The 222,742-nt window shown below is 38.7% G+C and overlaps 17 protein-coding genes and 2 long non-coding RNA genes across 44 annotated transcripts in view; 6 read left to right on the top strand and 13 right to left on the bottom strand.

Moving 5' to 3' along the window:
• Positions 1–358: 358 nt before the first annotated feature.
• LOC113675291 (sodium/potassium-transporting ATPase subunit beta) lies at positions 359–6,690 on the bottom strand. Its single transcript, XM_027191846.2, has 6 exons — positions 6,507–6,690; positions 6,216–6,353; positions 4,862–4,945; positions 3,762–3,940; positions 3,194–3,274; positions 359–2,325 (listed from the first exon to the last, which is right to left on the bottom strand). The coding sequence occupies exons 1-6, from the start codon at positions 6,649–6,651 to the stop codon at positions 2,098–2,100; spliced, it is 855 nt and encodes a 284-aa protein (XP_027047647.2). The 5' UTR covers positions 6,652–6,690; the 3' UTR covers positions 359–2,097.
• A 3,681-nt stretch (positions 6,691–10,371) lies between these two features.
• LOC113675271 (cilia- and flagella-associated protein 44) lies at positions 10,372–33,386 on the top strand. 2 transcript variants are annotated; one of them, XM_089208815.1, is made up of 36 exons: positions 10,372–10,581; positions 12,704–13,277; positions 13,920–14,037; positions 14,824–14,986; positions 15,665–15,984; positions 16,187–16,275; positions 16,547–16,821; positions 17,698–17,769; positions 18,175–18,222; positions 18,770–18,869; positions 19,157–19,251; positions 19,686–19,892; positions 20,233–20,343; positions 21,007–21,165; positions 21,576–21,827; positions 21,958–22,112; positions 22,576–22,849; positions 23,430–23,567; positions 23,828–23,923; positions 24,095–24,151; positions 24,388–24,461; positions 24,644–24,845; positions 25,313–25,474; positions 25,997–26,185; positions 26,327–26,401; positions 26,494–26,603; positions 28,095–28,218; positions 28,411–28,613; positions 29,078–29,206; positions 29,699–29,813; positions 30,270–30,587; positions 31,170–31,331; positions 31,633–31,829; positions 31,952–32,009; positions 32,416–32,583; positions 32,836–33,386. In XM_089208815.1, the coding sequence occupies exons 1-36, from the start codon at positions 10,579–10,581 to the stop codon at positions 33,163–33,165; spliced, it is 5,922 nt and encodes a 1,973-aa protein (XP_089064941.1). In that variant the 5' UTR covers positions 10,372–10,578; the 3' UTR covers positions 33,166–33,386. The 2 variants fall into 2 exon arrangements, with proteins under 2 accessions (XP_089064941.1, XP_027047624.2); XM_027191823.2 differs by lacking the exon at positions 10,372–10,581 and having other exon boundaries at positions 11,381–13,277.
• LOC113675270 (uncharacterized) lies at positions 26,912–27,724 on the bottom strand. Its single transcript, XM_027191822.2, has one exon. It carries the CDS (start codon positions 27,617–27,619, stop codon positions 27,002–27,004), a length of 618 nt encoding a protein of 205 aa, XP_027047623.2. The 5' UTR covers positions 27,620–27,724; the 3' UTR covers positions 26,912–27,001.
• Positions 33,387–33,476: 90 nt separating the features above from the next.
• LOC113675317 (uncharacterized) lies at positions 33,477–55,567 on the bottom strand. Its single transcript, XM_089208816.1, has 33 exons — positions 54,889–55,567; positions 53,967–54,078; positions 52,532–52,748; positions 51,306–51,647; positions 50,925–51,059; positions 50,134–50,199; positions 49,667–49,747; positions 48,094–48,183; positions 46,483–46,580; positions 45,785–45,865; positions 45,066–45,119; positions 44,389–44,923; positions 44,001–44,201; positions 43,765–43,824; positions 43,283–43,345; positions 42,620–42,763; positions 41,541–41,624; positions 41,021–41,089; positions 40,668–40,795; positions 40,257–40,328; positions 39,676–39,961; positions 39,073–39,106; positions 38,285–38,395; positions 37,594–37,678; positions 37,142–37,235; positions 36,622–36,687; positions 36,472–36,528; positions 35,889–35,999; positions 35,149–35,729; positions 34,611–34,711; positions 34,402–34,465; positions 34,038–34,187; positions 33,477–33,832 (listed from the first exon to the last, which is right to left on the bottom strand). Exons 1-33 carry the CDS (start codon positions 54,959–54,961, stop codon positions 33,712–33,714), a joined length of 4,566 nt encoding a protein of 1,521 aa, XP_089064942.1. The 5' UTR covers positions 54,962–55,567; the 3' UTR covers positions 33,477–33,711.
• Positions 55,568–59,760: 4,193 nt separating this feature from the next.
• LOC113675265 (regulatory factor X 4) lies at positions 59,761–75,922 on the top strand. Its single transcript, XM_027191815.2, has 16 exons — positions 59,761–59,941; positions 63,271–63,328; positions 65,719–65,791; positions 66,433–66,556; positions 66,775–66,836; positions 68,956–69,039; positions 69,639–69,813; positions 70,073–70,150; positions 70,341–70,504; positions 71,790–71,890; positions 72,002–72,060; positions 72,478–72,622; positions 72,725–72,819; positions 73,550–73,667; positions 73,796–73,924; positions 74,245–75,922. Exons 2-16 carry the CDS (start codon positions 63,313–63,315, stop codon positions 75,063–75,065), a joined length of 2,244 nt encoding a protein of 747 aa, XP_027047616.2. The 5' UTR covers positions 59,761–59,941; positions 63,271–63,312; the 3' UTR covers positions 75,066–75,922.
• Positions 75,923–78,341: 2,419 nt separating this feature from the next.
• LOC113675267 (cyclic nucleotide-gated channel alpha-2) lies at positions 78,342–91,134 on the bottom strand. 7 transcript variants are annotated; one of them, XM_089208805.1, is made up of 5 exons: positions 90,050–90,187; positions 83,524–83,793; positions 81,022–81,702; positions 79,887–80,240; positions 78,342–79,122 (listed from the first exon to the last, which is right to left on the bottom strand). In XM_089208805.1, exons 2-5 carry the CDS (start codon positions 83,762–83,764, stop codon positions 78,521–78,523), a joined length of 1,878 nt encoding a protein of 625 aa, XP_089064931.1. In that variant the 5' UTR covers positions 83,765–83,793; positions 90,050–90,187; the 3' UTR covers positions 78,342–78,520. The 7 variants fall into 7 exon arrangements, with proteins under 7 accessions (XP_089064931.1, XP_089064930.1, XP_027047618.2 ...); XM_089208804.1 differs by lacking the exon at positions 90,050–90,187 and adding an exon at positions 91,015–91,134 and having other exon boundaries at positions 78,353–79,122; XM_027191817.2 differs by lacking the exon at positions 90,050–90,187 and adding an exon at positions 87,057–87,380 and having other exon boundaries at positions 78,353–79,122.
• On the top strand, positions 83,778–99,346 carry LOC113675264 (uncharacterized). 8 transcript variants are annotated; one of them, XM_089208792.1, is made up of 8 exons: positions 83,900–83,914; positions 88,157–88,224; positions 90,864–90,941; positions 93,939–94,896; positions 94,996–95,208; positions 95,981–96,248; positions 96,555–96,914; positions 97,599–99,346. In XM_089208792.1, the coding sequence occupies exons 4-8, from the start codon at positions 93,961–93,963 to the stop codon at positions 98,735–98,737; spliced, it is 2,916 nt and encodes a 971-aa protein (XP_089064918.1). In that variant the 5' UTR covers positions 83,900–83,914; positions 88,157–88,224; positions 90,864–90,941; positions 93,939–93,960; the 3' UTR covers positions 98,738–99,346. The 8 variants fall into 8 exon arrangements, with proteins under 8 accessions (XP_089064920.1, XP_089064918.1, XP_089064921.1 ...); XM_089208791.1 differs by lacking the exon at positions 83,900–83,914 and adding an exon at positions 84,337–84,396; XM_027191813.2 differs by lacking the exon at positions 83,900–83,914 and adding an exon at positions 87,504–87,738.
• Positions 99,347–100,222: 876 nt separating this feature from the next.
• LOC113675269 (potassium voltage-gated channel subfamily A member 10) lies at positions 100,223–103,203 on the bottom strand. Its single transcript, XM_027191821.2, has one exon. The coding sequence runs from the start codon at positions 102,784–102,786 to the stop codon at positions 101,563–101,565; it is 1,224 nt and encodes a 407-aa protein (XP_027047622.2). The 5' UTR covers positions 102,787–103,203; the 3' UTR covers positions 100,223–101,562.
• Positions 103,204–104,758: 1,555 nt separating this feature from the next.
• LOC113675362 (uncharacterized) lies at positions 104,759–115,124 on the bottom strand. Of its 2 annotated transcripts, none has more exons than XM_027191930.2 (7): positions 114,714–115,124; positions 113,499–113,795; positions 112,285–112,944; positions 110,883–111,095; positions 110,030–110,375; positions 107,518–107,630; positions 104,759–107,439 (listed from the first exon to the last, which is right to left on the bottom strand). In XM_027191930.2, exons 1-7 carry the CDS (start codon positions 115,003–115,005, stop codon positions 106,913–106,915), a joined length of 2,448 nt encoding a protein of 815 aa, XP_027047731.2. In that variant the 5' UTR covers positions 115,006–115,124; the 3' UTR covers positions 104,759–106,912. The 2 variants fall into 2 exon arrangements, with proteins under 2 accessions (XP_027047731.2, XP_027047732.2); XM_027191931.2 differs by having other exon boundaries at positions 106,109–107,439; positions 114,718–114,850.
• Positions 115,125–115,160: 36 nt separating this feature from the next.
• On the bottom strand, positions 115,161–123,356 carry LOC113675353 (uncharacterized). Its single transcript, XM_089208797.1, has 7 exons — positions 122,904–123,356; positions 121,184–121,462; positions 119,816–120,484; positions 119,026–119,238; positions 118,434–118,785; positions 117,305–117,405; positions 115,161–116,563 (listed from the first exon to the last, which is right to left on the bottom strand). Exons 1-7 carry the CDS (start codon positions 123,226–123,228, stop codon positions 116,109–116,111), a joined length of 2,394 nt encoding a protein of 797 aa, XP_089064923.1. The 5' UTR covers positions 123,229–123,356; the 3' UTR covers positions 115,161–116,108.
• Positions 123,357–124,761: 1,405 nt separating this feature from the next.
• Positions 124,762–131,445, top strand: LOC113675346 (integral membrane protein GPR180). The gene is made up of 10 exons (XM_027191913.2): positions 124,762–125,030; positions 125,439–125,570; positions 125,971–126,165; positions 126,486–126,592; positions 127,480–127,553; positions 127,661–127,710; positions 128,445–128,590; positions 129,096–129,239; positions 129,341–129,418; positions 130,039–131,445. The coding sequence occupies exons 1-10, from the start codon at positions 124,892–124,894 to the stop codon at positions 130,240–130,242; spliced, it is 1,269 nt and encodes a 422-aa protein (XP_027047714.2). The 5' UTR covers positions 124,762–124,891; the 3' UTR covers positions 130,243–131,445.
• On the bottom strand, positions 131,005–134,391 carry LOC113675347 (uncharacterized). Its single transcript, XM_027191914.2, has 5 exons — positions 134,242–134,391; positions 133,855–133,961; positions 133,202–133,253; positions 132,710–132,839; positions 131,005–132,295 (listed from the first exon to the last, which is right to left on the bottom strand). The coding sequence occupies exons 1-5, from the start codon at positions 134,253–134,255 to the stop codon at positions 131,513–131,515; spliced, it is 1,086 nt and encodes a 361-aa protein (XP_027047715.2). The 5' UTR covers positions 134,256–134,391; the 3' UTR covers positions 131,005–131,512.
• An 82-nt stretch (positions 134,392–134,473) lies between these two features.
• LOC113675260 (WD repeat-containing protein 53) lies at positions 134,474–136,626 on the top strand. The gene is made up of 2 exons (XM_027191809.2): positions 134,474–135,215; positions 135,740–136,626. The coding sequence occupies exons 1-2, from the start codon at positions 134,555–134,557 to the stop codon at positions 136,093–136,095; spliced, it is 1,017 nt and encodes a 338-aa protein (XP_027047610.2). The 5' UTR covers positions 134,474–134,554; the 3' UTR covers positions 136,096–136,626.
• Positions 136,627–138,392: 1,766 nt separating this feature from the next.
• On the top strand, positions 138,393–145,441 carry LOC149044342 (uncharacterized). 4 transcript variants are annotated; one of them, XR_016187456.1, is made up of 4 exons: positions 138,393–138,572; positions 139,221–139,302; positions 140,315–140,357; positions 145,300–145,441. It is a non-coding gene; the product is annotated as an uncharacterized LOC149044342 (long non-coding RNA). The 4 variants fall into 4 exon arrangements; XR_016187458.1 differs by lacking the exons at positions 140,315–140,357; positions 145,300–145,441 and adding an exon at positions 139,957–140,100; XR_016187457.1 differs by lacking the exons at positions 140,315–140,357; positions 145,300–145,441 and adding an exon at positions 139,543–139,689.
• Positions 145,442–145,670: 229 nt separating this feature from the next.
• Positions 145,671–148,851, bottom strand: LOC149044341 (uncharacterized). Its single transcript, XR_016187460.1, has 2 exons — positions 148,717–148,851; positions 145,671–148,275 (listed from the first exon to the last, which is right to left on the bottom strand). It is a non-coding gene; the product is annotated as an uncharacterized LOC149044341 (long non-coding RNA).
• A 1,921-nt stretch (positions 148,852–150,772) lies between these two features.
• On the bottom strand, positions 150,773–162,285 carry LOC113675311 (transcription factor Dp-1). 2 transcript variants are annotated; one of them, XM_027191872.2, is made up of 14 exons: positions 161,898–162,285; positions 161,486–161,616; positions 161,025–161,094; positions 159,404–159,510; positions 158,715–158,827; positions 157,579–157,659; positions 157,058–157,184; positions 156,555–156,617; positions 155,815–155,958; positions 155,054–155,122; positions 154,119–154,267; positions 152,962–153,128; positions 152,113–152,173; positions 150,773–151,747 (listed from the first exon to the last, which is right to left on the bottom strand). In XM_027191872.2, exons 1-14 carry the CDS (start codon positions 161,938–161,940, stop codon positions 151,435–151,437), a joined length of 1,638 nt encoding a protein of 545 aa, XP_027047673.2. In that variant the 5' UTR covers positions 161,941–162,285; the 3' UTR covers positions 150,773–151,434. The 2 variants fall into 2 exon arrangements, with proteins under 2 accessions (XP_027047673.2, XP_089064936.1); XM_089208810.1 differs by having other exon boundaries at positions 154,119–154,252; positions 161,898–162,277.
• Positions 162,286–165,991: 3,706 nt separating this feature from the next.
• LOC113675300 (tripeptidyl-peptidase 2) lies at positions 165,992–199,191 on the bottom strand. Of its 4 annotated transcripts, none has more exons than XM_089208786.1 (41): positions 199,009–199,191; positions 197,798–197,926; positions 194,300–194,395; positions 193,527–193,631; positions 193,265–193,389; positions 192,459–192,556; positions 191,995–192,060; positions 191,616–191,701; positions 190,946–191,014; positions 190,532–190,608; positions 189,860–189,987; positions 189,567–189,666; positions 189,340–189,473; positions 189,191–189,242; positions 188,958–188,998; positions 188,118–188,155; positions 187,575–187,640; positions 186,774–186,882; positions 185,849–185,953; positions 185,518–185,579; positions 185,345–185,421; positions 184,233–184,339; positions 183,617–183,771; positions 182,811–182,927; positions 176,958–177,055; positions 176,618–176,714; positions 176,330–176,467; positions 175,735–175,779; positions 175,251–175,447; positions 174,239–174,350; positions 173,488–173,574; positions 173,019–173,074; positions 172,815–172,911; positions 172,565–172,621; positions 170,705–170,778; positions 169,327–169,375; positions 169,013–169,070; positions 168,378–168,431; positions 167,919–167,980; positions 167,318–167,440; positions 165,992–166,740 (listed from the first exon to the last, which is right to left on the bottom strand). In XM_089208786.1, exons 1-41 carry the CDS (start codon positions 199,168–199,170, stop codon positions 166,651–166,653), a joined length of 3,798 nt encoding a protein of 1,265 aa, XP_089064912.1. In that variant the 5' UTR covers positions 199,171–199,191; the 3' UTR covers positions 165,992–166,650. The 4 variants fall into 4 exon arrangements, with proteins under 4 accessions (XP_089064912.1, XP_089064913.1, XP_089064914.1 ...); XM_089208787.1 differs by having other exon boundaries at positions 174,272–174,350; XM_089208788.1 differs by lacking the exon at positions 168,378–168,431.
• On the bottom strand, positions 179,406–181,169 carry LOC149044340 (adenosine receptor A3-like). The gene has a single exon (XM_089208812.1). The coding sequence runs from the start codon at positions 180,812–180,814 to the stop codon at positions 179,864–179,866; it is 951 nt and encodes a 316-aa protein (XP_089064938.1). The 5' UTR covers positions 180,815–181,169; the 3' UTR covers positions 179,406–179,863.
• Positions 199,192–199,774: 583 nt separating the features above from the next.
• The window catches only part of LOC149044339 (uncharacterized), a 24,633-nt gene continuing 1,665 nt past the window's right edge, over positions 199,775–222,742 (bottom strand). The window contains exons 1-4 of one of the 4 annotated variants that reach the window (XM_089208798.1): positions 209,705–209,899; positions 208,418–208,828; positions 204,646–204,974; positions 199,775–203,557 (exon numbers count right to left, since the gene is read on the bottom strand). In XM_089208798.1, the coding sequence (XP_089064924.1) occupies positions 201,994–203,557; positions 204,646–204,974; positions 208,418–208,813 (2,289 nt within the window). In that variant the 5' untranslated portion in view covers positions 208,814–208,828; positions 209,705–209,899 and the 3' untranslated portion in view covers positions 199,775–201,993. The other 3 variants (XM_089208800.1, XM_089208801.1, XM_089208799.1) reach the window with 3 other exon arrangements.

Raw genomic sequence — 222,742 nt, 5'->3', positions numbered from 1 at the left:
TTGCGCATACCTAAAGTTTGACCGCGTTGATTAAAAAGACGGGCGCGCGCGCGGGCTCATTTACTCATATCTCCTCAGAATGAAACTTTGGTATGTAAAAGCTACATTGATATTCTGTTGACGAGAAAAATTTTTACCATGTGGTCCATTAAATTACAAGTTAATTTTAGCGATTTTATGGCATACCATACAGGTTTTCCGAAGCGAGAGTTGCTTGACCTGAACTCGTTTCAGGCCACTCTCGGGTTAGAGTCTGGACCAGTCCTGCCCTGGCCTTTGCATCCCCAAAAGGTTCTCGGGTACTACGATCAACTTGTTCAGATTTTTTCTTTACCAAAAATTCACACAATAAACTCAGTAAATTTAAGACACCTTTAATAAGACCCTTGATAACATGCAATTAAGACTACAGTAAACAAATTATGAAGAACATGACAAAAAACTACATCAGTAACACACTAAGAGTTTAGAATTTAGAAATTGATCAAACTAAGTTTAAGTTGTACCTAGTTACCAAGATGCATCAATCAGTTTTTGGGGACAGAAACTGTCTTTGGCTATGCAAGCATCCATACAAGCAAAAATCTGCTGCAATTTGAATCTCCATTTATCCTAGTCTGTATAACTACATCCAATCCTTCTACAGCCAAAAAACAAATTTCCCACATTGAAGACCAGATTGAAACAGTAAGATTACTATGCTACCCTCCAGCACACAACGATGCCTTCACTGCAGCTGTCTTAAACAAGGTGAGGTACGACGAGTCTGGAAAGGTGCTGAAGTTGACATCTAATCATCTCAACTTCTCTAGTGGATGTATAATAAAAGATACTGATTAACAATCTCTCTGCATACTTGATTGCTATGGTCTTAAAAAGCCATGCACACAGTCAATGAACTACCAAAGATGTTGATAACAGAATTTATAGTTATGTTAATTATAAATAAGTTAACCAACATTGACTAAGTGAGTGTGAATAATAATTAAAAAAAAAGCCTATAGCAAGGGTGAATTTTAAAATCTTAACCAGAAAAAGTTAAGTCCTTAACAATTGACAATTGCCTAAAACTGTCCAAGGTCAATCAAAATGCATGCTTTTTAGCCAAAACAGCAATTAGAAGGAAACTGAACCTTCTAAATATCAAATTGTCTTCTACAGACAACCGTACATGATTATAGTAATCACGGTCATTATTGTGAAAAAGTCCATACAGGGGTTTTGATAATAAGGAAGAGACTGAGCTAAATAAACCCTAATCAACTAACCAAATACAGATACACACGTGGTGTATTAGAAATTTATGTAGTAAACTGCTAAAGACAGAACTCCTTTAAATATCAAAAAGTTGATAAAACATGAATAATTTTTATCAAATATTTCTCATCCAGTAAAAAATTGACCAAATGTGTATCTGCTTAGATTAAACACATTGGTGATCTAAACAAATGCAAAAAATTTAACACCTTAAATTCAATGAAATTACTGCTATTGAGAGGCCACTGATCTGATAGAATAGTATAAACCTTAAGCTTGTTAGTAAACTGCAAGGCTCACAAAAAACCTTGAAAAACACAGTAAATGCTGCCAGCCTCAAAACATAGAGGGAATCTGTCTGTCTGGCTTAGTCTGACCATCAAAGAATTCTCTCCCATCATAAATTTACCTAATCAATGCTTAATTTTAAATTTAAAAAAAAAAAAAAAAACATTACTAATAGTGCGACTATCAAATTTTGAAATTCAAATCTAAATGCAATCCAGAAGAGAACTCCTTGAGCATGAAGGCTGAGGTGTTTTTTGTTGCAAATAGAAACCAAACTGTCCAGTGCACTATCTATTTGATGTTTCTAATCACTGCAAATTAAATATTTTGGTTCAAAAGTTTGGAGAAACTAGAAAAATCAGTTCAAGAGAATTAGTCTAAGGAATATGGTAATTAAGACAATCAAAAACAAAAACTAAAGAGCAAAACTTAATGAAAATGATAGACAAAACACTACATTGTGCCACATTAGTGTGGCAAAAAAAGAAACTCCATCATTACACCCTTGAGTGCAATCAGATTTTGCTTTTTAAAGTTTTTAAATTTAGTGCTTCACCCTTGCTTAATTTCAATACGAACTCTTCCTGTAGCACCTCGGTTAAGACGGTATGTTTCGGACTTCTCAATATTTTTGGCGTTGGCTTCACAAAGAAGCACTGCCTTTTGAGTGCTGTTGACTTTGATGGCAGCAATTGGGGGAAGCCAATTTTCTTCAGAGAGATAAGGGTAAAAATTAGCAGCAAAGCCAGGCTTGTCTGTTGGGTAGATTTCCAGCTGATCCTATAAAAGTAAGACAATAAATGAATGAAAAAAATAAATAGCAACAAAAATGCATGTCAATAAACTGATACAGCATTACTGTGTTTAAAATGATTCTTCAGTACTGCACCTTGCATCCTGTACTGTGCATAAAAATGCGATAAATGCATATGCATTTCAAGAACACATAATTGTTTTTTAATCAATGGACTAAGTAAAGAGGTAAGATGGTCCTCAGCTGTAAAACAAGCACATTGACCTTCAGTTTTTATTGCATAATTTTGGTATACAAATTACCCCCTTTAAATTGGAGGAAAAAGAAGGAATTATCAAAGGGAGAAATTGATAGAGCTAAAAGCATTCATGAAGCCCATTCCTTGATGACATAAATTATAACCTTGAAAGCACAACTCAAATAATGTTTTGAGTCAATGTTGTTTATAATTGTGTGCTTTTTCTGTAAATTATGTATCAAATTGTTCCAAATGCTCAAAACTTTCTACCTATCAGTTTTTTTAGTTAAAATCACCCAGGGCATCTCCCAGAGGGACAAGCAGGATAAAAAAACAGAACTTCATTTAATGCAGGCAGAGCATTGAAACATGTTACTTAAGTCTTCATTAATTTGAATTCAATGCTCCACTAATTTCAAAAATCATTTTTTGAGTGTCTGCTGACCTTTCCTTCACTCTAACCACAAATGAACATTTTAGCTTGTGACTTAATTAATGCCAATTGTGGGTCACCAAATGGGTGACCTTATCTGCAAACTTAGTTTCCATGCTCTTTTTACTAATCTCTGCAGCCACCAGTACAGTTTGCAGTCCTCTTAATAGCTCATGAAACATTTGATTCACTCTTACTGATATGTGTACAAAGTTTGACTTACCTTACGGCCCTCCTCCTCAAACTTGCAGGCCAGCTGCACATAATCCAAGCCATCGTTAGGTTCAGGGACCCAATCGAACACCTAGAGAACACAACGTCCTTAAGATCACAACATAAAAAAGACAAGTCCTAAACCTTGGTCAAGGTACACAGTAATCCCTACCAAGGCAAGAGACCCAAACATTTTTTCTGAATGATTGCAGATAATAAGACCCTGTTCATAGAATATTAGTTCAAATGATTTTTACCAGTGAGTTTTTACCAGTGAGAGAAATGAAAGGAGAGAGGCCTTTTAACTCCTGGCAGTGATTAAGTTGTCACATCTAATTCTCCTTACAATATCGGTTCTACTGCATGCGCAGGAAACAGACAATAAAATACAGTAAAACTTCATATAAACTGTGTTATCTTATATTAAGTTCTCTCTGCTGGCATTCATGGAAGCATACTGCTAAAAAAGAGGAAAAACTAATATTTGGAGTTTCAAGTATGTGCACAAATAAATTTCACTCTAACACTGAATCCAACTCTGTATATCATGTTCAACAGAATAAACAGTTTCAACTTACCCGATTCATCTTCATAAAGATGCAGGGCTTTTCCTCATCATAGCCATATTTAAAATCAGTGCTATTGTCATAGCAAGGACCAAGAACAGAAAGGTCCACACTACAGGGCTTGGAATCCTTGGTACGTTTGGCATCTGTACAGTTCTGATACTCGTCACTTTCAAGAGCTTCCTTGTAAGCTTGAAAGCAAAAAATGATACATAAGTACTAATGTAATACAGTTCTTTTAAGCCAGTTATGATTTTCTGTAATAATAAATAGATTCCTGGAACAACTAAAATTACACAATGCACTATTCAAAGAGCCAACTCTCTCATATTGTAACTATCACACTACGCTAAAAGCCATGGATATGTTCATCCTCCCACTAAAAAAGGTTTATGGATTTAGACCACCACCATTTTAAGTTTCAGTTTTCCTCTGGAAAGGGTAAAATTAGTTTTCTTGGAAGGGTTTAAATGTTTTATCATCCAGACAAACAATGTCATGCCTGACAAGAGCAATAACCTGAGATCTATGCTCTAACCCTTTCATGTCCAAGATCTCATCATTATTCTCCTTACTGTCTGCCAGACAAGTCCTGTGATGCTAATTCTGAGAATTTGGTACTGAATCAACTAGAAAATCTTCAAACATACATTTTTCTATGTTCTCAGCACCTATCTGATTGACATTGTATTGATATTGTAAGGAGAAATTCTATCTTGATCTCTCATGGGAGTTAAAGGGTTAACCTGTACAGTAACTAACAAAAACCCAAACATTCTAAAACCTACCTTCTCAACTTCAATTTTTAATTCAAAAAGCACAGTGCAGAGGTGACTAGAGCCATTTATTAGAACATACAGCTGTGAGAGATTTTAACCCTTTAACCCCTAAGAGTGACTAAAATCTAATTCCTCCTTACAATATCACCACTGAATCATACATTTATGTCAAGAGAATAAAGGAAATGATCACCAACTAAAGAAACTCTTGATTGTTAGACAAGTTCTCCTTGTCAGCACCTCAGTAAATGTACAGAGAACAGTATGGAGAATATGAATTATGATGTTAGGGTGTGAAGGGTTAAGCAAATGACAAAATCCATAGTAACTTACGTTCCAAGAATTTGTTGATTTGGTCAACAAACGAATCAACATCTTTATAATTTTTTATTTCATAGAATGGAATAGGTATAAGGCCTAACAAGGAGACAAAAATAACAAAAGAAGAACAGTTAATGAAGCATTTTAACTCGTAGAGCATCTAAGCTAGTGTTACATAAGAACTTAATGGTTGAGTGCATAGAAGGAAACATGGGAATTCTATTCAAATATCTCGAATGTTGGCAAAATTTGATAAAGTATTTATTTGAACGAACTAAAACAGATTTCTGTTGCCTCAAAACGTTGGAATGTCACTTTGGCTCTCAACAATAGAGGTTGAAAAATTTAAAAAACGATCTCTGGCTAAACCTTTTAAAAATACGAGCTTTCGGCTGTTTGCGCTACAGCCTTCAACGGGTAAAATCATTTTACCCGTTGAAGGCTGTAGCGCAAACAGCCGAAAGCTCGTATTTTTAAAAGGTTTAGCCAGAGATCGTTTTTTAAATTTTACAAGATGTTTCATCTATCTTTTCAAATAGAGGTTGAAGTACAACAACTCACGCATAAAAACAATATGATTGAACATGTACTTAACCAATACTGAAATCTATTCAAATATCATACAAACTTGCTGGGTTATATTGGCGCCTGCGGGCAATATATAGAGGACTTTAAAATTTTGTATTAAACACACGACTTAGTAAATCACGACATCGCTAACCCTTTCAATTTTTAATCTTTCGTTAACTTCAATTCTGAGACTGTTCGTAAAAAATTACCGATTTCACCCATCATTTTTCACAGAGAGTATCGGCCGAACGTAACGCAAATTTTAGGAGACCCACCCCTAAATTCATACCTACAAACAAACGAATCAAGCAAGATTAACCCAGAGCAAAAACGAAGGAATTCTCAGAGCGGTCGATATACTTTCATGTGGCCGCTCTTTCATCTATTATGCAACCATGGGAAAGCTTTCATTTAACGCAAATGCAAATATTTCTCCGCTTGACTTAGGAAACCAACGAGCCCGAAATACACCCGTGCATGTCTCCAACCCGAGAAGTACGACGTCTCATATTTCATAATTTACCTTCAAAGTCGAAAAATCGTTGTAAAAGAAAAATCTATTTTATGTGAACAAGACATAAACAAATCTTATCATATCGGGACAAATCTTCCCGACTGACACAATAATTTTCTCAATTTGAATTGCAAATGCTGTAAACCACATGCAGGCGGTCTGCGCACATTCAAAGAAGTTTTCCAATGTTTTGACCTTCAAATTGAAGAATGGTTGCCAATAGATCTGTATGCTAAGACTTACACTAACTCAGAAAACAAAACGTGAAAAAGAAAAAGAAACCTTGCTTTCCCGCTAAATATCTCGTCATTTTCGGCCCTTCCTCTCGAGCTGGGACAGTAGTCATGAATATCGCCAACATCGAGGCGAAAAATCCCGCTAAGCAGCCGTAAAATATCAAGAAGAACACTGTGATCTTCGCTGAAATGAGGAAAATAAAGTAAGCGATGTCAGTTTACAGGTACACGGTACATTTCGTGGACTAAATCCATCGACAAGTTGCCTCACAGCTGGCATTCATCAATATACCGGTTCTGCTTCGATTAAACTCTCTGCTAGATTTAATCAACTTACCCCAGCTCTTGCCATTTCTGCCCATGACCTGCACTTCACCATTTTCACCATCTTTATTGTAAAGAAAGTGGCCAAAATCACGTGCAGTTTGTTGAAAACGTTCAAGTCTTGTCTTTCCTTCTTGCCCTTGCTTAGCGTACGCCATCTTGCAAGCCTCACCACGCGAAACAACGGCAACTACCACGTGATCTCTCTATTTGAGCGTCCAATTTATATTTGAGGGAGGGGAGGTTGGGGTTACTAGCTTAGTATCTGTACTTTGTACATGCAAGTTGTCATATTGTCCCTGCGTTTTGGGCCAATAATGGCCCTTTAGACAACTGTCCGCCGTATATTTAGTAACAAGCCAGTAATACCGCCAAATCCATATGTTATACCCACGTGAATCTTGTTAATTTTCCTTAGATCAGCTCCAATTTGTAAGAGGCAGTCACGATTGACAAATTCCTAAAACTAGGCCCAGTGTGGAAATGCATTTTTTAACTCGTGTTTAGCGTTTATCAGGAAAGTCGAAATGATATTGGTACATGTCAAATTTATAGTATCCTTTTATTGCAATAGTGAAGCCATTATTAGTATTTCTCACTATAAGTAGATTACAAGTGGCTTGTCGCCTCTGAAAAATGTTGTAGTGTACTTTGTCAGTGACGTGTAGTGTCCACGTGCACAGCAGAAAATATTGCTAATATTTTGAGCTAAGCCACGTCATTTACTGGTTGGGTTCTTTTCAAAGATTGTGAATATTGTTTCGTCCTTCCAACAAGTAAGATTGTCCGCCATTAATACTCAAGAATTTCTTGCGATCTGGCCATACTCAGTGTTCTTTCTGCATTCCATGTTTTCTTGTTTTTTCTCGGTATAACTTAAGTCATATGATTATTGCCAATTTTATACACGATTTACTTGAACAGGAAGACTTTATTATGAAAAGGGTAGATAGTATCCTGAGTTATAGCACATGATGATTCGATGCGAGATCACCTGATGCTTCTGTATCGACCGCTTGACTTTATGGTGCAGTATCACGCTGGTTTTATCGCGTCAATCTCGATCAGCCATTTCATTTAGAGCCACGAATGAATTTTCTCTCGGCAGTGCGTCACCTTGTGTCAGTCTAATTTTGTGACTAAATTAAATTCTGGGTAACTCTTTTCAAGTTCAGTTTTATTACGATCGGTTGATGCGCGAAATAGCTTACACCTCACTTCAGTGAGGTGACTCTTCTCATGAGAAGATAAAGGCATCTTTATTTACTTGATCCCATAAATAACCACTACTGCGATATCAACAAAACTTTAATTGCGTCATGAATTATATGCTGTACTCTGTAAATGATATTGATAAAGCGGGAGCAATCATTTTCATTCATAGCAGTTATGACATTTGTTCTTTCCAATTAATGTTCCCGTGAGTTACCAATATATATTTATATGCTTATCATGAGTGAATTAAACTACAGTCCTTTAATTTTATTGTAATATATAGATTTAGGCAAGCCTAAAAGCGGAGCTCGCATTTTTTCCCCGCACGTCTCTTCAACAAAACTAAAGCACCTACTATGGATAAAGTACGTAGTAATATTAATGGATTTTCATTCGCAACTTCTCCGTGTCCGTGTAGAGGACTGATTATAAGATAGTGCCCGTGGTATAGTTGGCCGCGCATGCTAAAAGTAGCACCTTGTACGGTCGGTCGAACGGTCTTACGGTCGTACATCCAATTTTTTTTCGGCTTAATGGGTTACTACTATTTTGTATAATTATGGGGCTACGCGAGCTCCGCTATTAAATATAAGATAAACTGTATAAAAATATATAAATGATTAGATAGAATGAGTGAAGCATCTACTGATATGGACACATCACATCGAAATTACAATTTTTGTGACTTTGAAAAGTCAATTTTGTTTGTAAGGAACTTTGGTATCTTGGCAGTCAATAAAATTATTTCACGAACTGACGTTTGTTAAATTTTCCTTTTGGTGATAGTGGGTTAGGGTGGAAAAGGAATACGAGATGAAACCGATAGCAGACCATAGGCTTGTTTTATAACTAAAGAGGCTTTCTTTAAGCTCTCTGTCGCAAATCGCAAACTAACTCAAGCTAACGTGTGAGTAGGATTTTTGTTCTCTGTTATGGAGTTCGCAAAGCTGATTACGCCAATATATTACGCAAAACAGTTTTAAAACTTAGCGATCATGAAGACACTTTGGCGCTAAAAATTTAGATTCCAGAGTTTTATTTTCAGACCACATGCAAACAAATGTTTCGCTAATTACTATATAATAACTTTTTTTTTATCTCAAGTCAATTTTTTTTTATTTTAATATTATAATAACTTTTTCTATGATCTCGGTTGGAGTTCATTTACATCGGTATTAGTCACTAGTACAAAAGTCGCTTTCTCAATGGAATATCGCCGTAAAAGCGGCGCCATTCAATTTTCTCTCTATGTTCCTCCTTGAGCCACAAGGCTAATGTCCATCAAAGTCGCAATCCTTTGGCTAATCAATGCAAACAGAGCCATGGAATGAGAAGTTGTGGGGACTGGGCAAAACTTATTTCTTCCTGAGGTTAAAATGCAAGAGCAGCCTCTCTTTTTCTATTGCGTTTGTATTATCAGGTACTTTAGATTTTAAACAGACTATTGTTTTTTTTTTCTTCCCTAGGAGTTATGACGTTGAGACTTCTGCTGTCGTTATACTTGTCCAGCGGAACGAGTGCAAACACTTGTCATGGGAACGAGGATAAGAAACTCTGCTTCCATTACCCTTGTCTAGCGGAGCATTCCTCAAAACCCTTTTTCCAAGTCCAGAACTGGAACTGATCTTCAGGCTTTCGTCAAGTTGGGAAACACTGAATGTATCTCACGAAAGCACAACACATAGCCTGTTCCGGGCGCTCAGGCAGTACGGCGGAGCGAAATAGTTGACAGCGCGGTAATAGCGGAGTGAAAAAGCTAGGGGGGCCAGGGTCGGGTTATTAAGCAACCCGACCCAAGCCTTTCTCATTTTTTCACTCCTTCCCTACTATCGCGTACAATATCACGCTTCGTTTTAACCAGCTGAACGCCCAAAACAGGCTACAAAACTCAAAGAAGTCGAAAGTAAAGTGTCTGAAGCAATCCAACAATAAATAAGCGGATTATGTATCATTAATTATTGATGGAGGGCCTTCGTTGTAACCTTACATATATACATGCCCTGTGGGGTGCTAGTGAGAGAACTAAATTAAATTTAAGACAGAACGAGGTTTTTTTCTCTGTAGCCAGTGAAAAAAGGGTTAGGTGCGGGAGAAGAAGTTGGGAAATCGATTCAAGTGCAAACTACGATTGTTGGGATATAAAAGATATCCTCTAACTTTGCAAAACCTCAATCATCTTCCTCTTTTCGGTCTGTCACGCACGCTACAAGTCCACCTTCAACTTTAGAACCTTCTTCACTACAACGTAAGACCTTGCACGATCTCGGGGTATTTAAAGATCTTCCGTCCAAAAAGTACTTTAATTTTGTTCTTTACAATGTCATTTTGGTTTTATTTCAAATGAACTTACGTGTTTTATGTGGCTTGTGAAGATTTAGGCCTCTCGAAATTGTGTGGAGGCGACGCGAGCCGACTTTTGAGATAGGAGAAAACGCAACTTGATCAAACTTCTGGTGACTTGTTCCCTCACGAACTTAATCTAACAGTATCTTATTATTGCTTTCGATCTAATTATGACGATCAATTAAAGTATGTACTCTCAGTTAGTCATTGTTATTGCAGATTACAATTAATTTCTGTCATTAACAAGCTATTTCTTTTAAAGAATTATGTAATCTTGATAAAGATTAATTTTCTCGCCACCTTTGAGAGATCCCATTGTTAAGCGCGCGCTTATTGCAGCTGCTTTTCGACAAAAGCTGCGCGGAAAACCACGCTTTTAATTTATCGTTCATAGCGGTAGATTTGAGCATTTCAGCGCAGAATGTGCTTTATTAACTTGTTCGATATGACGGCGATCTAGTCGAGAAATTCAGCAGTCTTAATCTGAATCTGTTGGTGGTTGATTAGATCTAGGAAGAAAAATATTGATGGTAAGTAATTTCATTTTGATGTTACTGCTACTTAGTACTTCCAGTCAAAGTTAACAAAGCATGTAAGTCATCCGCCTTTCTTTTGCACTCATAACGAAATTAAGCCATTTTTAAACGCTTTCATTCAAGATCATGACTAAGGTAGTCAATTCAGTTCCAGGCTAAGGCTTGTTCTCAAAAGTGACAAGTACTGAAAACTACAAGGCTTTCGAGATCAATACCGTTTACTCGGCGTCAAACTAACAAGTTCGTTTTGTACTTTGTTATTTAAAAACAAAGCTTCAATTTCCTTCGGCTAATTTTCCGCAGTTAAATGTGCTCAATTGAATGTGCTAGTAAAACTCGTTACCTTTCTTGAAAATAATAGCATCTGCATCTCGAGGTGAAGTTGAATTTTGAAAATAGAAAACATATGTCCATTTGGATATCAAACTTCTTTTGTTACGCTATACTTTTACGGCTGTTTACAAGCTTTTTTAACGATCCTGTGAAAAGTTGATCGCAAAATGAAATTAGAAAAAATGGGTTGCAATTGTGCAAGTAAACGATGGAATACTAATTGCTCCTGAGTAATCAAAACACTGATCAACGCTGGCTTATTTGGGTCATCAATTACTGAGAAATTTTCCACTGTTATTACCAAATCTTACGATTCGCTCGCTTTGCTGTGAATATTTCACAGAAATTCTCAAGAAATTTGCCCACAAAACCAACTTCATATGAATAGCTCGATTTTCCGAAACTTACAGTGATATAGGGAAGTCATAATTTCGATTAAATCGTAAATAAGACTTATCACTATGGTGACGAGCTCCGCACAGTCGTATTCAATATGTCGGACAATCCCGATAATGCAGATCCAAAAGCGCAGGAAAGAGAGGATGGTACAAAGTCCCGCACGCTAAAAGATGCGACACATAAACTTAAAGCAGAAGCTTTAAGACGTTATCAGCTTGGAGATACAGAGTATGACAGCGAAGGCGCTAAAACTGATGATGGGCGCCAAGGTTCGTCTTCTGATAAGAATGTTGGAGACACCGAAAAGGACGGTGAAAAAATTGATTCAGAAAACCCAGATTCTACGAGCAAGGGAAAAGATGATGATTTGAATGGCGACAACGCCAACGACGAAGAAAGTCGAGAAGATGAAAGTTTTGGTGGGGATTCCTCGAAGCCAAACGAAGGCAACGCTTTAGAGGATTCTGTTCATAGCAACAACATGAAATCTGATAAAGAAAACGTTCAGAGATCTGAAATATTCGAGAACCGAGGCGGTGAAACTAGTACTGATGTCAAAGATACAGATATAAACAATGGAAATTATTCAGTTCGAGAGGGAGAAATAGCAAATGAAATCTTTAAACCTCAAAGTGAAGACACTTCGCGGGTTTCAAATTCTCAGGACAAACCAGTACATGTTCGTGGTTCGAGGCTTGGCTCGGCGAGTTCACGACCAGGCTCGGGCAAAGAAAGGCCAACATCAGAGTCTGAAGGGTTGAAGAAAGGGGAGGAAGGCTATCAGAAACCTAGCAGCAGACCTGGATCAAGAGATGGTGACAGGTCCAGACCAGGATCAGGTGCTGACAAGAGGGCCAAGGACGAAGAACAAAACCAACAGTTAGCCAGTGGTAGGGGTGGGTCTGGTATTGGGAGAAGGTCTCGATCACAGTCAGGAGACAAAGGAGGAGTTGCAGGCCAGGGAAGTAGTGATGTTACCCAAGATGGGTCTACCGTAGAAAGTCCTGGGGATGCTATTACTCAGAAAGATGCAGATGGTCTTTCTCAATCCAAAACAAATGGGGGTGAAATAAAAGAAGGTGGTACGGCAGCCAGAGATGATGCTTCCCTGGTAAAAATTAATGAAGGTGTATCTCAAACAGAAGGCAAGGATTTGACTGAACAGGGGCAAGGTCACCATAGTGATAAATCAGTCTCAGAAAATGTAATAGCTGATAACAACACAGAAACAGTAAGTGTAGAAAACAGCTCTAAATCAAAGCAGACAGGTGATCACGACAAAATAAGTGATGATGTGTCACCACCCACAAGCGAGGAAGCAAAATCTAAAGATGTTGGTGAGGATTCTAAACAAAATCATGACTCTCTTTCTAACAATAAACAGGATCCTGCACTGGCAGAAGGAAATAAAGAAGAAAATGAAGGGGGAAATTCTAAAGAAAGCAAAGGGGATAAGGAGAAAACAGAAAGCTCTGATGGGAGAGGACAAGTTAATGCTGAGTCAGATGGAAAGGAAGATTCATCAGGAGCCATGCAAACTGATGATAGTTCAAAGGACAGCAAGGAGCAAATTGTCAGAACCGACAAAGGTGAATTATCAACAGAACCTGGTGAAGGTAAGAAAGAACAGGAGGATGATGCAGGAAAATCAGAATTGGAAGAAGGAGAAAGCAGAAAAGCAGTTAAAAGAGCTGATCAGGAAGGCGGAGATGAAGGTCACTCAGGGGAATCTTCTGATGCAAAAGTTAAAGAGGAGGGTAAAGAAGGTGATACAACTACAGGAGAAGCTGATGAAACGAAAAAGGATGAGAGTGACAAAAAGAAGAAGAAGAAAAAAGCAAAGAAAGAAGGAGAGGAAAAGCAGGAGAGTTTGGAAGAAGATGGCGAAGAGAAAGAAGATGGAACTGGAAAAGGAGATGGAGAGGCACAACCTGGTGAACCAAAACAGACTGTACCAGGTAAATTATGAAAATAAGCTACAATTTATAGCAAGTTAATGAAAAAGAAAACCCAAAATTTCACAAGTGTTGAGTTAGTAATTCAATTTTGAATTAAATTGGTTCATTTACACTTTACAGTAGTATTTGATACAAGCATCTCTACTTGAAAAATAAATTTGCCCACCAGTAGTTTCTGAGTTTTACACCCACTTGTGTGACTCCTTACATACAAAAGTTTTTTTGTATGTTGTAAAATGCTACGTTACTTTATGCTTTGAATTTTAATGTTTTCTCTAAATTCTATTATGATTCCTGTCCTTTCTTATGATTTATACATCCAGGCCCATTTGTATGGAAGCTGATTAGCACTAACCCAGGGTTAAATTTTAATCCTGGTCTCTTTTTTTCTTTATTCAAGAGCCTTTTATTAGATAGGTTACTCTATTATCTATGGAGCATCCAGTCATCAAATTGTAGTTAAAAGAATGCCTCTGAATTTTCTTTTAGAGCTTTCAGATCTGAAATCAAATTCCATACTAACCTTAGGTTATCTTAACTCATCTTTGAGCAACCCCACCCTGTTGTTTCATCAGAGTAAAGTTGTGATGTGAAGTCTTAAATGATTTCACATTACTAATGTGTAACTCTGTTGAAATGTAGGAGATACAGAAGAAGAGGCTGAAAGAATTCTACCAGATGACTTCTATTATGATTTTGATGAATTAGTCTCAAAGGCATTTTCAACAGAGGGAATCCCATCATCATTGTTATCATTTTAGTATCCTTTTGGTTAGATGTGAATGTAATACTTTCATTTGTTGATTAAAGTCTGCTATTGAAAGTTCTATAGCTCAGCATTTCATTTGAAATCAAATTGTCCTGAAGCTATAAAACTCAAAGTAATTACATGTAGCACTTTGCACACAACATACCTTTCTGTTGTCAAATGCAAATTTGTACTCTCAGTTTTAAGATGCTTTTTCTTTAGAATGTTTTGAATTTCAATGACTGGTTACAGTGAAATTATAGTTTCATGTACATGGTTGACCCAGTGTTAAGCGGTCACCCAATGGGAAATGGAGGATGACTACTTAATACAGGTTGACCAGCAAATGACTTGTGCAATATTTGTGCATAATGTTTCTCCTAACATCCCAGAGAAGAAAGATAACATGCAATGTGTTGAGGACATTTGAATCAAAAGAGCCAACAGTGATCTCAGGATATAAAAAGGGAATTAATGAACTTGAGATATTATTTTAAGTTAACTGTTTCAATTGAGTGCTTCCACTTGAAGTGAAGGCTCAATACAGGTGTAAGACAACACAAACAGGGGGTTGAAACTCAGTCAAAGGTAACCACAACCACTCAATAGAGATGAATGCTTAATGAAGGTGACTGCTTATTAGAGGTGAAAATTACAGTAATTTAGGAGAACAAATTTGTGACTTTGACAACCAACTGCTTAATAGAAGGTGACTGCTAAATATGATGCACTTAATCCAGGTTCTACTGCAGTAGGATACATTTGTTTACATCCTTAACTCTTCCGTCTCTTCACAAGCCATTCATTTGGGTTTGAATGTACCAAGAGATCAAACCTCCATGTCCTGGATGAAAATTGTGTTTTGTTCTCTGCTGGAAACTCAGTAGAGATTCTCAATCTAAAGACACAGGAGCAGACTCACATTAGAACAACGGGAGGAGGTGGAATTGGGGCCGTTGCAGTAAGTTTTTATCTTCAATTTTTTTTAAACAACACTGGATGTTTGAGTGAAGTGATTGTTATAGACACATTTTGTAACTTCTAATATGATTATAGTGTTTAATTACCATCATCTATTTCCCATTTCTATCATCTGTTTTAGTTGATTTATGCTTTGAAGCTGGAATAACTTTATTGTAAATTCATGGAATTTATGTTTGTCAAAGTACTTTACTTAAAGTTTGTGGTAAAAAATTAATGATAATTTCAAGAATACAAGTCACATCTAAACATGGATTTATAAGATTTATTTCAGTCTCTATCTTAAAATCAGTTTAGGAATTATTCTCACACAGTGATAAGTTTGTTTCAACAAGCACCTTTATGGTAACAGACACAGACAAGTGACACTAAGTCTTTAAGTTATTAGATTTAAATAACATATGCAACACTATTCTCTATCTGCAAAATAGCATTGTAGCTAATTATAATCAAGTCATAATAAAGGGTGGATAACACTATCCAATGGATGAATCACTATCCACCAGATAGAGATTTATCCAGTGGATAGAGTTATCTGACCTTCCAATAACCTGAGCCAGATGTGTTTGAATAATTTTGATAAACTATTTTGATCATTCAATGTTTACAAGTGATACATTTTGTTATGTGGAGGTAATATATACTTTTTGACTGGCAGGTCCATCCCAGCAGAAAATATTTTGCAGTAGCAGAAAAAGGAGTGAAGCCTAACATCAATATCTTTGAGTATCCTTCTCTGAAGCTCCACCGAATCCTTCGTGATGGGACTGAAGAAGCTTATGCCCACTTGGACTTCTCCCCTAAAGGAGACAAACTTGCTTCTGTTGGCAGTGCACCAGACTATATGTTGACTGTATGGGACTGGAGAAATGAACAGATTATTCTTAGATCCAAGGCTTTCTCACAGGATATTTACAAAGTAGCATTTTCACCTGAAGACGAGGGACACTTGTGTACTAGTGGCTCAGGACATATTAGGTGTGTAAATTTATCCTTTTTATTGAACTGTATGGAGTGGATTTTGGTCTGATTTCAAAGCCTATGTTCCATTTGAAATCATAAGTATGATTATAGACTAAAATTGAACTCAGTAGCAACTTTAACAGACTGTTTTTGAATCCTTATTGCATGTGCATCATAATCTTTGAAACTGAACATCAAAACTTTTGTACTTCTGCAGATTTTGGACCATGGCAAGCACATTCACTGGACTGAAGCTACAGGGACAAATTGGAAAGTTTGGTGCCAAAGAAATCTCTGATATAGAAGGTCAGCAGAAGTATATAGTTAAACTTGAACTTCATGTAGGGCAGTTTTCAACTGAGTGTCAAAAAACCAAAAGGGGAAGTTTCATACGTGTGGAACAGAGAAAAACTCTGAGTTCCTCTCAAGGAAATTGAACTTAGATCTTGAATTTCATATTCTGTAGTCTGACAATTCTCTGATCACTGAGTTTCAGAGAACTTGATGGCAATTTAGTTCATATATTGCTTTCATTAGCTTATGTTGCACACTAACTACCTAATTTTCTTAAAAACAGGTTTTGTTGAGCTTCCTGATGGTAAAGTACTTTCTGGATCAGAATGGGGCAACATGCTACTCTGGGATGGTGGTCTAATTAAAGTGGAAATTTCCAAGAAAGGCAGGAAACCTTGTCATGTTGGTATGATTGAACAGTTCTTTATGGATGAAGGTGAACTCATGACCATTGGTGCTGATGGTTTTGTGAAAGTCTGGGATTTTGAGAGCATTGACAATGCTGACACCACAGAGGAGGGGCAGCTGTTTGAAATGGACCCAATGTATGAGCTGAAGGTAGGGGTAAAAATTTGGCTGCAAGAACATTTTACAGTAACAAATTTTTTTTTTCAGTCCTTACTGTATTTTCCACCACTCATGCTAAGTAGTGTTCATCACAATGAAGATAACTTTCCTATTAATTTCTTAAAACTTTAGTTCACGTATATGGTTTTCATATATTCACAGTCATTGATTCATCAATTCATGGGTTTATTTGAAACCAACATAATGACCAGCCCCCAGATGGCTTTTTTAAGCTCAGTTGGTAGAGTGCTGCACTGGTAGGCCTGAACCTTTTTTTCAGGCCTTAGTTTCACTATTACTTTTTATAAGTAGTGTTCCTTACTGCAAAGATTGCTTTGCAGTTCACACATACCATTTTCATAATATTCACAGTCGTCAATGTTACAGTTACTGCATAAAAATAAAATTGTCAGATACCTCTGACAATGGCATTTTGTCCAAGCTAAGAGACCCATCAGATACCTTTCAGAATTTTAAATCAAACTCAGTGAGCAAATTGTGCTCTTCATCCCATGTGCAAATTGAAGATGTTAGCAATCAGGCCTTGTATCTCCTCTAAAAAAAACTTTATAACAAAATAAATGTTCATGTTAGTCACTACTGGTAAGCCTCTAAGGGTAGCCTGTATCAGTGACACACTGTGTGTCTAGTTTGTTTTGGTGTAAATGTCATGAACTGAGTGCATATTTAGTAAGTTATATAGCCATGATGGTAAGAGAAGATGACCTAATTGGATTTTCTATTTAAGTGTTTTCTGTGTCAGAATTGGTTCAATTTGTGCCATCACTGGGAGTGTATGTGCAAGCCAGGAAATGTCATTGAACAAACATTGTTATTTATTATGATGCAGACAATTTATTCCGATAGGTTGGCACTGATGTCAAACTCATGTCAATGGTCAAAGCTGTGAATACTGAAGCACCAATCTGGTATGCTCAGGTAAGTGTCAGCTAACATCATGAGAGTATTTTCCCCAGTCAGTGAGACACTGACTGTGTTTGGGTTGGACATGCATTTGAGTAGTGCAGTAGAAGTGCTCAAGATTAGTGATTTTTTAAAACGCTTCAATTCCTTTTCTAAAATCTCAAATTACTGAGGTTTTATTGCTTGAGATTTGAAATATAGATACTGGTGGTTTAAATCTTTGCTCAGATTAAAAGGCAGGTGTAAGCTTGTCGTTAATTGAGTAAGATATGATGTGTACATGTCTGATATGCAAGCCTACATCAGTCACAAGCTAAAGCTTTTAATTGTTTTTTCAATTATCTACCTTTTCTTTGTGTCCATTGCAAACATCTTAAACTAACCTTGAATTTTTTTTTTCAAATCTCTGATATTTTTCAGGATGCCACAGGTGGTATATGGAAACTTGATCTGTCATTTACTCACACTGTAGGTATTACAAAGTGTTTGTTAAAGTACAGTAGAAGTAAAGTTGTAAACCTTTATTTATTTTATAGCAAAGTAAATCCTTCAGTCATATGACATAACTATTACAAAGGGATGCCCTGCTTATATCAAATCTTACCATAATACAAACTATATTCATAAACTATTAACAAAAACAAATATGTTATGAAATGCATACATCTATGTGTACATAAAAGTTACAAAATAACGATCAAAAATTATATAGCCATGATAATAAAACAAATGTTTTGCTGATCCTGCGCAGACAGAAAAAAAAACACTTGATTTTTCTGTCAGATTTGTATTTAACCCTATAACTAGCAGAAGTGATTATCATGCAACTTCTCCCTTTGGTGTCCATATATTATCCAGCAAACAGGTAGTGAGAATACTCAAACTAATCAGTTACAAGCTATTACTTGATTGAACACCAATTCAATTTACAAGGAGATGTGTAATAGCTAGAGGGGAGATTTGACACTCAGATCTTGGGAGTTAAAGGGTTAACTGAGCAATTTTTTTTTTACAGAGCCATGCACCAGAGAGGATGTACTATTACCATGCAGGACCAATCACTGGCCTTGAAACTTCTCCTGTTGCTCATTTTGTGGCTACAATTGGAGTGGATCGTGAGTAACTTTTTTCCTTCCTTTTCTTTCTGGAGATGGGGCAGGTAGTGTTCTCCTTTACTGTGATTTGTATAACAGGTTAAAGAAATGTTAAACTTCGTAGAGCAATCCTTTTAACTGTTGAATTTTAAAAAATCTCAAGAAAATTTAGGGCATATTAACAGGTACTATTGGCAGTAAATTTAACTGGTTTTTGTCTGATAAGAAGACCCAGGCAAAGGGATTTGTAGAGTTGCTAATGTTTCATACACTTTTGACTTATCACTACGTTTGATTCCGTTTTACAGATACTGTGCGAGTTTATGACTACCTCTCCAAGGCACCAATGTGCCAGGCTAAATACAATTCAGGAGGTTCCAGTCTTTTGTGGGTTCCTAAAGTGGTGAGTTTAACCATGGTGCTATTAGTGTTTGCCTACAACAAAACCTTGACTCAGGGTCACTTGCCTGTAAAAGAAAAATTGAGTTCAGTTGACTTTGTCTGGTTTTGGAAACACAATGTTATAAATATTGTGGGATCACAAGTGGGACATCTGAACCAAATCAATTTACCTGACCAATGAATGAAGGGGTAAGTTTCTAAAGAAACTGTGGTGCTGCGTCGGAGGGAGAGTATAATAGGGTAATTTAGTATTATCAACTGAGTTGATAACGTAAATTGGCCACCGTAAAGTTTTAAAGCTGACGTTTCTAGCGTTAGCCCTTCGTCAGAGCGATCTAAATTATAATTACCCAATTTACCTGACTGTTTGTTAAGGTTGTTGAATGTGTCAAAAACGAACAGCGTAAACCTTTTTGCCTTTTAAAATTCGTTTAGGTTGATACCAAAGGTACCAAACTACTTGCTGGTTTTGCGGATGGTGTGGTTCGGTTGTTAGCACTGAATAAGGTGGATCCTTCCCAACTGAGAACTAAAAAGTCCAAGCAGAAATATGAGCTCAATTTGGAGCAAGTTTTTAAACCACACACCAAGGCAGTCACTGTATTAACTATCGATGAGCAAGGAGAAATTCTGGCCACTGGGGTAAGTTTCTAATGACCATTTAAGATAATGGGAGTTGACGTGCCAATCAAAACCAAGGGTGGAGTCAGATTCCATAAGCAGACCCTTAAGATAAATAATATGTTGATAATGGAGTTAAGGGTTTAAAATATCCACTAGCGTATGGTAGGTAAATCAGGTGGTTGCTCACAGAGTGCAGTTAAGAAGTTGAACTCGGGGAAACCATGAATACATTCGGTGAGAGAAAAGGAGGAAGGACACCCTAGACCACTTAGTTATTCTGCTTCCAAGTAAGAACATAATTTAAATGGTGTTTCCTAAGACACCCTGTTAAAATGTATTTTTCACTGTGACGTTGCAGAGTGACGACTGCACAGTTTTCTTCTTCACTGTTGCTGAAACTTACAAACCGATAGGATTCATTGAGACTGCTTCTCCAGTTGTATCTATGGAATGGTCAAACGAACCTAAGGTAATTGGAGATATTGAACGCTTTTCAATTGAGTGTCGTAACAGCCAATCAGAAGAAAGAAAAATACCTCTAAGAGCCAATGAGAAGTCAAAGTAAAACCGACCAAAAATGACTTAAGCGCGGGAAAACGCGGGCGACCAAGTCGTGATTGGTTTTTAGCTTTGCATTTGATTGGTTGAAAGTTTGGCTTGAGTTTTCTGGACCAATCACAAAGCGAGGTAAAGCAAAAACAAAGCAAACTTGGATTATTTTCGACACTCAATTAAAATTGCAGTAATTGTCTTCCTTATTATTTCTATTTTTATCACAATCAAGCAATTCTCATTCCACAAGTAGCTGTATTATCAGGGTAGAGGATTTTGCTGAGAATTATAGTATTTGAGCAGGGTTATTTTAGGGTGGTACATCATAATGTCCATGAATGATAGTTTGCTTTTTGTGATGAAAGAAGTGCTCTCCAAAGTAAGTCGCTTGAGCTGTTTGCTGCCTTTGGAATCTCTATAAAATAGAAAAAAGAAACGTTAGTGCAACTTTGCCCTTTCGAAAACCGCCGTTGAACGTTTTTCTCTCCATTCACGTAAAATTGGGTCATGAAATGAGCATATTAGATTTAGTTACTCCACAGTACTTATCGTTCATAATCGAGATTCATCTTGTCTTCAGGCTCCAAAGAGCGTACTCATCAGCTGTAAGGATGGTACAGTTCTTCACGTCGAGGCTCCTGATCCTGGCAAATATGACACGAGTAAGACGTTCCACCTCCCCCTGACTAATCTGAAGACCAAGGAGTACCACTTCAAGAGTGTCAAGGATAAACTCAGGGTGGGTACCTGAGGGGTTTTTCGCCTTTGGTATTTTTAATCCATTGGTGAAGGTGAAAATTATCTGGGGTTTCATAAGTTTTGCTTTACTTCACGATGTGATTGGTTTAGAAAGACCCGCGCCATTCTCTCAACTAATCAGATACTTTTGAACTTGCGCTTTCTCGTGCTTGAGGTCACTTACTTTCCCCACCTACTCCACCCCTTCCACTTGTGTTTTCCCCGTTTTCATCAATTTGCTTTTTTTTCCCCGAGTCGTCATTGGCGTCACATGATAATTTCCTTCACTCTGATCGACTGTTCTCATTACAGTGGCTGTGGTTTTTACGGCAGTCGATCGGAAAGCGCTTGTGCGGCTGAAAGTTCATGTTTATGTTTGGTCAGTAATAGGGATGTTTCATGTTTTTACAGAAAGCTGAAGAAGAAGCGCAAAAGGCGAAAGAGGAAGAAGAGAATAGGAAAAAGAAAGAAGCAGAACGAGCGCGGCGGCGTGCACGAGGATTGGAAGAGGAAGAAGAACAGGAAGAAGAAAAAAAAGAAGACGAACAAGACGGAGAAGAACAGAAGGAAGAAGAGGAGAACGAAGAAGAACAACATAAAGAACCAGGAGAAATTATTAAAGGATTTTACCACGGCAAAACGGAGAAATTCTGGATTTCAATGGTAAGTTAATCTATGTTAGTCCCTAAAATTGCACTCCATTACATCTATTTTGAAATCGCAAAAATTTAGTTTTAATCTAGTTTGTAATCTATATACTGTGACTCAAATGTAGATGTCATCTTGATCTTAGGGCGGTTGGGATGCAGGGTATATGTACCAGTGTGAATTTGATGATGGTAAAAAACCGCCTCCTGCAGAAGGGCAGGAGGACACCCGAGATGAACCCGTGAAATCCATACCCGTGGACAACAGCAATGATACGCCAATTAGATCTGTGTGGTTCAGGTATGACGGAGATTATGGCATTTAGGTTTTCCCTTCTCCATGTCTGTGCATAGAGGTGCAAAGTTGTGAAAGCTTGCTGTTGTAAAGACTTTCGTTAGAAGGCTTCATTAAGACAGTTTCCTCACTCATTCCTAGGATAAAAATTGTCTTAAGTTTCGTGAGTAAAATTCTCTTGTCACCCCACTGGTGTATTTCGGATCTCAGTACTTGAGTCTGAAATTTGAAATAGACACTTGAATCTGAAGTTTTTGCTATTTAAAACTTGTTGCTCCGTAGATTTGATGCTTTGAGTAAAAGACTACTCGAAGTCTTCATCTCCAGCCAATTTTATTTGTTATTCTGGCCAGGAGTTGACCCCGAAGTTTTTGACCTAGAGTCCAATGGGCCGATCCTCAGGACACCGCTTCTCCATGCGTCGATGTTTTAAATGCATGTACTGAAATTTTCTGTCTTTCGTTTTCAGTCACTCAGGTAAATTCCTCCTTTTTGGTATGGACGATGGAGTTCTTCGTATTCATCCTCTAGACGGATCGAACGACTTTGAAAACTTCAGCAATTTTTGGGCGCTTAATGTGCACGACAACCATCATGGAGGAATCCGACACATAAAAACCAGCTTTGATGACAAATATGTCTTCACTGCTGGAATGGATGGTAACTTCTTTGTGTTTCGCTTCATGGATAAAGCTGTGAAAGGCCTGAAAGTGTCTCATAAGGTGTCCATACCCTCGGCAAAGGTGAGATAATCAGAGGGAAATAAGTAATACTCCATTCACGCTATGCATTTAAATTGTTCTCTTCATAGAAGTTGCTTTATATGATGTTTGTCGACTTCAAATCTAGCACAATGAAAATTCAAGATGGTGATTACTTGAACCCTATGTAAAATTCACCTTTGCACTTTTCAATTGCTAATTGTCATCCTGTACAAGCAAAACCCTGGTCTTACTAAATATATTTTGCTTGTATGAATGGGGCATAAGGCCAGTATAGAACAATGGTCTGTTGTCAAGAATAATTCGGGTAACTACAGTTTTAGCTGCACTGCACTTCCGTGATTGGTCCAGAAATCATACGCCTGGCTCTCAACCAATCACATAGTCACTCCCATTTTCGGCGAAAAGAAAAAAATTAAAAACTTTTTTCGTGTAAGACAATGTAGGGGTTTCGTTAAATAACCTCGGGAAATCCTTTCCTCGCTTGTTTGTATTATCTTGTAATAAAATAAAGGCGTAATCAAACAGACAGAGGAGAAGAAGGTACAGAGGATGGTCAACCCCATTCTAATGTCTGGCTATCATATCCTGATTATTTTAGAAGCTGATTGGAGAGGAAGGTGAAGAGATAGTGAAGAAGATCGACGATATTGATGACCCAAACCATTACAGTATTGAACTCGAGAAGCAGAAGGCGGAACATGACAGATTGGTTAAATTGGCCGAGGAGAAAAAGCAGGTATTTACAAGCGCAGCGCATGGAAACCCATTCAAAAGGTAAACTGCGTAGCAACCGCACGAGAAAAGAGAGCTAAGTTTCTGGGAGCTCGCGTAAGAGGAAAAACGCGTCGGTGAAAGAGGAGAACTCTCTCCGACCCTTGTGTGTCCCTCAAGTTTTACCACTTGACTTCGGAATCAGCCACGTGTGCAAAGTGAAAAAATCCCTGGGATCGCAATTATGTTTCGTAGCTATATACTTTGTTTTCCTTCTTTTTCCAGAACATCCGTCGAAAGATTGGAAATTTAAGAAGAGCCTTTAAGGAGTTAATGACGAGAAATCAGAAACTTCCTCCACATGTGCAGATTACAACCGATGTAAGTTTTTTTTTTCCCCATTTTTGTGTTGACCGAAATATCATCAACCGCTGTAAAGTAAACTGTAAAATCTTCCAATCCTGCTTGCATGAGATTTGTGGTAAGGAGTCAAGTCCACAATGTTTTTTTTAATCTGTTATCTGAGGGACTCCGTGCTTTTGTTACTTTCAGGAATTCGAAATTGATCCCGATCTCGTCACGGAACAGAAAGCTGAGGTGGATAACAAAGTGAGTATACATTAAGTAGTCTATTTGTAGCCTAACTGTTCAAGACGCTCAAATCGTGAGGACAAGCGAGAAGGCGTTGTGCGCAAAAGGAAAAAATTGTTGGACTTTCCCGCTCGCTTAACTTTTCCCTTGCCTACACTTACTGTGAACGTGACGCAAGCTAATCCAGGTGCTCTTGCCGAGTAAATGCATCAGACGAACCTGTTTTTGTTTCTGTTTTTGATTTTGGCCTTTAGATTGAACTTGTTCGTAAAGAGATGGCTTGGGAAGCAGAAAAGAAGTCTATTGGATTGAAAAAACTACAAAACAGGTGAGAAAAGCTTTCACATTTTGCTGTCATGTGTTCCTCCACTGAGTTACAGAATTAGGTTTTAAACTCGGGTATGGCATCTCTTTGTAATTTTATTTGTCTCTATTTTCGTGTCGTGACGACTTTTTGATGCTGTTGATTGAAATCAGATATTAAACAATGCTTGTTTTTTTCCCTTGCAGATTTAAGGACGAGGTTGAATGTGATCGGATCGTACTCCGCGCGTTCCTTACTCCTCATCTTGTGACAGCCTTCAGAGCAGCTAAACCAGACTACCTTCACCAGCTGCTACAAGAGGCCGGAGGGACCAGGGGTGGGGAGGGAACTGACGGGGGAGTGTCAGGGAGAAAGGGCTTCTCAAGTGCAGCGCAGAAAGCAGCTCAGGTGAGGGATTATCATCGATACTTAATTTATGAGCATGGAAATGAGCTGAGTGGCGTGTGAAAGCAAATCACGAGTTATATAGCAACAGCCAATCAGAAAAAGGAAAAATCGCAAGGAGCCAATAAGAACTCAAAGTAAAAGCGGGAAAAATGAGGTGATCAGGTTGTGATCGAAACAACATACCAAGGTATCCCTGATACCCTTACTTTTCTTCCTCTCCCCCCCCCCCGGACAACATTGCACTTTGCTGCCGGTGAGTTTATGACATTGAATGAGGCGGGGGGGGTGGTATCGTGGCAAATTGTCCTCCAGTTTTAATTTTATTGCCAGACACTTCCTCCAAAGTGGTAACGTGAATGTTAGGCGTCCACTATATATGTCGTTGATTTAAAATCCCTTGTGTATTCTTGCAATACTTGATGTTGGAATATGGAATAGTTTTATGATCGGAAAATCATTTTATGCAGATGAAGAGACGTAGCACACAAGATAAGATAACTGCAAACCAACAACAACAACAACAGCAGCAACAAGCTCCAGCGTCACAAGGCCAGCTGGGAAGCAAAGTCGCTAATGCGCTAGCTAAAGCAGAAGCCCGCAGGCAAAAGAGACTTGCCAGACAAGGCGAGGTACTGAGAACTATTTGCTGTCCGTTTGTAAAGCTCCAAATAAGAGGCAGTGGTAGGGCCAAAACCGAGGATTGCGGGATTCGTTCCCTGTCCTCTTAGGAAAAGAAAACAAAAAAATACATTTATTAGATCATTATGTTGCGAAGAGTTCAACTAAAGCAAGTTGCAAGATACTTTGGTTTTATTAACTGAGTTGATAATGTAAATTGGCCACCGTAAAGAGTTTCTAAGTCGACGTTTCGAGCGTTAGCCTTTCGTTAGAGCGTTCCTCTCTTCAAGTTATCTTTTCACACTCCCCCACCGACGCAGCGCCACAGTTTCTTTAGAAAATAACCCCCTTTATTAATTTATTCAAGCTCGGGAAAACTCCTAAAGGACGAGAGCTAGCCTACTAGCTCACTAGGTTTCTCATAGTAACTGAAATAAATTTTAGGATGTATTACATGTGAAAGCTCTGCAGTTAATTCTTTTTGCAGCCATTCCTAGATTTCTTCAACAGTCATACTTTGATTTGTATCTTAGTGGGACGAGTTGTATCGTAGCAAACCTGACGAAGGTTATGAAGATCCCAAAGATCTGGCTGCCATTAAAGAAGCGCGAGAAAACATGGGCGATTATAAGCTGAAGACTGCTAAAGATTATGTGGTGCCCGAAAGTCAAAGGGTGAATGCGGAAAAGAAGAGAATTCAACTCCTGAACCTACTTGACCAGGTAAATTTTACCAATTAAATTTTTGCGTTGTGCTTTTTTGGAAGTAAATTTCATCGGTTTTGAAAAGAATGTAAGCTGAAATGTTCGGAAAAGTGAACGGGTTTTGATGTTGTTGTTGTTGTTGTTTTTTTTGTTTTTCAGATTCATCATTATAAGTTTGAATTCAACCATTCATTCTTAGCTCTCCGAGATAAGAAAATCAAGATAATCAAAGAGGTAATTCAAGATTGGTAACCTACTTCCTTTGCAGTGAAGTCTGTCTACAAGAATTGTGTCGTTTTGTTTATACTTGCACTTTCATTTTGTAGTTGAAGGAAGTGGTCGCACAACTCGAGGAAGTACAGCGCAAGATCGACCCGTATTCCCGACGGACCATTCCGAAAATACCCGAAATGATGCCTGATGAATGTCCCGAAAAGTAAGTTTTGTTAGAGAGTCAGTTTATGGTGGAAAACGTCAATCAAAATCAGGAAACCAATCAGAACTAAATTTGACAAGTTCAGGACAAAAAAGTTTTTTTTGTTATCTGAAGATTTTTTTCAGATCGATCAAGTATTGGAAGCTTTCTGTCTCTTTCCACCTTAGTAAAGAAAAACGAAAACTTTTCTGCGCCTCATTCGCCGAAAGAAATTTGTGTTTGCTCATAGGATTGAGCCGCAATTCTGACACACTCTTCACAATAAAATAGTATTTGGTGGTAATCAAATATTTCTGGACAAGCAGTGCGTTTCAGTGAAAGCAGCTTCCGTTTATTAAAGAGAACTGCGGTCATTTATAAATTTCTTACAGTTTAACTTATGGACGTTGTAAACAGTGTTAGGTATCTTTTTCACGCATGGTCGGTTCTGGACAGTGCTTTTCATGGCGGCCCCAATCTTTCTTTTGGCAAATTTCATCGCAGTACAAATTCACACGACAACCACTGCACATCAACAAGGAAGCACTCACTTTTCCACAACTTGCGCACTTTGGTATTTCTCTCTCTCGTTCAGCTCTAGCAGCCTTCGGTTTTGAATCTTCTCTTGCGCGTTTTTTCCTCTTTTTTATCGCTGTGAGCTTATGAATTGTTTTCTGCCGTGTTTCATCTTTCACCTTCGCCATCTCCTCCTTGTGGGTGCGTTCTATGTCATCAAGAGCTTTTTGTAACTCTTTGTTCTTGTCATTTATCAAGGCTTGAATAGATTTCTTTGCGGTGCTGTGCACTTTCTCAACAGCTAGTTGACTTGCTTCTCTTTCCCTGTCGATCATCCTCCGGAGAAGTTCTTTTTTCTTTTCAACTTGAACTTTCTCCTCATTGATTTTCGCGGCCGCCACCACGGCAGCCGTTTGTAGCACGCTCTGTCTGTAATCATCGATTAAGTTTTCTGTACTTCTCTGACAAGAGTCCATGGCATCTTGCAGTTCTTTAAGCCTGTCTAGTAGGTTTCTAGACATTTTTCTCAACTGAAAAGCGTGTTAGTGGAACGGAATCTGGGACAATAAGTTTATATACACCTTGCACACTGAACAGGGTTTTAGCGCGGTGATTGTTATTTTTGGTTGCCATGGATTTCCTTTTAAACATTGTTGACGTGTTTACGTGTACTTGCGCGCGCGAACGTGAGATTTGCAAATGGGTTAATGGAGACGTTGGTTAATTAATGCTTCAAAAGAGTTGATTAAAACTTGTTTTCTCGATGCCCTCCAAAGTGATAATAGTAGCAACAAAGTTAATGTTTTTGGGAATAAATAAGTTGTGACCCTTATCAAAGTTATTTTGATGGGCCCAAACATTTATGTATGCCCGCGGATATGAACCAAATTGTCTTAACTTAGATTGTGTTACAATAATTTCTCTGTTCATGGGTGAGTTCTTAATAGAAAACTGGTATAAGGTGGATTATTGATTTTATTTCTGTTTCGTTTGTAGGCGCCTTGAATACACACGTGAGCAGTTACTTGAATTCAAGAAACGAATGGTTGAAAAGGTTAATCAGGGAGAGCAGGGAGGGGGATTTGGAGGTTTTGGTGGATTTGGTGGCGGGGGAACTGAGGTGAGCGGACGTTTGTTTTCAACGAGGAACTCATAGACTGCGTTTTTGCTAACTTGCTGAAAGATTTCACGACTGGCCTTAGCTACACAGGGGTTTATCTTTGTGCAAAACTAACTCATGGACCTCTTTATTCTTATTTCTTTGTGGACATTATATTTTCTTTATATCAATGTTATCCAATTGTCCTTTCAGACCTCAAAATTGGCTCCAACAAGCAAGCCAGGGACACAGCAAAGGGACCGCTCTACCTCTTCTGTCTCTGTACATTCCCTTGGAAGGCCCAAGTCTAGTTTGAGTACTTTGACGGACAAAGAAACCCCCGAGCCCGCGTTAGAGGACATCAGCGAGGACCCGTCCGTGCTGGAGCAGGAGATGCAATATGAAGAGCAAATCAGGTTGGACAAGTATTCTTTCAACAATTTTTTTTGTTCGGAGGGGAAAGGGGGCGGGGTGGGGGCGTATTTGAGTGAAAACCTAATTGATTCGTCAACAAAAGGAACAGGAAAATGTCTCACTAAATAAGTGAAAATGGCACACTATTAAAACGTGCGCCAAAATGAAATTAGGCAAGGAACGCAAGAAAATGGGCAACCGGCGGCAAGCAAGGGAAACTGGCCAATCAAAGGCAAGCGCGGGAATGGTCCAGCTAGTCCCACGCGCGGGAAAATATGTCAACATTGGCTAACCGGGGAATTTTAAAATTGAAAGTATTGTGCGTTTTTTTTCGGTTTTGTCGCATGCAAGGTATTGTGACTTCAAGGCTCACAGTGTCCCAACAACTCTGAACCCTAACTCTAAACCCTGAAAATTCCACAAGTTTTTTAACTTATGATATTGAACAATCTATTCTGCAATCCAGGTTACAATACGAACAAGATGTATTGATCGACAATATCACCAGCACATTGGAAAAATTTGATGCCGATCTGCGATACCTAAGACACGACAAAATGCATCTAGAAGTTGCTGTGAAGTGCGCTGACTTACGGTGAGTTCCATATACTAAAGGGGTTTGAAGTTTCTTAGACTTGAAGCGGCAGGTATGAAAACAGCAAAATAGGGGGTCTCCCAGTCTCAATTTTTTTCTCAATGCCTTTTCCTTCGAATTTCACGATTTCTCTTTTTGCCCTGTTGACGTCAGATCGCGTCGGGGGCGGGGGGGGGGGAAGGTGGGAGGGCTGAGAAAGGTATACTAAGGGTAACTTTTCGATTATCCCTCTTGGTGTTCCATTTACTCTATTCCACGAATCCTGGCGTTAAGCGTTTGGGTTTTTTGTCAGGAAGCAGCTTGAGAACCAGTGTAAGCTTTATTTATTTACCAATTCAGTAACTGTTGCGCAGGTACAACAACTAATGATTAAAAACGACAATAAAATGAGATACTGCTGTAAAGTAACAGAACAGAAATTGTATTTATGAACCCCAACCTTTGGGAAGACTCTAAGCCTCGTTTGGTTGATTTTGTTTTTTTTTTTGACAGGCAAGTTACTTTGTTTGAAGAATTCATGCTGCTAAAAGAGTTCGAGAAAAGAGAGAACAGCTTTGCTAACAAAGTAAACACTAAACTTTCTGAGAAGGAGGAGATGCAGGAGAAGGTATTAAGAAAGACTTCACAGCGATGAGCTGTTTGTTTTTTTCTTCAAACGTTGGTTGTCGTGTGGCAAACTCAACAAAATATTTTTATATTCCATTTTCATTTTCTGAGCACTGCTCCAGCACTCATTATTGGTTTGTCGATTTTATTGGACCTGGCGAAACTGAAAAACCTATGTTCTTGCCGGCGCACGCAACCAACGCTGCTTAGAGTTCAAAACACCTGAGAAATTTGTATTGTCATCTTCAAACTCCCGCGCGTATCACGTGCAGTCTACGTAGAAGTGTATAAACTAATTGGCCCTACTCAAAGGACAGATTAGCTGGCGCTATTTTTGCATATCTATTTGCGGAAAATAATTGCGGGTCCAGCCAGTTAAAACTAATGGAAACAGGTGTTCGTCTAATCTTTTGGTCTTGGCTTGAACGATAACGGATCAACCGTGTTTCTCCTCCAGGTGGAAGACTGTCAGTTGAAATTAGACTCTAAGAAACAAGACATCGAAAAGCTCCAGGAGCAGGAAAAAGCGCTGTACACCACATTCACGGCAGCTCTTGGTGAGAACAACAAGTTCGAGTCGTTTTTGACACGCGTTTTTAAGAAAAAAATCAAACGTGCCAAGAAGAAAACTCAAGCTGAGGAGGGTTCGGACGAAGAAAGCGAGGATGAGGACAGCGACGAGGATTTGTCATCCAGTGATGAAGAGGATTCTGACGCAGAGGAACTGGACGATAGCGTGTGTCCACCAGGGTGTGACCGAGCTTTGTTCGATCAGGTGTGTTACTAATCCTTAGTATGGGGGAACTATTGCAAGAAGGAGTAGCTGACGCTGTGGCCTCGTGGCTTGCGCGTCAGAATATGGATTGAGAGTTCTGGGCCCAAGCCTTGCGCGGGCCAATGTGGTGTGTTCTTGGGCTAGACAATTGGATACTTTCAAATTGTCAGGGAAACCTGGTGAATTGCTTGGAAATAACCTTCAATGGAACTAACGTCCCGTCTACTGGGGACTAATGATGTTCAAATTGCATTATACTGCGGACAATGGAATAAGCTTCGACAGCAATTTACCACTAGGCTCGAGCAACTTAACTTGACTTTATTCGTATTTACTGAAATCAGTTTCGCTGAGTTTCTATGTGAGTTTTTTTAATTTATCGTCATGCGGTTTAATCATGAGGTTCTTGCTCGGGTAGAGAGGGTAACCGTATCTTCTGCTTTAAAACAAGTGAATTGCGTAGTTGATTGATTGACATGTTGACCAACTGATTGACTCGCTGATTGGTTGGCTGACTTAATGATTGACTGGTTGATTGATTGATTGATTCATCGGGTGCTGATTTTTATATCTCGATTCAAGGTTTGTCAGCTACGCGAACGCCGCTTAGACCTGGAAGAAGAATTGGCAGAAGAGAAGAAAACAAGCGAGTCCTTGAAGAAGGAATCTGACGCACTTGTAAAGAAAGCAAAGATCATCGATGGTGCCTTAAAAACGGCAGAAGCTGATTTGGAAGCTTTCCAGGTAAGCAGAATGAATGAAATGTAATTTACTGCCATTTTAAAATCCTAAAAATAAAACAGCGTATGGGATCGTTTTGCGGTAGATTAAAAAAATTGTTTGAATTGGAGTAAAATCTTAATTCATAATTTGCAATGTCGAACAAAAGCCGTTGAGATGAATCGGAGTGGAAAGGGATTGTTTAAGGATGAAAAAGATTTTAATGCTTGGCTTGCAAATCATAAACGTGAGTCTTTCAAGATGCGTAAGCGCAAAAGAGCTCCTTAAAACTTGCTAATCAGCTTTTTTTTCGAAATAATTTTAGCGTGAGAAGCAGCAAAAACTTAACGAACTGGACGTGGTTGTGGTGCTCAGATTTCATCAGATCCAGTACATGATAAACAGTGTGCTGCCTCAGGATCTGTCGCAGTGTCTTGTTTTTAACAGCCCTGGACTGGTACGACTACAGCACAGAATCAAAGAGCTGGAAAAAGAGAAGGCTGAGCAGAAGAGACTTTATAGGTACGATAAAAATATGATTTGCATCTTAAATTCTCTTTTATACAGACAATTATAAAATTGATTTATAATTGCATTAGTTGTTTAGCTCACCCAAATCTGAGTTGTTTTTATTTATCTTTTAGGGAGCATCGCCAGACTCATGTGCAGCTCATCCGCGACAAGAAAGTCCAGGAAAACAGGGTAAGGTTACTGTGCAGCATCTAATTGGCCAAATCACAGGAAGCCCACTATTGAACTGATGTGCACGAAGCAGTGTTCTTTTTCGGGAGAACTGTCGCACATAACAACAACAACAACCAAGTAGCCAAAATTATGGGCCAAAAAAACTCTAAGAATAGTAACAGAGTAACGGTTTCTTTAAAAACTGGATTCTTTGATCATCCTTTTTTCGCCATGCGATCGGGCGTTGCAAGTGATTACTATCTTTTCTTTGGCCGCTCCCCACTCGCTGATGCTCTTCGGATTGAAAATAAAGAAACAAATAAATGAATAATAGAGTGAGAAAATAGATAGGAAAGGAAAAAAAACTCACAAAATTACCATGACTTATTAAGTAACACTGCATCGTAATGTACTTCGTCCTTAGATCGGTGAATTGGAAGAGAAAGTTCGTAACATGTTGATGTTGAAATTTGGCCGATTGGTGGATCTGGAAAAGCTTGAGACTGTTACAGTAAACAGAACTGTCGAGGAACTAAAGGAGAAACTCAGACAACAAGAGTCTAAGAGCGCCGCGGAGATCGCCAAGTGGAACGTGAGTTCTTCTTTAAAACTTTACGTCAAAAGTATCGGAGGGTAGATAGCAATAGAGGGGGGCAAGTTTGAAATACTTCTCTGCTTATTTAAGAAATTATGTTATTGGAAAAAAACGAAACTGTGTTTTCGCAGTCAAATTCTCCCCACATCACAGATTTCTGGTTCTGCTCTTTCTTTACTTTCACCACCGGATTGGTCGTCGAGACCTACTCCTGGTTTAAGTTGATTGTTGTTGTTGTTGTTTACTTAGAGCAAGATTGACTCGCACAAGGGCAAGGTGACGCAACTTACTCGGGAGAACACGCAGAGATTGGACACTTTCACTGTTTTATTGCAAGAAAAGAAAGAGCTTGAACAGATGCTGAACTCACGACAAAAGTCACTTGGTACGGAGTTTACCGGAAGTCGTAAGGCTGACATCCGGGAACGGCAGCGTTTGGTCCAGCTGGTGCAATTGCAGGCTCAAGAAATCGACGCTCTCAAGGATGAAATAACTTTGCTGTCACGTAAAGGCGGGCATATTCTTCCACCGGCACAACCGCCCCTCCCTCCTGGACAAACGCCCATACCCAATCAATGACTTGTTATCGATTTTTTTTCTCGAAAAGCCGAGTTTTGAGTGTAAGAACTTAGTAGTTCTCAGGGTTTTTTTCATTGTTCGCGTAATTGTTTTTATACATGCACTGTAAATAATGCAATGGAGTTTGAATATTGGTCAGGATTTCAAAGATGGAGTATGAATATTGATCATGATTTCAAAGATTACGTTCAAGCTTCGAATAAAAATACTTCGCTTTGAAATCGGATGAGATCTTGTGTGAATACGTTCTTCACTGTCATTACAAGGAGATTGCTTAGCAGAGCAAAACCTGACAAATAGTAGCAAACAGAGAAGTTTTTCAACTGCTTTAATCAGATTCCCTGCAATCACGAGTGTAAACCCTAATCACACACAAAAACCACCTTTCACAAAATCGTCAATTCCTCAGACATAGTCAAGTCTTGCCTCTATAACGCAAGCATCAGTTTTTTCATTAAAATTTCTTCCAGAATTTTCTTACGTTAAACGTACTCCTTTGAAACTCAGCACCGCTAGGAACTTGATAACGCTTTTGTAGAACTGCGATCAAACCCAACGAATTTCATTATTTTCATTAAGCGTTAGCCGAGGAGGCCTGAATGATGACGAACGACCACTTGACATCCCTGGCGGAAAGTCTCGCGCTGATCCTTGGCTAGAGGGGAATCTAGGAACGAGTTAAGGATGAATTCTTTGTTCCTTTTCATTCGTTGCAGCAATTTGTCCCGTTAATTACGAAATTACTCGAAAAGTAATTTTTTTCTATATATAAGAACAAACTGAGGCGCGATTTCTAGTATTTAACGCTATTATAGCCCACCTAGTTGATATATAGACCTGAAAAAAACTAAGTTAAAAACGGAAAAGGATACGAAACTGCTCTTTCTTCCAGCCCCCTTGCGTTATTAACATGCAGCCCTGCCTCGCGCCGAAAATTACGAAGCCACTCGGCATGAGACTGCAATCGCTCAGCGGTGCTTAACTCCTTCTCCGAGGTCCAGTCCTTCACGGTTGCTGGCTCCCTTTTGACGGTAAATCATTAAAAGGAGAAGAAATCTTAGAGAGAATGACAGCCTATTCATATAGGTGTCGTCCAACCAAAATTAGAAAAATAATACAGTTGTGTTGTTAGCGTAGCCCGAGTTAAAAAATAAAAATAAAAAAAAAACCCCACTCTCGGATTTCCTTGCGACACCCAGCTCAGATTATAAAAAGAAAGTGCATCATTTTACGTACCTTGACCCCGACAGACTAATGGTAGGTCCGAGAGAAAGTGAGGCTGGCGAGTCACGTGACTGATCTGAAATAGGAAATAAAATGGCATGGTGTTCTCTACGATATAATCATGCGAATGGAGATAAAAATACGTTAGCACTCAAATTAAGCCATTTATATTCTTCAATGTTTTTAAAATCGTTGCTGTTTAGTCAAGATGTGAACGTCACCTCCAAAGTAGGATCTCCATTTCCTTTCCAGTTGTGACTCAGTGCTCTCTTGGTTTCTGTACGGAGCCTGGAATTGCGGAGGGGCGCTATTCAAAGGATTGCTGCGGCAAACGATAAAACAGATGAATTAGATCTAAGCGTTCTAATGTGTACGGCACTCGTGAAATTTTAATCTTAATGGTGTCCTGAGTAAGACTTTCAATCCGATCGATCAAGTACAAAAGGAAATAAGCATATGTATGGTAATTTAAAAGAGAATGACACACAGGTAAATCCAACTGCAATAGTTATTTAACCTCAAGCAAGCCCGCCGCATTTTAGGAAAACCGTTATTGTATTGTGGCGCTTCTTGATTTGATTAGCATAAAGCGACTGGGAGTATTGCGGCTCCATCATACAGAATACTGGTCCAATACTGGTCCAATACTGGCAAAACATGTAACAAAGGAAGCATGGCCTTGGTTAGGATATACCGGTCTATGCTAGGATATACCAGGGACAACGACCCCTCTGAAAAGAAATCGTCGAAAAAACTCACAAAGTACTAGTTTGTCCTTGACGGCTGGGTACCGCAGGACCTCCGGTGGGAACCACAGGAACACCAGCACCTCTCGAACGATAAGGTTCTGTTGCTGTGCCAGACTGATAAGGGGCCTGGGCTTTACTGGCCCGACTTCCTTCAGGATAAACAGGCGCGGCAAGCGGCTCTCTGAGGGCATCAGGAAACGGCTGCGTGACATGCTTAGCCCTGAAGGGGGCCGGCGTGACACTTGGGTAAGTAAAGGATGGTGCACGAGATTGAAGTAATGTTAAAATTCGCGCCAAGTCCGTGTTTATCTGCTGCAAAGAGTAATGAACGGCTTCGGAGCTGTCTTCACCAGTGGAGGGTTTCCTCAGGTTTCTGGGAAGGGCCATTTTCGGCTGTCTGCTGCCCATCTTGACGTCACTTCTTCTTACGTTTCCGCTTATGACGTCACCATAGTCGCTACTGCTGATGCCGCTGCTGTCGTCATCATCAAGAGTCTTACGCGGCGTTTTCCGTGGACGGTGCCTGTCTCTTGTTGGACGAGCGTTTTTGGAATACCCAAGGAACGTGTCTTCTGAGTCCGAGGCAGTTGACTGTAAATAAAAAAGAAAACATTCCTAACACTTAAAGAGGGTGGTACTGTTCACGTTAGTTGAGAGAATTTGGCACTTGATGCGCATCGCGAAATTAATTAAAACCCATCAATTTCAAGCAAGATAAGTTCGAGTATAATAGCAACGATAATAGCTTACCATTCCGCCTAACAAGGCATTCTCCAAAACCCTGAGCCTATCTTCCTTCTGTCTCAGCAGTTCTTGGCCAGCGGTCATGTTGTCCATTACCACTCCAAGCTCCGCTTCCTCCTGGGAAACAACAAAATATCAACAGTGTAAGGCTCCTAAATGAACAAGAGTGCATGGAGACAAGAACACATCTGGCCGAGCTGTATAAGAATCATATGTACCACAATCGGTCAGTTTGCCAATTCTAGGCAAGTAAACACCCTCACCTCTTAAATCGGGTGCTAAAGAACCAAAGCGAAAGTAATCAAAAAGACCTTACAGAGCAAAGGAAACCATCAAAAGGAACCAGTCGCTACTTTCTTGTGAGGGTAGTGTGATATTTCTTGACCAATCAAAGGGCGCAATGGAGTGAAAACCAAATTAATACCCTGCGACTTTCGACACTTACTGGAAAACTACCCTCAAGTTTTCCAAAAATCTTTTCCTGTGGTCCTCCTCAAAAGGGAAAAGGAGAAAGGGAAGAAGACCAGGCGCGACGGAAAATGGTTGAGTACTTTCCAGAGTTTTAATCTAAAAGGAAAACCGTCTTTACCTCGTCTAAGCGTGTTCTTACATCTTCCAAGAAATTAGCATTACGACTGGACAGCGGCTGCAAAAGGAGGAAGAGGAGTCAATGTGTAAAATTTTCTTTAATTACTTTCACCATTCCAGTGTAGTTTGAATTATGCATGTTAAAACAAACCTTTCCTCGTGAAATGTTCCGCGACACATCATTTGTCCATTCTTTCCGAGCGTCTTCTAAAGCGACCTGATGAGGAGGAAAACACTTGCTACGTAAAGATGTACAGTCTGTAATCGGATCAGAATTGGCCCATTTATCGTATGTTATCGCAATACGAGGTGACTAGCTGTGTTCTTTATCTCTCTTAATAAGACGCTTTTCCACCGTGGGTTACAGGTAAGGAATCCAACTGGCACCATTTAAATCACATAGTTTCGTTAAAAGTCACAATCTGGCATGAAACAAAAACATTATCCTACGCCTATATAACTTGATACTCGAGATCAAGGATCATTGCGGGAAACGCTTTCCGTTAATCTTTCAAGCAAAGAATTTCTTGGAGGTCTTTTACATGAAGAAATTGTGATATGTTCATAATAAATCAATGAAGTTTTTGAAAATTGTTGAGTGCATCTATTAAAGATATCATCAGGTGGAGGTGAATCGTACCCGTTTAACCCTAATCTAAAATTCTGCTTACTTGTCTTCGTTGCACAGAGCGCCGTTGTCGTCGTAAGAACTCCTTTGCCCTTGTTATAGCATCTCCTTCCTGCGCAATGCGGCTTTTCAATTCACTGCAAGAAAAAGCACGAACTTTTTAGTCCAAACTTGTTGACCAGTCCTTTTCTTTCCAACTTGAATTCTCGCGCAAATCAATAAAAATCGGAGAAAAAGTCTCGACTCGCTTTTCCGAGTGCCTCGCTCCCAAAAGTTCACGCGGCGCCAAGACTGCCTTGAGCGCCGGATTACGCTCTCAAATTAAATAGGAACTGCTCTGTGATGCTGATGAAGGTACAGAACCAACACAACTTTTCATCAAATTCTATTCTCAGAGGCACCAGAGCTTAGCTAAACCCTATCCTGGTAATCTAATTTTCCAAGTTTAGTGCTTTTTATAACAATGCAGGACTGTCTAATGTGTGACTTTTTCACCTGTTACGAAGTTCAGCTTTCTTCTTTAAATACAAAAAGGTTCCTTGGACATCCTCGGAAGAACTTTCATCAGATGATATGTCCGCTACAAAACATTATAAGAATACGTAATCAGCCCCGAAAGAAACTTCACAATACCTTTACCAATATTTATACTGAACAATTAGACGAGCTCGAGATTTCTATCACGTGTTATTTGACGAAGACGAACCCCTTATCAATTATCACGCATAGAAATCGAGAGCAAGTAATCTAATTGTTTTAGTACAAATCTACTCGTAATTCAACGCTTAAGAACAAGACATGCTTATGGTTACGATTCATTTTGTTTACAACTGCAGCTTGTCGGGCAAATCACCTGACTCACAATCTATCATGGAATAGATAGCAAGTGGCGTAACTAAGCAGATCGCAGCATTCGTAAAAGAACGTTGACAAATTTGTACTAAACTAGTATCTGAGCGCTTTTCAACTGTGAGTTGTAAAACCAAAATCCTGGTAATAATAGTGACCGGAAATTGCAAATGTCACGAGAAGCCAGAAGTAAATAACGCACAACACATACCAACCTGGCGTCAAGTACAGGTAAACACGCGAACCTTTAGCTTTGCATCTCATTGGCTGAGAGAGCGGCGTCCGTTTTCTGAGCTTAGAATTGGTCTAACCTGCAGTGACATACATTATCGCTCACCTAAATCGAAAGTGGGTGCTCGGACTCCTGCTGAGCCTTTCTTGGCCGTAGAATGCACAGGTGCCCGGGGAGAGAATTCACCTGGGGAAAGGTCCTCGCTGTCTGAACGAACTGTAAACAAAATACCAACACTTTAGAGAGGGAGATCAAATTTGTAAAGAATCGAACTGCAAAGAACATTCCAACATGATAACTTAAGGCAGTGGAGAAGTTAGAGATGAAAGAGAACTCAGATTATCGCCACGAAGTCTTAAAATACATAGCCTTGCTTAAAATAAACTGCTGTGTGCCTTTTACCGACAATGCATCTAGTTTAAAGCATTAGAGCGCTTTTCTACTGCACGTCGTAGAACTAAAACCTGTGGAATCAAAACGGACTATCAGAATAAAGGACAAAATTACAATGCACTAATGAGAGAATTATTGTAAATGGACTCTCACGCTAGGAAACGTAAGCAACTAGTTTACGATTGGCTTCCGTTTTGTTGTATCTGATTGGTTGAGAAGGAGGGGCGAATTTTTGGAACCAATCACGAAGTGAAGAAAAGCAAAGGCAATCCCAATTTACTGTACACGTTCTATAAGAAAGCCCTCCTCATGACACTAAATTGGGTTTTAGATCTGAAATTTAATGTGGAATTGAGCATTTGATTGATATTATCAATCAATATTATCGGGGGATTTTACCCGGAGGAGAAGTGAGAGTCACTAACGTGCCTGCTCTGATAATATAACAGATCAAATCGCATTACTGATTAATTAATCATTAATAATTATAATCATAGTACCTTTCATGTCTGAAGGTGGTACCAGACGATTGCCCTATAAAAAAAAATTAATATTCTTGTTTGAACGGTCACGTAGTTTTGATGTAATACAACTAAAATAGTTGTGTTGTGAGCTTCCGGAAATGTTCTAGAATACTTTGTAAATGTATATAAGGTCTCAGTCTTATAGTAGTAGTTAGCTGTTGTGGTTTTCGGGAGAGACTAATTATCTGGAAAGCTATACCGAGAGAGCTACACCTGTATTGTGGAAGATTGTTTATTTCGAGGAACTTTGGAGATAACTGTGAGATTGTATCAGTGGTTACCTAACTTATAGTTTGTAGTGGGCTTGAGTAAGTTTATAAAGGATAATTACTGTATTGTCTGTAAGAGTCGCTCCCAAGTAAGAGTATTACAAGTTGTTTAATACAGTTGTTGTGTTTGTAAGAGTTTAGTGTTCTTTCTTTCGGTCAAATTATACCGTAGTAAAGAAAAATTAAGGGTGTATAGAAGTATAGGTCTTAAAAATAGGGACACGAAGGCGTTCCTTGCCTGAAAGGCAAACCGCTGGAAAAGCGCTGGCATTAAAACTGAGGCGTTTGTTGATACGGTCAAGGAAGGTACCTGAGTAGCGGAAACACCAGGAGGTTCCAGGTCCTCGACATGCAGGGCTTCATCTTCAGAACCCAAATCAGCCCCTTGATTTTTGGGCCTTTTCTTTACATCTCTAACTTTCGATGTGGAGGCCACTGGCTTATCAAGACCATTGTCATTTACCAGGGTGTCTTCGTGTTCACCGTTAGTGATGGTTTCTTCTTGAAGTTTATCTCGCTGAATCAGAAGGTCTTGTAGCTCTTCACTCTGCTTTCGACAACTTTCTTTCAGTTCTTTCAGATTTTTCGTAAGATTGCTGTGATGAAGCAATTAAAAGAGGATTAATTACAAGAATACTCAGAACTCTTTCTATAAACACCTGCCTATGGTGTAACGAGTAGCTGTGCCCGTCAAAGAGGTCGTGAGGCGAAACTCAAACACGAAAGCTTGCTCGCAGGCTCAACAGACAGCGGTAAGAGGTCTTAAAGGCGGCGGTGGAGCACTGGTAACCCGATTTTCTTGAAACCCGTGATTAACAATAAGGTAACGTAATGATATTCGTGTGTAACGGTCGAAGCTGGAAGATAGCATCACGCAGTCTGGTAACCAACCTGATATCATGCTGAAGCTCTTGTTTAGTTTTGCTTAACTTGTCCAATTCGATTTCAAGGTTCTTTTTCAATCTGTAAACAAGAAAAGAAACCACTTGATATCTCATACCACCCTCGTGTTGGATCCCAAAATCAACTGGTATGGTGAGTCATTAACCCTTTACACTCTCGCATCAATGTGTATATTCTCCCTACTGCTCCTTATACATTTTCTGTGGTACCTACAAGGAGAGGTTGTTTTCAATCGGGAGTGTCTTAAGTTGCTGATAGTTTCCGTTATTCTCATGACCTCAACGACACTGTAAGGAGAACTTAGATGCTAGTCAGCCTCAGGGGTTAAAGGGTTGAGTTAAAAATAAAGCGTTAAATACCGAATTAATAAATTAATATCACGAAATTCGAAACATGAACCTGTTTAATTTGTTTAAGTCACGTTCACTACTTGAGATGGCTGCCTTGATCTCATCTAACTGAAGCCTTGCGAGTGTTTCATCCTGTCCTGTCGATGCCGCTGCTTGCTCGCCGGCTCGAGCTAGAGCCTGCGGGAAAGAGACGATAAAACCACGTGACATTACATTGATAGCAACAAAAAGAAAAACACACAGTGTTAAGCACACAGCACAGGAAAACTAAGAATATACCAGCGAGGAATCACAGTTTTGATATAATAACAAATTCTCAACATTAGACAACGAAGGAATGCATCTGTCAGGAGAACTGGCTTTTTAATCAGAGGAGTGCATGGGAAGTTTTTTTAAAATTACCTCTCTCTGCTGCACGAGTCGCTTTCTCTCCTCCTCTATTTCCTCTTGATTCTCCTCCAATGCTCTCCTCTATGAAAAAAGAACCAAAGAGGCTTTAGGGAAAATATTCATGAGTATCAAGGAAAGATTTTAGTCTTTCATCGGCGAAACTCCAAACGTATGTGCTGTAGCAAGCAGAAAAATTGTTTTTATTATTGCAGTGACAAGTGAAACTGACAAGCGAAACTGACAAGCACGAGTCTTCGTAACTAGTGAGTAAGGAATATCAAAGATTTAACGCTTTAAGTTTATGGCGGTCAAACCACCAGATTCTGCGATTTCACCCTAGCAAATGTAATCAATGGAACTCATCGCCTGAAGAAAACGAACACTTTGCAGTAGACACATCGCGCTCCACATCTAAATTACAGCGAAACAAACGATCATGCTTTATCATTGTTGTATTTCAACACGAAGTATGACCGCAACCTTTCCTAATGATATTGAATGTTAACGGAAAAAACAGTTCAAGTTGGCATACCTTGGCGGCTAATTCTTCCTCCTCTTGTTCCAGTGCCTCGCGCAGCTTGTTAAGATTGTCTCGTTTGGTTGCCATACTTGCTTCCTGATATTTCAATTGAAAAAAACTACCATTATTTAACAGTACATTAAGTTTGTATAAAACGAAATTGTTCGCGAAGAAAACAAATCTTAGTGAGGGGAATTCTGTAACTTAAGCCACTAGCGAAACTGAAGTTAAAGACTTCGAAAACGAAATTTCCGCTCAGCGTTTAATCTGAACGCCAAGCAAAACCAACTTCACCTTGACATAAACTATAAAATATTAGATCGGTAAAATAGAAGAACACCTATGAGGTCACAACAGAACAAGTATTACGAATAAAGATGGCCGGGAAGGAGAAGGGGAAAACCAGCAGATTGCAAAAGACAGCGAAAAAAGTTGGGGCTAAATTTTCTGCAACGAGGCACAAATGATGGTGTAGATCTTTTAAATACGACATTGAATATCTAATTTCTAAATCAAGATAATTGTATTTAAGAAAACATGACTGCCATTGCTTGATTGCTTACGGCCACTTAATGATATTTTTATTAATTTTAGCGTTAACGGCGAATAAACTGTTACAAAAAAACTGGACACGTTTGATGGAGAGAAACACGACTTGGGCGGCGGACGTAAGGCGAAAAATCTCACGTTGGACTCTTTCCGACCGCCATCTCAATTCACTCCGCATTCGAGATTTCTCTGACGTTCAAAGTTTTTCGCATTTAGCATAAAGAAGAAATGTGCCAATGGTGTAAACGTCTGCAACTTATGCTTCCACTACTGAACTACGTGATGATCAAATAACGTAGCTTTGTACTAAGCTGGCAGAAGAGCCAAAAAGCAACCCTTGCCACACCATGAGCCTCATAGTTCATAGTAATCATAGTTCTTCAAAACATTTCAACCAATGGTTAAAACCGAAACTCAGTAGGAAGCAAGAAACTGGTGCCTAGCAGCGCGTATTTCAAGCCCACTTTCCCACGGCCATGCAGTGCCTCTACTCGTATTTGAACCTGAGAAGTCATTTTCGGAAACACAAAGTAGAAACAAACCATTTGGTTGAGTTCACTTTGCAGCTGGTTCTTCTTAGTTTCCATCTCCTGTCGTAGCTTGTTCATATTCTTTTCGTGTTCTTCTGTTAAGTTCCTCTTCTCCTTTTCCCATTTCTCGCTCAAGTCAAATCTTTCCTTGGTCTCCTGTTCACACAATTATAACAAGCGCGTGAAATACACCATTCAGTAAAGTAGAGCATACAAATGGAAATATATTCAAGCCATGCGCGGCCATTTTTTTTTCTCATAGTGCCTCTCCATACCCAAATTTCCTGGAAACCTGGAAAAATGCCGCGGGAACCTGCGATGAAATAGCTTTCTCTGAATAGGTTACTTTTCGAATGAATGTCAAAAGTAATCCAGATTTGCCTTGGTTTTATTTTACTTCGGTCTGTGATTAGTTTAGAAAACTCGCGCCACGCTCTATACCAATCACAGGCCAAACGAAAACCAATCGTGACTTGGTCGCTTGCGTCTTCCCGCGCATTTGGAAGTTTACCGGCCCGTTTTTACTTTGAGTCCTCATTGGCTAATGATGACAAAAGCCTTTATTGTGATTGGCTGTTGTAATAACTTTGGTTTTGGTTTCACGAGAATCGAATGAAAATTGCTTTACACGAATTCCCCAATTTTTAAGGAGAATATTTTGCTAAATTACATTACCTGTTCCTTCCACTCTTGTTTTATGCTGTAAATTTTCTTCTCGTATTCTTTCTGCAAAGCCTCCTACAAAAAAAAAAGGTTTAAAAAAGTTAACAACGGAAATTTTGACTCTTAAAAGGTGAATCCTTTCAAAAATGGTATCTGTTGAAAAAACTGAACTCAAGGGTGAAAAGAGCGTGGCGGCGGCCGAGTGGTTACCGAGCTGAACTCTGCTTCGAAAGGTCTGGGTTCGAGACCTGGCTGGAGTCAATGTGTTGTGTTCGTGGGCACTCTACTCTACTCTACTCTACCCCCCCCCCCCCACCAGAGTAGCTGTAAAGTGTCCTTGCGACCCGAAGAAATTTGCTTGAGGGCTTAACACTGGCATTCTATTCAGGAGAAGTAGCAACGTTCTCAGCCACAAACGAAAGAAATCGGTCGAAGTGGCGACAGTGAACAGTTACTAGGTCCTCAAAATTTCGCCAAATAGTCGCTCAACTTACTAGCTGTTTCTCGTTCTTAGCTTCTAAATCTTTTCTCCTTTTCTGAAATTCCTGTTGAGCCTTTCAGGAAAGACAAAAATAATAATTAGCGAAAGAAATTTCCTAGGCGTGAACAAGACGCCGTCTGGGATTTTTCCGACAAAAAAGGAAAACTTCCTTCGACCACCAAATCGTCTGAACAATAACTATAAGCAACCAATGCAAAAGGGTGAAGAGAACTTCCAGATCACTTTTACCTCTACATCCAGTGAGTCCATACTCATAGTGAAGTTAGCTTTGGATTCCGCCGCAGATCTGCGCGCAGCAGTTAATTCGCTGTTTTGCGCCACTTCTAAATCACTCTTCAGTTCCTGCAATGCTTTCTCGTGCTTCTCGGCTAGCTCCGTTTTTAGTTGTTGTAGTTCGTACTCATTGTTTTGCTGCAGCTCTTCCAACGCCTGCAATATATGAATTATAATAAAAGTAGTGATATGCATTCAAATTGCGCATTTACATGCGTTCAAGGCTCTTTTTACGAGGGACTTTAACGAAACAGCATGTAACATTTTACTAAGAAGGGCAGGATATTTCTCTGAAAATGATTCGACGCGAAGTATTTTAAAACAGCCTCCCTTTCAAACGTACCATCTCTTTTTCTTTTTCTAATTTCTCTCTTAATTGCTCTACAACTTCGCTCTCTTTATCTTTCAACTTCTGTTTTTCTTCCTCCATTTCAGCTGCAAACGTCTCCCGCATCTTCCTCAAAGCTTTCTCCCGTTCTTCCGCCATCTTGTCGTTCTCTTGCTCCTCCTGTTCTTCCAGCTCCTCTCTGAGTGCTTTCAAAGCCTCTTTCTTTTCCTTTCTCAGTTCAGCCTCTTCCTGTTCTTGTTCTCTTTGTATCTGCTGTTTTAGTTTCCGCATCGCATCCTGTTTACCTTCCTGTAACATGGCTTCCTCCTCTAAAGCGTCTTCTCTGGCTTTTTCTCCGAGTGTTTTCATCACAGCATCGTGTTCCTTTGCCAGTCGTTCTTCCTCACTGTCCTGTTCTTTTCGATATTGCTCTTGGAGCTTCCTCAGAGCATCTTCTTTCTCTTTCTGTAGTTTCTGCTTTGCCTCGTTCAGTTCTTTCTCAGTGGCTTTCCTCATGTCTTCGATTGCTTTGGCTGCTTCTTTTGCTAGCCTACAAAACACATCGTAATTTTGCTGACAGTGACATCACCAAACTTTCAAGGTAGAACTGTATCAGACTTATGATTACCATAGACACTGTAAAAAAGATACCCGGGTTTTTTAAATTTGAGATAAAGAGAGCTTATATTTACTTTTCTTTTTCCTGATTCTCTGCTTGCTCTTGTTCCCTCTGATCTGTTGCTCTTCTGCAATTGAAGACATGAAGATTCAAAACACTAAACAGCCACCAAGGAATTGCATCATCAGTACTTAGAGCAATTTTCGATTGACCGTCGAAAGTAATCTGTGATTGCATTGGTTTCATTTTACTTCGCTCTGTGATTGGTCTCAGAAAACGCAAGCCATTTTTTCAACCAAGGACATTCAATCCGAGATTGCATTGATTAATTAGTTTTACTTTACTTCACTCGGTGATTGGTCCAAAAAACTTACACCACTTTATCAACCAATGAGATTCAAAACCAAAACAATTGCGATTGCGTCAACCGTGTTTGCTTGTTTTCACTTGGAGTTCTCATTGGCTTCTTGGATATATTTTCTTTGCCCTGATTTACGGCTTATATTACTATGGTTTTGGTTTTAGGACACTCAATTGTTTTAAATTGTGTTAATTCTTACAGCTTTGTTTCTGGTGTCCTTATACCTACAATTGTAGATTCGTGCGTCCTACATGTACCCTTCGTCCGACCTTACTTTCAGTTTTTAGACATGCAGCTTAGCAGGTGTCACTGGTAAAACTGTTTGTAACGCTCTGATTGTTGCAGCGTTAAAACCCTGATAACTACTGCGTAAAAAAAGGCCCTTCACTTGACGATACAACTGGGATTTTCAGATATATTCTCTCTCTTACCTTTCTGCAGCTTCTGCTTGTAACGTTGCTCTCTGTAACCTGTCTTCTTCCTTATTCGTTGTTACACCACTCTCCTTGTTACTAAGAAATGAAACACACACACACACACACACACACACACCAAATTTAAGATATAAGTTAAGGATTACTCGTGAGTCTGGGAGTAATAAGTGGGCATCTGTCAACTTTTCAGGCACTAGACAAAATGGGGGGGGGGTGGGGTGAGAAAGGTTAGGGAAACGCTGGAGAGGGCGGGAAGAAAGGATAAACCTACAACACTTTTTATTATCCATTTACAAGCAGGAGAAAATGCCGGAAAGCTCCACAACCTTTAATAAAACCAACATTCAGGAGTCATAGTTGCCTAAGCCCCTCAATCCACTCGATTAAAATGGAAATTACTCAGAAATTGAGAAAAAAAACAAAAGTTGTCGATAGTTTAAGGCCTGGTAGAGGTAAGAAAGAGCCCAGACCTGTTTCTGCATGAGAATGTTTCTCGTTTTGTTTGGCCAAAGAAGAAGATGAAGTTAAGAAGCTGCGTCTGTGCGTAATCAATTAGTCTAAACATTAGGGGTTGGACTCTCTTGAATAGTATCTGTGTGCTTTATTCGTTTCTTTCCTCTTGTCTTATTTGTCGTAGACGGTTTTGGGTGTTGCCATCATCCAATTACAGTACTATTGTAGTCATTGTTGTTTACCTTGAAGGACTTGGATCTCGAATCAAAATGTCACTACTCCTCACCCCAGCCATCGTCCTTACACTACTGCTCACAGCTGCAAGTCCACCAGCTTGAGCCTGGAAGGAAAATTTGGAAACATCACAAGCTCATTTGGGGAGGAAATAGGGTGACCTAGTGGTTAAGACACTGAACTGCGGGTCAAGAGGTCTGGGTTTGAAACCTGGAAAGGTTATAATGTTGTGTCCTTAGGCAAGATACGGTGCACTTTACTCTCACAATGCTACTCTCCACCCAAGAGTATAAATGGGTAGTGGCAAATTATCGGTTTACAGTCAAGTCGCCCGAGAGTCATCTCGCCCGAAGTCATGTCGCCCGAAACCTGAGTCATGTTGCCTGAAATTTTAGTTATATCGCCCGAAAAAAAAATCAAGTCGCCCGAAAAAACAAATTAATCTAAAAAGATCTGAATTTCAGACTGTTAATAGGCAATAACGTTGAGAAACTTTTTTTATCACTAAAGCGCTCTTTTTTTCCAACAACACCATGAAGATTCTGAAAGCGTTGTTCGTTCCTAACAACAAAGGGAAACGTTGTCCGTTTCCAACAACAAAATGCAGCGTTGTTCGTTTGGTATGTAATCGTTTCTTACTCACGGACGTTTCGTAAGCTTGAGAAAGTTTTTCTTGGTTTCTAACAATATCATGAAGACTTTGACTACACAGAAATCAATCGTACGCTCGGAATTGAAATATGTTTGAGTAACGATTCTAAAAGCGTTGTTCGTTTCTAACTACAAAGGAAAACGTTCTCCGTTTCTAACAAAAAAATAAAGCGTTGTTCGTTTGGTATGTACTTGTTTCCTACTCACGGACAGTTCGTAAGCTTGAGAAACTTTTTCTTGGTTTCAAACAAAGCCATGAAGACTTTCTGATCTTTTTAGCATTTGTTTCTTCGGGCGACTTGACTTTTTTTTTCGGGCGACATCACTAAAAATTTCGGGCAACATGACTCAGGTTTCGAGCGAGATGACTCTCGGGCGACTTGACCGGTTACCCAAATTATCATACGAGGTGAACCTAATGACGACTTTTAGGTCACTTCCGCTCACATAAAACCATTCAAAATGTGGCTGACTTTCACAGACAACAGTCTTTTTTACTACTCGTACTCAGACAATAAGAAAACATGATCAATCAACTCCACACGTGATCAGCATGTGATTTCTCCAATGAAAATTTTTAAGATTATCCAGCAAACAAGAATTGAGGAAAGAAAACTTATCCAGCGAATTGTTTGATCAAGATAGAACACCAAATTCTCTCACCTAATTAAAGGAAATGTATTGCAAATGATAGAAGGGAGAATAACTAATCAGATCATGGAGTTCAGTAGTTGACTTGGAAACTCTCGCTATAGTGTATTAAGCATTGTGCAAACAACCGCATTCAGTCAATCTGTCAGTTGGTTGACCGGTAACTTTGACAGTTGCTAACTTAACACAACACGCATGACAGACACGTGTTGATTTTGTTGAAAATGGCCAAGTCATGAGCAAATTGGCACATTTTGTTTTCATGAAAGAAATACTAACAAAATACAAATAAGGGTCTTTTACATCGCAATATACACCTCTGACTTGGTAGCACTTTGTGCTGGACTTAAAAGCTCTGCACTCATTCCTTCCAGTCTGTCAGATAATGTCCTGTTGATACCAAAGTCCTGTACAGAAACAAAATCAACACAATTAATTTAAACACTTGATGCCAGTTATTCACACAAGGTCTATCCTACACGGTAACCGGTCAAGTCGCCCGAGAGTCATTTCTCCCGAAGTCATGTCGCCCGAAACCTAAGTCATGTTGCTCGAAATTTTAGTAATGTCGCCCGAAAAAAAAAGTCAAGTCGCCCGAAGAAACAAATACTAAAAAGATCAGAATTTCAGACTGTAAATAGGCAATAACGTTGAGAAATTTTTTATCACTAAAGCGCTCTTTGTTTCCGACAACACCATGAAGATTCTTAAAGCGTTGTTCGTTCCTAACGACATAGGGAAACGTTGTTCGTTTCCAACAACAAAATGAAGCGTTGTTCGCTTGGTACACATACCAAACGAACAACGCTGCATTTTGTTGTCGGAAGCGAACAACGCGTTAAGAATCTTCATGGTGTCGTGACTGTTTTTTTCTTTTTTTTGGAGTTGCGTGACTGATAACCTCGTTTTGAAATTGTGAGCCTCGGTTCCAGTTACGTACCTCGTAAAAATACGTATCGGGGACGTTTTTGAGAGAGCAGAGATTTTGAGTTGTGTTTTCCTAGTGATTAGAGTTTTCATTTTGTGAGGATTAAACCTTTAATTCGAAAACGGAAATTTGGTTCCCACATGGTGTTGCCGGAAACAAAGAGCGCTTTAGCGATAAAAATATCTCGACGTTATTGCTTATTAACAGTCTGAAATTCAGATCTTTTTAGTATTTGTTTCTTCGGGCGACTTGACTTTTTTTTGCGAGCGACATTACCAAAATTTCGGGCAACATGACTCGGGTTTCGGGCGACATGACTTCGGGCGAGATGACTCTCGGGCGACTTGACTGTAAACCATCCTACACCACCATTTTACGCAATCAGTGGGCCTCAGACTTTCTTTAAAAGAGGGTTGATTTGGTTAAATAAATGTCCTTCCATTTTTAGCTTTTGGCCCTCTTGACAGATCACAAAGAAAAAAAATGCAGCTTAACTGAGGACATAATTTTGTTAAACAATGGCTAATCTTTGTTTAAATAATTAGACCTTATTTTTCATTTATATGACTTTCCATTTTTTTACGTCCAAAAGTTGTGATAAGATGATTATAAAAGACCACTATGTGAATATATTTACTGACCTACCAATCATGTACCCTCCAAAATTTCATATGTCATCAGATGTAAAGTTGTACATAGACATGTTGCTAAGACCCAAAGAAACCCTTGAAATTATAGGATTTTGATTTATGGGAGAAAATTCAAAATTTTCACTAAAAGGAGTGAAAGGGGAATTTGGGAAATCAATTCATATCAATCAGGTCCATCATTCAATCATCCGCAATAATTTTACAAAGGCCTAGACCATTGACTCTCTGTACATACACTGGCACAGTGCACATCACCTTTTTCAGACCCCAAAGGCACAGTTATAAAACAAAAAGTCAGTTTAGTGTGCTCACCACTTCTTCTCCATCATCAACATCACTCATCGATGGTGTGGCAGGAGTCTTGATATTTGAGCTTTCTTCCACTTCTGAGTCCTAAAAATACAATAATAGAACAGATTTGTGTTTAGTCTCTAACTGGTAATCATATCTTACAAAACCTAGTAAGTAATTTTAATATCTCAAAACAAAGAGGTTCTGGAGTTGAAATCCTATAGTTTATTTTCTGCAGCCTTGAGCTGAAGTCTATTGTTTAACATTGAATCTATAAATAATGGTTACCATTATAATAGGACTAAGTGGAGTCAAATTTAGTCTGTAATCATACAATTGATCATCAAAATTAGATGACCACAAAGGATTTGTTAATCACAAGTATGATTAAAGACTGGATTGGAAGACGAAGTCCTGTTGAAAGATTTCTTAATTCAATCATTAATGTTTGCTAAATGAAGGTATCTTCATACATCAAGTAAACTCACCTCATAGCCAAGTGCTCCTACGTCATATACACCAGCAAGATCAATTGTTGGCCGTCCAAGATCACTCTGCAAATCAAAACAAATCGTCAAAATCTTTTCAGACCAGATATAAGGGAAACAATTAACATCACATATGAAGAGTGGCACCTTCAAGTTTTGGAGCCACATTTTCTGATTTTCAAAATATGTGGGGAAAATAGTAGAATTCATCACCCCCTTTAACTCCCATGATCTGATCTTTAATTCTCCCTTCTGGCTGCAACACATTTTCTTGATAACTAGTTACAATAATTTGGTGTTAGATCATGATAACAAGTCTACTACCTAATAATTTTAAGTATTCTCATTATCAGTTTGCTTGACAATGCATGGATATTATAGGGAAAAGTTACATGTTTATCACTTCTGGGAGCTAAAGGGTTGACAAATTTTGGTAACCAAGGTATTAGGGTAATAGTGGAGCTCGCAGAGTGTAGCCCCATAATTATACAAAATAGTAGTAACCCATCAAGCTGAAAAAATTTGGATGTACAACCGTACGACCATACAAGGTGCTACTTTTAACATGCGTGGTCAACTGTACCGCAGGCACATCAACGCCACAGCTTTGTCCAGTAGTCCAGTGGTCAGTGCACTGGGCTCCGAGTCGGACAACCTGGGTTCTAGTCCTGGCCAGGGCAAGGCATTGTGCCCTTGAGACGTGCGGGGAAAAAAAATGCAAGCTCCACTTTTAGGCTTGGCTAAATCTATACGTTACCTTGGTAACTGAAATCTGTATACTAATTACATACCTTGCCTTCCTCATCATCTGAAAGATCAGTCATAAAGTTCAGATTTATGTTGTCTCCTAATCCAGTGCTTAGGGTGATTGTTCCACTACCATCGCTGACTCCTCGACCAAACTTTTCTTGACCTGTTGACTGTTTCTGGTTTTTATAAATGCAGCAAAACTTAAATTAATTCAAACCCAACATACTGGTTAATAAATGTGATGAGCTGACATTCTCTATGACCATTATATATATGTAACAGTGGAATCCTAATTTTTCAAACCAACTATGGGAAAGAGAATTGACCTTCATTATAGAGAGCTTCAAAACTGGCTGTAAAAAAAGGGTTAACATTTTTTGACAAAAGAAGAAAGGACTGAATATCGAAAGCCTTGAACTTACCCCTTGTGAATCCTTAACGCCACCAAGAGGAGCCTGCTTGAAAGGATCCATATGTCGTTCTGCACCTGAAAACCTTCCACTAGTTCGAAGCCCACTGCTAGAGCCTCCACCTAGTGGGTTTTTTCCCAGAGAACCTCCAAGGGAGGTCCCACCAAGAGAACCCCCTCCAAGAGAGCCCCCTCCAAGAGACCCCCCTCCAAGAGGGCCCCTACCTAAAGTGCTCCCTCCAAGGGAACCTGTACTTGCTCCAAGGGAACCACCCAGTGAGCGTCCTGGAGATGAATCTCTCAATGGAGCTAAGGAACCTTCACCTTTCAGTGGTGCGAAACCAGGGCTAAGAGACTTAAAGAGGACATTGAACAAATCACTTTCCAATGAAAAGAATAATAAAATTCAAATTAGCTGCAAGATATCTTCAAATTGGAGAAAGGGTTCCAACATTTTCATTCTTTTCCTAAAAGCCTGCATAGTTAAGAAACAGGAAAATTAAAACAGGACCTTTTTATGCAAGGAAAGGCTTGGGAAAGATTCATAATTGTACAGCCTGTATTTGCTGTCTAATGAATGAATGAATCCCAGCAAAAGTTAATGACAATTCAAGTACAAAAATTGTCTCTAAACTGCTGGGTGTCCATGAGAATGCTCAGGCTACATGCATAATTAAGCAATTATTGAGGTTTATTGTCGGAGGGTTTGATGTCTGAATGAAAATACTTGCGGAAAGGTTCTAAGGTTTCCAGAATTAAATGACTTTGTTATGGAAATTTATTTTACAAAACATTATTCTTAAGTTCTTTAGCCTCTAATTGCAGTTTTCTGCGTCAAAGTGTATTTGTGTGTCCATCCCAATTTCAGCTTTTGTCATCTTTGATCATCAGACAAGTAGATAAATATATAATGATTAATATAATGCAGTTGATTTGTCAACTCCTTCTTGTAACTTTAACCCTTTAACTCCCATGAGTGACCAAGACAGAATTTCTCCTTACAATATCAATACAAAATCAAACAAATAAGTGTTGAGAATAAAGAAAAATACCAATTTGGGGATAATTAGTTGATTCAATACTAAATTCTCTGAACTAACATCATAAGAATTGTATGGTTGACAGTAGGGAGAATTACAAATTTGATCTAGAAGTTAAAGGGTTAAGTGTCCAAGAAGAATTTAAGAATTACTAAATGCACAATTCATTAAATCCATGTTATATCAATCAATATTTTACCCTTTGTTTATTTAAAGATCCCTCTAGTGACTTAATCTTTTTGCCTCCATCTTTTTTATCCTTCTTCTTATTGTCTTTTTTTGCCGACGCACTCAAAGTGCTTCTTCTTCTCCTCTCCTCAGTAACCATGCTTCTATAGTATTCATCACATGGGTGATCCCAAACGCTCTCACCCGTGTGGAAATTAAAGTAGTAAATATCTCCAGTGGCATCTTGACTGAAAAATAATTGTTCAAATAAGGAAAGGTTATTAACCTTTTCACTCCAAGAAGTGATTATAATAGAACTTCTCCCTGTAATATCCACACATTCTCCAGCAAACAGGTAATGAGAATACACAGACTTATCAGATAGAAGTTGTTATCTCAATCAAACAACCAATTCTCTACAAACAAATTTACAAGGAAATGTGTATTAACTAAGTGGAAGAATTAATAATCAGATCTTGGGAGTTGAGGGATTCACTAGAAGTGCTGTTACAGGTTATTTCACTAACTTGTACATATTGACTTACTCACTCTTGGCCCTTTTATTCTGAAGATCTCAAAATCAATTCTTGTCACAGCTACACATTGACATTTTTTTTTTTTAGTATTTTATATATTTAATCTTGTTTGTATGCACTGCATGCCATTCCTTTAGTGATGTTAAGGCCATGTGATTTATGAGACCTCATAAAATAAATGGTTGAGTTCTGGAAAACAGTCCTTATTTTTATGGTTGAAGCACTATACATGACAATTCTCCTATTTATCTCCTATACATTTGTTATAATTATGGCTCTGAGAATGAAGTGTTAAATTATAAAATATAATATTGATTTTCTTTCTTTCACCAACTCACAAAGCATACCCAAGTACTATACAAGCATGTTAACCCTTTAACTCCCAGAAGTGATTGAGAGGCAACTTCTCCCTATCATACTCATACATTTTCTAGAAAACAGGTATTGAGAACAATTAAACTTATCACATAGAAGTTGTTTTTTCTTGATCTAACACCAAACTTCTCGAACCAATTTAGAAGGAAATGTGTAGCAGCTAGTGGGGAGAATTAACAATCAGATCTTGGGAGTTAAAGGGTTAAACCATTGAATAGGGTGCATTTATTTTATCTCTCAGTTGGTACATGCACTAGATGATTGGTCAATTTAACAGGCTGTATTTTATTACATGACACTCTACTATTCATGTCTGAATTGAAACTTTTCCTCTAAATTTGAACCCATACTGTAAGTTACAGAACCTCCTTTTTTTGCTGCCATTTTGGGCTCAGGCCATAAATCTGAGCAGAAAAAAATTGGTCTGTAACTTATAATACAGTCCTTGAACTCAGTTGGTAAGAGTTCCTTATTGTTTTTATAACTAAAATCTGGTCAAAGTGTTTATTACTAAACTTGGAAGTTTAATGGAGATTAAAGCTTTATTCTACTCACCAAGGTTTCCAATCAGTAGGTAGAGGAGCAACAATACCTTCCCTTGCAATAAACAGAAGATCTCTTTCGTTAATAGGATCTATACCTATTGATTGAGCATACTCAAATATCTCTGCAAAGGAAATTTGAAAAAAATTACAAATGCAGTGCTATTCCCCTCAGCGCTCAAACATAAAGATTATACCAAAATTCATAGATAAATTACAATATAAAAAGTACACTTTTTTAAGGTCTCAACAGCTAAGACTGCTTAAGACTTGTACTCTATGGACAGTTTTGAAACAGAATTGATAACTCATTCGCACTAACAAGATTTCAAAGTTGATAAGTGTGTTAAACATGAAAAAGATGCTTAGTTAAACTCCATTCCTTGATATATGGTTGATCAAAAGAAACCAAAGATAAATTTGCTTAACAATAATAAGTCAGAGAAAAGTCTTGAGAAACGTTATTTTCCTAACCTGATTGTATATTTTGTGTTCGCCTGACCATACATTTGATCATTTAACTGTAGTTACACGTTGTTTGTTATTCATCTGACGTTGTAGCAGATTGTTATTTATATATTGTTTTGGGGAGAGGTAAATTTCTAAAATTATATACCCGCTTTAGTTAATTTTTTTTTCTTTTTTTACAGCGTCGAACCAAAGAACTCTTATAACAGATTAACGTTTTCTACATCAGAGTGCATTTGTACGTCTACACGGTTGCCTACCTACATTTCATTTACTATCGGGCATCTTCGATCGCCAGACCAGTGGATTAAAATTGATGATGAAAGTTGAACCACCAATATCTCAATGTGACCTTCACCGTGTCCAACAAATTAGAAAAATATTCCGAGCTTTATTTCAATCACTAAAACCTTGGATGAACTTAGACGTAAACATGACAAAAACTGCAAAGTTGAAATTTCATTTACCTTGCTCTGTCGGTTGATAGTTTTCATCATATTCCTCTTCCAGGATCAACTGACCGTTGATCATAGTAGCCATAATGGTGTAATTATTCTTAAAAATTATTTTCTACCGGTGGTTTTCGAATAAACTGATGCAAGTTAGTACGAGCAAGTTGAACGGTGATAGAGACGCCATTTGTTGTCAACGAACGACAGGCTAGGTAACCGAGCCTCTTTCTCTATGAGTAGGGCCTGGAAAGAGCATCTGTACACGTAGGATTTTTTAGGGATCACAAAGGGTACGGAGGTTGTATTGGTTGTCACCAAAAGATTATAATACAGGGGACAAAAAAAAGTTGACTTCCAAAGAGGGGGATCATAAGAATATTACAGAGTCTTATGGGGGGACCAGGTTCATTATGTTGTGACGCAACCAAAATCCCCGACCCTCTTCCCCCACAGGATAAATAATGACTGAATCTTGTATTCAGGTCCTATACCGTGTTCCTGCGACTGCAATCTACCACCGCATGGCCTTCTGTGACCTATCACTAAACAGACCTACGGTAAAAAGGAATATGTTCTGTGATAACGTAGCCTGCAGAACTGGAGGTGTTTTTTTTTTTCCTTGCGTTTACATGCGAACTGAGGCAAGCCCAAGGCGAGCGCCTGAAAACGCAAAAATATCACTGCGGTTCTGCAGGCTAATTCATGAAAACGAAGCAAAATGTTGTTAATGTTGACGGAATCTATGAGTAGTCCTCCAATAGATGATAGGAAAGCCTGACCAATCATAATGCGTGTTTAATTTAGCTTGTTGTATAAACTTGTACATTACAATAGCAAGTACTGGCCATAGATGTTATTTCCAAGCGTTTTGCATATGCCACTCTTTAGTCGCTGTTTTGCTTCCCAACACCTGATCATAGTAAAATTAAATGTTCCTAACCTGCGTCGTGCTTTAGTTCTTAATATAGTTCTCTGTGATCACAATCCTTAGACTAAGAATATTTCTTTCTTTTCGGCAAAGTCCGTCGTGCGAGTGAAAAAAAAAAAAAGAAAATCGGGAATTGCACTTGAATTCAACCTTTTTTTTTTCGCTGTCTTTTTTTTCTGTTTTTTTTTTTGTCAACCGAAAAAAGGGGGACAGCTTGTGGTCTACACACACCTAAATGGCCATTTTAAGCCCGTATTGATAATGATCTTACAAAACAAAACATTATGTTTCAAAATGCGATCAATCGCTAGGATATGTCTAAATAACGCAAACACGCAGCCAGTATATATTTTGCCGCGTTTGTCTCGAGTTATTGCACTGCATCTGAAACAAGTTAAATTTTAAAAATCAACGTTTCGATTTTATAAGCGATCGTTAAACTCGCCTTTTTTTACACCTGGTTAATGTGGGCGTAAAAAAGCACGTGTGGAGTATTCCATGCCAAGGTGAAGTTTATGAGCCGAGGGTACAATACAGGTTCTTTTTAGAATGTATATCAGACCAAACACGCAGCAATCGCGTTTTCATTCACTCATTTTCGGTTAAATCTACCTGAAGAACGAGTGACTTTAAAGTCGAAATACCGCAAGATCGGTACTGTGATGTTATTCATAATCGAGAGAGGTGCAGATGCACGCTTCAATAATTTTGGAATCCGTGCAAATAACTGCCATAGTGTTTCATTGTAGACAAGCCTTATACATATACAGAAGACGTCCATATTACCCTCTGTGTAATCAAACGGCAATTCTTCATTCCACAGATCATAAATTAGACTTTGTTGCGGGAGATGTTGCAAAGTTCGTTTCGCTAAGAAGGTATATAGGTAGTACTACATTCGGCATCCAAAATATAGAGACCTTTGTTAACAAGCAGTTTCGCTTCGTTCTATCATGCTCGGAATTAAATTGACGAAAAAATACCGCGTTGGACTCGAAAACTTTTGAAACGCCCGGTGGCTCAGTATAAAAAATTAACAAGACAACAACAGAAAGGAAACAAAGCAATTTTAACAGGTAAATCTTTTACCTCTTTTGATACTTTTTTCAATAACACAACTACTGCTGCTGTTTCAAAGCAACACTGTGAAATATTTACTGTCGCCATGCATGTGACTCTGATTCATGGAGACAAAGGTTTCGGCGAATTTTGAGGCACTGTTTTTGTCGCCACCGGTTATGGAAGTGGTATCATTTACTCCAATGAAGTGGATTCCCCAAATTCTTGGCTAAATTACTGGTTTCAGTTATAAAGAAAGTATATTGCCAAGATACGAGCACTTTATATGTGAGAACTGTCACAATTTCTTTTATTGAAAGCCTTAGAGAAGTTTATTAGATAACTCCGACTTCACTGAGAAATTGAAATTCCATTTTCCATTCATCTCTCTTCACAAAACTGGCAAATAGAACCGAGTAATATGTTGGCAAGGTGGGTGAATTCTGCTTTCGATTGGCTAATGTTGTTTCAATGTTCCTAGTCAACCACATGGCAAAAAAATCTCAACGATTTAAATTGCTCTGAATATTTTAAACAAAACAAATGAATAGAAGGTTCCAGTAAATTGGCTTGAAGAGCTAGTGTTCATCGTTAAGAAAGTGTGATTTTCTTCAGACGACTGTTTATTCACGTTTAATTCCCGTCAGAAACACTAATTTCATCTGAAAAGCGGCAAATGCGCTTTATGTATTTACTTAAGTTTGAGAGCTCTGCAACTACGTAATAAAACTCATATGTATCTTAAAAAAGAACCAAGAGTTAGCTATAGATGACAAGCAAAGATTTTCTCAGGACACGTGAGTTTTACCATTTCACAGATCATAACTTGTGTTGATCTTCTGTCATGTTCGAAAGCTTTTGGGAACGATATTTTCACAGTGACTGTATTACTTTATATGAAAGCAAACATCCGGCGTTTTTCAAAGCAATATTTGTATTTCCAGTTCAATTGTTCATTGATTGAGTCACTAAACTTTGACAAAGGTTTTCACTGTCACAACCATTGAAATCCGTGAGTTTTACCAGCAAGTGCGAACGTTTCCATATTAAGCAGCACTGTGTGCTTAAAATTATTTCAAAACTTCGAGCGATGAAAGAGGGTTAAATGTCGTGCTGTTTCATCGCATGATCAATTCATCCAAGGTGCAAAAACGTTTTGAATGATGTAACAATGTTTTAATTACAGCAAGCTACGGTTTATTGACAAAAAAGGTAATTTTTTCAGTCAGCACTGAAAGGATCTCAGTCAACAAGGCTGATTGTTGAAAATGGCGGCATTAGCTCTGCCGAACATCAGCTAGACGCGAATGTGATTAGCAAGACAACAATCTAATGACGCCGGTGGCCCGCACATTTCGCCTAATAAGTTTAAACACAAATTTAAGTATCGTGCATTGTTAATCAATGGCTCGGAGATGAGTTTAGGCTCCATAGATTTCATCGAAATAAAGCCACAAAGTTTATTGAAGTCGACATCAACTTTCCAGTTCGTGTTCTTCGTCTCTGGTTATTTTGTAAGTGGCATAATAAAAGCTTAAACTCGGGGGGGAAATAACGGAACCTTATGAATATAATTCACTCTCAAACAAAGGACGAAAAGAAGATTTGCGGTAGGAAAGTTGTTCACAATAGTCTTATCGTTCATACACGTGTTTAGCTTAGAGACAAATCGACTCTAAATCTTTGGCAATTCATTCCTAAAGCACTGGGAATTACTCTGAAATATCGACGCAAAAATTATATCATCGACGTGCGCAAAGCCAAAGTGGGAAAAAACGATGCCCTTCTGAAAGAACTTCTGATCCGTCTCTCAGTAGCATGGATTTGATTAACGTTTGTGTACAAAGCAACAATTTACTCTCTTGACTGAAATTGGACAAAGTCATCGAATTTTTCTTAACGTACACTAACCGACCGCAGACAAAGTTCAAGAACGCAGTTTAAATTGCAAATTTTTTTCCACGTTCAGTTTTCTATTAAATTTTGCATGAAAAAAGCGAGCGAGATTTTTTCGCGGGCGTCTTTAAAATCCATGGTTTCTTGCTAAGATACAAAGCCTGCTTGGGAACGATGCAGCGATCAAAAACCAAGCATAAGGCACATAGAATTACCGTGGTCTTTTAAGCGGGGAAACACAATAATAAACGAACAAGACAGTTTTTGATGCGTTTGTGATATACGGTATCTGAGCATAACTCCTGATGCAATTGTTGAAACTCTGTATCTGATCTGAGAAATGAGGCTTTTCTTTTCATATAGACGGGTAGATCACTCAATTGTCTCACAGCAAACTTTAATTTTGTCAGCACATGGCTATTATCTATTCACTTGCCTGGGGGGAGAAATTCTGCCAAAACATCCATGCGCAGAATTTTGAAGATGGACGAAAACACAATACACCTTGCCATGAAGATGAATGAAAGGGGAAACCTGGGCGAAATTAAACATATATTACGGAGAATAAGTAAAGTAAAGGTCACCATCTTTCCACAAACGTAATAATCAAAAATAGTTTTTTTTTTTTTTTTGCGCGTAACCTACGAGGAAACATCGCGAAATATAATAAATTAGAAAGACGCATTTTATGTATAGCTTGTAAGGGAGTTTTGTATTTCGCTTGCAAGTGAGTCGGAAAGTGACCAAAGAGGCTGAATCGGGTGCATTGGGTAACAAATAAATGTGCATACGTAAACAGAGGAATATCTTTAGCTGGGTTCAAGGTCTTGGTAAATATCCATGGATATTTAAACTTCAAGAGTGGCATGTACTACTGAAAGCAAAATTAACAACCTATTGTGTGCTGCGGTCGCCTCAAAGGTGGACTCCTCCAATATGCTTTTACTTCTCCAAGAAAACTTAAACTGTCAATCAAAGTAATAAATACACGATGAGAACTCTAGATTTTATTGTTTTACTTGAATCACAAAAGAGGGGCACAAAACAAGGCCCTAAAAATAACAACTCCTGTTTTCCATTAAGCAGTGAGTTGAACAGTGTTCGGCGGGTAACTTGCTGCAGGGATATCTGAGGATTTGGTGGCAAGACTTTTTCGTCATCACAGAAAGTTGGAAATTCTGAAAGGTAAGGAGGTCTTTCAGTAGCAACTTGCCACCAAAAGATTTGTAACTTAGGGAAACCGCGAACATTTTGCCTCCCATCTACACACGTCCTCTCGTTGCATGGGAATATCAAAGAAGGCATATTTCTGTTGGCTTCCATAGAATTTTGCCAGCGAACGATCCGTGTTTTAACTTTCTATTCCTAAGAATCCATCCTTTGCTGGGCTACGGGTTTGTTTTGCAGTCTAGTTAATCAATCGTTTTGGTTTAGGGTGAACTCCCCAATGTGCTAGCTTCATCTATGACTGCGGCGCGCAACTTTCTGGGCAAAAGTCTGTGGTCAAGTGGACGTTTTCCATCTTCGTCATGCCGCCGCGAAGGAAAGTCTACCTGTCCATCCTAAAACTGTATCTCGGACTTCTGAGCGTGCGATTTAGGGCTGGTTTTCTAGTGATCTGGAAATTATTTTAACCTTTAAGACCATCGATTAATAGCCATTGCTTTGCTTCGTCACTGCTTCACAGTACTGCACTGTCTAGTCCTCTGATTATGCCCAGAATGCCGAAATCAATTTCAACAATTTCCATGTATTGTGTAGCCTGCAATCTTCAGAAATAATCTAGGCGTAGACTTGAAATGAGCAAAGCTCTCATTCGGAACGTTTTCAAATCGGTAGTACAACAGATACACTACATTCTTTCTCAATGTTCACGAATATTTTTCAAATGAAAATTTCCGCTTTGGGAACGGATTCACAGAACTTGAATATTTAGAATAGCTCACATCAAGTCTTGATTTTATTTTCTGTTAAACTCCTGCCTTAGATTAAAATCAGTACAGAAATTTGTTACTTAACTCATCCATTAGCAGTAAAATTTATGTTCATGGGAAGGTAAATTAAACGTTCATTCATGTCTACAACTGAGAATTCACAGGGAAGGAACAGTAATTTGATGTAGTTTTAATTGAAGTTCTTTCCTTCAATGGACTGGAGGCTGTGTTGAAGGAAAATCAAATAATATTGAATCTACTCCATAAGCGTCTTCTTACCTGTTTTTGTCGCGTTTATCGTATATAAATAATAAATAATTCTGGAATCACTTGACACGCGGAATCCGTCGGGGTTTTTGATCGCAGGACTTAACAAGGATAGATTATTGAAAGCTCAGATTTATTATAATCTGCCTGTTTGTTTAGTTTTTCACTAAACGCACCATTTATACCCTTAAAAGGAATTTTTTTCCTGACACGTAGAAAGGTTTCAATATTTGCCACTTTTTGGTGAAAAAATGCTTGTGGGGGAAACTCTCGCAGATAAGGAACCAGTCCTGATGAATATCACACGAACTTGGTCGACTGAAAATAAGCTTTAAGTTTCCCCCTTTACATTCGTCATCGAACTTAGCGACTCTCCGATCGAAATTTAAATAGCTGCATGATAGTGGAGGAAAACATTGGTTCTAGGTGCCTTTTATCGCTTGTAGCAAACTTCGCGCAAAGTAGGAAAAATAATAGGCCCAATTGTTCTCGTAACCCGCGATATGCCTCGGCGTCTTTTTTTGTGGGACGCGTTCGCGGTTTTTTAATGCTCGCAACAGCATGAAGTTAACGAGTTGATAAATGATTTTTCACACTTTGTTACATGTTTATTGCCGAGTACAAAAGGAAAATGTGTGCAAAACTGGCCTATTGATATATTTGCTTTTGCAGGAGATCGTTTCATCGCTTTTAAATCGACGTTCATATTGCTTTCGGAATAATAACGATCGAAGATTAGGGTTTAAGGCGAAGTGTCAACTCATTGCAGCCATAAAATTTCATTTCACACTGATGTTACGGTTTCGCTATGAACCGATAGAACGTTCTATCCCTTCTGAGATCAAAGATTCTATCGCTTCTTTCGCGATCATTCGCTGATCAACACGTGCGTTCCAGCTGATTCATACACGATTGCTTAGATACTACTTACTGACTTGTTAACATACAATAGGTAATACAAGCTTGGTGGTATAGAATGAAACAAATTATTCCATGCTCAATATTGATATGCAAATAAAACGGGCTCTACGCTGAACTGGCTGTGATTGGTGGGAATGTTTTCACTAAGGAGTTGGAGAAAAAAAACACCACCGTAGTGAGTTTTCCTCCTATTTACGTTCAGTTTGTTGAACTTACAAACAGTAACGAACTTGTTTGGCTTCCAGCAGTGTAACGAACGTTAACCGTTTCATCATGTTCTTGTTATTTTTAATGTTAACTCCTGCCGCTAACAAAAGAGTCCTTCGTCTTCTTGTAAACAAGTCGCCGAGGGGGCGCCAGCGACACCTTATCCTGTCGGTCCCAATCTCTCGCCGTCCAAGTCATATTGTCGTCTTGAAACTCGGGCAAGCCGCTGCCTTTCTGGTTTCATTAAAAGCTTTGTCACACTTTTGTTTTGTTCTCCTTTCTATCTTCATTTTCAAAATGGGATAAGTAGAGATTTTTATCAAAAGATGCGCCTCTGTGTCGCGCCATACCCAGTCAGAATTTCTAACAGCGTGTTATTCAGTGCTGTAAGCACGCGCGTGTAATCTTACAGCAAGCGTGCTTTCCACAGACGAGAAGACGTTTAGCTAATGGCGAACACCTGTGCCTGACCCTTTTACACCATACAAAGAAAGACAAAGAAATTTGCTTAACCAGCTGTTGAATGCAGAGTTGAAAAACTCAACGGTCATTAAACGGAAATTAAGTTAAGAGTAAACGAAATTCCCTGGTTATAAAAACAACGAAAACGGCGCAGAACTTATGCTAGGACAAAGCAGAAATGTCATTTTTAGTTTGCTTCCGACACATCTAAGTCGCTTAATGCAATTCCACTTCAAGAAGCAGATCATGTCTTCGAGTTTATAACAATACTCGTTTAGGCACGTGGCGAGTGTCTGAGTTAATTGTTTGCGCGTGCCGCGGTGTACAGTTGTGTATCTTACAGCCACAGAGCAATTAAGTGAATGACAATTGACAATGGTCTCTGACACACGCGCCATAAGCAAACCACGCTAGGCCTAAAACAATGCAGCGTATTGTCTCTGAAGCTTGTAACCAAGACACGGTCGCAGTTCTCTAGTCCCAATGTCACACATTGGGTGTTTTTGATAGTTACTCTCTGGTGTATGAGGACAGCTAGTGGTTCGTTGGGACCTGGTCGATCCATGGGCGGTGTACAAAAACTTCAAAACTAGAGTTAACAACGACGGCGTATAAACAAAAACTTGGATTCAAAACCAGCGCCCGCACCAGTAACTAATCAGAGCAGCATCTGCAGAGACAGATCTCAAAACCAAAGTTCTAACAATTTTGATTATCTCACAGACGTTGGAAAAGGGAGCTCAAAGTTGAATCACGGTCGGAACAATGCCACGGGGATCAGGTGAGTTGAAATGGTTCAGATTATTTGTCTTTATTTTTCCCACTAGCAAGTAGCTATGTAATTAGTACTCTCTGAGCGACGCAGGCTGCAATTATCGCCGGGATGGAATACATCACAGCCCTGTTAACATGGATGTGCCTAAGGCACGCAAGTGCACCCAGATTTACTCTTTAGGTGATTAAGATGCGTGTTTCTATGCGGTTTCTATGACTCACAGGGAAAATTATTAACTACCTAAGCAGCATAGCCCTACAGATTGACGTTGTACACAATATATCACGCGAGGAGCACACCCTCTCGAACTCTATGACACCACACATTTCACTTTTTCATTTGAGTGTTAGATCGACTTTCGCTTTGGCTGGCGATAATTTCTTTGAGAAACTGGAAATTAGCAAACTTACATTGCGTGTATTTTGATGATAGGCGCACAAATATGCACTCGAGAGTGTAAATACACTCATATCCGGTAAAATGAAGTCTGGAAACGTTTAAACCATTCACTCTTTTGACTGCAAATGCGAAGTTTTGTCGAGAATTTTCCAAGTTACTCTTTTTTTTAAGTTTATTAACAAATTACTCAAAAGGCAACTACTTAGCTAGTGTCAACTTTATCGAAGAATTCAGCAGAAAATATCTAACAATACCAGACGGAATGTTAACTGATTTTAAGAATGAATTTCCATTTGCCGTCTGTGGTAAACTTTGTCAACTTTTAAACACTTAACTGTGGGAGTTTAACGCGGAATACTTCACAGAATTAACATTTTAAGTTTACTTTCCCCTTACTACTGGTATTTCGTGTTGATTCGACAACCAGTTACTTATAAAACACGACCAAAAGATCAAACAAACTCGCTCTGTTTAGAATCGCTCTTGGATGAAAATGTAAATCACGATCTCGTTTGTAAAGAATAGCGCGTGCCACTAATTAGTGCTCAATTTCTGATTGGCGGGCAGCCAAGCGAAACCGCGAAGACAATGGTTATTATAAAATTACCTTCGGTCCTCCTTTGTTCCTAGAAGAAAGAGGCATGTGGCCTGGATCCTCTTAACCGATACAAATCACTGTCTCGAAAATCATAAATCAATCTAAAGCGCGATGCGGTTCATTTGCAACTTTATGTAAAAAATGCGCATGCAATGGATATGAAATTAATATGTCATCAAAATTTCCTTGAAAGAATGGCAGTAGAACCTGCAACATTGAACTTTACAAAACCGAGAAAAAGTCAGCGACGCCACAATTTTAGAGATAATTATTTGGCATATATAAAATTATGATTTTTTAATCATTTTTTGATAAAATTTGGTATGTCTGATCTTAAAACACACGTTTTAAATCGTATCTACTATCGATCTCAAATAATGAAAAGAATAATAAAAAAAACTTACATTAAAAAACAAATACGATCCGTGAAATGAACTGCGATCTACCGTCATTTCTCTTCGGCTCTTCTTTCTTCGAAAATTATGTAACTGGGCATTCAACCACGAGAAAGTTAAAAATCAGAAACAAATTTTGACGGTAAATGTAACCGATATCAAATCCCTAAACTTTTGGGATGCACTCAAGGATGTTTACGTTCGATTAATTGAAGTTGATTAAATTTATTTATAAGCAATTTAAGAACGAACGTTTTAACGAAGAAACGCTACTGAAAAAGTTTACAGGATAATTTGGTAATATTAATTGAGTTTATAACGTAAATTGGCCACCGTAAAGAGTTTAAAACCTGACGTTTCGAGCGTTAGCCCTTCATCAAAGCGAAAGCTTAGTCAGCTTTGAAACTCTTTACGGTTGCCAATTTACGTTGATACTATCAAATTACCCTACTATACTCTACCAGCGACGCAGCACCACAGTTTCTTTAGAAACTTACCCCATTTATGAAAAAGTCGGATACTTTTCACTAAAAAAAAGAAACGTTGAAATGCAATTCAGGCTTTCTTTTCTTAGACACGTTTTCTAATTGGTCACCCGTTGGTATGGAACTGAACGTAAAAATGACGGTTTTATTTTATCATTCCAGCAGGTTATTAACGGTATTACTGAGAGGATATTTACATGATAACACAATTAACAACAATAACAAACAAAACTTTCCTTTGAAAACTCACAATGAATATGGAATTATTGTTTAAAACAGCTTACACCTAAGATAGATTGAAGACTCGATGCGAATCATCTAAGACGCGAGAGAATAAAGAATTTAGTGCGTTCTCTAAGTCTAGAAATCTAGAGCGTTTTAAACAGCAGAAGGGATTGCTTCGCTTTTTTCTCTATTGTTTTAACGTCTGTTTCAAGAATTTTGTAGTAGTTTCCAGGCATCTACAGGTCCTACTGTTTCCACCTGGTTTTTATTTAACACTTAGTGCATTCTTTGCAGGTCAACAAACAATTTACTCCAACAGCCATTACGTGTCGCATAGCAAACTTCAATCGCCGTTGACAATTCAGTGGTATGTACATAACATGTCAGTGTTATTTTTATCAATGTTATTTTTACAAATACCGCCTCAAGGAATCATTAGTCGAGTAAGATAATTGTGGTCAGTTAAATAGGAGAAAAAACTGGTGAACTTGCAAATTAGACATTATTTCAATTGAGCGAAACACCAAAGGATTTAATGCAAAGCCTGTTCATTGTCTGCCAGTTAGAGAATAAATAATTTTCAAACTTTTGAAAAGAAAGTAAATATAGCAACATTTTACACACGATATATTTAGAATTTCTATAAACAAAGCCACCATCCTTTCAGTAGAGAAAAAAAACTTATAGCCATCGAGAGGCCGTGTAGAGCTATGCTCTTTTTCACCGGCTTCAGTAATAATAATAATAATAATAATAATAAGATGAGTAAAATAGCTTCTAAAAATTTTTTTATGACTTTAGGACACCATTGTTTAAAACAACTAAATGTTTTAACATTTCAGCCTTCCTATTAGTTCGCAAGTATTGCCAGTTTGGTTGGTTCACATGAAACTTACCGCTTTTTTCTTGGTCACTTTTAGTCTGCGTGCGGTTATTTATTCAAGTAATTTGATTTGGGTGTATATACCGCAAGCTTGTATCAATGCTATGTTCTGTTTAACTCTGCAGGCTTAATGAAAATTACGAAGTTTCTGAAGGAGTCAGTTTGCCTCGAAGTGCATTGTATTCTCATTATTTGGACTTCTGTGAAAAGAATAACTTAGCTCCAGTCAATGCAGCTAGTTTCGGAAAGGTGAGAAATGTTTTTTTTTTTCAGTTAAATAACATCTCCAGCAGATAAAAGCCTACAACAGATTTCGTGACAAAGCAGGGAATAAACTCCTTGACAACAATGGAGAGAACAAAATTGTTTCGTTTGTCTGTCTGAGTTAAGTCACTGATGTAAACCAGGCTCATAAAAAATATAAACGTGCATGAAGTAGGTAGATAATATTCCTTTCTTATTTACAGATTATTCGCCATACCTTTCCGAATTTAAAGACCAGAAGGCTTGGAACACGTGGTCAGTCCAAGTAAGTAAATTATCGTGGTAATGTTAAATATGAAAATTATAAACCCACCTAGGGGGTCGATAGCAAAGTCATCAACCGATTGCGAAATACGTAGGGCTGTGTGTACTTAATGTCGAAAGAAAATTTAATTAAAAGAAAAAGTATAGTTAGTTATTCAGAGGTTATCATTAAGTGCTTTATCCTACGTTTTTTTTTTCCTTACGTTAAAAGAAAAAACATCAGTATATTACATAAGCTAAACAAAGCAACTTGAAGAAAGATAACAAACAAGAAACAAACTGGCAAAAAGAAAGTTGCAGTTAACCAGCAACACGTATTCATGTAAAATTTGAAAGTCTTTCCGTTTTTTTGCTTGAGTTACTGATTCATTTTACAGGGAGCAAGTAATCTTCTTAGGACTTTTTAACAAACACGTGGCTACACAATTGAATCCGTTAACTTGTTCAGACCATTGTACGTATCTGAATAGCTCGTTAGCATTCCAATAAACAATTGACATAGATAATGAATCATTTAAGAAAAAAAAACGCTACTCTGCTTTTGTTTGAAAAGCTATCGATGTTTTGGTTGTTTGTAAAAAGAAACATAGGCCGATGATTGACTTCCTAACTAGAACCCGGAGGGAATCGGCGATTGGTAGTTTCCGGTAGAAAAGCTTTTACTGAACGATTTCAAATTAACTAATACGTCTGTTTAAAAACTGGTTGCTTAGGCTTCCTGCATAAAACATTCTGCCCTGAAGACAAATCGAGGTGTGGGTGTCACTACCTTACCTTGAATGTTTCCGGCGTTAGAACTCGTGGGGGATTTTTTTTTCGCATAAAACTATTGATAATTTGAAGTAGCTATTCTGTAGCAATGGATGGTTGTTTAGCTTGTCTGACAAAAGTGTCAAGAAGAGGAAAAGAATTCTTCTGCTCTCCAGAGAAAACAAAACATCCCTTAGGCGTTCGTAAGGAGCACATGTGATCAAGTGGATCCAGAATTTTCCCATGACATTTCACTATTATTGTTAGAGAAAATTGTCTTTTTGTTCTTTTGAATTACGCTGGCCAACTTTATTCCCAGCTAAAGGTGTTGATGAAATATTTTCCCTTTAGCCGAGGAGTTCATTGCAATTTTTTTTGTTAATGCATAGCAACAAAAAAATTCGAAAAAAAAAAGTGAACACAATAAAAGAATCATTGTCAGAAAACGTTCCCTTAAGAGACAGAAACCAAATGTATATTATAATGAAGAACGCACAATCGCTCAGTTATCATATGCTGTTAGTGACGTCATCTACGCTCGAAATGTCAGCCTTTAAACTCTTTGCGGTGGCCAGTTTACGTTTTCAACTCAGTTGTTAACACTAAATTACTTGTTATTCTCCTCACTTGTCTCCTTGATATTGCATTAACACTGTAAGGAGAAATTCTCTCTTGGTCACTCATGGGAGTGAAAGGGTTAAATGTCTCTCGACGATTGTAACAAACTTGGTGCATCTACGACCATATCTAATTTCTACTGGAAAATATACAACAACTGATTGTCAATTTTAACTCACGTGGCACCTACAAACACGCAGAATCATGGATTTTGCTATACTCTCCCACCGACGCAGCATCACAGTTTCTTTAGAAACCTACCCCCTTTTATCACATGAAAAGTCATCGCACAGATGGAATGTATTTTTTTTTTTGCAAGGAATACATTCCTATTTTTATCTTTCCATGTTGAAAATTTAGGTTGATTTTTATTGTTTCATACAATTCTTTATTTTCAAGCATTTCCCACAAAACAATCTAATCATCAAGTAGATTGCATTGCTGTGCTTTTGTCCAGAAATAGATCACAGATGACATCAAAATGTGGTAAGAGAAAAAAGTGGCACACGAGGCGCTGCCAAGTGCGTCACTGATATTCTTTCCGCATTTTGCCTTCCTCTGTGATCTTTTACTGGACAGACGCACGGCAACATGGAATATATTTGTTTTATATGATAAAGAAGATAAATGTTGTTAATGACGTCATTTATGCGTCTATCCTCCTGTAGATCATAGATAAGAACCCATCAAAATGCAAGTAGGATTCAGCTTATCATATGATAACCAATGAAAACTCGTTCGCTTATTGCCAGGTATCACTATTATGGAATCACCATCAAATCAACCTCTCCTTATCATGACACCGTCTGCAATGCGGCAAGGCAAAGCAACACCGGGTAAGACAAGTCCATGGTAAATTAGACAGCTCAAAACTGAAGAAACCATTAAAGTCAGGAGCCGTATGGGCTCCTGTTGAAGTATGATACTACCAACGTCCTCTTACAAATCCTGCTATCTGATTGGCTACACTACTCGCTATCTATTCCATGGTAGATAATGAGTAAAGTGAGTTGCCTGACACTTCATGTTTATTGCGAGAATAGTGTTTTTTTAATGGCCTGGGAGGGGGTTGAAAGATTTTTATTTCGGGAGGGAAGATCACATTGTTTTCCAGGAGGGCGGAGAGAGGATCAGTCGACGCTAACAGAATGCAAGGGGGGAGGGAGGGAGGGGCTATAGAAAGCTGACTGCCAACGAGGTGAGATCATTGGAATACTTCAAAGCCTTGAGGGGGGGGGTAGGTAAATTTTATTGTGATACAACCAAAATCTTTCGCCCCACCCTCCCCTCCCTTTCCAGGCGATAAAAGATGACCAGAAATCCCCGGAAATCTTTCGGTTGGAATCTGATCAATCTTACAAACCCATCAATAACTTTTATTGGTCAAATCAGTGATCACTACGCATAAATCCTAAAATTTGATTTTTTTTTTCAGTTTTAGCCAATCATACAGCAAAACGGACATAGATGAGAGAACTCAGGGCCATACAGTCCATAAAAGTAATAATGGGACAAATTCGTGTGTCACCACAGCGCCCGGAGGGACTTTATTACCTGACTTCCCAAAGCCCAGCAAACTGACCTTACCGGAGGACGTGTCCCAAGAAAAAGTGAGAGAATGTGTTGGATTAATATTATTAAGGATACAAATATCAATAAAGTTTTCTACGCTATGGTCAGATTTTCTCAGATTGATATTAAGAAATTTAAGGGAAGAGTCATTACTTATCGTTGGGGGTGGGGGAATCGCCAAATAATGATCAGTCTCGATATCTAATTAGCCTCTAATACTTTGGCCCCTGACACTGCTTTTACTCAGTACGTTTTCGAAGGCTGAAAATTGACTTAGAGGAAACGTTTTTTTCACAGGTCAAAACGTTTCTTATCATGTATCGTGCACACTGCCAAAGAATTCTAGACACCATCCTGAGAGCAAACTTTGGAGAGGTAAGTTTCTCAATAACAAAAAGGAGTGTTCAATTGTTTGAGGACTTGTTTACATTTGTGTATTATTTGTTTATCTATTTGTATCTTTATTTATTTTTGATTACTGCACTGCTTCAATGAGCCAAAAACGTTTTTAAGTTGAGGGCAGGAGAATTCCTCCCTAATAATAACTTTCTATTTGAAATCTTAGGTACAGAATTTCTTAGTTCACTTTTGGCAAGGAATGCCCAGTCATATGCTGGAAGTCCTCAGTTGCAGCGAAGTTGTAGACCTAATTGGTCAGTGTGACACCATCCTATACAAAGCCATCAGCGGAGTATTAATTCCCGGAACTCTTCAGCCTTTACCAGCAAGGTGAGATCGTTTGTTAATGTGCAAAATAAATAAGTAAATAAATAAATGATAGAAATTTCAAAACCAACTGGAGCCGAAACCCTTACACTTGTTGCTTGCTTCCGAATTCTTCCTTTTTTTCTCCTTCATCTCATTTCTCTTGTTGCTTGCTTCCGAATTCTCCCTTTTTTTCTCCTTCATCGCATTTCTCTTGTTGCTTGCTTCCGAATTCTCCCTTTTTTTCTCCTTCATCTCATTTCTCTTGTTGCTTGCTTCCGAATTCTCCCTTTTTTTCTCCTTCATCTCATTTCTCTTGTTGCTTGCTTCCGAATTCTTCCTTTTTTTCTCCTTCATCTCATTTCTCTTGTTGCTTGCTTCCGAATTCTTCCTTTTTTTCTCCTTCATCTCATTTCTCTTGTTGCTTGCTTCCGAATTCTTCCTTTTTTTCTCCTTCATCTCATTTCTCTTGTTGCTCGGTTTCGAATTCTCCCTTTTTTTCTCCTTCATCTCATTTCTCTTGTTGCTTGCTTCCGAATTCTTCCTTTTTTTCTCCTTCATCTCATTTCTCTTGTTGCTCGGTTTCGAATTCTCCCTTTTTTTCTCCTTCATCTCATTTCTCTTGTTGCTTGCTTCCGAATTCTCCCTTTTTTTCTCCTTCATCTCATTTCTCTTGTTGCTTGCTTCCGAATTCTTCCTTTTTTTCTCCTTCATCTCATTTCTCTTGTTGCTTGCTTCCGAATTCTTCCTTTTTTTCTCCTTCATCTCATTTCTCTTGTTGCTTGCTTCCGAATTCTTCCTTTTTTTCTCATTCATCTCATTTCTCTTGTTGCTTGCTTCCGAATTCTCCCTTTTTTTCTCCTTCATCTCATTTCTCTTGTTGCTTGCTTCCGAATTCTTCCTTTTTTTCTCCTTCATCTCATTTCTCTTGTTGCTTGCTTCCGAATTCTTCCTTTTTTTCTCATTCATCTCATTTCTCTTGTTGCTTGCTTCCGAATTCTCCCTTTTTTTCTCCTTCATCTCATTTCTCTTGTTGCTTGCTTCCGAATTCTTCCTTTTTTTCTCCTTCATCTCATTTCTCTTGTTGCTCGGTTTCGATTTCTCTCCTTAACGTCACAAATATAAATCTCTTATCATGAAGGCCTCAATTTTCGCTTGCTTTTTTGTCAGACGCGACCTTGTTGCGAGCTTCTACTTTTTAGACAGTTTATTATTATTATTATAAAAAAATGGTGCTTCTTTTTATCAAGACGTAGTTTCATTTTGATACTAAGATAGTTATTAAGTAAATATAATTATCTGATTGCAGTTTGACTCAAGCAATCCGTCAGTTTGCACAACAGTTGGACGAGTGGTTGACTGAATCGCTGACTCATTTGCCGGAACCATTACAGAAGAAAAAGTTGGCAGGTGAGAAAGTGTACAATGTGTGCTAATTTTAAAAAAAATTTCTCTACGAATGTGATGTCAGTATCGTGTTGTAAATAGAACACCATAGTCATTTTCTTTGTTACTTTTCAGTTGCTAAGAGTTTCTCACACTCACTGCGAAGGCAGACGTCTTTAACACATCTTGCACAGGTAGGAAAAAACAAAGTTGTCAATGTTTTACAATAAGTACTTCGCATCGGATGACAGTCGGATGAGATCCGTTTTCCTGGGAAACGGTTGTGCGTGTCATATGTTGTAACCCCTTCAGCCGGGCAAAAACATAATATGATCAAATATGTATTGTTCTTTGATCAAATCGCTTTTTTTCCTTCTCAGTTTACCTTCTAAATAAATCGTAAATTTTCTTTAAGGATTCATGACAGTTAAAAAAAGCCAGAAAAAAGAAGACAACATAAACATTGACAAAACAGGCTAAAAAAAATAAACGAATTTTAGACTGAAAATAAATGTAACTTACTGTTTCATATGACCTGATCGTCTGAATCATATTATTAGGCTAGCTTTCGTTGATTGTTTTTGAAAAGTGTCTTCTTCGCTAATTCCCAGGCTGCCCGGACAGTATTGCATAGCGCAGAGCCTGTATCCCAGATGCTTAACGATTGGAAGCAAATCGACTTCGAAGGAATTACCCGTCAGGCCATGTGGACTTTCAGCGAATCCGTAGACGACGATTATGAACTTGTTTACGAATGTAAGGGCGCAAAACTGGTTTTAATTGTTTTCCTTTCGTTTAAATCTGACGCAGCAAGTTTAGTCTTTTTAACGAGATTTTACTGGTTTACTCAATTTGCAGACTATAAAGAGTTTACACAGCTTCTCGATCAGCAAGCAACCATAGATCAATACGCCGAATGGGCTTCCAGTTTGGTCAACCGCTGTGTTTTGAAGGTGAGTACAGTGGGCGCGCCTTTGTCAGGTCCTCTCAGTCTAATGCACAAGAAGTAATATTCCCTTTGAAAGTTGATTGTTTAGATACAAGGAATGGCTTGTTTATCGAAACGCTATAATGATGAAAAGCAAAAGGTGTTTTTCAAAATATTTTTATGGCTCTGGATTCGAAAGGCCCTGGCCGCATCAATTTGTTGAGTCCTAGGGTGGGTAAATTGGGTCCTACTGCCTCTATTCACCCAGGGTTATAAACAGGTACCAGCAAAAAGTAGGAGAAAATTGATACATGTTGAGGAGTAAGTCTGCTTTGGACTGTAATTCCTTTCAAATGCAGAAACAATAATCCCCATCACTTAAAGCATTGAACTCCCCATCACTTTAGGCTTCATCAGGTGAGGTCTCTGGTTTTTTAAATCTCTTTCTACCTTTTAAATATACCAGTGAATGGAAGTAACCGTAGAATACCCCTATTTTGGTTGCGCCACAAAAAAATTTACCTGATCATGAGGCTCTGTAATGTTCCTATGTTCTTGCATCATTAGCAGTTAATAAGCAGTTTATTTTTATAGTTTCCCCTCAAAATCAAGTGACCCCTCCCCCCCCAAAGAACAATCCTTTGCCCCCCACTCCTTGGCGGTTAATGATGACTAGTCGCCAGACCCTTGCAAACCTATACTGAGTTATATCTAAACTTTCCCTCAAGTTTCGAATTCTCTCTCTTTTCTTTTAGCAAGTGGAGAAGACTGGAAAAACTTACAAGGAGTGCTCAAAAGTTTTTCTTCTCAAATGGTCCTTTTTCAGCATTAAAATTGTGCGGGAATTAACATTGCACAGCGCTCACAGCTTCGGTAAGTCTTTCTCCAAACGCAACTAAAACTCTGTTATGCTCTTTTTGACCCTAACATTTTTGCTTGCATATAATTTTTAAATCCTTGGGTACCATCGTTTTAACTGATCCGTTGTCGATTTATCGCAGGTTCATTTCACCTACTACACATGCTCCTCGAAGATTATATCCTTTACACGGTTGAAAACCACAACAATGTGGATGAACCGTCGGCCCAGTCCTCTGTTCGCGTTACCAAGGAGACCAACGTTCTGGAGGGTTAGTGTTACAATAGCTTACACTGAAGGAATTAGTTACTTCTTTAATTCAAGATTAGCTTTGTAAAGGCTTACGTATCTTCAAAAATGTTGCGCAATTTGTTTCCAGTCTTTCTCCACCCTTGACCATTCATTCATTCATTCCCTTTATCCATTCTCTCCCTTCCCATTTTCTACGCCCAAAGTGCAATACAAAATATTGTCACAAAGCTCTTTCCAAACGGAGCTCTAAACAGTATTAATGACGTAGAGAGTAATTAATGGTTCTGAAAATTTTTTAATAGGAGAATTAACAAATAAAATACCTTTTGTTTGTCACAGAACCTACGAGCGAAGGCATGGAAGTTGATGTCGTTGGGCCGAGGTCCACTGGCGCTAGGAAGACTGCTTGTCGAAGACATTCAAGCTCTTCTTCAATGGGTTCTCACAGGAGCCCCAGAGACTTGCCTCCCCAGAGGAGCCCAGCACAGCCCGTCATGATGCGTTCTTCGTATCACGACATGTCGCCGCATCCCATGACACCAATGACGCCTACCACACCAACAAACAACAACAATAACAACAACAACAAAATAGGGAAATACCCCATGATGGCAGAACAGGGCCACTTCCTGTATCCGTCGCCTGAGGCCTATGGAGCAAGGTATAGTTATGGGCCCAGCCAAGGTAGCTTGATGCCCGCTATGAATCATGGAAACAGCTTTGCCCCGACCAGTGGAAGTGAAGGGGGAATTGCCATGGGAGACTTTGACATGTCGAGCAGTTATGCGACAGATGGAACTGGGTATGCCGCTGGTCGCTCTAAAACCAGTATGGCGGACTCCAGCTACGCAGTTATGAATCCTGCAGCCAACATGGCGGCTTATGATTACAGGGGAATCTCTTCAATGGACCATATGAAGCATTATTCTCAGTACCCTCTCTCGGAACGAAGCTATCCTTCCAGTTACATGTTTCCAACGGCCGCAATAACGACAAACGCCATGTATCCTCTGTCAGGGGTCAGCGGTGGCACTAATGACAGGTTTTATCCGGATGTGCTCGAGGAGTTCGTAGATATGCAGGCTGCAATGCATCATGGAATGCCTCCCCGATCTGTGAGGTCCGATTATCCTTACACACCCGCAATCCTGAGCAATTAGATACTTTGGTTGATGTTGAGGAGAAACGTAAATCAACTGTATGGTATTCAAATTTTAATAGTCTTAATCGAAACTTGAAAAAATATTTTCATGGAAATCTTTAGTATCTATTGAAGATCGTATTGCATATAAAAAATTATAAGAAGTTCTTGTAGAAATTTGGTGCCATACAATGAATGATGAAATCATATCAAAGACAAAATGAATTATTTTAACTTAAAACTTAGAATTTTACGGGGTTTACAAAATTTTTACCTCTGAGGATGAAATATTGTTTTTCAGATAGTTTGAAAATGACGCTGATGTAGTTTGGACAACAACAAAAGTTGATAAAGTGATTTATTCACATTTTGTAGAATTGTGCTGGTAAAAAGACGCAAGAGTACAATATTATTTAAGAATACGATATTTTACCAGCTTAATCACGAAGTGAGAGGAATCGGTTTTAGATAATTTTGAACGTTTCTCGTTACCTACAGGAGACGTCCCAGTATACCAAAATGTGAATCAGTGTTCGCATCCGAGCAACTGCGCACCTACTCCCCCCCCCCCACTCTCACCTAGCAACAGTCAATTTTTAATAGCTTAAGTTATGTCGAGGTGAGGGGGGGGGGGTTAGGTGAACAGTTGTTCAGATACTGACATTGATCCCAAAATGTAACTTTCACGTAGTTTTCTTCGTAGCCGTATTTTGGGCTCGTAAATCAATTATCTAAATACGAGGGAAAATTTCTTGCATACATGTTCGTGTATTTTGCGATGTAATATATTTTATGTAAAAAATCTAACTATCAACTGCAGCATCAAAGCTACTATTGAAATAATCTATCGGTTAATAAATCAATTAATTTTAACAACGTCAAGGACCGGTCATTATTTATTATCGGGGGGAAGGAGTCGGAGGATTTTGATTTTGTCAGGTTTATATTTACCTGGTTTACATCTAAGGCTTTGTAATATTCTTTAAACATTTTCCCCTCCCCCCCTCGTGGCAGTTAATTGGCAGTTAATTTTCAATTGTTCCCCTTTCTACTCTGTTGGCGACGACTGTTCCCCCCCTGAAAACCATGTGACCCCCCCTCACAAAATCCTCTACACCCCTTCCCACCCCATGATAAATAATAAATGATGCTTTAAAGATTACGTTTATAGCGTCAAATGAGTAGAAGTAAAAATTTCCCAGCGACTGTTTGAGTCGACCGTGAGACTGGCCATGTGCTTATTGTCAGATGAAAAATATTTCGTGTTGAACTAAAGGACCAAAAAATGTTTAACGAGTAGTAGGTTTTGATGTCAAGGAATAATTCATCTAAGAGGGACAAATGAAAAATGAAACCAACAAAAAATGAAACCAACTACATTTTTGAATAGATTATTACGGTTTGGTGTCAGAGGCAGATTGAGAAAAATAAACAAACAAATAAAAGTGACTTAACCATTTGTCGTGGGTCACGAATTTCGAAACAAACGTCGCGAATTTCTTTTCCGTCCCTGCAGTCCTTAGTCCACGCGCGCGTAATCCAACAATTGCGAGGGACTACTGGAAAAGAAAGAAGTCACGCCGAAAAACCTTGGTCATGGGCTGAATAGTTCCAAAGCTTTTCTAGGAAATACACCAAAATTCATATCAAAAGAATGCAACTTTATCAACTTTATTAAAGCCTTTGATATATAATGGTAAACTAAGATTTTTTGGCATATCTCTGAGTGATTTAGGTCGAAACGACTGAAAATTCCCGCTTTTCAGCTGTTATAATCGGCAGCGATTGCTTTTATGAAGCAAGTTCAAAGGCAAACGTTTTCTTCAAATAGCTTCTAATGAGAGAATTTCATAATTATCCACAAATGATTTTCGTCATTTTTGTGTGTTCCACAGCGGCGCATATATATCTAGATTAGGAAATTTATCAAAGTTATAGTCAGTTAATCATAGAATTCCAGAAACGCTTCGGACAACAACGATCAAAAGGCGACAGAGTTTGAGTAAAAAGTAGACGAGCAAGAGAGAGAATTAGGGAACCTTTAAAAGCGCTTTGCGTCCTATTGTCTGGTGAACAAGAATGACAAATGCTACAAATACATACTAGGTCGGCGCGGAACGTTTTAAGCAATTATGAAATTACTAAAATGTTCCATTAAATCTGGCTCGTTTGAAAGATTTATCATCAGGAACTGACAATATTCTTGATATAAAGATGTTCATAAAACGAATTGACACGAAATTAAGAAGAAAGGCTACTCTAGGCCAATACCTGGCGGCTATTTAAAAATGTTTTTGAAATTTCCATTCACTCCACTGGATATGAACTGTAGACGCAACAAATAAGCACACAGAGAAAAGGTAAATCGAGTCGCAGTGGCATTTAGCATCACCTCCTTCTGTGGTAGTTCTGCTGAGTTTCTTCTGGTAACCATCTTCAGAGTGCACGGTTTTCTCTCGTATTTTATGAGAGGACAAGTTGATGCCACTAGAATATCAGAATGTGACAGGGACCTTAAGAAAACCACGACGGCGACAGCGACGAGGACGTGGCTAAACAAAAGATCAAATGAACGGAATAATAGCTAGGCTCGTGCGTTCAAATCTTTGTTCATTTCTTATCCGTCCTCTACATGACAACAACGTGAAATCATTTTAACTTGCTCGGTCTGAGAACGGAAACCACGCCGGACGGCAAATTATCTAAGTTTCCATTTGGAACTCATCGCTGCTCACATACGTTAAGCTGAAGTTGGAGTGCATGGGGGGCCACAAGAGACAGTTAAGACATCCAGCCTTTTGGAAAATTCTGACTTAAAGTATTCATCTATTTTTTAATCGACGCCCTCCTCGGTGTTTTTGCCCTGACTGCTTAAGGTCCCTGTGCTGTATTGTTGGTAGCATAGCACGGGTAAGGGCCTCTTCATATGAGCCCGGTTGACCGGGCTAGCCCGGTTACCGAGATCTCGCCTCACTCTTATTTCCTTTGTAAAAATTTCGATGTGTTCATATGAGAAGGCGGGCCAGCCCGGTTACCGAGATCTCGGTTGTAGAAACCGAGATCTCGGTAACCGGGATGAAATATTTTCCCATATGAACACTCCAGCCCGGTTACCGGGATGAAAATTTTTCAACTACGCATGCTCAAACTCGTTCCCAGGGCCTCAGTCCACGTTTCGCGCCCTTTTCGACTCTTTTTCATCCCGGTAACCGGGCTGAAATTTCCCATATGAACAGACGACAAAATTCGTCCCGGTAACCGGGCCAGCCCGGTTACCGGGCTCATATGAAGAGGCCCTAAGAATGCCTTCAAACGTTACCCTCTCTACCATACCGACGCATACCATTTATCAACCTTAACCTAATTCAGCGTCAGTTCAATATAGTGCATCTAATTAAATTCAAAGACAGTACTTGAACGCCAGCGTCAAAGTACTCGGAAAGGAAAAGAAAACAGTTCAGTAATCACATTCAGTCATCTTCTCTTCCAAACAAAATCAAACGATCTTGAAGTTGGTCTCTGTCCGTCTCCTCGACGATCTCGAGACAACTGTGCCATGGACGTCTCCAAGTCTACCAGCCTGTCGGAGAATTCTTCCCTTTGTCGTTTCATTTCTTCCATCAAATCCACGCGTTCCCTCTCAAGAGTGGCTATCCTTTCCTCCAATTTAGCAAAAACTTTGCTCTTCACTCTTAGATCCGTATCGGTTCCATTTTCATGAGCTCTGTTTTTATCATGTTTGTTAGAAAGCAATACGCTGGTCCTTCGTTTGTCATTCTCTAGACGTTGTTTAGCAATATTCTCAATTTTCGTCTTTATTTCTGAATACTCGTCAAGCACTTCCATCAGATCGTTTTTAGACAAGCAAAATAACTCCGAATAGCCAACGGAGCGTACCGAAGCCGTCCGACGATTTCCAGCAGCACTCATACACAGAACGCTAATCTCGCCGAAGTAACTCCCGGCCTCTAACACAGCGTACACTTTGGTGCCCGTCTCCGACACCACCTCCAGCTTGCCCCTATTCACGATATACATTTCTCGGCCAACCTCGCCTTTTCTGCAAACGTAATCTCCTGCAGATAAAAGGGAAGCAATTCAAAATCCGCAATAAAGAGGGGCGTGGGAACGATTTTTCAAAGTTGTGGGGGGGGGGGGAGGGGGGTCACAATTACAAATGTCTGTGACTTGTAACGTTGTGCTTCCTTCTTCATCAGCCAGCTCGTATTCATGCAGCAGGAAGGTCAGGCAAATGAAGTCTATAAATATTTTATGCCATATAGAATTTCCGTCTTTGCGTGTTTTTCTTAACTAAAGTGTAAGATTTGTATGGTATTGCGAGGAAATTCAGTTGAGATAAGTCTGCGCTTAGAAAGAAAACCAGTCTTCCAGAGCAGAGGGGTTGTTCCAAAAGCGGGGCAGCTGGCTCCCGCTCTTTTTATGATAAATTCCACTAAGTCAACATCATTCAAATCTTATCCTTCAGATGTGCGAAAACGCGCAAATCTGAAGAATGTAACCAGTCCTCCTCTGAACTGGACAACCTTGCATGAAATATCGTGATTGATTGGTAGTGAATTTTCAATCTATCTACCAAGCCCAATAATTGTTTTACCATTCGACAATCAAGTTTATTTTTCATGATTCTTTTTCAAAAAAAAAACACTCTATCAGCTTGAGAAGCGATTAGCCTGCTTTTCCATGAAAGATATTTGGTGCAACTGCGCATAAGTAGAATATTATTCGCAGCAAGACACAGTTCAAGTGTATAACGCATGGTCAGCCTATTAAGTGCAAGTCACTAAGTGGGTGCTCGGCCAATGAAAAGGAAGAATGTTACCTGGGGAGAACAACTGAGGACGGAGACGCAAGACCAGCTCGCTAAGAAATCCTGCTTCACAATCTTGAAATATTTCGACCTTTCTCAGTGAATCGAGATGTACATGGATCGCCAACTCTGCCCTCAATTTATCAGGCAGTGACTGCAGGAGTTCCTCTTCGTCGGGATGTTTTTTGTTCATCCACAGATAGTCAAACCATTTAATTACACGTTGTTGCAGATGCTGAGGAATCTTGTGAAAGCGCATATATGACTTAATCCCGTCCATCTTATTTTGGAAATCCACTTTAGCAGCATTCTGATTGGTAATTATGCTGCCAACGTTTCCCACAATGGTAGCGAAGAGCAAAACGCCTGTAATAGAAGACGTAAACATTAATCAGTTCGCAAGTTTTGCTGACCTTTATCTATCACGTGTGCAGATCAATTTCGGTATCGGAGCAACTGCACTCCTACCCCTCCCCGAGTTAGGATTAAAGTTGGGTTAGGGGAGGAGTGGGTGCGCAGTTTCTCAGGCATTAATCTGCGTGTACCTGTATTGCCAATTAACAAACAGATTCCCATGTTTCCGTGCGTCTGCTCTGTGTTACATCACAGATGACGTCAAAATGCAGTAAGTAAAAAAAAGTGGCACACGAAGCGCAAGTGCGTCACTGATGTTCTTATCACATTGTTAAGTCTCCTGTGATCTGTGACTGAAAACACCCACGGTAACATGGGGTCTACATGTTTTAAATTCACCACTTTACAGGTCAGTTATTTGGAACTAACATAATGAACAGCTCCCAGTTGGCTTGTTAGCTCAGTTGGTAGAGCGCTGCACCAGTATGGCAGAGGTCATGGGTTCAAATCCCGTACAGGCCTGAATTTTTTTTGAGGCCTTCTTTTCACTACTACTTACGTAGTGTTCATTACTGCGAAGATCGCATCCATATTCATTTAAATTATAAAATTATTAAAATATCGTTAACGTCACATCATCTATGCGTTTTACCTCCAATAGATTACTCGTGATAACCAATAAAAATGCTTGTATAATCAAGCGTAAGATATAATAAGGCTTGCCTGTGCATCTCCATACTAATGAAGGTCAATAGTGCTTCAAGTTGAGTCTAACGAATGATACCAAACTTACCTATTAAATAGTCGATTATGACTATAATAAATTCCACATTAGTATGTGGCGGTGGAACCTCACCAATCGTAGTTAACGTTAAAGTCGACCAATAAAAGGAATAGATGTATTTCCTCGTGAGAGACCTGTGCATTTCAGTCATATTAGCGTTCCCTTTTATTCCGGGGTATACCCAGGGGTCCTTTCCAAATCCAATTTTACGCGACACTATAAAATATATACAGGCGTTCCAATGGATTATAACCAGAATAAATTGCATCAGGGACGCAAGTCTGAACAGGTTCGGATAACTTGTTCTACTCTCGGTACGATCCAGAAAATGCCAGAACCGGTGATACTTGATGAGACGATTCATGCGAATAGCCGGCTCATGCGCGATGAAAATATATGCTATGTCTAATGGGATTATGGACGCGGCGTCCATATAAAACTTCGACGTTCGGAGGTAGTGACGCCGCATTTTTTTGATGTCTTTTTGCATGATACCATCTTCCATGTAGCCTGTTCTGGAGCTGACGAAGATGTCTACAATGTACACGACGTCACAGAGATAGTCGATTGCTATCCAAACGTATTGATGTTTCTTATGGAGTTCGGGGAAAGACGACCTTAATATAAGAACCCATGAATTGTACACAACCGCTACAGATACTATTAAGAGCCAGTAATAGAGCCTGTCACCTACAACGGAGAGAATGAAGAGGAAACACAATCAATAATTTCATTCAATTTTTTAATTCCAGACACTGGATTCTGCTTTACCTCATTTTGATCAAAACGAATAAAAACAAAAAAAGAAGCCTGTTTTTTGGAGCACTTATGCAAAAAGAGGCAACTAAGCAGAATTACTCTAGTGGTTGGGAATAGTTCTTAACTAAAAATGAATGCGATAGTCATCAAGTTAAAAGTGTAAAAAAAGGACCTGAGGTAGCGAGGAGGCCCATGAGAAACCAGAGGGCTTTAACATGATGGGTTCCCTCTTAGTCTTGTACCCAGACTATCCACGGCTAAGCGATTGTTAGGTCCCTGCATTTTAGTTACACTGTTGGTTTTGGGCACAAGATTAGCTCCCTCTAGTAAATATCATCATCACAGTTTAAAGGTTGAATAGTGACGAATTAATAGTAGAGTAGAAATTGAGTAGAGTTGAAAAGTTATTTCAATTCACTTCGATAGTCTTCAAAAGTCTTCATTGAAGTTTTTGCGGAGTACCCTTAGAAAAAAAGTTGGTGAATGCCCCCCCCCCTCTTCCCTCAATAACCCCCCCCCGGGGCATTTTATTTTCCGGCCCACTCAGCATGGAGCAGATGGTTGATTAATTATCCAAAAATACTTTTATTTCACAATAATGGTGTAAAGCAAAAGTTTTGGACCATCTGTCCGAGATTACTCAAATAAAGGTAGGCAGCAAATAATCCTACGATCAGAACATGATTTTACAACACATTTAAAGAAAAGAGCAAACGAGATGTTATTTCAAAATATATTGAATATATTTTGTTTGTGTCGGGGATAAATACTCCTTCCACATAACTTAAAGACTATAAGGCGATCAACCATTATTTTAAACCTCTGCATTGAAGGGACGTTCGAAAGAAGAAATTCACCGTTTACGCTCGAAAGCAAACTTAAAATGTAAGTTATTCTTTTTTCCGAAAATGAAATTGCGACCAAAATGCCATTATAAAACTGTTTTGCGATTGATAAACCATACTATTTTGGAATTATCTAACGCGTGATTAAAATTCAATTTAAAAGAAGGTAACCACGGCTATATTATGTCTGGCGAAACAGAAATTTGCAAAGCAAATTCGAAAAATCCCTCTAGTTCTTTTGGACAGATCCTCCGTTTGATATACCAGCCGTTTAGCCATCATACCGCACGTCGCTCTGACTCGATTTAACTAACAGTTGATCAATGATATTAAAGAAAACATATCTCTCATCGGTTCGATTGTTAGTTTTATATAAATTTTATCGACATAAGGTGATACTTTTAGTGTTGGCGAGGAATTAAAAGATGATTTATCATTATAATTTTCCGTTATTTATTCAGCATATTTAACATAGAAAATTATCATTGAGAATTCCAGAAAAATGTACGAAAAGAGATAGCGCAATAGGCACGAAAGGTGATCTGAACTAGTGCCAAAGACCACATTGAGGTAATCTTGAAATGAGCTGACCATATGATGTACTGAGGTGATATTTTACATTTAATTTACTTGCTAAGGAACAATTTTTCAATATGATCTTGACTATATAGATTACTAGATATCATCTCATGAGCTAAGTCAGTTAGCAACGTTCCGAGATTTTGACGCGACGAGAACTATTTATTTATTTTTACACTGTAGAAAGAATTTACCCACCGGTAAATGAATTAGATTTTTTTCCGTACCTAAAAAATTAGGTTTTTTTCTTTGAAAGAAAAATTCAAGAAAATAATTGAAGTCGACATAATAGATTTACGAGGTAACTATCATAACTCTGTATTTTTACCTCCAGGGTCGAAGAATCTCAACCATCCGACTTTTGTCTCTCCATCGCCGAGTAATCCAACGGAAGGGATCCTTACTCGGTTCAGGAAGGCTTTCTCGGCCTCACTATACCTTCGACCTCCTTTATACCAGTACCGAAGTAGTCGCTTGTGGCGAATGTCTGCTTCTTCCTCCTCGCTGAACGTGTCCGTGTTTGCCGAAAAGCGAACTTTCGATGTCCTATTTGCCGTTCCTTCGTTCATTTTTCTTTCGTTCTGAGTGTCGTGTGGATCTGAAAAAGGAGGAAAAGTACGCGGTTGTTTACGAGTACGCATCTGAGATAGACTTCAATAAAGCTGCGCTCATTTGCATCCTGTAGATGTCTGCTATTTAAACATCATTTACTTGAAGAGGTAGGTTTCTTCTGCAATGATTTCGACGCGAATTTGCCCCTAGTGGGTTCGGTTACCGCCGGTCAGTTTCACGAATATTATTGAAAATGGTTGTCAAATGACACTTAAAAACCTATGCTCTGAGAGCATGAACGGAAAACCCTCTGGCCCTCAGACCTGTTATACAACTGACAGCAAGAAGGCCAAAAAAAGACTGACGAATTAAGGAGCGGAACTTACACACAGTGAATACTTAACATTGATCTACCATCCATTCAGGCCAAATTTCTTTTTGTTTAAGTGTGACAATGATGAAAAAGGAACTTGGCATTTTTTCTTGAGTCTTAAACAAAGGTGCACTTAAGCGAGGATAATTACGCATGAGTATAAGAAGCTGATTTCAATAGACCTCCTGTCAAAAGCGAAAAATTCTCCTACCACGAAACACTTTTCTGTTCAATTCCAAACAAAATGAACTGAGTTTTAAAGAAGACAAACCAAAGGTTAGTAAAGACACTGGTGAGCGAGTAAGGTTTTTTTTATTCACCTCTACGGTTTGTCATAATTTTTTATATACAGTACTCATCTAAGCGGAAAAAATTCTGTATCGTGAAATTAATATACTTTCTGGCGATAATCAACCTAGAGTAAGGAGTAATGACAGGAAAGATAAATCAACTTTTAGTATATTGGTATTTACAACAAATTTATATAGCTAAAAAAAGGAATTTGTCTCTGCTACAAAAAAAAAAGACACAGACTGTACTAAACATTTTTCATGTCCGAGCACAGTAAGCTGTCATTGTAAAACATAACTCGCTTATCTTAAGCATAATAGTTTAGTACCGTCGGGAGACCGATCGTTTTCTGAATATTTCTTAAAATACGTATACTCCAATTTTCCCCTGACCTCATTGGTCTATTTCTATGCGTGCTTTTAGCGTCGCCGATCTCATCCGTTCACAGCTTGTGTTACCTTATCACAGACTTGATATTGAGAGAAAAGTAAATAATCGGCTTAGCTAACGAACTGAGTGAAGGCATCAAACTTAATATGCGCACGCTCATGTGTCCTGCAGCTGTTATCGTAGCTGATAGCGTCAAACTGCGCATGTCTGGCTATAGCGGCTAAAATGTGATTGTCATTGTGAGTCATCACAAAATATATGGTTTTAACTTTTGTAAAACCCGTTTTAAGTTGGTGCATAGGCAATCTCGCTTGATATGACAGTCAAGACCAAGGTTAATCCTGTTAACCACATTTAAAATTATTATTCGCTAAATGTGAGAGAAAAGTAGATTATGTGTTTTCGTTTTGTTATCAGAAGACATCTTTTGTCTCCATATCGAGGTCAGGTTGAGAAGTCTTCGACCGAATGGTTTTTTTTTTAGCGAGGATTTTTTTTTCGAATATTTACAAGAGCACTCGTCGTTCCTTCAAGGTTTGAGCTCTGAGATCTTTGTATCGTTGAATTCTCTACCAGTTACGGCTGCCTCTTTTTTTCGAAAATACCTGTCAGTGTTTATGAGCGAAGGCAATAATAATAAAATGTGAAATAATTGAGTGAATTATTCATACATCTGATATATTTTCCATACCACGAAAAAATCGAATAATCATTAAAAACTGCCAGTGCAGTTCATAAATTACTCTTAGATTGCAATCAAATATCTCAACCTGGTGAGAAATTTTAAGTAGATTTTCGTAAAGAAGGGGGGTGATCTAAAATTGACAATTTACAGTAAGGTTGAGTTATTTTCCTGTAGAAAAAAATATGACCTCACGTAATCTTTATAGAATTTTGACGCTAATATGGCATTCTGACTTTTATCGTGTACACTATGAGGAACAACATACCAAAGTAGAGCCCAATGTTTCATTTGCATTTTCGTCGCGGTTTAGCTAGCCACGTCGTGGAGTTCGTCAGTCAAAAAAGTTTTCAGCATATACATTCCTTTTGTTTTTGCCTTTTCTTTTCCAACAAGAGAATTTACCCACTCAATTTGGAGGAAAGCAATGCCAATGTTCTTGCGACCATGACGACAAACTGGGAAGAAGTGTCTCTAGCTTTTTTATTAAAGGGGGAACGTCGATCGTACGATTGGGTTGCAGCGCACGCAGCTGCCGGCAGGCATTGCCGGCGTTTGCTCATTCTATTAAAGTTTACTTATTCTGCCTCTGTATGAAAAATTCATAAGTTTGAGAGATTGTTGTGATAAAAAGATCTATCATTTAACTATGGAAAATAGAAAGAGTAGTTTGGCCCTAACCAAATTGAATAGCCATAAATCACAATCCTCAAGGGAAGAGGGAAAAGAGTGGAATTTTTTTAACGTTAGCATAAATGACTGGTCTTATGCGTTATCGTGAAGTATACGAATTTTTCTTTGACGGAGAATTTCGCTCTGATTTTAATCGATTTCTCGCAAGAGGTAGAAATTAACATATTCAAACACACACGCTAAGCAGAGGAGGTTCGGCTAATAACAGAAATAAATTTCCTCTATAGCAAACTGAATTAAATATCACCAAGTCTATATTGAGCAGTTTTGGCCTCAATCTGATGAGGAATGCTTTCGACGCGGGGAAACAAATTGTCACCCGAAAAAAAAAAAAATTTTAGAATCAGGGAAAACTGATTTGCCATAGATGACAAAAAGGGCCTTAAATTGAGGTGAGAAAAGTACTTAATGGCTTCCAAATTTCATTGTTTTCTCTTTATAGCAGGATAAGAGGCTGATGTCAGAAACGCATAGGAAACTTGTAATATGGCAGGAAAACCAATTAGTAGCTCACCCTTACGATGTAGATTGCTTTTTGCAGATTTTAATCCCACACATTATGAATTTTTTGAATTAGCTATAGTTGAAAAAGAGAGAGCAATTTTCAAGATTGGACTCGATCGAGTGAACCACCGAGAAAGCGCCCCAGGCAACAGTCAATACAAAAGTTATTTCTTCAGGTGTTTCAAAATTGAGCATAAAATAAAACTGATACAAAACGCTTTCTGTCTTGGACAATGAAGTGATACAAAAAAAAAACTCCCTACCCAAGAACAGCGGAAATTAAAATTTTATCAGATTCAATTTCGACCTCAGAGGGGGTTTTTTAGAAAACGCTGCTTTTAGCGAAGATAAGATGCGATAAAAACCATCGGCGTACCTTTTGCTTCCATGACCCGGAGCGGTATTTGATGTCAAAACTTTGCGAGAGGAAGTTTCCACTGTCTTCAGTCAGAGTATAATTTTGTCAACATAAACTAGTGAAACACTCTCCAGGGCTAATCCGTGTAAATATTCGGAACCTTCTGCTTAGCAGCCGCATCTAATTTGCTTGATGAGCTGCGGCTTTAGTTTACATTCAGCAAGTGGTGATTCTTCTCGTGTTTGACACCCAAGCGCCAAGTTTTACCGCGTGCCCTTATTTCACATTCCGGAGAAATGACAACTTTTCTTGAGTAATAGGTCGAGGCAAGCGTTTGTATTTGTCCTAAAGCCAAAACAAATTCATATTACAAAACAATATCCGGTAGATAGAAGAATTTACTTGCTCTAAAACCTTTTATTTGCATTGTGGAATAGAAACATTTGTCTTTAATTGGGATTCATCACTCGAGAGAGCGCTTTTAATAAGGCAAGAGTTACGAACTTGTCAGGTGAGATCAGAGACAAAAAGATACGACACCTTGAGGGTAACTTGACACGAGAAAAACCTATGAAATGAAGCTACACAATAGGTGTCTGCCGCAAAACCTTTCAAATGTCTCAATAGGTTAAAAGCTTTTGAATATCGTTGTAATTTCTCAAAGAGGATTTTTACCGATAAAGCTTTTGGCTCAGACGAGGTGAGTTTTTTTCTTCTAGATTGCTACATGAAAGACTGCCACAAATCTCGGTAAAGAATGCTTTAAAAAATATTTCGTACTTTAAAGAAAAATAATGTTATAAACATGTTTTACTTTAGAAGAGCTCGTATTGTGAAACCTTAATCAGATTGCCCAAACACTGTACACGATCAATATTGTTTGAAATGTCGTTTGTGTCACATGAAAATTTTATTTCATATAACATTACATGTTGGATATGAACAATCATTAAAGTATTCGTCTTAACATGATCCAATACCGTGGATTATCAGTGTTACATTGAATTCGTAACGGAGTCAGTCGCCGGGAAAAAAAATGCGCTTTTAAAAAACCATAGATTACATTTAAAAAAATGTATCAAACTGATTTTTTTTCTTAATATATTTCTTTCGGCAAGACCAATATTACCTTCCTCGTCAAATAGACCACCTCGGGCACAGTTTGTGAAAGATTTATTCACGTCAGGTAAGTTTTTTTTTTAATTTTGGTATGTAAATAGCATCAGCTGAGCATAAGTCTTCATAACGATATAAAAATCAGATAGGGCTGAAGTTTTCTTAAACATCCAAGAGGATAATAGTTATGCTTTAAAAAATTCAGAATTGTATTCTATCGTATAATTCACCTTTTGTCTATTTTTAGTTAAGAGCCCCGCGGCGTAAAATCTTGTCGTAAACATCTGTTTTATGATGCATTTTGATCATTTCATAAATTATGTAAAATTCTCTCCGTATAAATTAGTGCAGATTTTCCCTTCATCTCAAACATTAATCACACCAGCGCCTTACCCTCGCATACATTTATTAGCAAAAACGTCCAAGTTTGGATTCCCCAAACTCCACGACACATGTTCCAAATTTCACGATCTCAGTATCGCAAGGTGATGCTATTTGCTTGTTGCTGTTTGAAAGTAAAATTAGAAAAGTGTTCCATCGTATAAGTGACTGATTAAGGTGTAATGCAGAATATAAAAGCATCCTCTTCTGGTTAAAGGTAATGCAAAATAATGTTGAGATAACCATGTCTATTTCTCCATAAACGTTCGAGTAATAAAAAAAAGTTACTAATATGCAAATTTGCGACTCAAGCCATGTTTAACAGCGGTAGACACAAACGCCCATTATGTACCTATTTAGTATTGTTTCAATTGAGTTGATTAAAGTATTTTGCTGTAAATTCAAGTCACCATGTTCACAGTTGTGCTCCTTAAAAATTTCCGAACTAAGCAATGTAGGAAATATTATCTGCAGTAGTTCTCCCTGCATTAATTACAGAGAAAAAAGGAAAAGCCATTTCAAATTTCCGCATCTCCGTAAATTGTTACGCATTATGTAGTGCCTGGAGGAGCCATGAAAATTGCTCATGCTTCAATTAGCAGCGCAAAACTGGGCTAAAACTCGAAACGTCATCTTCGGATCAAAAAACTTTTTACGATGGCCAATTTACATCATCAACTCGATTGATCAAACCAAATCATCCTGTCAGGGGATCGGTGTGGAATTTCTCCTTACCGTGTTCCGCCTTTTAGAGATGTCTACAGCCTGAGATGCACTTTGTAATCATAAATAAATTTTCAAAACGAATTTAAAAAAATGACAATCTATAAATAACAAGATTAAAAAGCTGAATTTATAACTGATTCCTTTAAATGGTCCATGCAGCGAGAGTTTTGCCTAATTTAATTTAAGTAATCTTGTCGGTTGTATCATTATCATTATTGATATCATCATCATTATCATCATTTTATTCGATCTTGCAAAGAAAAAAGATCAAAATGGTGAACCTCTATTGTCAAATGCGAACTCCGACTCATACATATTTACGAGAAGACATGAAAATTGAAAAAGATTATCACCCTTGTGTGGCAGTTGGTACAAAAAGCTGGAAATTTGATCCAAAACAAGTTCCAGAAAAGTTATTTTGTTTTTATATCGATATGATTTGATATTAAAGATGAAAACTACAAACAACAATTTACATGTTTATTTCTCCGACCAAAAGTATCTCTGCTGTGATACAAAGATAATGAATACACTAACTCTACTTTGCAACAATCATAGCGTTTGATGGAGTGAAGCTATGCACTATAACTTCTGTTTTCAGAACCACTTTTCATGAAACAGAGCCTTTTTTGAAGACAGTTTACAAAGAAAGACAGCAAATCAAAAACTATCCACACGTATTGTGTCTGCGCGGTGCAGCTGCAGGGTTACTTAGTAAAATATGCTCTAATAGTGAGCTAAACAAAAACATCAACGTTATCAGCAACGTTTGCTTTCTGAATACTCACATCAGGATATTGCACCAACGGGGAGCCCACTCAGGGAAGGAAGTTGGTATTCCGTTTTGGAGTGTACTCTGCGTATCGCCAAAGTAATTGTTTGAATACCGAGAAAATTTTCAGCATCAAAGTTCTCGCGGATACAGTTTACGCTCGCCTTGGTCTCTGTTGAAACAGATTGCTAAGTTACCGAAGAACGAGTGGAAACACGTAAACGAAACAATATTTGCTGAGTAAACCTCAACATCTTTTCGATTAACTACAGCGTAAAAAAAACGCTCAAATTTAGAAGAACGTTATATGTTAAGACGGTAGCAAGACGATAATAATGAATCAGTACCATTCTGAAAGCCGGTTCAGAGAACTGAAAATTTCGTGCAGTTTTTCAACAAGAGCTAAAGACGAAAGCAAATGAGGTTACAGCTCATTTTCTGCGATTGAAGGTAGATCAGATTTAATAAACATAGGTACGTGTATTGGTGTATGCATATAAAGACGTGATACTCTTTCATGTAACATTCGAGTACTTCTTAAAACGATATCCTCTGATATGACGATCACGGAATGGCTAAGGCTAACAAATCTCATAAATGTGCTTTAAAATGGAAAAAAAATTTGTGTATAGGACTCCTCACTTTAAAAAATACAATAAAAATTTCTCAACGTTCCTTAATTTATTTATTCTTGAAAATCCTATTCAATATCCCTTGAATGACAAGTCTTACACACTTTTGAATCCGCATAATGCATAGTTTAAAATTGAAACAACAGTATGAGCAAAAACTCGTGTCATTGCTGTATTCTTTTTCTTTTCTTTCCGCAGGATAAAAAAATCGGAACATGTTTTAACCCTAACTTTCAGCTTCAAAGGAACCCCCGTTGAAAAAAAAAATTTGAAAAGGTAAGTCAGAGAGAAACTACAAATGTTTAATTAAATATGCAAAGATGAAAAAAAGCATAACAAGTGTTTTTACCGTCAAGATAATTCCTTGTCATGAATAATGTGCTTCAAAGTCGACCTGCTTGCTGGGAACGGAGCCGCCAATTTAGTTATTTTGTGGACAGTCTGATCACTCAGTCACAGAATTGTTATTCGAAATGTACATAAAAATTACCTACTCACAGAAAAAGTAAATCGGAAGATTGCTCACCTGACTGGGTCCAAACAAAAACCACGGGAGACTAGATCTGTAATTTCTGTATGTCGATCTGTTTTTTGTTTGTGATGTTGGGGGTGGTTTGTTGAATTTTGAGGTAAGGTGTTAGATTTGAAATTTGGCAAACAAAGTAGGAAGCCGCAGGGTATTAACGAAAATACATAATCACACTTTTACCGGGAACTCCCGCAAATATGCACGTTTTGGATTAAGATTCAGCTCGTAAAAAAATATTATAATTTGACTGTAATCTTCATTGGATCCTCAAAGTTCTATGACGGATCAGTCCAACCTTTTACCGGCCTCCATCACTCCTATTATTCAAAACTGCAATTACATTTTTGGAATTACAGGAACAGTTGGTGCAAATATGACCACTGCTTAAAAAACATGTCAACATTACGCGCATGACTTGAGCGTGTTCTAAGTCCAGCGAGGTGCTTAACTTAATCTTGTCTTTATGCATGCTTGGTTCCAGCATAAAACACGATCTTTTTCTTGATGTGCATTTTCGCAGCGAAACGATTTTAATCTTCTTTGTTTGAAATTATTTCACGTGCAACTCGAAGCAAGGGAACTGACACGAACCTCGCGCTCGAGGGACTCAGCACAGTTCGCGCCTAGTCCCTTTTCGAGACACTCGCTCGTTCTCAGTCTCTATTAGACTCCTTTTGGTTGCCCGCGGAGAACACATAGATGGTTCATCTATGTTATATCACAATCAGGTTACTCAGAAGGAATTACTGGAGTCAATGATGCAGATTTGAGAAGCTTTTTTTTTGGCTGCGAGAGTCAATCAATTTTCAGGATATAATTAAAAAGGTGTCTGAGTTTCTCATTGATTCTCATTGACGGCTTGTGCTAAAAATGTTAAAACTTTTATAAGCCGCGTTTTTTTTAAAATTTAGTTGTTAAAAGCAAATGAAGAAAAAATCACCGTGGGGCATTCATGTCACTTTGCCCCTAGGGCCGTAAATAATCATTTTTTATTATCTTAAATTTCAAAGCAAAATTTACCCCGGGCAGTAGTTGAAAACCTATTTTCGGACTAAAAAGTGACCTTGAACGGTCGATGGTGCCATTTATAGTAACGCACCATGTGGGTCGATAATTTTTTATATTCGCTGAAATCTTTGCGAGCTATGACGATATACAAAGTAAGCTTTTTTTTCCCACCATTTTCTCTTTTTATCGCGCACCTTGTGTTCGAGTTCACCTCACCTTAAAATTTGTTAGGAAACACTTTTCCTCGCCGAAAACGGAAAAAAGGTAAGTTTATACACAAGTGGCATCGTTGGAAAAACTCGAGTTGGATACCAACTGACAATCCGTAACTCGCAACTCACTACCGAGGAAAAAACACAACTTAAAATCTGAATCATTTTCTCCTGAAGTTCTTTAAGGTAAAATAAACGATTACCTTGATGCGCCTAAAAAATTTTATCTCAAAATCAACGCTTAGATGTACCTACCGTGTTATCCGGTATTGGAGGAAATTTTTCGTTGCTGCCTTACTCGTCAAAGGTGTGACTCGATTTGATATCAGTGTTTTGTCTTTGGCAGGTAGAATCATACACAAGTCGTTCGTCAAGTCTAAACTAATTGAGCCAAATGAAAGTCACTTGACATCTTCATCACGCGTTTGTAAGGTCGTACTTGGTTATGATTTGGTGTTTTTAACCATGATACCCTAAATGTTACCTTGGTTCCTCTTTTTCCTTTACGTTATAGGTTCTTTAATAGGATGAAATTGCAATTGTGCACAGTAATTATCGCCAAAAACTTGTTCCATGGTAGTTCTGCGGTCGTTTGCAACCAAGTAACACCACTTTTAATCGCCAAATTTACAAATTGCATTCACAGAGTTGTCTTAGAAAGCCTTAAAATACCTTCAAATTACATTAGGAAATTATTTGGCATTCAATTTGATGTCAAAACATATTTCACACGCTAAGTTTTGCCAAGCACTGGGGTCATTTAACGAAACAAGCGATCATGCAGATTAGCGGATGTCTAATCCTCTTGTTGCCACGAAACCAAAGGATAAAGTTTGCGAGAGAGGTTTGTTTATAGATGAAAAGTAACCGTCCGGAGTTGAAATTAAATCTCCTTGGCCGAGCTATGGTGCCCAAAACGACTCGAATCAGGATTGCTTTTATGGGCTTGTACAAGCGCACTTTTTCTATTGCTGCGAGTGTCGGCAAATTTGATTAGAGAAAATGTTGAGCTGGCTCAGCGACGTCGAAGCGAACCTTTAACAAGAATTTGAACCAAAATTGGTTTATGCCAAAAAAAAAGAGCAACCATTTGATTATTCTTAGGTACAAGACTCCGAAATGGAGTGCCCATGAAATTTTGGATGAAACTTGGCTTTTCGATTGGGGTTCCTTTTTAGTGTATAGTTTACTACCAAAGATCTTTGTTACGTGGGGTTCGTCGATTTGGCACTCGATTCCTTTTTAACTCAAGGCCTGATCTTCATAACAAGGGGTTCTACTTCCATTGCATAATTCGGTCAAGATTTAGTGCAAGAATATTGTTAAAAGTTACGTCATTTGTGAATGAGTAAGAACTGGCTAAGAGCGAAAAAACCAGCCGTGGAGCGTTCGCAAAATTCCCCGCTGCTTTTGTTTTGCTCGCACGCTAAAGGATTATTTGAGAAACTAAAGAATCTTTGTAGATAAACTTGAAGTTACACATTATTCCTCGAAGATTTAAAAATGATATTTTTACCGATACAGGTGTTTAGTTTGAACACAAAAGATGCAACGGCCGACGAATCTAACTCCAGACGATAGTTCCCAGACTGAGGTGAATCATGGATCTGGTCAAGGAGAGGTCGCCGGCCCACAAATCCCCAGGGTGGTCATTGAATCCACAGGACAGACGCGATTTGCGAGCTCCGTGCTTAGAGTTTTATCAATGCAACGTTTCTACAAGAAAACTGGCAGAAGATCACGTGATTCTTGGCTCGAGCGCTACACCGGCACATATCAAGAAGATAGGGACTGGCGCCGACCACTCATGCGCAGATCAGCCTCAAATTCACCCCAAGTTCAGAGCCCCACTTCGGAGGGGACGGGGAGTTCTCGCGACGCATCAGATGCGCGGCTTGACAAGGCAAGCTGCAATTGTACGCTGGTGTTTGACCCTTCAGGGGACTTGTACTTCTTCTGGCTGATCGTGGTCGTTCTCGGAATCTTGTACAACTACTGGATGATTATTTTCCGCGTGGCTTTTTTCGTAAGAGAGCAGAAGTTTGTAATACCATTCATGGCGATCGACTATAGCTGTGACTTCGTATTTCTCCTCGACATCATAGTGCAATTTCGCACAGGGTACTTTCTCGACGGCAAGATAGTCACAGATACCAAACAACTGGCCAAACGTTACATGAAATCTCGGGGTTTTTTTCTGGATTGCGTTTCCATCCTACCAGTCGACCTCCTCTTTCTGGTGTTAGGTCCCAGGCCTGCTCTGCGATTTGGTCGGCTACTCAAGGCGCACAGACTTTTTCTCTTTTGCGATCGCGTTGAGATCTACAGCGGTCGCCCCAAGCTGTTTAACCTGCTAAAGCAGATTCATTATCTGTTTCTGATAATTCATTGGGTGGCTTGTTTCTACTTTCTTCTTTCATATATGGAGGGATTTGGAGCTGACAAATGGCTTCATCCCAAGCTCGAGGGTCAGTGGGAAGAGGTGAGTAAAGACATGTGCTTAATTCCTATGCTCAATCCATCATGGCGACTTTAAATTTGTCACAAGACGAGACTGAGTGTTCTCTATTCCCATTTTCAGGTCGGTCCTCAATATCTCTACAGCCTGTTTCGTTCACTGGTATCCATGACAACAGTGGGCACAGGTAAACAGGTCTCGCCCCAGACCACCATGAGCCTAATGTTCTGTATCTTCACGTACCTATGTGGAGTTCTGATATTTGCTACCATTGTAGGCAACGCGGCAGATATGATTGTTGATCTCAGGAGACATCGAGAGAAATACCATAGGAAGGTCTGTTGTTGTTTATGGTTCTATTGTCTCTCAGTCTGTCTGTCTGTCTGTCTCCGACTGTCCGTCTTACCCTTTATCTGGTAATTTAGTGTTAACAACTGAATTGAAAACGTAAATTGGCCACCGTAAAGGGTAAAAACCTTTACCCTTTATCTATCTGTCTGTCGCTGTTTAATCTGTCTGTTTCCTTAACTATGTCCATGTATGTCTTACTGTCTGTTTCTCTGTCTTTCGTTTTTGCATATGTTTCAAACATGTGTCCCGTTTTTTAATCTGTCAGTCAGTGCATCCATTTGATCTCTGACTGTCCTATTTCTACGCGTGTCCTTTCTACGAGCGGCTAGCCTTCCTTCCTTATTGTCTGTTATTGTTTTTCTCCCGTTCTCTCTTAGACTGCGTTCTTTGTGAGTGCCTAACTTCTCTATCTCTCTGTCTTTCATGATCTGTTTATTTTTCTTTCTTTCTCCGCCTTTTTATCCGTCTCCCCCTGTTTGATTGTCCGTTTTTTTATGTCATTTCGTGTGTTACTCTTGTGGATTTCCTTAATTAATCTAGAGATATAACTAAAGATGACATCCCTGTCTATTCCTCAACTTAGATTTAATGACCAACAAAAGCAGGCGTCTCACTGAGTCTTGACCCTCATTACTAAAATACAACGTTAGCATTTCATCTCTCTGGTACATACTGAGAGTAATTTAGCAGACCTTTTATCCCTTTATTCACTGCAAATTATTTCTTATTAAATGCGATTATACCTTTTTATCTTAAGTTGGATGGAATGAAGGAGTATATCGCGGCCAATCAACTACCGATGGATCTTCAGCGGCGAGTCATTCAGTGGTTTGATTTTGCGTGGAGAAACAAGAAAGATATGAGTGAGGAGGAGCTCTTTCAACAACTAAACGACAATATTCGCGCAGAAATTGCCATTCACGTCAACTTGGACACACTGAAGAAAGTGAAGATGTTTGAACACTGCGATCCAGGCTTTTTGCGCGAGCTCGTTTTAAAGTTGAAGCCCATGTTATGTTCTCCAGGTAACGCTCCCCCGTATCATGCAAAGCAGAAATAAGACATTTTTAACTAATAGGAATTCAGATTATGGATATGTGATTGGGTTCAAGGGCGGGAAAATTTCGCGCGCACGCGAAAAAGAATCACGATTAGATTAAGTCTGCTCTATGATTGGTTTAAAAAGTGAAAGGTGTTCTGCGCAAAATTGAAGACCGTGCACTTCACATTTAAACCAAAAAGATGCGTTTTTGAATTTGGATTCTAGCCTTCGGTTGATATGTGTTGTCTTTCGTTTCTGTTCATGATTTTGTTTTTTTAATCAATTCTAGGAGATTATGTTTGTCGTCAAGATGAAATAGGGCGTGAAATGTACATTGTCAATCAAGGCGAGTTAGCAGTTGTTGATAAGAGGGGAGCACCACTAGCGAAACTTTCCGCCGGTCGACATTTTGGAGAAATAAGTATTCTTGACATAAAAGGGATTGGAAATCGTCGGACTGCTTCCGTTCGTTCGGTAGGATTCTCCGATCTTTTCCGACTATCGAAGGCTGATCTAGAGGAGGTCCTCGCGTTCTACCCAGAGGAGAAAGAACAACTGGCGAAAATCGCTCGGCAGACGTACGAGAAGCAGCGGAGAGAGAGAATGAATCAAAAAGTAGAAAATGACGACTTGGACAAGAATCAGTCAAGTAAGTTGACAGAAAAATCTCTAGAGCCTCTAGGCATTGTTTCAAACTAACCTCATTTTGCCTTTTTGTTGAAGGAAAACTGATTCTCTTATGACCGTGTCAAACGTTTAAATACACAACATCCTCGCCATGTTTGAGCGCTCTGCAACCTGTGGCCAAGTAATTGACGTAAATCCGATATTTTTACGCAAAGTTTCGGAGTTATATAATCATTTGATATGATCAAAACGAGGAATGTAAACCGATGCTTGCAGGTTCATCCAGCATTTGCTCGTTCCCAGAGCTACGTCGTCATGATTTGGCTTTGAAAAAAATGAAGTTAAATGTCTTACTAAGCAGACTGACTACACAAATGTAACTGAAATACATGTTTTATGCTGATTTGACTTTCTGAAAGATGTTGAGCGCATCGAATGTTTTCTGTGTTAAGGTTTTCCTGGTTTGCCTTTGCTTGTAGTAAGCTTTCCAATTGGTGACTAGTCAGATCATATGATGAGAAATTCCGGACTATTGAACATGAAAGCTGTAGTCCACGATTTTCTGGCGCGGAAATAAGTTCAATCACCGGAAAAGACTGGAAAGTGAATGACGCCTGCAGTGTGTTGCAGCCGAGCGTTTCATTACTTTCAAGATTCCGATTCAGATAACAAAATTGCCTTTGTCTTTCTTTTTATTTCCCTGCAGCTGAAGACTCCCGCCTTCAGGGGCATGACCCTCGTAAATGGCTCGTGGCCGACAAGGAAACTCTTAAGCGTCGCCTGTCACTCATTGAGGCCAAAAACGAAGTTAAAGCTCTAGCCAGCAGATTCCGAAGAGAAAATGGTAACTCTACGAATCCTCGAGAGATTGTGGCTGCCATCGCAGAACGAGGGAGACAAGAAAGACCAGATGAAGATGCCAGAAAAATAATCAAAGAATTTTTGGCAAAGGACAGAGGAAGCAAAATCCACAAGCGAAGCACTATGTCGCACGAAAGTCTCTTGGCACATAGAAGCAACTATGCCGACAATGCGCGTGAAAATTGCTTCAAGGATGCCTCATATGGAGAAAATTGTGCAAACGATCAAACGAGAAAAAGTCAAAGAAGGTTTTTTAGCCGACCCCATTCCCGCACAATGGAATCGAAACCCTCCTCCCCAACAGGCAAAGACATTCCATTGCTAGCGTTCAAAGAGAACGATAACGTCTCGGATCATAAGAAAGGATCGCAAATTAAAGATCTATCACCAAATCCTGTTGCATTCACACTTAACAGCACTAAAGAAAAAGGTATCAGGCCTCCTTTTCCTAAAAAAGGAATATTAAAGAGGACCAGCGGGGATTCATCAAGCTGGCAAGGCAGCGACTCGATGGAAACCTCGTTCTCTGCGCTCGAGAACGCTAAGAGCGATGAGGACAATCCAACCTGTTCCGAGCAAAGTAAAGAAGAATCTGCTAAGAATCCGAAACAAAAGAGCAAGTTCATAGTGCCATTCCTGAAGGAACAAAAAAAAGATGACGTAAAAATACTCTTGGCCACTCCAGAGAGTAGCGAAATAGTGGAGGACTCGCCCAAGTTGGAACGTGCTGCCAACCGAATGAACTCTACGGGAAAGAACCCATTCACAGAAATAAAAGTGAACAGTGAGTTAGATTTCATCGCTCCGGACAAACGTTGTACATGTCAGCAAGAGGCAGGACACAAAAATGAACGACTACATGCTAATTGTCTGGATTCGGAGTGTCAATCTGTTACCCAAAAAACTGACTCGAGCGCGGGCTGTTTTCCTTCGATGCCGGCGATCTTGGAGCCCGGCAAGGGAGAGTCAATGGTAACAAAATGATTCCAATATTTTGTATACATATCATCATCGTGGTTGATTAGGGACCAGTCAATTTTTACGTATCATCTATTGCGGGGAAGGGTCAGAGGAATTTTGGGGGAATTACATGGATTCCAAGTGGAACGAAGCGGGGAATCAGTCTCGCTAACAATGTATAAACAGGGAACGATATAACATTGACTGCCAGTGAGGGGAGAATCATTGGAATATTACAAAGCCTTATGGGAGGACCAGCTTAATTTTTCCATGACACAACTAAAATCTCCCGACCCTCTACCCCTCAGGGAATAAGTAATAACAAGAGCTAGTAATGGGCTTCTAGTAATAATCTGTGCTTTGCTAATTAAACATTGGTACGTAAATTTAAAAAAAAAAAAAAACTTAATGTTGTTTGGATCGTTTGAAATTTTGACGTGACTCTAAAATTAAATTATAACTCGTGATTAAGACTGTCTCGTGTGTGTCATTTCATTATAAGAATTAAAGAAGATGATTCACCGCTATTATTTTTTATTTTCAGTGTCGACACAGGTTCCTGTAGATTTTGATCGCAATGTTATAGTTTTATGACAACATTTTGTCAATATAATAAAATGTACCAGTTATTGGTAATGTGATTCTTCTATTATCTTTTAACCGAAGGGAGCGTTAATTTTTTAAAGCAGTTTTGTTATTATTCTATTGAATAACACCAATTTATTCCGCGCAAATTCTTTCTGTAAATGAAATCTTCTATCATGCGGAGAAAAGATTACATACTTTTAATATTTTTATTAAGCGGTGTCTTTGGCAGACATAACTTTTGTCTACTCCGTATAGCCGAGAGACAAGATACGAAAATTTCCCCTGAGGGTTTCATATCACTTAGCATGCGCGAGAAAAAAACTCTTCTCGTTGTGTCAAACTTTTAGGAGTTTGCGCAAGTTGTCCTCTCATAACTTCCCCATCCTTTGTCCAGCTAATGGCCATTATCAAAAGAAAACCACAGGAGCAATGAATTATAGTTATTATTATAATTGTTTGCTTTATATATTTCCACACGCATGAGATTCTTCTACTTTTCTCTTTCCTAAATAATACTATGGGCAGGTGCAGCACCTTGGTTTAAAAATGAAAACAGATGCACGAACTAAACAACTAACCTCCACTGAATAATTTGCGTTGAGCGGAAGTCACGTAGAAGATTTTTAATAAACAAAAAAAAGTTGTGGTTATGATACCGAACAAATATCCTTTGTCCGCTTAGCAGATATAGCTATATTATTGTGCAGTTTCACATCAAAATTCTTTACACGTATGGCAGGTAACCCCACTACAATGTCTGACAAAATTTTGCGCTGAAAAATGAGGAGGTTCATTTTCATGAACCAAAATTCTTTACACGTATGGCAGGTAACCCAACTACAATGTCTGACAAAATTTTGCGCTGAAAAATGAGGAGGTTCATTTTCAAGAGCAGCTGTGCCCGCCCACAACATCCATCCATTACTGTCAATTTATTTAATAATATATTTTTGCCTTGTATCTCTGGTCTACAAGTGATTAACTTGAATTTCAAGCTTTACTCATCAAAATTACTTGACGATAAAGTTACAGCTACCCCGTTGCGCACGATGCTATTTCACCGTCTCTCCACCATAACATCAAAACAGAGTTTAATTAAAATAAAATAAATGAAGGTTTGCAACGTTACGAATAATATGTATTACTATCATAGTCAATTGAATATAACTGGGTTCTAAAATCTTGCGGTTTTTAACCAATCGGAGTATTCTTTAACCTATTCGCACGAGAATTCCCTCAGTCTAAAACGCTCAAAAGATCTCTTTGTTATGGAAATCGTACCGGCGAAAACGAACATCAGGTTTAGAAATATAATGAAAACCAGAAATGTCTAGTCTAGTCCCTTCAGGGTGTTGCTTGATTAAATGAGCTTTTCGCTTTAATGTCGCTGTCAACATCACCATTATTAGGTTTACTCTTGTGATATTTCAAATGAAAACCTTTCATGAACGTCTTTCACACAACTTAGTTACTGCCACGACAAAGGCAACCGTACACGCGTCCAATCTTGAAAAAAAAAAGAATATTACTGATCGGGTTTGAAGATACAAGAAATGCCCTAAAGTCATAGAGAAAAGAAGAAATTGTAGCTCATTAAAATAAACACCACAATTGGTTCAGAAAACAGGTTTTCTCGCAGCGATGTGAATTTCATTTCAAAACAAACACTTATGTCAGCTTGGCTTCTCCGTGTTTTGTCTTTGTTTTGGGAAACACAGAACTGAAGCTTTGTCTCGAAAACAAAACTTAAATTTAGTATACAATCGCTTTTAGCGGTGACATGTAGTGTCTACAGTAATGCCATACATGTCCCTTAATATTTTGCGGTTTTTTTTTCTAATCAAAGCCAAGAACTTATAAAGAATCCTCACTGGAAATTTCAACATTAATCATCGGCTTTGATAAACTGTATGTCACAAGGACGCTTGCATGATATTAAAAATATGATAATCATCTTTGAAATGAAAGCGTAATTTACAGAACATGTCATTTCCGGAAAATGGCCAACTCGATTGCGGTTCTTAAATGCATATTACAATGTGACCTGTCACTTTATTCACCATACAAAATCTCTTTTCAAATTAATATTTTCTTATTCTTGACATAATGATCTTTTTGCATAAAATCATATCGCCTCGGTGTCCTGTTCGTGTGTAGAATCTATTTTTCTCCTTTTAATCTAAATTTTCATTGTCGCTAAGTTAGAAATTACATGAAATATAGAGCGGAAATCATCTCTAAAACGAATTATCAAAGCTATTTCATCGACTTTTTCGTCTCGAAGAAGAAACTTTTCTATCGCGACGCGGTAGAATGTAAGAGGAGTGTTCGATACTCGTGCGAAAATGCGCAGCGAAGCGGAACAGAGGCAGAGCAACTGTTACAGTACCAAGTACAGCGCAGATAGCCCCCATAAACTTTCCCGGTGTTGTGACAGGAACTTTATCGCCATAACCAACTGTACAAATTGTTATTATCGCCCACCAAAATGCATCGGGAATACTCTTAAAGTCACTAGTATCCTGCTCGTTCAGTTCTACAAAAAATACCGCACTCGAGCCCAAAATAACAAAGGTTGTGGCGAACGTTACCAAAAGGCCTAGGTCTTTGATGCCTGATACGACAGTAATAACCAGGATTTTCATTCCCTCGCAGTATCGTACTAACTTTAATATTCGAATGACCGCAAAAGTTTCCAGTAAACGGACCACCACGGTGGCCGAGGGCCAAGCCATTTTCACAATGAGTTCCAAATAAAAAACCAAGATCGTAGCAAAATCTGCGCAATTCGGAAGCAATTTGAAATATTCACTTTTGTTTGGGGACGCGAGTAACCGCACAGCACACTCCAAAGTGAACCAACTGTAGCAAACAAGATCGAATGAAAACCAGTCATCGTCATGTAACTCAGACGGCGTTAAATCTCGGTAAACAGACTTGTTATGGTTCTGAAAGTTTTCTATCACCTTGGTACGCTCTGGTTGAAGCGATTCGACAGTTTTCAGACAAGAACCTACTAAAGATACGATAATAAACACCTGCGAGAGAACTGCCAGAATTTTTGCAGCCAGCGATGAATTGGGAAACTCAAACAATTCCCAGAGTGTCCTCTGCCAAATATTCAGAGGACGCGAGCGGTTGTAATCGCCGAGTATAACCCTTTCCAACTTCTCACAGCTGTTTGGCTCAACGGGGAGCATGAAAAACTTAACTTCTTCATCAAAAACTTCTGATGGCACATTGTCCGGATAAACTAATCTCCCTTCGTTTTGATAGTAAAACAGTATACCCTCGAATGCTTGTCGGTGACGATCGAAGAAATACTCCTCGCGCTGAGAGTCAAAATATTTGCTCCGTTTCTGAGGGCAGCCCAGTAGCGACTGAGGGAAATGAAGCAACTTGCTTTCGCTTACTTCGAAGATCGCTCCGCTTACATTGATTACGACGCGACCAACATTCTCCTTAACACCATTGTTTGGCTCCATTATAAAGCTGAGGATTCCCGCCGGCGTGAGACTTGAAAATGCCCAAAAAAAAAAGCACGCTCGGATAATATGCGATTTTTGTCTTCCTGCGCAAAACCCCGATGCTTGTTACATCCTGTTTAGGTTGGCCGAGGAATGAGAAATCGCAAGTGATGTGCCGGTAAACACTTCTTGGTCGATTTGACATCAATTTCTCTGCATATTCATAACCGTGAATAGATTCCATAGATCCATGTTCCCTGCACTTGGCATTTTTAGTGCTAATTGCCTCCTTTGTACGGCTAATCACAAAAGGATAATTTCTGTCGCGTTCTACGGCGGTCACGTGAATTCTTAGCAACCAATAGACGCATTCGTGTAAATAATGACAGAATATCTCCTTCCGAAAAATTACTTTCTTCGCTTTTCAGACAGGTCTCACACGAAACGCAGATTTTGATTAAGTACTACTTGACGCCTCGTTCTGTTGTTCTAAACTTGTCAAATTTGTAAAAATTATCGCCTTTTATTTGACTTGATCTAAATGATTATATGTTCAAATTTTGATTGCAATGGTTTAATATTCAATCGTAAAATTTCTAACACTGTTGCCCTTTCTCGGATCACAACAATTAAAATTTTAAGTTTTTTTCTACGTAAAAAATCAGTTTAATTATCTTACAAGCGTGATGCACTGTAAAATTCGCAGAAATCAAATTATTTGATTTTATTTCTTTGCATGCAAATCCGTTCTAAGTTATCATTAGATTTTTTTATATCATTTTATTTTGATGTTCGACACACAAGCTGTCAAAATAGATGCTCCCCGAAAAGAAAAACCTTTAACGTAAAGACTGCAGGTGTACTTGTAACAACGGACTACTATAATCGAAAAAGCAGGGGCCTGCTGTGTTTGTTCTCATCTCCTGCCGCTGCAAAACACATTTTAATTTCTTAAAAAATTGTTGCTGTCATTAGTCAGGATTCCTGAAAATTACCGTAGCAATATTTTAACCGAAAACGCCGAAGATAGATGTGTCTCAATCGTAGCGGAAATGCCAAAAAGCATGTTCTGAGCACAGAAATGTCCCTTCTAAAGACCATAAATTTGGAGAAGAGTGAAAATGCGCCGTCGCTTCTAGAATTCCCTCGGGCTTTTTTACCAAGTCCGTGAGTTTTTCCTAAACCTTTCCCGAACATAGTTCTATTTAACCAGCAGTTGCTGCCGAGAGAACTCGGAGGAAATTGTCGAAACAAAAAAAAGGCGGTGAAACTTCGTGCGGCAAAACAAGCAACTTCCCTTTCCTTAGCACGTTTCTCTTGCGGCTTCGTTATTCAAAACTGCCGGCTAAGAGAGCTAAATTTACATTTAGAGTTCGTCTTCAATTAAATTTGATATTTTTCGGTGATTTTCCGTGCTTCACTCTGCCATGATTTATGGGTTATTTTAGCGAAGACTTGTTGTTTAGATGTTCAGAACCAACCCTTGAAAAAGTCGCCTCTGGGTGGTAAACTGATTGTTTTCACAATTTGTAGTGGCGTTGAAATGGGTAAAACGAAAGGAACACAGCAATTCTGTTGATGACGGTTACGATTATTGAAAGAAAGCAGAAAAAGAATAGAAAGGACACCGACGTGGATGGTAAACAAATTTGAAAAGATTAGAGCGCATTGCCTTCGGGTAAGATTGAAAATCTTCGATCAGCTCGCTATTAAAAGTTTACATCAATTCTCATTCTTCTGGGTAGGCACGGAGGACTAACTTTTCAGCAAAATTGGCAGATATAGGCAAAAAACATTTTGAAAGGCGATGCCGGAGGGCTAATTCAGCCAACTTATTTTTGTGCTGAATTTTATGATTTAGCCCACAGTCAAGTGCGGAAAACTACTGACTTGTCGACTCGTTCACCTATGGACGAAATCAATGTCAAAGTAATTAAAGAAATGACGAGTGTACAGCTAATGTATGATGTATTTTGAGATAACTCGCAATGCAGGTGAACGCATATTTATTTTAAAGAATTTCTATACATTTTTCACTAGCATAAAACACATAGCGTTCGCTAATGTTTGTATTCAATGAGTGTATAAGTTCAGTGTGTTATTGCTAGTTGATAAAATAAATGTTAAACTTTCGGTAGTGTCATTGTATTATCGCAAAAAGAACCAAGTCATCCGCAAAGAATGGCTTATAATTTTGCTGAATAGCGAAATAACGTCAACACACGTACAGATTTTTGTTTGGTAAGATACCTAGTTAATGTTTTAAACAAGTGACAACGAACAGTTTTCCTTGCCAGGAGTGAAACCAAAAATTTCTCGCAAAAGAACGGTTCTCACCTTCTAATCTAAGGATGGCGAAAGATATCCCCCTTAGAAACGGTCTCCGAGAATTTTTCACAAAATCTTACAAGCCGAAAAATCCTGTTTCAGAGACTTTTGTTTGGGTAAAGTAGACCCACAGTCTCGTTTCTCGACTAAGCTGTTTGGAAAATTTCCTTGAGCCGGTGTTAATCCGTCTGTGAGGTGGATTAACACATGATACGTGTAGAAAAAAACATAGGCTTTCAAAGAGACAAACAAATTTCCTCGTTGAAAAGTAAACCTGTGAAGACATCGATAAAAGCCGAGCTAAGAAAACTTCAGAAAGTACAAATAAACATTGCAGCATGCACGTAAGCCGGTCAGCATTATTTCAATGCTAAAACCTTCAAAATACTGGCCCACTTTTCTTGTAAAGACTAGAAATAGCTGCATGGATTTACGAGACAATTCACTTCCCCCTCCCTCCATCATCCCTTTAATCCACAACCAGAATAATTACTCTGATTTATGATTGGCTCTGATAAACCCCTTCTTTTTGTAAAACTAAAAGCAATCAGACGGGAAAAGACCGGCACGTTTCCTCGTGCTCTTTACAATTCCTCACTGAATAAATTTTAAAAAGCTGTAAGGGATTGCTTATGTTGTTATGCCATGCTTGGTTTTAATTCTGATACACACAGTTTAACACTTTTCAAACCCTGGGTTAACCCTGTATTTTCCAACTTTTGCCTGCAGTTAAAAGGTTTAAAAGACATCGTTTTGATTTGCGAATCTTAAAAGTATTAATCGTTTAAACTCTAGGAGTGATCAGCATCTAATTTCTCCTTACAATAATACAGCTAAACCATTCATTAAGATCAAGAGAATAAAGGAAACGATCACCAACCTTGGAAGCTTTGATCTTTAAATGAATTCTCCTTGTCAGCACCAAAAGAAACAAAGAGAGAGGAGTATGGAGAAGATAGATACTGATGTTAGGATGTAAAGGGTTAAATGATGTGTCGTGTGCAATAAGCGATATTTCTATTTTCTTTTTTCTATCATTGCCTTCTTTGTTTATTTACGAAACTAATTTGACATTTTTCTCACAAACCATCGACAGCTATGACATGAAGAACGCTATCAACTCGAACCTTTTCTGCAGACTCAACAGATCCATACATGTAGATCCATACGTGCAAATATCAATAAGACTGACGAGAATTCACAGTGTAACGTGAAATTTGATCACAAATCTTCAGTGAAATGATCCTCGCAGGCGGACCGCAATTTTAACAACTCACCTGAGAAGATCATTTCATTACTTAAACTTGAAATCTATCGAATGAGTTGATGGGCGAGAAAACGACAGATATAGCGGGCTTAAAAAAAAAAGACAACTCCCCGTCAAAAATCACATGATTCATTACCAGGCTCCGGTGGACTATGAGAAAACATTTCCCTCCTATTTCTGTCCCGCTGAGCCAATGGAAAAACACATGGCAGATAAAGTCTAAAGAAAAAGCAATGAAGCTCTTATAATGACCAAGTGCTCCATTGTTTTTAAACGAATAAGGCTGTATTTAGTGTTTTCTCTTAGACAGCGAGATCTCAGATAAATTATTATTACAGAATCTGAACAATTGCGCACCTACCCTTCCCCTGACCCAACATGTACATTTTAACCCTAAGCTGTTTACAGTTGACTGTTTTTGGGTTAGGGGAGGGGTAGGTGTGCCGTTGCTCAGAAAATAACATTGGTCTGAGATCTCTGTCAATTCACTACAAAAATTCCCAATGTAGACATTAAAATACTCTATGCTACGTGTTATCATTTACATCGCTAAAATATACAAGAGTCTGCGGGATATAGCTGGTTTAATTTCTCTCGTATTACCCGCTGTTGTCGCTCATCTAGTGCAGATGTCTGTCCGTAATGCTCTTGTTCGTTAACAACAGTAAGAGCATCCCAACAACCGTTGCCTCTTTCATGCAGGACACAGTTGGCGTACTCCTCAATATGGGTCTGAAGGTATGAAATTGGAACTTCGCCTTGGGACAATACCTGATAATGAAAATCTTGTATTTTGAACTTTGCTCCGAGTTTCTTTGAAGTTTCATTGCGCATTCTCCAAATTGCCAGCTGACCAGTCATGTAGGCGGTCGCCTGTCCCGGATATGCCTGGTATCGACTGACCTCGTTTGGAACAACGTCGCTGTAATCCCACATATAACGCCGAAAGAGATCTATGGCTTCTTCTCGCGTCATGTTCCTAGAATGGAGGCCGGTATCTATGATGAGGCGAAGTGCGCGCCATATTTGACCCTTGAGAGCACCGTAACGTTCAAGGATACGGTTGTGATATAGATCTGCGAAGAATGAAAAAAAAAACCTACAATAGAGTTACTTACTTTGGATAGCTGACAACTCAATGATTGCTTACTGACCTGTATCCTGTGCTGCTAGTGGATTCTCGGAGTATAAACCCCAACCCTCTCTAATGGCAATTCCTGTAATATCCTTTAGGAATTGAAAATTGACGCCTTCCCGGCATACATCTCTGCAACAGCAACGAGTGTCAGTTTTTAGCAAGTTTCATCAAATAGTTTTCGCTACTTCAGCAACCCCCCACCTCTGATTTACAACCCTTTTACTTCCTCCATGGATTAAACATAGGCATGCTATGCATACAAGAATTTTTTTTTTGGGGGGGGGGGGTGGATGGATTACTTGAAACATTGTAAGTGATGATTACATTCCTACAAAAGGAAAGAAGAGTATTAACGCGGTAAAGAACGAAAATGTCGAATTAACTCACGCACAGGTATTTTGAGGTAGATTGTGTGTGATGTGCGAATAGCTGTAACCAAAAATAAACTGTGTTGGTGCCACGGGTACCTGTTAGTAAAAAATGCTGACTGCAGACTGCAGACCGGATACAAAATGTAGACGAGGTGCAAAATGTAGACTGCAGACTGCAGATTGGGTACAAAATGCAGACTGAGGATCTAAAGAGTTTCTTCGTTTGGTATGTGATAACATGTCATCTTACAACTTACCGAACGTCACGCAATTACTTTTCCGCGGTCAGCTTTCACGATTATTTGCACTATTTTGAAATATTCCTGGCCCATTTCTTGATGAAAATCGATCGTACTATAATTTCAAACCTTCATAGTCTTCTCACTTTGCGCGCGAGTTGGTTGGTGTGATGTCTGTACAGATTTTATCAACGTAATAAAAGTAGATGTAGATGTAAACGAGATGTCACTATTGAATATTTAACACGCGCAACATTCGAGAAACAATTGACAGCTTTGCACGTGGTCCGTATTATCATCTTTTAAAGCGGTATGTGTTTATTTTGTTGACAAAAATGCGAACCGGGACCAAAACTGTTCCTTCGACTTGATTTATTTTCGACGTTAGTAGATCACATCATATTAACTTATCTCCGTAAATCATTCATTCCAGATAACAAAATCAAATAAACGTGCTAACGATGGTATCTGAATTCTTCCTTGGCCAAACACAAACGACTCCACAAGATCACTCTCTCCAGGCATCGAAAACATACACAAAATCGGCCATAGTTAATTTTAATCAGACATTCATCTAGAGATAGCACCGAGCAAACCAATCCAGGAAAATATAATCAGCACACTCAACAAATCACGAATCTTGCAACACAGCTTGTCGTTAAAGAACTGCTCAAATCAAAATGTTTGGTGCAATTCATCAACACCTCAAGCAATATTTGATTCAAAATTTTCCACTCACTCTCGTTGTGAAGGAACAATAACCATGATCGTGCTACAGTGCACAGACCTCCATTATCTCTCGAACAACTATCCACCATTTTCACAGCATGAGTAACACGTTTACCATAGGTAATCTGATATCTTTCATCTGTTCAGTGGTATCGCATTTCTCATGAACCGCGGTAAAATACACGTTAAAAACACAGAAACGCCAACATTTCTCATTCTAGAAGATGATTCCATTTTAACGAACCGCTCTCTCCGAATCCCCCTTTACTTTAATGAAATTTGAACACTTCTCAAACCAAAGAACAAAAACGACGCTCCGATTGGTGCGAGATACACACCCTGATGCCGCGATCTCATTGGTACGAGATATATAACCTAAACGATCTGATTGGTGCGAGCAACATGCCACTTTCTGTACACTAACATATATGTTATTTATTTTTTTAATGAAAAAAAATGACTAAAAAGTAGTGTAGATTCTTTTGAAATCAGTGGCCAGTCCTCCGGTTTCGAGCTGCTTTAACTGAACGGGAAATTTCTGCTGCGTGGTTGCAATCTTTAGAGTCTAAAGAAAATTCTATGTTTTGACTCAATTTTCATCGACCAGTGGCTTTAGAAAGATGGAAAGGTCCAAAAGAAAGTAACAACCTACAGTTACAACAGTCACTGCGAAGGCTCTATCTTTGATATCGAAGGTAAAGTTTAAAACCTTGATAAGTTGTTGTTGTTTTCGATGCCTCGAGTGTCGATGAGGGATGGAAATTGTAATTGAACAGTCGCATGATTCACGCGACTCATACTATTTTTACTTAAGGATCTTGTATTGTGTTTATCCTTTGTTTGTGCCCGGTCGGATTCGCTTTTCGAAAATCTCCCGTGTTGTACAGAAATGATGAAATAAAGCTCTTTACACCATGTCTCGTGGCCTGTTTACGTTTTCACTCATCCATCTTCGCTTTTTACTTTTGGTCAAAACACAGACACAGAAGTCATAGTAAGTACTCGAAGATACAAATTATAGCGGAAAAGTGAAGAGCCATGGAGGTTGCAGGTATTTATTTGTCATGATTAAGAAAAAACTACTCCCAAGCGCTGTTAGGAAATTAGCCGCGCGAGACCTCTGCGGGTGTTCCTTTCGGGAGTAATGACTAGAGAAAACGAGTTAAGTTAAGCCAAATTCTACACTCACCGGAAGTTTTCTACGTATCCCTGAGACTGCAAATGGTGTCCGGGGCTAGCCTCATGTGCATTCACTGTGAACTCAAAGTACTTTGGCCCCATTCGATCAACAAAGAAGGGCACTTTGTACTTGCTGGGCGATTGACATGAACTTCCACTCGTAGAATAACCTTGCACGGGTTGTAAGGGATTGAATGATATTTCCATAGCAACTGGGCAGGTGGGAACGGTGGTCTTGTTTCCAGTGAAGTAAAATAAATCTGTCAATTTTGGCAAAAGGCGTGACATGGTGTTGCGTGACAAATCCAGCCATTTTAACATCGTTTTGTAACGCTGTGGACAATAGATTTGGGCGGCTGAAAAAAATGGTCAACATGTTAGTAACGAAAATAATTCCCTACACGGTGGTACATTTCGTGCATGTGTGTACGCCATCGCATGATCTTAAAACAAGAAGGAGATCAAAACGTGAAACATCCCGCTGCAATCACATGAATAGATAATATTTGTCCCAAAATTCAACTCGAATGAATATGTTAGTTACGTCCCTTTCTCTATTGTTCACCTGAAATCGAAAAGAGAAATATGCTTTTAAGCTTTCGTGGTTTACTTAAAAACCATTTCGGATTTGAGAACTTATAAGGTCGAAATCTTGACCAGTTCTCCAATCAAAATTTTGCTGAAAAACCACACCCTAAGGGCGGTGCAAATCCAAATATCCTTTATGTGGGAGTACCCTCCTTCGAGGAGGAAAGACCTCCATAGGCTTCTTAATGTCTTCATGTCTGTTCAACACTTTTGCGCTACTAAGAATTTCTTGCATGTTATGTCAATCATGTTATGTCAACTAGCATGCTACCTACCCTCCTCACTCTTGCATTTGCGAAAGGCCTCTTCATTAGATTCATTTTCCGGAAAAGGGTTTTCATTAAAGTACATTTCCGTCGAGTTGAGGTATTTTGTAAACTGATTTACAGCTATCTCCTCAGTGTCCTGTTTGGTGATCTTCTTAGCAATATCCACCGCTTGTAGGTAAAGTTTCTTCAACATCTCCCAGCCCAAATCTTGAACTTCAACTGAAATATTGAAGGTTAAAACGCTAATGATATGACTAAAGGTGAAGAGTACAAACGAGGTGGACGTGGCCCCACCGCAGCGGCACTGCAGCACCACCGCGGCACCATCGCGTTCCGTCAGTTCCGCCAGTTTTATGCAAAGTAGTTTAGATCACGCGGAGATCATCGCAATCGATATCAGGCTAGAAGATTACTAAATTTTTAACACATCCCAACAGCCACCATTTTCGATCGTACCTTTCTCAAGGAACGGTTCTTTTATAAACAACGCCACTAATTGCTGGTTTTCAGTGTCACGCCATTCAAAATAGATCAAAATAAAAAATAAAAACCGTTCAATCGATTTAGTCTAGAATCTGGAAATAGAAAGAAGCTAGATATGTAAAGACTCTCGCCAAGATTCAGGTCACAGCAATTTTTCTTACGGAAGATATGAGGAGAAACGTTTTTCCCAAATTTATAGAGATTTGTATGGAGCCGCCATGCTGGTGCCCACCTAGATGGGCACCAACATGGCGGCCGGAAACCAGCAGAAACATCTGTCACTGAGTTTTGCTACAAAAGCGTGAATTTATCTCTCTAAGAACTCATAAACGTAACAATAATACTTTATTCTAATACAAGAACTGTTCAGATAGCTGAATTTCCCTAAATAAGTCACCTTTTAAACCAACATAACAGCTCTCTCGCTTGTCATGTAAAGGCCACGTCACGCAAAAGCTTAGAAATTCAAGAGTAGTCTATCACTAAACCAAGAACCCATTTGGAGTGAAAATTTGTCTGAATATTAGTTTTTAGCTGCTCTAATACATCATGAAAGTAAAATCTCAGGAGGATCAATAGTTCTGAAGTCTGAAATTTAGTGACGTCACGTGAAAACCAGCAATACCTACAGATAGCCATTCCAGCTTAAGGGGAATCTTAATGTGATTGTTCCTTATCTATAATGGAATATGTACAGTACCATCAAGACTGATACATCCTGGTATGCTCCGAATTCAAATAAGATGCTGGTGTAAAATATCCCCCTCCCTCCCTTCCCTGTCTCTTTTTAAAAGTCCGGCCCGAAGGTCTGAGATAGGAAACGTCATCAAGATGCTGGTGTGAGGACCCCCCTCCCTTCCCCCAGTGAAAAATCCTTCCTTCTTTCCTGGGGCATAGGTTCTCTTTTTTAATTTGCTTCAGTTACCTGGTGTAATTTCTTGTGTTGTGTAGTAAGACAAGAAGTTTTTGTAAGACTCCTTTCCAGGTAGGACCGTGTCTCCTTCTCTGAAAGTCGGATTTGTCATCTCTAAGGTTTTACTCCCGTTGAGGTAGACATGATTGACAGGCAACGTACCCAGTCCACTTGACACATTGGTCGGTAAGCAGTGTGACAAGTGTTCATTCTGAAGGTACTCAAATAAATCAAGCAACGGTGATCCAACATTACGAACGAGGCTCTCCTCCACAAGATCAGCACCATTCATTCCGTGCTTTGCCATAATCTTTGCAGCCTCTTGGGAGCTTAGTTCAGAGACAAAGATTGAAATTTGATCTTGAAAAGCCGTCAGGATTCCGCGGCCCGATTGCTGCGAAGAGACCTCAATGTAAATGTCTTCTAAACATTCTTTTCCTTCTTTGCACACAGTGACGGACCCTACCATACCGGTTCGAATCCCGCTTTTCAAGTTTTCCTTGAACTGTTTAATCCCGGTTTTGAATTTGGCGATAAGATTCAAAGCTGCTTCCAGTTCAGACGCTGTCTTAGGAGCGAAAAGGAGAAATACGGTGGTGAGCTGTTGCTTGATAGATGTGATGCCCTTGAAAGTCCGATAGCAGTACCTGCCTGGTCCCAACATCCAGTAACCTAGAAAAAATCAGTCGAAGAATGAACCACAGACGAGTATCGATATCACGAAGAGCCTAGGTACTGAAAAAATCTTTGCATCGTTATCAGGTGATATTTTACCACGAACTGGGAATTCGGAGTTCATACACTTGACCATTTCTAGTGTGAAATTTCCCTACGGTATAGAAGGATAGCGAAGGTAAATTTTGTAAAGAGCTTCGTAAGCGAGAGACCCAAACAGATACCCTTTCTGTGATCGTCATGAAATCGATTTAAGCATTCAGAGATTGATCTTTTGTCAACATTTGAAACACCACACAAATTCTGTACTATGGTTTATTATAATTTGTCTTTGGACCACTAATGCACATTCCTTCTCAAAGATTTTCCATCGCGAAGAGACGACTCTTGGCATTCTGAAAGTGTTAACATACACTTTGCGATAAATCAATTTGTCTTTGGACACCTAATAAACGCTCCTTCTAGAAGATTTCCTTTGCGAAAAATGATTCTTGGTATTCTGAAAACGTTACCAAATACGGTGTAACTCAGTTCTCTCAATCCAAACTTACCGGCTAAATAATTGTTTTCAAAAGGCCGCCCGAAGTAGTGCTTCAAGAAATGATGCGTTTTAGCGATCATGCGCCGTTCACGTGTAAGGAGAAGCTTCTTGTCGATCTTTAAACTTCCCAACTCCTCCAACATAGAATGCGCGCGTTCAGAAATGGCTTTGATACTCTCCGGGGTTGGGTTATATGGTTGGAATATCTTTTTCTTATCTTCAATGGAGACTCCTGTCATGAAACGAGCATCGTAAGGATGAAGCTCACGGACGGTACTATCAATCCTCTTCAAAAAGTCAAGGAGACCTGAAACAAAATAATATAAATTTAATTTAGGGTAAACATTTAATAAGCGCAAGGAGAGAGCAAATACACCGAAATTGTATGGAACGACAAAAAAAAAGATGACCATTTCTGTCTGACAGTAAAAGAATATAAAGGAATATTTGATCTTTTAGCGTGTATTTTCATGTGTCGAAAATTGCTGGTTTATGTTGCGCTTGAAGCTTACCACGCCAGTGTGGAGAATGGGACCCAGTAAAGCGTGAACCGTTAAACCAACTTTGGACATCATTTGGAGAAGCTCGTAATTTTCTCTACTCTGAGTATAAGGTGAAATAACCATCGTCTCGTATGTCTCAGTCAGTTCAGTCAGAACAAGACGTTATAAACACTTGGTTCTCAAGGAGTTACGGTCTGTAAGATTCAGCCGGAAGTGTGAAGCGGGGGTCCCAAAGAGAGCTCTTTGAAACGTTTCGGCAAAAATTTTCTTTAGATTTTACATAGCAGCAAGTATATTAGGTAAATGATGACAAAAAGGTCATTGTGTTTATTGCATCCAGGACTTCTCCTCAGTCCACTGACATGAGGTACTACACAGTAATGTCAAACACCATTGGTCACGGCTGGTTGCTCAGCGCATATTAAGTTACATAATCCCTTAAGTGGTGCATTTGTCAAAAATCATTTTACTTCGCAGCTGATGATTGTGAATAATAATGGTCTCCTTCGCAGCAGTTATTTTTTTAAGAGGGGAGGAGTAAGGGAACTCCTTTAAAGAGGCTGCGTGAGAGACTAACTTAACCAGGAGCAATAAGAAATATGTTGGCTGCTTCCCCGAACAATCTCTGAGCTTATATAACATGTGCTTTGTTTAAATTCCTGCAGGAATCTTTCAGTTGCACTTGCATTTTCGGCTCACAAATTGCAATATTGTACTCTCACCTACACGCTTTGCCTCGGCTGAAAATGCGCACTTTCCAATCTCATCATCTTCACGGATGTCTCCCTCAATGCTTGTTTTATGTGTCTCAGATTTGGCGCTACGACTCTTCACTAAGAGAACCAAACCTATGATAAAGAAAATAAAACCCAGCACTGCTATGAGAGCTGCAATCACAAAAGCTGTCTTTCGTTTAACTCTGAATAGCTTGTGGCGTTTTTTTGTCGCGGATTCGTACTGAATTTTGTCTGAAGATCCAGGTGCTAATGCTTGCCCAGCTTCGATCTCTGCCATCTTAGATGTCTGCAAACCACTGCAAACAGAATTTGCGGGCTTCAGTTGACAAATGGATTGCCGATACCGTTTTATAGTTGTATGGTATTCAGTCACGCATCGAGAAAGAAAGCTGAAATGTAAATTTTATCAGTATCATTCAAGCATGAATTTCACAAAAAACAAGTATTAGGTGAAGTTTATTTAAATAAATTATTTTGAATAACAAAAGTGGAACTCATGCACAGTAAGCTTGTTTCGGTGAAAGATCAGTTCAGTCTCTAATTTGCAAATTGAGTCAAAAACGGCAAAAAAAAGATGCTCGCGAAACTTCTGTTGAGCGTAAAAATTGATCTTTTCTTTCTTTCTTTCTTTAGGAAAATGGCGAAATGATTCATCAATTTTCAATGCATGTCAACAGAGTGGAAAATTGTTTGCTAGACGTGACGTCTGCTGAAAAGGTTAACTTTATTCTCTCCGCATAAATGGTCATTCATTTGTTGTAAAAATCTCAAGTTCTCACTGGAGACAGTGTTCACTCTAGAAAACTGAATACATGAGAAGAATATCACTTAGGAACCAGCCATTATTTAATCGCCGGGGGGGAGGGGAGGGGCGGGAGTCGAAGAAGGATTCATGAGGGGGGCGGGGGGGTTAGGTGGTTTTCAGCGGGAACGGAGGGGTATCAGTCGTGGTTGAGAGAGTTTAAAAGGGGGACCATGCAAAATTGACTGTCACTGAGTGGAGATCATTAGATACCACAGAACCTAAGGGAAGATTGGGTAACGTACATCGTGACTGCAACCAAAATGCACCAACTTTCCCCCCAGCGACGTTGAACAATGGCCGCTTCCCTTTATCATTTCAAACTCGAGAGTTTTCATATTTTCCTCGCATGATGTAACGTCGAGCTTAAGTTTTTAACGACTTAAAGATCAATTTTCGATGATTGTTTCAGTGTCGAAGAAAATTAAAATTACATTTTTATTTCAGATTCATTTGAACTTTTGTATGAAAGGAGAGAAAATTTGAAAATAATCGCTTTTTTCACTTAGAACACTCGAATTCAAGTGGAAAAATGATATCTGTAATGATAAACATTGCTTGGACATGTTTGTTGTCAGTTATAGGGACCTAGAGAATCCTCTTTTATCGAAATCTCCGAAACACCTTTCCGAATCGTCTTCTGAGGCTTCAGACAAAACACAGCGAACATAAAACTTTTTGATGTGCTCATCGAGAAACCATAGGGGCATACTTCCTTGCGAGAGCACGTGATAATGAAAATCCCGAATATCGTATTTTGATCCAAGGATTGCTTCGGACTCATTGCGCATTCTCCATATCTCCAACTGGCCAATCATGTACGAAGTCGCTTGACCAGGCCAAGCTTGGTAACGAGAAATTTCTTTCCGTACGATGTCGCTGTTGTCCCACATGTATTGTCTAAATATGGTCAATGCCTCATTACGTGACATGTTCTTGTAATGTAGACCCGTGTCGATGACGAGGCGTAGTGCTCGCCAGATTTGAGATTTTATAACCCCGTAATACCGTAATGGCTGCTCTGTGTATAGATCTAAGAGAGAAAAGAGGCAAAGCGTCGTGTTATTAAGGAGGTATGTCGATGGATTGAAATTCCTAAGTTTACTATTAAGAGATTTACCCTTTACACCGTAAGTGATTAGCATCTGATTTCTCCTTACAGTCCTACCGCTAAATCACACATTAACATGTGCATGAGACTGCAGGAAGTGATCGCCAACCAATTAGCTCCTAACTGTTGAACAAATTCTCCCTCTCGATACTGTAGGAAATGCATAGAGAACATTAAAGAGAATACGTATTTTGACGTGAGGACATTAAGGTTTAAATGTAAGAATTATTAACTAAAAAGTAACTAAGATCTATTTATCATACTGAGTCAATGATTTTCTTCAAGTAAAATTAATTGAACCTTGCATGCGGGGCCAATATCAGAATAACACTTTAGAGCACTTTTACATTGAGCGTCGTAAAACTAAAACCAAAGAAACTACAACAGCCAATCAGAAAGAGGAAAATGCCTTGAAGAACCAATGAAAACTCAGTCACTGAAACCGCTTGAAGCGCGGGAAAACGCGAGTGACCAAGTCATAATTGCTGTTAGTTTTGCATCCAATTAGTTAGGGGCGTGCCGCGAGTTTTCTGGACCAATCGCAGAGCGAAGAAAGCAAAACAAGCGTAATCTCGGATTACTTTAGACACTCAGTTAAAAATGGCACTAACTAACGGACTTAACTAACTTCACAGACAACTGCTAACTGAAAATCGATGTTACCTGAATCGAGGCTCATGAGGGGATGTTCAGCGTAAGTCGCCCAGCCTTCCTTGTAAGCCATAATTGGACTTGGTTTTAATATACTTGGACAAGGTGCTATCCTTCAAATGATAAAATAAAGACAGAGACGAACGTTACTTGCTTTCATTGGTTACCATTTGTGATATTGTATAATGTAGCTTTAGCTTTCCGACAAAACTCTATAGTGGCAACATTTAGATGTGTAATGAAATGGTTTGACTTTTGCGCCTGTGGGTCAAACCCTGTGGGGTCATTTAAATGAAAGCTACTGGGCAGTTCTTCTGTATGATAGTGTTTATTGCACAGTAAAAGGTGGTTCTGACATTGATGTGGGGAGTGACAATTCTAATGAGCAGATACTGACCTCTGACGAAGGGCTAACGCTCGAAACGTCAGGTTTGTAACTCTTAATTGGCCAATCTACGTTATCAATTCAGTTGATAATACTTAATTACCCTGTTAGACTCTCCCACCGACGCAGCACCACAGTTTCTCTACAAATTTACCCCCTTCATTCAGTGATCGGAACTGTTTAATCTCAGCAATATAGTTCTAACTTTGAAGTCTTTTTACTGAACTCCAGTGTGTTGCCATCCGAATCTAGCGCATGAGCAGGCCCTAACTGTTAGCGCTGCGAGACACGCGTTTCTCCGCCACCGGGTAGATTTGAGACGAGTCGGGGAAAGGTTCGCCAGGAATCTAGCACTAATAATGAGGTTTTATTATTAGTTCTAGACCCCTCCCATTGCTCAAGGCCTCATATTTACCCGGGTTCGAAGAAACGCTCGTGCCGAAGCACGAATACTAAGGGCCAGTTCGTAGGTTAAACCGATTCAACCAGAAGTTTCTGATCACTCCTGTTATGTGGTGCAAGAAAATTTGAAAATTAATCCAGAGTGTGTAACCAAACCACAGATCTCTTTCATAGAGGAGGATATGATTTTCATTCTCCTATAAACGAACAGATAAGTCTTCATAGTTCCTCTCTAAAGTGAAAGGTATCTTGTTCTTGTTTAGTTGGCCAAGAGGGCCCAATTACATGCAAACAAATGATTACTAGTTAGCCTCGCCATTTATCAGGAGAGAGGTCCATCTATTGCGCACTTACAGGGGCTGGAATATTGCCTTGTAGCCCTCGGATTGAAGATGATGGCCAGGAACTGCCTCATGTACAGCTGTTGTCCATTCCATGTACTTACACCCCATTCGATCGACGAAAAATGGCAAGTTGTACCTGGCTGTGCGTCGACAGTCACCGACGGATGGCGTATGCGTTGCCACGCCAACGTACCGGGAAAAACTAATAACCGGCTCATCAGGGCAAGTTGGTATCGTCCTTCTGTCGCCATTGAAGTGAAACAGCTTGAGCAGCTTGCCTCGCAAGAATGTCATTGTACTGCGAACAGTTTCCATCCAGTGGGACATGGCGGTATAACGCTGAGGACAATAAATTGTTGCATCTGATCAAAAAAGAATGAAAGGAAAATAAATACAAAAAATGCTGTCAAAAACAATACTTTAAGAATTCATCAAACAACTTGAAAAGACTTCGATAAGGGTATTTCGACGAGCCATTACAAGTGTTTATCTTCCTATACATTATCATTGCGAATGAACAGAAAAACGTGTGTAAATCAGTGTAGTTTAATAATAATGTTATGGAAGACCTGAATTTGATTCTGGATTTTGATAGTGCTAACCTTTATCATTTTTACACCTCTGAAATGCTTTCTCGTCCGATTCGTTTACGGGAAAAGGCTGCTTGTTGATGCAAAACGCGAAAGAGTTCAACTGGCGTTTAAATTCAGACACAGCCTCACTTTCGTTTCTTTGACCTGTTATCTTCTTCGCTATGTCTACAGCTTGTTGGTGATACCTTGTCAGCTGTCTCCATCCAAGGTCATGCACCTCGTCTGACAGAAACAACAGAAGTCCATGTTACTAACATGGCTATACGTTTGACATGACAGAAGTTTATGATTTAAGACATTTCTGAGTAGCTCTTAATTGTAAAGTAAACAAAAAGTTTCCACTGCAGCTTGAGGTAAGCTCTATTCGTTGGAATCTGAGAAGGTTAGATTACGGTTCATCTTGAGTTCTCGATGGCTAAAACGTGTCTTAAAAATCTATCTCATAGATCATACCTTTGCTATGGTTGCTTGTCTGGCTAAAATGATGATCTTGATATGGTGAGCACCATTCACATAAGGACCAGTCAAAATTTATCGCCGGGGGGGAGGGGTCGGAAGATTGGGGGGGGGTGTCAAATGGTTTTCAGGAGGAACGAGGAGGGGAATCAGTCGTCGCCAACTGAGTATAAAGGTGGGACTACTGACAATTAACAGCCAATGAGGGAGAATTATCAGAATACTACAAAAGCCGAGGGGGGATCAGGCAGATTTTGTTGTGACACAAAAAAAAACAACCCGAATAGTCCTTCCCCCCCCCGTCCCCTAGTTTGATTTCATAATTTTCAGAATCACTACTTGCCTGGTGTATACTTTGTTGTGGTGAAATACGAAAGAATTTCCGCATATGCATCTTTTCCTTTCATTATCCCTTCTTTGCCATCTAATGTCTGGTTGGTCTTTATTGACGTCTTTGTCCCGTTGATATACAAGTGATCAACGGGCCTTGTTCCCAGTCCACTGGATACATTGTCAGGCACGCAGTGTGCCACGTGATCATTTTCGAGATAATCAAACAAACTGACCATCGGCATTCCGATGAATTTGACGACGCTGTCTGTTAGAGAGTCGGACATATTTTTTCCATACTTCTCAATCCACGAAGATAAATCTTGCGGTTTTACGTGTCTCGCATAGTTTTCTATACGATTGTGCACTCTATACCAGGATAGCACAGCCTCGGGAGATTTTTGCGTAAAAAGATCACGGTATTTTCTTTTCATGCAGTCAATACCCTCGACACACTCGCTTCTGGAGCGGATCATTCCAGATGTCACACCCTTCTGTAGGTTCAACTTGTACCGTTGGATTCCTTCTCGAAATTTTGGTAGCATCTTTATGAAATCTTCTGCAACTTTCAAAGTTTTGTTCTGATTTGTTAAAAATATGTAAAGGGCCATGTTTAAGTGAAGAGGTAGAGATGCGATTGGTTCCAATGTGCATCTCTGACTCGGACCCAGCATCCAAGCTCCTGATCGACACGGAGAAAAAAAATTATATGAGTCACGACGGTGAACACCCTCTGACTACTAGCATGTAAAATTCGATTATTTCAATACAGAAATTAAGAACAGTTTTTCGACGAAAAGAAAAAACTTTTCTTAAGAATTTTTTTGTTATCTTAGTGGAAATTATCGGCAAATTATAATTAATGACTTTTACTCCCAATAAAACCATTATCTCCTTCGCAGCCGTTCTGTGGAATGTCAAGCAACACACTCTTCCACTCCTAGAGTGGAGGGAGAAGGGAACGCTCTGTGACATCCCAGCGAACGGTTATGAAGAAGATTACTTAAACTATGGTTTTTTTTCGAGGGCACTCTTTCTTTTCCATTTTGTTTTACGTTCAATCTTTACGTTCGTGTCGGTGGTAATCCTTTCAATTATTCTTCTTCCAAACGGAAAATGTAAGTTTATCGTATTCTATGATTCATCAATTGGTAAGCTTCAGTTCCAGTAGAAGAACCAAGTAGGAGAAGACATGGAGTATACGAAGTCTCCCAAACACTCCAGCACTTGGGGTCTCCAAGCGCGTGTTGACATCAAGTGTTATCTAAGTTGTTTCACGCGCTTTGAAGGCTTTCCTGCCACCAGACTCCTTCCTGCTGACAAAAAGAAAGGGCAATAGCTTGAAACCAAATAGAGAATACAGAGGTGCACTTTGGCTAACCTGTATAATAATTGTTTCCATAAGGTTTCCCGAAGAAATGTTTCAATTCGTGCTCCGCAACCGCTAATTGTCGTCTTTCATGTAGCTTTAGTTTTCCCACTTCCAAGCTAGCTTTTATCTCCAACAGTTCTTCATAGAGTCTCTTTGTTTGGTCAGTTAACTTTTTGACTGCCTGTGGCTCTGGGTTGTAAGGTTTAAATTGTTCTTTTGTGAGGTAACTTTTGTAAGGTGTAAAGCTGGTTTGTACTTCTCTTATCTTTCTGAAGAATGGCTCTAAACCTACGGGACCGGAGAGAAAAAGGACAGAAAACACACTAAACTGACTGTAACATTGGTAAAGCGTAGAAAAAACAAGCAAATAATATAAAAACAAATCTTGTTGTGCCAAGCCCGAGGAAACCGTGGTTTCACTCATTATGGGGAAGTTACTTGTAGTTTATGGTTATTACTACACTACGAAATAAGAAAATGCACGAAAAGGGTGAAAATAATGTATAGCGTGTATACATTGTAACAAACCTCAATTTTTTTTGCGTTTTCAGGCGAAAGGAGGCAAGCAGGAGGCGAGTGCCTGGCGTAAACCAAGTATGAGAGGAGCACCAAAAAAACAAAGATATCGAATTTTTTTTTTTGTTTTTTTTGGGAGGGGGTTGTTCGCTTGAAAGACGCAAAAAATAGAGTGTCTTTTTTTTCAGGCTACGTTTACGTATCTTCATCTGAACACGAAACGAGTTGGAAGAATTCGAGACATTTATTTGCCTCTGGTATTCCATACCTTCCGAGGAATTCTTCAGATAAGTCCCTGATTATAAGACGAAAAAGGTCCTGTATTACTTTTAAATTAAACTACCGCTGTGACAGCGTCATAATCGTGTTGTCTAAACACACCTATCGACCCATGAAAGCGCGAATCGTAGTAATTCATATTTTTCCATATTTTTAGATGATTGTGCAATGAGGAAATTCCTAAAAATTCCTCGAGATGTCACAGAACCAGTTTGGAACATTACAAAATTAGCAACGGCAAGTTTTAATCGGGAGCTGGACAACTTTCTCGTTTCCATATGAGTTAGTCATTATTCTTTGCTCGAGGAATAGGACATTCAGATGTTTTCAAAGTTTGCCAAAAGCCACACGGGGATGTGTTATGTAGGCCGCACAAAAGAAATGTGTAAGACTGAAGCAATAATATTTATGACAATATTGATAAAATATAGCATTGACATGACTTGAATGTTAGTTTGCCATTGAAGCTCAAATTTGTCGAACGGTTGTCAAAATAGTGAAGTCACAAAACTAATCAAAGAATTTTATCAGAAAGACTAAAAATTCAATATTTTCCTTACATCGATTAAGTTATCCAAGAATTCTAAACAACAAAACCGCTGAGCATTGTTAAAAGTCATTTAGATCATAGTAAAATTTAAGATGCTTTGCTCTTAGGCAAATTCCTCGCTCCTTTTCAACACGATCGAAAAAGCCGATTACCCTAAAAAAATAGTCTGTCACGAGGACCATGATCTGAGACTTCAGCAGAAGAAAAAATAAATGACCAAAAGCAAACAAACAAATCAAAAATTCCTTACACGAGAATGATGCGTTGGCTATTGTGCCTATTAACTCGATGGAAGAAATATATCAGTAGCAGTTAACGATGGTTGACTGGTACTGCCGGCAAAACATTTTAATACAAGACATCTGTCACAGAGATGACACCTACCTGCAAGCTGACCTCCTGACGAAAACGCACAGCGACTTTCTGTGACTGTCTTGTTTTCGCCAAATGTGTAGTTCTCTTTACTGTCGATCGTTTGATTGAAGGCAGAGTTCTTTTGCGTCTCTGATGTCCGTGTTTGAGACAAAGTTATCAGCACTACCCCAGCTACAAGGAAGCAAAATCCCAACACGAAAACAAAGGCAGTTAAATGAAAGATGGAAACCTTCGATTGTCGTCGATTCATGCGTTCCGACGAGTCCGACTCAAGGGTCTTGCTTGAGGAATTGTGCCGCAAGGAAGACGCAAAGTTTAATTCGTGATCATCCATCGTTTAGCGTTGACAATAATTCTGTCGATTCTGATAGCAGTTCAGGACAAAAGACACGTATAGACTGCAACGCAAAGAGCATTAAATTTGATACAGGATTATGTTCATTAGTGTTGATGTAACTTGTGACAGACATTGATGTATTCTGCCCGTTAGAACGCGCACTGGGCTCAAGGGGAATTTCCTAACATCAACAGCATAAACTCTTATAGAAATTTTTCATTAACTCGAAAAACCTATTAGTCTTGGGTGTTTGATCATTTCTCATGGCCCGGGGGCACTTACATTTGTTCTGGAATCCTCGCTAGCTTTCATACCACAGTTTACAATTGCAAGGTTTTATTTAGATTGGTTTTGCCACAATGACAATCCAAGCATTATTGCATATATATGTTAAACATCTGACGTCTAATCCTTAAAATAATTCATATAAACAAAGAAAAGTCTAAATTATTGTGTTCTTCAAATTTACATTTTTATCTTAATCTCTTATCTATCAGGAAATACTTATTACAATTTACCTGATTACAATATTTAGAACCGAAATTAAAATTTTGGCTTCGAGGATGAAGTCGTCTTATACAATAGTTATTTCTATTAGATGTCATCTTTGGGAAGGCTAAAAGTTCAATATTACACAGACTAACGTCGGTACTTCTTCCATTCAACGAGAGAGATTTGCGTTTATTTCGCGTTTGTAGTCACAGGAAACGTACACGAACAAGTAGAGAGCGATCGCTTCACCCTTCTTTGACTCATAAAAAGCAAATATACATTCTTGTTGAAATGGTACAATCTCTGTTGTGGCTGGTAATTTGGTGATGCACCTTATCACATTTCACTTTGGTAATACAAAAAAGACCGTGATGCCACCACTGATACCTTATCGTGCACTTAAAAAATGGATATTGCTGATTTTTTTATTTGCCTCCAACAAATCTTATGCAAAACGATCTTGAATTATGTAGAAAAAGGTTATTTGCCTAGTGCAATTTTCTTTGAAAATTTTCGTATTTTTTAAAATAAAAAAGAAAGTAAGTTCCTTTGCAAATAAGATATGAAATGTTTTGCCTGTAATAACCATGCAACCAGTGTAAAATAACTGGATACGTGTATGTAAATATCCTTGCATTCAGTAATCGGTAATCTTTGGACGAAATCATGGGTTTTTTTTTTCTTTTTTTTTTCATGACTCGAGTTCTTTACTGTCAACTGGACATTTTCTTTTGGGAAACCGTATCTCTATATGTGTCTTTTTTCAATTTCAAAGAAATCAAAACTAAATCTACTTTTTTATTTAAACATTTTGCGTTTTTTGTTGTTGTTCTTTTTTCTGTTGGTTTTGTCGTATTTTGTTGTTGTTTTTTGTTTATTTTTCCAGTTTTTACTACTCACTGATGTTTGCTTTGCCTTTTTTTTAGGTCAATTTCCTATGTTCCAAGTTCAACATAGGGGCTGGTTACCATCCACTACTACAATCCTCCAGTCCAAGGTTTTAGATTTCCAAGTACACGTGGCAACCGAACGCGCAAGCGCAATTTATTTTAACTAAAACATGGCGGATGGACAGACGCAGAGATATATTCTTCAGACAAATGGTCATTTAATGCGTCTTTGACGCAAATTATTTCTTTAGATATTCTTTCTCACGAAAGATATCATTATGTCAAATCTCTTTTTCGTGGTGCTAGTTTTATTTAGCTTCCTAATGATCGTAAATTGCAGAACCTTACGCGGTGTTTTCAGCTCTCGTTCGGCCCGACTGTATCAGGGTCAGTATCTGACTAAGTTCTGCTTTTACGGTAAGTTTTAATTCAGCTGGGAATGAATTTTTGTCTTTTCATTTATTAACCTACGATAACAGGAGACGCAATTTCAAGAAACACTCGTTTTATTATCCAGAGGTGTGTGTGAGCAGGTAGAATTTCAGCTTCTGCGAATTTTCGCGACAGTTGATTTGTGGGTCGTTAGATGTGCTTACCGCCAGTTCACCACGTATTGCTATGTTATATGAATATTATTTAAACTCGCCCTTCTGTGATTTTCCTCAGAAAATGGCCACGGAAAGCATGAGCCATGATGGCCAGCTAAATGTGTATCTGTCATTCCCGAAACACATAGATGACGCTTTTGAGGTGGAGCAATTCTCGAGAGATTCTAGTGATTGCTTGTTGATTTAATTTTTCTTGTCATATCATTATGTACATTAGGTGATGCCCTGGTTACTTTTAAGTTAAACACAACCTCAAGTGGAAAACTGTATTTTTTCCTTGATGAGAAATGGCCATTGGTGGAGCAAACATCACAGTGTCAGAACAGGCTTGATATGGCTCAATATTCATGTAAGTCGAACAACTTTATTTGTTTGATACTCATGAATGGTAAAGACACTCTCTGTATGCACATAGAGAATGTCCCTTCCACTTTATCAGATATTTTAGGGTCCGCACACAATGTATGACAGACCTCTTTAACTTCAAGAAATGACCAACATATAACCTCTCCCTTTAAGATCCATACATTGTCCAGCAAACAAGTAATGAGAAAACTCGAACTTGTCAGAGAGAAGTTGATATCTTGAATGAACTAGAAATTAAAAGTGTAGCAGCCAGAGGGGTGAACTAACAATCAGATCTTTGGAGTTAAAGGGTTAACTTGGATGATTTATACTTATAATTGAGCCATTAATGAATTATCAATTATGGAGATCCTTTTTAACCAGTATTGCTGGGCCTCTTTCAGTTGCACTTGAAACTACATCAGGAGAAAATAAGTTTTCCCCTTGGGATGACCCCAAGGTATGGTATGTTCTGTATGCGGATTCTGTGACCTGTGACCCTAGTGTGCCAGCTCTTGATGACATTGCATTCACTTTGGAAATGCTTAATCCTGATTCTGGTGGAAAACCAACAAATCACTGTGGCTGTGATGAGACAGGTCAGCATTTGTATTGTAAAATGAGTGAAACTTGAATGAAGAATTCTTGTTCTGGAATATTAATTAGGAAGGCTCCAGAATCCAAGCAGTTCATATTTTGAATCAGATGGTAACCAAGTCCTTTGCCATTCTTAAGTGGCCGGTAGTTTCTCTCAGTTTCTGTACAACGAAACAGGAAGAAATTACCAAGAGTGTTGCCACTTTCCCCAAGATGTAATGTTCATCCATCAGAGGTTATACTTGCTTCCTCTTCTGTTTCCAATTGCCAGCCTCATCAGTATATTTTCAGGAGCAACAGTATTTTATTACTTTATTTACAGGTTTGCTTTCATTCTATGAGGTGCTGGCATTCCTTTACTTTGCTGGAGCAATAGCTTATGGTCAGCGTCTGTGGCAGACTATACAGAAAGGAGGACCCATGCACTTGGTATGTTTGTATTAACCCTTTACACCTTAACATCATTATGCATATTCTCCACACTGTTCTCTATACATTTCCTAAGGTGCTGACAAGGAGAATTTGTTTCACAATCAAGAGCTTCTTTAGTTTGCGATCATTTCTTTTATTCTCATGACCTCAATGTGTGATCCCAGGGTGAAACTGTAAGGAGAAATTTTATGCTAGTGACTCTTAGGGGTAAAAGGGTTAACCTTGGTCAAGGTATCAGTTCCTCTTACTAAAGATCAAGCATTCCTTTTACTGCTACTGAAAGGAATTTTATGTCAAACTAAAATAGTATGATTTTGCTTAGTTGGCTGTGTTTGCTGTCATTGTTCCTTTCTGGTGATAAAAAAAGGCCAGATTTGTAGTGTATAGCACTGCAGATTAAGATGTTTCATTTTGAACCCCAGAACCAGTTTCTTGAAAGTCCTGGTAGCTCTATGGGTCCAAAACCATTTTTTTAAATTTTAGTTTAATGGATAAATGTGTGGATCTTAGCTAAAAAATTAGTCCTTTCTGTTTCATTTTCTGATATTTTCAGTCTGAATTTCAAAACTACCGATACATGTGTCTCATTCTTGAATGTAATTTTGAGTATTGGTAGCTAATTGGCCTGGTGTGTGTCACTGGTGTTTCTTGCACAAGAATTTACCAAAAATCTGCTGTAAGAGCCTGAATCTAGGCAACTTCATGCTAAGTTGAGTCATGTCCAGGTTCCCACAGTGTCAAAACCTCAACCTACTGTGGACAGTCTTTTATGTTATTTTATGAGTCCACTTAAAATCCACATTTGCTTTTAATTATATCCACACATGAGACTGGCCTCAATAAAATATTACTGTTGAGACATTTTTGTTTTGTGTAATCTTTAGGTGATCAAAATGCTGTCAATAGCCCTGATTTACCAAGGCATAGGACACTTTCTCACTCTCATTCATCTCTACAGGTATTCACAATTTTTATTTTCATTTGCACAGATTTTGTGGTGAAAGTTTTAATCACAAGCATGTAATCACTTGATTATTCTAACTGTTACAATTTTTTAAACCCTAGATATTCCAAAGATGGTGAAGGCTATCCTCTTCTTGATAATCTCTCCACAGGTAAACATTGTGAAAGAAAGTTACTTTATTACACATAGTCCTCTTACTACACTTAATCCTTTAGCTTCCATGAGTGACTAAGACAGAATTTCTCCTTACAATATCAATACAATATCAACCAGACGAGTGATGAGAATAAAGAAAACTATAAATTTTTTGGATAATTCATTGATCCAATACTAAATTCTGTGAACTAACATTATAAGAATCATATGTTTGACAGTAAGGAGAATTACAAATTTGGTCTGGGAGTTAAAGGGTTAAGTTGTTTCAATTGCCATTGTCATGAATAGAAATGCATTATAAGCATCTCATCAAGGAGAACAGGCTAAATTCTTAAACCCTTAAGAGTTGTAAGAATCTAATTTCTCCCAACAGTATCATCCCTAAATCAAACATTAAGGTCACGAGAGTTAAGGAAATGATCACAAACTCAAGAAGCTTGTGTTTGTTAAACAAATTCTCCTAATTATAACTACCATACAAAATTCACTCCTTCTCCTTCATTCCATGTAAACTGTACATTGCTAATGCTCACCTCATATTAAAGACTCTTGGTTCCAGTCAAAGAGGGTAAATAGAGATATAGTATACACAAAGCAAGAATCAAAGTACTTCCTGTTGAGCAGGTCACACCATACCCTTTCAGGCCAAACATCAGGACCATGACTTCTTCCCTTGTGGGGTAAATCCAACAAAAACTTTAATCTTTTGTATTCGATATTTTATTACAGCAGTTAATGGCCTTGCAGGATATCAGATGTTACTGATGATGGCCAAGTTATCTACAGGATGGACTCTGAGTTCTTCTTTTTCAACTCTGGATCCAAAACAAATGAAGCAGATTAATATTGGTGTTATTGTAGTTTCAGGTTTTGAGGTGTGTTGCCAACCACTTCCTAAACTAACACTTGACACAGTTATTTGATTGAAACTGATGCTGGAAATGTCAGCTTAAGAGTCTCTTTATGGTGACCAATTCACATCACCTACTCAGATGATGAAACCAAATTATGTTGTTATACCCCTACAAACATAGCACTACAGTTTCTTTTAATCATAAACTTAATCTCATTATTCAACAACAACATAAAATTCCTTTTTGACATATTTGCTTTTTCCTCATTTGGGAAGCAAGATCTCAATTACTGGTAATGGAACACATCAATAAGGTGGTGGAACACATCATGGAAAGTCTTGGAATTTTAAGATTTTTAAAAAAATGAACCTTTGTGAACTCATTTTGCAAGGGCTTTTGTGGCACCAACTTTATCTCTGATTTCTCTTGAATTGTGCTTGGGAAAAATTTACAAAAGAGGGATTTCTGCCATTAGAATTTTAATTATGACAGCCTACCCTAATTTATCATCTGCTTTTATTTGCAGGTCATGTTGTCATTTTGGGATACAACTCTTCTTTTAGTTCTTATAAAAATTTTGATAGCTGGTGGCTTTGGTGCCAACATAAGTAAGAAAATCACAGAAGAACGAAGTACACTCCGTAGGGAATTTTATAATAAGTTTGCAAAGGTGGGTATCATGTTTTAATGATACATATACATGTACCCCATTTCTCATGTTGCAGACTGAGGTAGTTCATAAAAACTAAGGTAACTGCATTTTTTTTTCAGTGTTGTTTGACGTGGCTTTTAGCATACCCAGCTTTAGCAGTTTTGTCATTGGTATTACCTGTTCATTCAAGATTTAAGGTAACTATGATTAAATTCAGATCAAGGTACAGTGTATTGAAATAGGTTTGATTATAAACAACTCACTTTTGATAGTACATGATAAGGGGTGGTTTATTTCTCAAAGGTTAAATGTGATTACTGCTACTTGAAATAGTGCATGATTGGGTATGTGATACAGGCCCCTCAAAACCCCTACCTTATCATAGTCTATTTTGTGGCTACTTATAGACCATCTGGGTCACTTCTTGGCAAAATGTGATTTTTTTTTATCCCAACTTTGTCACTTTTTGTTTATAAAGCCTTTTTTAGTACACCAACCTAAAATAAATTGGTTCAATTGTTGATTTGAATTTAGATCACTTTACTTTTTGCCTTTAATTCAAACTTTCTGGTAATTTTCTAACTGACCCTACCTACAAGAATTTTCTTACCCCCGAAATCCTGAAAAAGCACAACCCCATTCTATTCCCTCTTTTAAAAAAGTAACACCATTAATCAATCCAGACATGAAAATACAACCCCATCTGCAGCACATCCCCATCCCCTACCTCCCCCATCTTCTGCTATCCCTATACTGTTAGAAGTGGACTAACTTGAAACTGAACTTTCATGAATACTTTTATATCTGTTGATTTCAGGTTATCATATGGGGCTTGTTGACTGCTCAGTCAATGTCAATCCTTTTGCTATACAGACTCTTTTTATCAAGGAGTTTATATTGGGAGGTATCTTCTCTTGCTACCAGTACTCTTCCTCTTCGCATGGACAGAAGTGAAGGCAGCAAGACATACAACTCTGAGACTAGGACTGTTAGAATACACAAACACATTGCTGTTAATTGAATACAAACATCTCTCTGTTATTTAGGGCTAATGGAATGATAAGGTCCATGCAATCAGATAGAGGAGCTCTGATAGGGTTAGTAAGTCCTCGTGATAAGATGAATTTAACCGTATCTGACAGAGCCTGCAAGGAAGCTGTCATTATTAACTTGTGGCATAAGCATTTCTTTTCCTGTGAGGGCTTGTGCAACAGGAGGTGGTAAGAGGTTTCTGAGGGGTTTGGCAGACACCTTGGAACCCCTTCCAGGTATTTAACCTTTCTGGAAGACAAAGAAACGCTTGTGCTGCAGTGCTTATCACAAGGGCCTGCCCATGGGATATCTGCAATTGGCAAGTGGTAAACCCTCTCTTCACCTTTAAACCCTTAACCTTCCAAAGGCTCTGCTACTTATGACAAATCTAGAGACCATTGTCATGCACTGTTTTGTTTTTGTATCATGAATTGAACATCATCTCATGTCAATGACTGCATGAAGTCAAATCAATTTGTCTTCTAAAGACTTGCAGTGATGTTCAAGTCGTTTTGTGTCTCCCTCAATAACATGTGGACTCTAAGGTTTCAGATCCAAACTTGCTACTTTGTGCTCTTCTACCATCAGTCATCATTTTTACGGACTTTCACATGCAGAAGAAAAATGATTTACACCAATATCCAATCTCTCTGTAATGCTGCATTGCTATTGAAACCAGGGTTAAAGGCATTTTCTAAAATAACTGAGCACCCTGATTGGTCAAACACTTATTGTGTCTTGCAATGGTAAATTCAGAGAAAAATTGAAGTTTATTATATAAAAGCATTAGATGGCTTATCTTATTGGTTTTGCGAGATGTTGGGAAAACAACAAAAAGGTTGTAAATCACTTGCCTCTGGCTCGTGATTTTTTCAAACTTTTCTCATGTTCTCCCATCATCCTGTGTGGGTCACCAATTGAAAAAGCGGTTTATTGCATAATATAAAACATAAATAAAATTCCATAGTTTGCATGTTATAAAAAGATACAGTATGTTGAGGCTCAATTTTTTCTACATGTGCCAGTCGTGTATTTGGAAAACCTTTCTACAGTGTGGTAAATTCCAAGCTACTGACAATCTGAAGCTATAATCTCTTTGAGTTACCATGAATTACAAGATTTTCAGGTATCAAAAAAATTCTTTATCAAATGTAAATGGATATTTTATTACAATAAAATCATGAAGTGACAATTTTGTTTGGTATTGCTTTCAAACCTAAGTTTTTTAAGGAACTGGGAACAATTTGGTTTGAAACCCGTCATCTTCTGTCCCTTCGATCACTGAAGTTATTTCTGTCCCGTCTCTCATAATTCCTACTTTCATCTCGATGATCTCCTGGCCTATTGAACCTGTCTCTTTTTCTTTCATCTACCTCATGCCCTCTATTGTCACGCGATGAGTAACGATAGTCTCTGTCTCTTTGCTCCTTACGGTTACTAGTTATGTAATTGTCACGGAATTCGTGAGTATGTGCTTCACGGTCACGCTCACGAATATATTGTTCACGATTGCGTGCTTCGCGATCGCTTTCATTAATTTCTCGCTCACGCTTACGATCACTGATGTGCCCATCGCGGACATGTTTGTTTGAATCTCTACCCTGTTTGTTAGTGTGATGGTCTCTAAAATCATGATCACGTCCACTGTCATGCACCACACTAGCTTTCACATTCTGCAAATCACGGTCACGAGACAGATCTCTGTCATTCCCTTCCCTTTTGTTATCAGACCCAAGCACACTTCTCTTTTTACTGGTAGGTTCTTCAAGATCCTCTTGCCCTAAGCTGGACAACATTTTCTTTCTCTTTTGCAATTTCTCTTCTTTGAGTTTCTTGTCTTTCTTTGCTTTTTTCTCTTTCTTTCTCTTCTTAGGTAGTTCAAGGATCTCCTCATCTTCTGAGGCTGGTGGTGATGGTGAAGGTGTTTTAGGAGCACAGCCTTCCTCAATAATCTCCTTTCTTTTCCCATGTTCATCCTTTTCATCACTTAATGGTCTTCGATAATTTGAGCAGTGATCCACTCTGATTATTCTGCCACCAAGCTTTAGAAAAGACAGAAACAATCCTATTGTAAGTTTAAAAACTGTACAGTGTACTACAGGAATTAAAATAAGAGAAGGGCATGCTCCAAACATAATGTAATACAAACTAGTAAATAGCATCCAATTGCTCTTTACTACATGACCCCCCAATCACTCATAAGGTCAAGTAAGTAGATGAAATGATAATTAAAGAATATCTTGATTGTTGAACAAATTCTTCTCATCAGAACCTTTGGAAATGTAGGGAGAACAATAAGGAGGATGCATTTACTAATATTGAGGAGGCAACATGAAAGTGTCACAAACCAGAATCTTAACAGAATACCAAGGGCTTTACTAATACTCAGTCAGTTGATAGTACAATTAATTATGACTGTTTCCTCTTTGAAAACATTAATGAGTGGAAAATCTGACCTTGATTCCATTGAAGTTGTCCACAGCCAATATTGTGCTTCGTTGGTCTTCATAGCACAAAAAGCAAAATCCTTTTGATTTTCCAGTTTTCTTGTCTCTCACCAGATTTATGTTCACAATTTCCCCATACCTATCCACAAATGCCAAATCAATGTGAGGAAACAATGATCCAAATAGACAATTTTTGAGCAGGTTAAAGAGGCTTGATTGGTTCCAGAAAATGGTTTGCTTCTGAAAGAAGCACTGCCAATAGATTTAGAAGATTGAACCCATCGTTAACATTTTAGTTATTTAATACACATGTTTGTTGTTTGTAGAAGTGACAGACATTTTCAAAATCTAATGGCAGTCATCATCATCTTCATGATATCTAAATTTTTAAACAACACTGCTGCTAGAAAAACTTGAACATCAGCAAAAGGTGGCCATCTTAACAGTAAACAAACTAATGTGAATGAAAAGAAATTATCAATCAGAAATTTGACAACTTACTGTGAAAACACACACAGGACATCGCCCTCAGTGAGATCAAAAGGTAGGCCACCTGCAAAGAGAGAGAGAGCTTACAGTTAATGTAAGGACATGTATTTGCAAGAGTGCATGACATGAGCAACTGACAGCATCCATCAATAAGCCAGGGGTTTTCATAACAGGCTGCCAATGTTGTGATAGGCAGCTGTGGCCAGAAAAGGGGGCTGAATGGCAGCATCCAAACAAGAGAGCCTTCACACATGCTAGACAAATGGCCATACATGGTCTCAAAAGCAGCGGCAAACCAATGGTAACCAGCTTTTAATAAAACCCCTGGATTATATTACATGCATTTCATTAAGTGGCAAAGCATGCATACATTCACAGAGTTCTACTATACTGCATAGACCAGCCCCTCACATTTGGGAGGTTACATCTCCATGAGTTTTTCCACAAATCCCTCTCATAATTGGCTACTTTACTGCAATTAAAGTTTTCTTTAAAGCAGTTTCAATGAATTTTTACTCACTGGTCTGTGTCTTAAAAAGGGGAATAATAAAGGTTATCTTGAGCAGCATTTTATGCGCAGAAAATGAAAGGCACAATGAAATTGGTTATCAGTGGAAAGGTAGCTCATTTTGACGGTGAGTATGAAAACTTTTAATCAACGTTACCTATGAAGACGTAAGCACTATCTTTGTACTGCTTGTGCCATGCCTGGCTGTCCTCCACACCCATCTCCAACATTCTTTCATTCATTTTCTGAATGTTTTTGACGTTTCTGTGAAGAGTAATACACTGATCACTATAAATTCAACTCTGAACTGACAGCTGTGTGAACAAATCTTGGACGAAGATTGGTAACCTTGTAACGACGCGTACATTTACACTTCAAACACGAGCGAAAGAATAAATATTGAATGAGAGATCTTAACAAAACATAAGCCCCGCTCTTTGGAAGTTGGTTGCATTATCTGCCAACAGCGCACACATATCTACCGACGGACCATAAGTAATGTATCTATTTTCGTGAAACTACGATGATCAATCGATTTACTCACGTTAAAGGATTCATGGTTATCTTCAGACTTCTATATTCTTTAATTTAGATGAAAAAATTGGCGTTATTTCTGGCTTTTATTGCGATATTTCTTCCTCTTCAAATCTTTACAATGGTTTACAAAATGGCGCCGATTTCAACACTGACCAGCGTTGCGTGGACTCACTTTATCCAAATTAGGTAAAGATGGCCGAATTTGGATAAAGTTTTCTCTTAGAAGAGGATTGCGTGATAAAAGTGACGAAATGTCACGAAATGTGTAGCATTTAGAAGAGCAGATTGAAAAGCAGAACATTTTCCAATCTTGCAAAATTATGCAAAAAAGTACTTGGACTGGTGGGCATACATCAACTGTTATTTCACTAGACGTGAACAAAGAAGGTGTTGTAGCTTCAGGTGGCGAAGGAGAACTTAATGTCTGGTCAAAAGATGGGTCATCTCATAACAAACTTTTATGTCCTTCGCCATCGACCCAGCTGGATGATTCGAAAGACATCAATGGTGTCTGCTTTTGCGTGAAAAATCCAGAACGTTTATACGCATCATGTAGGAACAAAGTGTTTGGTTATGATCTCAGAAATCCGTCATCAACTGTTTGTGAATTTGAATTTAACCAAGATGAAATTAACCAGGTAGCTATTCACTACAAGGGCGGTTTTCTTGCCGCGTGCGATGACAGCGGTGACATTAAAGTGATTGACGTGCTATTAGGAAGGTTGTTCAAAACCCTGCGTGGTAGAAATGATAACATATGCTCAACAGTTCAGTTCAGGCCCAACAGACCGTGGGAAATACTGTCTGGGTCTATGGATTACAGAATTATCAGTTGGGATTTCTCATCCGGGAGAGCACTTCAGGAACTTAATGTCCAAGAGCTAGATGAGGACAGCAATCAAGGGGCCTATTTCCTGAACCCACCTTTTGTGCACTCAGTTCATATGGCAGGAGATGGGAGGATGTTTGCAGCTGGACTAGGTATTCAAAAAATGTATATATTGATGCACAACAAAATTTAGTTGTCAAACACCATAAGGAATGCATTGAACATTCCCAGGGAGAGGGGGTGTAATTAATTGTCTTTGAGTCAAAGGGTTAAGGTCTCACCCCTTGTAGGGTCATTTTTTAATTTTTATTTTTCTGCGGGGAAAACACTTACTCTCACAGTAACTCTATCCACTAACAAAAAAAAAAAAAAACCAAAAAATGTTAAGGACAACTTGTATTCATACATTGCTACTTGCATTTCATAAAATATGCTGCAATCTGATCGGCTACACTATATGTTATCTATTGCATTATAACTAGTGAGTTGTCTTACAGTGTATAGTTATTAACTAATTGAATTAAAACATGAACGTGTCTTCTTGTTGAGGAGATTTATACTTTTACAGTCAAATTATTAAGTATTCTAAATAATTTTAGTACTCTCGTCAACTTATCCTTTGCCTTGTGATGATTAATTGTTGACAAAAACTTGAGAAGTAAGGTTTCCTTTGCAGGTAGTGGCAACATCCAACTCTTCAGGTTTGAAGGCAAGAAAAAATTTATTCCTGATGAGTGTCTAAAAAAGCATTCTTCCAGTGTAACACAAGTCCACTTTGCTAGATTTCACCCAAACAACTTATTGGTGTCAGGTGGAGATGACAGTAGGATTGTTACTTGGAATTTATGTGGTAGTGCATGCAATGGTGACTCAGGTGCAGAGCCCAATCTTGAGTCAAATGCAAGTGCTGTCGGTATTGCCCATGAAATTAACCATGGATCCAAGATAAACTGGATAGCATCTGGTTCACAGAGAGAGAGTATATTTGTGGCTGATCTAACAAGTGACATCTCAGTGTACCATGTATCATGACAACCGTTGTCAATAGATATGAGTATGTTAGGTGGATCAGTGCCATGTTGGACATAAAACAAGAAGACTATATAAGGGTGACACAATTACTAGTAACCTTGTAGTTTTCATCATGGCCCCTTCATTAACAACACTCAAATGACAATGGTAGGAGGCAAACCAGTTGGCTGTTTACAAGCACAGTAGACCAGTTGAACAAGGGATTAGCCAGAAACAAATCCATCAAGTGGATGGAGTGGGACATGAACCCTGGACCTTCATTTGCCCATGCTGCCACCTCCAGGAAAAGTTCAAGCTGTTGGACAGCTGCCACTCATCATTCTCTTTGATAATACTCTCTCTCTTAACTCCCAATTAATTATTCTCTCGACTGACTGCCAAAATTTCTTTGTAAACTAGACAGGAGAATTCCATTTTTAATCAAGGTAACACCCTTAAGCTGACAAGATTTTCTGTTCTTATAAGCTGTTTGCCAGTTGATGTATTGCAACTGCAATAAAGTGGCAAGGGAATCACTTCTAGGAGTTAAAATTTAAACCCTCAGTCTCTTTCGAGTAGTTACTTGGGCTTGTCACACACCACTCTCTCCTCCTTGGAAGGAAATCACATACTTTTGAGAACCGCAACCGTTTTTTTAGTTCTGAGTCATGTGACATTGGGCGTGTCCCAATGACGTCATCAACAGGCTTGCACTCACTTTCTGCTACAACTGTCCAAAGTTGGTCCATTGATAGTGACATAACATCGAGTTACACCAACCTAAATTTACTGTATCAAAATATTTCACTAGAAATTACGAGACAAATCTGAGGAGACTCCGCATACAGCCATATCGTTTGACTGTTTTTAGTTTGATCAATAAGAGCTCTTTCCGATTGATGTCAAAGCACCAAAACCAAAATAATCACAACGACCAATCAGAAGAAAGGAAAATATCTTAAGAGCCAATGAGAACTTTTAAGAAGTGAAGCCAACCAAACCGCCTGAAGCGCGGGAAAACGGTTCGTGATTGGTTTAGTTTTGCATCTGATTGGTTGAAAGAGTTGCGCGATTTTTCTCTGGACCAATCACAAATAGAAGTAAAGCAAAAACAACGAAATTCCAGATTACTTCCAACTCTCAACTGAAAACTGCTCTAAAATGATGTAATTAAGTTTGAAAAATTCCTACTGATACCTTACAATGGATATTGGCTGATACGTACTTATCTTGATTGATAGAGTTTGGTCAGTGGTGTTTTTGGATACTTTACTCTTGTAGTAAGGATTTTTACATCTGTGTGAGCGTTAATTTTAAATACTCAAACGATTTTGAGAAGCTGGGGTGTAGGTCTTTTTCGTCTCAGTTTTATGACTTTGATCCTTTACTTAAAAGTTTTAATGCCATAAAATAATTTATGATTATTAGAAGCCAGAAAAGCAATTTAAAAAAGTTCCTTATGAGAGCTTATTTCTAACATATAACATTTTTGCTAACTTATTCAGAGTTGTGTTAATCCAAACTTGTTGGGACGTGAACGTGCAACTTATTTCGTTCGTCCTGTTCCTGTTTGGTTTTTGAAATATACTGTACAAACTTCATCGAAGAGTGGACCCAAGTTTGGCCCCAATCTCTTTTCCTGCTCTCTCTTTCTTCCTCTTAACTAATGAACACGTGGGGGCCTTGGAAACGACTAAAATAAAGGATGGGTGGAATAACTTCCTTCTCATGTTCCTCTGAAAAACAACTGGAGAGGCTTGGGGATATTGCATTTATGTAACCGATATGTATTAAAATCATGTAATGGCCTTTATCCAGTCGGAAAGTAGTCGAAAAAAACAGCTCCTTCGTCTGTAATGTATTTCGTCGACATTAGTGCAGATTGAAAAACAGTAACATCTTGGGAACTCGAAATGCCCACGGAAAAGGAAACAGGTCAATATATCAGGGAGTTCTGCTGAACCGATAATTAATAACCAGAAACACCTGACATTGTGTGCTTTTGTTGTGACGGAAAATTGGTTTTCACGCAAAATGTCTTGCGTTCAAGTTTATTCCAGTTCGAGTTGATGTTGCTGGAATTTCAACACTATTTGCAGTACTCTATTGGACTTCTTTAAGCTAAAAATCTGTCTAAAGCGAGCTGAGGCATCTTACTCTGTTTTATAATTGAATGTATGAGACCGAAGAACTTGGTGTCCATTATTTTGAACCAGCTTTTTTAGGTCGGAAAACTCATTTGAATTACAAATAGTACTCCAAATTAATATTCATATTTGCGCTCAGTCTTGCACGTGGAAAGAGCTCACGAACTAAAAGAAATTTGAGCGTCTTTTTTAGCTTCTATAGATTCAAGAAATACGTCATTTCGACCCTATTACTTTGGATATTGTCTGTTCTGTTCAGGTCGGCGAGTATTTCTTATGCAGGGTCAAGCAGTTCAGATGCCATGTCGAATATTCATGCCGGCTTTACACTTTGTCAGGACTTTTCTTCAGGTAAATAACCCAAGGAAAGGCACATTTGGATAGAAATACAGTATTCATCTTTCTCGTTGTGGTCCTTGTAAAATGAATTTTCAGAGTCAAATGTAAATGAACGTAATGCATATGGCTCAGTGTGAGACAAATCCTTAGTGGCAGCCGCCATGACAGTTCACCTTAACGTGTCTTAATGGCAACATGAGAAATTCGTACTTTATTGTTAGTGTACTTCTCAATTATTTACTTATTTTTATTCCTGAACGGATTATATTCAGATTACCTAAAGTATATTTTAAACCTAGTTTATTTTTCCCGCCTTACCCTCCCCCCCCCCCCCTTCAAACCCGCCAAATAAGAAGAGGGAAGAGGAGGATAATCGTGTAAAAATTTTAAAATAGACTCCAGTTTCTGGTTATTAGAGGATTGGTTCCCATCTTTTATGCAAAGGACGAGGAGAGCAGTACTTGCCTTAATTTGATTTAGACCGGCCTTTATCATAAAATTTTTTTGTCTTATTTTTCCTTACTATTTTGAATGTAAGACACATCACTGCATTAGACTGTTAGATTTTAGAGTAATTTTTTTCAGGACTATCTTTCTACGTTCATGCAGCAGAAAATGTGGTGGCTCTGAACGATTTATTTGTCTCTTTTTCCTCTATAGGACAATATCGACAAGAAAATGAGAACACTTTGAAATCAAGAAAGTCAAGGAAGGAAAGAACTACACGAAAACTTCTAACAAGGTGAGATAATTGGCTTTTTATAACAGATTAGTTTTCTACATGAGGGCCTATTCGTCTTCGTTGGACAGTTTAACAAACTCAGACAATAATGAAGAATTACCGAAAACTAAGAAATGTATAAATAACTTCATTGTCGTATTTCTCTGATCTCTTTCCGATTGAGGTGGTTTTCAGTTTTTTTCAGCAGTTTTCGTTTGACGAATTATTTCAATCATGAGTACTTTTTATCTGATTCACCAGTGTCAAAGAAATACCTTGTCATTATTGTGCATGTTATAACTATCCACCTGACTAATCAAGTTACCATAACAACGGTTAGCCAATCAAATTATCTTCAAGTTATAAGGTTAGAGAGTCATTGTTAGACTGATATCGATTATTCAACTTTTTCTCGATCTTTGTAATGGTATTACTCACCAGGAGAGTGCAGATGTTTTATAAGGTATAAGTCTCTGGCCAAGCAAGTTTCGTAAATCTTTCCAGGGGCTCATCCAGGATCTTGAATTTGTCGAATATTGTATTTGAATTCCTGCTCGCATCAAAATGTTTTTGTGAAAGTAACCTGTTTTCACGTAAGGATTGCCAGTTTTGTAACTTCCAAGTTAACGTAGTACTGCCCCAGGCAACAATAAGAATATTCTATTTTTTTTTTAGGGATAATTTACTTAGCGAGGCAGTCTTTACTTGACATTAAAGGTATAAAAAGAAAAGGGAGTCACCGAGCTTATTCATTTGCGAGACTTACAACAGATACTAGGCCGGGAAATTTTCTTACACGTGTTACTGTGGAAACAAAATATCCCAGGATGATGGTCTTAAGATGTTAAAGAAGGTTTTCATTTGATGTCAAATTTTGTTCAATCTGAAGCCTGAATTTCTCGCCTCCTAGGCTAAACAGAATTTAACATGCTCATGTACTTACTTACGTTTCTCAAATTAAGTTATATATATGATTTGTTTTAAGTCTCCAATAAAAACATTTTTTCCATTATAATTACTTCCTTCGATAAAGGCCTTGGAGATTAACTGGCTGTTTGAATGTCTCATCCACTGAGGTAAAAACAAATTATCTATAGTTACCTACAGTTATCATTTCTTAATTTTATTCCTTTTTTGTAATACATGATAAGTTTAATAGTCTCACAGTTTCTTACAAATTGGTAAGACAAACTGGACAAACACTTGGAGCCTGTGTGTTATGAAGTTGAGTCTTAATCAAATTTAAAGTGAACACCATACCCAGAAGAGGTTTTTGTGTCAAAGTTCTTCCTGTGTTTGTTATCAAATTACATAGAACGTTTTTTGACATGGTTTAGTAAAGGTCTTCGAACCTAATAATTAAAATTGAAAATTGTAGGAGCTCTTGGGGGGAAACAAATTGGAAGAGTATGTTCCATGAAAAGATTTTGTTTCTCAAATTTCCCCATGATTTATCATCAACTTATATAAAATTTAATTTTAACATGACTTCTTGTAAATATTCGAGCCTAATCATTAACGATCGACAAGAGCTCTTAAACTAGACCACAACCAAATTGAACAGTGCGCTCAAAAGTTGGCTTCAGTCTCTCAAATTGCTTTTAGAGTTTTTCATCAACTGTATGATATGCACACTTTTGGGATTCTCTTTCATTGGATTGTTACGTTAGTATCTCGCGCACTTTCAAGATTTTCTTTAGTTCGACTGTTACGTTAGTATCTCGTGCGCTTTCAAGATTCTCTAAAGTTCGATTGTTACGTTAATGTCTCGCGCACTTTTAGGATTCCTTTTCATCCCAAATTAAGCCGGAGACACACCTGGCGATTTTCTACACCGATCGCGGCGAATTTGATCGTCACAGGTCGCTGCGAACACACTTCGCGATTTTTTTTTTTGGCCCATTACTTCAGCTTTGATTCCAGGTTCCATCGGGTGACGTTTAAAAATTGCGTGAACCAATGTAAACAAACAAAATGGCGACAGCGAAGCGAAAAAAACAGTTAGCTGCTGCCATAATTTTGCAACTAAAGCGCTCCAGGAAGCGTTCTGATAAGTGGGACAATAGAAAAATATGGTCGAAGACCTGGATCTCATTCTTGAGACGATTACCACAGTCGCTCGACGTTACATAAAAAAAGCATGGCCTTTCGGACCACAGTGTGATCAAATTGACTTCTTTTTCTTCGGTTCAGAAACAATTTTCGATGTCTTCCGCCGTTCTGAAAAGCCATGTGATAATATCGCCGCCTTGATTAATTTTACTGGCGACTCGCTGTGGAAAGAGGAGAAAATCGCGGGAACGGGCAGACTCGGCGACTGCCGGCGGATATCCGACATGCCAGATATCGACGATTTTATATGCCGATGGCGGCGATCGGCAAAAATCGCAATCACCGCACCAACACACCGGGCGATTTTCGCCAGGTGTGCCCGCGATCGACGCATAAAATCGCTAATTGTGTCACCGGCTTTAGTATCTCGCACACTTTTAGGATTCCTTTTCAAACCATTGTTACGTTAGTATCTCGCAGACTATTAGGATTCCTTTCTATTCCATTGTTACGTTAGTATCTCCGGCGCACACTTTTAGGATTCCTTTTCAATCCATTGTTACGTTGGTAACTCGCGCACTTTTAGGATTCCTTTTCAATCCATTGTTACGTTAGTATCTCGCAGACTATTAGGATTCCTTTCTATTCCATTGTTACGTTAGTACCTCTGGCGCGCACCTTTTAGGATTCCTTTTCATCCCATTGTTACGTTCTTATTTCGCTCACTAGTAGGATTCCTTTTTATTCCATTGTTACGTTAGTATCTCGCGTACTTTTAGGATTCCTTTTCATTCCATTGTTACGTTAATATCTAGCGCACTTTTAAGATTCCTTTTCATTCCATTGTTACGTTTGCATCTCGTGCACTTTTAAGATACCTTTTCATGCGATTGTTACGCTAGTGTTTCACCCAGTTTTAGGATTCCTTTTCATCCGAGTGTTACGTTAGCATTTCGCTCACTTCTAGAGTTCTTCTTCATCCGATTATTACCTTAGTGTCTCACGCACTCTTGGATTCCTTTTCATCCGAGTGTTACGTTAGTATCTCGCGCACTTTTGGGATTTCTTCTCATCCGCTTGTTACGTTAGTGTTTCACGCACTTTTAAGTTCCTTTTCATTCGATTGTTACGTTAGTATCTCGCGCACATTTAGGGTTCTTCTTCATCCGAGTGTTACGTTAGTATCTCGCGCACTTTAAGGATTCTTTTTCATCCGTGTGTTACGTTATTATCTCGCGCGCTTTTAGGGTTCTTCTTCATCCGAGTGTTACGTTAAGTGTCTCGCGCACTTTTAGGATTCTTTTTCTTCCGGTTGTTACGTTAGTATCTCGCGCACTTTTAGGATTCCTTTACATCCGAGTGTTACGTTAGTATCTCGCGCACTTTTAGAGTTCTTCTTCATCCGATTGTTACCTTAGTGTCTCACGCACTCTTAGGATTTCTTTTTAGCCGAGTGTTACGTTAGTATCTCGCGCACTTTTAGGATTCCTTTTTTTCCGCTTGTTACGTTAGTATCTCGTGTACTTTTAGGGTTCTTCTTCATCCACTGTTACGCTAGAGTTTCACGCACTCCTAGGATTCCTTTTCATCCGAGTGTTACGTTAGTATCTCGCGCACTTTTAAAGTTCTTCTTCATCCCATTGTTACGTTAGTATCTCGCGCACTTTTAGAGTTCTTCTTCATCAGATTGTTACCTTAGTGTCTCACGCACTCTTAGGATTCCTTTTCATCCGAGTGTTACGTTAGTATCTCGTGCACTTTTAGGATTCCTTTTCTTCCGCTTGTTACGTTAGTATCTCGCGCACTTTTAGGATTCCTTTTCTTCCGCTTGTTACGTTAGTATCTCGCGCACTTTTAGGGTTCTTCTTCATCCACTGTTACGTTAGAGTTTCACGCACTCTTAGGATTCCTTTTCATCCGAGTGTTACCTTAGTATCTCACGCACTTTTAGGATTCCTTTTCATCTGAGTGTTAGGTTAGTATCTCGCGCACTTTTAGAGCTCTTCTTCATCAGATTGTTACCTTAGTATCTCGCGCACTTTCAGGATTCCTTTTCATCCGAGTGTTAGGTTAGTATCTCGCGCACTTTTAAAGTTCTTCTTCATCTGATTGTTAACTTAGTGTCTCACGCACTTTTAGGATTCCTTTTCATCCGAGTATTACATTAGTATCTTGCGCACTTTTGGGATTTCTTTTCATCCAATTGTTACGTTAGTGTCTCACGCACTTTTAGGAGTCCTTTTCATTCGAGTGTTACGTAAGTATCTCGCGCACTTTTAGAGTTCTTTTTCATCCGATTGTTACCCTAGTGTCTCACGCACTCATAGGATTCCTTTTCATCCGCTTGGTACGTTTGTGTTTCACGCACTTTTATGTTCCTTTTCATCGGAGTGTTTCGTTGGTATCTTGCGCCCTTTTACAGTTCTTCTTCATCCGAGTGTTACGTTAGTATCTCGCGCACTTTTAGGAGTTCTTTTCATCAAATTGTTACGTTAGTATCGCGCACACTTGTAGGATTCCTTTTCATCCGAGTGTTACGTTATTATCTCGCGCGCTTTTAGGGTTCTTCTTCATCCGTGTGCTACGTTAGTATGTCGCGCACTTTTGGAATTCCTTTTCTTCAGGTTGTTATGTTAGTATCTCGCGAAATTTTAGGATTTCTTTTCATCCGAGTGTTACGTTAGTATCTCGCGCACTTTTAGAGTTCATCTTCATCCGATTGTTACGTTAGTGTTTCACGTCTTTTTTAGGATTCCTTTTCAAGCGAGTGTTACGTTAGTATCTCGCGCACTTTTGGGATTCCTTTTCATCCGAGTATTACGTTAGTATCTCGTGCACTTTTAGGATTTCTGTTCATCTGATTGTTACATTAGTGTCTCGAACACTTTTAGAATTCTCTTTATTCAATTGTTACGTATGTATTTGGATTGTTATGTTAGTATCTTGTGCACTTTTAGAATTTTCCTTCATTCCATTGTAGTCTTGATTGTTACGTTAGTATGTTAGGAGCTTTTAAGATTCTCTTCTATCAGATTGTTACGTTAGTGTCTCGCGTGCTTTTAGAATTCTCTGGCATTCAATTATCACATATGTATCCCGAATGTTACGTTAGTATCTCGCACACTTTTAGGATTCTCTTCCATTAGATTAATACGTTAGTGTCCAGCGCACTTTTAGAATTCCCTTGCATTCAGTTGTTACGTATGTATCTCTACAGGTACGGTAGTATCTTGCCTACTTTTAAGACTCTCTTTCATTAAATTGTTGCGTCAGTATATCGCGCACTTTTAAGATTCTATTTCATTTGATTGTTACGTTAGTATCTCGTGCACTTTTAGAATTCTCTTGCAGTCAATTGTTACTTATGTATCTCGATTGTTACGTTAGTATCTCGTGTTCTTTTCATATTTTTTCATTGGATTGTCATGTTAGTATCTGGCGCACTTTAAAGATTCTCTTTTATTCGTTCCAGTTCGTTAGTGCACTTTCGGATACCCCTTTATTTGTATATTGCGTTAGTATTTCGCGCTTTTTTAGGATCGTCTCGCATTCGATTGATACCAGAGTATGTTTGGAAAACCACGATAAACGGGCCCTTTTTGGAAATCTGGGGAATAGTTTACCATTCTAAAGATTCTTCCAGATCTAAAACTGTTGTTGGCAAGCGGCTATTGACTGAGTTGAATTTTTGACGACTGACGGTTAAAACCCTACTGACACCCTTCCTACCACCAAAGTTGAAAAATTTATTGCAATGTTCATTACTTACCGTATGAAATTTATAGTTTTATCCAGATTACGCTCACGTTAATTTCTGTGGCCACAATATTCAAGGCTTCAAATACTAAATTAATATTAAATAAGTCTTTCTATGACAAACCAACATTAGACTATTATCACTTGAGAGGGCAAAGTTTAAAATCTATTGCATTTGTTAATTTGTGGTTTGTCTCTATTTGCTTGCAGACTGCCAGGTGAATATTCTTGATGCTTCAAGGAAAATCAAAAAAGAAAGACTGTGATCCAAGAACAATACACAGTTTAATGAGAGGTACAAAACAAATGAGGCGAGTCAGAGCTAAGATTGAAACGGCAAAAGCGAGGGCTGGAGAGATATTACCTCGTAATTTCTGTCAGTCAATTGATGTTATAGGCTATTTAAGATGAAAAATTTCCCGCTAAAAAAAATAAGGGTGCTTAAAGGACGCATGCGCCAGTTTTTTCTTTATTCATTTTGTAAATAACATCTGTTCAAATGTGGCGAATTTTCCCGCCAAAAGACTTAGAAAAATACGGTGCTTAAAGTACGCATGCGCCGGGTTTTTTTAAAAAAATATATTTTTCATTAGCAGTAAAAGCATATTTATTTTCTTGTATAATCAGCAATAAAGTTAATAGATCTGTTTTTATGTCAACTTTTATTGTCTCTCAATATCTACTTAATAAACCACCAAAGTTTCATATTCAACAAATAATTTTAATTTTTTTGTAGGTATTTCTTTATAATTATAACTTAAGTAATTAATCAATAAAAAAGGTGTCAGGGAAAATTTTTCGTGTATATACTAAGACTTTTGGCGGGAAAATTTGGATGAATTTGCACAGAGTTTTCCCTGGCAACTTTTTCGGCAAAAATTTTAACAAAACTTCCTTTGAAAAATTCCCACCAAATATAATAAAACATCATCTCGTGCAAAAAATTGTAATGGTTAACGTCAAATTCTTTTCACTCTTAATAAAAGATCAAAACAGTTTAGAAAATTATTTTTTTGTTTCTTTCAACTGATAATCTGACTCGCCTTTTTTTTTTTGCACGAGATGATGTGTGCACATTGTTAGAAATATTTAATTGATCTCTAAAATTGAGACAAGTTTCGAAATTTAGAGTTTGTTTTAAGGCCTAACTTGCTATAATGTTTTCCTTCGGGGTAAAGATCTTTAAAGCCGCCAGTTTTCGAATGCAACACAGAACACAAGTAAATGAAGAATCGAAAATAGTTACCAAAGACTGAGTAAATTCCCCTATTCCAAAATTCTAATTTTGACAAAATTTACAAGAAAATATTATGAATTGGAGCATACTCTTTCAATATTTGATTTTAGCCACAAGAGTTAAGACAATTCACAATTGGGCTCCAAATTTCCTAGCCTAACTTCGCGGAACATTTTAAAAAATACAAGGTATAATTTGTTGGAACAAACCTTAGTTTGGTTAGGCTGCAAGAACCAAAACATTGTATAATTAGGCTCCAATTTTCTTAAATAAAATTTCCAAGGAAATGCAACATGTTATAAATTTGAAGCCAACTATTTTAATTTGATTTTAGCAGACTCGTAGAATTCTATTTTAGCCAAGTTATTTACGAAGAATCCCTGCGTAACATTTGTTCTTAAAGATTTAGTCGCTATACACGTTCAATTTCTGTTTTATTGTAAATATGAACTAATTTTTAAGATCCAAATTTCATATTTTTGTCGATCGTTTTTCTTTATGTATTCCTGTGTTGCATCGAATGACTGCATAAAAGATCTTCCTTCTACTTGCACTAAGAAGTAAATAACTAATTATGATATATTTTAAAACAAAATGCCTGGTGCAAAGGGTAGCAAGTGATTCTTTGATCGAACGCGACTTAATTTACAAGCTTTGTGGACTCCCCAGAAAGTGCGTATTAAAGAAACGATTCTATATAAACCAGCTGAAGAACTATCTTTTTAAAGCCAGGACACGGAAACTCATTTATTTTCGATAAACTTTTACTTAAATACTACTAATTTTCAATTCGGGTTTGCGCTTTGGTTTCGTAAAAATCAACGGCCCTTTTGTAAAAATTTCAATTCTGAAATAAGCAAATCTGTTTATAATTCCTTAATTTTCCATAAACCTCGGCGTCAGCGAAATTTGAAAACATGGTATCTGTTTTGATTTGGTAAAGTATCAAATTCCTCCAAACTTGTAAATTTCATTTGCATTTCAAAAATCTGACGTTTGTCTAGAATTAACGTGTTTTATCAAAATTTAGAATCGTGATAAGCAAATAAGAATGTCATTTTTTGTTCGTTTGAGACAATTATGATCTTTGATAACAAAGATTCTTCGCCAATAGACCTTCTCATTGTTTACTGGTCAATAGACTGGCTCGTATGTTTAAGTCGATTTTCGTGCAATCTGTAAACTATTTCTCAAAGATTAGCAAACAATTTACCGCCTTCGTTTCTATCGAATGAACTCCTCTCTAAATAATAAATTGTACTTCTTCGTAATAAAAAGGATTAATTTCAAACTGGTTTATATGGTGGTAAATTTCAACTTTATCAGTTTTCCCGTAGCCAGAATTATATCAGTTTCCAGTTTTTTCTAACCTTAATTCAAAGCAACCAGATTATCTGAGATTAATTACACCAAATTATAACGGGTAGCTCGAATAAATCGAATGATCGCTCAGGGTCTGCATAACAATCAGTAACACAACAAGCTATTCCAAAAATGGTGGCTAAATGAGAACTATTCAATTACCATGTAATCAGGTCGATTCATGCCAAGACAATAGTCCATTTCACAGTTGCGTGCTTGGTTGCCAAGCCTTTGAACGGGAGTGAGGCTAAGGGTGACCTTGTTATGATACAAACCTTGCTGCTTTTCAAATATAAATTACCTTGTTATCATTCTGACTAGATATTAGTCCCTATCACAACATGGTCACCTTCAGCCTCGCTCCAAATCAAAGACTTGGCAACTAAGTACACAACTGTAGAATGGCCTGTTGTTGAAAGAGCGAAGACTTCGTACAACAAGATATTTAAAGGGCCACCATTTTTGCTGGTATCACTAGATGTTGTAAAAGTTCTTATCTTTGCAGTATCCAATAAGAGCTCAGTGACTCCAAAGTCTTCTCTTGACCAGAACTTTCGATCCTCTCTCCTCTGACGTCATTGCTCTTCCTGAAAGTTGTAAATATGGACGTGATCAGGGAATGTTATTTTCTACAAGGACGAAAATTAAAAAATTGTTTTTGACTCTTTGACGCAGCTAACGAAAAAGGGAAATCATCTAATCCTTTTTTGTAAATGTTATTTACAATGAAGCAGATGCCACTGAAGAAGACTCGTCACACCTCCACGTGGCAGCATCCAAATATAAAATGAGGTCATCGATAGATTGATAGCACGCAAAACATTTTTATTCGAACGTTTCATGAAAAATATCTTAGAATCATTGCTCTGCTTTTCTCGAAGCCAACACTGTAATTCAGTGAAATTCTTAGTCGAGGAACCACTTAGACCGAGCAACTGATTCATGCTACGTCGTTGAACCGAGATAAGACGACTCGTTTAGATCTCTGAAGGTGCTTACGGTGATATTTTTCAAAAAGCAATGCTCACCTTTTGTTGTAGTGTCATGAAAGTGCTTTCGTTGCTCTTCTTTCTGAAGTCCTGTGTCTCCTTCCTTCCATAGCGCAGCGTTCGTTTAGCACAACGGACGGCACATCTTCACTGTACGACAGACCGGCGTGGTCTGCTGAAAATTTCACAACTTCTGATGAATATGGATTAACAACTGCACCCAATAACCTGCTGCTACGTCACAAGTTTGGCGTGGAGTTCTGTTTGCACGCCCTGCCAGCTAATCAAGAATCAAGCTGAATGAAGGGCATTGTAAGTAACGGAGCGCACAAGACAAGAGAAAAAAATTTACGGCGACTGCTATTTGACGAGGAAATTACGCTGACACTCAAAAAGAGCAAATTTGAAAAACTGATATCCTTAAAAGCAGGAAATCTTTGTAATGAATTAGAACAATTTATGGCCTCAATTTGAAATCGCTTGAACGAGGGGAGCGTAACCAAAAGAATGCAAAGATCATGATAACGCAATGAAATTTACTAGTGAAGGAGAAAAAACACGGAGAAATTAACCCACGGTTACTCCCTTTTGAACGAAAAACAAGATTAAAAGAACGCAAAAGAGAGGGTAAATTAAATTTGAAAGGCTCTGGAGGAAGATGTTCATTCGTCTTGTCTCAGGTGTAGGACAAAGAAAGAAAACCCTACGTCCTCATCAGTAATCGTACATCAAATCTTCGGATTTCGCGCTCTAATGCCCTGCCACTGAGCTACAGAGACTCCACAACGAGCTACGCTACTACGTCTATATGTGACACGCATTCTGCTTATAGCTTCGATAAGCAATGTCGAAATCGTCTCATGTATGAACGGACTAAGACAGAGACAACACGAATTAACATCGTTCTTTCTCACTTTGCACAGATCAAGATTTGACATAGTTCTTATTTGAAAGGTTTTCGAAGTCAACTCCATAAAGAGCGATGTACTACCCTAATCTATGGCCAGTTTTAGAAAAATCAATTCACTCATTTGTCTTGTCCAAGACAATGAATTGTGGCACATTAGCTTGTGGAACAGGCGCCACTTTTCGTGTCTTTCAGGCGAGTGGAGGGCAGCGCGTGACAAGCGTGAAGAAAGTGCGAGGGGCGAGACTTTCGCAAGGGGAAGAGCGAGTAAAAAAAAAACAACAACAAAACCTCCACCCATGCTAACCCGCCCCGCGCGTTTTCGTCCGCTCGCCTAAAAATCCAAAACAAGATAGAGGAAACTATGCTATACTTAGCTGTATTTAAGTGTTTTTATTTACCATGTTCAATCTTCAAAACCTTCAAAAACTCGAAGTCTTTTTCATGTTCTCATCTTAGTTTACATCGGCAAATTTATAAACCTTCGTTTAATAGAGCACAGTTTTTAGCCAATCAAAACGCACGTTCAAGAGAACTTTGTTTTATCTCATGGCAGAACATTAGTCATATAATGAGGTTTTGGTATGGACCTAAAATTCACTCTCGCTTACTCCCATATGATAAGTTAGACATAGAGTTTGTTACCAATCAGGAGCCTGTGGCTCGCTTTTTTGGCGGTATTTGATCAATCAGTTAATTGTTAGCTCTTGTCGCTGTCTTCAACCCATGATTACCGTAGAATGGGAACAATGCTGTCCCAAACTGAGACTACTGATAGGCTTGGTGTCGGTCGGATTCGTTAGGATTACAGGTAGCCTTTGCTTAACTTAGCAACCACACCGCTGAAAATGACCCTGGGCTCGAGATTGGCCATGTTAGTAAAATTTCGATTTGAGGGCGAGAGCTCTACACGAACTGTTCGAAACGTTGGGATGGCGGTATTGGGAAAACCTAACATGTGATGGACTTGTCGAAGCAGAATAAAAAAAAAGCTAGCAAAATCTGCAAAACAAAAAATGTTGGCTGGCGCGCCTCGCAGAACTCTGTGAGTGGGAGTGGAACGGGAAGTTTCGTGCCCTGACTCTTCGCTTCTTTTTGACTCGCTTGACGGAATCCGCCAAACAGGGAAGTTGAGATGTCTCACACAGTTCCTACAAATTTCTGATTTTCATGTAAAACCACGTAAAGTTTACATGTTTGTTGTTTTTATTTATTGCAGCCTTGTACCCATCTTTGCACTCTGCCCGAGGTGCTGTACAAAATCAGAAATAATACCAGCTCTGTGAGGAGTTGTGAACTAAGCTTCGACATCACAGAGCATGTTACACAGTAGAAGTCCATTTGATGCTTTAACATATACATTCAAATTTGTTTCCATCACAACAAACTGATGTAAAACTTACAAATTGCAACTTGTACCTTATTTATCAAATCTACACCAAAGAACATTGATATCAAAATTACCTCCTTCTCTTTGGTCAGTACCTTCTCACTCAGATCAAAAACTTCGCTAATCTACATCACTATTTTTCTCCCATTTTTTGTCTCACGAAATGTACGTACATGTTTGGATATGTTTTACTACACTACATTCTTGTTGATGTTCTGTAGCATTCCACAGAGGATGTTCAAGTTGAAAAAAAAAAGAAAAAAAGAAAACTATAAAAGCCTTGCGTCAACTAATACCAAATGGTAGTAAGCATTTCATAGTATAAGCCTGTAAAATGTACAAACTTAGTTCAGTCATTGCATTCCAAAACCAAAATACTTCACTCTTGGGAAGTGAAGTAATATCATAATTGTCTCTATCGCCTAAACGCACACTCCTAAAACTTTAATTGATGATAAAATCAGCGGTGTGTGTTGGTGTCGTCTGTGTCCATAAATCCATCTTGTGATAATTCTGAAGAAGCATCAGAAGCTGGAGAAGAGGGAAAGGAATATGGAGACGCGGTTCGGTGTGAGGGCCCACTATCACTAGCCATAGATGATGTTCTTGAGGTACGATTCCGTGTATGGCTGGTTGCCGTAGGTACAGGTGAAGTTCCATGTCCTTGAGGCAGGGGGGTGGCCAGTGGTGACGAAGGTGTGTTTGGGGCAGGAAGAGGTGACATCCGCGTAGTGGCTGCAACCAACGGAGAAGCTGAAGACCCCATGGATTTGCTTTGAAATTTAAAAAAAGTCAAACAGATTTTTAGCTCTTGTAGCTTTGCCACTCAAAACCACAAAGCCCAAACAAAACCACATGTTTTAGGCTAATTCTTAACAGTAAAGTCCATAAGAGGTTATCAAAGCCTTTCTCCAGGTCTGCAACACAATTTCGCCCCAAAGTGTGAACAATAAATAATTCCTTCTTACAGTATTAACACATTGTCAAGCAGTCAGGTGACAAGAAGAAACCATCTCCAAGAGAACACTGATTTCACGCTAAATTCTCAGAACTTAGACCAAAAGCAATGTTTGGAAAAGGGCAAGGAGAAGTTATGCTTTAATCCTGTGAGTGAACAGGTTAAATCGTCATTACATACTTGGGTGTTGCATGATTGCCAAGTATTCCAGCAAGTCCAACTGGACCAGTTTTTGCCATATCTAGAAAAGAAAGAACACATTTTAGGTCCTTTTATAACAATTTTTTTATCCAAGGAGGCACAGTAATGAATCCAATTGGATCTTGGTATGGTCAAGGTAACTGCTGTCTCCCCATGGACACGGTTTCTTGAGTTTGTATTTTGGGTTCTACTTAGCTTAAGAAAAAAAAATTAAAATTATTCATTGACTTAAGGTCAGTCACTTATAATTTGAATTTGCCAAGAATGGTGCCCTTCACCATGGCAATTTCAAGACCAAGGTCACAGTTATACTGTAAAGAACTTCCAGGAAATGGTACTTATGTATTAAAACAATAATAGTAATAATAATAATAATAATAATAATAATAATAATAATAACAATAATAATAATAATAATGATAATAATAATAAGGAAATGGAAAAGAAAAGCAAGTACAAAGACCTAGAACTAGAAATATAGAGAATGTGGCATATGAAAACCATAGTGATCCTTGTGGTTGTTGGTGCGCTTGGTATAATAAGGAAGGGGATGGTGGAAAACATAAAGAAAGTATCAGAAACAGCTTCTGTGACAGAGATTCAAAAGATCTCCATGGGGGACAAATTCTCAGAAAGGTGTGTAGTGTATGCACAGAATAATTGAGTTGAGTGACTAATGCCCTAAGTGTATGGTTTGCACCTGGCTGATGCACAAAAAGACCACCAGCAAAGACTGTGATAGAAGAGATAAGAGCAATAGTGATTACAATGATAAACCCAAGAATATTTCCATTCTAACTTCACAAATAAACCTCTCCACAGTCTTACCCATGACGTAAGGCTCAAGTGCTTTTGGGACCATTGTTCTAGAGGTTCGCAGGTTTGCCTCCTCACACTGTCCCTTTTCCAAACCAAATGACATACCCATTCGTTTCAGAACCTCAATGTCATCATGGATTTCAAATGTGTTGTCAAAGTTGAACAGATACTCAAATCTAAAGGGTACAAGCAAACAAGAAAAAGATGATAATGTTATACATACATATGGACAAAAAGTAGAAATCATTGTTTAGGTGAATAGCAAAGAAAGATCTAGAAATTTTGCATGTTGAGAAAATCTACATCAAGATCTTAAGATTCTAATGGTTGGTGTATCATGCTGCCATCACTTCACTACAACTTGGACATTACATGTCACACCAAACTAAATTAACTGAAGGAAGGCCACCACACTTGCCAAGTAGCCTACTCTTCCTAATTTTCCAAGTCTCCACACCATCAACCAACTACATTTGTAGACGTATTGCATGTTTACATGAATGGGATTGCAGGTAACTCCCTCCCCCTTACCCTCACCTCCCTTGAGTTTGCTGTTACCAAGTTTTAGTATAATTGCTCTGGTGATCATAGAGATGCACATGCTATGATTGGTTGAGGATTGCATGATATCTTGCTATAATCACCTAACACAAGGTGATTGTAGCAGGGGCAGTAAATTTCAAAATGGCTGTCTCACATTTTGTCAATGTTACACAGGTTGTGATAAACATGATAGAAAAAATACAATTCTGAAAACCACAAAAGATGCCTACAGGTTTGGCATAACACTATTCAAAAGAAAGAGATGATGGAATTTAATGAACCTGTTAAATTCTAGTGGAAACTGGCTGCTCATCTTGATACAAGTAATCCAAACAATTGTAGCAGAATTAACAATTTTCAAGTTACAACAGAATTTGAAAGCACTTGAGCAAAATTATACTAAAACAATTATTCATTCCAGGCTCAGTGAAGACTGTTGAATAATGAAACAAATATAATAATACCACACCCTCAGTGAACAATTGTTAAATATTCCTGAATTGTGAGAAATACTGAACCAACTGACACAACCAATGCCCAAACACTGCCAGGTTCCATTGTGCTACACGCCCCACACCCAATGCAATAGCAAAACAGGACTACTCAAAGCTAGTTCTTCTTACTTGTCATTTGATATGCTGCAGTCAATGACAGTCTTCTTGCTTGTGTTCACAATGATAAAAGGCAGATGGATAGCTGTGTTGGCAGCTGGTGAACCTTGATCCTTTTCCACTTGTTTGTTCCTTTGTACAAGATTCTTAAAAGCAATTTGCTGAAATTACATTAAAAAGAAATTAGCATAGACACCAGGTCCATATTTCCTCACAGGAAACAAATTCTCCCTTCCAACTGCTATACTTTTATTGTAATTAAGTAAAGAGAATTTAAATGCTACATCAACTTAACACCTAGTAGCTGGTAAGTTCATTTACTCTCACACCTTTTCAGCAAGGTAAATATTGATATTGAAAAGAGGAAGTTATTTGTTAACCACTTCTGGATTAGCTTTTTGTACCCAGGCATCATTATGAAAATCCAGAAAAGGAGAATTTGTTTAACAGTCTGGAGTTCCTTCAGTTGCCAATCATTTCTTTTAGGGTTTGATTTAACCCTTTAATTCCCAGAAGTGATCAACGAAACTACTTGACCTATAATATCCTTACATCATTTAGCAAACAGGTAATGAGAATACTCAAACTAATCAGGTAGAAGTTGTTAACTTGATCTAATACCAAATTCTCACAACTAATTTACAAGTAAATGTGTAGCAGATAGAGGGGAGAATTAATAATCAGATCTTGGGAGTTAAAGGGTTAAGAGTGACATTGTGGGGAAAATTAGATTCTAGTCACTTGTAGGAGTGAAAGGGTCCAGGAAACACAACAATTTACATTTCTTCTCCAGCACATGCTTTTGGAATTCAACAGGGAGCTTACTAAAATTCCTCATCATAAAGATCTTCTCTTTATTCTACTTGTTCCTTCATTTTCATAAGTTTGACTAGAGGAAAGTCAAGTTGAGTTAGGCAAAGAGGACGTTCATTACTGCATTGGCTTACCTGCAGGATCAGCTCCTGTAATTGAGCTGTCTTTTGTCTTATTCTTTCTTGTCTTTCCCTTTTTTCTTCCTGAGATGACAATTTTTTGGTGAGAACTTAAGCATATAGGAGTAAATATATACATATATATATATATATATATATATATATATATATATATATATATATGTATATGTACATGAATACATTATTGAAATAAACAAAAAGACCCCTGATGAAGGCAGTAGCCAAAACACATTGCGCATTGGGTCTAAATAAAGATTTCATTTGTAGTAAGATGATTCTCTAATGTGCAATATATATATATATATATAATATGTGTGTATATAGAATAGGAACCTTCAGTGAGCTAAGACAAAGGATTACACATCAAAGATTTTACAGTAGGGTGTTCTGTCAGCCTTAGGAGTTATTTACAAGTAAGTTGACAGTCCCTCAAAAACCTTGAGGATCAAGGCTTGAGTTGAGCTCTGAGGTGTTTGCATCAACTTTTTTAGGTGCTTGAAATTGAGTTTCCAGACACTTCAAACAAGAAAATCATCAAATTTTCACATGATTTTGTCACAAAAACTTTACGCTTCTTACTTTTGTCAAAATCACAGGATAAAAATCCTTACAGCATGCATTGTTGCCCATGCAGCAAAACTTTGCTTGAACAACTTCTGAGGTTTACACAATAACCTTGTGATTTTTTTACTGTATGCAAACATGTCCAGAACACTATCTAGTTTTAAAGAAAGGGTCAACTCTTCTACACATACCTCTAATTGTTGGCATTCCTGTGCAGAGTTTGTGGGCAAACCAACCCACTTGATTTCCTTCTTTTCTTTTGAAATGATGTTCATTGCCATCAGCACATTCAATGCATCGTATACTCTTCTTCTGATGTTCTTCTGGTCATAAGCCTTAAAATAAGCACAAACAACTAAATTCAATGTTTTTCTTGATAGAATAGATAGCCAAAAAAAAAAAAAAAACACGAATTGAGACTATAAGATTGCTTTGACAGAGATTGAGTTGTTCTTGAAAAGAGTTTGAACAATCATCATCATCATCCTGGCATCTAAAAGAGTTAATAGGCCAATAATCCTAGCATGGCCGACCACAGAAACCTACATGTATCAAATGTCACAATTCATCCACTTTTCCATGAATCTCACCCTATTTTGTGTCCCTTTAGCCCTTTACATGCCACCACCAGTATGCATATTCTCCATACTGTTATCTGCATTGCCCTTCAGTTGTTGACAAGGAGAAATTGTTTAACAATTAAGGGCATCCTTATTGGGTGATTTTTTTCTTTATTCTTATAAACCTAATGTTTGATTCAGGGGTGATATTGTAAGGAGAAATTAGATGCTGGGAGCCAAAGGGTTAACATGCTTAAATACTTCAAAGTTGTCAGATTTAATGGCATGGTGAATTTCCCACACTTCTCTGGCTTATCTACTTTATTAAAAAAATCATCACAAAAATACTGTGGTTATCATTGGCAATATACCTGGTCTGTGGGTGAGAGATGTTTGTCAGGATCACTGAACTCCTGAACCAATTCATCAGCAACCTGAAAAGGAATCAGTTGACATTTCTAATTCAAAGGCCACTCATCATAATGAACTGGTAATAGATATAATAGATATTATCTTGACTGAACACCAAATTCTCCAAACCAATTTACAAGGAAATAATTAGCAGCTAGGGGAGAGAATTAACATTCCAATTTTTGGAGTTAAAGGGTTAATTAGTAGGGATACAAGGAAAACCTGTTTCCATTGCTACTTTATTTATGATTTTTTAAGCTTAAACTACAATAGAGTAGTTTCTTAGTAAATGCTCTCCACCATTGAGCACCCTCCTTCCAATACGTGCCCCTCCCTTAAGCTGAAATTTTGGATGAGTGGCCAGATGATTATTCAAGGAAATAGTGTTATATCATACAGCATATTACACACCATTTTGACAAACATCTGCTCACTATTAAGTAAAACGTGTTAAAGTGATTACCTCATTGTAGGATGTTGTTCTCTTCTGCTGAACTTTCTCACAGACTTTCATGGAGAAATGTCTCAGCCCTTTTCCACTTTTATCGCCCCCTGAGCGACCTGCACTTGGTAGTCTTTTACCTCGTTTTCTGAGAGGGGATAAAATTTTGCATTCAAAGTATGCCTCCAGTAACTCATGATGAAAAAAAAATCAGTCTTTAAAACTTATGGTCTCTAAACTTTCAAGAGTTAAAAATGAACTCAGGATTGCAGTATCAATCTAGTGCAGATTTTTCCCGTCCTAAATTAACCAAACTATAAGCTGTATCAGGGCATCAGAAGTGTAGCTATTCCTGTCCATGATTTTCTAAAGTGTTGATTAAGCACTAGAGATCACAGGGTTCACCAGTTTACTGCCCAAAATTCACAGGCAAAATTTTCAAACCCTGAGCAACTTTCCAGTCAAATGTAGAGAAAATGCCCCCATTCTTCACATCATTCTACAACTCTTAATAACAACCCTGTTTTTCTTTTATCTCTAACCTTTCTGCACTATCTAGTAGGTCACTATTCTCCAAACAATCCATTCTCCTTTTCTTTCCACTATTTGGAGTTGTGTTTACTCTACAAAGAAAGGAAACCAGTTATTGTCATATCATCACTTATTTAAACCTATGATTACAAAGATAACTTTAAGGTGATTCCTCAGTTTTGCACTGCACATCCAATATTGTGCGTAAAAATCAAGTATTCAGGGGAATGAGCATGGGTGCATTTGGAGAACACGGATTTGTATCTTAATCCATGGACCAGGTAAAGAGGTCCCATGGTCTTTAAACTCTTGAACAAGCGTGGTGACCTATACATATTTTTATTGCATTTTTTCAAACAAACTTTAAGTAGGAAAATTTAGGGAGAGTTAAGAAAAAATCACTCAATGACTATTTTTTTCTTGAGGAATTGCATCAAGTTCAACCATATTATATATTAGGAGTAAGGGCACAGTTGCCAATTTGTTCTGTTGTGTTCTTGGTCATGTGACAACTGTGAACTCTCAAGGCACCATCCTAGATAAAATCATTATGACCACATAGCCAGCTGGCCCAATACTACATGTGGCACAGCTGTTGCATATACTAAGAACAACAATTCTAATTGTGGACAATGACTTAAAATAAAACAGAAATGACCATGTAAGTTGTACTTTTTTGTGGGTTTCTTGTTCATATTAATTAACCCTATAATTCCTATGAGTGACCAAGACAGAATTTCTCCTCACAATATCAATAAAATATCAACCAGATAAGTGACGAGAATAAAGAAAAATAGCAATTTGGGGATAATTAGTTGATCCACTACTAAATTCTCTGAACTAACATTATAAGAATTGTATGGGTGACAGTAAAGAGAATAACAAATTTGATCTGGGAGTGAAAGGGTTGACCACTGATTCTTACAGCACTCAGTTCCAAGATAACAACCTTAAGCCAGATATTTTCCTATCAGGCCCTTCCATTAAGTCAATAAGTACATCATATTTTATTTGCCCTGAGCTGTTGAATAATTGGTAACATGTTGGATTTAAAAATCAAGATGGAAAAGTTCCAAACATGACCAGATTCTTTCCTTGAAAAAAGCTTGGCTCTATCACATTTTTTTCTTCAACAAGTATCACTTACCTCGTCCATGAAGCTGTTGTATTCGGTGCCACAATTGGAGCAGCAATCATGGTTGGTGTTCTTGGACTTCCACCAACAGTAATAACTTGATGTGGTCCAGGAGAACCTATTACCTACAGAAAAAAAAAGCACTTCATTGGTCTTTCTTTACAACTGCAGGAAGAAATTCATACAATGGACAGTGACATCTTGCAAGCCTATTGGCAAATCCCTTTATAATCAAAGCTTATCTCTGATTCTAAGGCACCTTTTTCCAAGGAAAAAAGTGACAAGACAGAAAAAAGTATCATTTAGGGGATATTGTTTGATTTAAGACCAAATTCTCATAAACTACATGATTAGAAATGTATAGCAGGCAGTACAGAGAATTTATGTTTAGATATTGGAAATGAAACAGATTAGTGGGTGGGAGGTATTGTTCATCTCCCTACCCTACCCTCTGGCATTTTTTCAGGTTTCCACATAATTCATCGGTACATCTTAATGCTCCCAACGGGAGAGGGGTAGTGTGAGAGTTTCCCAGGACCACATCACAATAGCCTGATCATGGCTTAAATCCAGGTTTCTTGACCAGGAGCTTCTTGCCAATCACTAGACCCAACCATCTTGCAAAACAGCAGAAAATTTATAGCAAAATTCTACTAGTCTGCATCCTTTGAAGAAAGATACTCAATATAAAGTGTTCTTACCATTGGGGATGGAGCAGAATTTGCTGTTTTGGGTAAAATAACAGGTGAAATTTTGGCTGCTGTCACAGGCATCACATTTGGGCTATTTGCCAGTCTTGCTGCATCAGCTATTGAAAGAAGAACAGTACATTCATGATCTCATTATGTTCTTTAACCCTTTAACTTCCAAAAGTGATTCAGGTGGAACTTCTCTCTACAATATCCATCAACTATCCAGCAAAGAAGTAATGAGAATATTCCAATGTATCAGGTAGAAGTTGTTGTCTGGATCTAATACCAAATTCTTACAACTAATTTACAAGGAAATATGTAGCAGCTAGAGGGGAGAATTAACAATCAGATCAGGGGAGTTAAAGGGTTAACTAAGCTACCTGTATGAATTTAAAGAATGTCTTAACTTATCTTTCACAGGAGGTATATTGTAAAGAAGAAAAAAAACAGGCAATGATGACGACAAGAAACACCTCATTACAGGTGATACAGAGCACATCTTACTGAGTGTCACCTTCTTAAAAATAAGGATATGAGCAATTCTTTTTGCAGGTGCTAGTTGAATTCAAAGATTGTTAAGGCCAGGATGCCAAACATATTTTTCACCCTTTCACTCCTTGGAGCAACCAGAAGGAATTCTTCCCAACATTATCAAAAGATTTTCAGAGAAATGTCATAAAATTACCAACCAGGGGAAATTTTTTAATTCTTCAAATTATCAGAGCTGATTATATATCTAGTGCATGGCAAACAGTGTCATGAATTGAAACTTAGTTCTTGGGAGTGAACAGGTTAACCCTCTAACTCTCAAGATCTCATTAGTAATCCTCCTTACTATCTGCCATATAAATCTTGCGATGTTAGTCAGAGCATTTGGTATCAGATCAACTAATAATCCCCTAATAATATTTTTCTTTGTTCTCATCACTTGTCTGCTTGATATTGTATTGGTTTTGTAAGGAAAAATTCTGTCTTGGTCACTCATGGGAGTTTAAGGGTTGAATTTAACCTTGCACATATGAATAGACGTTGCAGTGGACTACAGTACCCAAGCTCTAAAAGTGATTCTCTCACCTTCCACACTGAAATATTTTGTACAGAGATACAGGGAAATCTTACTGATATGCAACACAAAACTGAAAAAAGTCACATTTCAGTTTTGATCAAGGTCCTACTGCACCAGACAACCAAAAAAAGCTTATTTCACTTGCAATGCAACAATAAACATGAACCTTCAGATGAAAAAAGGCAATAAAGCCTTCAAAATTATGTCATATATAAAATTCAGTCAGTTTTTTACTTTTCCCAAAGGGGTCTGTAATCACAAGAAAGATATATTCTGCCCAGGAATTCTAGCTGGACATTCAACATACTAATTCGTCCACAAAGAAAGTAGTACCACTTAGACAGAACATCGCGTGAACCAATGATACAAGCTTTATCAGTGCTAATCTAATCAAAGACACAAAATCCAAGCCGTAGATCCGAAACCATGTGATCTGCCGAGCTGAGATGAAATTTCACTTGAATACTTTTAAGTGAGCGACATGTTCGAAAAAAAATGTATTTGCATTTGAGTGTCCTAAATCAAACCCAAAATCCAAAAGCAAACAAATATCGCAAAACTAACAATTGACTCTTGGATGAGAGGTGGAATCTTTCAGTCCGTCAAGTGTTCCGTTGTTGTCTATCACGCCAGCCTAACAGTCAAAATAAAGAAGGAAAAGAAGAAAAGATTAGTGTCTGAGCTGCGATTTGATGGGGAACTATGCTGGTGAAAAACGAAAGCTCGATCTCAAAGTCGTGCTTGCAAATCACTCAAATCGCGCAGACAAAGAATGAAAGTGATGCAGTGAACTCTCATATGCAATCATTCTCGGTTTGAAAGCGGACTGAGGGTGAACTAGAAGTGCCATTTGCAAGAAGAGCTTAAGAAATATATCATGAATTATAAATTGCGACGTTAGAAGCTATCGCGGATAAATGTGAAGATGTTTAGATTTATACTGTTCGTCAAGTACCGAACCATATTAATCGCCATAGCATGAGTGTAACGAAGTCACGAGGTGATTGAGGGCAACTTTTTCCTACCTCTCGGGCTAAAGGTTCAAGTCCACTATCTTTGTAAAACTTTAAGAAGTCTTCTGAAACCACTGTAGCGTCCCGATTCACAACTCCTTTCACTGGAGTAGCTGGGTTACTCTTCACAGGGCTTGGTTGACCTACAAGCGATTTGAATATTCAAGAGCTTTCATCAGAAAAGGATAACAATTTATTTTAACTAAAGGAAAGCGTTCCTTGAGCCTGATGAGTTGGCACAATTAACGAAAAAATACATTCTTTAAGTTACAAGGTTCTCAATGAAATCGATGTTAAGCAATGCATTAGTTCTGAAGTGAGTTTGAGAAATTCTAACCTGGCTTAAGGAGAGAAGAACGCAGGAACTCGTTTCACAACGAAAAAAAATAAACACGTGTGTTAAAGAAAATCGGAAGGTACAAACCTTCTATCCACAAGCTTGTGAGTGTGGCTGTTGGATTCGACATCGGTACAATCTAAATTGAAGTTATACCTCTCACTACAGCTCGAAAAGATCGCATGGGTAATTCGTGTACTCCAATTTGCGCAGACTAAGTGGCTGAGATGCGAGACAAACTCGTCGAAATCGCGAACTTGATCTCGGTCTGATTTCAACGCGATCGCTCGGAAAGTACAAAAAAATGCAATATCTATCGCAAGATTGCTTAACGAGGCATGTTTTTGAGGCTAGTTTGGCAGAAATCAAGCTATAATTTCTCAATTCCTCGCTTGAGCGGACATGTTTTTGCACCGACTTGAGGCCCTGACAAACGATCTTCGCGGTGGGGTTTAATTTTGCCTTCTGATTGGCCAATCATTAACCACGTGGCTAATAGTTAAGCACTGCGCAAGTGCAACATTCCAGACATTACTTCGCTGCCTCGTTCGCGGGAAAATTTTAGTTGCACATGATTGGTCAGTGCAGTTATGGAGGGAAACTGACCCTGATATTTTCCCTTGGTTTTCATTTTGAGCGAAAATTTCCGATTTTCTTTGCTGGCATGACTTTCTTTTGTAGCTATTTTCCATTACATAAATGTACTGTCTGCATTAATTACACAAAACGCATTCAAGCGTTGAGAAGAAAGGAAAGAAAATTAGTTTTCTTTCATTTAAACAAAAATAAGCCCATCTCATTTCACGCTCTATAGCCTGTCAACTTGCAAAAACCTTGTTGTGGACCAGATAAGTAACTGTGTCAAATGGTAATTTTTTAGGACGTGGACTCGTAGCAAAAATAATTTTCTTGACAGTAAATTTTCGTGTAGCAATTTCAACAAAAGAAAGACCTGTTGTGTTTTTTATAGAGATTTATTCGCTTTAATATGAAGCTTTCGGTAGCAAGCAAGTCGTTATATTCAACTCAAGATACATGCCTGCTATTCCTCGATAAAAGCGATTTGAGAAATATTCTTTGACTTGTTAGATGAATTATCTCACGTCCGTATTTTCGCACTTGAATAACTTCAGTCTTTCCATGAAATAAGTTTAAATCGTTGAATAATTAACTATTGTTTTAAAATCCACCTTTTCAGCCCTTCGTTCAAAAACAATGATCAGCAATGCTAAAATATACTACTTATATCATTAAAATTCTTTTCCCATCTTTTGAGAAATAGTAAATATAAAACCTCTTACACCGATATTCCCATACCCTCAGAGAGTGAGAAAAATATTTGCCCAGGACATAAATGCAAAGAAGATCTAGAAAAGAACCAGTTTTGAATAAGAAATAAACTTATCCTTGATAAACATTTATTGTGATGTTAATCCTCCGACGGAAGCGAGGTTGTCTGTTACCTTTGAATTTCGTTCTCTGTTACATGCTCGAGTGAGCAAGAGAAAATAATTGCTTGACGCAAATTTAAGTCAAAAAAACTGCAAAACAGAGCTTAGGTGAAAGATGTGCGGGATATTGGCGATAACAATACAAAGGAAATTAGGAAAACAAAGGGTCGCGGTGAATCGGCTTTTAAAAAAGCAAGCTAAGAGAATACTGTACGGCTAATTTTCGGATTTGCACTCCGTTTTTCCTTGATTCTTTTCCTGTCTCGTTACGCAATATGATGATCATACACAAATTTTGCCAGTTTACGGCAAATATTGACAATCCAGGTTTTCTTTTCTTTCTTTTTTTTTTTTTTTTTCTTTTTGCATAAATAAAACTTTGTCATGTAATCAATTCACACCTAACTGTGACTGTATTGCCTTCAATTGCGAAGTCGAAGAGAAGCCATCAAAGATATACTGCATTGTCTGGTGGGATTTAACTGCGGAGCGAAACTAATAACAGTAAGACAGTAGGAAAATGACGTTGAAATGGAGAAAGAAGAAGCAATTCTAAGTGACAAAACTTATTGATTTCTCGGCTCGATTTTAGGACTCTGCTAAGTGTGTTTGAGGACACTTGGATACATTCTTATTGTGTTGAGTCTCGATAAATGTCTTGTGAGTGGAATTCTCTTTAAGTTAATTACCGAGTATCGTGTGAATTAAGCCCTCCTATGAACGAAATATCACACCATGTGTTCTGACGGATGTTGGCATATAAAATACATTAGGATATAAAACACATTATTTAACCATATGCATCTCTAACAAAGTGTGTTTTTGTAGGGAAAAATCAGGCGTCTATCACATTTGGAAAAGAAACCAAAAAATTACTATGAATTAACACGGCTAGTAGAAAACAACTCTTTTTGAGCTTCTAGAGTCAATTTTGAGATGTTGTTTTAGCCATGCACAGCTCTCAGAATTGCTCGATTTGTAAATTCTCATTAAAAAATTTTGATATTCTCTCAAGGAAACAAGTTATGAGAATTTACAACAGAGGGGTAAGCTCTGGAGAATTTTAATTCGTTTGGATCTTGGGAGCGAAAGGGTGTGTGGGTAAGTTCTGCTATATGGGCGCCTGATGATGTTGTACACCTGTCACTATTGCAACATAGTATTGATTTTACTCCCATGAGTGACCAAGACATAATTTCTCCTCACATTATCGATACAATTTCGAGAAAACAAGTGATGAGAATGAAGAGAAATATCAATTAGGGGATCATTAGTTGATCCAATATCAAATTCTCTGGATTAATATTATAAGATTTGTACGGCAGACAGTAAAGAGAACTACTAACAAGATCATGGGAATAAAATAATTAAGGGATTCACAGCATTCCTCGGATCGTGTTCTCTCTGGATCGAAGTTTTGACCACCATCGGTTTAGGACGTTTGAGGTCTCCCAATAACTCCCTTTACCAATTATTTTCGGTTGAAACGGTAGCTCGTTGGAACTGCCGTTACAGTATTCTGAATTTCTGTAGACTCGCTCACATCGAAGTGTCACTTAAGCCCTTTCGTCAGTTCTCTTGCCGGAGTTATTAAGGTTTCTTGTGTTTTTTGGTTCCTATTGTCTTTCCTCATTGACTCACTTCATCTTTTAGAGATAAGGCAAAATGTCTAAAAATCTGAAATTCAGTGCACTTGTGACCTTACGCTACGAAAGTATAAAAAAAATCCGAGTTGCCAAGTCGAGAGGAGAACCCTTTCTTCATTGGAACTTACCCTTTACACCTTAACATCAGTATGCATATTCTCCACACTGTTCTCTATACATTTCCTGAGGCGTTGGCAAAGAGAATATGTTTCAAAGTCGAGAGCCTCTTAAGTTTGTGATCAGCATCTTTATTCGGCTCGTGACGAACCTTTATGTTTGATTTTGGGGTGATATTGTAAGGAGGAAGTAGATGCTAGTTACTCTCAGGGTTTAAGGGTTAAGAGGACTTTGTAGCCAACGAATCTGATGAACACCAGTGAGGTCGACTGCTGTATTTAACATCTTTTGTTTTCCATAGCCTGCGTATCAAACGCGCACGCGTTATTGGTCTGTTTTGCGGCGTTTTCCTCATCGTTTACAGCGGACGTTTCCAACGGCTGGAAGAACCTAGAGCCCAGGACCAACCAATAAAGCCCGCGAAAAGACAGCTGGGTACCCACGCCTTTTCAACTATTTTAACCTTGCTTGGTGCTGGTTGAAAAAGTTCAACTTGATCAATCAAATACAAATTTGTCCCAATAACCCAATAAACCCACCAACCTAAATTGGTTACGTTCAACAGAATGCACCTTGATGTCCAAACGGACTAAACTTGAGATAGTTTTGCGGAAGGTGGCATAATTATTAGGCACCTCCACCTGCGAATTTTTTCTGGTGTTCAAATCTAGGAGAAGTCCCTCCTATTGTCCGTAGTGCGAGTCAAAAGAAAAAAAATCAGCAAAAAAAAAATTAAATATTGACGCGCCGAATTCTACTTTTCTTGCACCTCGCTCCCATCTACCGATTTGTTCTGATTCGCGTAACGGACTTCGCCGAAAATCTGGGGCAGTAGTAGTCTAGTTAAATCTACTCATCTTGCACTTAACACATGGCTGCGTCGAGAAATCATTTTGTTCATGAGTGGATTTTCACTTGCTTAAGTCGGTATTACAAAACTTTCACTTCAAAAAGAACGGCCGAAACGTGACAACAGCGTGTTTTTTTTTTATTAGATTCATTTTTGAATCGATCTGTTCATCAAGCAGTTTTACATACCCTTGACAACATTTGCAAATTGCGTACTTAACCTTTTCACAGGAAAGACCAATATGTTATATCTCCTTAAGATTTAAACTATTCTTCCAGGTAAAAAAGTGATAAGAGCACAGACATATCAACCACGTGAAACGGATTGATTGAAAACAAAATTCTCTTTTCTTAAATAGTGAAAAAAGTATGGCAGACAATACAGAGAATGAACGAGTTGCCAGTAATCGGATCCTTGTATTTGCGCGTGATGAAAATGCGGCGAAAAAGCGTTGATCTCTCTCCAAAATCGTTTTTTTTTTTCGGAAGTCGAAAAGATCTATCGCTATATTTCTTTCTAGCAACTACCAATGTTTGCCCCGTGACGATTCCTGAAATCTTTGCGCATACACAAGGATTCGATAACTGGCAACTCATTCATTGATATTTTGATCTGAGAACAAGAGTGAAAGGTCTAAACAGCACTGTCCATATACAAAGAAGTGCATCATGTAAGTAAATTTAGTACTTTTCGTGCTACACGTGCCCGCGTGCATTTAATTCAGTTAAACCTGTCAAAATGAAACAGCGATATAAAAGCTACAGCAAAAGTGTTCATTAAAACGGCTGATAGGAGGCAGGATACTTCACCGGAAGACTCTCTCTGGTGAGTCGCGCACAATGTTCCCAGCCAAGCTTCTCGAACAACTAAAAAACAAACAAGGAAAAAGCATGCTGAATGATTGTTTTTGTTGTTATTTTGCTGAAAACTACGGCCCCGTCTTCAAAACGACAGGTACATTTTAAAACGCAGTTCCATTTTCACGGTTACGCCTACCATCTACTCTACAGCAGGTTAAATTTCGACCGAATACGATGCTTTTCGAACGTGCCCTTCTTTTTTTCTTTTACTACAGCGGCGTTTTATTTTGCCGTATTTTTTTGGTCTTTGCGAATTTCTGATCGAGGACTGCCGGCAAAAACCACCAAAAAATTAAAACTCTTCAAAACTTTTCTTGCTATTCGGAAAAAAAAAAATTCGTAAAAAAGGTGAGAAACGGGAAACGAATTAAATCCAGCTAGTTATAACTTTGCACCTTCACTCATGACAACTTATGATAGCAACACTGTGACAGGCTGGAACAGGTTACTACACGGCGTAAAAGTTCATCGCACACAAAACTAAATAAACAAACTTTGCAAGTCAATAACGACAATAGAGATCGAAAGATAGAGCTGATGTTACTCTCCTATGACACCGAAAGATAAAGCTGATGTTACTAACCAGGATGTTCCTGTCATCGTTTACCCTGTTAGGCGTGCCATCGCCATTTTGTTTCATTGAAGCCTTCAGGGCAAGGCCGTAGAGCTTCATTGCCTGCGCGCGGCGAATGTAAAACGGCAGAACCTGAACATAAAGAAGCGCGTCAGAATCAAGTATGAGACCTACGAGAACATTTTCCCTTGGAAAGAAACTGTTTTTATACGATCCCGGTTCTCCGGGCTTGCTGGGCTATCGATAGAACAATCTTCAATTAAGTGTAGACAATAATCTGATATTACTTTGGTTTATTTTACTTCGCTACATGATTGGTGTAGAAAACTCGTGCCAGTTTCTTAACCAATCAGAGTCAAGATTAAAACCAATCACGACTTGGTCACTCGCGTTTTCCCGCGCTTCAGGTAATTTATTTGTTTCACTTTGAGGCAAAATTCTTCCCAGTTATCGGGTTCGGTGAAGAGGCCTTGAATTGCACGTAACTAATAAAGATGGCTTAAAAGAAGCCGTTGAATTGAAATTGTTCAATTTTAAAATGCAGTTAAAAAATCAATCAATTTTCGACGACCTTTAGATCAAGACAAAAATGTATCTTTTGAAGACTTACCTTAGGGTCTGATGCGTCAATCCACTTAACAAGTTCCTTGAAAGTCTCATCAAGTCTTTCATCTGACGGAAGGAGAACAAGGCAAAGTAAAAAAATCGGCGATAAATTTTCCAGAAATAATACGTGAAAGCGCACTTTCTTACTAATAAACAGGAAAAATAGCTGAGGATTCCTTGAGGGGCTACTAAAAACGATGACTTAAATTAGGTTAAGTTATGCGCAATCCTCGGTAAGATTACAAGAAACTTTTACTTGAATTCTGACCACAAGCAACACCAAATAAAAGATATCCGAAAAATGCGCTTTAATTATTACCCAGATCCCTATACTGGCTGGCTGACCAGCCGGACACTGAGGAACTGGGTAGAAGATCAGATTATCATGACTGAGAACCACACGACTTGAAATCATGATGGAAAGCATTGTAGTAACATGGTTGCTCACAGATTCTGCACTTACAGATTGCTTCCTCTGTCTCCGCCTGGTCATCCGAACTACTTACATCTCCATCGTCTAGCGATTTAAAATGAGAGACATTTGGAAAAAGTACGTGACACGAACTTTATCAAGTTCAAACTTCACTGCAATAGATAAGATTAACCCTTTAAATCCCAAGAGGGACCAAAACAAAAATTCCCCGCACAATATCAAGCAGAGATGAATGAGAGAGAAAATAGGGCCAATTACGGGATTATTACTTGACCCAATGCCAGATTGAGTGGAGGCGCGGTGGCCTCACGGTTAGTGCGCTCGACTCCGGATCGGGTGGTCCGGGTTCGAGCCTTGGCCGGGATCACTGCGTTGTGTTCTTAGGCAAGACACTTTACTCTCACAGTGCTCATCTTCACCCAGGTGTACAAATGGGTTACTAGCAAATATGCTGGGGGTAACCCTGCGATGGACTAGCAGCCGCTTCATGCTAAGGAAACCGGAGTTAAGCGTTGGCCCCATGGGCCACTTGGGCCTATATAAAGGCTTTATCAATTCCAGATTCTCCAAACTAACATCAAGAATTGTATGGCAGACACAAAAGAGAATTACTACTGAGATCTTGGGATTGAGAGGTTTAAGGCAAGGATTTGAAGTTGTTTTACCTGTGGTTTCCTTACTATCTGAAGATTTTTCCAGTATCCTGTCAGCTAGAGCTATTCCCTAAGTAGAAAAAAATAAGATTAAAGCAGAACTTTCAAGTTGTTGAATAAAAAAGACTTTATAACTACAGCAACTGCAGAGTGAAAGACAAAACAAACGAGCAATAATGGTCTACCTTCTTCAATGCCATTTCCCTTGCATCTACCTCCCATTCCTAGCTTGTAACAAGCTCTCCATTACCCCTTAAATAGAACTGATACAAGGACTGAAAAGAAGCTCTCTCCGAAGCTCTCTCTGGCTTAGGGGGAACACTTACCTTACGACACAAAGCGTCTATTAATGTAGCTTTTTGGCTGTCTTTCTCACTATTGGATCATAAAAGTGACATGCAATTAGTTGGACAAAGGATCTACCAAATAATTTGGAGACAGTTCATACAGAACTATAAAGGGGGGAGAGGGGGTAAGTTTCTTGAAAAACTGTGCTGCTGCGTCGGTGGGGGGGGGGGGAAGAAGGGGGGGGGGGTAAAACAAGATAAATTGGTTTTGTCAACAGAGCTGATAATGTAAATTGACTATCGTAGAAGCTCTTAACGATGGCCAATTTACATTACCAAACAGAATGATAGACAATTATTGCACGAGCGCGCGTTGGATATGAGAAGATAGATAGTCAACTTGGCCCTACGGGCATCATTGGCTATAATCATCACATATCCATTTTTGAGAGCTCAAGAATTTATACAATTATTGCAAAACTATCCAAGTCTAGATATGTAACAAATAAATATATACATTTTAGAGAGAGAAAAATTCAATTTAAACAAAATCTGTTGCACTGAAAATCACAACCTATGCCGCAGACAACCTGCAATTGACGGTGCTTTCGTGTTTTCTCTGGTGTAAGAACCTGTGAAGTTTCTCTTTGTTTTGCCACAATTATTTTTCCACGGTCTATTGCTTTGGATGCTCTATTTCCTTTGTCTAACGTCACTTGTGATCGTAACAGGTTCTTAAACCAAGGATCTGCCACAGTTTTTACACAGATTTTGAGTAACACGTCAGGCGGGGAGGTTTGGCAGATTGAAAATTGCAGTCCCTAACCAATCAGAGATTATAGTGTGCTCACAGAGCAATTTTAACCCTTTAACTCCCATAAATGACCAAGACAGAATTTCTCCTCACAATATCCTTACAAAATCAAGTACATAAGAGATGAGAATTAGGAAAAATATAATTTAAGGGATTCTTAGTTGATCCAATACCAAATCCTCCGAACTAACATCATAAGAACTGTATGACAGACAGTAGAGAGAGTTACTGATAAGATCTTGGAAGCGAAAGGGTTAACTGAGAGTCGAAAGTAATCCAGGATTGCTTTGTTTTTGCGTTACTTTGATCTGTGTTTGGTCCTGAAAACTCGTACCACTCTCTCAACCAATCAGATGCAAAACTAAAACCAATCACGACTTGGTCGCCCGCGTTTTCCCGCGTTTTCCCGCGTTTTAGGCAGTTTGATTGTTACCACTTTGAGTTCTCATCGGCTCTCACTTTTACTTTCTCCTGATTGGCTCTCGTGATAACTTCGGCTTTGAATTAAGACACTCAATCGAAAAGCGCTCAAAACAAAACATAAAATTGGACAGAAAGTATCAAATATTACTGATAGAAATATCCCAGGTTCAGACTCAATACCTCTTGATGATACTGGCGTCTGGCCGAGTGTCGGTCTTCATACCATAATAACTGGACAACTCAACAAGATCTACCTAAACGAGATAAGATGAAAAAACATGTCAGTCTTTAACGGCTAATTGAATGAGTCGCCATTCGGTTCCTACATGATTCCAACAGTCAGTCAGTCAGTCAGTCGGTCGGTCAGTCAGTCAATTAGAGTGACAGTCACTTGGTAATAAATCAATCAGTGTGACAGTCAGTCAGTCATTCAATCAGTGTGACAGTTAGTCGGTCAGTCAGTCAGCCAGTGTGGCAGTCACTTGGTCAATCAATCAATCAGTGTGACAGTCAGTCAGTCATTCAATCAGTGTGACAGTTAGTCGGTCATTCAGTCAGCCAGTGTAGCAGTCACTTGGTCAGTCAATCAATCAGTAACAGTTAGTCGGTCAGTCAGTCAGTCAGTGTGAGTCACTTGTCAGTCAATCAATCAGTGTGACAGTTAGTCGGTCATTCAGTCAGCCAGTGTAGCAGTCACTTGGTCAGTCAATCAATCAGTAACAGTTAGTCGGTCAGTCAGTCAGTCAGTGTGAGTCACTTGTCAGTCAATCAATCAGTGTGACAGTTAGTCGGTCATTCAGTCAGCCAGTGTAGCAGTCACTTGGTCAGTCAATCAATCAGTGTAACAGTTAGTCGGTCAGTCAGTCAGTGTGAGTCACTTGTCAGTCAATCAATCAGTGTGACAGTTAGTCGGTCATTCAGTCAGCCAGTGTGGCAGTCACTTGGTCAGTCAATCAATCAGTGTGACAGTCAGTCAGTCATTCAATCAGTGTGACAGTCAGTCAGTCATTCAATCAGTGTGACAGTCAGTCAGTCATTCAATCAGTGTGACAGTTAGTCGGTCAGTCAGTCAGCCAGTGTGGCAGTCACTTGGTCAATTAATCAATCAGTGTGACAGTCAGTCAGTCATTCAATCAGTGTGACAGTTAGTCGGTCATTCAGTCAGCCAGTGTGGCAGTCACTTGGTCAGTCAATCAATCAGTGTGACAGTTAGTCGGTCAGTCAGTCAGCCAGTGTGGCAGTCACTTGGTCAATCAATCAATCAGTGTGACAGTCAGTCAGTCATTCAATCAGTGTGACAGTTAGTCGGTCAGTCAGTCAGTGTGAGTCACTTGTCAGTCAATCAGTCAGTGTGACAGTTAGTCGGTCAGTCAGTCAGTCAGTGTGAGTCACTTGTCAGTCAATCAGTCAGTGTGACAGTTAGTCGGTCAGTCAGTCAGTCAGTGTGAGTCACTTGTCAGTCAATCAATCAGTGTGACAGTTAGTCGGTCAGTCAGTCAGTCAGTGTGAGTCACTTGTCAGTCAATCAATCAGTGTGACAGTTAGTCGGTCAGTCAGTCAGTCAGTGTGACAGTCACTTGGTCAGTCATTCAATCAGTGTGACAGTTAGTCGGTCAGTCAGTCAATCAGTGTGACAGTCACTTGGTCAGCCAATCAATCAGTGTGACAGTCAGTCAGTCATTCAATCAGTGTGACAGTTGGTCAGTCAGTCAGTCAGCCAGTGTGGCAGTCAGTCGGTCAGACTTATAGAAGAACAGTCAGATGTCTGTAAAGGGAATAAGTTTTTGAGGAAATTGCGTCGGAGGGGGGTATTAAAAGATAATTTTGGATCAACTGAGTCGATAATGTAAATTGGTCATCAATGTGAAGAGTTTCTAAGGCCGATATTCCGAGTGTTAGCTATTCCTCAGAGCGAATAGAGGAATTGTGGGTTGTGCATGTCTGTTTATATGCTGGAAATGAAGCTAGGCTACTGGTGCAGGATTTAGACTGTCTATCTGTGCGTGTGTCTCTCTCCATCAACTCATTCTGCACTCTTACCATTTGTATGACTTTTTCCGCTGCAACTATAACTTGTGGAAGCCTTTGAAGTCTATCCTTTGGGAACGATAAAAAAAAAAGACGCAAGTAAAATTCTACCCCACAAATTTTTGGTATAAGTTGCATGCACGCTCCTGTTTTGTACAACTGTAAGCACAGCTATAAGGTATCTATCAGGTAAAACAGTATATCGCAAAAATCCACAGAGAGAACGGAGTATGAAAACAAAATCATCTGATATCTGTCATACTTTGGAATTGTCTAAGAAATGGAGTCTTGCTACATGTAACGGTAAATGATCAGAATACTGCTCCGCAAGCTCGTCATACAGAGTTACATCACCAAGTCTAAAATGTGAAAAGAAAAGAAGGAACAAATGAAAAATAAAAAATGGGGGGGGGGTAATTTGACTTTTTTTAGTCAATGGCATTGACTAAAGATAGACCTGACTTACTTTGGTATCCAAGAGATTTTAAGGTCCCTCATTGCCTCCTCAAACTGTTGTTTCATCTAAAAATTTGCACAAAACGTTGAGAAAAGCGAGCTGAACGAAGGAAAATGTAACACATGATCATCAAGGGGGAGCTATGTTCTGCTTTTGAGTGTCAGAATAAATAGTTGAGACTGATGAGGACAACTTCAGGCAGTTTCAATCCTTTTCCCTTTTTATCTCTTAAGGACAACTTATCATTTATCACCTGAGGGGGTTGGGGGCGCATCTCTTTTGGGGGGGAGGGGAGGGGGAAGTTACTCTCCACTAAAAGATTTTAAATGGGGGACTGTAGAAAATTGACTGCTAATGAGGGGGGATCATCGCAATACCACAGAGCCTTATGGGGGGATCAGGTAAATAACATTGTGTCACAAGCTAAGTCCTTCGACACCCTTCCGCCGCCCTCGCCCTCCCGGTTCCTTGGACTAACCTCTTTTTCCACCGGTTTGGCGGTAGTTGCTTTGCTGCTCTGTTTAATAGGTGCGGCCGGAACAACGTACTGAACTGGGTAAGCGCACTGAAATAATTGATATGAGAAGTTGAAAAAACAGCAACCGCAAAAGTAGCACCTGTATCCTCTACATTCATAACTACTCAATTTGTGTACATAACTGCCATAATCCTTTTTTTTCTGATGAAGTCCTTAACATTTTGCCGAAAAGGAAGACATTTACAAAATGCATCCGTGGTATTTCAATTTTGATCTTACTGACGTGAGCATATGACGATCAGTTCAAAGACAGTGTTCGGAGTGCTTGTGTTTCTTTCTGATTGGACAAAAACAGTCGATTCATCTTCCAATGATTCAACTGGCACTCGACGGAAACGGGCTCGACTGGCGCTAAATCTAAAATACGTCTGCTGGTTAACAAGCAAAACAAGTGAAAAACCAGAATAAAAAACAAGTTTATACAAATCGCGAATACTTATCTGAATTCACAACAGCAACACCTTTTACGGAGCTACAATTTCTTTAACCCTTTTCCTCCCTGATCAAATTTGTAATTCTCCTTACTTTCGACCATAAAATACTTATAATGTTAGTTCAGAGAATTTAGTATTGGATCAACTTTTTATCCCCAAATTGATATTTTTCTTTATTCTCATCATTTATCTGGTTGATATTGTATTGATATTGTAAGGAGAAATTCTGTCTTGATCACTGGTCAATTGCAGCTCACCTGCGAGGAAAATTCAAAATAAATCCCTCTCACCGCTTTTTTAACAGTCTCGCTTTTCACGTAAGAAATTGTTCCTTTCAGGATGTGCCCAGGTTTGGCAGCTTTGGGAATCCTATATCACAGAGGAAAAAATGTCCAGTCAATGTCGTGAAAGCCCAAGTCGGTGAACAACTAGTACCAAGAAAATTTGAGACAACACAAAAATTGCCGCAGATTCTGTTTTAAGTTTTCCCGGATGAGAAAGGTAAAGTCCGCTGACAAGCTACATGACTCACATCGCCCAGAGCTTATTCAGGTGTCCGTAACATCACGCAATTTTAAATACGGATATTTCCCCTCGTTGGACGATGGTGCATCGGAGGTTTTCATCAGCGTTTTATCACGCAGTAAGTGGAATGTATGTAACTACAATTCCGCGAGACAAGCTACCTTGAAGCTACAATAACTGAAGAGGCATTTCAGAGGACTTAAAAACCTTTAGAGGGATTCTCCTTAAATTCAAAACCAAAGAAACAGCCAATCAGATCAAAGTAAAATATCACGAGCAACCATTGAGATCTCAAAGTAAAAGAAACCAAAACTGACCAAGTCGCGATTGGTATCAGTTTTGAATCTTATTGGTTGACAGGATGGCACAAGTTTTCTAAGCCAATCAAATGACGGGGTAATACAAAACCAAAGGTATTTCGGGTCATTTCTGGCCCTTGAAAATTTCTCTATGAAGAAATTAATATCTCTGATTGCTCCTCTATTTTCAAACCACAATTTTGGACAAATTTCTTTTGTTAACTCGTGAAAACTTCCAATTTGACCCAAGACCAGCAAAATTAGTTTCGGCCACTACATTCCCTTTTTCAACGTTGGAATACCTAAAATGAAAACTCCGAAACGTAAAAATTATTCAATAAAAAATTACACAGGGGTACAGAGGCGTAGAAATCACGAATAGCATGTTCTACCCCTTGTGAACGAGGCTGTAGTTGTAGAACTCAAGAAATGCTTGGTTACTTACTTGTCATCTCCTGGAGGCATTATGTAGACAGGACAACAAGAGCCCGGTCTTTTATTGCCTGAATTGAACTTGGTAGATTTCATTGCGGCGAGACGTGAGGAATGTGTGTCTAGAGTGATAGCGGGCGAAAGTTTCTGCTCTATTAAGATGACGGTGTCTTTCAATTTCTCAAGTTGATCCTTGTTGTCATGTCGAACCTGACGGTAGTGAGAGAGTACAAACAATGAGAACAGTTTTGAATTCAGGAAGAGAGTATTGACAACAGGAAACGTCGAGCAACTCGAAAGAATGTCTGACTCATCTTTTTAGATATTTTCAGCGCAGGTTATCGTCAGACACTAGTTTAGTTTTCCTCAACGAACCCAAATCAAGACCGAATCTTCTAACCTCGACAAAAATGCGAGCAAAACGCGCACGCGAAAGCAGCACTTGCGTGACCTCTCGCAGGTGCAGATTATTTCAGGCTTTTTCCGAGTCATCTTACCTGAAGCTTCAGCACGTAATCTCCCTTTTCTAACTTGACTGAGTACTGCAAAGAATTAGGAACCAAGCAGAACGAGTTAGAAATTGGATCAGAAATATAAATTTTAAAGTGCTATACTATTCCCTCGAGCCAATTAGTCGCGGAATAATTTCAATTAGATTCAAATTGAGTAAAAAAAAACTGTTTATTAACCCTTCCGCACCCCAGATTTCAAAAGTAATTCTCCTTACTGTCTGTCTGCCATACAATTCCTATGAAGTTCTAAGAATTTGGTGATGGATCATCTAATAATCCTCCACTTGATATTTTCCTTTTTTCGTATCACCTGTCCGCTTGATATTGTATTGATATTGTGAGGATTATTTAATTATGTCTTGGTCACTCATAGAAGTCACAGAGGCAAAGAACAAAGTTAATCTTTTGTTACTAGCTTAGGACAAAGACAATCTGAGTTTTCCAAGATTCTAACCTCAGACCTTTGGATTTCGCGTTCGGTGTTCTACCACTCAGATACAGAAAACTCGTTGAACTCATTGTTGTCCTCAACCAGTTGACAATTCAACCTGGATTGGATGTAAAACCAAACTCTCCTTACCCGGTCAGGAAATGCATCTCCGCTTCCCAGCATCCTTTTGTTAGAGTCGAAAATCATCCACAGTTGAGACTCGTATTCAGATTCGTATAACAAGTCAGACAGGTATGTTGCATTTGGACTCACTTCACCCGCTTTGGACTTAAAACAGTATAAAACTGGTCAGAAAGGAATGTGGAATCCGTACTTGAAAAAAACAAAACCAAAAAAAAAACGCATGGGCAGTCCAATCGAAATGCTTGACGTATAAGATTGTAAAAAAGAAACATTTACTTGCACCTTAAGACGTACCTGGTGAAAATTATAAGTGAGAGTTAAAGCAAAAATTTGCCTTCCGTTCGGCAAGACATCTCTCGAACCAAGCGCGTTGATCTTGTATTCTGAAGGTCTGCAGGTAAATCGAAAACATACATAAGTTCATGTCACGCAAACGACTTCATTTCGCGTCCGAAAGTCACGCAAATCTTCCTGGCTTGACGTCACGCTAACGCACAACTTTCTACAAGCAAAATGAGTCACGCACACCAAACTCAAAGATGAAGAATCCAATGAAAAGAAAAAGTCAAAAAGCTCAGCTGCTCTACATTGCGTGACAGTCAGGTGACATATAAAGACAAAAGCGTCTGAGTACCTGACTGGCTGTGCATGTGTCTTGAGCGATACAGTTGGGTTGATTTGTTCCTCCCTCAGAGCAGTTTTAACATCCACTCGGCAGACCTTTGACGTTTGCTGCAGCAAAAGTAGAAGAATGCAAAAGTGTCCAACAGCTGTCCATTTGTGGTATATAAAGTTTAATTAGAGCACTGGAAATGAGGCCTTCGAAATATGTCCCTTGTCCTTTGACACTACAGTTAAACCCCGATAACTCGAATTCCCCGCCAACTCGAAGCAAAACTGTTTTTCCTTGGATTTGCACCATATATTTACTGTAATTTTAACCCCTATAACTCGTAACCCCAATACCTCGAAACAATTTTTACTTCCCTTCGGGTAATTTTCTTTGAAATTTTACCCACGATATCTCTAAGTCGATTTTCACTTTTGCGGACAAATAAGCCATGACATTTTGCACCGGAAGATTACATTTAATCTCATCTATTTGTTTAGGTAATCACATGATTTCGAGTGCAATTTGGAATAAATAAGCACGAGTAAATTTTTTCAAAGACTAACAAAATTGCACGAGCCCGTAGGGCGAGTGCAATTTGTGGTCTTTGAAAAAATTAACAAGTGCTTGTTTATTCCAAATTGCACGAGAAAAATCATGTGATTACCTGTTGATAATATACATGGAAAAATACGAGATGGTCTATCATAATTAAACATGAGCAAAGCGCGCGCATCAAGTGCAAAAAATAAGTTATTCAAACCGTGCGTTGGGTCAAAACAACAGCGTACGATCAAAACAATAATGTGCAATGATATCTTCGCATCTTTAAGGTGCAAAAAAGTTCAAAGTCCGGCTAAACAGTTCAAGGAATTGTTCAGTCTGTCTCCGAATCACTTTTGATGAAATGGAATCGTCGTTTCCGAGGTTTAACCACGTTTGTTTTTAATTTCGGCGTTGGATCGCTCGAGCAAAGTGTTAAGCCGGGTCGGCTCGTAATTTTCGATTTCCTCGGCAATTCCCTTCTCTAAAAACCACTTTTTCCAAACCGACAACCAAAAAGCAGCGCCTTTTACAGTATTTTCATTGTTTAAGCTGTTTTTCAGCTGCGGTGGCGAAAGAAAACCTACTTGAAACGCCGGCCATTGTTTCGCTCGCAAATTTTCAAATTTTCAAGTTTTGTTGATCTATCTGTGAGTTTCTTTGATTATTGACCAATCAGACTGTCTGATTTGTTTCTTTCTTTGCACTGAAGTAACCCTCTTCTGCACTGAATTAACTCACTTCTGCACTGAATTACCTGAAAACTGCATTTATCTTAACCAATCAGAACTGAGTAATTTTTCCATGTATATTATTACCTATGAAAAATTGAACTTTGTTTTGTTTTGTCGTTTTTGGCTCTCACATTGCGAGAAATCTTACAATACAACATTTATAAGCATAGACCCTGTTTAATCAAGTGTTTCTGGTCTTTTTGTTCAAAACCCCTATAACTCGAAACCCCGATAACTCGAAGTAATTTCAATTTCCCTTGGTAATTCGAGTTACCGGGGTTCAACTGTAGTAATTTTCGTTATATGTGCTTGTAACTCCAAACCAAATTCAGGGCGGCCGTTACTCTAAGCGCTTTTCGATTGAATGACGCTAAACTTAAACCACGTTATTCTAAAAGCCAATCAGAAGAGAAAGCACAAGGAGCCAATGAGAACTCGAAGTAAAAACAAGAAAACCGCGTGCGATTGGTTTTAGGTTAGAATTTGATTGGTTGAGAGAGTGGCACGTGTTTCCGGGGCCAATCAGAGAGCAAAGGATACCAAAAAACGCATTCTAGGTTTACTTTCTGCATTCAGTTGAAAATTTCTCCAGAGCTGAATTGGAATTGGTATATCAAGATGCATCTTCTTCCAAATATAAATGGAAGGCTGAAGTGTAGGCTTGAGTCTAAGGTAGTAAAAGTGGTCTTGTTAACTATTTTGTAAAAATAAAATTGGTTACAACTTGGTTAACAATACTGAGCATTATCTCGATTCTGAATTCAAAGGAATAACTAAAAAACTATGGCAGTATTTATCTGTTAAAGAACTGATGTTGGAAAGAACGAAAGAGTTTGACGCCAACTAAGACAAATTAAGGTAAAATGTGAAGTCTGTACTGGAGCCTACTGACACAACACATTGACCCAGTTACGTCTCGAACCTAAACTCCTCGACCCGGAGTCCATGGCACTGACCATTAGTTTTATGCTGTAGATATTAGAATTAGGCAGATCTATTGATGACATTGATGAAGAAGAAACAAAATGATGGCAAAGAAAAGAATTACACAGAGAAGGAAGTCCAAGCGAGATTTGTTATTCAAAAGGCGACGAATTTTTTTCTTCAAAATATGTGCATACAAATATGCTACGTACACATGAGGATGGAACGACAATGAATTAAAAATTTAATTGAGAAATTTCACCAAGGTTTCCTGCTAATTCTATTTGACAATGGTAGGCTACATATGAGTACTATAATAAAAATGAGAAAACAGAGCAAATCCATTTTGCAAAGTTCCTTGATTGGAAAGTTCAATTTTTCTTTTTACTAGTTTCATTCTAATTTCAAAGAGTGACAAAAACCTTGAAGCGCTTGGCATTTTCTGTTATCTTGAACTCATCCGTGCGTCCATTACTTCCGCAAACTTTAAATTTACTGTTTGTGTATCAAAGAGTACACAAGCTATTTTATCAAAAAGTCGCTGCACTTCTAAAGCTCCTTACGCCACTCACACATTGTTTCATAAAAAATTGGAATTGCGCTATCGCTTTTACGACGTTGTATCACTCAGTTTTCAGTACGTTCTCGTCTCTTCATTTACTCTGCGAGTACGGACTGCATGACGTCCTTGTTAAAAACAGGTGTTCACTTGTCAACATGGACAAAACTTTAAGACCGATTGTAGTGCAAGCGAGAGGGTTGGCGTCTACGCCAAGACATGCTTGGCAATATTTCCATGATAGCGTGTTGAATGTGTCTCATCTTCCAGCAATAGATGACCGGATTCAATGATGAATTAAGAAACACGACGGTCAATGCAAAAAGATGAAATTTCTTTAGAGTGGTACTTGTGCCATTAATATTGATCACAGCTATACAAATTAAGTATGGTAAATAACAAGCTAGGAAGACAAGGCACACGTAGAATACACCAACAGAAGATTTAATGAGGCCCGCAAAACTTGTCACTCCAGCAGGCTGAGGTACATCTTGTACTAACATGGAGCGAATCTGATTCTTGTGGCGTCGGATTATTAAGTACATTCTGATGTACACCACAAACATGAGAGTAAAACCAATCGCTGCAGCAACAGAAACAATAAAATCCCGAGTAGAAATTGACCCCCACAAAATAAAAAAAGACGTAAATGTGCTAGCCGTCCATATTGCTATCACCTCGGCAACAACACGTTCGAACGTCACAAGCTCCCGGTACCTCAGATGAAGATGAACAGCTAAGAACCTATCCACACTGACAGCAACAATACCGAGGAATGACGCAATTGAAAATAAATAACCAGAAACATTCAGCACAAGATAATAATTACAGCCAAGATGGTTCCGTTTTAACAACCTGACGAGAAGAGAAGTGTAAAATGGCTGAGCAAACAAACCAACACCGACATCGGAGACAGCGAGGCTTAACAAAAATGTTCTCAAAGTCTTGGGCAAAGATGAAGTTTTTCGTATCGCATATATTGTTATTATGTTCCACATGATGGCAGTATGGGTTAGAAAATTAATGAAGACACAGTTGGCAATGTAAGTTGAACGAAGTTCTTTAAAGTCCGAATAAGTGGGAAGATATTGCAGAGTCGCTTCACAAAAGGATTCGTTCATCGTAACACTCGCCACCAATCGATAGAACGTTGTGCAAAGAAGATGCTTTATAACCTGATTCTATTCCATTGCAATCTCCTCTCCAGAAGAGGTCATTTCCTTCTGAAATAGATACCTTTTCTAACAAACGTAATGGTCCTTAGCACTGGAAACAAACCGCTTTTAAAAGCTGGTCAGGAAGTTTGGTTTCAGGCTGAAAGATCTTTCTGAATTAATTCGTTTTAAGAACAATCTGTCTGAAGACAATTATGAAAATGTTTAAGATCTGAGAGACATCTTTCACTTGATGAAGCAATCTTTGTTGAAAGCCAATTGATCGTCTTATATTTCGACTTGGTGAGGGCGCAAAAGCGTTATTTCTGACGCTACAAATAAAACCGAGTTCTTAACCAGCCGGAATAATGATAAATTATTGATCTGCTGTAAAGTTGTCAAGAGAATGAAAAACATGATTACCTGCGAAAGTCAATAAAACACGTCCACCCCTACAGACATTGATAAAGAAAGACAATTCATAGCTCAAGGGAGACAATAAATTAAAAAAGCTGTCGGAATATCAATTTTGGCATGTGAAACCATCTGCTCACTTGAAGATAACTGTACTGAAACAATACACTCACAATAACTTAGGGTTTTTTGTGGGCTTTTGATTGTTTTTCCTTTCAAGTTCGACTAAATTTTACTCTTGCGAAAGCATTTCCTTATTTTTCCATACTTCTTGCAAAAATTATGCCAATGAGCCTCGATTTAATGTATTCACCCTAGTTTTTTTTTCTCTGGCTTGCCGGCGTTCTAGCACTTATCCTCGGTGAGCTTAGACTCATTTTTTTATGAAGTTCCAAAGACTTTCCTTTGGACATACGTACACGATTTTAGAACATTTCGAATAAAGATCACCGCTGCTGTCATTTTTAAACATCCCATAGGTTGCGCATGTGCACTTGGATAAAAGCAACATGGATAATTCATTAGTGAAAACACAAAGAACCCGAGTGAGACGTTTCTTAAGCATATTTCTAAGTTTCTACGGCCAAGACTTATATTCGTTGTTGCTAGACTTTCCCCCCTATGTAGTTTACACTCTCATACTCTTTTTTCACACTTTGCACGGCAGCGTGATGACGTCTTCCGTAAACTTGGCTGTGCTAGCAGCAGTTATTTCCTTGTTGAAAGCAGGTCTGTGTCTTCTGCGAACAGTCAACCGGTAAAGAATTGTATAGCAGGGGTAGGGAAAGGTTCGGTTATTTGCGGTCGTCACTAAAACGAAGCGATCGCGTAAAAAGCAGTTGAGAAATCTCACAATAAAACAAGACCAAGATCTAATCTTACTCCAAGCGTCCTACGTATTGGAATACAGCAATTGGAGACTTAATTTTTTCTTCCTTACTCCACGCTAGACACGCGTTCGTAATCCGTCTTATTGTTTTTAAACTATTGTGCATGCGCAGTGTCTGACCGCTGTGTTATCCGACGCAATTTGCTGCTTCGTGCCCAGTCGTCTCTCCGCTGACAAACAATGCGCACGCGAGGGAATGAGGAAAGGGCAAAGAACAGAACCATTTTCTATTGCCCTATCGCTGGAAATTTGAGGCACAAATGGAGCAGGCTGCAATTGAGATTCCTTAAAAAATGTCTCGGTGTTTCGGCTTGGCTTGATTTGAGAATTCTCCTGACTGTTGTTTTTCTTCCTAAAAAAGGTTTCATCAATACGTCCAACAAACAAATTTCACACTAACACTCGACTAGGACGGCATATATTAACGTGCTGTTTGCTCTTGGACATTCTCGGATCACTCTCAGTTCTGTTTCTCAAGTCTCACAAGAATAGCCGGGTGACTACGCGCTGTGTTCTAATTTGTTTTTATCCCGTCTCCATTAAGTTAGTTGACGAAACAGAAACTAAACCAAAAATAAATTCGAAGTTTGTACAACTCACAGAGCGATAAAACAAATTTCGAACTACCTAAGGCGTGAAAAACTCAAATTGTATAGCTACCAGTGTTATGCTCTTTTCACTGGGATTAACTCCATGAAACGTGACACTTCTCTTGACGGCACACTCTCCTAAGCTAGCCCACCATTTTGCTGTGCACAACTCCAACGTCTCACCTCCCTGAAAAAGGAAAAGAAAACCAGAGACACAGGGTTACCAAACAAAAAATTACAGCCCCACTAACTCCTTACTTGGTCTTGCTCGTGTTTTCGCGCGCGGTTACCCGAAAGATACACATCTTTAGCGTGATTGCAAATAGTTGCATTTTCCCGCCATTCCTGATTGTAAAATGTTTTACGAACCTGCTGAAGTTCTAAATTTGCCTTTGGTGGCCGAAGGTTTTTTTTCCCCAATATAAAATTACCTACGATTAACAAATACAAATCAAACTATCATATGCCACTAGCTTCTTCAGACCTTGTGCTTTTATCTGGTTGGCCAGTAAGAATAGCTCGCTATTGATTTTAAGACAAATGAATAAAGGGGGTAAGTTTCTAAAGAAACCGCGGTGCTGCGTCGGTGAGAGAGTGTAACAGGGTAATTTAGTATTATCAACGGAGTCTATAACGTAAATTGGCCACCGTAAAGAGTGTCAAAGTTGACGTTGCCATCGTCAGTCCTACGTAAGAGCGATTAGGAAATATTTTGCTCTGACGAAGGGCTAACGCTCGAAAAATCAGCTTTGAAACTTATTACGGTGGCCAATTTACATTATCAACTCAGCTGATAATACTGATTTACCCTTTTATTTTAAGACATTTAGTTGAAACACACTCTTTCTACTGCTTAAATAATACAACAGCTTGTACCTTTACTGCGAAACTAAAGGTTTTTTCGCTCAGCGATGAAAGGGGAATATATTGGAGGAACTCGTGTTCCTTAAAAGACGAAAGAGGCGACAACTGAACTGCATGGAGAATAAAGAGTCCGTAGACTTCTTCTTCAAGTGACAAGGCCGAAAATTCTGTTGATAATAAAAAAATTTAATTTGTACAGTTAACAACATCATTTCGAGTGCAATCTGTTACTAGGTACGGGTCAAAAAAATTGCACGAGACCGAAGGGCGAGTGCAATTTGTATTCTTAACTTGAAGAAATTCAAGACAGCCGAAATTTTGGTAGTGCACGCGCGCCGAATGTGTAATTTGCACGCGTGTTACATGAAAAACGCACTCGTTTTCAGCCAATCAGTAGGGCGTAAATTTCGTCATGTAAATTATTTAAAACTTAACCCACCAGATGTGATGAAATGAAATACCTCTTTACAGTGTCAACACATTATCCAGTGAAAAGGAGATGTGAAAGACTAACTTATCAACTACTGTAAGGGGTTTTATCTTGATGAAACATGTAACACAATTTCCCCCCTTCAGCAGCTGGCAAAGAAAACTACAATTCATTTCTTGTTTTATTTTTTTAACTTACCCGCCCACGTTGCCCCCTCCGGGACATGAACAAAACTCCTATGCACCTGTCCGGGTTTAAACTTCACGTCTTCCAACTCGTACACATAATGGTTCACATCGCTAACACTGGAAATTAAAACGTCGAGTTCAAAGGATGAGCTGCCTTTTGAGTTCTTTTTTTTTTCATATAAAAAAAACTGAATAACTCTATGTTAGCGTATCGAGTGGTAAGTTGTTCACACCAATCAGATCGCCGCATTCGGGAATATATCCTGCACCAATCAGATCGCAGCATTAGGTTAGGTATCTCGCACAAATCAAATCATAGCAATAGGGCATGTTTGCACCAATCAGTGTGTGAGGGTAGTGTCCCTCATGTCAATCATTTCATGGAATTAGGGCGTCGCAAATGATCAATTGGGTTACAAAAGTCGGCAGGGAATTTTTTCCACCATTCAAAAGTTAAAGTGTATTTTGTGTACCGCTCCGTCACTTACAACGCACACGCCGTCAGCAAAAGGCCTAACACGAAGTTATCACTGGAGCGTTTGTTTTGGAAGGGCTAGATTTGCTGACTCTGGTAAAATTTGCGCAAAGCATCTGCATGAGGCATATTTGATTGATGCTCTTGTCTTCGCCTTGTGGTTTCTCTTTTGGCGAAGGTCGAAAAGATCACCAGGTTATATTTACTTTCTATGTCGAATACCATGTTAATATCCGTTTGTTTGCTTTAGGAAGTTCTCCATTCCCACTCCACTCCCCGATAAAATGACATTTTCCAGTAACCAGCCTAAATTTAACGATACAATCCTAATCCACTGAAAAATTTCACATGAAATTAAACGCTATTGTAGGTAAATTTTCGACGCAACTCTCACGTGCTTTGACGTTGTCTACCAATGCAATTCACCTTACCTAACCTTGGACTTTACCCATCACATGTCATTTCCTAGTAAACAACCTGCATTTTATCACGTATTCCACACGTGGGGGGGGGGGGGGGGTGAAAGGGGCGGCAGCAAAGTCCAGATATCGGTGCTTTCCTTTCTATTGATTGTTTGTAGAGATTCTTTTGGATTTTGGTTTTACGCACTCAATCGGGAAGCGCTTTACTGGTCCCTAGGCACATACCTGTTGGGTTTAATGACTGTTATTGGAACTCTGAACAACGGTCCTCGCTGTGGACAGCTAATGTCGTAAGCGGAAACCTGAAACAAAGTCACGAAATTCTCGTATCAGCAAGCTCCCTTTGCAATTATTTTAGTGCACCACAATCACTTTTGCAAACTTGTCGGTTTAATTACCTCAGCATAATGCGCCCCGTGCGGCAAACCCAGAGGATCAACCTTGACATAGAAATTGCGCACTAAAAGAAATACAAACAGATCAGAAGTCAGTTGGATCAAACTCTTCTTTCAATGAGCAATGGTTTGGACTGTTTAACCCAAAGCCAGGAATGGAAACCGTGTTTGTCTTATTTTCTCGAGAGATTTCAAAATGCACATCACCTGATCGCACTCGGTTCCAGTTCCCTAGCTGGCGTACAGACTTATCGAACCCAGGCTATTTACTGCTTCTGTTCCGTCAAATTAAATGACTACTTTATCTTTTCATTGTACTCTTATTCTTACAAACCTGTATTCGTTGTATTCATGAGGACAAAATGATCCGGTACAGTCACCCACGACACTGAACTGACCAAACTAAGTCGGAGGTTGAGGTTTAATCTGTCATCGTTAGCTATAATAAACGAAAAGAATAAAAATAAAACAAAGCATAAAACAAAATGAGAAGATCATTAGATAGCCAGTAATCTTCGATAAACCGTCGATAAATTATCGGTAAGAGGTCGATACGTTGTCGGAGACCGTCGATAGACCTCTGGTAAATTGTTCGACGTCTGTTTGTAGTCTTTGATCCAAGCCGCGGCTTATGTTTCAGGCGATTATTTTACATGCCCTCACAAAACTGATTTTATTTTGTTTTACCCTGAACGACACCCATCTGGCAAGATTTAAATGCCATCTTCGGAGAATCATGGTATCAATGACTACTCGGCTCCTTCCACATAGAACCACACACAATCAGAGCGCTTTTCGTTGGAGTTTTGTAAATCAAAACCTAGGTGACCAAATCGGCCAATCAGAAGAAAGGAAAATACCTTTAACAGCCAATGAGAACTCCAAGGAAAACCGACTAAATTGTCTAAAGTGCGGGAAAACGCGAGTGATTTGGTTTACTTTTGCATCTGATTGGTCAAGAGAGTGGCGCGAGTTTTCTGGACCAATCACAGAGCAAAGTACAGTCGAGAGAGTGGCGCAAGTTTTCTGGACCAATCACAGAGCAAAGTACAGTCGAGAGAGTGGCGCGAGTTTTCTGGACCAATCACAGAGCAAAGTACAGTCGAGAGAGTGGCGCAAGTTTTCTGGAACAATCACAGAGCAAAGTACAGCAAAAATAAAGCAATCTCGAGTTACCTTCAATACTCGATTGAAAATTGCTATTTCTCCACAAGTTACTTTCTTGAGAAATGCAACTTTGCATTTGAAATTAAACTTACCAACATCTTCATCATAATGTGTTGACACAGACACTTGTTCAAAGAAGGGTTTACACAGCTGACTGGATTCACGAAGATAAATTCCTCTCTTGCCAGAAGAACAAGAAATCTGAGCAAGCAAAAAATATCGAAGAAACGTTTAAAGACGGCACACGATCCAAGTGGTAGTCCCTGATGAACTCTCATCCCGCGTTCAGTCTCGCAAAGTAACCAGAATCAGAAGCAAAATTAGTTTAGATATTTTAGATTATTGAATCGTTGGTGAAATGTCCCTGATCATGCAAAAACTACGCTCCCCCTCCCCACCTATCAATGCTGCTACAAAATTACACCATGGCCAAAAGTTAAATTGACAAAACTTTGAGAGGGGAGAAGGAGCGGGGGACTGTTAGTTATACGTAGCCGATTTGTGAATAATAATACGTTTTTGTGTGAGAAGCTGTCTTAACATTTTTGCAACTGATGGTAGCAGTCTAGCTACTCTTCATTTGTGGGATGTTCGAAAATCGTAGGTTACCCTCAGCATTTTGTCAAGGATTCTCTGACTGTTAGCCGGTGCCCATTTATACTCCTGGGTGGAGAGAGGCATGGGGAGAGGAAAGTGTTTTGTTCAAGAACACAACACAGAGATCCTGGCCGGGTTTGAACTCTGAACTTTTAGGCCCACGCATCCCGCACTGTATTATGGAATACTGCGATAAAACTCAATCAATTGTGCAAATGTTCAAACAATAGCTACACGTATACGCATTTTTTTCAAGTGTGAAGAAATATTTCAAGTAAACCTCGTGTGTTACCTACCTGAAATCTAACATCTCTTTCTGGAACTCTTGAAAATTCTCGACAAAAGTCAAACGCTTTGTCGACCTAAAATGAAACAATACAAAAGAATCTTGAATACCTTTTTAGCTGTGGAGAACAAGGTACGGAGTTCAAGCTAGATCTACCCACCCACATTAACCATAACTCAGGCTGAAAAATTTCAACGTATCATACGTAGGTGTCTCTACCTTAATTTTGATTTGCTTTGAGTACGTATTTCACTCTGGCTGACACTGTCTTTGTGTCATCGTACGTTTAGATGACAACACTCCCCCAATACCGCATACTTCTTTTCTCATTTAGTTTTGGTCACTGCTGTCACTCATTTTTTGCAACAAAAGCGACATTGTTTCTTTCTTTTTTTTTTGCAACAAAGCAGTACATGTGCACTGAGGCCGGACGGCTTTTTCTGGAACGGCTCATGTCAACCCGTTCGGCCCAACAAGCGTCAGTTTTCAATATGGTTTCCTATGAGATCGCGCGAGCGAGGCCGCTTTTTATTTATAAATATCTCTGACTAACCTGTAAGAGGCCATGTCCTAACGTGAGTCTATCAAGTCCTGCAAAAAAAATAAAATAAAATTATGAGAGTGGGTAGTTATCAACTTGCTTTTGTTGTAAAAATGGAGACGCTTTCAGATTGGCGCTTAACTACGATCTGTTGCAAGTCAGATTACCAATGACGTCATAACAGGAGATTATTTTGTTCTCCTCATTATAAAAATAAATATATTCCAATTTCCGTCTGTCTTTTCAGTTACATACCACGGTAGACGAACAAATCTACCAAAAACAAGCAATGAAACACTCGCCTGAGGCTATTAACCCTCTGACCCTTAAGAGTGATTGGCATCTAATTTCTCCGAACAATATCACCTCTGAATCACACATGAAGGTCATGAGAATAAAGGAAATGATCACTGGCTACAAAATCTCTTGATTGTTAAACAAATTCTCCTTGTCAGCTCCTTAGAAAATGTATGGAGAACAGTATGGAGAATATGCATGCTGATGTGAGGCTGTAGAAGGTTAAGCCTCTTAATGGTTCTTTCTCCATTTTGACATTATTTCCAATCTACATATGAACAGACATACGGCAACATAAAAGCAATTTGTTGACCCTCTGACCCCTTAGACTGACCATCATTTAACTTCATGAATCACACATGAAGGTGATGAGAATAAAAGAAATGATCACCAACTTAGGAAGCCCTTGATTGTTTGACAAATTCTCCTTGTTAGCGCCTTAAAAAATGTTCAGAGAACAGTATGGAGAATATGCATATTGATCTTAGGGTGTAAAGGGTTAAACGGGAAATTATTCTCATGATACAAATTAAAGAAATACACACAGTGCTCTACCTTCCACATGAAGGGCAGTATTTTCCAATGCTCTACGAATGCTGAGAACGTAAACAAATTTTTAATGTATTAATTACTATCCTCGTTAAAAAAAAAAAAAATTTTTAAAATGCTACAACAAGCTACAAGCCCAGTGGTGCACGTATACTAGTCTCATCAAGCTGTGGCCTTCTGAAAAGAGCTACCAAAGACAAAAAAAGCCTAAAACAAATGACTGAAAATCAAAAGCTCACCTGTGCGGAGAATAGGCAATATCATTTGCTTTGAGACCCGATAGCAGGAGAGCTGTGAGATAAATTCGGGAAAAGAAACTGGAATGAGTTAAACAACAAAAAAACTTGACTAACACTTACAATTTTTTGCTGCAGTCTTCAGTTCATACCAACTCCTCCACAAGCATTAGGTGAAGACATTGATGTTCCATTCATCAGTTGTGTTCCTCTCAGCGTCCAGTTGGGGACAGCAGCTATTGCTCCGCCCGGTGCGCTGATATTCACACCTAATGAGCCATCTGTGCTGTGATACAAAAAATGGGGGTCAGAGCTCTGCACTTAAAATTACAATTTCAGATGTTTTAAATCCAGAATTTTCCTAAAAAACTCTCCTTACGTTGGACCCCTCGAGGACCATGTGTATTGATTTCCAGGTAGTTTTTCCAACATAGAATACTCAGCAGCCATCATGTCTGGTGACACATAAGCTCCAACACCTGAACAATGAGCAAAACCAAGAATAAGCGCTCTTACAATCGTAATGGCTTAATTTGGAAAAAAAAAAAGAAAAAACCTTGGCAAAGAGTTTTAGTTTGTTTTTTCTGTTTTATTGGTATCCTTTAAATGCCATAACCTTAAACAATTATTATGCCACTGTATCTTCAAAATTAATTTTACTAAAAATTTTACCTATAAGAGACTCTGCAGTGCCCCCTGGACATCCAACTGTGGATAGAGCTGGGCCATTGTTACCAGCGCTGGACACAAATATCACTTTGTGTTTGTCCACAAGTTCATTCATGAGTTCTATTATACGTCTACAACACAACAAAGAACAAAAGCTAAATAAACATAACCTGCACATTTTAAAGTGGATTTGCTATGATATCTATAATACTGCGTGGCTGTATTGCAGCTCCTCCCATGTGCGCGTAGTAAATGCAAACTATACGCACTATGGAGCGCGTAGTGATGCATGGGCAACTATTTTCCCCACCTGACCTCTCTAAAACCCTCTCATTGAGATTGTAAGCAGATTTTTTCAAGCCTCATGGCCTCTTAATACTCCTGGTCTGAAATGGAACCACGAGAGTTAATTTTTCTTCCCTGAGAACAGAACAGAATAACTCGGGTTGGAAACAACCCTGAACATCTTGTTTTGGGGTTCAAGGTAATTTATCACTAACTCACCAAACCCTCCAACTGATGTGACAGGAGGTTTTCTGCATAACATTTCTTGTTGTCATTATTACAACTACCATTGTTACTGACATTGTCATCATCATCATCATCTTTATTGTTGTTATCATCATCATTATGAATGTGACAGCACAAAAAGAAACTAAAGGATTCATTTGTTACCCTGAATTCGGCCAATGACTCACTTCTCCGTAGCTCATATTTATAAGATCACATTTGTACTGATGAACTGCAATCAACTAAAACAAAATTCTTTAAATAAAAAATCTACTTAACTATAAAATAAAAAAAATCAGATCATTAAAGGTTGATCACCAGAGACATGTCAGGAAAAATTGGCAAAATTAACAATGCTTGCAAATAGAATAAGAAAGATAGTAAGTTTTGAGCTTGGTAAAGAAATAGAGAAAGATGTTTTTCGTTTTGTCACAAGCATGGGACAAAGAAATATTCTGAGTCCCCATGAGGAAACAAACGTTCTGATGCTCTTCCATTCCTCAGGGGGACTTAGAATATTATCTTTGTCCCACACTTTTGATAAGACGAAAGACATCTTTCTCTATTAATAGTGCTTACTCCTCTTATCATGGAGGCTCCAGTTTCCATGGTTTTTAATCTTGAATCACCAATCTTAACTGAGAGAATCTGAGGGAAAAAAAAAGCATAATCTTCTTATACAAAGGAACTTTTCACATAACTGCTTCTTCATTTAATCCTTCAAACCCTAAGAGTGACTGGCATTCAATTTCTCCCTACAGTGTTATTGCTGAATCGTTTATTAAGATCATGAGAATGAAGTCAATGATCACCAGCCTAAGAGGCTCTCATTATCAAACATAAACTCCTTGTCAGTAGCTAAGAAAATGTACAGAGAACAGTATGGAGAATATTGATACTGATGTTAGGGTGTAAAGGATATGCCTCACCCTAATTGCTTCCTTGTGCATTAAAACCTTGAGAGACTTTTTCTACCTTCCCTAGCAAACACAATTTTTGATGACACAGAAGAGTATCTCAAAATACTGAAACCTTGCTCCATTAACTCTCTAAACTCCCAAGATCTGATTGTTAATTCTCCCCTCTAGCTGCTACACATTTCCTTGTAAATTAGTTACAAGAATTTGATGTTAAATGAAGGTAACAACTTCTACCTGATAAGGTCAATTATTCTCAGTGCCTGTTGGCAAGAGGTTACAAGATAATCACTTCTGGGAGTTACAGGGTTAAACTAGAATATCATGTACACCTGAGCACCAGGAGCAATGCCTGTCAGTGCTGGATCATCTGGACAATACCCTGCTGCTATGCTGGCCACATGGGTGCCATGAGTACCTAGAACCACACAAAAAAAAAGACTATTATGCCCCTTAACCCTTTCACTCCCAAGATCTCAGTAATTCTCCTTACTGTCTGCCATACAACTCTGTCAATGTTAATTTAGAGAATTTGGTATTGGATCAACCAATATTTCTCTTGTTTATATTTTTCTTTATTCTCATCAATTGTCTGCTTGATATTGTATTGATACCATGAGGAGAAATTCTGTCTTGGTCACTGATGGGAGCTAGAGGGTTAAAAACAAAATCACCCCGGTCTCAAACCTTGAATGATGCACATATACAAACCTCCATTTGCTACTATTGACAGTATTTTGCCTTCTTCATAAACAGTGATACTGTAGTTGAACAAATCTGAAAAATAATTCAGGCATTATTATTATAATAAGAAATGCCTGCAAAAAGCTACCCTTTTAAGTGTGGAGTTTTAACCCTCTAAAACCTAATATCAGTATGCACATTCTCCATACTGTTCTCTATACATTTCCTAAGGTGCTGGGAAGGAGAATTTGTTTAACGATCAAGAGCTTCTTAAGTTGGTGATCATCTCCTATATTCTCGTGACCTCAATGTGTGATTCAGAGGTGATATTGTTAGGAGAAATTAGATACTTGTCACGCTCAGGGATCAAAGGGTTGAGTAAGCCCCTTCTCTCTACTGAGTCCTCATAAAATTTGGTTGGAAAAATTTAGTTCTGGAGGGCAAAATAGAGACATTATCAACAAAGAGTTATTTGAAGAAATAATTAACACCTTCTTTTCCAAATGTGGCATACTGTCCAGATTCTCGGTAATTGGCCAGCAGAGTACAGCTGGCTAAGTCTCCACTCTCAGATGTATCAACACAAGCTCTAAAGATGGTATAAGGAAAAACTTTGAAAATTGTTTATGTTCTATCTCTTAAAAATCCTTCCATATAGATCCTAAACATTCACTTCAAATTTACAGTCTTACGACAAAAAAATTTGTATCACCAAATAAAATTCCCTTTTAACCCTTTACAACCTAACATCAGTATATATTTTGTTCACATTGTTCTCCACACATTTCCTAAGATGCTAAAAGGGAGAATTTGTTTAAGTTCTTTAGTTGGTGATCATTTCCTTTTTTCTCATAACCTACCGCAGTGATACTGTAAGGAGATGAAAAAACAAAAACAGGGCGAAAAGAAACTAGTCTCTAACATATTCTAAAACTTTGCTGAAGGATACATTGTAATGTTGGTTTAAATTTGAGGCAGCATTTCAGTTCAAAATTTACTTGTATTTCATTGCCTGCTTCAGTTCATATTTTAAAATATTTAAACATTTTATGATTTTTAGAAACCAAATTAGCACATGCTGTAAATGATTTTGATGAAAGCAAGTGGAGAGTTTAGACAAAAACCATGATTATCATTGCCATTTACACAAGGGGGCAAGCAGCAAGAGTCAAGGAGCAAGGGGGGAGGGGTAAAGAGTGAAGGGGGAAGGGAGATAAGGGGGGAAGGGGCAAGGGGTGGGGGTGGAGGAGAGGGACAGAGGTGAGGGGTGAGTCTCAGTAAAAATTTAACCCATTACCTCCAAGTGTATCCATCATGAAACACAATACAGTCAAAAACAGGCCCAGTGTCAGAGTAATTCTTTTCAAGACTGGCAAGGGTCTCTACTTGAGCTTGAAGATCTTCTCTGATTAACTTCTCATGCTATGTACACCGAAAAAAAAAAAAATATCTAGTGACTGAGGATAAAAATCTCACTCATTTGACTTGAGGTAGTCAGCAAGTATGCCATAACCAAACCATACACTTAATCACCTTATGATGTTAAAAAAGATGCTTACCACTGAAGGACTTGGATGTTCTGCATCCCATTGATCAAGCCTCCTTGTTGCCTCTGAGATGCACACCTGGTGAGGTGGGTCCCAGAGCTTCTCACGCCTTTCTTTCTAAAAGTGAACAAGACAGGGTACCATTCCATTAAAGCTGCTTGAATCTGACAGCACTAGCTATAACCTAACCTACACTGATTAAAACATGCACCTAACCCTTTCACCCCTAAGAGTGACTAACATCTAATTTCTCTTTACAATGTCACCCCTGAATCAAACATTGAGGTCAGGAGAATAAAAGCCATGATCACCAACAAAAGAAGCTCTAGATTGTTATACAAATTCTCCTTAACAAAAGCCTAGAAAAAGTATAGAGAACAGTATGAAGAATATGCATACTGGTGTTAGGGTGTAAATAGTTAACTGAGTAGTTCCAGTCATCTAGGGATCACAGAAAAGCTTATTAACCAATTAATTACCTCCTGGAAGTGCTGAGACACCAGAGCTGTGTTAACAGAAAATACTGGAGTTGTTACTGAATGGCCCACTAATTTGTTTATTCTACTCTCTCCTCTAACTCTCCTTAGTCTCAATACTTCTCCCTGTCATAACTCTGCTACAAAATTAAAACCACTTTTTGAATCTGAGGCAACTAGTGATGGAACCCACCAATGAAAGCCACCTTTCAATTGACTGGAGTTTCAAACATTACCAACTTAAAGATTAGAGTTGCAAAAGAACACTAAATTTAGAAGCAAGAATGCACAATGTATTCATTTACTTACCGCTCGTCTCTCTCTCAGCTTTGCTGGAAAAAAACTGTAAGCACTCCTCACACCAATGAAAAACTTGCCTGAGGGATTCTCCCAGTCATCTGGAATCTGTTTTAAAAACCCATTAAATTAAGTACACAACAAGTTACACTTTAACAACTATAAAAAAAAAATTGCTGCTCTAGTGAGTGGATGTAGTTTTTAGTCAAACAGCATATTCTGGTTCAAGTTATTTCATGGGTTTCCTGTGGAAAAGCCCAGGTTCAAAATTATCTTGCAATTGATGTTGATCTTTCTAGAAGGCATGCCATGTGATTTTTTGCATTGTTAAGGCCAATGGATTGTGCCTTGCCTCAGTTTAATCAATAAAATACTTCTTACTGTGTTCTTCAATTAGCCTGTTAAAATTTTCTCTGTAACTCTCTTGTTTCTTGGTTTATAGTCGCATGTCTACAAAGTCATCACGAAGGACATGAGCATTACTCTAGGTGGATGAGTATATGTCACTCTTGGTGTGTGTCAATGTTGGGTTAATTCCATTGCAACATATTGTGTTCCTAATTTCATGCATGATTGGCATAATGAACAATACTCTGATTGGTTCTAGTATATCCCAATGCTGTGATCTGATTAGTGCAAGATAATACCCTAATGCAGTGATCTGATTGATGTGATACATACCCTGATGCACTCAATATGCTAACACAGAGTTTTTTTTTTTTTTATAATAAGCACCCCCACTACAAAAAAAGTTGGACATCAGATGATGATGGCCTGATACCCAGAGATCATTGCCACATCAGTCTTAGTCACAAATTGTCAGGTCTGTGACTTGCTATTGGGGGTTGTAAAGCACCTTCAGAAGTAGCAATGTTCATGTGTTTTGGAACTTATCAGCAAAACATCCAGAACTACTCAAACAAATAAAATAAAATTTCAAAGGGTAATGAAACTTTGGAAAGTACCTAATAATATGGGATAATTTCCATTAGTTGGTTAAACTTAACCATGGCAACTTTTGCTAAGGAAACCAAGAAATAAATGGAGTCAATGTGCTCTGATGAGAGCTCCCAATTGCTATATATTTGTTTGTCAATTGGGGAGTCAATGAACTCTGATAAGAGCTCCCAATTACAAAAGGTTTTTTGTTCAGTTGGGGAGTCAATAGGCTCTGTTAAGAGCTCCCAATCCCAATATGTTTGTTGGTCAATTGGGGAGTCAATGAGCTCTGATAACAGCTCCCAAACACAATACCTATGTTGGTCAATTGGAGAGTTAATAAGCTCTGCTAAGAGCTCCCAATTGCAAGAAGTTTAGTGGTCGCTTGGAAGGTCAATGAGCTCTGATAAGAGCTCCCAATCGCAATAAGCTTGTTTGTCAATTGCGGAGTCTATGAGCTCTGAAAAGAGTTCCCAATTGCAAGCAGTTTTTAGGTCAATTGGGGAATTAATGAGCTTTGATAAGAGCTTCCAATCCCAATACATTTGTTCGTCAATTGGGGAATCAGTGAGCTCTGATAAGAGCTCCCAGTTGCAAGAAGTTTGTTGGTCAGTCAGTCAAATTTTTTGTGGCAGTATGCAGTGTTGACCCAGCTTTCTATGACATTACTAAATTTAGTACTACCCATGTAATGGCTGAAACTAATTGAAGTTGCAAGAAGTTTGTTGGTCAGTCAGGGAGTCAATGAGCTCTGATAAGAGCTCCCAAACACAAGAACTTTGCTGTTCACTTTGGGAGACAATGAGCTCTGATAAGAGCTACTAAAAGCAAGAAGCTTTTTAGTTGATTGGAAAGTCGATGAGCTCTTGTAAAGGCTCCCATGGGTTTTTTTTTCTAGCAAGACTTCATGTATATTATACTGCTGAAGTATCAATTGCATTTGTGCAGATGTGGAGAAATATGGGTTTACCAACTTTTGGACAGCTTGCCAATAAGTACTGGGAGGTCATAACTGTCCCATCTGGGAAAAAAGATGCACTTGTGTGGATGTTGTATTTGATTGCTATGACAAGAAGAACTCCATTAAATATGTTTGTTTTTTTTCCAAGCCAACAACATCTGCCATTTATTCTTTCAGTATAAATTGAAAAAATTAGCAACAAAACATGAACAATTGACCCAAAAAGGTTTTGAAATGTTTTGAAGGAGAAATGTTAATTTAAAGAGCATTTTCAACTATATTGCAATAAAACCATGTTTATCTTGGTTTTACTTTACAACCATTTCCATGGTAACTATTTGACCCAATGTAATTATCCCATGTTCCTGAACCCATATATATTGGTGCTTCCAAAAGTCCCCACCCCCCACCCCAGCAAGTCACTGACCCCTTAATTTGTGACTATGACTGAAATATCCATGATTGTCTGGCTATCAGCCTTTTGAAATCTGACATCAAACCTTCTGTATAGTGGAAGTGCTAGACAGAGCCTTCTTTTGGCCTCTTTTTGGAATCTCCTCCTTGACTACACACTGAATTCATTATTTTTCTTAATTCATCTTTTCTGATCCATTCTGAGTTTTTTTTTCCAAACTGAATTTTACTTCTAGTTAACATTTGTCTCTTGATTTGCTACAATCACTTTTAACTCATCTTTTAAACGTGTGGACTTTTTTTTTCCTATACTTGTTTCATTATCATTGCCTCACTAGTTCCTACATTTATCTGTGTAGTAACATCCCCTATTACAGTTACTTATGACTTATTGCAATGTAAAGCCATGATCTGTTTACAAAATTTTCTTCTCTTAATATTCTGCCTCAAAACAATCCACCTCAGAATGTATTATTTACAGATGCATGACTGCAAGTTTCCTTTTTTTTCCAGAGTGAAATTTAAGATTTGCTGCAGACACTTACACAAATTCCATTTTGTAGAAAAAGCACATAATTACTCTTGTACAAAAGAGGATCCACCCGCTAATGTTGACATCAGATGATTGAATTTAATCAATCAGCCAATGGACTCTTACTGTTCTCAAATCTAGTCTTTCACATCAGATCCAATCAAGCCATTCACAATAGTGAAGTGTTGTGTTTCAGAACTTAGACTGTGAGACACATGACCTCCAATATTGCCCAAGCACATAAAACAGTTTAAAAGAGCTATTCACATGCTTATGGGAGAAATGGTAACCTTAGTAGTTTGTGTACTGTACCCCAGATCAAAAGGTCTGTTTTCAAGCCATGGCCATCACTTAATTTGGTTCTTAGGAAATACACTCTCCACTCATGAATGATGCCCCTCTCCACTCTAGAGTATAAATGGGTGCCAACCTACTGCCTTAGAAATCTGCCAAATTGCTAGAGAGACACAGGTATTACCCTGAAATGGACTGGTATCAAGGAGCAGTTTATCAAAAGGTCACTGTAATTAATCAGGCCCATAAAGCTGTTCTGTTCTGAGAGTTTAAAAGTCTTGAAAATTATACAATAAAACTTTCAGCTAAAAGAAAAAATGGACTGGTCAGAATAAGAGAATAAGGATAGCCAAAGACATCAAAAACAAACCCTCAGTTTCCTTCCTGTAAGTCCTGTCACACAGCCATCAACAGCCTCAGCAACTGTTGAGGTATCAACATCACCACTTCCACTGGCATCAATTAAATCAATTATTTTTCGTCGTCCATCAGGGGTTTCCTTGAAAAAAAAAATTGCTAATCAGATGCCAAAGTTTACCACACTGGAGCTCTCTATCCCTCTCTGGCCACCATTGTTCCAAGAGTAGATAATGCATAATTCCAATGGACAAATCTTTATCCAATGGATAACATAGTATGTTATCTGAACACTTATCCACTGGATAGTGATTTACCCATTAGATGGCATTATCCACCATTTGAACAACCTGCCATGGAAGATTATAGCACAGAATATTTGGTTAACACTTATTCACTGGATGGTGATTTATCATTTGGATAAAGTTTTAACTTCCCTTCGAAACACCTCACAATAAATTTGAAAAAAAATAATCCAGGTCACTGAGAAGTCAGAAAGTAATTAACTATTCAAATTATTTCCCTTACATAATCCTTAACTTCATATGGAGCACAATCATAATAATGATTTCCTTCAGCAAATCACCAAAAAAAGAAACAATTTTCAGCATTATTGCCAGAAACTACTCCCTATATTGCCAAATACCATCTATTGTCACCACAGAAGTCTTAAACAAAGTATTTAATTCAGTCTGTTCAGTTGCCTCTCCAACTTTTAAGTTAACAAAAAATTTTAAAAGTCTCAAACTGTGGGTTGCCTGTTGCAGGAAATAATAAGAGTGGCTAAAATTTAACATAGAAACTGGCTTCCACCACAGAGAAACCTAATTAATACTGTTTCACTAAGTTCTCTCATTTTGTTGTTTCACCAATTTGTCTTTTGTTCTTTATGTCATCACATCAGAGTTTTCCCTTGACATGTCTCACTATCCCCAGAGTGGCATGGAGTTGTTAGACTAGTAGACTTATCGATGTAAATCAAGTGTCCTTGGGCAACTGGTTAGTTAAAATGCGGGAAAATGGCAAGTTACGTCAATGGTAACACAAAACTGACTCAAACTAAACTTTCTGCAAGCCTAAAAATCTCCGTTTTACTGGTAGTGACTTGAAACTGAGACAAGTGCAAATGGATTTAATTTTCCTTTACACTTTCATTGAGTTACAACATCTATAAAAAAAAATTTAGAGTATTAAATCCGGACAATTGCCTGAACTAGAACTTACCTGTAAACCGGGAGCTCCCGGATCAACTCCTGTATCAAACACAGCGATTACAATTCCACGGCCATCATACTCGGGATATTTAGCCAAAAATCTATCAGCGCCCGTTTCTCGCTTGGGTAAAAGCCCGTGAATAGGAAAATCGCCGGTGTTGATAGCCGCCATCTTTGAACCAAGTGAAGATTACCGCTGACCCAGTGATTCTGGAACGGAGGTTATGATAACCGGGGAAGGGTAGATGGTGGTTTCGTTTGTGAATAAGCACAACACGTTTGCTTTTGAAAGCCATGAAATAGGTCTTATGGGAGTAAAACATTCAATAAAAGCTTTGAATAGCGTAGTCTAGTTGGCATTTTGGGGGTTTTCTGACAAGTACAAATACGATGAATACTTGAGAACAGTACTCTACCCTAGTGCCATTTTAGATTTGGTCTCTAATTTTCAATTTTTACCAGGAGTGGGATCGCATTATACCCGCAATTGAAGTGGATATTCAGTCCATCACAAGTTTTGCAATCTAGCTAATCCCCAGCTGTGCTAAGGAGAAGCTAAATATTAATCTATCCTGGGAGCAAAAGGTTTGAAACTTATTACTTCCTGAATTCTCTATTTTTAAGTCTCTCAACTTAGAGACATTGTTGGTGGGGGTAGTTTCAAAGAAACTAAGTGTGAATCACAATCATACTTCAAGAATGTGGAACAGACTTATTAATACTCCTGGAAGTAATATCTTTGTCCAGCTCAACTCTTCAACAATCAGTCTACAGACTTACTTCGCAATTTTTAATACATTGTCAAGCTGACAGTACAAATAATAGACTAAGAATGAAGTTTTGTCCATTTTGTCTCACTTTGTAGTCACTTCTGATGCCATGTACATACTGGCAATATGTACTCTCATCCACAGTGAATACATTGTGAAAGAAAAGACTTGATTCCTATTCAGCTCTTCCAGTTGAAACATTTCTTGAGAGAGATTATCCTGCAGTTTCACATGTTCAGGTTAAGCAGTTCTAATTTCAAATGTGCACATATTTGCAAGGTTGTCAGTAACAGTTAATGTACTGGAGCAAATTCATAGTAACTTAAAAATTGAGGTTTTTCTTACTCTGAACTAGGAGCTACCTGCAAAAAGTTGGAGCTGAACAAATCACAAGTATTATCATTATATCAACAAGTGATGAATAGCAATTACTAAGGTAGACCATGTAATAAAATTTTTGAATATTAATAAATTTTGGCTCAGCAGACCAATTATTTCTCATCATAAAAAGATGTCTCAAGGGATAAAATAATTGTAAGATATATAAGTCTCTATTCTATGACAGTCCAATCTGGGCAAATATTTTTTCATTGCACACTTGAGAGGTAAGAATGTCCTTAAGGTCTTAGAGACAACAATTATTGTTCCCATTTAAACAAAACTCAGCTATAATCTAATCACTAAAAAGCTGATTTATACAATATCTATTCTCTATGTGCTTCAGAAAGTTTAACTTTACCACATCAATTACATGGAAACTAAATTTTCATCTTTGACAATATTTACCTAAAACTCATGAGATCATTCCTATTTAATCTATGAATGTTATAATGTAAATGCTTAAAAATGTTATATTCATTCAATAAACTACAAATCTAAGAGATCATTTCTATTTTTTCTACAAATGTTGCTATGTAAATGCTTAAAACAATGTTATTCATTTAATAAACTCGAAATCTGAAAGATCATTCCTATTTTATCTATAAATGTTGTAATGTAAATATTTTTTAAAAAAATATTATTTTACATCGATTAACTACAAATCTCACCAAAATTCTCTGACTTAGAAAGGGAAAATAGATTATTAGAACCTTCAATGCATTTCTTTAATTAGCCTGCGATCAGGTCATTTGGTTTTAACAGTATTATCCACTGAGTTGATGACATAAATTGGCCAAGGTAAAAAATTTCCAAGCAAAATATTCCTCATTCATTCTGATGAAGGGCTAATGCTTGAAATGTCAGCTTTGATCCTCTTTACTGTGGCCAATTTAAATTATCAACTCAGGTAATAATGCTAAATTACCCAATTATACTCTCCCAATGGTGCAGCACCACAGTTTCTTTAGAAAATTACTCCCTTTATTCATCTATCTGGTTTTAAATAAGCCAGCTTTAGGATGACTTTAGTGCTCTCCACATGTAAGAGTTGTCTCCCAACTTCATCTAGTAGTATACAACATTTGAAAAATTTTTTGTGGCAGTCTGCAATGTTGATCCGGCTTTCTGTGGCATTACCAAATTTAGTACTAGTCTTATAATGGCTGAAACTACATGGCTGTCCATAGTTGAGTGTCATTATTACACTGCTTTATTTATCTACAAAGTTGATGCAAAGTCAATCAATATTCAAAACCCATTAAATCATATGACAAAAAATAGCCAAGCAGTCTGAACCTTTTCTGAACCAAAAATCAGAAGGAGTAGTTGAATGACTCATCTCTAACACTGCTGCCAGGCTGGAATCTCAAATTCTGCTTCACTGCTTCTTCAAGTTGCTTTCTTACATTGTTCCGTATGGAGTCTTTTATATTAGGATCTCCAGGCTCAAGAAGATCACAACCATGGACCTTTACTGGACATTTCTCCATGTTTTTGAGCTCTTTCTGTAAAGATGGTCGGCCTCTTCCTTTTGCAAAAGTTTTGTTGGTGAGCACTTGATGTTCACTGGATCACTGTCATCATTGTCATCTTCAATGGATTGTTTGGAGGGGGACTCTAGCTCTGGAGGGCCACTTCTACATTGGGTTTCTCTGCCTCTTTTTGAAAAGGGGTCATTGGAGAAAGAGTTTATCTGCGATCTGTGCTCAGATTCCAATCCCTCTAAACTCTGGAATGATGCCTCCTGTCTGCCATGTTTGATCTCTAGTTCAGTTATGGTATCCCCTTATCTGATTTTAACACTTTAGCCTTGTTCTTTTGCAAGAGTTTAGCTGGTGAGCACTTCATTTCCTCTGGATCATCATCGTCGTCGTTGTTGTCATCATTGTTGTCATATCATCGTCATCATTATCGTTGTCATCATCATCATCATCATCATCATCATCATCATCATCATCTTCATCTTCATCTTCTATAAAGGGTTGTCTGGAGGGTGGCTCTGGCTCTGGAAGAAAGGAACTCAGGGATATTGCTTCCTGTCTGCCATGTATGATCTCTTGTTCAGTTTTCCTCTCTTCTGATGTTAACACAATGGCCTTGTTCTTTGGCAAGAGTTTAGCTGCTGAGCACTTCATTTCCTCTGGATCATCATCATTATTAGCTGATGCCTCCCAACCGCCACTTATGATGTCCTGTTCAGTTATCCCATCTTCCGATTTTAATGCATTGAAACCAAGTTCAGTTGTAATCACAATGAGAAAACAAAAACATCTTGAGACTGCTGTGTATAAAAGTTCCTTAACTTTCTTCACTGTCCATTTCCTGTTTTGAAAAAATGGTGGGTTGTAAAGAACAACCACTTTTGATTCCAAACCCTTGAAACGCCTAATGCTTTCAACCACTACTTTGTTCATAGGTGATTTGACTAGAAACAGTTTTTCTGCATTTTGAGTATTAATTCCCATTTTAATGAGTTTTGAACTGATAGTTTCTCGAATAGCTACATTTCGTGTCAGGATGCAGATGTCCTTGTAATCAACCTTGTGTATGTGGAGGTTTCTTATATGCTTCTCAATGCATGCCACACCAGCATTCTTTGTGACCCTTCTGCTTTTCAGCGAGGTGTCCCATTCTATTTCTAGTCCACGTACAGGGTGCCCTAACTTGATAGGTTCTGCATTTGAATTGATCTTGCTGAAGTACTTCTTTGACTGATCAAAGACATTTCCAGTGCTTCTGAAAACTTTCGTGAGCTTCAAGCCATTCCTTATTGATTTCCAGTGCTGCATGTGCTGCTCTTCAGAAAGTCTAAGATTTTGATTAGGATCATACAAGAACCAGATATGTTTTGGTTCAGTAGATGAGCAATCATCATCCTTATGCAACTTCTCAAAAAGGGTTGGCCATCTGTCACCACAAAGATCTTGGCATTCATCAACAAATACATGATCATACTGTTGAGCAAGCGTAGATCCTTGCTCTAAGACTTCCAATGCTTGGGCAACATGTTTCTCTTGATCAGAGTCATCAAAGCTGGACCCAATTATATCAATGAGAAGCGACTCAAAAGTTTTCACTTCAACTACTTCCTTTACCTTTCCAGATTCCATAAAGCTGTTCAACTTATCTTCAAACACTCTGGCAAACATCGTGGACAAAGGTCTGTTGTAACAGACCACAAGTATTTTTTCTTTTGTTCCCTGATAGTGTGCTTTCTTAGCAAGCATTAATACTTTTTTCATCAGTAGCCATGTCTTTCCACTACCAGCTGGGCCTGTTATCCATTTCTTTGGCTCTGAATCCAAAACTACTGATAACTGCTCTTCTGTGCACATCTCTAACACCTCATTACTTTCACAAATAGACTCACTGAGGGTGTCAGGAATGCAGTGCGACATTCCAACAAAGCTGAAATTTTTGTAAAGGGTTCAAGTTAGCAATCTCTTTGGTCCTTACAAAAAATACCTTTTTCTAAATAACTTGTACCAATTTAAGACTTCAAATTGACTTTTTTGGAAAACATTAGGCAAAATAACAAATTCAACTTGGTTGGGACAAAATTTTTGTTAAAAAGTAGCCCCATGAAGAAACGAAGTAAGGGGAAAAAAAGTGCATGACTTGTTTCCATTTCTTTTTTACTACTTGAGTATAATGAGTCAACTCTCAGTAGAGGTATAAATTGCTACTGGACATTATTTTATGAGTACTTCAATGCTGACTAATACAAAATTACAAGAGATGTGAGTCACAGTTTTCTGCATAATCACCTGCTAACTTGTTACCAGTCCATGGGACACTTTTAAGACCACATAGGAGCACTTAACGGCCCAAAGAAACTGAGCTCTAGTTTTTTTAAAATTTTTCTTCTATAGGAATTGGTTTGTACATATAATAAGCCAAATAAATACATAAAACAATATATCTTGTCTTTGGCACTTTAAATCTGTTAGTTACCAAATATATTGTTTATTAGCCATGGTGACCAAGATGGTTGCAGCTTAGAGAGCTGACTACTACTGACAGTACCCTCAAAAGCACATTGACAACCTTGACTTGAAACTCAATCCTGAAAACATTTTTGAGGATAGAGAAATGAGAATTGAGACTTTGATTGGATGCAAGGCTTTTAAGCCTTCTTCAATATAAACAAATAATCACACAGCAAAGAGACATAAATCACTCATAATATGGGCATGTCAATTGGCTCATCATGTAGTCAAGGTTAATATGGTCTCACTTAAGGAACTCCCAAAACATTTTGAGCCCAAATATGAGCAATGCCGAAAGTTTCATTTAATTGGAAGGAAATCTTTCAATGCAGACATATACATTTATCATCCAAGTAAGAGCTGTGCAGTAAAATGGAAAAGAATGGTTAAGGACTAAGATAATTAAATTTTATTTTAAAAGAAGGGTCAAAAACTGTAAGATACTAGAAAGAAAACACAGCAATTAGCCCCTTAGTAAAGTACATGACATTCTAGCTTGTAACTCACCGTATCACTAGGCACTCATACATTTCTTGATGAAAAGGAGTGTCCCTCTCAACATCAGCAATCTTGGAATTCCACCACTCAGAGAATGCATTCACATTTTCACAGTTCTCTTGAAAGACACCAATGCTAGGTATCAAAGCTGGGTCTTTTGGACAGGGACAGTTGGGCATAACTACAAACCCAGGATATTTATACATCTCAGAACTCATGTCTCTTCTACGTCTGCCACAAAGAATTTCATCAACAAATGCCTTTAGAGCCATCTTGTCTTTCTCTATTTGTTTCTTTCCTATAGCAAACTTCCCTACTGTTTTCACAGCTGCCTTCACCTAAAAAACAAAAATGGTAGGTCTATAAATTTCTTTTGCATTGAAAGGAAGCTTTTATACAGCAAAGTTAACATAGCAAATGACAGCTAACCGAGATAACAACTGAGCTTTTTAATTCACTTTGTTCAAAACATCTCTTAATGTTTAATTCCAAGATTAGAAAGATTCATAAGAGAGCTCATATGTGTTGTTCACTAATGTTCTTCAAATATCACTTTTCCAAATTTCCCTAATAAACTGAAATGAGTATGTAAATAAATACCAGTAAATGAATAACAAAAGACAAACAACATTAATCATTGACTTTATCTGATTTGTTGGTTCTAAGAAGAACTGGGGTGGCTCTGAAAAGAACCGTTTGTTTGAAAGCCCAGCTGAGCTCAGCTACTTGTTGTCTTCAGCTTCACTGTCTGTCTCAAACTCGCTGTCAATCCACTCTTCTGTGTCTTCTGCTTCTTCTAACTCATCATCCCAAACCACATCATTTTCAGTTCCATCAAGAGCATTGCTGATGCCACAGGACTTGAACGATCTCATTATCAACTCTCTCTCCATGCTCGACTGATCCACCACAACACCATCTCTTTACTGGGCGCTTTCTTCTTTCCAGAAGGTGTGTAGGTAAATGGGCTGTTAACCGTTCAGGCTTCATACTTCGTATTCGTAGCTGACGAATGCCTTTAAAAAATAACTTATGGTGGAAGTTTCTCACCATCTACCTTCACTGCTAGGATAACTGTGAAACTCTGTTTATTGCCTCCACAGGATAAGATCGGCACTGTTCAGTTTCCAGTGAACTTCAGTGTTCTTGTGGCTGGCAACTCAAATCTCATCGGGGTTTTGTCCATGTTCAGGATTTGGCTGGACTTATGGCTGCAATGCTGTCTGGCTCTCACCACGAAGTGATGGAATTCCACTACCTTGTCCTCCATGTCGGCTGGAAGGCGCCGAGCCAAAGTCGTCTTTCATCTCATGGAAATAGCACAGTGATGTTTCCATTTCATGTACCAGCCAGGGAACACCTTGAAGTTGGGATCTGAGCTGAGTTCCTTTGCCTTTAGCCGAATCATGATGCTGTTTACTGCGAGACCTGCAAATATAAAAACAATGTGATCAGCAATTAACAGCGAAAGGCCAACATAAACAACTTTTAGGGGTAATGTAAACAGTGCAGTTATCAATGTCATTTAAGTGAACAACCTTTACCTTGGCTTCTTTGATTGCTGAACCAGTCAACCTACTGCTGGTCAACTTCTGGATCTTTTAGCCAGTAGTGACCCATTAAGGCACATTTGGTAGTCATCTTTAACTTGCCAGAGAGCAAGAAATGTTGTTGGTTTCTCCATCTGCAGACCATTGATTCCAATAAGCCTGTTCGCGAGCAATTTCACAATTGTTGTTCATGGCTTCTGCTTCTGCTACAATCTTCAACTTAAAGTTTAGATCATGGGAATGACGACGAGTGCTTGGTATAATTACTGAAAATTTACTGTATGCTGAACAAATGCTTGAAGATTAAGATGAGTTTTGCAACTGATGAATGAAAGATCTGTCAGATGAGTATTGTTTATAAACATAAAAACAGATCAATTAGTATTCATAACTTAAAACACAGTCTCCTGAGAAGGATGACTTGAGTGAATTAAAAAGTGTGACTTTTATGCTATTTTCCACATGACTTTTTTTGGTATTGTTTGTAATGTGTGACTTTTTCACTTTTGTTTTGAGAATGAGAGCACTGTAATTAGTGACTTTTGGAAGCAAATTGTTGTAAGTACAGTGAACGTGGTCAACAAAATTTCCCATAATTCTGGGTGCGCCTTATAACAGGGTATTTATGTGAAATTTTCATTTTGCTTACATGTCACAATCATCTTCGAAAGTTTAGGGTGCGTCTTGTAACTGAGTGCGCCTTATAAGTGAATAAATATGGTATATAAAATAACTTTTAGTACCCATTCTTTAATCAACTGATTATTTTTTGCAATTTGCCACAATTTGAAACTCATTAATCTAATTACTGTTGATATGTTTCCTTCCACAACTTTAAAGGCAACTGATCATGGAATTTACCTTTTTTGTGTAACAAGTTCTCTAGGAGTAGGAAAAGAAATGTCAAGAGTTTGCTAGATGGGGGTACTAGCTGAACTTTGCAACTAAAGCAGACACAAAAGAACATTTACCAGAATTGTCAATAATAGACTAATTAAAAATAGACAGTCAAAGACTATGTGGCTACTTGTATGGCACAATTTTATAGAGCCAGAAGGTAGTGTTGAAGAATATTTGTCTCACATGCAAAACAGAAAACCTGCCATATCCTACACACATATAAGTACCCTGTACCACAAAACATGATTCAAGAATATTTTGTCAGATTAACATTCTACCAATAATTAAATGGTAACAAACAAAGTATTAACAATAACAACGATAATGATAGTAATATGATAACAATTTAAAGGGACTAGCTTGAAAGCCTCATGAATCCCACATATATCATGCTTCTTTGAGTTTTACCCATTAATAACAAATAATTTTCTTATTTTATTGCAATTGCATTTTTCAAGACTTTTGTTTCATACAAACAAGGCATTCTGCTTTTAATAATATTCTGTCATTCTGCATCTTAAGATATTCCACCACTCAAGGTACTGCTTGCAACTTGCTAGCTGTACAAATTTAACAACCCTTTTTGGCATAAATCACTGACTCAAATAGTAAAAAAAAAAAAAAGAACAATTTTCCTCAAAGTTTCCATAATGTGCAAATCAAATCTATTGTGATAATTCTGTGAGGAAAAGTTTTGATTTAAATCAGGCATCAGTGGATACCACTGTAAAATTACTGTAAGATTTTTATTGCCTCTTGTATTGTCACAGCAAGAACCAAAAAGATTGTATCTTTGGATCTACATAATTTGCCAATTTAAGTAGTAAAATACTCCGTTCAAAGAAAAAATTTTCCTCCAAGTTTCAAGATGCACTGATTACACCTATTAAGATATTTTTGCTAAGAAAGCCATTTTCTTTGATAGAGTGCAATCCTGAAATGATTGTGAGATGTGTATTGTTGTCTGCTGTCTTCACAGTGTCACTGAAAACTTAATGCGCTGGTGGCTCTAAGCCAGAAATCACAAAAGGAGGGAACTCAACTGTGTATCAAATTTCGAACAACTAAGATACTCCAAAACCAACAATAAGTAGGACTGGGAAACATCTGTTCAAATTGGGTCAAGATCAGAATTCTGTTGTTACACTCACTTACTCACTCATCTTGAGAACATATGTGGCTTTGCCTCCAATAGGAAGCAGTAGCCACAACAATGACTATAAAATACCAGACGCTGCTTTGAAGGACAATTTTCCTGTCCCCAAGCCAATCCTACAATCAGTCAAATACATAATTTATATTTGTTATCCCTGGTAATACTTTCTGTTTACCTGGAAGAATATTACTCCATGTAGGTGGTGAATAATAACAAAATCATGCTCTCCAGTCACCCACTTCATTACATGCCCCCATGATCCAAAATCCCATTCGGAAATCAACTCTGCAAAATTGTGGGAGTGAATCACAAACATTGGTTCTGAACGACTCTTTCCAAAAGTTTGCAATAGGTTAAAAAACATTTCTTCTGTTGACTTTCCATCATCTGATTTACGTGCTCTGCATGGGAACTTACAAGGGACCATATAAGTTCCTGAGGGGTTTTTCCAGTCTGGATAGTTGGCATCCAGACGGCAAGTCACCTCATCACGCCATCCTGTCTCTTTTATATCATTCAAGGTCTTTAGGCAGCCAGTTTTAGCAGCAGTTATTGCTCTACTCAGTATCATTTTGTTGGATAATTTCTGTAAAATATAACCAATGAAAAGACTACTCAGTGGCCTTGTAGCAAGTGTGCTTAAACTACAGTTGGTTTGAGTTACAGCCTATGGTTTAGCTAGTATGTAAGGGTGTGTGTTGGGTAAAGTAAAAACAAGGCAGGGCCTCTCACCAGAAAACTAGCCAAAAGCGGCGAGATCTTTTACTAGTTTCAATAACATGGAAAAAGTAGGACTACTCGGATGTCAGTTCATCGCTGGTTACTCGCAAAGATTTTTTCAGGTTTTCCAGAAAGTTTTCTGGCAACTGTAGCTACCTCTACTGACCTCTAAGTAGAGAGAAGCAGTAGGAAAATAAAGTGCCTTGCCAAAGAACACAAAACAATAATCCCATTTATCAGGTCAATTAACACCTTGGTGTCAAGAAATAATCTACACGGATGAAACTTTTTGTTTTCAACATTAAATAAAAGTTCAATTACCTGCCAGATCTTTGACTGAAATGACCGATTTTAATGAATCATAATCCATGGTTTAGTTCGGTTAAGTTCGACTGAAAATCCGTTCGACTGCCTTCTCGAATTTTTTAGCGTAATAGACACTGCACTAAACGTTTCCCGGGCATTCATGATCAAAGTTCAACAAGCTTCAAGAATTTTCAACGATCAAGTGTTATTTTTATTTTACTTACTACTATTTATATCCGTTTAAACTCCACAAAGAGTCACTGCTTGCAAATGAAACCACACTCGGTAAAAAAAAAAACAAAAATAGAGCTTCGCGCGATCGGATAACTGTCGATTTCATTCACCTTTCGAATCTGTCCATCTGTTTTTCAATCGACATTTCATTCCTGATCAATCGATCTTTCGCAGAGTATAAGATAAATTAGGTATTACTCACTGCTTCAAGAAGTTCGCCCACCAAGAAAACAAAGTGACTGCAATTTCGCCAAGATCGTCAAATAACAAAGCCGATGATGCAAGATAATGAGCACACGGTGTAATCTCAGGCGCAGGCCTGGTGTAATCAGATGTAGCGTTGCAGTTATGTCCTCCTTACGATCCGACAACGGCGACGGCGACGTGGGACTTTTTTACTTCCGGTTACGTACTGCGCATGAGTAGATTTCTGAGACGGCGGTGTCCCTTCACGCGCGGACGTCTAGAAGCCTTGTTTGGCGTTGGGCTAAAACGTGGAAATTAAAACCCAACTATGGCAAATGAATCAAGGTAAAAACGAGACTTTGCGACTAAATTTAAAGAATACTAGTTTGTTTGAAATATCCGAAACGAACAGAGCGTGGGGAGCAACTTCAGAATACCCCGCAACTCATTTACATGTCATTGAATAAGAATAGCGTCTATTGTGTTATGCCTCGATCTTCAAAGCCTCCCGACACATGTAAATGAGTTGCGGGGTATTCTGAAGTTTAGCCGAGCGTGGAGTCTTTTGTATACGACCACAAACTGAATGGAGAGAGATTTGACTTATTTTGCTTTGTATTTGTTTGTGATTGTACTTCACTCGCTATCACTGAGCTTTCTTATCACTTACTTTCCAACTTTTTTCTCGATCAAAAAAAGAGAACAATTAAGCTTAATTTTATTTTGGGTTTATTAGGAAATAGTAGAGAGATTTTGTCGGCAGCGGTATTAGATTCGACCGATGCAAAGTGTATAAATACTTTCATTGAGCTAATTTTCATTTATAATCGTAGATTGAAGAGTGTTATGACGACTGAAGAGTGTTATGCTTTGTAAGCTTTTTCATCGTGCCTGTTTTGCTTTGACTCTTATTGCTCTTGCTGGTGACATTGAGATTAATCCCGGCTACCAGACATTTGCTGATATCAAGTCCATTAGAGGTCTCAAGATTGCTCACTTGAATATACGAAGTCTCGCAAACAAAACCGACTCTCTGCGTCTTGAGGGAATTAACAACAAAACTTTTGACGTGCTAACTCTGTCCGAGACTTGGCTGGATTCCTCAACAAGTGATGCTGAAATAAAACTCCCTGGATTTGTGTGCATAAGGTTAGATCGCACTGGCAATAAAGAGGGATATGGCGGAGTTGCTATGTATGTAAGAGAAGATTTGGCGTTTCGTTTGCGGAATGATATCGATACTGGTGGACAGGAATGTTTATGGATTGAGTTAATTCGAGATAAATGTAAGCCAACGTTATTATGTTGCGCTTATAGAGCACCAGATGCCGATCTCCGCACTTTTATTTCGTCTCTGCGAGATAGTATGCCTGCTGTTGATCTTGAAAAATCGGATGTGGTCATTTTAGGAGATCTAAACGCAAACATGATGCCTAATTCAAAATTGCCCAAGAAAGACAAACAACTACTTCTCAACTTCTCGCGCGCTTTTGACTTCACACAGCTGATAAAAGAGCCTACTCGAATATCTGACACTGTAAATGCTAGGTGTCCTGTGCACTAGGCCCAGTCTGCGCCGAGGTGTTGTCATTCGACACTAGGTCAAACCTCGGCATACATGTGCTTTTATCGCTTGTTATTTTCGCCTTTATTTCTCGGATAAGGATCGTTTAACTAGTCTCACATCGAAGGAATAGAACATTACGGAAGCATTACGGATATTTCAGCAGTTTTCAAGGTTACGGATAGAGACACTTGCTTGTTTGTAAGGATTTCTTGTACGGTATTGTTTTCGAACGGTGTGCTGAGCGTAGTTGATCGGATCGAATAAACGTGGAATTGACATCGAATTGACGGCTGTTACAGTTTGACCTAAAAACGAATCACATGGAAGGAGACAAGGAAGAAGATTTACAAGGGAAAACGGAGTTCCCTGATGAAGAGAAGCTTTGCACTTGGCGCGAAGTCGATACGGATCTCGATACAGTCTGCTCGTCACCTCGTGCGATATCGCCGCTGACCGGTTTATTGGCTCAAGAAACTCACATGGATGTGCGAAAACGGATTCCTACAGAAAAGGGTAGGCAATTTGAGATTCAAAAGTTGAAGGAAAATCGGAAAACTGCACTTGCTAATTTAACTAAGCAGATTAACTTAGTCTCACCTTTGTTAACGGATTTTGAGAACGAAAAACAAGTGCGTACGGAAGTTGTTCATTTAGATCAGCTATTTGTTAAAGTGCAAGAAGCACATGACGCATATCTCAAGGCCTTAGATGATGATGATGAAATTAAATTAGCTCTTGAATGGTTTGGCACTCGTGATAAGGATGTGCTCCAGCTAAAGCAAAGGATTATTGGCTTTTTGGATGATGCAGATAAGCTACGTGGCGGTTTACGTGATACACACTCAGTGAAATCTAAGTCATCTCGTCGCTCAAGGCACTCCCTTTCCTCGGCAACATCTGCTAGGTTAAAGTTAATTGAAGCGAAAGCTAAAGCTGCAGCGTTAGAGGTTAAGGCATCATTTCTAAAAGAGAAACAAGCATTAAAAATGGCTACTGAAGAGCTTGAACTTAGGCAGCAAATCGCAGAGGCAAAGGCAGAAGAAAAAACTTATAAGAAATTCGAGAAGGAACAAAATATTGACGGAATGAATGAAAACTTGGAAGATGTTGAGGTTAAACTCACTTCTACTACCATCTCACCTGGGGTACAATCTAACGATCAGGCTACACTAAGGGTGCCTTCTGTGAAGTTCCAAAGTTCAGCTATTGTTGGTTCAACGACCACTCCTGTAACCACCCCAGCTTTAGTCAGTGCTGCTTGTATGAACCCAACTGCCCGACCCTTTGTTCCAAAGAGTGTTCCCATTAAGGAAGAAGAGTATAAGGACAAGTACGAAACCCCCACTGATTATAAGCCACCACATGTTAAAAGGGAATGTACGTGCAGTTTCGGAAAGGATTCAAGCTCTGTGGACGGTACAGGGTTAGATCAAAACTATCTTGACATTCAAAGGAAGCAGGCTGAACTTTCAGAAATGATTGTTACCCAACAGGCTAGGAGTCTCCTACCTAGTCACAAGCCACCTACGTTTTCGGGAGATGTTATGTCATACCCAGCATTCATAACAGCCTTTGAAACTCTCATAGAATCTAAGGTAGATGATTCTAATGAGCGCTTGTACTACTTGGATCAATACACTAGTGGAAAGGCCAAGGAACTGATAAAGGGTTGTTTACAAATGAAAGGCGAAGATTCGTACAAGGAGGCTAGACGGCTTTTGAAGAAACATTTTGGTGACCCATACAAGATTGCAAGTGCATACATCGCCAAGCTGTCGAGCTGGCCCGCTGTTAAGCCTAACGACGGAACAGGGTTACAAGAATTTTCTATTGTCCTTGAGCAAGCAAGGAACGCCATGACAGGCATGCAATACATGAACGACTTGAACACGGCCAATGTTATGCGCCAGTTATGGGAAAGGCTGCCGCGATATCTACGTAGTAAGTGGACTGAAAGAGTTAGCAGGATTAGGAGTGTCAAGGGACAGACAGCTAGCTTTAATGACTTTTGCCAATTTGTATCAGAGCAAGCCGATTTAGCGACAGACCCAATCTATTCCGAGGAAGGCATAAGCAAACCGATGAACGCAGTTGACAAGTACCATAAACAGAACGAACGCAAACCCAAGAGAGGAAGGGGTACCAACTTTGCAACAGGCTTGGCAGGAAAGAATGCAGGTGGAGGAAATTCTCACCCCATCAGCTGTACATTGTGCTCTAAGGCGCATCATCTGGACGAATGTGCTGAGTTTCTTAAAAAACCGCTAGTGGAGCGGAGAAGCTTTATCAAACAGAAAGGCTTATGCTTCGGTTGCTATAGTTGTGAACACATTGCTAAGCTTTGCAAAAGTAAAAGAACCTGTCAGATCTGCAATAAGAAACACCCAACGTCACTCCATGATTACAGTTGGAAATCAGAAGAGGCGAAAATGGAAAGTGGAAACGGCCAACATGAGAAATCGGAAGCCAGTAAAAAGAAAACGGAAGAGCGAGTCGTTAACGTGCGTACTGCAATTTGCAATGTGACAGATGCCGGTGATGTACCAGTTGCTATGGGTATTATCCCAGTATGGTTGTACCACAAGGACAATCCAAACAATAAGATATGTGTTTACGCCCTCCTTGATAATGCCAGTGGTGGAACATTCATTAAGGAAGACTCGTTAAGAAGGCTTGGTGTTAAAGGAAGTGAAACCAAACTTTTGCTCACTACTATGCATGGTACCCAAGAAGTCGATACTAAAGCGGTAGATGGGCTAATGGCTTCCCACTTTCAAGAAAACGACGTTATCGTACCCCTACCGAGAACCTACGTCAGACAACGGATTCCAGCAGATCGTGATGAGATTCCTCGTCCCGAAGAGCTGCAAGGATGGTCACATTTGCAGATGGTTAGGAAACACGTACCTCCTTACATGGAAGACGTAGAAATAGGGCTCCTGATCGGACTAAATTGCCCTAGTGCAGTGCGACCAAGAGACATTGTTTGCGGGAATGAGAATGAACCCTATGCAGTAAGATCACTACTAGGATGGCACGTAAACGGTCCTGTTAACCAAAAGAGCAGTAAACAAGTACATTGTAACCGTATTCAGATTCTTAAGAGCAACACAGAGGATAACGTGAATGGGTACATCATTGCTAAGACAGAGATTAAGGAGCGGCTAACCCCTCAAGTGGTTTCCCGAATGTTTGAGGTGGACTTTGCTGAAAGGGAGCACGGAGTCGCATTATCAAGAGAAGACCGTCAGTTCCTGAAGATTGTAGAAGATGGAATCCATCATAGAGATGACATGCATTACGAGATACCTCTGCCCTTTAGAGAAAAGAATGTACAGCTACCCAATAACCGTCCTCAAGCAGAGCAACGCCTGCACGGCCTTAAGAAGAGACTCCAAGGCGACGCAAGGTATCGTGCTGACTACGTCAGATTCATGACTGAAATCATAGAGAAGGGATATGCTCGAAAGGTCAAGGTTGAAGAGCTACCCCATCAAGAAGGAAAGGCCTGGTACTTACCTCACCACGGGGTTTACCACCCCAAAAAACCAGGCAGCATACGCGTAGTATTTGACTGTTCAGCTCGTTTCCAGGGTGAATCGCTGAATGGCCACCTATTGCAAGGGCCCGATCTAACAAACAAGCTCACTGGGGTGCTCACAAGATTCAGAGAGGAGAAGGTAGCCTTCATGGCTGACATAGAGAAAATGTTTTTTCAAGTCAAGGTTCCAAGGGAAGATCAGAACTTCCTTCGCTTCTTATGGTGGCCAAATGGAGATTTAACTCAAGAGCCTCAAGAGTACCGCATGACAGTGCACCTCTTTGGAGCTGGTTCATCTCCAGGGTGTTCTAACTTCGCCTTGAAACGTACAGCCGAAGACGGTGAAAGAGAGTTTGGTGCAAAAGCTGCCGAAACATTAAGGAAGAACTTTTACGTCGATGATGCTCTGAGTTCGGTACCGACAGAGAAGGACGCTGTAGAACTAGTACAAGCTGTTAAAGAGATGTGTGCAAAGGGAGGGTTCAAACTAACGAAATTTGTCAGCAACAGTAGAAAGGTGATGATGTCAGTACCTGCTGAAGACAGAGCTAAGGAGATCAAGGGCCTAGACCTAGGTAGTGACAAGTTACCAATAGAGAGAGCTTTGGGCGTAGAATGGTGCATTGAATCGGACGCATTCAAATTCAGAATAGAGTTGAAGGACAAGCCGTGCACCCGTAGGGGTATACTGGCAACTATAAGCTCGATCTTTGATCCTCTAGGGCTGATTGCGCCCGTCGTCCTTGTTGGAAAGCAGATACTTCAAGAGATCTGTCACGGAAAAGACTGGGACGAGTCAATCGAGGGAGAAGTTCTTGCCAAATGGGGAAGATGGAGAAGTCAGTTACCGCTATTAGAGCAGCTGAACATCCCAAGAAACTTTCAGCCTCCTGATTTTGGAAGCATTGCCACTGCTCAGCTACATAATATGTCAGATGCGTCTCAAGTCGGGTACGGACAATGTTCTTATCTCAGACTGGTTGATGAAAACGGAAGAATACATTGTTCTCTTGTTATGGGGAAAGCTCGTGTTGCACCGTTGAAGACAGTCACTATTCCAAGACTTGAACTAACTGCCGCTACCGTTTCAGTAAGGGTTGCAAGCATGCTAAAGGAAGAGTTAGACTATGGCGGACTCCAAGACTTCTACTGGACCGATAGTAAGGTTGTCCTCGGGTTCATCAACAATGAATCTCGAAGATTCCAAGTGTATGTTGCAAATAGAGTGCAATTCATCCGTGACCACACTTCACCAGACCAGTGGCGCTACGTGGAGTCTGGATCCAACCCAGCAGATGAAGCATCGAGGGGGATGAACGCTAAGGAGTTTATGCAAAGGTCGCAGTGGATTAAGGGCCCAGACTTCTTGTGGCAGACGGAAGATCACTGGCCTCAACAAGACTCATACGAAAAAGAGGTCGACCACAATTCTCCTGACGTTAAAGGGGTTACCGCTAACGCGACAGTGATTGAAGAACATGAAAACATGTTAAGCAGATTCAAAGGATTCTCCAAGTGGCAAGTCCTAAAGGGCGCAGTTGCGCTTTGTATGGAATACAAACGACGTCTCAAGATGAGAGCCAGTAAAACAGACAAGAGACCTGTAACTGTTGACGGTCCTCAAGTTAATGGACGAAGCCGTGAATGTGAAGGTTGCCCGGCTACTTCCTTTATGGTCAGAGACCTTGAACAAGCAGAAACAGAAATTCTCAAGCTGGTGCAAGCGAATTATTTCGATAAAGAAATCAAGATTCTGAAAGATTTCCAAACCCAGACCGGAAGTGTGCTTAAAGATCGTTATCATGATAAGGAAAGGAAAGCAGTTTTGAAGAAAAGTAGCAGCCTTAACGCCCTCGACCCATACCTGGATGCCATCGGAATGTTGAGAGTTGGAGGACGGATAAAGAAGGCTAACCTCTCAGACAGTCTTAAGAACCCTGTCATCTTACCGAAGGCTGGTCATATTACAGAGCTGGTCCTCCGTCACGCCCATGAGAAAACTCACCACAGCGGAAGAGGTCTCACCTTAAACGAACTTCGTTCGAGTGGTTACTGGATTATCAATGGAAATGCTGCGGTCAGACACTTCATATCAAAGTGCGTCACGTGTCGACATCTCCGTGGTACCTTTGGAGAACAGAAAATGGCCAACCTCCCAAGTTCCCGTGTTGAACCTGCGCCACAGTTTTCATACTGTGCAGTGGACTACTTTGGTCCTTGGTATGTCAAAGAGGGCAGGAAACAAGTTAAAAGGTACGGAGCCCTATTTACTTGTTTGGCCAGTCGTGCGATACATATCGAAGTAGCCCACTCCATGGAAACAGATTCATTCTTACAAGCATTACGGCGCTTTACCTGTCGTAGAGGACCCATAAGAGAACTTCGCAGTGACCAAGGGACTAATTTTGTTGGGGCCGAAAACGAGTTAAAGGCAGCACTTCGAGAAATGGATGATGAGAAAATCAAGGCAGAGTTGCTTAAGGAGAACATTGATTGGATCAGAAATCCTGCTACTGCAAGTAATTTCGGAGGCGTTTGGGAACGACAAATTCGGTCCGTGCGGAACATCATGGCAGCACTTATGAAACAGCATGGTCACAGCTTAAACGACGAATCGTTGCGAACTTTGTTATGTGAAGCTGAAGCTGTTGTTAACAGTCGTCCTCTGACTACCGAGACCTTAAGTGATCCGCTCTCACCGTTGCCACTATCGCCAAGTACCCTTCTCACTGGTAAAACCAAGCTCATTCTCCCCCCTCCAGGAAAGTTTCAACGAGAAGATACTTACTGCAAACGTCGCTGGAGGCGCGTACAGCATATTGCTAACGAATTCTGGAATAGATGGAGTAAAGAATATCTTCAGATCCTACAGTTGAGACAAAAGTGGACACACAAGAGAAGAAACTTCACGGAAGGCGACATTGTTCTATTAAAGGACAACAATTCTTGTAGGAATAAGTGGCCTATGGCTAAAGTGCTTACCACACGTCGTGATGATGAAGGCCAAGTCAGATCGGTGACTGTTCAAACCGGAACTGGATCAGTATTGGATCGACCAGTCAATAAACTTGTGCTGTTGCTAGAGTCACCTAAGGATAGACCGGGAATCCCCGACGAGGAGCCTGAGGAACTGTGATGTTACAGAAACAGGATATCTAGAACGCTTAGCAATTCTAGTATTCTAAACGAGTTAGAGTAAGATTTGTTTTGGTTAAAATGACGAACATTTTAGGGGAGCCATGTAAATGCTAGGTGTCCTGTGCACTAGGCCCAGTCTGCGCCGAGGTGTTGTCATTCGACACTAGGTCAAACCTCGGCATACATGTGCTTTTATCGCTTGTTATTTTCGCCTTTATTTCTCGGATAAGGATCGTTTAACTAGTCTCACATCGAAGGAATAGAACATTACGGAAGCATTACGGATATTTCAGCAGTTTTCAAGGTTACGGATAGAGACACTTGCTTGTTTGTAAGGATTTCTTGTACGGTATTGTTTTCGAACGGTGTGCTGAGCGTAGTTGATCGGATCGAATAAACGTGGAATTGACATCGAATTGACGGCTGTTACAGACACCTCACGGACCTTGATTGACCTGATTTTTGTCAATAATGAACATCGCATTGTTAAATCTGGTGTTGTTCCGTTTCCATTGAGCGACCATTACCTGGTGTTTTGCATTCTAAAGACTGGTGTGCACACAAAAGCACATCCAAGAATGTTTGAGTATCGCTCTTACAAGAATTTCGATGCGAATTCATTTAACGAAGATCTTAGGAATGTTCCTTGGCACGTCGTTGACAATGAAAACAATATCGATGACGCTTTATTAACTTGGAACAAACTGTTTTCAGAAGTTGCAGACGATCATGCACCTGTCAAACGACGACGTGTGAAGGGAACACCTATTCCTTGGATGAATAGCAAAATTAGCGAATCAATGAGAGATCGAGACTGGTATCATCGTAAAGCACGTAAATCGAACTCAGAAAAGCACTGGAACACTTACAGGAAACTGAGGAACAAAGTAAACCGCTTAGTAAAATCTGCTAAGTCGAAATATTACTGCGAAATGATCGAGGAAGCCAGAGGAGATCACGGCAAAATGTGGAAAGCTGTAAACGAAGCTTGCAATCGTAATTCATCCTCAGAAAAGGTTCAGTGCATCATTTCCGATGGCATTCAGCACACCACTTCCAAATCCATTGCTGTTGCTTTGAATAGCTTCTTTGCATCCATAGGCAAGCGCCTAGCTGACAAAATAACGACTACCTGGTCGAATTGCAACTTGGTTTTAGAACAACCGTTGTCTCAGTTCCAGTTAACTGAACTAGAGGAATCGTTTGTGCTTCAGCAGCTTACCTCTTTGAAGACAAATAAAGCAATTGGTTTGGACAAAATTAGTGCTAGACTACTCAAGAGCTCTGCTAATACAATCACTCCCTCCATCACTAAGCTGTTGAATCGATCGATTCTTACTGGTAAATTTCCTAAATTATGGAAATGCTCAAAAATTACAGCCTTGTTTAAATCAGGCGACCGGTCAAATGCATCGAACTATCGACCCATCTCTATTTTACCGACACTCAGTAAAATTCTCGAGAAAGCCGTGCATTCCCAGCTGTACCAGCACTTGGTTATTAACAACCTTCTCACAAGGAAACAGTTTGGATTCAGGAAGGGGCTCTCTACTGAATCTGCTTTGACATCATTTGCTGATGAAGTCTTATTGAACATGGAACAAGGTAAACTGTGTGGGGCCGTGTTTTTGGATTTAACCAAGGCTTTCGACACTGTGGACCATCGGATTTTGTTACGCAAGCTCTCCAAAATTGGTTTATGTGAGAACTCGCTTCAGTGGTTCCGCTCTTACATTACTGACAGGAAACAGCGTACATATTGTGGGAATGAGTTGTCTGATGAATTGCCAGTTACCCATGGGGTCCCTCAGGGAAGTATTCTGGGTCCTCTGCTATTTGTCATCTACATTAACGATTTGCCAAGTGTTCTAGATGCCTGTCAAGCATCACTTTATGCAGATGACACGGTGATCTGCTGCTATGGGTCTTCCTCTCAGGAGCTGACTGAAAAGCTCAACCAAGACCTCCTGGCTGTGGCGAAATGGCTGAATGAACATAAGTTAACACTGAATCTGGACAAAACCAAATGCATGCTTATAGGCAGTAACAAGAAGTTACAGAGGAAAATAGCTCTAACTGTTTCAATCTTTGATCATTGTATAAACAATGTTACTTGTTTTAAATATCTTGGAATCTTAATATCGTCTGATTTTTCGTGGACAAATCATGTCGAATACATGGCAGGGAAAGTTAATCAAAGGCTTGGCCTACTTAGACGCATTAAGCATTTGTTACCGTTTAAGGCGCGCATCCTTTTTTATAAAAGCCTTGTTATGCCCTTATTCGAGTATGCTGATTTAGTTTGGGGAGACAAACATAATGTAACTTTAATGTCTAGTTTGCAAGTGCTTCAAAATAAGGCGGCTAAAATAATATTAGATCGACCACTGTATTCCTCTGCGTCTGATGCGTTAACTACACTGAAGTGGTTAACACTAGAAAAAAGGCGCTTCCAGCGCCGATGCGTACATGTATATAAATGTCTTAATGGTCTCACGCATCACGAACTAACATTAGTCACTCAGCAAGAACAGCATAGTTACAACACAAGAAATAAAGCAAACCTCAAAATTCCATCCGTTAAAAGAAACTGGGGCAAACAAAGAACTGGCTATCATGCTGTAAGTGATTTTAACTCGCTGGACAAAACTATACGAGCCTCTGATAATGTAAATATTTTGAAGCGTCAGATTTTTAATTCATTGATTTAAGTTTTGTATTACACATAAGATACATTAGTTTTTAGTAGCATCTTTTAGCATTTTTATTCATTGTAAATTTTTAATTTTTAATTTTCGAGGTCCTTTTTGTAAACCACTTTTTAGTGAAAAAGTTTCCTCATTAAAGATTGTCATTATTATTATTATTAACCTTATTTTACAAGGAACTCACTGGCTGGGTTGAACAGTTATATCGACGAATTCCGATACCGCAAATATTGCTATATGTATAACTGAATCAAAAACAAATACAAAACAGAGAATCGTAGAGAAGCACGAATTCTTCAGCGTTAATCAAACGGGAAGCATGAGCCAGGAGAATAGTGTCACGGAACTTTGGCATGGCTTTCTAAAAAACTTTCGTTGACTTAAACACGATAAACATCAATAGGGAGCTTAAGCAAACCACGACGACGACGGCAACGAGAACGTCATCAAACAAAAGGTTTAATGAGCAGAACAATGGCTATGCACGTGCGTTATAAATCTTTGTACATTTCTTTGCCATCCTCTGCAAAACAACAACGTGAAATGACCAAATTCTGCGTCCTGTATGGAACGTGGACGACGACGGCTAATATTTCGTATTTCCATTTGGAATTACACGCCACCATTACACATTTAGCTCGAGCACGTTTTTAGAGCCATTAACGAACCGAACAGATCTAGACAACTGCGAATTTCGCTCATAAAATATAAATTCATTTTTTACTTGGCGTCGTACCCGGCGTCGTCGTCGTGGTTGCTTAAGCTCCTTAATGACCGTCGTCAACGTTCTCGCTCGTAAAATTCGTAATCTCAATTTTGGCGGGAACGCCAACACGACGTGGCCCCGCTCGACCCAGACTTCTCACGTTGCCGTCGCCGTCGCCGTCGCCGTCGCCGTCGCCGTCGCCGTCGCAAATTTCCCTTTCGTAAACGGTCGTTGCCATTTGAAACGGTCGATGCCATTTCTCGGAACGGTCGTTGCCATTGAAAACGGTTGATGCCATTTCTCATGACGGTCGATGCCATCGTAAAGGTCGATGCCAAGAAGGAACCGATATTTCCGACTCTCTCCGACGACATGCGTGACAATCAGAGCAATGCGTGACTAGCTTTCCCACAAACCATCGCGATTTTTATCAAATCAAAATGGCGGACAAACCCGACAATTTTCTCAAAGATCTAATATCTTCAGCTATAAAAGAAGTCGAATCGAAAAGAAAATCTTTTGAATCGACCCAAATTACAAAGGAGAGTTTTCTGGCTTCGCTTTCAGATGATTCATTTTACTACCTGAAGGCAATTTCAGGAAATGGAGAAAAGTTCAAAGTGCACTTTTTGACCGAAGATATAACGAAAGAAAACCTGGAGCAATGGATATCCGAATATGAATTGATAAACAGCATCTTAGTGAAGTTAAAGACAAAGAAGGCACCAACAAGCGGCTATGTGTTGCAAAACTACTATAGATGCCAACACAACACTCGCAACTGGAGTCCAAGTAAAGATCCACAGCAGAAATTGTACTTGAATCCATCTGCCAGAGTAAAGAACACCAATTGCCCCTTTCAGATGATAGTCAAAATAGACAGCGAGGGATGTTGTTTTGTGGACACAGAGTGGGACCACAACCATTCACCTGAAACTCTGGAGACCTCTAATTTCCGTGACCTTTCTCCTGAGTGAACAGAAAGGGTTTTGAAGCTGTTTGAAAGTGGGCATACACCAGCAACCGCAAGGGAACAGTACTTGAAAGAACTCAAAGAATTATGTCAGGATGAATTGGAATTTCACAGGAAAAAGGCCAATCCGGCAGTTATGCCAAGAAAAAGGGACTTTAGCTACCTCTACACGCAATTTGGTAAGGATAGGTATGGTGGACAGGGCGTTGTGATGTTTGAAAGACTTGCCGAAAGGCTTAAACAATACAAGAAAAACAACCCTGAAGCTACTACTTGTTACCAGATATATGAAGGTGATAATACGCCTCTTATAATTGCTATTGTAACGCCTCTCATGAACCGTGTACACAAGGAAGTGCAGCAGTCTGGTGAGATGGTTTTTGTTGATGCTACTTCTAATACAGAAGAGCACAACCTTAAA

This window comes from Pocillopora damicornis, chromosome 6 (assembly GCF_964200805.1).
Source record: "Pocillopora damicornis chromosome 6, jaPocDami1.2, whole genome shotgun sequence".
In the NCBI taxonomy this organism is placed as follows: domain Eukaryota; kingdom Metazoa; phylum Cnidaria; class Anthozoa; order Scleractinia; family Pocilloporidae; genus Pocillopora; species Pocillopora damicornis.
Note: the sequence above shows the minus strand (reverse complement) of the source record. Positions and strands in the feature narration are given on the sequence as shown.

What these genes read in the sequence shown, in the direction of transcription:
- LOC113675291 (XM_027191846.2), bottom strand. Translation starts at nt 6,651, where the DNA reads ATGGCGTACGCTAAGCAAGGGCAAGAAGGAAAGACAAGACTTGAACGT. An exon ending in TCTTTATGAAGATGAATCGG is followed by an intron (nt 3,275 to 3,761) that starts GTAAGTTGAAAC and finishes TGTGTTCTCTAG; the next exon opens with GTGTTCGATTGGGTCCCTGA. An exon ending in TTGAGGAGGAGGGCCGTAAG is followed by an intron (nt 2,326 to 3,193) that starts GTAAGTCAAACT and finishes TTACTTTTATAG; the next exon opens with GATCAGCTGGAAATCTACCC.
- LOC113675311 (XM_027191872.2), bottom strand. Translation starts at nt 161,940, where the DNA reads ATGTCGAATCCAACAGCCACACTCACAAGCTTGTGGATAGAAG. An exon ending in CTACTAGATAGTGCAGAAAG is followed by an intron (nt 157,185 to 157,578) that starts GTTAGAGATAAA and finishes ATCCCCTCTCAG; the next exon opens with AAAACGAGGTAAAAGACTAC. An exon ending in ACTTGAGCCTTACGTCATGG is followed by an intron (nt 152,174 to 152,961) that starts GTAAGACTGTGG and finishes TTTCTTTTCTAG; the next exon opens with ATATGGCAAAAACTGGTCCA.
- LOC113675269 (XM_027191821.2), bottom strand. Translation starts at nt 102,786, where the DNA reads ATGGAGCCAAACAATGGTGTTAAGGAGAATGTTGGTCGCGTCGTAATC.
- LOC113675267 (XM_027191816.2), bottom strand. Translation starts at nt 83,836, where the DNA reads ATGCGTACTCGTAAACAACCGCGTACTTTTCCTCCTTTTTCAGATCCA. An exon ending in GAGATTCTTCGACCCTGGAG is followed by an intron (nt 81,703 to 83,523) that starts GTAAAAATACAG and finishes TCTCCGTTGTAG; the next exon opens with GTGACAGGCTCTATTACTGG. An exon ending in CATAATCGACTATTTAATAG is followed by an intron (nt 80,241 to 81,021) that starts GTAAGTTTGGTA and finishes CTTCTATTACAG; the next exon opens with GCGTTTTGCTCTTCGCTACC.
- LOC113675353 (XM_089208797.1), bottom strand. Translation starts at nt 123,228, where the DNA reads ATGGATGATCACGAATTAAACTTTGCGTCTTCCTTGCGGCACAATTCC. An exon ending in GTCAGGAGGTCAGCTTGCAG is followed by an intron (nt 121,463 to 122,903) that starts GTAGGTGTCATC and finishes CCGGTCCCGTAG; the next exon opens with GTTTAGAGCCATTCTTCAGA. An exon ending in CCTCATGAGCCTCGATTCAG is followed by an intron (nt 116,564 to 117,304) that starts GTAACATCGATT and finishes TTTCTCTCTTAG; the next exon opens with ATCTATACACAGAGCAGCCA.
- LOC113675265 (XM_027191815.2), top strand. An exon ending in TCGCCGTTGACAATTCAGTG is followed by an intron (nt 65,792 to 66,432) that starts GTATGTACATAA and finishes TTAACTCTGCAG; the next exon opens with GCTTAATGAAAATTACGAAG. An exon ending in ATGCAGCTAGTTTCGGAAAG is followed by an intron (nt 66,557 to 66,774) that starts GTGAGAAATGTT and finishes TCTTATTTACAG; the next exon opens with ATTATTCGCCATACCTTTCC.
- LOC113675270 (XM_027191822.2), bottom strand. Translation starts at nt 27,619, where the DNA reads ATGTCTAGAAACCTACTAGACAGGCTTAAAGAACTGCAAGATGCCATG.
- LOC113675347 (XM_027191914.2), bottom strand. An exon ending in TAGTGCTTACGTCTTCATAG is followed by an intron (nt 133,254 to 133,854) that starts GTAACGTTGATT and finishes CTCTCTTTGCAG; the next exon opens with GTGGCCTACCTTTTGATCTC. An exon ending in GTCCTGTGTGTGTTTTCACA is followed by an intron (nt 132,840 to 133,201) that starts GTAAGTTGTCAA and finishes ATTTGTGGATAG; the next exon opens with GTATGGGGAAATTGTGAACA.
- LOC113675260 (XM_027191809.2), top strand. Translation starts at nt 134,555, where the DNA reads ATGCAAAAAAGTACTTGGACTGGTGGGCATACATCAACTGTTATTTCA. An exon ending in GATGTTTGCAGCTGGACTAG is followed by an intron (nt 135,216 to 135,739) that starts GTATTCAAAAAA and finishes TTTCCTTTGCAG; the next exon opens with GTAGTGGCAACATCCAACTC.
- LOC113675271 (XM_027191823.2), top strand. Translation starts at nt 11,414, where the DNA reads ATGTCGGACAATCCCGATAATGCAGATCCAAAAGCGCAGGAAAGAGAG. An exon ending in AGAAATCTCTGATATAGAAG is followed by an intron (nt 16,276 to 16,546) that starts GTCAGCAGAAGT and finishes TCTTAAAAACAG; the next exon opens with GTTTTGTTGAGCTTCCTGAT. An exon ending in GTGTCAAGGATAAACTCAGG is followed by an intron (nt 21,166 to 21,575) that starts GTGGGTACCTGA and finishes ATGTTTTTACAG; the next exon opens with AAAGCTGAAGAAGAAGCGCA.
- LOC149044340 (XM_089208812.1), bottom strand. Translation starts at nt 180,814, where the DNA reads ATGAACGAATCCTTTTGTGAAGCGACTCTGCAATATCTTCCCACTTAT.
- LOC113675300 (XM_089208786.1), bottom strand. Translation starts at nt 199,170, where the DNA reads ATGGCGGCTATCAACACCGGCGATTTTCCTATTCACGGGCTTTTACCC. An exon ending in CCAAACCGGTGGAAAAAGAG is followed by an intron (nt 173,075 to 173,487) that starts GTTAGTCCAAGG and finishes GCAAATTTTTAG; the next exon opens with ATGAAACAACAGTTTGAGGA. An exon ending in ATTTCTTAGACAATTCCAAA is followed by an intron (nt 172,622 to 172,814) that starts GTATGACAGATA and finishes TCGTTCCCAAAG; the next exon opens with GATAGACTTCAAAGGCTTCC.
- LOC113675264 (XM_089208794.1), top strand. Translation starts at nt 93,961, where the DNA reads ATGCAACGGCCGACGAATCTAACTCCAGACGATAGTTCCCAGACTGAG. An exon ending in TCGAGGGTCAGTGGGAAGAG is followed by an intron (nt 94,897 to 94,995) that starts GTGAGTAAAGAC and finishes TCCCATTTTCAG; the next exon opens with GTCGGTCCTCAATATCTCTA. An exon ending in GAGAGAAATACCATAGGAAG is followed by an intron (nt 95,209 to 95,980) that starts GTCTGTTGTTGT and finishes TTTTATCTTAAG; the next exon opens with TTGGATGGAATGAAGGAGTA.
- LOC113675317 (XM_089208816.1), bottom strand. Translation starts at nt 54,961, where the DNA reads ATGGCTACTATGATCAACGGTCAGTTGATCCTGGAAGAGGAATATGAT. An exon ending in CTATCAACCGACAGAGCAAG is followed by an intron (nt 54,079 to 54,888) that starts GTAAATGAAATT and finishes TTTCCTTTGCAG; the next exon opens with AGATATTTGAGTATGCTCAA. An exon ending in GAGAATCAGGAAAAAGAAAA is followed by an intron (nt 44,924 to 45,065) that starts GTAAATATAAGC and finishes TGTGTTTTGTAG; the next exon opens with GCTAGCAAAAGAAGCAGCCA.
- LOC113675362 (XM_027191930.2), bottom strand. Translation starts at nt 115,005, where the DNA reads ATGGCAGAGATCGAAGCTGGGCAAGCATTAGCACCTGGATCTTCAGAC. An exon ending in AGCCGAGGCAAAGCGTGTAG is followed by an intron (nt 113,796 to 114,713) that starts GTGAGAGTACAA and finishes ATTTTGTTTCAG; the next exon opens with GTCTCCTTGACTTTTTGAAG. An exon ending in AACACAAGAAATTACACCAG is followed by an intron (nt 111,096 to 112,284) that starts GTAACTGAAGCA and finishes TCAATATTTCAG; the next exon opens with TTGAAGTTCAAGATTTGGGC.
- LOC113675346 (XM_027191913.2), top strand. Translation starts at nt 124,892, where the DNA reads ATGTCAAATCTCTTTTTCGTGGTGCTAGTTTTATTTAGCTTCCTAATG. An exon ending in TCTTGATAATCTCTCCACAG is followed by an intron (nt 127,711 to 128,444) that starts GTAAACATTGTG and finishes ATTTTATTACAG; the next exon opens with CAGTTAATGGCCTTGCAGGA. An exon ending in TTTATAATAAGTTTGCAAAG is followed by an intron (nt 129,240 to 129,340) that starts GTGGGTATCATG and finishes TTTTTTTTTCAG; the next exon opens with TGTTGTTTGACGTGGCTTTT.